Source organism: Ceratotherium simum, chromosome 14 (assembly GCF_057802395.1).
Source record: "Ceratotherium simum simum isolate JZ-2026a chromosome 14, ASM5780239v1, whole genome shotgun sequence".
NCBI classification, from domain to species: domain Eukaryota; kingdom Metazoa; phylum Chordata; class Mammalia; order Perissodactyla; family Rhinocerotidae; genus Ceratotherium; species Ceratotherium simum.
In genome coordinates, this window is record NC_141913.1 from 56074453 (window position 1) to 56362810 (window position 288358).

Consider the following 288358-nt stretch of genomic DNA (forward strand, 5'->3'; position numbering starts at 1 on the left):
CAGGGATCCGAACCGGCGAACCCCGGGCCGCCGCAGTAGAGCGCGAGCACTTAACCACTTGCGCCACCGGGCTGGCCCCTTCAATGTATTTATTTAAATTTAAAATTCTTGGTTCACCTGTTTTAATATTTCTGCTTCTTTTGGAAAATGTATTTCCAGCATTTTCCTTTGATGTAGTTATACTCCTCCAGTGTCTTGTTATGTTGGCCAGTGAGCTCCTTTTCCCTGGGAACATCAGGCAAATACTCACTGTGGAAGGCCAGCTTCTAGTCTATCTGAGCCGCAGGCAGCTCAAGGGGTGCGGAGTGGTGGAGAGTCCTGGGCACCAATTGATCATAGTCAGTCACTTCTCGTTCCAAAAACAACCCCCAGGTCAGGTCCTCCCCATCTGCTCCCCCAGTGAGAAGGAGCATTAGGAAGAGACACTTCTGAGACTGCAGTGCCTAGGCCTAGGGGTGTGAAGTGGCAGGGAATGGAAGGACCTGATGGACATCAGTGAGCTCCACCTGTTTTCTCAGCTCCTCACAGGTACAGGGGCTCTATGTTGCTGCCTAGTGTTTGCTCATGAGCACCCCTGGACCACAGAACTGAATGGCCAGGAGCAGGCACTATTTTTCCCAAGGCAATGGCTGGGAGAAACAAAAGCAGATCCCCAAGATCTTCTGCTTTCCCTCACAAGCCTTGCTGAGCCGTCTCCTGCTCCTGACCAAAGATACACCCCACCACTACACACAGCAGTTCCAACAGCTCCCCCGTGACACAGGTGGTTTCTCATCATTCTCTCTTTCCCTCCTCGCAGTAAATTTTGGGGGAGGGATCAGCAGTTCTCATAGTTCAGCGTCTTGGTTAGTACCAGCCCCCGTATCCTTAACAATTTCAAATCTTTAAATTATACAGAGCAAATGCTACACGCATTGGATCTACCAGTTTTGAATCAAACTCTGTACACTTGCAACTTCCCCATTTAAGTCAAAACTCAAAATCACTGTGCAGGAGCTGTAGTATCCTCACCTTGCAGATGGAGCTGTGTATTATCAGCTGTGGATAAGAAATACACAAGAAAGATTTCAAGTCATGCAATTACAGACTTTGTTCCCTATGCAATGCTACCAATCGAATAAGCATTTTCCCCAATTCTCATTAAGTCGAACTATTAAAAGTTTCCTTTTGGCCTTTACCTCTGCCCCCTCCTCTCATTCTGTGCAAAGCAGTGTCACATTTATTTTAGCCGAAGTCAGATTCTTACAGTGCCTGCTGCTGCCAAATGTGGGCCCTAAGAAACAGGAGCTAGAAGGAAGCTGACAGGCTATCTGTGGATTTGTGCTTTTCACACAGCATGTGTGATGCAAACTGGCTGCTTCTGTTTCTTCCACACTGCTGGAGTTGCAGCTTACGGAATTTTTAGAATTTACAGTTCTATTTTCAAAAAGCTGATACCTATACTCTATCTCCAAAAAGAATATCCCAAGTAAGATTCCTAGTAAGCAATGGATCTTGAAAGTTCAGATTAGTATCTTTGCTTCAGGTCAGCGCTGGTTGTATCTTCAACTTATATTTAAAATATTGGGCTTTTTTTTCTTTCTCTACTGAACTCAAAAATATTCTAAGAATTTTAAAGTGTTTTTAAGCAGTGCTTTTTGCTTTCATTCTTCATCTTTAGAACTTAAAAATTTATCCTCATAAAAGAAATACTTATGGTTGTGCATATTTTGACAAAGTCAACAGAATTTTTGGCCTAACTTACCCTATGAAACTCTGTAGCTTTGACTAACAAAGTATTTTCCACATGCATTCATTCGTTCAAATACATATAAATTGAGCACCTGTTTTGTGCAAGGCGTTGAAAGAGGCAGGGAGTTAAAGCTCAATCAGAAGTCATGTCTTTAAGCAGATGGTGGGAACAATGACTGTATGCAAATCAGCATAATACAAAGGGAAAAGGGCTAAGCGATATAAAAGATTTAAAAAACCTAAACTAAAACTGGTGTGGAAACTCAGAGAGTAAAGAATTTCCTCCCAGCTGGGGAGTCTGACATAGCTTCATGGGAAAGGTGACATTTCATCTTGGCCTTTTAAAATAGGCAGAAATGAAAATGTGAAGGTGGGAGGAGGCACGCAGGTGGAGGAAAGTTGAAGAATTAAATCATAGAGGCAGGAGAAGAAAGGGCGTGGATAAGCAAGCTGCAGGATGTGAAGAGGAAAAGGCGACGAGAACAACAACGAGCGAGTACATCTGTCCTCTATCAATCTTTGTTTCTAATAACAAGGAGCCAGGCAAGGATTAACCTCAAAAACAAACTGAAGGAAGTTCAAAGTTTCAAGAAAACTTAAAAGCTCATATTATAACATAACCTCTCTTAATTGCCCACCATGGAATGGAATTGCTAAGATTAAACAATTCTCTCCATTCTCCCAAGAAACATACTGGCTGACGCCAGAGCACATGAGCACAGGGGTTAGTGGACCTCCCTGCCGTAGAGGCCTCTCTTGGGCCTTCCGCTGGGTGAGTTTCATGCTGACCAAGACCTGGCTGCACTTGTTCCTAACCATTTGTACCACTTAGACTCGTTATTGGAATTATAGGATTTGGTGAAATATTGACCGAAGTGAGATGAAAAATAATTATTTCTCTAAGAACTAAGCTGAATGCTTTGTAAAGAATCAGTAACAGGAGTCACTTACGAATTGCTATTGAATCTGATGTGGAGAGTTAACTACAAAAGAAAGTCAGATGTAGTAGAGATCTGGAAGAATTCCTGGACAAGATAGTAAAAAGAAATCTGGAAGAGGTTGGAATTTAGATTATTTAATAAGTGTCTTAGTTTTTGCTCCACTTCCAGAAACTGAAACTGGAAATTGTTCAGATGCATTAGGTGTGATTTATGCCAAAAAATTTATGCCAGTATTGACACCAATGAAGGAACTATATTCAAAAAAGGCCTCAGCCCTTAATCAAGAGATTGGAGGGGCTGGCCCCATGGCTTAGCGGCTAAGTGTGCGCACTCCGCTACTGGCAGCCCAGATTCGGATCCCGGGCGCGCACCTGTGCACCACTTCTCCGGCCATGCTGATGCCGCCTCCCACATATAGCAACTAGAAGGATGTGCAACTAGGACATACAACTATCTACTGGGGCTTTGGGGAAGAAAAAAAGGAGGAGGATTGGCAATAGATGTTAGCTCAGAGCCGGTTTTTCTCAGCAAAAAGAGGAGGATTAGCACGGATGTTAGCTCAGGGCTGATCTCCCTCACAAAAAAAAAAAAAAGAGATTGGATAATAAATACACATTTACATATTCGAAATAAAATGCTAAAGGTACATCTATTTTTTACTTTTTTAATTAATTTTACTTTTCAATTAATCAACCAATTTTTAGTTACTATCTTTGAGAATACCAGAGTCTGTTCAGACCAAGTAACTCTGTCTTCCCAGCCATATTTCTCCAGGATAAGCAGGTGGGTTCTGACAGCTGAGGCTTCCATGTCAAGGGGATAAATTCCACCTAGGGCATCTGGCTTCACACTGGAAAGTCATCTTACTTTGTTCTCTGACATTAATATTTCTACTTCTAAATGGGACTAGAATTAATCACAAAGTCTAAATGCAGAATGAATAAATTCAATAAGCATCTAATCTCTTTCTTACTTTTTTATTTGGGAGGATAATACTTTTACCTCTAATTATATCATGTTTTCCTCTTAAATCAACTAGAACATTGGACCATGGGGCAGCGACGGTGGTGCCTAACCCCTCATCCCTTCTCGACTAGCAGCGGCCTAGGTTACAGGACAAGGCAGTGAGCCTAGCTAGAGGACTACAATCCTTTGCCTCCCTTGCAGCTATTGTGACCATGTGACTGTGTTCCGTCCAAGACAATGTGAGGGCAAGCTGTTGGACTGGTCTTTTGGGAAGGCTCCTTAAAAGGGCAACAGACAGCTAGGGAAGTCCTTTTCTGTCCTGTTTCTTCCTGACGTCCACAAGGTAACTCGCTGAGGGAAGCGTACATCAAAGACAGGAGAGCAGAAGGATGGGTACTTGAGTCCCTGAGGACACTGTCAGCCAAGGACTGCCTCTGGGGGCTTCCCGGATGTGGGAAAAACAACAAAACAGAAAAAAGAAAAAGAACTCCTCTCTTCCCAAAGCCATTATTACTTTGGACTTTCTACTCTGAGCAATCATGGTTTTTCCTAACAGATATAAAGGTAATTTTAAACCAGGTATTGTATCCATAAACTGATTCTTTGCAATCCAATCTTTATGAATATCATCAGAAAATGACTAAAAATAGTTTTCCATTTTATAATCTCTCTCTCCATGGTAAGGCAAGGGGGGAATGTTCTAATAGAATATCTGAGGAAATCACATTTTCAGAATTTGCCCAGAACTGCCAGCAATCTGCTACCAAAATGCCGAGTGTCACTGCCCAGATGAACCACATGGGAGACAGACGATCCAAAGGCACAGCCACGGGAAGAGGTAAGACGGGAAAGATGTTATTGAAAAAGGAGAAATGCAGGAAAGAACTTCTACTTGGAGTCTACATTAAAACACCTATTTTTCTCTTGGCTTTCATGAGAAATTTATTGAATGTTACCGTATGGATCTTTTGTGAAACATTGTTTTAAAAGAGCAGATTTTTTTTCTGAAGCAGATTTCTCAGACGCAGAAGGAGCAAACGAAATGCACAGATGAACGTTGTTGAGAACATTTAAAACAGGACCACGCTGAGCTTCTCGTGTCTCGCTGCCAAATCTCAGAATCCCGGGGTCTTGGCATGGTCTCCTGTACATCCTGAGCCTCAAGGCCTGCATACTCTCACCCAGTCCCAGCTGACTTGTTACTTGAGTTTTATAAGGAATTTCCTGTGAGGAATAACTTTCAACTTCAGAAGAATAAACTCTAAGTTCCCCAAAACTAAGTTTCCTAATTCACAGAAACAATATCACTTTACCATTCCTTCCCTTTAACTCTTTGGATCACAGAGGTCAACAACAGGTAGAAAGAGGAACACGGCTACCCCTAAACTGACGGGCCCTTTAAGCTAAGATGTTCTTTTGGCTGCTAAGGTTACAATTTCTTCTGTTTTCCATTGTCACAACTCAAATGAAGGAAGAGCAATATTTTACTCACTGACAATCAGGACAACCTGACAAGCATTAGAATAAAATGTACCAAGTCACCCAGGTGTATTTAACACCTCTACACGGTGCTTTGCAAGACTCAGGTTGTCCAAAACACCTCGCTGAGTGTCCGTGCCACCAGCGACCTCAGGACCGTGGACGTGCATCTCCACCAGAAACTGATGATCATTTTGGAACGTGGGAACCTTTGTTTTGATAGCACAAGTCACTTCCCAGGACATCCTCCTCCCCAACAGGAGAGAAAGGTTGCAAGGACACAAATGATTTAATGTTTTAATGAAAGAGAGATGAATTTTTGAGAACTTTACAAAAATAATTAATCACTGATAACATGTAAGGGACAATGAACTACGTACCAGGTACTATGCTGGGCACTCAATCCTCTCCCCAACTTTAAAAGCAGATACCGTATCCCCAGTTACAGTGCAAGAAACAGCCTCGAGGCTGTTCCAGGGTCCCCGCAGCTGTGCATGGTGAAGCCAGAGTTGATTCCAGGTCCATAGGACTCCAGAGCCCCAGACCCTTAGCTCTATTAAGCTCTCTCATTCCCTGAGAGAACTGTAGGCATACCAAGAGCAGGGATGCTAATCATTACTCCTACCCATCAATCTGCCAAATAGGAGGAACATCATGGGTCAAGAAGCAGATCTCAGGAAACAGGGGAGACACAAGATGTAGCCACAAAGACTAATGATGGAAAATTACTACAGATGAGGAGTATAACACTACAAAGCAAAACTGGTGACCTGCAGTTAAATGGGTAAATTCTATTTTTTACTCCATTCTTTACAGAACAGCAAAGAAAAGTACACCAGCTATTCATTTTTGAAAGCGACTTTAGGAAGAATGGGGAAAGGTTCCAGCTAGGTCAGCTAACTATTCTACTTGTTTTCTGTTTTCAAAACCAACATCTGCCTCCTCCTGCAAACTGCTCAAGTCTTAAACCTGGAAGCCTCAGTACCAATGTCTGCATGGTCTCATTAACACGGCACAGCCTTTGTGTGCATCCCCAGCACACAGACACACACTAACCCAAGCAACCAACAAGGCCAGGAAATGGGAAATTTAGAGACGATGAGGCAGGAACTAGTCCGCTACACATGTTTTCTAGATCTTGCCTAAACTGAGATTTGTGATAGAAAGAACATTTAACCAGCATTCAACACACCCAGACTCAAGTCCTGATTTCATCACTAAGTAGTTGGGTGATGTTAAATTATTTGCATGTTCTAGGCAGTTTTGTGTAAAGTCAAGGGGATTAATCAGTGGTTCTCAAATTGTGGTGAGCATAAAGATCACCTGAGGAGCTCACTAACAATCCTGGACACAAGCCTGAGACTATGTTTCAGTGGCTCAGGAATCTGCATTTTAATAAGCTTCCTGAGGGATTCTGATGCTGGTGGGTCTCCAAGGTAGAGCCATGGCAGCTCGGAAATAGAAGCCCGGTCACCTCAGGGACCTTCTGCTTAAACAGCTTCCCCATTGGTTGGCTGGACACAATCTGAAGAGACACAGAGAGGAAGGACTGCTGTCCAGCGCTGGAACACTACATGTCCCTGAGGTTCGTGTCCCTGGGCACCAACAGACGCAAGCGCAAGTTTTCCTGAAGCCATCACCTCTCTCCCTTTTTCCAGGGGCAGCGCTCCTTCTAGGCTTCAGCAGGTAACATCCCCGAGTGGTTCTCATCGCTGGGTTACAAATCCCCCTCGAGTGCTACCTTGAACTGCTAGGAAAAATTATCAATTACAATTCTTCCTGATTCCAAAGACATCAATCAATGCACCATAAAGGAAATGATCATTTCCCTGAAGAGACCCAATTTTTGTAGAAAAATGGTGGGTATCCCTAAGATCCAAACACAAAGACAGGAATTTCAATGAGGAAAAGAAAAAAGGTGGCAGCACAGCACAGAGGTTAAAAAAACCTCAGGCTTATTAGCAGTTATCCTGGGTTCCAATCTCAACTCCACTATTCACCAGCCACACAGAAATTACCTAGCCACTCTGAGCCTCCATTTAGTCACCTCTAACACAGGGGTAACAGCAGTATGTCAGAGGAAGATAGATTAAATAATAAACATTCTGAGAATAGCACCTGTGACATAGAAAGAGCTCTTTAAATGGAAGACACAAAGAAATCCATCTCATTATTCACCAGTGAGGGCTTACACGGTAATACCAAGAAAATGGCATAGAATGTAAGAAACCAGGAGAAAAGGTAGAAATAATTTCTAAGATTCCTGCCCTTACAATTGGTGAGTTTTTCAGAATATTAATATGTCCATTGCTTCAAATTAACTTGGGCTGCCTGGAAACTTCTGAACTTCCTAAATCTATTTTCCAGATCTCTAATCAATAATTTTCAGACCCTACAAATTTATCTGCTTCTATTTCAGTATTTAACATATATTTTGTCCTCATGCTTCCAGCTTAAATAACATCATGTAGCTTATTTTATTGATGATAGTAATTTGGTAACAGCACTTAATAAAAAATGTTTTTTTCTATTAACCATAATTCAATTAGAAAATTTTTTCCTAAATACTGAATGTATGTATCTGTATGCGTGTGTGTATACACACACGCATACAGATATGTATTTCAGCTTTTATTTTTCTTTTCTTAGACACCATTTTTTATTCTTACTTTCAAAAGTGTTGGGAAAACTGGTGAAATTGATTAGCACTTGAATTGATTTTGATTTAAGTTCTGGGTTCAAAACTACATGTTAGTTAAGAGTTCTGTCATGGAGCACTTGACAGAGCTTGTTCCTGCTCGACTTTCCAGTCTTCTTCTTCATGATGTTTTGTGCTGAGCTGGAATTTGAACCCAGGCCTACATGACCATAAACTCTATTTCTTTCTTCTTTATTACACAGCATTTCAGAAGGTGAAAATAAAAAAATATAACAGATTTACAAATCATATGGAAAGGAGTTAGTATCAATAAAAAACTGCATAAAGAAGCTACTCACGAGATTATACACATTTACATCTATCCCTTCACCAATGTGTATGTTCTGGATAACATAAAGGTTTGAAAAATAAGGATTTGTATTGACAAGAGCCAAATTTCATGCAAAAATTTTTTTCAAAAAGAAAAGGAAATCAGAACACAGTGTCTTCTTTCAATTCTTAAAATTTATATTCATGAGACTGACAAAAGTGCCAGTAGCAATTATTAGTCAATTTTCAGTTCCTAAAAATATTTTATTTTATTAAATAACTGTTAAATATGATTTTTTAAAACAAATTGCACAGGAAAATGTACAAATGTGTATGTTCCCAGAACTTTCTATGTCTTTACTCCGCCATCTCCTTGTCCGCTGCTCTTATGGTAGAGAGCTGGTGTGAAGGGACAGAGCTGGGACGTCACCAGTTCCGTTTCTTGTTAGGAAGGAAGGGCATCCACACCTGGTAGAGATTTAGCATGTCTTCAGGCAGCAGGTGCTGCACAGAGAGCTTGCTTCAAGCTTGGCTCACCTATCTGGTGGACGTCAGCTTCACGGCAGAGCACCTCACAGCGCTCACGAAGAGTTCAGAAGCTGCACGAGGTTTTCAAGACATTTCAAATAATAGGCATTTAGAGGGGCTTCTTCTGAGTTTGAGAAAGCTGAGATAGAAAAATAAGAGTATGGAAGAGTAAGATTATTAAACTGAATACTACCCTTAACAGTGGAGACACACACACAGACACACATGAATAGGATTTATAAGTAACTTAAAGTTCTATTTAACTGCTATAGCATTGTAGCAATATCTCACATTTTAAAAAAATTAAGAAGTTATAGAATTTATATTTATTTTTTATTAGCCAAAGAGTATAAACAAAAAAACAACACATCCATACTGGATACCATTATTTATAATCCCAAATGAATGCCTTGCTCTTTTTATGTACACTCCTCCTAACACATAAACTCTAACATAACTCAATTATTCACTACCTCCCGAAACTCATGGTCACAACTAGAAACAAACCAAAAAACCCACAAACCACTGACAAAAAATCAGACTACAAAAACACAAATTAATAACCACCGACCTAGTACAGTACAGGAAAGACACAGTTCAGTGTCCTAGCATAAAAAATGTTCAGATAATAATGCTCATTGAAAAATGGTGTCACTCAAAACAAAACACGCGCTTTGAAAAGAAAACCCTGCCTCATATCGTGATCACATCGCAGGGCCGAGCGGATACAGGGGCAAAGGGATCTATTCTCGGAAGACTGTAATTCAACTCCCTGATGTTAGATCCAAGTTTTCTGTTCAAGGTCAACTCTAATTGGGCCCAGGTCTTATCACCTAAGAACACACTTTAGCATGGTAGCCACTGGCAAAGGACTTTTAGGACAAGAAAAAAATGACGTGGAGAAAGATCACAGACATTAAGAAACTATCACATCTCAACCCTTCATTTGGCAGAACATTTTATTCACTCAATAGTTTCCAGGTTTAACTGCAATCTCTTTAACGATGAAACTTACCTTTCCTTGCTAAGGAGTATGCTTCATCCACTCTTCTTTTTATGGATGGGTTTTTCAAAGTTGTTTTTGCCTGGAGATAACACGGAACAATCCATTAATTAGATTTATTCCCACGTGGTAAAGGTCAGAATACACAATCCTAATTCTGCCATTGCTGACTGCAGTGTTAACAGGATTTATAAAATACATAACGCAGCTAGACAATTCTATTTTACTACACGCCATGGTGCCATCACCCACGTCCCTCCCTATCTCACTTCTTTCTCTGCTGTCCCACACTCTTTCTTCCCTTCCTTCATCCCTTCTCCCCTCATCGCCATTTGCTATTTAAACTGCTCAATCTTAATTTCAGTATTTCATATTCCCTCACACCTCAGATTTCAGGTCAAGTATATGGAACATTGTTGGTCAGCTAGTCGACAAATATCTATCGAGTGACTACACAGTGCCGAATCCTGTGCTAAGCCCTGGGGATTAACGGGTGAAGGCAACAGCAGCAGCCTCTGTCTCGTGTGTGCTGACGCCGCCAGTGGGGAGAACAAGGAGCATGGATCGGGGACGGCCAGTTGAGAGCACCATTTGGGGAGGGCTGTCCCTCCTAACACTGTCACTTGGCCACTATTTAATTGCTAGTACATGTGGGTATTTCTCTCAGCAGTGAGATGCCTGCAATGAAAGAAGACCAGAGGTCAGAGAAAGAGCAGGTGTAAGTTCCTACCTGCCCGCCGCTCCCTCAGGCCAGCCCTATGCTGCAGCCTGACAAGAGAGCTTATGTCAAAACTCAACAACGGCACATACTAGAGAAAGGGGTATCACACTGTTGGATCAAACTTCATTATTTGGTTTCATTTCAAGACGCATTTTTCCTCGACATCTCTTCCAGAAAAAAACAATCTATACTAACATTACACATATATGGCAAATTAACTTATATTAACAGGGAAAATTCACTCAAAAGAGAGACACTGTTCTGAGACATCCCATTGAAATGATTAAATGAAAAAGATTTCAAGTGATGGTTTACTAATTGTGCAAACGCACCAAGGCAACACGTGTCTTTGACTTCTTTTTCTTTCTTGCTGATACTCCTCTGACGGCCCTGGACGCATCCTGAGAGGCTTGCTTTTGCCCCTAAGTATGACAAAGATGTAAAAAACTGACCTTCTGATAATTGTGAATCAGAGCCCAAAGCGCAGCTGCTCCAATCCTCTGAGCATTTTGATTCTCGCTTTCCAGACAGGCAGCTAGCACACTAATGACTTTTTCTAATAATAAACACATTAAAAAAAAAAGTCAGTCCCAGACATTACATTGTATTCTTACCTTGGACTAGTCAGATACCCTCTTTTTTCCATCAGAATATATACAAAGTTGGTTTCACTAGACTATGGCAAAAGCAAACTTTTATACCATGTGGTATGTGGGAGGACAACCTCAAAACAAATTGTTTTCAGGCATAGAACAGTCAGGGAAGCTGAGTCTGCCTAATTTTTTTGGCCCTAATTCAACAAAGGCACATTCATTTAAAGACAACAACAGTGCAGAAATAAAGTAATTACATAATGAGTTACATTAATGAGCTGTTCAATTATAGCTCAGATTTTGGTGTGCAGGAAAACACACTTCCTCTTATGATAAATTATAAAGACTATTATACAAACATATCAATAGCATGGGCTATTATATATAAAACAATAATCAAGAAATACCATATTAGTTAAGCCTTTTTAAAAAGGACTAAACATTTTAGAGGAATGTGTGTGTGTGTGTCAGAGGAAAAAGTGATTTAAAGGCATGTCACCACACAAGATGCCCCCTTTTTGCAAAGCTAGCCAGAGTATGAAATCAAAACTTACAAATTATCTGCAGCAGCCTAGGTATTTTAAGTGAAGATGCATAAAAGTCTAGTCCCAAGGAAATTGTCAGAATGTTTCAGAACAATATATGAATCTATTTTATTACTTATTTTATACATCATTAAACTGTCAAGGGTGCAACACTTGTTTTGGGGACTCTCTCTACATCCAGTGACTACTCCCCACCCACTGGATGCACCCCTGAGTGAGGCTGAGGGCAGGGTCTGGGTCACTCACTGGTGTACATTCCAGTCAAGGAGCCAGTTCATTTTAGGGGCTCAATAAATACTAGTTAAATGCAAGATTCCATAATTAAAGCAAACAAAAGTGCTGTTTAGGTGATTCTATTCAGAATTTTTAAAGAAATTTTAAGGAATTTAGAATCTTTCACAGAAAAAAAAAGCTACTCCATGAAGTGAACTCTGAGCAGGGGAAGGACAGCGCGGAAGGTGGGAGTGGGCACAGCAATGCTCCTGCCAACTGCCCCTCCCGCCTCACCACCTCGTCTGCATTCCATGGTTCCCGTGCTTTCCCTGTATCATAACTACTGTAATTATCTTACATAAATAGTTGTGTGATGAAATGCATCATGGGAGGTGATGGTGGCAGCTGGTACTCAGGACACAGCATCAAATAGGAGGGTGACTTCCATGTGTTCCAGCTGAGTATCATCAAGTGATGCTTTTATATACTGTACCAAACCCTCAGAACATATAAGCCAGGATCTAAGTAAGTTTATAATAACTCCTTCTACCAGTTACTCTCTCTCAAAAATTTTTAATAAAGCACATCTATAGGTCAATTGATGTAGTGTCCCCTATGATAATACACGTGGATTGATTTTTTTTTGATCACATTTTACTGTGAAATATGACATGTATACAAAAAAGGACATAAAACATTTTTGAGTTTAACAAATAGGTATGAAGTGAACTCCAACATACATGTATAAACAACCTCAAGAGAAAAGATACTAGTAAAATGTAGTTAAATAATTAGGAAATGATAGGTTTGGAATATTTATTACCTTTCTTCTTAATATAATTGATTTAATTCTAAGTTTAGGGATGTCATGTTGGCAGCTTGAAATCAGCTATAGTGAGTGTACTTATACCATGAATATCAACAAATGCCAGTCAGGGTTGAATCAGTGGTAAAGCTGAAAGGGGTTTCAGTTTTATGAATATATTTTGCATATGGGTGAGAAACAGTTTTAACAGTATTTTACATATCAGATTTAATGACAATAAATTTATTGGAAAAAGAGCAGACTGTGATGCAATTCTGTTTGTCAAATCGTGACTGAACTGCAACCATAGACTGCCTACAGACACAAGAGTTTAGCAAAAGTCAATGCAAGTGTTTTTGAATATCCACTGGCCACACAGAATTGACAAGACAAAGAGTATCGTGTATTGTACTATAATCTATAAGGTGTGTGCTATACACTCTTTATACCAGTAAAATTTATATATTTATATATAATAAAATTTCTATATATTCAATATATATCCTACTCCTCTGTTCAGAGCCAGCAGGTAAACATTTACCAGAACACTCTGTGTTCTTGTCAGGTTTTGCTAACAAAGTTATGCTAGCTTCACAAAATGAGCGACTATTTCCTCTGTCCTCTCTGGAAGAGTTCAGTCTCTTTGGAATTACTTGTTGCTTAAATGTTTGGTGGAACTCACTGGTGAAGCCATCTGGATCTAGGGTTTTCTATGTAGTTAGATTTCTGACTAACACAATGTCTTTCATAGCTATTAGACTTTTTGGTTTTTAATTTTTTTCTTGAATACATTTTTCTAAGTTATTTTTGTCAGCACAAGTGTCCATTTCATCTTTTTTTCTTTAGTTTTCTATAGATTCACTATAATGTGTCTAGGAGTGGGTTTATTTTTATTTATTTGCTTGGAATTATCTCAGTCTTCTGAATCTGTCGATTAGTGTCTTAAAACAGTACTTAAAATTTTCAGCCATCATCTCTTCAAATATTTCCTCTCTCTTCTCCTCTCCTTTGAGGACCTCAATTAAAGATGCAGTTAGACTGTCTCAATGTATCTGCTTTGTCACTTACTCTTTATTCTTTTAATCCTTTCTCATCTTTTTAGCTCTCTGTGCTACATTCTGGATGTTAGTTTTCTGATCTATCTTCTAATTCCTAAATTCTCTCCTCTGCCACACCTAACTTGCTGCCAGAATGTATAATGAGTTTTTAATTTTGGCTACTCAAGTTCTAGAATAGTGCTGTCCAATAGAACTTCCTACAATGATGGCAATATTTATACATGTGCTGTTTAATAAGACAGCCAGTAGCCACATGTAGCTTATGTAACTGACAAACTGAATATTTTAATTAACTTAAATTTAAATAGCTACACATGGTTAATGATTATCATATTGGACAGCAAAGTTCTAGAATTTCTATTTGGTTCTTGTTTCAAATCTTTCCATTTTTTAGTTTCCTATTCTCTGCAAATATTTTAGAGCTTGTCATTTATTTAAATATGACATAAATTTGTTTTTAAATCTGTGTTTTATAATTCTAATACTGAAGTCCAGGCAGCTAAGTTGGTATTTTTGCCCCGTTGGTTCTATTCATGTAGCCATGTTTCCTCATGTGCTTGATCATCCTTAACTGTGTACTGGTTAATGCTTTTGAAAAATTATTTGTGGAGGCTCCCTGAGGCCTAGTATGAACTTGTCCTCTATCCATCAGAGTGGCAGTTTGCTTCTGCTAAGCAGCCAGAGGCACTGTCAATCCAAGACCAGCTCACCCCATGGTCATGGGCCAGCCTATGAGTCTGGGGGGCAGAGCTGTGAGGGGCAGTCTGTGGTGGCCGTTGTCACACTTGTTTTTCTTTTCTTCATAGTCACCTGGATGAGGGTTGGGGGATCAATTTAATTCTGATTCATCCTTCTCCTAAGAGGTTGGTTCTTTGGAGTTCTAGCTTAATACACGCAGGATGGCCCATAACATCCCCATCTTGGAGAGTCTTGACTTCTGTTTCCTGACCCTTTGGCACTCCTGAACAAAAGCTATCCGTGTAATGTTGGCAAATGTCCTTGGGGCGAAAGAGCTTTCTATATACTTCTTACCTCTCTGGGCACAAACTTTCAATCAAAATTGGCGTGAAAGTTTCCCACTATCTTTTCAGGTCTTTGATTTTTTTTTAAGGAGAATTTTAATATTTTATCTAGCATGTTTTTGTTTTTTTCAGAGGAGACCTAGCCTGACATTACCAGAAACAAGGAGTACTCTGGATCTATTTCTTTTTCTTTGGTGAGGAAGATTGGTCCCGAGCTAACATCTGTTGCCAATCTTCCTCTTTTTTGCTGAGGAAGATTAGCCCTAAGCTAACAACTGTGCCTATCATCCTCTATTTTGTATGTGGGACACTGCCACAGCATGGCATGATGAGCGGTATGTGGGTCCACACCTGGGATTCGAACCTGCGAAGGCTGGGCTGCCAAAGCAAAGCACGTGACCTTAACCACTGTGTCACCGGTCCGGCCCCACTGGATCTATTTTTTTTTTTTTTTTTGTGAGGAAGATCAGCCCTGAGCTAACATCCATGCCAACCCTCCTCTTTTGGCTGAGGAAGACTGGCCCTGGGCTAGTATCTGTGCCAGTCTTCCTCCACTCTACATGGGACGCCGCCACAGCATGGCCTGATAAGCAGTGCATCGGTGCGAGCCCGGATCCGAACTCGGGCCGCCAGCAGTGGAGTGTGTGCACTTAACCGCTACACCATGGGGCCGGCCCGCCACTGGATCTATTTTTAACTGCAAGGTCAAGCCCTACTGCCCACTCCATTCCTGACCCTCTAGACCAGATGTTTGGGTGCTACTGATCAGAGTCATGTAGCCTTACCTGGTAGATGTTTAAGCTAGCTGACTCTGCCAAGCCCTCCCTCTGGATCCCCAAGTGGAAATGGGAGGCAGCGCCTGTGACATGCCCTTACAGGTCCACACAGAAACTGCACAGCTGCCGCCTCCTATCCCTGCCCTGAAGACACCGTTCTCATATCTGTGGGGCTGGGGAAGCTCTTTCTTACCACAAGTTTGTCTATCTGCTTTCAGCTAATGAAGGAAAGGGAGCATTGCTGATACAAGGAAATGCTAAAAATAAATCCAGAGAGATCCATGAGCGGAAAATGTGGACTTTTCCTTCGGTTCCCGAAAAGCCTGTCCTTTTTCTAACTCTCTCAATAATAAAGTTGTGATCAGTAGTCCCCAAAGAAAAAACTTCCTCTGAGAAAGGTGAATAACTAATAAGAGACACCAGCATGGGAACAGATCCCTCACACACACTATCTCACTGCCCCGTGAGGTCGGGCCTATCGTTCTCACTTCACAAATGTGAGGACTGAAGCGGAGATGGTGAAGAAGGATGGAACAGAGCCACAGAAGCCCACCCCCACGACGGCCAGCACAGTGTCAGTGGAGGCACTCTAGGAAGGCAGAGTGCAGATCCACAGTAAATTTAGGTAAGTGAAAAGCTGGCTGAACTTCTAAAATTATTTCATTTCTAGCAGTTCAATTATTATCAGAAAAACAGAATTATGACCACACACAAAGCAGAATGTAACTAGAATCATTTCCATTCATTTGGAAAACTCCATGTTTCATAGAAAAACACTTCTAAGAAAAGATTAAGTGAAAACATGAAAGGAACAGAGAACTAATATATCTTGAGCATTTACCATGTACCATAAACAGTGCTTGCTAGGTACTTTAGGTCTGTTTATAAACTAATTTCTACCAAAAACCAAGAAAGGAGGGATTATTTTATTAGATGAAGTAACTGCTCCCAGAGAAGCTGCCTGAGGTGATGTTGGAATGAGTACATAAGGGGTTGGCATCCAACACCAGGTGTGTGGGCGTCTAAGGCCCACCTCTTTTTTTATTTCATGATAACACAATGTCTCCTTATAAAACTCTCTCCCTATGAAATTCACACACTCCTCACAGAAACAGCACATGGTTGCAGAAACAGATCTTGCCATTTCTCTCTTTCTGTTTCAAAATTTTTCTGAATCCTCACCAATTGTCACCTCCATCTGTCCTATATCTCAGAATGAAGTCTCTGTAAGGCTAATTTCACCGTTTGGTCTTGGGTCCTGAACTCTCCTGCCTACTCAGGCTCTCAATCACCAAATAGTCACTGAGTGCTCACCAGTGACAGGCACAATTCTAGGTGCTATAGATAAACATCAAGAGAAGAGACAAAAACCTCTCGACCTTGTAAGAGCCTCTGTTCTAGTGTGGGAAGACTAGGAATAAACAGATATATACTGGAAGTATACAGCATATCAGCTGGTAGTAATGTTACAGAGAAAGATAAAACAGGGAAAGGAGACAGAGTGAGCGGGAGGGGAGAGGAGGCAGGAAGAAGGGTGTGGGGATTACAACTTTGATAGGCTGGTCTGGAAAGGCTTCACCTTCACCGACAGGGCAGCATTTGCTCAAAGACTAGAGGAGGGAGGGGAGTTAGAGGATGAGCGAGGAGAGATGGGAAGAGTAGAGGCATGGCCAGAGAGCATCCATGCCCACGCTCCTCCTCCTCCTTGCTATCTCCTGGATCCACTGTGGCCATCAGTGACTGACTTGACCCCAGGAGACTCTGGGCAGTTCCCTGAGGACTGGAGCCATGGCTGATTTGTCTCTCAGGACAGGAGTCATGCCTGATTCAATCCCACAGACCCTGCCTCCCACAGTGCTTTGAACATGGTGGGTGCTCAATAAATACCTGGCAAATTATTTATAAAATTATTTTGTGCTTTAATCTGAATGGAATGCTCTATGAATAACCATATGTAGAAATGGATGCATGTGTATGTGTGTGTGGTATATAATGTGAATACTCACCATTAGCCAGGATCTTGGGCTTATTGGCAGGACTGAAGCAAATATTATGAAAAATAAGAAGTGGTATATAAGGGCTGCTCTTATGCTTGTATTTGCTCATCTCTGTAAGTAAGTCTAGACAGCCATCAAGCCTCAGGATCATTTGTTGCCCATCTTCTCCAAATGATATATTCAGGAGTAACTTCAACCAAAGAATGGTCAGATTACTGAGATGTTTATTTCCTCCTTTTGGCAATGTTAGAGATAGAAAGTTCTGTAAGAAGTTACTCTGTGGGTAAATAGAGAGAATATTATTTTCTTCTTGAGCCTCTTCATTATTTTCCTAGTCCCTTGGAGACCAATTAACTAGCATTCTGCTCTTCGTTTCCCCAACCTTAATTTCTCCTTCCTCCTGATACCTTCCAAATACTCCATCTATATTGTTTCCAGGTATAAGTGAAAAAGTCAAGGAGAACAAAACAGTGCTCAAATTTTAATTCTTACTAATTCTTTCCTGATGATGGATAAAGAAAACTATAGTCAACTCTTAATTATTTAGGATTGACAATTCAGTTTGGGATTTTTTTCAGGCCTTTTGAGTTTTCTCTTTCCGTCTGCCTTCTGGCAACTTTACTACTCATTAAAAGCTATCCTATGGGGAGGAAAAAAGAAAACCAAATCTGTCTTGGATAGCAGTTAACAACTCCGGTAGTACAGAGGATATATGAATCTCTATAGCTGCAAGCGTGTTAAAAAAATCTGTGTGTACATCTTACATTCATTTTGCCCTAGCTGCTTATCATTACAGATGATCTGTCATGGCTACATGTCATTCTAATAAACCTACAGATGAGAAAGGTTTATTACTTGAACTGTAAGAGTTACTTCAATCTCCAAAAAAAACCCCTTCCACAAAACCCCACCAAACCCTTAATTAAGTGAAAGATAACTTATTGTCTAGAATAATCTATATGCAAAGAAAGACAGACAGTATAAAAGTCCTATATCAAGAAGCAGCCCAGGACAGCACGGGAACCACAGTCATCTGGACATTTTGACCAGGGTGCAGAAATGTTATCACTTAACTTTCATAACTGCCCAGAATATCTCATCTCTCTCTCTGTTTAATAATCTACTCTGGCTTATTACTTCAGTTCTCCTGGATCTAAATCAAGATGTTGGCTTGAATCTATAAAATAAATTTAACACTTTAATGTAAAAGGACTCTGAGTATAAGAACGAAATGAACTACAGAAATACCAGCAACATTATCCAAGCAACAGGTAAACTGTAAAACGACACACCCACTTTGCACTGCATTTGCCATCACTCATACCTACTTCTCATCTCTCAGCCCAAATTAATGCTTTTTAGATTCATCCCTTGCCTTTCCCAATTAGCTAGACTTTGCCATGATATTGGAGATTTGGGGTAGACAAGAGTGATAAAACATATAGCAGTGCTTTAAATTGTAAGTGTGCTGTGGGTGTTCCTTCTTTTTGCTGGGCCTAAAGATGCTTTGAGACAATTTCCTACACTAGGTAGAATGTAGAGAAACATGCCACGGTAGAGAGAAACTGAACATTTAGAATCTCAGTTGTACAGTAGTGTTAGCTACATTTTCTAATGCCTATAGATGAAGAGGTGTAACTGCAAGTGTCCGTGGCTCATTATAACTTAATGCAGCAGCGGAAGGCTCAGGGGTTTCCTAATTAAAACAGAGGAAAAACAACTTGATTGATCTGCACCTAAAATAGAGTCTGATCACACTTGCTTCAAAATATGCTTAAGTACAGTACCAGAGTCACAGGTTGAGCGTTGAAGATCTTAGAGATCATTTTGTTTAACCTAATAATTTTAAAAATGAAGAAACTTTAAAAGAAGCTTAAAGAGAATAAGTCCCCAGCTCAAAGTCACATACCAGACTCAAGATTAGCACTTACATTCCTTTTGGGAGTTCCTACGTTGTTTTCGCCCACTGTGCTCTATAAGAAAGCGGCAGAAAGCACTGCCCCTCTGGTCTATGCTCTCACGTATGGGAAGGATGGTCATCACATATATCCAGTTCAGGAGGACTTAATATCTGTGTGTGTATGTATATATACATACACACATACACACACATATATGAAGAAAATATATGCATGTGCTGGTAAATAAACAGCTGGCTCCAGTGACAGCAGTGGATCCCTGATTTGCACCTTTTGCCAATTTACAAGGTGTGACTACTCCCACTGTGGCTGATTCCAAGATACCACAGTGATGTCATCCAGTTTGCGAAACTCATGAAAATTAACAATGACACTCATGAACCAACGTGAGTCAGCTCCAACACACCACTGAAAAGATCTTTCCTTAGTAAGACAGCTATTTATTTGGAGATTGCACTCAAAGCGTTTTTTTGCAGGCGTTTGAGAAGATGACACAGGAAAGGAAAAGGAAACAATTTTTACAAATACTGTCAACTTCTGCAATTTATCTTGGCCTTCATGTAAAACACACAGAAGCACTCAAATTACTATGTACTACTAAGTAATAGATAATCTGATCATATTCAAATTTTAAGGGACCTTTCAAATTAGGGATTCTGTTTATACACATCTAAATATAGTCACTGAACATGTGTACTAGAATTGTTGAAATCACTCGACTCCTTTTAAAGTCCCCTAAGTTAACATCAGTGATAACAAGTCTAGCTTCGGCACTGGAGCCCCAGAGGACTGATAAAATCACCAATTACGTCATAAAGCAGTGAGGTCTAACTTGGCAAAAGGAGGGTGTGATTTCATAAACCATTTTGACAATGTAAATTGAACTCAAATTCTTATAGCTCAATTTGGTCTGTTTAAAGATCCATATATTACTTTTATGATCTCAAATAAATGTGAGACTGCTGTCTCTCTAAAACCTTCATTTTTGAGACAGAGAAAATATAATCCAAAAGCTAAGAAGATAAACTAAAAGGAAATGTATCATCATATTCTAGCTTCTGTCACTTTTCATGTATCATATATCAACTGGCTTTAAACAAAGCAAACCTCTTAATCCTTTTACAATCCTGTAAAATAAGATGTGTTGAAATCATAATAAATTAATCCTAGAAATTGAGTTCTAGACTTTTCACACATGTCCTTGATTAGAAGGATTATTTGACTGAGTATCTTTTTTATGACATGAAGGAGAGTGTAAGTACTCACTTTCTGAATTACTCCTTTACAGTCATGTGACAAGGCCAGGTTTGAAAGAAAGAGAAAGACCATCTGCTGAACTGCGGTGTTCTCGAGAGGCATCTGGGAAGCCAACTTCAGGATACAGAGCATCAGAGAGCTGCCGGGGGCTCCTCTATATGCAGCTTGAACAGGATACTGTCCATAACTTGACCAACAAAGAGAACTGCAACCTTAAAAAACAACAGCCTATTATAATGTCTTCTCAGTTTCGATGTTTGGTAACGCATATCTGTCTATCAAATGTCTTGGCCATTAACCTGTGAACTGCAAATCAGCACTGAAGGCTAGTGTTGATGTCTACATTCAACCTAATGCATTCACTGTCTTCATTAAGGGCCTAATGATCTCAACAGAGCATTTAAAAACACTAGGTTTATTTTTTTAAAAAGAATAAAATAAGCATAATAGGGTTTTTAATAGTTCCTAAAGAAGACATCTAAATAAAGTCCTGTGTAGAAGAACAGAATTTTAGAAATAGGAGGTAATTTTGTCTAATGCCTTCATTTTACACAAGAAAAACAAAAAATGAGGAACACAATAATCTTGGGGTGGAGGGACAGGACAAATGCTACCAGCCATATATGCTAGATGAAGGTACAGAGCTCAGAAAAGTCAGTGACTTGCTCAAGGTCACACAGCTCATAAGTAGCAAGAGCCAGCAGTGTTGTCAACTGATTTTCCAGAGTCCAGTGTTTTCTCAGTAAATTAACAACCATATGGAGTTTATCAAGGGAGAAAAATAATCATAAAAGAATTAAAAATACTTTTTACTGTATTGTTAACATAAACCAAAGGTGTAATTAATCATGAAAATCCATACAAGGAGTCCAGCTTAAGTATAACTAGATCAGAATCAAATGCATGCTGTAAAACAAACTCACGAAAGGCAAGTAAACACAAATAAATATAGTGATCTTTCCTGTATTCACATTATATAGCAGTATCCAAATACCAAGGTTTCCATTAGCTGTTACACAAAACTGTCACTAAATGATGCAGTTTTGCTTGGAAACAAACCAGACGGGAAAATAAAAAGTTTCTCAATTTAGTAACCTAACCACATTCTAATATTTATATCAATTTTAAGTATAAAAGTAATATCAATTATAGTTTCAAAAGATTTATATTACAGTAGATCTAGTTTCTTTTGCTCAATATTCATCCACTGATTCTTTTTTCCTCCTTACTTCCCTAAACCCTAAGTTTCGAAGTGAAGGGTAGGGTAAAGAAGGACAATGTGCAGAGGCAACACTTGAGAGACAGCGACCCTGCACTGGTCACGCTGTAAGAGCTAGAAGACATGGCGAGAGGAGACTGTCCGAGCAGAACTGAGGACAAGAAAGTTAGCAGCAGCAGAATGAAAACAAGGACAATCCTGCATCGTGGTGTACTCCACACACCACAATGAAAGTTAAGGGGTCCAGAGCTTGAAAGTCTGTTTACGTCATAAGCCAGAGACAAGCTGAGTGGGCTACAGAGACCGACGGCTCCAGAGTGGAGGTGGAGGCTGGCGCTGGACTATCAAGGAGTAAGTTATCCCCAGCACGTGGCGGTGACTACGTGGCTCTGAAGTTTTTAAGTTCCAGTCCTTTCTCTGTATATCTTTTGATATTTGGAGGACCCAGTTGCTGAGCTGCTGAATGTTGCCAGAAGGAAGCACACCGACTTGCTGACTGGTTAAACCTTAAATTTATGACCAAAGTTTCAAATGGGAAATTAATACTGCCAGCAATCCTACTTCACTTCCCTAGCAGGCTTGCTTTCTCTCGGCTCAAACAGCGATTTCACATCTTCTCCTCACGTCAGCTCTACCCTTGTCTTTGCTCACTCTGAGTTGCTGGCCACTAATGACGCACGGCCCACAGCAGGCGCTCAATAAAATGTCTGTGACATGAATGAACGAGAGGCGCTCCAATGACACTGACTCTTCCCAGAACAACTGTATCTAGAATTCACTGTCATCACGCCAGTCTCCTGCTTTAGAATCTATAGTTTTAACCTTTACCTGGTTTTTAAGGTCTTACATCTTAATTTTCACTCTCAGTTTTCGTATTAAATTCAATTTCCCACTGCCATATAATCCAGCCAGTTTCCCCCTCTCTATTCCTTGAGCCGTCTAATGACTCCTTGTATCTTAACAGACATACTAAAATATCTTGTCTGTTCTTATAATACCTACAAGAAAGCATGCCTTTAACCAACATACCCTCAATAAGTAGGAGAAACACTTCAAAATACGTATTGGTTTTCCTAGTCCACTTTAACTACATTATGCAAAATTAGCATGCTAGTATATTTACTGAAAGGCAGTATCGGGTTCTATTTACCATTTGGGAAATTTGCAGTATAGACACAAAGTAGCTGCAGGGCAATTTGCATCAACGAATCGTCCATCAGAAGCCAAGGCCAGAGAGAGTGCAAGACAGGGACAAGATGAGCTTCAAGAGCTGCTTCCTGTTGTGGAAAGGAAGTAAAGACAGCATTAGTCTGAATATATGAAAACGTAAAATTAAAATCAAATCCAAAAAAAATGTCACCAACATAAGGAGACAAAAACTGCATTTATCTTTGCTCGGATTAGTGCGAGCTGGCCACCGAATCCAGCACCTCGCCCCAGGACAGCCCTAACCACCAGCCCAACCAGCCTCAGGAGTTCCTTCAACAGAGGGGCGGCCAGGACACGCAGCTCAGGTAAGAAATGCAGAAAACCAGCTTCTGAACATGCAAATTAACAGATATCTCACAACACTGAATAAACTCTTGTAAATGCTCTGATATGGTTAAGAAATGGGATTTTCTGGCTAGGTAAACATTCTGATCAACTCGGAGTTCTCCCCTCTGCCCTCTCTCTCCCTCTGTGTGTATATGTGTGTATACATATCCGGTACGCGTGGACAGACAGACAGATCAGAAGTAGATTACTGTTTTTAAATAATTTGAATATAGTAAAATTCAGTCAAAATATTATGTTAAATCAATAAATTCTTAAGTAACTCCGTCTTTATTATAAAGATCAGTTATTGCTGGGACAACATTAATGGATAAAATACAACTGTTTGCAGCAAATGCAGCAATTTTTTAAATGAACAGGAATTACTAGGCAATTTGTAGACCCATGTGCAGACATGTGAGCATTCATATAAACACACACACCCTACACAATTTTATGCAGCATCAATGGCAGAAGAGAGTGGGAAGTTATTCCCAACGGTCAACAACCTCCATCAGCTTTGCAGTCATTCCCAGCGTTATTTCCAAGTTACTCCCCACGCTGCCTACTCTGCATAAGCCTGGAACACAGCCCTGCATTTGCATCAGGTGACCTTGCTCACCGTTTCAGAGAAGGCAGAAACGATTGGGTAGAAGCTCCTTCTCTCCTCTGCCCTTCTGTCCACATAGGCTAGCTGTGTTTCCATCCATTCCTCCTCCCTGCCTGGCAGTGAGGAGCACATGTTCCTCATCTGTCGGAGACGGACACTCCACACGTGTTTTGGAACACAGCCCCGCCTGCCTCAGGGATCTTTATCGGGATCTTTATCCATCAATCAGTTCTTTTCTTCCTGTCTCTTTAATAATTAGTCCCCGAATTGGTCATTTCTCTTTATATTCAAGCAGTTTACACGCTAGGAGAGACAAACATGCAGACTAACTTCCTTTAATGCTGTATGTCCTAAATCATTAATGCTGTTTTTCATGATCAAGTTTCTAAGAAGAGTACTCTTATTGCTGTCATTTCCTATCTCTTATTTAATCTTCAGCTTACTTCCATTTATCTTCTATCCTGAGGATGCTAGTAAGACCACTCCTATTTTTGTTGCTGTCAAACCTCCAGCACAGAGGCAGCTATTAAAGGTCTCTTTTTTCTTCATTTCCATACAGCCCCTCTATCCTGGATCATCTCCAAACTCTCTCCAGCATTCTCTTCTCAGTTGTTTTCTGCCTTCTTGAATATAAATAGTTATATTTTCCAAGGATATGACATAGGCTCTCACTGTATACTGTCTTAGAAAATTTCACCAATAGTCATGGCTACAATCACCATCTACATGATCACCACACTGATAACTCCTAACATCCCCAGCCTTTATCACCCCTCAGAGCCCCAGACCCACGGAATCTACTGATTACCAGCCATTTTCCCCCCAGATGTCCCAAAGACGCTTTATACTAACATGTGCAAACCCGAACATTAGGATCTCTCGTCCCTACACTTGGCTCTAACGCACTCTTGCATTAAACTAGAGCCTGGAAATCATTCTACATATCTCTTCTCTCTCCTCAATACCTCAAATTTACTCCCCACTCCCCTTTCCCTTTCTACCTGCTCGGGTTACGGTCTCATCATCTCTTGTTACCACAGTCCCCTACCTCTAACCTTGCCCACCCTTCAATTCATTTACCTCACAGCCACCCTGATCTTCCCAGTATGAAAACTCCTTAACGTCACACCTACACAGACACTGGGGTGGGTGTGAGTGACTCAGTGAATTACTACAAGAGCAACCAACAATTAGTAATGGGAGTATGTCACACACCTCAGCTAAGTTGGAACACGAAAAGAAATTAAGAATCTTTGCCCCATAGGACTATATTTATACTCAAAAGTAATCTAAATATTCTTCTTTGGATTTATTTTTTATTAAACAACTTGGAAATGTAGACATGCTTTGACTTATTGAGAGATAACACTTTTATAGATGGCTCAAGTTTTACCAATGTGAACACTATATTTATAACCAGTACCCGGCTAGCCTTTCATAAATCTATATAGGTAAATCTATATAGATCCCACCTGGAAAGTGTTCCAGAGTATTCCCTGAGTAAGGTGTCATGGGTGAATATTAACTGCAACCAGTCACAAGGATACCATTTAGCATAAGGGATCAGAAATTTAGTAAATGACACTTCTATTTTGAGTAAAAAGTTCCTACACTGGGAATTTTAATGAAATGTACAAATACTTAATTCCCATCAAATTGTTTTGAAACATAAATTGTTAATAATGTGTCTTGAACAAATTACGTAACACAGTTTAAGGAATATGTGTTGAAGATGTTCACTTTCCAGATACAGTATGCTTTTTCCAGTTTTATCATGAGTAAAAGCAAGAAGAAATTTTTTTAAAAGGGAAGCTTCTATAATTTATCTCTGTTTTACTTGTTTTCCATAGTACTTGTGTGTGAAAGCTAGTGCTTCAAAAGTGTTATATCACAAAGAAAATCAAAGTGTTCAAGACATTATATCCCATGTAACAGAACTAATGCAGTGTTTTAAATGACAGTGTCAATGCTCACAGACAAAGCAAAATATCTCAGTGGTTCCCAGAGAAACGGGCTGAGTCAACGGCACAGGGAGCCAGCACAGCTGGAAGTGAAGACCCTCCGAAAGGTGGACATGGCCACGCTCGACAACAGCAGTAAGCATTTTCTACTCTGAAGCAGAAGACACACTCGTCTTATGGATACAGACACCTCCATGTATTCCCTTGAAGAGTGTCTGACAAGTGCCTTTGAAAAACTCCTGCCTTGGGGCCGGCCCGGTGGCACAAGCGGTTAAGGGCGTGCACTCCGCTGCGGTGGCCCGGGGTTCGCTGGTTCGGATCCTGGGCGTGCACCTAAGCACCACTTGGTAAGCCATACTGTGGCGGTGTCCCATATAAAGTGGAGGAAGATGGGCATGGATGTTAGCCCAGGGCAGATCTTCCTCAGCAAAAAAAGAGGAGGATTGGCAGATGTTAGCACAGGGCTGATCTCCTCACAAAAGAAAAAAAAACAAAAAAAACCCTCCTGCCTTATAAGATGTACACAGCCATTTCATTCCATCTTAGTAAAAAAACAACTGAAATGCCTAACAGTATGGAAAGAGGCTCAAGTTTGCTTTAGCTGCCTGAAGTCAAAGTTTCAGTAATAAAGTTAAAGGTTAAAATGCTGACATAAACAAGAAATGTCATCAGTGTTGAAGAATAACATCAAGATTAGGTGCATCCATTTCTGAGAATTAACACTAGGTTTAAGGACCAATCAATTGGGCATCTCAAAAACATTCAGAGTTTTCCATTTTCCATCCTATATGATCTCACATAAAAATTAAACTGCTAATGGCCAGCACTGCTATCAAAATTGTGAAAAGTAGGTCTACTTACTTTACATTCTTCATTTTGATAAAGACAGTTTCTTAGGAGCTGCATGGCAATGCTTAACTCTTTAACAAAGCCATCCTCCTGTTTAAACAAAAAGGAGTTGACAAATGTGAACACAAGGACATATTCCACCTTTTATACAGCAATTCCTTCTCCTCAGGGTCACATCACAGTGCGGCCACGCCCTCCCCGGGCCTGACCACCATAACTCTCAGGGACTGACAAGCTAATGATCTCTGAAAGATGCCCAGATCTCAAGCAGCACATCCACCACGGAAAAGCTATTTCTGTTCTACCAAGCATGGAAGAAATGAAATATAGAATAGGCTCCACGTTTCATCTCAATAAAAAGAAGCAGGTACTGAACGGGTTTCAATCAATTCAGGTGTTGGCTGACTTTCTCAATGATGAAGTAAGGGCCTGTGCCTAGAGAGGAAAAAGGGAAAGAGGCAAGAAAAGAAACTGACGAACATGTGACCCCCTGCATCAATGAAATTACAAAATACGGCTTTTCTTGGTTTCTTATCAAGTGCACTAGAAACTAGTTTTTAAATAGATCGCTGCTATAATGGCCTTAGCTATATACATATATATGTATATTTATATATTTATAAATACACACACACATTCCTCTTCTCAATAAGCATGTGTGGCAGATCTTTTTAACCATAGTCATTATTATTAACCAACGCTATTACATAAAAACTGTGTTATTTCGAGTTTACATGAACATGCAGTTTGAACACAAGTCCAGCAGACTCAATGCTAGAAAAAGACTCTCAGAAGTCATGGAAGGACATAAACAGAGATTAGGAATACCAGCTCTGCAACCATCCAGACATGGGGCAAATACTGGCTTTATCAATTACTGCTCGTATGACTATGTTGTCATGAGTGTGCATGAGATAATAAACATGAAATGTTTAGAATAGTGTCTGGCATATAGAAAACACTTATATGCCACTCCTAGTGAACCTACGCTTACTTTGAGAGAATGATTTTTTTCTGTAGTATAAAAAATTTATCATGCACACACCAAAATGTTTATAACAACATATAAAATATAAATCTCATTTAAAGATTTTCAATTGAGAACTAAGACATACACACACAAAACTCCCAAACCCAAACCTGTTAATGTAGAAATCCCATTAATTTATCTGACGGTACCTTGCCTCTAAATCAGATCCTCATTTCAACCCAATAGGTGTCACTGATAAGCACAAGGACACTGGAGAGGTGGTCTCCATGTATGGCCACCCTTCATCCCAGAATGTGGAGACTCCCAGCTACCTTTCTCTTCAGAGCCGCCTTCCCGGGCCTCAGCGTGTCCAGGTTCAGCTGTGCGTTAACGTGCTTCATCTGCTCCACGCAGGTGTCTATCAGATCGGCTGGAAGACAGAATCCAGAACAATGAAAAGCATATTCCATTTCCAATAAGTTAAAACCACGCATAACTAATCAAATTCTCAAAAAAATAATTTTATATTTCCAACCAACTTATTTTTAGTATTTTCAGTGAGAGATTAATGAATCAGAGGGACAAATCAAGAGAACTAAAATGCTAAAGCCCATTTGTTTTCAACCTAGTACAATACTCCCAAAATCTAATTTACATTTTGAGGTATGCATAATTTTAGTAGCAAATCACAATTTAAATTAATGGACTTCATGTTGCTGTTATTCTCTTTCAATTCTAAAACCTGTGTTCCCTGATTCCAGATGAGAAACTACAACACTCTAGAGGGGAAATGTATGTGAAAATATAGAATTAGCTAAATGCTGTTATTACTACTATCAAAACTATGTGTTTCACTCAGGTATGCAATATGCATTTGTGGCTACTAATATTTAATGATTATTAAACTGAGTGATGTGTTGCTTTGTAAAGCTTCTCTAATATTTAGATGTAGAGTCTCTAGAATAAGAATCATTACATAAAAAAGAATCTACACTATAATCTTTTTGTTTTAAAAGTAATGCATGTTTACTATGTTTCTATACAGGAAAAAAAAACTCTATTTTTTTAGTGACACTGAGATTCCAAGTTCTTTACATTTTGAGTCCAAAGAAAATTAAAAAGAACAAGCAGTAAAACATATGAATTGAAAACATGCCATGGAAACAGCTGAGGTGCCCTGCAGCTCACCTTTCAAGGCGTGTTTCTGTGCTCTTCTGCTGACGGCCAGAAGAGACATCAGTGCACTCGCAGCAACTCTCTTCAGGATATCTCTGGAGGGCTTTCCTTCATAGCACTGCAAAGAGTACATATCAAACTGCCTTGAAGAAAAACTTAATCTGGAGCAAAACTGTTGTGAATAAAAGATGTGTGGTATTTAAAAGGTATTGCTAGTTTTCAACTATTCCATGAAATTCACTGGAATCTAAAAAATCTTAAAAGATTTAAGAATGCTCTGTGTGGAGAAGAGTGAATAAGAAATGTATAACATGGAAAAGACCAACAATCATTCTCAAAGACTCTTCATCTAAAGAAAAAAGCTTTCTTTAGTATTAACACACAGCAAGTTCACGCACTTACTCAAATTCACCAGCAAATGTATGTACCTATATGTAACCTCTTTAAAAAGGGCCCTTGGCACAAGGGGTGAAGGGGCACATTTATATGTGACTGACAAATAATAATGTACAACTGGAATCTCACAATGTTATAAACTATTAAGACATCAATAAAAAATAAATAAATAAATAAATAAATATATAAAAGCACCCTTGGAAAACTGCTGAATAGGACAACTGTCATCAAATTCCTCTTTTCTTCTTGTTGAGACACATTCCCCTCCCTCAACTTCCACCCAATATATGGCTGTACCTCAGATGATTTGGTTCTTCCTAACTTTCATTTATACAGTAACATTTACCTCTCGTATGGCATGTTTTTCAAAAAAATATTATTTCTTAATTTTCTTGACTCATGTAAACAAAGAATCACTTGTAATTTTGAAAATACTAATATTTTGATATATTTCCTTTACACATTTGAATGAGTTAAAAAAATTTTCATTATAAAAAATTTCAAATATGTACAAGAGTAGAGAAAAAATAACAGACCTCAAACTTTCTCTTTTCAAAACTGTTTGGCTCAAGTATTTTAAAGTAAATACTAGAAATAAAATAGCATACTCCAGTCTATATAATCATAAAGCCATTATCATGTGTCACATAATTATCAATAATTTCTTGGTATCAACTAACGTCCAGTCCAAATTCAGGTTTTCTCTTTTGTCTCAAAAATGTCTTCTCACAGTTGGTTTATTGGAATCAGGACCCAATGAAGCCCTCACATCATATCTGTACGTTATATCTCCTAAATCTAGATTCACCTGCTTTTCCTCCCCCTATCCAGGGTTTTTCTTTGTGGCTGTTGTTTCCCTCATGTTGTTGAGATGCTGTATACACCAGATCAGTCATCCTAGAGAATGTCCCACATTCTGGATCTGTCTGCTTGCTTCCTTGTCATGGTTTAACTTGCCTCCTCCTCTCTGAATTTCCCATTTACTGGGTGTGCTACCTCTAAAGTCTTGACTAGATTCAGGTGAAATTTTCTGTGGTAAAATTCTCATGTGGATACACATATACATTTTTATTACAATTACAAGGGGTTCACAAATCCAATCTAAGAATCTAGAAGTTCCTCATTTGATTTATAAATATTAGATATTTATATACCAGTAATTTGCAAAATGATCCAGCTTCATAATATCATTATTAAAATTAAGCTTAAATGATTTAATTTTACATAAAATATAGTACAGCATAATTACATAGATGCAACTCCACTTACAATTCCTGACTAGCCTACACTTGGCAACGCAACACTGAAGGAGCCTGCAGAGTGGGGGCCCTCCCAGCTCTACCACCAGGGGTAGCAATTCCATCCTAAATATCTCACTTAGGCTGCCGCTTCCAGCTAGGGAGGTCCCTATCTGGCCAATGGGTCCCATATTAAATGCCCAGGCCCAGGGAGGCTTGATCAAGACCACACTAAGTGTGACCATGAAGAAGGGGGAAAAAAGGAAGGGAAGTATTACAGGATGATGAATATATTTGGAGTATAATCACTATAGTTAACTATGAGAATTTTAAAACTTAATCTTCACCATTAATAGGAAAATTGCTCTCATACACACATCCTTATTGAAACTGCATGTGTTAGTGTTTTGAGGAAAATCAAACCAATCTCATTAAAAAATACTGCTCATCTACTATCCGCAGCAATGAGGGGGAAAAAAGAGGTAAGTCCTCTAGGGAAACAGTTGTGCACATGGATGTGTCTTTTATTCCCTTTGGGATTAAAGACAAACACACACAAGTTTGGAAACTAGAGAGCAGAGGGAAGAATGGCAAATGTGTTATCAGGGTTGAGAATCCTGAATTCTGATTAGTGAGCGGGGAAAGCTGAGTACCACCCCAGTTGATACACTGAGTTGCCAACGGCTCAGGAAATTGAGCACCAGGAACCCTGGGAAGTGCGAGTGAAGAAGAGTTGGTTGAAAAATCTCTGAGAAGCAGTTAGATGACAGATTCTGTCCACCACCAATCTCTGTGCAGCCAAGCCACTCTTCCTCCCCAACCCTTGCAAAAAACTGGAGGTTTGGTCTCTGGAGAGGATGAATTAGCAGCATTCTGAATTGGCAGAGACAAGGCACATTTGTGGGTAAGGGTATTCTGCTGAAAACAGGAAGGATTAAGTGAAATTGTTCAAATTAAACTCTAAGACCCCAGCTCTCTTTTCCTCCTTTGCTGCAAAACAATTGGCAGTGTGGGTTTTCGCCTCCAGCAAGGAGATCAGAAGATTCTTCTCTAGGGAATCTGACAAGCTCAAGAAGACAGGGTCACAAAGTGACCAGCCAAATCCCCTTACACAGTACAGGCTGCAGTTGACAAGCTCCCCTGAGATGCTCAGGGCTTCCAATCTGCTATAAGTCTCCCAGTTTTAAATATAGAGACAATCAAGATTACCAGATACCTGAGAAAAGCCCCTAACCAGAAAATAGAAATCAAAATAAAGAGAGAAAGAAGAAAAGAGAAACTGTGTAGGAAAAATAAAACTTAACAGGAGTTCCAAACATACAGAGTTTGGAACTTCATTGACAGGGAATAGCTACAGACCTATTGAAGGAGGTACAGGAGTTTACAGATGGAAAGGACCCCCAGAGCCCAGCACAACAGATAAAGAGACTCCCACCTAGGTACTTTATCAGGAGAATGTAGAATACTAGAGACAAAAAGAATCTAAAACTTTCCAGGAGAGAGAAACCAGGAATCATAATGGCTTCAGAATTCTCTACAGTAACACAAGAAATTAAAGGAAACAGACAACACCTTCTAAACCCAGAAGTGAATGATTTCCAATCTAGAATTCTCACTTGACCAAACTACAAATTTAATGTAAGGGTAGAAAAAGACTTTCAGATGTCTAGAACTCAAAAAAGCCTCCTCTGCACCTTTTCTCCGGAAGCTGCTGGAGAATAGACTCTACCAAAAGGAGGGCATGAACCAGGAAAGGAGGACATGGGACAGGGGATACAGGAGATCACAGGATAGAGAGGTAAAGGAATTCCCCGGAAGAAGGGGAATGGAGACCCCAGGGTGACACTAGGAACCAGGCAGGTCAGAAGAAATTGGGAGTGATTTCTTCCAGAAGATGAAGCTGATATAAGTTCTGACATTTCTGAATATAATGAGAGGACATTTGATTGCTGGCAAAGAGCATGGAGCTTATCAGTGATAACAGAAAACTAAGCAAATTAAAAATTAAAATTGACTCTAAGGAAAAGGAAAGCTGTGCAGGAAAAGAAATGTAAACATTGCAGCCAGTTCAACTGTGTCTGTCGTTTTCCCAGATTTAACACTGTACGCTGCCTACTCTCCCGTCAACGTGAAGACGTGTAACACGGGGGAGTGAGAAGGGAACCCACTGTGGGTGGAGGGCTGAGTGAGGGGTGGAAAGAGGGTTAAAGTCTCATCTTCCACAGTAGGAAATCAATAGGCACTGTCCAAAACTGAATAATCAAGACAGAGAAATACAAGCATGCTATTCAGAGACTTGGAAGGTAAAGCACAAAGTAATAAGCTAAAAGAGGTGTAAGTAGTCACCTCTGAGAAGAAGGAAATGAGGGAAGAAGGCAGAAGTCCCCTACTTTGGGTAAAAAACTTATAAAACTGTTTGGCACTCTAAAATGTGTACAGGGTAAAACTGATACGAAAGCCCAAACTGAAAACAAACAAAAAAGAAATAAACAGGACTAACCTACAGCAAACCCACACACTTTTCAACACACACTGAAGGTCAGAGCACAGGACTGGATTCCTATCATTTCCCCTGTAGCACTTAATGCGCTCTGAAAGCAGTTCTGAGCATCCACAGGCACACAGAGCAGGGGCACATGGCTGACAGCAGGAGAAGCCCGGCGGGAGGGCAGAGGCTAAGAGTCCACGTCCAAGAGCTAAAGTGACAGACAACTAGCTTCTGGATGATGCAGACACACACAGAGGAAAATTACATCTACAGGATACAGAGCAAGAAACAATCTGTCTTTTTGTCAACCATAGGTAGAGAGAAAAAAAGACGACTCAGTGCAGTTTATTTAGATGCTATGCTCTTTTTAGATCTAATTTCTTCTATACACTAAGTGATCTAGAAATTCTAAGTCAAGACTTTTTGCTTTCTTTCCAAAAGGTACCAATGTAAAGAAGAGGCTTTTTAATTATAGTGAACATTCATTAACACGACAGTATCTCAAATATATAAGCCTTCTCTCCAACAGATTTACTCGTGAATTTTACCACTCACTAAACACCTAAAATGTGACAGAAAAGTTTGTTTTCTTGCATTACTACCCTTAGATATCAGATCAAATATAAGGAGTAAAAATAATTCAACATATCATTTACAGACAAAACCTACTACTATAGAGTTTTTATTAACCTTGTTATCTATATGTATTTGCAAATGAAATGTATTGAGTATCTCACCAGGCAACACAAAATCTCCATTAAGTCAAATGTGTTCCAATATTTCATGGTCAAAAGACAGCTAATAGTTTCTTAGAGAATACTCAAATCCTGAAACCACCTCAAAATGGAATTATGAAAAAATTAATTTACACATTATTTAAGTACGAGATGCAAACTTTCAACATGTATCCCCCTTGGATACTGCTGTAAAGGAGCCATTTAAAAGATTCTCTGCCAAGACATTTTAATTGAAGTTACAATATAACAATTTACTAGGAGGATGGAGAATTTTAGAGCCAGCTGAAACTCAGCAATAATGTAATACAATCCTCTCATTTTGCATTTGAAAAACTGAATTAGAAGAGGTTCTGTGATATGCCTAAGGTCACACATCTAAATTTTTTTTTTTTTTTGGTGAGGAAGATTAGCCCTGAGCTAACATCTGTTGCCAACCCTCCTCCTTGTTGCTGAGGAAGATTGGCCCTGGACTAACATCCATGCCCACCTTCCTCTACTGTATACGTGGGACACCTGCCACAGCATGGCTTGATTAGCAGTGCGTATGCCCACGCCTGGGATCTGAATCCGCAAACCCCAGGCCACTGAAGCGGAGTGCACAAACTTAACCACTATGCCACGGGGCAGGCACCTCACATCTAATATTTTTTGAGTACAGTTTTACACAGAATTTAAATATAACTTTGAAAGCCACCAATTTTAGAATACTATTTCTTCTGATAATTTAAAGATTGTAGTTTACTTTGCTTCCTATATAACACCTGGCACAACCCACAGACTACATGGATGTATATTATTTATTATAATGTGCTGCTATTTAATGGATTCTAATAATATTTTAATTCACATATCATCTTTATATAGGGAAGAGCAAAGAAAATACAGTGTTTGTAGTTTAACAAGCTCATTAATAAATGTCCCATCTGACAGCAGGCATACCATTTTCTCATAAGTGTGCCATACATACAATTCCTGTCTTTACTTTCTTTGTCTAAAACTCGCCTGTACCCTTCTAACAAACATCACGTATTTGTATTTTACTGCTTACATGAACAAGAAGAGTATGATTTATCAGGAAACACAGTTTAAATAACTGGTTAATGTATCCATATCCACATGGAATACTTTATATCTTTTGTAATTTGGAAGAAATGGAGAGGAAAATTAGCTAATCATTAGGAAAACCATTGAGATACCCTGTGGCTCTGGGATACCTCATTTTCCTTGGCTAAGAAAGTAAGAGCAAAAGATTATAAACAATAACTTTTATAATAAATAATATTACAAAATATTAGGGAAAAATAAGGGCAAGGTAAATTTAAGCAAATTCCTGTGGCGTAGTTTTTACTACATACACGATTTTAATCCGGTTCATCATTCCCACATGGACCCATATTTATCACAAGTCTAATCGTGGTTCCTTGAAACACACCACCACTAACAAGCAAGAGGAAAGAGCTGGGAAATGGAATAGCCTTGGCTTTGAAGGCTGGAGGTCTTTAAATTTCACCAGGTCCAGGAGGATTGGCTGCAGGAACCATGGTCATGGCTGTGGTCAAGGCTCCCAGGTCAAGGCATTCTGGCCTGGGCAGGGGAGGGGGCCAGCACACTGCCCTCACTGAAGAAAAGAAATTGATGTGGGGCCCTCGAGTCATTTACATTCCCCCTGAAGAGGAAAGCATGTGCCTTCTCCAGGAGAACAGTGTTCTACCAAAGCCAAAGTCAGGAAATTAATAACTTTTGAATTGGGGCTGGGAGAGGACTTCTGAAAAGGTGTGAGTTTCAGTTTTCCTGCTTAGAGTATTCTCTAAAGTACAAAATCAGACTCAGTTAATTATTGGGGGAATAAAGCCTGTTGTTCTGACGGTGAATGAGATAACTGGGACAATGTCTAGTTTCGGTTTTAAACTAAGAAAAGTTGAGTGGAATGAGTGAGGCAGTAGTTTCAGGGAAGCTGTGGCCTCCCACGATAAGTGACTTTGAGAAATGCTTTGAGGACCTCCCCCCCCCACCCCGAGATGCAGCTTCCAAAGGAGTTGGTCCAGAAGAGGAGAAAATGTTGGGGACCCCTTATCAGGCTCCGTATCTGTGCTTCCAAGGCACCTATAGTCTGTTGGGCAAGGGCGACAAAAGTCCCCTGAGGAGCCCGTGACCCTCCACAGGCAGCTCAAGCCGGAGCAGGGAGCACAACCACGGCTCTCACAGGCAGAAAAGGCGCAGAATCCCCAAACCCCAAGCAGCGAAGGGACTACAGCAAGTCAGCACACAGGAACAAGCTTCCGTCTGTAAGACGTGGCTGGCCGACTGGGAAGCAGAAGCACATTCTTGAATGTGCACGTCTACCACTCTTCCCCCTTTCGGGGAGAAGACAAAAACCATGTGATTACTAAAAAGGAGCTTATTTCTTAATATTGGACATTTCTTAATATTGAAAAATCTAGTAATATTCCTACCTGTAAAAAACAATTGTGCAACTTAGGAAACACTTCGTTTTTTTGTGAATCTATTTATAAAATAACAATACTTGAGTGATTTTAGAATGTTTTTGACAAAACAAAATTCTTAGTTCATATTTTAGGATTGCAAAAAATAAGTTTATAAGATAAAATAGGCAGTAGGGTTTGGAAAGGGGGCATGTTCTCACAAATGTGCCAACCAAGTCTGCGTACCTCTATACACATCACCACCTTAAATATACGTAGTCCATTTACATAAAATCAAATGTCATTTAGGTAAATATATCTTCAAAGATGTAAAATTATGAATTATGCCTGCAATCCTGAAATATACCCATTTTGGTCATGATACAGCACACTATTTTGATAAACTGCTGGATTTAGATTACTAATATTTCATTTTGAATTTTTACATCATATTCATTAAAGAAACTGGTCAACATCGGAGGGGTAGAAGTGGAGAGGAGATGGTTAATTTAATTTTATATATTTTTCTATTATTTAAATGGTCATAATGAGCATTAATTACTTTTTAATGAAAATGATTAAAAAAATTTTTACAAGACCAAGACTAAACACTAAACCAAGTTTTGAAAAATCAAGAAATCACTTACCTGAATAATTACTTCATTAAGTCGTTCTAGAGATTTCTGATTTTCCTGACTTTTATCAAGAAGTGAAGCCATTGTTGGACTGCGGCATAAATTTGTTTTATCCTTATCCCGGAGACACCTTTTTGCTTCTTCAGTCAAGAGAATAGAAAGGAATTGCAGGCTGGCCGTGTAGAGGGAAGGGCATGTAGTAGACAAACCCACACATTTGCAGAACATCTCTAAAAGAGAGAATAATTCCATATGCAAATGTCTGAAAACTTCTTCAGAATTAAAAAAGTGAATTAGATTGATTTAAGTAACTAAGTTTATAGCTTTTTCACTTCTAATGAAGTAAAGTTATCAATGGTTCAAGTATCACAAGAGTAAGTCTAGTGCTTAAAAGTAATTTAAATAGTACTAAGATAACATACTGAATCAAGGAATCTATTTAATTTTCATTTTGTTCTTTTTATATGGGCTCTCTTTTATCTGAATGAGTGTGAGAGACAGTGTGTGTGTGTGGGCGCGCAAATGCATATATACACAATCTTTGCTAAGACCCAAAATAAGACAATTATATATAAATGAGTACTGATCCCTCTGTGGTCTACTGAGATCCACAAAGTCTCTAGATTTTTTTGCTTTTTAATTTTTACTTCAGTGCTAACCTAAAAAATAAGCCTAATGTAACTATACTCTGGATTATCTAGATTACCACCGTCTAATTGTGATTGTGTTTCTATTTTCAAACAAGCTGATGCGAAACAGTACTTAAAATAAGACTTAGTATGCACTGTTGGCATGATGTATGATCAAAGGTTTCAGGGTAGTTCAGATAGAGAACAAGAGTGGTTATGAACTGATTTGCAAACATAACAAGAGTTTAATTTCCTGTTGTGAGCACTGATTTAATTTAATCAAAAGAACATTTGCTGCATTGCATTAATTTTATTAATTTGATAGCACTGATTTATAATTTTGTGGTGTTTTATTTTTACATTTTGGATCTAAATTTGTGTAAGAGTTATAACCATAAGAATTTCCACCTAGATTTAGGCTTACAGAAATTCTTATGTTCTTAAGTAACATAAGAAAAATAATTTAGTCAACAGTGGGGTTTCATGAGAATTATGTTCATTTAAATGATGTCTAAATATGGTCAGGTTTGAGAAAAGATTGTTATAGACAACATAAGTTACAGAGCGACCATGTTTTAAATGTGCATGGGCACAGGAGATGGAAAATGATAAGAAAAACAAAAAACAAACAAAAACAATTAACTCCATAGCAAGGAATATCAATGATCATTTTTATTAGTTTTCATTAACATTACTATTATCAAAGCTATTTATATAGTAGGTTATTTTTGATTAGCATATAAAACTATCTATGTATTTTGTAGAAAGATTTTGAATTTAATATGCCTTTGTTTTATCTCTAGGGGAATAGTGTCAGGTAAACAGGCTTAAATCAGGGGTTAGCAAACGTGTTCTGCAAAGGCCAGAGAGTAAATAAATACTTTATGTTTTGCGGGTCATATGCTTTTCTCACAACTATTCAACTCTCCTGCTGTAGCATGATAGCAGCCACAGGCAATCAGTAAATGAATCAGTGTGGCTGTGTTCCAATAAAACTTTATTTACCAAAACAGGCAGTGGGCCTGATTTGATCAGGTGGCTTTGGTGTCCCATAAAGCATCTTGCTTTATATTATTAGTGATTCAGGTGGTAAACTAATTCCCACCCACACGGATGCGAGAGGAAAATCTCAATCACTCCATCAGTCAATTGCTTTCAATTTTTACCTTTTAACAAGACAATGATCTCTAACTGGACACTATTCCCCTTAGCGTAAACTCAGAACACCCCCATATCCAGACAGCTAACAATTCTTTTTCTTGTTCAACATGTATTTCCCCATAAATCTTACTTCAAAACTACCACTCTGATACCAAAATGTATCATACGTCTAAGTTTGCAGAATCACCAAATGATAGAATAAAATCTAAAAAAATAAGTCAACTGAATTAGTGATAACTTGGAAACTTAAAAGAACTCAATTGTGAATGCATTTAAACTGGTTATTTAACCAAAGTAGCATAAATGTTATTTGTAAACATTTACGTAAAAAAGTCTTCTTGCAATGCTAAAATTTAGAAGAGACTTTATGAAAAATTAAAGACGAGTTAATTTAAAAAACAATCATTTGCTTATTCTAGTGACAACTATTATATGGAAAACATCTGATAAAGATAATTAACTAGACTATACTCTTGGCATTTCCATGCTATAAGAAAATCCTTGTGTCTTGAGAGAACACACTGTTTTTATTACAACTTTCCATGTTATTGCATACACAGGATTTTATATATGCAGATTTACCCACTTACAGTGCAAATATATGAGGAAAGAGACTGGTTTCTGCACCAACACAAGAAAATCTATCTCACTGTTTTATAATCATGTCATATGTATCTTCATAACACCACAGGCTTTTCTTACTTACTTTTATGGTATCTTGAAATGTGTTTCAATTTTTCAAAAATGCATTTTTTGGACTCCTCAAGAGCACTGCAAATTTCCCAAACCAAGTACCTGGTTTCATATGCCATGCCATAAAATTACTTAATTTTAGAGAATACATATATATATAAAATCATAAATAATGATTATTTTAATTTTTATTAGCAGAAAGACCCCAAGCCCAGTAAGAGTATCTTCTCACCAATCACCGCTGCCCAGTGCTTGGCCAGACCCATCGTAATAGATGGGAGAGAGGCAGCCCCAGCTTTCCTCAGGAGTGTGGCCAGAAGGTTAAACAAATGTGTCCACGTCTGATAAAAAGTCGATATTAACTCTACATCTATAAATTAATCAAAACATTTCAAGTTATTAACACAAAGAAGACAAAGAACCTTTTAAAATACAAAACTCAACAGACACTTCATTACACTTATAATAAGAGGTATGTATTTGTCAAATGAAGACAAATGTAATTCAGCGTGATCCAAAATTTATTTCAATTAATTTCGCTTTTCCATTGTTTCTTAAAGATATCTCTTCTTCACTCACTCTCCTCTAGACAAATAAATACACACTCACACATCCTCCTCTTATTAAAACGTATTCAACAATAACCAGAAAGTGTGACAAATTGAATATTAAGCCATAGCTTCAGAACTACATAGGCACGTTGTAAAAACGTGTCATTGTGCTACTTCTATAGTTTCTCCTGTTTTCTTTATCCTCTCTAGCAGCTTTGTGCAGGGGTGAAAGGGGAAAACATAACGTGCCAAGGTCATGGCAGAAAAGAAAGGAGAATTTCTCTGAAGAACAGAGAAGAGTATTACTCCCTAAAGAAAACATGATACACAGAGGATTCTGCAGCTCTGCCCATGGCTAAGGAGGTAGCAATTAACCTTCGAGGGCAAGCACAGCTTTCCCTTCTCTCTTCTTGGCAAATGGGAGCTGGAGAGCAGGCTATCTTAGGACCGTCTTCTCCGACCACATCACCAGCAGCATTTGCCAGCTTTTGTCAAACTCCATTACCAAGCAAACCACTGGCTTCCACCTCGGTGCTCTCCAGCACCCAAGAGGCGTTTGGAAAGAGTACTTCCAGAGAGTTTGGATTACAGCAATCCTTGGTGCTTCTCAACATTTTTGTTATTATCAGTTCTATAAGGAGTCTTTATGGACATGTTTCCTCATCACCCTCCCCATGAAATATTAATTCCACAGATACTATGCATCTGTTTATGTACTATCTGTATATCTGTACTTTTTCAAATAGAAAGTATAAAGCTTACTGATTTTATTCAATACAGGCCTAAGATGGCCAATAAATATTTAAGTTGAAAGTTAAATTAAAAACTAAAAAGCTATTAACATTTAACTTTATAACTGTGCTTGCTGAATAACTTTTAATTTATTTACTCATATAAATTAAAATGTATCAAATTATAGATGAAAACTAGCAAATCATATAAATACATACTAGAAATATAATAAATTTTTTATAAAGTCATTAAAAACTCAATTAATTAATTTCTTAAAAATATTTTAGTGAACTTTTAACTTTTGTTAGGTACGAGAAAATAACTTTTAACCATCTGGTAGATAGATATACATTCATATGACATTTTTTCTTTTCAGCCCTTGACATAATTAATTATGGGTTAAATAACTTTTATATAATTAAATAATAAAATATATACTATTGTAATTTAATTCTCAAAGCCCAAGTCACATACAAAAGCAAGAGAATCAATAAAAACATCCACAAGGCAGCCAATGGCAGCCAAGATGCACAGGCCACCTCTTGCCATGTGACCTCCAGTCACACCATGTATGCGCCACAGTTTTTTAGCACTGATCTTGCATATTTCTTCTGTATCTTCCACGAGCTCAATGCCAATCCTTCTCAAGTGATACCCAAGAAAATCCAACAAGAGAATTAAATACTAAGGAATAAGATCTTATGGGGTAGAGTTGAGCTTTGGAGGGCCACAAACTATTATAATAGCTAGGGTTTTGTTCCCCCAAGAATCAATTTTTGCTCCTTTGCTCCTTGTAGAGAATGCACTGTCTAACCTAATTAGCTTACATCACTGCCACTTGTAAAATTTCCAAGTAAGGAATTACTGCTCCTCTAGCATTGGGATAATTTTAACAGTGATGAGACACTGAGGACTGGATTTGTAGGCATCATAAAACATTTCACTTACCAGATCTAAAATAAAGCAAATCCATAAAATTCAAAGGACTAAATAAGAATGAACTGATAGGCAAAGAGAATTACCAAATGATCAATTACTTCATTACAGACTATTTTAGACAATTATATTTTAATTTTGATAAAGATCCTACATTGTTTTAATTTTTTCCAATACTAAACACTATACTCAACTTTTCATTAGAGGATATTTTTCAGTAATTTTGAACCTTAGGAAATTTTTGATACTATCTCCTAGCCTTGCTTATGCTTGTTATTGCAAATGTGTTATTAGTAGGTCATCTGGCCTTGGCCATAGTTTATAGGAATAATTAATACCTCAAATTCACTGTACTTTCTAACATAACATAAAGAACTTTACCCTCATTTAAACTGACAGCACAGGGGATGACTCTTTATCACACACATACTTGCCTCAAATGGTCTCCTGGAACCACTTAAAACATCCAAACTATAAAACACATCATAAAAGCCTTCCAAAATACTGGCAAAGAACAACTCAAAATGTAACCTTGAAGTATATATCTGGCACAGAGTAAGATTTTGTTCCTCAATATTATTTACTTCCAGCCTACACTAAAAACATAAAGCTTACCTAATACATCTTTGGTGCATATGGTAAGGACTCTGATGATGTTTGTGATAAGAGGTCTCAGAAGCTCGTCCTGAATCACAAGGTCAGGATCTACCAACAAACATGACTGCAGAAGCCTAGACAAAGAGGACAGGTACTCTAGGAGGAAGGACGCCTATTTGAAAAAGGAGATGAAGGAAAACAAAACATATCACATGACGAGCTCATCTCAGTGATAAAGTATTTCACTTTTCTATGAATTGTAAGTCACTTCTTTGTAACATAAGTTAATAAAATATTAATCATAAATTTTAAAAACCTGAAATGAATACATAGCAGAAAAAGCATTATTTTTCTCACAAGGAGGTCATTCGTGGCGACATTAACACTCATTGTCAACTATACGAATATCAAACAAAACAATATTTTCAAAACCAAATTATGAATTCCATTTAGCGAAAGAAAGCTTTTATATTTTTCAACTAGCTCAACTGTGGAATCAATATTCTGTAAGAAGCAGAAAAGGGCATTCCAAAACCATAAAGCCTACAATTTTGTAAAGAAAGAAAGATTACAAATATTCTTCAAAGCACACAATTCGGGGGTGAAGGAAGCTAGCCTAATTGTCTAGTTATTGCTACAAATAAAATGCAAATATGGTCAATGTTTGCCCTCAACTATCCTTCAGCATAAAATTACTATCCTTAATTATAGAAGAAAAATTAAATCTTCTCTAATATTACCAATAAAACCATTTCTGGAATGTTGCTTGATGCTAATATTACAAAAAGTATTAACTGGCAAAAGTACTTTTAAAAAAATAATTCTCTGGGGGCTGGCACAGTGGCGCAAGCCGTTAAGTGCGTGCGCTCCGCTGCGGCGGCTCAGGGTTCGACAGTTCGGATCCCGGGCGTGCACCGACGCACCGCTTGGCAAGTCATGCTGTGGTGGCGTCCCATATAAAGTGGAGGAAGATGGGCACGGATGTTGGCCCAGGGCCAGTCTTCCTCAGCTAAAAAAAAGAGGAGGATTGGCAGATGATAGCTCAGGGCTGATCCTCCTCACAAAAAAATAAATAAATAAAAAAATAATTCTCTAGATATGTAATAATTAAAGAACAAGCTGTAATGTCTCATTTATTCGCTACCCCCAGGCCACAAGCGTGTTCACATAAAAGAACTTTACAGAGAGATTCTGAAGCCTCTCTCTCTCTGTACACACATGTACACACAAACACACTTTTTACCCTCCCACCTTATTCTGCTATTGCGAGAGGCAGGGACTGTTCTGCATTTGTGGAGGGATATGTCCCTCTAAAATAAAAGGCCTCAGACTATTTCAAAATAGTTCTTCTGTCCTATTCTCCTGAGGAGTATGTCCTTCCTTTATCTCATCTGCCAACTTCTTTTATATAAAAGTATAGGTGGCTCTACACTTCTCCTATTGGGTAAAATGCAAGCAGTTTGTGAAATTTAATTTCCTTATGGCTGTGAAGTCTTTTCTGATCCCTTCATCTTCTACACTATTGAAATTACAACAAGTCTGACCTCTGGGCATCTGAAGTATTACCATAAATAGATAAACCATGGAAAACAAAAGCCAATGTTAGAGAGAGAGAACAGCTAAATTGCCAAAGACTCTTTTGTAAATTACCATATTGAAGATTTAATGAAATATTGATATAGTAGTTCATGAAGTAACTCTTTTTTATGTTTGAAACTCTTTCTTCAAAAAAATAGACCAACCAACCAACCACACACTTCAGGACACTCGTGCCTTTGGCTGACTGCAACTGTGCAGAGTTCTGCCCACACTCTACCCAGCCACCCCCGGCCTGCTTCCTCCCCTCCTCAGGTCTCTCTCAAACCTCACTTTCACCAGGCCTTTTCTGTCTACTCCCCCAAAAAACAGCAACCTCTGTTTTACCCACCCTCTTTTACCATGTGATAAAATACTTTACATTTTATTTACCATTTACTGTCTGTCTCCTGCACCTGGGACACAGACTTCCTGTGGGCAGGGGTGTGTCTGCTTTGTTCACAGATGTGTCATTAGTACCTACAACACAACCTGGCAGAGCAGATGCTCCAGAACTTTTCTGGAATGAATGAATGATCTTGTACAAGGACAAATAGCCAAGCATTTAGTCTACATAAAGGCCAGGTAGTGCTATGGTTAAGAATGTGGGTTCTAGAACCAACCTCTGTGGGCTGGAATCCTGGCTCTGCCCCTTACTGTGTGAGTGACCTGGACAAGTTACTCATCTCTGAACCCAGTCATTTCCTTTATAAAATAGGTCACTAATAGTACTTCCTGTGCTTGTTGTGAGGATTACATAAATGAGTATAAACAAGTACCCCATAAACGATTGTTACTGTTATTACTCATTCATTCCACAAGTACTGGATGAGCGCCTGCCATGGAACAGGCACGGTGCTCAGCACTCAGGATACAATGGCGCACAAAAAGAGGCAAGGCCTTGCCTTTAAATGGGGCTCATTCACCCTCCGACCTCATCTCTCCCTCACAGATTCTGCTCCAGCCACTCTGGCCTCCTTGCTGTTTCCTGGATAAGCCAAACATATCCCAATCTCAGGGGCCTTGATATGTCCCACAGGACTGGCTTCCTCACTTACTTCAGGTCACATGTCACTGTCTCAAAGGCCCTCCCTGACCACCCTAAATGGAAAAGCCCTACCCTCCCAACTCTGACACCACTTCCTGTCCCCTGCTTTAGTTATTCTTCTTCTATGTCTATCACCATCAGGCATACGTGGACTTGTTCATGATCTGCCCTCCCAACTTAAGGGGAAGGGTTTTTGTTTTATTTACTTTGAGAAGATCCTCGTATTTAGTAGGCCCTCAATAAAGATTTGTTGGATGGACAGACAGAAAAACGGAGGAGACAGCCATTATGTAAATAAGCACACTCATAAATGAAAACACTGTACTGGGACAGGTGTTTCAAAGATGACACGCATCGTGTTGGGTAAGGGTCTGCTGATTCAGCAAGCTCAAAGGAGACATCACAAGCAAGAGACACTGGTCTAGTGCACCTTTAATTATCACTCCAAATAAATCTTGGAGTCTTCTTAAAATTTTATTTTGAAATAATGTTTCTATTAGCAACAACTATACAAAGACTTGTTAAGCACACTTTACATACAGACTCTAGCTATATGCAAGAACTTAAAAATAGTAAATACCTGTGAAGGAACAAAAATAAATTTATTTTTATTAGACTGGGTTTTAAAATTACACAGAACTTAGTCACTAAGTATTTTCACAACTTCAATTTAGGTGACAATGACAGAGACAGCTTAAAATCACAGGAGAAGGTGGGCTATACAATGTCCCCTTTTCTAATATGGTGCTCAAATACACCCAGATCTGTGATTAAACCTTCACAGCTGGTTAATGATGGAATCAGGAAAGGAGTCTAGGTCTTCAAACCCCACTGCTCTTTTCTACCATCCAAACACAGCTCAGATTAAAATGTTAAGTAACCTTTTTCAACTAACCTCATCACACCATGCATATCCTGAGAGATTTTCACCCCTCTCCTATGGTTAACATATCCTCAGCAGAATTTATGTTTCTGGCCCTTAAAGCAAATGAATGCATAGACAGACACGAGGCGAGAGGGAGACCTGAGGCACTTACCTGAGCCTGTGTGTGCTCAACTGGAGGAGACGAAGGCAGCGGGGCCTTGAGTTCCTGGACACATGTCTCTATGAGGGCGGCATCTGCAATACTGTGAAGGACGGAAAAAGGTCACTCTGTAGACGATTAGTATGCTTCTTATTAAAGATTAATAAATCAGAATTTGAAGTTTGAAAGTAACCTTGAATGGAATTCAAGAGAAAGGATTTTGATAAATAAAGACAATATTTATAAAAAGGTATTCTACAATATTTCAGAACACAGGAAAAGACCTTATATGATAAATGCAGGAGGCAAGGAATTCTGAAGAAAAATATCTAATGAAACCTTATTAAAAGCAGAATAAAATATAATGAAGCCCTTTCAGAAGGAAAACAAACAAGAGAAAAACCTTGGTGGTTAGGTTCCTATTTAAAATACGAAAAACACTTGCTAGGAAATTAGTTCTGATTTAGTAAGTAAAAAACAAAATAATGTAAAACAAATAGGAAAAAAAATTTTTTAAGTCAGAAATAAAGAACAAGTATGGAAACATGATAAGGCTTTGCCATAAAAGATCCTTTAATATCTCTGTGCCCTCAATGCCACAACAGATTCTGACTCTGGAGAAACAAGAATATTCCTAGAGCTCCGTTTCGGTCATTCTTGAAGCAGGAAACATCCAAGAAGGAAAGACAACCAACCAGCAGTTTCCTTTTCCCAACTCTAGGAGGCGTCACAGAAGAAAGATGACAAATGAAGGTAAACAGAACAAATTCACACCTCGCTGCTTATTATAAATGGTAAAGGCGTAATCACAACTGAGTGAAGCGCAACAAGGAAAACGTCTTTATTTGTAGACTTTTCTTAATATCCTAAAAAGAAAGAGAAAGCACTGTGATTTGGCAAGAAGGAGGAAGACATCTCAGACAGTGAATGTTCAAAGGGCAGAAACAGAGAGCTGAGAAATGCAAATGAATATGTGGTTAACACAAGGTGGGTACAGAGAAGAGAAGTAACACTGACTATAGACAAGAGAGTACCCAAGACCTCATCACTTTAAGCCTCATGCTAACCCCATTAAATAGGTGTTATTACTGACACTCCAGAGATTAAAGTAACTTTCCCAAGGCTGCAACACTGGTGAGTGAATGAACTGTAATTAGACCTTAAGTCAGACTAAATTCAATATATAAGGCCTTTTAAACTATACCATATAACCAAATGGAAAATCAGAAAAAGTTATATCAGAGGCTTATTAAAATTAGATAAATGAAAGAACCAAATCATGATTTCCCTAAATTTTATTAGAATACTTTCTAATAAAAAGTTCAGTCTCCCAAATGAATTCAAAAAATGATTTTTTAATCCATGAACATTATTGTGATATGACCACTAGGGAGATAAATCCCCAAACTCCTTCACTTCCATTTAGAATGACCAAGGGAACTGGATATTCCTTGAGTGTGGCAGAGGACAAATAAGGTTTAGAACTTCTGAATTTTAAAAAATCAGGATTTTGAGGATGGGCCTTAATAGTCAACATAACAAACCAATAAAAGTGGTTTAACAGACCTAAAATAAAAGCTGTCAAGACAATTCTGACAAAAGCAAAAACCTGCAGTTTAATGAGCCTAAAAAAGGATAAAGATCTATTCCCAGTATACATAAAGTCTTACATCGAGTCATGAATATAGCTTGCATAAATGCATCCCTACTATCACGTGTCTCTGGGAGTACTGGTCTCTTACCTACAGAGAAGCTCTATGAGACGAGCTTGTCGAAAAGCATCCGCAGTGTCTCTTGGAGCAATCGCCAAAAGGCTGTCTAAGAGGCTGCACACAGCTGACAGAAGAGGCGGAGTGACAAAAACACACTGTCTGGGCAGAGGAGCAGAGAGGGAGGAATCACGAGGAAGCCGTGGTGACACACTTTCATGCTGACCTACCACTGGAAACAAGCACAAAAATCATCACTGTGTTTTACCTTGTGGTTATGTGGTTATGTACAATATCCACAAGTTCTGATAATCAGAGCAAAGTTCCTGAAAGTGCCCAAGACAGATGGTTGGGGAATTCTTCTAGTGCAGACTCATCTCAACCCTGAGGCCAGGGAGTTAGACATCCCACTCCTTCACTGTGTGTGTGTGTGTGTGTGTGTGTGCGTGCGTGCATGTGTGTGCGCGCATGCGTGGTATACACGTACAAGGATGTGTATGTGTCTGCCTTGGGTGAGAGTGTCAGAGGGAAGTGATGGCAAGAGTGTAAGAAGGGCGGAGCATGGTTTTGTGTCACAAGCATTCAGATGTTGAGGAACAAACAGATTGTCCACAATCTTTTTTCCGAAACTCTAGGGCCCAGAAGTACTTCAGAATTCAAAATATTTTTGGATTTTAGAAAAATAATAAGATACATGTACCATCCATTAATTAACACCTCCAACGGGCTCTCAGGCAACACTCCATAGTGAATAAATATTTCTGCAGGGCAGCATAAGCACAATCACAGTAAGTAGGATGGATAAAGGAGCAAATACAACCTCAAACCAGTCCTGGTCAGGTTTTGCAGCCAAACGTATTCAGGTATGGGCAAGTTATACTACCAGTGAGTTTTGAGAAAACTTTCAGTTTTCAGAGATTCTGGATTTTAGAATTGAAAATATGGGACTGTGAACCTTTCCTAGAAGACTCAGCAGGGGAATGTTAGCAAGAAAGCTAATCTGCCTGAAGGCTTTCCCTGACAACCCTCACATCTTATTTCTTTTTTAAAGAAATATTATATTTTTAATAAATTCAGATTTACAGAAAGTACTAAAGTACAAAGAATTCCCATATACCTTCACCCAGATCTCTAAATATTAATATTTTACCACAATTTATCTACCTATCTACCCACGTATCTTCTCATAAACTCTTTGTCAGTTGCAGACATAATGTCCCTTTAACCCTAAACTAATTTCCTAAACAGGGACTTTGTCTTTTATAATCACGGTACAATTATCAAAACCAGAAAATACACTGATGCAGTGGTATTATCTAATCTATAGACCTTTTCCAAATTTTGCATATCGTCCCACTAATATCCTTCATAGCAAAGGAAAAACAGTTCTTTTTCTTATTTGGATCCAATTCTGGATCATGCTCTGAATTTAGTTGTCAAGTCTCTGGGTTCTAAACTGGAAGAATCCTCAGTCTTGCTCTGTCTTCCAGGACCCTGACATTCTGTGAAGAACACGGGCCATCTTCTGTGGAATGTCTGACGTCTGATGTTTCCTCATGATCAGATCTTCAGAATACCATATGAGGACAAACATGATTTCTGCTTGTCCCATCACTGGTGGTGTGAACTTGGACCATTTGAGAAAGGTGGTGTTGACTAGGTTTACCCATCGTAAAGTTATAATTTTTCCCTTTGTAATTAATTAATTAATTCCTTTGGGGAGACACTTTGGGACTATATATTGTCAAGAAAGTTTGGATATTTTAAACCAAATAAAACTAGGAAAATTAAATTTACGTAATTCCACAGAAATAGCTCAAATGGTTTTAAGAGAAAAATTTAAATCTTCACAAAATATGTATTACATGTCTTCAGCTTTTCTAGGGCAAGCATACAGAAGAAAAGAATACTAATAAAAGGGGAGGGGCACAGCATTCAAGAAATTCCTACTCATTCAACATAGTATTCAATAAAATTTTTATATTTTATCTGGAAGAATTATTTCAGTTATTTATATCTATAGTACACAAATATACTAACCTTTTTATTTTTTAATGATTCCTTTTAACTTTGTATATCAAATGTAGACTTACAGATCACGAGAGGCTCTATTTCTTATAAAAGAATTTTTCTTTTACAAAAGTTAGAAACTAAATTTAAATATGAAACGTTGGATATCTAAAGTGGCTCTAATGTACCTGCTAGAGAACATTCTCCTCGTCCTGTTCTAAACTCCTTTGGGACATAATAATTCCCTAGTTAACCAAGAATTAACAGAACAAGAAATAAAAGGACCAACCGGCTTCACTGGGAAATCCTGCTAGGTGTTCCAGCTAAGGGAACTAACATCTCACTATCACTAAAAAAACTTTTATCTTAATACTATTTTAAAGAGATAGAATTCAAAAAGATATGTAATAACAACAAAAAAATTGCTCTAGTCTTAAGGCTCATTGACAACATATATTTAATACTTTCCAGCACTATTCAAAGATTTGTTGGCAGGTTCAACAAAAAGGATTAAAAAGTTTTTTTGTCAAATATACCACTGAAGTGATGAAGTGATTGGCAACTAGTAAAACTGCATGAATCACACATCCTAAGCACAATCCTTGAAAATAAAAGAAATCCAAATGGAGCATAATGAAACCAAAAACCCAAACAAAAAAACCCCACACAACTCTATGTCCACACAAAAACATGTACATGAATGTTTGTAGCATTATTATTCATAATAGCCAAAAAGTGGAAAAATCCAAATGTCCCTCAACTGATGAATGGGTAAATAAAATGTGGTATATCCATACAGCAGAATATTACTTAGCAATAAAAAGAAATGAAGTACTGATTCATGCTACGACGTGAATGAATCTTGAAAATGTTAAGCTAAGTGAAAGAACCCAATCACAAAAGACCACATACTGCATGATTCCATTTACATGAAATTTCCAAAACAGTAAATCTATAAAGAGAAAGGTAGAGTAGTGATTGTCTAGGGCTAGGGAGACTGGGGGGGATCGGGAGTGACTGCTAACGGGGACAGAGTTTCTTTTGGGGGTAATGAAAATGTTCTCAAGTTGTGGTGATGGTTGCAGAACTCTGTGAATATACTAACAACTAATGAATTGTACACTCAAAACAGGTGAATTGTATGGTATGTGAATTATATCTCAATAAAGGTGTTAAAACTTAAGAGTAATGCAACATACTTTTAGAGATAAATGTTCATGAAATTCGTTATCAAATTTCATTTCATGCTCTGTGTCCTTAGCTATTTAAACAATCTGAGTTTTCTCCTTTTGTTCTCAAGAGGATCAAATGAGTATTTTCTATAATCAAACACTTTTGTATATTGTTAACATAAATTAGTAAAAACCAAAATGGAACGTTGTTTAGGAAGTTATGGAACAAATATTGTAACGAAAATTCAGAGTAAAGTCTTAATTAAGCAAGTATTTCTGAAGTTTTAGAAAGCATTTTCTCTGCAAATGCTTATACTTCAGTGTCTAAAATCACCTTTTCAGGTAGTATATTCCTTATAAGTTAGGAATTTAATGCTACAAAATAAAGGCCTACGTACTGTCTAGAATAAACAAAAGCTAAGTGGTAATCTTCAAAATATATAAAGTTTGAAGTATAATAGAGTTGGAAGCAATTCCTAATACAAAGAGTAAAATTTATATACTGCCACTAACAAAAATAAATCCTAGGCTACTTACCATGCATTTCTAATAAAATAAAAACTCATTATGTTTTGTGTACTTTAAAATGTAAGCATATTCTTTGAAATATACTTATGACCAGATTCTCTTTACTTTCAAGTGGACTACTGTTGTAAATTGAAATGTTTTCCCAAAATAGGGAGAAAAATGAAGTTAACTAATATCCATCCAGTTTCCAACTCAAACACCAAATATCTATGCTTAACTAATAAATACGTGATGGCCAAATTCTCATTTATTAGTTAAGAGTATTTGTTTTGTTAATTTCTGATATATTTATTCTAATTTATTCTATCATGTTCTGTGACATTTAATTTTGTTCTTATCTAGACATTTACTTTCAAACTAATCTGCCTGGACCAACTTATTTTCTTTGTGAAAGTAGAATGTCTTCCTAAAAGGATACCTTGAGCCACAAATTGGTCATGTGAGGCTTCAGGAAGAGGCGCTGCTGAGGGCACAAGTTGGGGAAATTCAGCACTCTCTGATGAAGGTGCGACCTATGGAGCAGCAAAGAAAATCACTTTACTCAGAATAATGTTATGACATGGAATACGAAACAGAACCAACATATATACAAGATATCCTTAAACAAGAAGATGTATAACAAAACTACACTAGTTAATATAAACGAAAAACATTCCATATCTTGAGAGTTATAACAGCTTTCTGAATAGCATTTTCTACTTGTTCTTATAAAACCTGTTAGACTTTATGTAAATCAGTAACTCAAAGGAGCAAAGTTTTGATTTGAAGCCCACTTAGGATTTTAAGGTCCTGACAAGGCCTATTCCCTCTTATTGCCCAAATGTTGAAGGGCTAAAACATACTACTTTAACTATAATTCATTATGTCCTTGAGATATTTTGCATTACTTGATTCATCATAAAAGGTTTTTTTAAAGTTTCAAATGGCACACACAAATTTTAATAGTGTCTATGAAAAAATTAGAAGTATTAAAAGATTTTCCTTTACATCTCCCCTTACTATAAAAGAACTATTTTAAAAACTTAGGCAATATGCTGACACCGTATTTCAGAATACAACATTTTTTAAAACATCAAACATAGAAATTTTGTAGACAGCAAATACAATTTCACTACAGGTTTATAGATGAGCAGAGTGTGTGGCCTCCTAAAATTGAAAAAGACCAAACTGATATGTTTGGCACCTCCTATGTGAAAAATATCTTATGTAGAAAGTCAAATCACTCTTTTTCTTACCAACAATTTATTTTCTCTAAGGCAGCATGAACTTCCCATACCTGGATAAGCTCCATGTCAGTGCATGTATAAGCATGAGCTGTCCAAAGAATTTATCAGGGGCCAGCCCGGTGGCGCAAGCAGTTAAGTGTGTGCACTCCGCTGCAGCGGCCTGGGGTTCGCCGGTTCGGATCCTGGGCGCGCACTGACGCACCACTTGTCAAGCCATGCTGTGGCAGCTCCCCATATAAAGTGGAAGAAGATGGGCATGGATGTTAGCTCAGGGCCAGTCTTCCTCAGCAAAAAGAGGAGGACTGGCGGATGTTAGCTCAGGGCCCATCTTCCTCACCAAAAAAACAAACAAACAAACAAAAAAAATAATTTATCAGTCTACCCTACCTCAAACTCAGTTACTATACAGCTCACAATATTTATACATTGATTGCATATTTATCCTAACACTTAAAGTAGGGTACCTTAGACTTGATATGACAGAATGAAAGCAATAACCAAAGTTATATTCATTTGCAGTTTATGACAGAAAAGAGAACACATATTTGAAGAAAATGGTAGATGAAAATGATATAGTTTTTGAAATCCCCGTTTCAACATAAGACCTTAATCACCTCTCACCACTTCAAGTATGACACTGCAATAACAAGAAATAAGTAATAGAAAGCTGTAGCCAAAAAAATGTAAGCTACGCACAAAAAGTCATGGAAAAAGTACTTAAATTTCAGTCTAGATAAATCACTCAAATAAACGTTATTAAACGCCTTATTTTATATAATATTAGATACAGATAATAGGAAAAGATAACCTAAAATTGGGGTTTTTTAAAATTATATTTGCTTATGACTGGCACAAACGTTCCTGTCAACAGACATCCAGGTAACTTTTATAGTCTGTGAAGACAACAATCGTACGCCAAGACTGATATCACACACTTGCAGGAGCTGGCTAATATATTTGGCTTCTGCCGCAAGCTCCTTCGGTTGTAGAGGAAAATTTAAGAGGACAGTGATGCTGGAATCCTTTATCTTTTCACTGAACATCCTTTCAGTTGACAAACACTCAAGTAGTCCTCACTACTGACAAACACAGAGAGAGCATTCAGTGCAGGAAAAGAAAGTTCCTAGGGGCCCACTCAATACCTGACTCATTAGAAGAAAGCAAAGATGCGATTTGTGACCAAAGGTAAGACGTTAATAAAAGTTGTGATTTTCCTCAGTATAGTCCAAGGAAGGGATATACAAATTTAGAAAATATGATTATAGAAAGCACCTACCTAATAGTTATATCATAACTTACCCATATGGTTGATAAAATCCAAGGACCTCTTTTATTTTTTTGTGAGGAAGATCAGCCCTGAGCTAAAATCCATGCTAATCCTTTTTTTTTTTTTTTTTGCTGAGGAAGACTGGCTCTAAGCTAACATCTATTGCCAATCCTCCTCTTTTTTTTTTTTCCCCCAAAGCCCCAGTAGATAGTTGTATGTCATAGTTGCACATCCTTCTAGTTGCTGTATGTGGGATGCGGCCTCAGCACGGCCAGAGAAGCGGTGCGTCGGTGCACGCCCGGGATCCGAACCCGGGCCGCCAGTAGCAGAGCGTGCACACTTAACCGCTAAGCCACGGGGCCGGCCCCAAGGACTTCTTTATATAGTAAAATATTGCATCTTAAAAATTGATTATGAGTGATTTGTAGTTCTACTAGTCTATTTGTGTTTTGTTTTTTTTTGTGTGAGGAGATCAGCCCTGTGCTAACCTCTGCCAATCCTCCTCTTTTTTTGCTGAGGAAGACTGGCTCTGGGCTAACACCCGTGCCCATCTTCCTCCACTTTATAAGGGACGCCGCCACAGCATGGCTTGCCAAGCAGTGTGTCGGTGCGCGCCCGGGATCCAAACCAGTGAACCCGGGGCCGCCACAGTGGAGTGCTCGCACTTAACCGCTTGCACCACCGGGCCGGCTCCTGTGTTTTTAAATTTGCTATATTAGCATATTACTATTTTAGTAAGTAAACAGAAAAAAGTATTAAACTGAATTGCTCTAGTTCTAAGCTCAAATCCTTGCTTGTTGAAAATAATCTCCAATGGATATTTACTAGATTATATTTAATAGTATACAGCGATAAGTAAATACGTTATCTGTCATCTTGAAATCCAAGAAACAACTAGTCAATTTTGAAATGCAAGTATTAGCCCCTGGAAGGTGGAGGTCCATATGAGCCTACAATGCTATAGGTAGAAAAGGCCTGATCTAGGTCAGGTCCTCATGTAGGCTCAAGACCACAGGTAAGAGGTGTGCCCAAGTTCAGATTCTTAATCAGGATTCTCAGTCCAGGACTGTATTCATGACAGCATAAACCCACTTAAGGCAGAGGACGTCCTCATACAAACCTCCTGAGAGCTAACTAGCTCTTTCTCCCCATTCCTTCTGTGTCCATGGAGGAACTTCAAGTACACTAAGACTTCTGGCCTCCCTCCCGGGTGGAGGAGGTGGGGGCTGGCTTAGTATAAGAGCAAAGTGAATGTGCAGAGTCATCCCTTCCCCTCCCCCGTAGCAGAGAACACATTCTCATTTGCTCTCTACCCCATGGTAAGTAGGAAGCTCCAAGTGGGTGGCCATAGTTGTCCTGTTGTGACAGTGAGTCTGTCTAATTCTTCTATCTATCACTTGCCCTATTCATTAAAATGGTCTCAGTGCAAAATCACAATCTAGACTTTTCCTTCACTTTCACAACTGCCACATGACACACCCTGAGATTTTCAATTTACATTCCCTTGATAAGAGAAATAAAACTGAGTTTTCCTTGAATTGAAGTATATATACTTCTAGTCTTATCACTTTACTGGTATTATAAAGGCAATAAAAGCCTGTTAGTGCAGATAGACTGATGCTACTTAAAGTCATTGTCCTAAAACAGACTCAGATTTTGCTTATAACAACTAAAAAAGATAACAGCCATTTCCTCAATGTGTTTATAAACAGATTAGATAACTAAAGAAGCTTTCTAAATCACGCCTCGTCATAAAATAAGCAGTTACAATTTTAAGAGAGTCCCTTTGAATAGCAGAAAATAGCAAAGACATTTACCATATTAAAGTAGGATTTGAGTTTTAAAAAGAACAGTTTATGTCACATAAACAAAATACATCAATATTCACAAACTATTTTCTTTGTATCCTGCCTTACAGAAACAAGAGTTCACTAGATACTTTAAAATTTTTTGAGAGTTAATTTAGGACTTGGATTTTTTTTTGTAAAAATGATTTTATAGGGACGTCATCATCATGGCAGTGTGAGACAATCCCATTTTTTCTCCCCTTCAATCTACAGACAGTAAAACACCTGTAACTCAACAAAGGCTATACTGCCCAACATGCCAGGATGCCGAGAGATCCACAGGATGGTACATACAAAGGTGGGTGGGCTGGAGCACATACAGGAGGTGAACTGGGGGGACAGCGGAGGTAGTGCCCAGGATCATGGCCCCCTGGCCTCAGTGGCTGAGTCAGCTGCCCCCAGCTCCAGAGAACCTGGTGGGCAGCAGTGGAGGCATGCACACACGCAACACTGGCCTCCCGGCCATTGCAGCACCTGTGGCCATGGAGAGCAGAGCAGCAACAAGGGCAGAGCCCCATGATCCCAGGCCCCAAGCCACAGCTCAGAGCCTACTAGCAGTAGTGGAGACACGTGCACAACTTCAACCTCCCAACCGCAGCAGAACCTGCGGAAACAAAGAAACAAACAACAGTGGAGGTAGTGCCCTGTGAACCCAGTTCTTTCCCCACCTCCCATTCACCCCAACACAGGGGCAGAGTTTCCCACACAGATGACCCCAGAAATGGTGAAGGCTTCAGGCATCCTTGTACCCTCGGTAGCGAAGCCAGTGACTGTAGCAACACCGGCAACAGCAAGGTATCAGTGACCAACAGAGGTGCAGGCAGCAGTGACAAGAGCACCAGCAACACCCCTATTAAAGGCAGTGGAGGGTGGAAAATGTTGACCCTCAAATATAGCCAGAGGAAGCTCAGGTAAGAGAAATGAAAAACTAGTGTTATAGCGCCACCTACTGAAAAACAAAAGCAAGGCCTCTAATCTCCAACTGGTTAAATAGTTAAAATCAAAACCAAAAAGGCTATAACTAAATAAGAAAAAGTGTTCACTATGACAAATGCACCAGAGAAGAATAACTCATTAAGCACCACAAAAAGCCATGGTAATGCAACATCACAAAAAGAAAATAATAACTCTCCAGAAACCAAACAGAAAGTCATGAAAGACTGTGATCTAGCTAATAAAGAATTCAAAATAGCTGTCATGAAGAAACAACGAGCTGTAAGAAAACTCAGAAAGGCAGTGAAGTGACTTCAGGAATAAAATTAATGAACAGAAGGAATACTTTACCAAAGAGATTGAAACTCTAAAAAAAAAAAAACAAAAATTCTGGACCTGAAGAAAATAAATGAGACGAAGAATGCATTAGAAAGCATTGGAAACAGAGAAGACCATACAGAAGAGAGAATGAGAGAGCTTAAAGATAGGAACTTAGTTGGGGCCAGCCCCGTGGTGTAGTGGTTAAGTGCACACGCTCCGCTGCTGGCAGCCCGGGTTCGGATCCTGGGCGTGCACTGACGCACCGCTTGCCAGGTCATGCCGTGGCAGTGTCCCACATAAAGTGGAGGAAGATGGGCATGGATGTTAGCTCAGGGCCAGTCTTCCTCAGCAAAAAGAGGATTGGCGTGGATGTTAGCTCAGGGCTGATCTTTCTCACAAAAAAAAAAAGATAGGAACTTAGAAATGATGCAGGTAGAAGAGAACTAAGATTTTTTAAAATGTAGAAATTCTACGAAAATCATCTGACTCCATGAGAAAGAGCAATATAAGGGAAATGGGTATCCCAGGAGGAGAAGAGAGAGAGAACAGAGCAGAGAGCTTATTTAAAGAAATAATAACTGAGAACTTCCCAAACCTGGGGAAGGAACTGGATGCACAAATCCATGAAGCTAACAGAACACCCAACTATCTCAATGCAAAAAGACTTTCTCCAAGACACATGATAATAAAACTCTCAAAAGTCAATGACAAAAATAGACTATTAAAGGCAGCTAGAGGAAAAAAAACAATAACCTACAAGGGAACCCCCATTAGGTTATCAGCAGATTTCAAAGCAGAAACTCTACAGGCTAGTAGACAGTGGAATGATATATTCAAAATATTGAAATAGAGAAACTGTCAGCCACAAATACTCTATCCAGCAAAGTTATCCTCCACATATGAAAGACAAATAAAGGCTTTCCCTGACAAGCAAAGGCTGAGGAAGTTCATCACCACTAGACATGCCCTACAAGAAACTTTGTTGAAAGCTTTCCTATCTGAAACAAAAAGGCAAAGGTATACAAAACTTTGACCAAGATGATAGAATCAGAAAATTGCAACTCCATATCAGAACAGGTTGGTAAACACCTAATTATAACATAAAGGTTAAACAGAAAGGAAGCATTAAAAATAACTATAACCACTTCAATTTGATAATGAACTCACAACATAAAAAGAGATAATTTGTGACAAAAAAAAAAACAGAAGGGGAAGAGGAAAAGGATGGAACCTATATAGACAAATGAAGATAAGATGCTATTGGCAGAGAAAGGATTATCTTATCTATGAGACCTTTTATACAAACCTCATGGTAATCACTAAACAAAAATTCAGAGCAGAGAAATGAAACATAAAAAAAGAGGAAACTAAGAAAAACATCACAGAAAACCACTGAACTGAAATGGCAGACAGAAATACAAGGAAAAAAAAAAACAATGGAAATATAGACAAACCAGAAAACAAAAGATAAAATGGCAGTATTAAGTCCTCATATACCAATAATCACCCTAAATGTAAATAGACTGAATTCACCAATCAAAAGACACAGAGTGGCTGGATGGATTAAAAAACAAGACCCAACAATATGTTGCCTCCAAGAGACCCATCTCAGCTCTAAAGACAAACATAAGCTCAAAGTAAAAGGATGGAAGATGATACTCCAAGCAAATGGTAACCAACAGAAAATGAGTGCAGTCATGCTTGTAACAGACAAAATAGACTTCAAACCAAAGAAGATGACAAGAGACAAAAATGGACATTATATAGTGATAAAGGGAACAATCCATCAAGAAAATATAACATTTATTAATATATGCACCTAACATAGGAGCATCTAAATATATAAAGTAATTATTAATAGACCTAAAGGGAGAAACTGACAGCAACACCATCATAACAGGGGACCTCAAAACACCACTTACATCAATGGATTGATCATTCAGCCAGAAAGTCAACAAGGAAACACCAGCCTTAAATGAAACATCAGACTAGATGGACTTAATGGATATATACAGAACATTCCACACAAAAGCAGAATGCACATTTTTCTCAAGGCCACATGAAATGTTCTCAAGGATAGACCATATATTTAAGTTTAAAAAGACTGAAATCATATCAAGCACCTTTTCTGACCATAATGGTATAAACCCAGAAATCAACTACAAGAAGAAAGCTGGAAAAGTCAAAAATATGTGGACACTAAACAACATGCTACTGAACAACCACTAGATCAACGAAGAAATCAAAGGAGAAATCAAAAAATACCTGATGACAAATGAAAATGAAAACACGGAATACCAAAACCTACGGGATGCAGCAAAACCAGTACTAAGAGGGAAGCTGATAACAGTACAGGCCTCCTTCAACAAACAGGAAAATTCTAAAAAAAGAAATCTAACATTACACCTAAAGAAACTAGAGAAAAAGAACAAATGAAGCCCAAAGTCAGTAGAACAAAGCAAATAATAAAAATCAGAACAGAAATAAATAAAATAGAGACTAAAAAAACAATAGAAAAGATCAATGAAACTAAGAGCCGGTTCTTTGAAAAGATAAACAAAACTGACAAAGTTTTAGCTAGACTCACTAAGAAAAGAAGAGAGAAGGTTCAAATAAATAAAATCAGAAAAGAAAGAGGAGAAATTACAACAAATACCACAAAAATACAAAGGATTATAAAAGAATACTATGAAAAGCTTTACACGAACAAACTAGATAACCTAGAAGACATGGATAAATTCTTAGAATCATACAACCTTCCAAAACTGAATCAAGAAGAACAGAGAATCTGTATGGACTGATTACTAATAAGGAGATTAAAACAGTAATGAAAAACCTCCCCAAAAACAAAAGTCCAGGACCAGACGGCTTCTCTGGTGAATTCTACCAAACATTCAAAGAAGACTCAATCCTATCCTTCTCAAACTCTTCCAAGATATCGAAGAGGAGAGGACACTTCCTAACTCATTTTATGAGGCCACCATTACCTTGATACCAAAACCAGAGAAGGACAACACAAAAAAAGAAAATTACAGGCCAATATTGCTGATGACATAGATGCAAAAATCCTCAACAAAACATCAGCAAACCAAATACAATAAATTAAAAGGATCATACACCACAATCAAGTAGGACTTATTCCAGGGATGCAAGGATGGTTCAACATCTGCAAATCAATCAACGTGATACATCACATTAACAAAATGAAGAATAAAAATCATATGACCATTTCAGTAAATGCAGATTAAGCATTTAACAAGATCCAGCATCCATTTATGATAAAAAAAACTCTCAACAAAATGGGTATAGAAGGAAAGGACTTCAACATAATAAAGGCCATATATGACAAACCCACAGTCAACATTATACTTAACAGTGAAAAACTGTAAGCTATCCCTCGAAGAACAGGAACAAGACAAGCATGCCCACTCTCACCAGTCTATACAACACAGTATTGGAAGTCCTAGCCAGAGCAGTTAGGCAAGAAAAAGAAATAAAAGGGATCCAAATTGGAAAGGAAGAAGTAGACTTGTCACTATTTGCAGATCACATGATTTTATATATAGAAAACCCTAAAGAGGGCCGGCCCCGTGGCTTAGCGGTTAAGTGCGCGCGCTCCGCTACTGGCGGCCCGGGTTCGGATCCCGGGCGCGCACCGACGCACCACTTCTCCGGCCATGCTGAGGCCTCGTCCCACATACAGCAACTAGAAGGATGTGCAACTATGACGTACAACTATCTACTGGGGCTTTGGGGGAAAAAGAGGAGGAGGATTGGCAATAGATGTTAGCTCAGAGCCGGTCTTCCTCAGCAAAAAGAGGAGGATTAGCACGGATGTTAGCTCAGGGCTGATCTTCCTCACAAAAAAAAAGATTAAAAAAAAAAAAGAAAACCCTAAAAAATCCACCAAAAAACTATTAGAAGAAATAAATGAACACAGTCAAGTTGCAAGGTACATAATCAACATACAAAAATCAGTTGCATTTCTATATACTAAAAATGACCTAGCAGAAAGAGAAATCAAGAAAACACTCCCACTTACAACGGCAACAAAAAGAATATAACATCTAGGAATAAATTTAACGAAGGAAGTGAAAGAGCTGTACACTGAAAACTATAGGACATTTTTGCAAGAAATCGAAGAATGCACAAAGAAATGGAAAGATACTCTGTGCTCATGGATTGGAAGAAATAACATAGTTAAAATGTCCACATTACCTAAAGCAATCTACAGATTCACTGCAATCCCTATCAAAATCCCATCTTTTACAGAAATAGAAGAATCCTAAAATTCATATGGAACAGCAAAGCAATCCTGAGAAAAACGATCAAAGCTGGAGGTAGCACACTCCCTGATTTCAACACATACTACAAAGCTATAGTAATCAAAACAGTGTGGTATTAGCAGAAAAACAGACACAAAGATCAATGGAACAGAATTGAGAGCTCAGAGATAAACCCACACATATATTGACAGCTAATTTTCAACAAAAGAGCCAATAACATACAATGGAGAAAGGAAAGTCTCTTCAATAAATGGTGTTGGGAAAACTGGACAGCCACATGCAAGAGAACGAAAGTAGACTATCTTGCACCATACACAAAAATCAACTCAAAATGGGTTAAAGATTTGAATGTAAGACATGAAACCATAAAACTCCTAGAAGAAAACATAGGTAGTATGCCCTTTGACATCGGTCTTAGCAGTATCTTTTTGAATATGTCTCCTCAGGCAAGGGAAACAAAAGCAAAAATAAACAAACGGGACTACATCAAACTAAAAAGCTTCTGTACAACAAAGAAAACCATCAACAAAATGAAAAGATAACCTACTAACTGGGAGAAGATATTTGCAATCTGTACATCCGAAAGGGGTTAATATTCAAAATATAGAAAGAACTCATACAACTCAACAACAAAGAAACAAACAACCCAATTAAAAAATAGGCAGAGGATCTGAACATTTTTTCAAAGAAGATATACAGGTGGCCAATGGACACATGAAAAGATGTTCAACATCACTATTAGAGAAATGCAAATCAAAATCACAATGAGATATCACCTCGTGTTCATCAGAATCGCTCTTTTTAAAAAGACAAGAAGTAAGCATTGCACCGGGCCCCTGGCGGCCCCACCTGTGTGAACACTCCCCGCTGAGTGGTGGCAGCTCAGTTGCATGAAGGCGCCCCACCGGGCAGCCGCCCCACCCATGCAAGCCTGACCCACCTGCTGAGCATGGCTCCCCAGCCTGTGCCAAGGTGCCCCGCTGGGTGGCTGTGGCCCAGCCCATGTGAACACAGAGCGGCCAACTGGCACAACTATGAGCAGACGGGGCGGGAACAGAAAAAAACAACCCTAGCTCCGTCCTCCGGTGGCAGAGGAATCTGCAACCAGAAGCAAGAGGAACCACAGCACAACCGGTGATCCAGCCCCTGGTGGCAGCAACCCTGACACCAGCTCCACCAGCAGCAGGGGGCTTGTACACAAGTCCCCGGGTCCCCAGGCCCCCGCTAGTGACAGTGACACCTGTGAACCCAGCACCCCAGCCAGCGGTGCAACCAGCACCCCAAGACAACCCAGGAACAACAGCACAGGTGCTGCAGAGGACAACAGCATTCAAGCCCATGGAGAGCCAGTGGAGGAACATGAGATCCAGGTCACCAGAACCAAAGTAACCACAGCTGTATCCAAATAAGAAAAGGCAATTACTACCACAAATGCACTGGCAGAGGATCAATTCATCAAACACCATGAAAAACCACACTAACACTGCAGAACAGAAGGAAAATGACAACTCTTCAGGATACAAACCTGAAGTCACAGAAGACTACAATCTAACTGACAGAGAATTCAAAATAGCTATCATGAAGAAACTCAACAAGTTATAAGAAAACTCAGAAAGACGATTCAATGAGCTCAGGAATAAAATTAATGAACAGAAGGAATACTTCACCAAAGAGATTGAAGCTCCAAAAAGAAACCAAACAGAAATTCTGCATATGAAGAACACAATTAATGAGATAAAAAATAACACAAAGTATAAAAAATAGAGTAGACCGTAGGGAGCAGAGAATTAGTGACCTCAAAGACAGAAACCTAGAAATGCTTCAGATTGAGGAGAGAAAGCTAAGACTTTACAAAAATGAAGAAATTCTTCAAGAAATATCTGACTCAATTAAGAAAAGTAACATAAGGATTATAGGTATCCCAGAGGGACAAAGGAGGGAGAAAGGAACAGAGAGCCTGTGCAAAGAAATAACAAGCACTGGAGAGGATGTGGAGAAATGGGAACCCTTGTACACTGCTGGTGGGAATGTAAACTGGTGCAGCCACTACGGAAAACAGTATGGAGATTCCTCAAAAAATTAAGAATAGAACTACCATACAATCCAGCTATTCCACTCCTGGGTATTTATCCAAAGAATATTAAAACACTAATTCGAAAAGATATATGCACCCCTCTGCTCATTGCAGCATTATTTACAATAGCCAAGACATGGAAACAACCTAAGCACCCATCAACAGAAGAATGGATAAAAAAAATGTGATATACACACACACACGCGCGCGTGCGCACACACACGACGGAATACTACTCAGCCATAAAAAAGATGAAATCTTGCCATTTGCAACAACATGGCTGGACCTTGAGGATATTATGCTAAGTGAAATAAGTCAGATGGAGAAAGATAACTACCATATGATCTCACTCATATGTGGAAGATAAACAACAACAACACACACACACATAGATACAGAGAACAGATGGTGCCTAGCAAAGGGGAAGGGAGTATGGGGAGGTCAAAAGGGATAAAGGGGGACAGCTGCACGGTGACGGATGAAAACTAGACTTTTGGTGGTGAACACGATGCAATGTATATAGAAGTTGAGATATAATGATGTATACCTGAAATCTATATAATGTTATAAACTAATGCTACCTCAATTAAAAAAAAACAATTTTATGATACTTTCTATCCTCTTTCATGAAAAGCAGTATTGGTATCTAAATAGGTTATTTGAATTTTAAAAAATTAAGAGAGCAAAGGAAGAAAATGAGGATTTGTGGTATGAAAAACATAGGGTACAAATCTACTCACATTTTTAAAACATGGCAAAAAATAAGGTATGAAAAGTTTCTAGCGGATTCTAGGTTCCATGTGTTTATTTTTATAAATGATACCTTTCTCTATATGGCCAAGAGCAGAAAAGTTCTGTCATGATTCAAAATTTGTAATCATGAATTCTAACCAAATTATAACAAGAAGTTTAAATCACTTCAACTGTATATCATGACTCAAATGGATTGAGTACAATATAAAAAAAGAAAACTCAGAAAAATACCACTGAAGGAACGAGCAGAAGATGATATAAGACTCTTCCTGTCTAACTGTAAGATCACTTGCTCACGCAGAGATTTACCACCAGGACATAGTCCTGGGTCCCTGTGCTGTACTACACACAACTTCAGAGAACGAGTTTCCCAGAGCCTGTCCTATTCCTCTATTAGCTTTGTGACCTCAGGCCAAATACTTAAATTTTCTAAGTCACTGTTTCTTCATTTAAAAGAGTAGAACCCTCAAATGGTGTGGACTTAACAACTTAGCCCACCTGTAGCACTTAACATGGGCAGCGGCACAGAGCAAACAAGGGGTGTCGTCATCTGAGCTCTAAAGGCCAAGAACTTGGCTCTCTCCACACATCAAAATTTATTATATACAATAATCAATTTTTTACCAAAATTAAGAAGATATGTTTTAGTACAAATATAAAATAAAACCCAAACCTATTTTAGTTATTTCAGTTGTAGTTACCTGTTTAATAAAATTGCTGAAATCTAGTTCAAAATGTTTTTGCCAATCTCTTTAAATGTTTACACTTGATAGCAATGGCTATAACTCTATAGTAACTTAGTTTGGAAAACTTCCAATATACCAAAGTGAGTACAAAGTATAGACAAAATAAAAAATAAATATTATTTGCTCTAATAATTTTTAAAAGAATAATTATTCATAAAATAGTATACTCCATGCACATAGAACAGAATAATATCCTATTTTTACCTGTCATTGTATTCATTCTCATGCCATGTATGAAAAATTATTATATTAGAAAAAAACTAATATCAAGGTATCACAAACCATCAATATCTAAGTTTTATTAACAGAAACCATATTAAATTTTTATACCAAAAAAACCACATTAATTTTGTTGTACTAGAGCCCAGTGGCCTACATTTCCAATACTTGGGAACAGAATCTCACTTGTATTTTCCTTCTAACCAAAATACACAGGTTCTTAGGTTCTGGGTAACCCACAGGTAGTTAAAATTTATTTAAACAAAGTATATCATTCTCTCGCGCGCCACCATCATGCAAACTGCCACCTGCCCAGGTTTTCCTGGGGCCACCACACTGGAGGTACGCACGTGCCCCATCACTATCTCTACGTCTGAACTATTTTTCTTCTAAATAAGCCCCTTAGATCTATCCCTGCTTTAACTGTCCTTGGTCTACTCTTCATTCTATAAAATACCTTTTAACTGCCATCAAACAAATGTCAATATATATTCCTCTAATGTCAACTGTAATGTTTCATGCCATTTTACTCTACTGAAATATCTTTACATCTTTATAGCTATTATATCTTTCCTCTTCAAATCCAAAACCAGACTGGGCTCTCTTGGCTGACCCCTATCTGGTTACACTGGTAATCAAATCTCAGCCTTCCTCCCACACTCCAAACAGCCCCATGTATTTCCTGAATATCTAATGCTTTCAGGATAACACAGCTTGGCATTCTGCTATTTTCTAATTATGCTTTATGTTCTCAAGTGGACTTTCAACCCTTGTTAAGTGGGTACTGAATCCTAAAACATATTTGAATATCTTTTCAGCGCCTTGCAAATATGTGCATACAAATAAGGGAGAAGGGATTAATCCTTTAGAGCCTATTTCAATACCCACTTCTTACACAAAATCACTTCCTATTTCATCATTCCTTCTGGTATAACCTCCCTGCACTCCGACTGTAACATCTATTGTGGCACCAATCCCATCTGGCTTTGTAGTGAGGGACTGCAACAGCATGGCCAACAACTTAGGCCCTAGAGCCAAACGTCCTTCTGGACTCGAATGCTCTAGCAGTTACCAGTGCTGGAACCTTGAACAAGACACTTACTCACTCCAGACCTTAATCTCTTCCTTTGTAAAATAGTGATAATAAGAATGATTTTCAATTTTTTTAAGACTATGAACACCCATGAGTAAAATTTCCCTACAAATGTTTAAATAAACTTAAAGTAAAATCAGTTTTCTTTAAATTGGTGCTCCAGAAAGTTTGAAAGAATCACATGTACCACAAAGAAAAGATCAAAAGAAAAGATCAAAAGGAAAGGAATCACATTTCCTTTATTTTGACAACTGATGAAACGGATTGAAAAAATAGACATAATTCTCCTCAAGAGCAGCAGAAAAGACCAAAATTTGGTCATAAAGTTGTTGCTGCACACTTGTATGTACTAGGCACAAACACCTATCTAGCTTGAACATTTCTGAGAAGAAATGTGACTTTAGGAGGAAAAACAACTAATGCCTAACAGCACACCCCCCAACCCCCCCACCCCTGCCCTCGCTACACTTCTCCTTCCCTAGGGTAGGAGGAAAAGCCACCTCTGAAGAGGCATTTATTTATGAGGGCAATGCCCTAAGGTGACAATGACACTCCTTGCTCTATCTGTAAGTTACAAAGCATACAAGCCCCATCCTTACAAAGCTGGCCAAACAACTGAACTCATATTCATTAAATAATACCATTAAAGTCCCTAATGTGGCATTAACAGCACAGAATAGATAATGACCCAGCAACAGCACAACGGATGATATGACCCAAATTAAAAGACAGCCCTTTCCTTAGAAAGACAAAATGTAAAAACAAACACACCAATAAAGAAATTGTACCTTTCTCATATCTGGGAGATACACAAAATAAAAATATAAATAACCAGATAAGCTTATTAGCAAGATTTACATCCACTTAAGTGATATCTCAATTTGTAACATCAAATTTTCTTATACTTGAGAAAGTATTAGTTGGTTTGGGTACTGACAGCTTGAGTTTAAAGTAATATCGCTATAATGAATAAACTCTCCAGACTTTTCTGCTGTGGGGACAAAGATATACAGTATCTCAGGCATGGTAAGGAAAACATGACAATTAGGAGAATTGGGGTAATTAGATTATTTTTGTGAATAAAAGTCACCAATTTGGTGAGTAAAAGTCACCAAGACCAAAACTTTTTTGTCTGGAATCCAAAAAAAGAAAGAAGAGTTGACTGTAAAAATTCCAACAGATAATACTAGCCTTTTGAGAAACTACATGAAAAAAATCTTACATAGGACTATATTAAAGAATTCTTAAAACAAGAAAAAATAGATTTCATTGGTATATATTTTTAAAAGGCTATGTGACATTCAAACACAAACAAGTTAAAGACTTTTACATGCCTAGAGATGCTTCTATTTTAATAATGATTACAATAAGTAATGTATTTCCAAAGTTTTTCTAGGAAAATCTAGTATCCAAATCTGTAACATTTATATGTTACTATAGAACAGAGAAATGCAAAAGTTTGATCTGCTTTTGCTTTTTGTACTTAAGTCTTCTTGGATAAACACAACTTGATATCTACAAAATAGCTAAGATAATTCAAAGTTAATTAGAGCAATTACTACTTACTGAATACCTACTAAAAAGCAAAGAACTAAAAATGTATAAAGATTTCAAGGTTAGTCTATAGTCCTTTTAACAAACAGGGTAACCTAAGAAGAATTACTTTTAAGTACATATTAACTCTGTCCTTCTATGAACTAAATAACCAATTAATACAACTCCTTTTTGCATTTAATCATATCATCATTTCTCTTCTTGAGACAAAGATACATACTATTTCTAGCTTGGAAAGGAAAGCATGACATCTAGTGGATCTGGGGTAATTCTTCTACTTCCAAATAAAGTTTCAATTTAGCACTAAACACAAACTCTTCTCTTTTGAGTCTAGGAAAAAAAAGACTCTTAAAACTACAGCAAAAAGTACCAGTGTCTTGAGAAACTGTAGGAGGTGAATCTTATTAATGCCTATATAATTACTGTTCTCTTATTATTTTTTTTCCTGGAAGCAAGGGTGCCAAGCCTTTGCCTTCCCAAAAGATTCTATAACACAGTAATTGTTCCAAAAACACTTACTTGAACATAACGTTTTCTAGTTGAGAATAAATGATTTTGTATGCTTGTAAAACAAATGAAACCTAGTATAGTCATTATTTAGAAATTCTAATGTCTCAAACATTTTATTTATTTATTTATTTTTTAATTTTTATTTATTTATTTTTTCCCCCAAAGCCCCAGCAGATAGTTGTATGTCATATTCGCACATTCTTCTAGTTGCTGTATGTGGGATGCGGCCTCAGCATGGCCAGAGAAGCGGTGCGTCGGTGAGCCCCCGGGATCCAAACCTGGGCCGCCAGCAGCGGCACACGAGCACTTAACCGCTAAGCCACAGGGCCGGCCCCTCTCAAACATTTTAGAACAAAGCAGTTTATAAATGAAAAGAAAAAGGCAGGCAGGCCTACATAAATTTCAGGTATTTCAGATAATCAAGACTTCTATCTGATGCAAGTATTTAGAAATGTGTTTAAAATCATCAGTATCACATTGGAATCATAAGAATGGGTCAATTTTCTCTAAATTGCCTTGCCCTTAAGCAAAATTTCAGCTCAACCAAGCATTATTAATCATACGGGATCTGTTCTCTTCTTCTAACACTACCGATAAAAATTTTCAAACCTTTGTATTTCTGGCTCTATCAAAAAAGGTAGGAAATGGATTGAAAATTCATCTAAAAGGATATTCAGTGTAGCTATACAAGCAAGGAAGACCCTAGTTCTGCACAGACAGCACTTCAAATAAATCACAGCCAATAATTATAATCTTATATTTTGTATACATTCTTATCTCTCCACTATGTAAATTCAATTTTTTTTCAGAGATTCAAAAGGAAGCACTTATGCATTCTTTGGAAGTACCATTGTTTCCGAGGTGGAAAGAGAACTCGGATCTCGATCTTGATTGGACATCCTAGATGGAGCCCTCCAAAACTTGAATGAGTCATCTAAACCTGTGAGAACAGGAAAACTGTCAACATGAATACTCTCTTGGGTACTGTAACAATTAAAAGAAAGAATACTCATTACATGAAACCAATCAAGAACTAAGGAATGAGGTTTGCCTAATTTTTATTATGCGTAACTAATTTATATATAAAGCTTGTTTCACAAAAAATCTAATGACTAAAATCTAGTTGGAGGTGTTTTAGCTTAATCTAACACAATTTATCAAGAGCACCAGCTCCCAAACTTCACTGTTTTGGGAGAATCATAAAGAGCTTGTTAAAGCAGTTTCCTGGGTCCTATTCCCAGAGATTCCACTCCCTAAACCAGGGTGGGAGCCGTAAATCTGCAATTCTAACACACTCACAGAAGATGTCAATGCTACTAGTTCAAGGGCAGTGCTTTGACTAATCCAGAGAAATCCAAACAATTGAATGAGTCACTTTCCTCATAGGAACATTTATTTAGAATGTTCAAAAACGTCACCCAATGTCATTTTCCTCTTAATTCCTCCAAGAAGTGAGCAGAAAAGTAAATTAGGAATTCACACTTGGGGCCAGCTCTGCGATGCAGTGCCTAAGTGCAGCACACTCTGCTTCCTCAGCCCAGGTTTTGCAGAGTCAGATTCTGGGCGAGGACCTATAGCACTCATCAAGCCATGCTGTGGTGGCATCCCACATACAAATTAGAGGAAGATGGGCATGGATGTTAGCTCAGGGCTAGTCTTCCTCAAGCAAAAAGAGGACGATTGGCAACAGGTGTTAGCTCAGGGCCACTCTTCCTCACAATAAAAAAAAAAAAAAGTAGAGGAAGATTGTCAGGGATGTTAGCTCATGGCTAATCTTCCTCAGGCAAAAAAGGAGGAAGACTGGCAACACATGTTAGTTCAGGGCAAATCTTCCTCAGCAAAAAAAAAAAAAAAGAAAAGAAATTCATGCTTAAGTATTTAGGGGTAAAGAAACCTCATATCTGCAATTTACTCAGAAAAATATATTTACACACACATACATTTTAATAAATTTTACTTATACACACATATACATTTACATACACATGGGGTAGGGGGGCAAATATAGTAAAATGCTAACATTTGGGAATTCTTTGTACTATTTCTGCACCTTTTCTGTAAGTGTGAAATTATGTCAAGATTTTTAAAAATTACATTAAAAATTAACTTAAAAATATAATTTATTTTTATTATTATTAAATTACTTATTGTTATGAGATAATGATTATTTATATGTGCTAAGATCTTAGGATCCCAAGAGAATCTATAAATAAATAGAAATAAAAAGGTTTCAGCAAGATATTTTGATAAATGAGTAACATATCAAAAACGAACAGCTTTTCAAAAAAAAGAAAAACAAATAGCTTTTCAATATACATTAGCAAAATGGATTAGAAAATTTAGTAGGAACAGGTCTCATTTTTGATTGCCTAGGAAGAACCTTCCAAAAAGTTTAAGACGTTAATAGAGAAAAAAAATTATAAAATTTTACTGAAGGATATGAAATAACTTATAAAACATCAATAAGATGTCAAAAATAGTTTCCATGAAGAATTTATAACATAAAAAAATGCTTAGGCAATGTTTAGCGAAAGGAGGGAATACAAAAATGTACGTAAACTATGAACACAATTATGTAAAACAAAAGCTACACAGAGAAAGAAGACTGGAAGAAAATATACCGTAACATAACAAAAGTAATCTTTGGGGAATGGGACTAGAGATGAATTTTTCTCCTGTGTATTTTCATTATTTTTCAAATATTTTGTAACAAACACATAGGTTTTTAACAGTTTTTAAAAAGTTACATTTTGTAAAAGTAAAAATACAAATATATTGTTCTTACCACTTAAATCGCTGCCTTCTGAAGTTCCATCAAGGGCAGAACAATTCAAATCAAACATATACCGTCCCAGGTAACAATGTTTTACCATCTGATTCAAATGGTCATAAAAATGGCAGTGATATAAAAGAGCCTGAAGGGCGGGTTTTCCTATGAGCGATAGGCCAGAGTCCTCATCGTGGACACAGGGGCCCTGTAGGAAAAGAGGGAGAGAAAAAGAGAGAGACTGATTTATCACGTAATTTCCTCAAAAAGACCCACTAACTCCCCAAAATCCCCTCAACAAATTAAATGGGTCCCAGATGCTGCCATGCTCCTTTCACCAGCCTCTGTCCTTCTCCACCTACAGCAGCCCGACCTAGAGCAAATTATCTCAGAGCACTCGAGGTCTTTGCTGCCTACAAATCCTCTGAGGGCAGAAGGCTGATCTATTCTATCTTTTGAGGGGCCCTTTAGTTTAAAATGTTTCTGTGAAATGGCACAGCTTTACCCAAGTAATTATACACTTGAGCCACACAGACAATAAAAATAGTATTTTTCAACCTACACACAACAGTAAAATAAGTATTAAAATACTTGAAATAATCTGGTCCAATAATTATGTTCCAAATTATTTTTTGTACCTATCAATATGCCAGATAAAATGAAAAGACTCATCGATATCCATGGTAAAATCTGTTTGCCATGTTACTTCCCAGTGAATTAACCCTGACAAGGGAAACGCACACATGCGGGCACAAACACACACACAGACTTTCCACAAGGAGGCTGAGAAGAATCTGCCATTACACAATTTTAATCTCTTTGCACTTTTGTTCAAATAATTTTTCACACTGGCACTCACTACTCTTCCTGGAATAGCCAATGGCAAAAACTAAGCAATCAGGACTGGCTAAAGTTTGCAAGTAACCCCATCATTAGCTTATAAATATTTCTATTTTTTGGAAAATGATAATCAATGAAGTTAAGACTATCAAAACAGATCATAAGAGAAAAATAAAAGATAAAAAATAGCAATCTAGAGCCAGCTCTGATGGCCTAGTGGTTAAAGTTCAGTGCTCTCACCACTTCCACAGCCCGGGTTCGTTTCCCAGGCACGGAAACAGACCACCCATCTGTCAGTTGCCATGCTGTGGCAGCAGCTCACACAGAAGAACTAGAAGGACTTATAATTAGGATATACAACTATGTACTGGGGCTTTGGGGAGGGAAAAGAAAAAGGGGGAAGACTGGCAACAGCTGTTAGCTCAGGGCAAATCTTTCCCTGTTAAAAAAAAAAAACACAGCAATCTAAGTGCCAACAGGAAAGGTGCGGTGGAAACTTTGGTTCAAAGTTTATCGCTACCCATGAGATTTGTGAATGTGTCCCTCCTCTCATCCCTCCTCATCATCAATGAAAGATGGATGCTAAAACTTACTATCCAGCAAGATAAAGTAATTCACAAGGTAAAGGTGTAAATTACATTAATAAGATTTCCATTAACACTTCTTTTAAAGATATTATCATTGTAATTGAATCTCTTACTTCAATATTAAATATCTTTTATGGTTATGAATTTGTTATTGTGTTCTAATAACCCTACCTAACACTATGAGCTTACTCTTCATAAATAGAGCAATCTACATACTTAATAAGAAATAAGACTATTTAATGAGCATGATGGTCATTGTTGTAACTTTGAATTCAGAGGTCTCGAAGCAGCAGGTGACACAGAGAGGAGCACAGGAGAACAGGGCTACATGGCTCCTTCACTAACCATGGCACACGCTTCAGGCAATGCGGCCCTTTCACACATTACCTTATTCAATTATCTAGGATGAAGTAATTCATCCAAAACCACAGAGCCGATCCTAACGTTCACACCTTCAAAATGGTCAGCTTTTAAGCAACTTATAACATTCTTAAATGTACAAAACATGTCAAACACAAAAGATTCACAATAGTTGCTTAACATCACAAATTAAAACCCTCATTACAATAATTCAGGGAAGGAATTAACAAGCGTGAGATGAGAATTATAAATAATGCAGCTAAGTCTACTAGCTTAACTCCAACTACCTAATAAAACTCAATAAATCAATAAAATAAATGATTAAACAAAGTAGTACAAACACTATTTCTCTGAATATATTTCATAATGATGCCCAAAACAATTTTAAAATAATTTACTAAATAGATTATATGAAATGATTCAAAAATTTTACTTTTGCAAAATCAGGTCCATGTAATTGCTTCCTGGATGATTTATAGCCACAGTTCAAAATTCACAAAGGTTTAACAAATTAAGATGAGAGAATGTAAACTGCATAAATCTGGAAAACAAGCTCTTCCAGAGCTCTTAAATCTGCCAATTCTTTATTCTGTAAAGGCCTGCTGAGGCTGATGATTATACCATCTGCAAAAGACAAACCCATCGTCTTCTAAAATTCATCTTTTCATTAAAGTATAGAACTACAGTAATTATTCTATAAATAAGTATAATTATTAGTGTTGAAGAATCTAATTAATATAATCAAATTTACCCTTCAATTAATATATTTCAAGAATTCATTTTTCTCTCTAGTTCTTAAAAATATAAAAAGAAAAAAAGATGTAGAAAATAAAGAAAACAAAATAAGTCACAATAAGAGACATAAATGTAAAATTCAATCTACCTAATGAGGTTTTAGAACTTGATTTTTTTTTCTTTTCTCATAAATCATGGTGAAAATTGTTCTTATCCAAGATTGAAGAAGTTAAACTAATTCTGACATGAACAAAAGAATTACTATCTCAGAAAATAAAGACTAAGAAATAGAAATATAAAAGATAAGGAAACAAAGAAACATCAATTCAAGAAGCCTAATGTGGAACTCATATGATTTGTGGAAACATAAAATAGAACAAAGAAAAAAGGAAAGTCATTTTTAAAATAATACAAAAATTTGTCAGACCCCAAAGATACAGAACATCTATGTCTTCAAATCAAGGAGCTTAAGGACTGTCAAGCAAGAGAAATGAAAAAGACCCATAATCATAAAATTCTAGAACATCAAAGATAAAGAGAAGATGGTAAAAGAAAAAAACAGCCATAAGAGAATCAGATGGGTATCCAAATTCTCATCAGTAGTATGGGATGTTAGAAGACATCTAACATGGAGCAAAATTCTTCTGAGAAGTGATTTCAACCTAATATCTGGTCACTATCCAAGCTATCAATCCAGGGCAATTTAAATACATTTGTAAATAAGCAAGAATTCATGAAGCTTATCACTCATGCATTGGTTATTAGGTAGGAGAACAATCATTTTGAGGATGATTACTAGGAAAGGATTCTAACTGAAGAGAAAGGATGATTCAGAGCTCAAAAAAACTTGAGATATGATACAGACTTGAAATGCAAGAAAAAAATAAATAGAAACTCCAAGGGAAAAAAAAATCACCCAAATTGATTTTTTAAATTATACACACACCCACACCCACACACTCACACACACACCCACGTATATGTATACATACACACATATATATAAATACCAGAAAATTTTTCCTCTGAGTGCCAGAGGGGTCATGACCCTGGAAGCAGAGATAAGAAAGTGTAATCACAGCCCAATAAGTGGCTCTGTAGTGAATTACTGGTTTTCAATTTCTAGAATCCACTTATAGATAAATTGAGGCTGCAAAAGAGAAAGTAAATGTAGTCAACCTTCACAAAGCAAAAGTAAAGATAAAACTGGCAAAGATTAACAACAGAAGTTGGGGAGGAGATACCAATGAAAGGATAAGAACATCTCAGCCATGTCTTACTCTCCTTCTAAATGGGGAGCCAAGAGATATATGATCCATAGGTAATAAGACCAGAAATAGCAGGGGTGACCAGTGGAGAAACTAAGAACAGTAATAGAACTACACTGGCAGGAGACTGTTTAAATGAGCTAAATCCATGTATTGAAACAGTAAAGGAATAAACATATTAGTGCAAACATACTATTTAGAGATACAAAGGTAACTACCTGTAGAATTAAAATCAGTAGGAGGTAAAGCTGTCTCTGTGAATGGAAAGAGATAGTGAATTTCATTACAAGCTCTGTTAGCTTTTTTTGTGTGTGTGTGAGGAAGATCAGCCCCTAGCTAACACCCGCTGCCAATCCTCCTCTTTCTGCTGAGGAAGACTGTCCCTGAGCTAACATCCGTGTCCATCTTCCTCTACTTTATGTGGGATGCCTGCCACAACCGCTTGATAAGCAGTGCATAGTTCTGCGTCCGGGATCCGAGCCTGCGAACCCCACGCCGCCGAAGTGGAGTGCGCAAACTTAACCACTATGGTACTGGGCCAGCCCCTCTATTAGTTTTTTAACCATACATATTTATTACTTGAAAAAAATAATTTCTTCTAAAAATTCAAACAATTCATTGAAAATATTTTTAACTTCTCAAAGAAAACCAAATATCTGAAATATGTACATGTTACATAACCATTATTTATTTTTTATTTGATTTATTTTAACTAAGCATTAAGCCTGAATCCCCATTCTCCAAATGCCAAAGCTTCCTAGTGGCAATGGCTTATTACCAACAGACTTTTACCCAGGGCAAGGAAGCCAAGCCCAGCATATGCACAAAAGACATTCTGACTCAGGCTTTCCACAGATGACTAATGGTACAAAGGTCAGAACAATGAAATCTTTCATGCATACACGAGGCTCTGCTCCATAGATCCATCAGTAATGGATGGGGCTGTCTTCTGGCATAGCAGGGAAATCAGCATGGTCTAATAGCTCTGTCTCAAGATGTCTACATTCTTACCAGCCTTGCCCTCAGGTGAGTGCTGGGGCTGCCAGATCATCTGCAAAATTGCCAGGGAGAGCTGAGAAGGACAGCATGCAAAGAAAGAAAACTCTTCAAATCACTAGGTGCTATTACAAATAAATTTGCCAAGAAAACAGCAAATTAATTGTGTCATAAAACACTCCAATTAATTGAAAATATTGTTCTCAAAGATGCAAAATTATGAATATAGTTAAAATGATATTGCTTCTTTGACACCAATATTTATTGTTTTGGGAAATCAATACTCATGATTCACATCAATTAACTTGAAAATATTGTTCTCAAAGATGCAAAATTATGAATATAGTTAAAATGATATTGCTTCTTTGACATGACTATTTATTGTTTTGGGAAATCAATACTCATGATTCATGATGAACACATTAAAAGATGAAAAATATGCATTGATAATTATCACATCAAATTTGAAAATGATATATACTATAACTATAAATGAGTCAACTATCTATCTAAAACACACACATAAACACATATGCAGACAGTTACTTGCTGTGTCCACTAAGAATGCATGGAAGCAATGACCCCCAGGAACAATGAGCGTATCTAGAACCCAAATCTCGTTTCTAAATACCACCTCCATTAAAAGAAATCAGGGCTCTTTGAGTAAATATCTGTTCCAGGCTGGGGCTGGGAAAGTCTAGAATATATTGCTATACCAGAAAGTAAGGAAGTGCTCAAAGATTGAGGAAGACATGTTAAAAAGACATAAGAGTCTTCATGAAGGGGCTTCTCCTAGCCAAATTTGGAACAATTTGAACATCTAAATAAATAATGATAGAAACAGATTATAACCCACGAAACAAAGTAAGAATCCTTGAGTCATACTGGTGTAACTAAATACCAAAATAGAGAAGAAAGGAAGGCTCTTCCTTACAGTAAAATGCAATTAAATGTAAAGGAATGATGAAATTAGAAAATCATTATTTGGCAACAATTCTGCAATCACTGCTTCAGACAAAAATTATGAATGGAAGATAAAACTAGTGAAAGAGGGCCGGTCCCGTGGCTTAGTGGTTAAGTGCTCGCGCTCCGCTACTGGCGGCCCGGGTTCGGATCCCGGGCATGCACCGACGCACCGCTTCTCCAGCCATGCTGAGGCCGCGTCCCACATACAGCAACTAGAAGGATGTGCAGCTATGACATACAACTATCTACTGGGGCTTTGGGGGAAAAATAAATAAATAAAAAATTATAAAAAAAAAAAAACTAGTGAAAGAATGTTGATGAGAAACAGATATTTGCACAGTCTCAAAGTATCTGCCTGCAAAAGAAAAAACTGTAACTCTACAATGGAGAAAACAGGCAGACTCTACCTTAACAAAGTAAGCAAAGTAAACATCACCAATAATAGGACAAAGACTTACCATGTTTCCTGACATAATACACCAAGAAGAACACATCATTTCTATGGTTTTTCTGCTAAAAATGCATAACCTCAATGTAATCATGAGGAAAAAGACAAACCTAATTAAAGAACATTACAAAAACTAAATAGCCTGCACTCTTCAAAAATGCTAAACTCTTAAAGATTTAAGAACTATATTAGATGGGCCGGCTCCATGGCTTAGTGGTTAAGTGCTCGCGCTCCACTACTGGCGGCCTGGGTTCGGATCCCGGGCGTGCACCGATGCACCGCTTCTCTGGCCATGCTGAGGCCGCGTCCCACATACAGCAACCAGAAGGATGTGCAACTATGACATACCACTATCTACTGGGGCTTTGGGGAAAAAAATAAAAAAAAATAATAAAAAAAAAAAAGAACTATATTAGATTAAAAAAAAAAACTAAATAGACATGACAACTATATGTAACATGTATTCCTGAATTAGAGCCTAGATCCTAATTAGTTGTTTTCTTTTCTATAAAAGGCAGTAGCGGGACAACTGGAAAAATTTGAATAATTTCTCTATTTTGATAATTATTATTATGATTATGTAAGAGAACGTCCTTGTTTTTAGGAAATTCATACTTAAGAGCTTAGGGAAAAAGAAGCATTATGTCTGCAAGTCTTAAACAGTTCAGAAAAAAGATACTACACAGAGCTAAAGCAAATTTGGTAAAATTATAACATTGGGGGAAATCTGGGTGAAGGGATTATAAAAACTGTTGTACTGTTTCTGCAACTTTTCTATAAGTCTAAATTTTTTTCAAAATAAAAAGTTTTTTAAAAAAATAAAATTATGTGCCAATTCAAAGTCCTATCACAAATATGGAAAGGAACTAAAGCATGAACATGTATATTTACACAACAAACTGACAACTCACTCTATTATTTAAGCATGTGAAATAACCTTTACATTTAAATGTGTCATATCATTTTCAAATGGAAAGAACAACTTTCACATTACAAAAATTACACATAAGCTACCACCATCATACATAAAACACTGTAGTACTGTTCGCTGGGTATGTGTTTGTCTTCTTCTCCACAAGCCCTATGCTGCAAAGGATTAAATCTGATCACCCGTGAATCCCCAACATTCAGGTACTCAACAAACACTTATAGAAATGAACTGAAACAAACTACATAGATAATCCCTGTCTAACGAACAGATTTCTTGTTATAATCAACTCTAAAATTCTGTTCTCGTTGTTAAAGTTGGAGGGGTATGGATTTGTGACCAGTCCTCAAACTAAATCCAGCAACAGAACCTTCCACATGCAGGAGTACCAAATCTCAGTCGGCCTGTGGGAAACCAGTTTACAAGACCCTGGAAAGCTGAAAGCCATGACACAGTTTAAGGGCCCTTAGACCTGATTCTGTTTTCTCTCCCTAAGAGAGGGATGTAGCCTTGGACAAGGAAAGCCCAGTATTTATAAACACCGCCCTTAAAACAGTGTCCTAAGTAGAAAAGATATGTGGCACACCCAGGGCTGACGCATCGAGGACTGGGTTCCCACGCAGCAGGAGCCCAGTCTTCAGGCCCCTCTCAGGGAGGCTGGGTGCCAAGGGAAGCTGTGCCAAGACAGGCTCTCTATCTGCTCCTATTCTCTGTGACCACCCCCTTTCAATACGTTTCTGTATCCATGGAAAAATAAATGGGGCCTTCAGCTACAAAAGTTAAGACCTGATTTTTAACTTTATTTACTCAGCAATACCATTAATACTAATGGGGTAAATGGAATGCTTTGCACATTTTTGTGCATTAGCAAAGACTGATGGAGCACTATCTTCTCTGTGGTGGGGACTGGAAAACACATTTAAAAATATGTTAAAAATATGGTCCTGAAATATATATTCTATTTAGGAAGATTAAGTTAAATGGTAAGAAATAAGACAAGACAATAAAGGTGATATATGAAAAACAGCCAATTTAATGGTATAGACATTAAATGCTATTGTTTTTCAGAAAAGAGGAAGATTAAAACGGATTGTAGTGGTTAGTGAAAGTATATTTTAATAAATACTTTTTCAAATTAAAAAAATACGTTTTAGATGATTTATGTCTCACTTTGTTCCAGAAAATATTTAAGGCCTATTACAAGGAAAGGTAAATTATAATATGACAGTAAAAGTATAGCAGGGATGAAAGAAAAACAAAGGTATGAAGATACTGGACTGAGGAATAAAGCTAAAAAACGTATAGTATAGCACAAGAGCCACATGTGTAGGAGGGCTCTAAAACTTTCTAGCACTCAACAATAAAAGGAAACACAGCCAGTTACATAACTCATAATTTATATACACAAATTATTACCACTCAGACGTTAAACAATTCCAGACAGTCACGTGAAATGGGAACTTACGCTGTGTGTGTGGGGGGGAAGACTTTGGAAAGGGGCAGTAATCGTAAAGAGAACACTCAGAATGCCCAGTGGAACAGGAGTACAGTGCATCAGTTTAGCTTCAGGCATCAAAGTGCAAAGTAGTAAAAGCAATCCTCTTGGTAAAACATAATGAATCAAATACCTACCTCACTCAAAATAAAATGTTCACAAAGCTCCCAGATACTGGTGCTACTTCCTGCTCTATCCTCCAAAACACTGTGAAATGTACACCAACATAAGTACATGAAGTGTTTGGTTGAATAAGATTGTTATTCATCATTCTACCAAAGACAGTTTTAATTCTAGAATACTGGATATATAACACCTTCTTTCTGGCTATAATAAACTGGCAAAGGTCACAACTTCTTGGAGATTATGCAAGTCCATTATCTATATTTGAAGACTTTCTCCCTTCTTAGAGCAGCTGTTTCCATTTTGGGATGTAAAGTACCACTAAACTTTTTTAAAATTGAGGGACAAATACTAGGTAACCAACTATTTATATTGCTAAGTGAGGAAACTTAAATCAAAAAGAAAAATAACCAAAAATAGATCAAAAAAAGAGGAAGAAAATCTGGATTTATTGAAAACACACAAGACTGTCCTTATCTTTGTAATTTTGCCTAAGACTAGCAAAAGTTTCATCCTCAAGTGCTGTTTGGGATAAGAGCAGCTCTCAAGTTTTTTTGTTTCTGATCAGTGTAGGCAGGGCAAAAGACTCCAAAAGCTCGCTTAAACCACTATTTTCAACTTTTTAGTAGAAAATTAATTCTGCAATGAAGAACTGGAGAATAACACCACCAACCAGCTGCAGTAAGCATGTCACCAGCAACAAAAAGGAGCTGTCCACTACAGTCATGCATTGCTTAATGACAGGGATACATTCTGAGAAATGTGCTGTTAGGCGATCTTGTCATTGTGCAAACATCACAAAGTGTACTTACACAAATCTAGATGGTACAGCCTACTACACACCTAGACTATATGGTACTCATCTTATTGACTGAAACATTGTTATGCAGCACATGACTGTATTTAACTTGTAAGAGAAAAATGTGAACTTCTATGCATGGTTCTATACTGTAATATAATGTCCCAAAGGCTTTAATAGAGCCCAGAAATCTTATTACTCTTGCCTTTATATTTATTTCAATAATTAAAAATTCATTGGCAGTACATCAAGCTTAGAGTACACAAGTGTCACTAGTTTAACAATGGGAGTAGAGATGATTTGCATTTGAGCCCAAAACAACACATTCTAAAATCTAGTTATTGGATAACAGGCATCAAAACTACTACACTGTTAATATAAACATTAATCCCATGTATTCCTTCCAGTTTTGTCCCGAATGGTTTTATTACAACACAGACTATGAATAAGCAATCATCATCAGATGGCAGTGTTAACCAAGTTAGAGGAACCAGTGGAAAAGAGGCCTGAGATTCTTAATAATTGGCAGTTTACCTGGGTTTGTCAAGTTTGGAGAAGTGAACCTTCCAAGAGTTAAACTAGATCTGGGCCTTGACAACCCCCTGAATTTACACTTCAGGAGACTGCCTGGAAACCTGCCCTCACTGCAGCTCAAATCGATTCTCTAACTCCTCCAAGGATATATTCTAAAGAAAACCTAAAAAGAAACCTTAGATTTGTCTAGGATCCTGGGGAGTAAGATGCAACAGTGTCATAAATATACATATATAGGATGAGGACATGTGCATAGGTAATAGGGTAGAGAAAGCGAATCTTATCGCCCCAGTGAGAGCAGTTCTGTATCCTCCAAATCATCTAAAAAGCCACAAAAAAGTTAGGCAACTATTTACTGACTTGATATTCAGAACACAAAACAAAAAATTATTCAGTAGAAACCAAAGAAAGATAAATTACGACCCTAACTGTGCACTAACCCAGAAAAGGAAAAAGGATGTTAACAGCAATGTATATTTAACTATAAATGAATTCGTATGTAGTTATTATTATATTTGTTATATTTATTATTATTAAATTAGAGAGGCAGCATAGTGAGCTGATAAGAGAAAGACTGCCTGGACTCAAAGCAAAGGTGTGTGATTTAAGGCAAACTATTTAAACTTCTCTGCTACAGTTTCTTAATCAACAAAATGAGGGTAATAATGGCTCACAACTCAAACAATTACACAAGTTAATATTTGTTAAGCTCCTAGAAGAGTGCCTAGTACATAGTAAACACCATGTTAGCTATTATTATTTCTGTTTAAAATTATTTTTAACACTATGGAGAAGAGTTCATGAATCTAATCAAGCAAAGGAAAATTTCTACATTCTCTTGTAAGAGATCCTTGTATAAAATTTCACCATTACTGAAATATATATATGCTGAAACTTTATCGTCAATTAATCTCTAATATCTAGTAGGTTGATAATTATTTAAAGTCACTGACCTGCCAAGTATAATCCTTTATAATTTCTGAAGGCATTGGAATTACAAGGAGATTCTGAAGAATAAATGCGGCCTGAAATTTAAAAAAAAAAAAGTCAATACTGCCATCTTGTTGTCATCCCTGAAATAACCAACGTATCATAATTTAATAACAAAAACCACGTCACTGGTCAACTGCGCATGCTGGGAGGTCATCATGAGAACTGCCAAATGACAGTGCTTGTTAGGTGATGACCTAACACTGATAAAATGACTTCATCAGGAAATATATTTTTTCCTACTTCAGAATTTTGTTGTTTCAAAAACTCATCTGTAAAATCTATTCTGATAGTATTTAAGAAATATACTTTCGTGTTTCTATTACCCCTTACAGATTACACACACACTTGATCTCTCTCTCTCTTCTCTCTCTCTCTCTCGCACACACACACACACCCCCCCCCACGTCTCGCTCCCTTCTCTTATACAAGCTACTCTCAATAAAAAATTGCTAACTAGAAATACAAACTACAAACGTCCAACTTAACCTCCTAGATCTTGAAGATGGTCAAATTAAAGAATCACACTAATATGAATACTGATTATCTATTTGAATGAAAGATTATGATATAACGGGAGGGGTAACAGAGGGGATCCGAAGAGGGTGAAATTTTCAACCCTTCTTAACTGGAAGTCAATGGATAATCTTTGAAGTTGGTAAATCAAGAGGAAGCTACAAGTTGAAGCATTACTATTAAAAAACAAGTAACAAGAAAACTACAGCCTTTGGATTTTGGAACTGGAAACTGGTTAATGGTGGGCCCAGGAGCTGCTGTTTTCTTTATAAGCCTCTAATCCCTATTTTTTTACTGTTTTTAAAAATATTTGCATCAATCATCACTTTGATAAAAACAGCAATGAAAGAAAACCACAAACTCTCTAGAAAGAATTGAAATAGGGTTTGCTTTTCCTCTTATATGTTATATGATAAATACTACAAAGTATTTTGACAGCCCCTTAACTTAAGCTTTATAAACATTAGAGACCCATAAATACTGAGGTAATATAAAAGTAATTTTTTCCTTTGAATTACTTTTCAATGTGTAATAAAATAGAGAAGTTCATATTAAAATACACTGAATTCTGCTTTGATCTTAGAATAAAGGACTCCAATTTTTACCGTGAATTAATATCTTTTTCCTTCTTTACTACCATTTTATTTGGGTTTTTCACAGGCAGAACAGATAATGGTCAGCGGTCAGTCACTGTGTTGAATGGGTAGTCAGGTACGGTTTATAAGGACTATCACAACAGATTTCTAAGGGGAAAAAAGGCAGAGGGTGCTAACCAGACAGGCATACCTCCCGGCGCACCATACTGCATTCCGACTGGTCCAGAAGAATGTTCACCACAGTTCCCCAGAGCCCACCAGAAATGTTTTGACAACTGCTTGCCAAGGCCACACAGCCAGTTTCAAGGGTGGTCAGTGCTGATCCTAATCCCAGTGAAGTGAACCTCACCTGTTCAAATTAAAGAAAAAGTTGTCAAATCAAAGAATTCAGATTCTTAATGTGAATTCTTAATTTTTCTGGTACATAAAATATCATACTTTTATGACATTGTCTTGATGATCCTAAATTAAAAAACACACTTATAGAAAACAGTGTCCTTAAGTTTATAAATGAATAAAACTCCTATTCCACGATTCTAGAAAGCATAATATAGAAAATGAAAGTTAAATAAAAGCAAATGTCACAAAGTCAAAACCAGGTATAAATAAGAATAAAAATTATAGTTCAAAAGCCTTTTCTAGGGAAAGCATAGGGCATTTACGTATCTTCTTTGAATACAATTCTTGTTTAGTCCTTACTTTTAAAGAAGGTGCCTATCATTTTGTTCTACCTTCCTCAATTTTTTAGTGTTTCTTCCAAGTAAATGGTTTTAACTTTTCTGAAACTTCTTTTCAAAAAGAAGTAACCGAATTATCTTTATTTATAAGGCATTTAGTATCTTCCCCAAAATTATTTTAAAAGAAACACGTTTCAAATAAGATTGATGTGGTGTGATACGTATGCTGTAGTACCACTGCTGCTCAAGCTACACGTCTTGGTGAACTTCTGAATTCTGATTCCAAAATAGTGTTTCACTGACAGCTCAGAGTAACAAAAAATAACATAGTCATAACATAGTCAAGCAACAAGTCCAAGTTCGATGTGTCTAAAGAATGTAACCTCTAAGTTCAGATCAAACAGCATTTCTACAAATCAAGGTTTTTACTATAAGAGGATGTAATCATTTCTTGCTTGAAATTAGTGGGCAGTGCCTACAGTTAACGGTACCATATTATATACTTAAAAATTTGCTAAGAAGGTAAATCTTATGTTGTGCTCTAATCACAAAAGTAAATAAATAAACAATCAGACAAACAAATAAAAAATTTAATAGTAAAGAAGAAGGCAGGAGGAAGCTTTTGGAGGTGAATTACACATTGATGGCATTGATTGTGGTGATGGTTTCACAGGTGTATACTTATCTTCAAACTCATGAAGCTGCACACATTAAATATGTACAGCTTTTTGTATGTCAATCATATCTCAGTAAAGTGATTTAAAAAAAAAGAAATTAGTGGACAAATGGCTAAAACTGGAAAATTCATTAATAATATAAAACTTTGCACTGTAACAAGTACTATGCTACTAAATGACACCCAAATCTCACTCAGCAGCTATCCTTCTACACTGTTTGAAAATGGCTGGGCTTCTTCAATAATTTTTCACAGTTCTTTCTAAAGTGATAGATTCCATAATCCTTTCTTTCTTTTTTCTATTTTTAATCTGTACTCTAATGAGTCTGACTGAAGATGGGGTGCTACGAACTGAATTCTGCCCCCTCAACATTCCTATGTGGAAGTTCTAACCCCCAATGTGACTGTATTTGAGGACAGGGCTTTTAAGAGGTAGTTAAGGTTAAATGAGGTGATAGGGTGGGGTCCTAATTCCACAGGATTGGTGGCATTATGAGAAGACAAAGAGCACATGAGAACACAGTGAGAAGGCAGTGGTCTGAAAGCCAGAAAGAGAGTTCTCATCAGAACCCAAACATACTGATACCTTATCTCCAGCCTCCAGAACTGTGAAAAAATAAATTTCTGTTGTTCAAGTTATCCAGTTTATGGTATTTTGTTATGGCAGCCCAAGCTGACTAAGATGGGGTAAATAAAACTTAAAGTATAGTCACTAAAATAACCCCATTTTGGAAAATATGAGTATGTATATATGTTTTGTTTCATGTGTTTTTTAATCTACACATAATGGACTTGATTTTCCTTTGCGCTGACCTCTGGGTCTCGATCAACCCATAACGGAATCAACCAAGCCAATCCTTGCTGAGGAGGAGGGTGTTCTTCACTGTGACTGCCCAGAGGCAAGAACCAGAGTGGCATCCACTCCTAGCATGAGAGAAGGGAGACACAAACACACTAGGTAAGTTTCTAAGAACAAAACAGAGGGAGTTTTAAATAACTCAGAATTTTAAAAGATCAAAACAAAAAATTTACTTAAGACTTGGTTTTAATTTATTATTTAGCCAAAACAAGGCAAACAAAAATCTCAGCTTCTCCTTAAAAAGTTAAAAATAGGGGCCAGCCCAGTGGTGTAGCAGTTAAGTTTGCATGCTCTGCTTTGGCAGCCCAAGGTTCGCAGGTTCAGATCCCAAAGGCAGACCTAGCCGTGCTGTGGCAGCGTCCTACATACAAAACAGAGGAAGACTGGCACAGATGTTAGCTCAGTGATAATCTTCCTCAAGCAAAAAGAGAAAGATTGGCAACAGATGTTAGCTCAGAGCCAATCCTTCTCACCAAAAAAAAAGGGGGTTAATAATTTTTCTTCAGAACAGCTATTCTCCCCATGATTTATACAAAACGTATTCCACAATGCATATTTCAATCAAAAGAAGTTTCAAATAAAATTTAGATCTGTGTAACACACAACTTCTAAGAAACATCTTAGTCAAAAATCATTTTTGTCTCCTAGGAAGAAAAGTCAGAAGAGACATTTTCATATAGCAAATTTACAGGTTTGAAATGCATTAGACACAGCACATTCCTTTTCTAGCAAGTGTTCAGGAGACAGGCAGCTTTCAACACTCTCACCGAGCTCTGGGCCTGGGCCATCATCTCATGAGACAAGTGCAGCAAGCAAAGAACTGTGCTCTTTGTGACGCCTTTTCCCATGAAGGACATAGCATTTCCTCCACGCTCCACATAAAAGGAAGTAATGACCTGAAAAACAAATGTAAACTATTTTGTGGTGGCTTTACTCTTGAGTATAAATATATAACTTTCTACTGACTTATCTGAATTGAATTCTAACCACATAAAGTATATATAATATTCTCAGTTTATACATCTAAAAACAGTTAAGATGATAAATTTTATGTTATGTATATTTTACCACAACTAAAACAAATATTCTTAGTTTAAAATTTTTCCCTTTGGAACTTGTACAAAGGATGTATACTACCCTCCTAGGAGATTTTTGTGATTTAGAATATGCTCATAACATTCTTCAAATGTTATAGTATCCTTTAGGTAAAAGAGTTTATAAATATCATGTTGAAAAGTATACTTAGAAATTGCCGGGCCAGCCTGGCAGCATAGTGGTAAAGTTCGCATGCCCCACTTCAGCAGCCTGGGGTTTGCAGCCTCGGATCCTGGGCACAGACCAATACACCACTCCTCAAGCCATGCTGCGGGTATGTCCCATATACAAAATGGAGGAGGACGGGCACAAATGTTAGCTCAGAGCCAATCTTCCTCAGAAAAAACAAAAATACAAAGAAATTGCTAGCTGTATAAAACTATTATTGACTACCAGGGTTAGGCTAGATTTTCTAAAATTATGGTTTAAATGTAAGTGGACATTTTTTTCCACTGCTGAGCATCTGAGATTTCTATTCCATATTTAAGTACATGTTTATAATTTAAATCCTTGGCTCTCAACTTTTTCTCTCCCATGTATCTGAGGGATTTGACAGCTTTCCATCAGTAACAACCAAAGAAAAGTTTTTTATCTGAAGGGCTATGCCTCTAACTTAGAAGCTGAATCAGAATGGACATGCGGAGTTGGGCAACAGTACTTTGAGGAAAAGTCCTTCCATCTGATTTAGAAAATCCTATAAAATATGTGGCAAACTCTTTTGGAACATTTCTACATAAATCACTCAGGGGTTTAATAAATATTTGTTCACTGACTGAATAACAAGAGCCTTCATAGCTTTCAACTTTTAAATAAAAAAATATTCAAAGTGACAAAAAACCACTTATAATTCACAAAATTTTAATAAAAAAGACTGCTAACTATATTTAGGTACCAATAAACTACGAAGGAAAAATTTGTTGTGAGTCAAAACAATCAAAACTACTCTTTATCTGACTAATACAAAAGAAAGTATTTCAATTCATCCACCCAAGGACACTGAATGCTTTTATTCATCACAGAATCCTTTAATGTAAGCCATTTTGTCTTATAATAAAGTCTACTTTTTAGTTTGGATTTTTTTCAACTCATGCAGCAATGCAGATTTAAAAAAAAGCATAAATCATAAATCACAGCTTATTTAATATAGGCAATTTACTCATAGGTAATGTGGGGGCTTTGACCTAAATTAGAATTTTCATAAACCAAATAATTTTATATTATGTCTGAAAAATGAATGAAGATTGGCCAGGGGTTAACTACTATGACTGATCACTACATGGGCTCTGTTCTTCTATTCCTTCTACATGTGTATGTTTGAAATTTTTCATAATTAAAAGTTTAAAACTCTAAGGGACTATCTGAGCAATAAGATACCTGAATGATTAAGCCCTTATTATCTTCCTGTAAGTCATCACTGGAGATAACTATATCTAACATCTGTGTAATGGTTTTATCTCAAGCTTATGAGCGACAAACCAAGAGCTTTGTAATTATCTCCTTTCAACTTGACCTTTTTGTCAGATTCCTGGAATTATACTTCATATATCTGGTCTTAAGAATTTAATTATCATAGTTTATTCACCTATCATAATGAATCATGCTCAGTTTTAAAGTCTCATTTCTCAACCAGAGAAAGCAAATACTCACATTCACAGTTCACCACGCAGAAACAAAATATCTGATGTTAGAAATATGGCTCCTTTCCAAAAAGGAATCAGCTTTAATTAATAAGAAACTATGAAGCAAATCACTCGGACAATGACTTTGTTCTGATGTTCATTCACATAAGCTTTACTTTCTTCTTTAAAAGGTAAATTTAGTCAGCAGTAAAATAAAGAAAGCTGTTTAGCTAAATAAGCAGAAGGTCCCAAGTAAGATTAAATGGGACTCTGCTACAATTTCTAACAAAAGTGACAGATCTCTTCGTATTATCTGCCAGTCATTTAATGTAAAGACATAAACATTTTCTTCCGAAGACGTTGTATGAAGCAGAAATGTACTCCTCTGTTTATACCAAATCAAGATTTGTTAATCAGGGGCCGGCCCCGTGGCGTAGCTGTTAAGTGTGCGCCCTCCGCTGCTGGCGGCCCGGGTGCGCACCGACCACTGCTCGTCAGGCCATGTTGTGGCGGTGTCCCACATAAAGTGGAGGAAGATGGGCACGGATGTTAGCTCAGGGCCAGTCTTCCTCAGCAATAAAAGAGGAGGATTGGCATGGATGTTAGCTCAGGGCTGATCCTCCTCACAAAAAAAAAAAAAAAAAAAAAGATTTGTTAATCAGGTTTTTCACAACTGTGGGATATTATAACACAGGGACTTTACTTTTTATCTATTTCTTAGCTAATAAACTGTGCTGATTTTTATTACCTTAAAGACAACTGAACTCAGAATGACGTTATTGCCTTTTTGCCTCAACTTCTTACCTAGAACTAAGCCCTTTTGTTCTCCAATACCATAGAAAGCTCATGTTAATTTCTGGTATTTGAAACACAGGTATAAGTCTCTCCTCTTACACAATTTTAAAAACAAAAGGACTTTTGATAGTTTCTACATGTAAACAACCTAACATTTAACTTCTTCAATTACTGCTGTAGCAGATGCTCAGATATTCCTGACTCGAAACACATATAAATCACTGTATAGAGGAGATATGTTCCAAGAGGTTTATAAATGAAGTATTTATGTCACATTACAAATAATGCTATAAATTAGGCATTTGTAGATTAAACTACATTTTAAACGCATTAAAGGAGCTGATTTTTAATAAAACATTATGCTAAGTCTTTAGCTAATATATCTGTTCTAAAAATTCATACATTTCTGATCATGGACACCTTGAAGCATGGGATAATTAATTAATATACTGGGAGTTTACCCTTTTTTAAAATTTATAAATACTCAAGGGAAAAAACTATTTTATTAAACTTGCTACACTAAAACTCTAAATTTTATAGTACAGGTAAGAGTATTTAGGATTTTGAAATCTTTTTAAAAAACAAGATTACTTTTGGGAAAAAATTCTAGATAACATCATGTGAAGCATGATCTCTAGTTGAATATACCAATATCACCTAAAGCATGATTTAATAATGACAACAGAAAAATTAAACACACATCATTTACATTCATTTGTCACATTTCCAATGTTATTCAAACTGTATTCTAATTTAAAAATCATATGTAAGACACATATAAATTAAATTATCCACTATCCATCCACTATGTATAAATCACTGGGCTAGGCTAATCGGGAGCTCTGGGAAGTAGAAATGGTCCAAAGATGACTCTCACAAGCTCACAGTCTAACAGATCAACTCATAAACGAAAACAAAAACACAACGTATTAAGCACCATAATAGTGGCATATACAAACTACTGCAGTACGGTACATAACTTACAGAAGAGACCAGTTAGTCAAATAATACTTACTGAGCATCATGTCCAGAAGAATAAAAAAATGCTTACTCAAGGAAGGTAAATGAAGAAGTGAGATTGTAAATTTTGTGTAGAGACTGCCACCAAAAAAAAGAAGAAACTATACAAAGGAAATAGATTTTTTTTTTTTTTTTTTTTACCCAAATACTAATTACAACCCATCACCACACACATGTACCAAATTATCCCTTTCACCCTCCTCCCTCCTCCCTTCCCCTCTGGTAACCACCAATCCAATCTTTGTCCCTATGTGTTTGTTTATTGTTGTTATTATCTACTACTTAATGAAGGAAATCATACGGTATTTGACCTTCTCCCTCTGACTTATTTCACTTTGCATTATACCCTCAATGTCCATCCATGATGTCACAAATGGCTGGATTTCATCATTTCTTATGGCTGAGTAGTATTCCATTGTGTACATATACCACAGCTTCTTTATCCATTCGTCCCTTGATGGGCACTTAGGTTGCTTCCAAGTCTTGGCTATTGTGAATAACGCTGCAATGAACACATGGGTGCATGTACCTTTACAAATTGGTGTTTTCAAGTTCTTTGGGTAAATACCCAGCAGTGGGATGGCTGGATCATATGGTAGTTCTATCCTTGATTTTTTGAGGAATCTCCATACTGTTTTCCATAGTGGCTGCACCAGTTTGCACTCCCACCAGCAGTGTATGAGAGTTCCCTTCTCTCCACATCCTCTCCAACACTTGTTGTTTCCTGTCTTGTTAATTATAGCCATTCTGACGGGAGTCAGGTGATATCTCATTGTAGTTTTGATTTGCATTTCCCTGATAGTTAATGATTTTGAACATCTTTTCATGTGTCTGTTGGCCATCTGTATATCTTCTTTGGAGAAATGTCTGTTCAGGTCTTTTGCCCATTTTTTAATTGGGTTGGTAGTTTTTTTGTTGGTAAGATGCATGAGTTCTTTATATATTTTGGAGATTAAGCCCTTATCAGAAGTATGGTTTGCAAATATCTTCTCCCAATTGTTAGGTTGTCTTTTCGTTTTGTTGATGGTTTCCTTTGCTGTGCAGAAGCTTTTTAGTTTGATGTAGTCCTATTTGTTTATTTTTTCTATTGTTTCTCTTGCCCGGTCAGACGTGGTGTTTGAGAAGATGTTGCTAAGACTGATGTCGAAGAGCGTACTGCCTATGTTTTCTTCTAGAAGTTTCACAGTTTCAGGTCTTACATTCAAGTCTTTAATCCATTTGGAGTTAATTTTTGTATATGGTGTAAGGTAAGGGTCTACTTTCATTTTTTTGCATATGGCTATCCAGTTTTCCCAACACCATTTGTTGAAGAGACTTTCTTTTCCCCATTGTATGTGCTTGGCTCCTTTGTCAAAGATTAGCTGTCCATAGATGTGTGGGTTTATTTCTGGGCTTTCGATTCTATTCCATTGATCTGTGTGTCTGTTTTTGTGCCAGTACCATGCTGTTTTGGTTACTACAGCTTTGTAGTATATTTTGAAATCAGGGAGTGTGATACCTCCAGCTTTGTTCTTTTTTCTTAGGATTCCTTTAGCTAGACTTTTTAAATAAGCTTTTTTATTTAATGAGAATATCCATATACAACAGAAACTTCAAGAGATGTAGGGAAAAATTTAAGTGGAGATAAGACTCAAAATGCAAGATTATAAAGAGCCTTATGCACTTGAAAAAGGAGGTTTGGACTGAAAGGTTTCCGATTTTTCAAGGATAATCTGATGGCAGATAGAGACTGTTTGATGGCAAGAAGGAATGTGCAGCATGAAAAGGAATAGGAAGTTATGGATACAATTTGCTCAAAACATTCCATGTCTAGAATGCCCATCACTACTGATCACTTTAGTAATCTTTCAAAATCCATCTCTACACTGCCTCCTCCAAGCGCCTTTCCTGAAGTCCTAATACAGTTAACGACCCCAACCTCTGACTATATCATTGAACCTCTGGCTATCACTGAACCTTTCAAGGCAAGCAATGCCGACAGATTTGGTCAGTAAGGAAAGAATGAGCCGTTTTTAGATTCAGACAGTTAATTACTTACATAAACAGCAAAAGCAAGAGTTGCCAAAGGTGCCAGCTCCCAATGTCCCTTATGCAGGGTAACACTGAAACAAAGGGGCAGATGATAGCCATGCAGATGGTAGGGCACTCTTGCTGAGGAGCTCACGCCATTCTGCACTAAGCCATTTATAGCCTGCAGCTGTACCCCAAGGGGAGCAACACAGAAAGCCCAGGCATCAGAACCCAGGAGGGGATAAGAAACAGGCTGTGACAGACTTCCTAACAGATCGAAGTGAATGAGCAATGGCCTTGTAGCAGTTCCTCACAAGCCTCTCATGTTGTCATGTTCCAGAAGGATCACAGGAAGTTCTGCAAGACTAGATCAGCCGTGATTAAGCCTTGCCTCCGTGGCCTACGTGCATACATGCAAGGTTGCCAGGGCACCATGGTGAAGCTGTTCTCTTACGGAACCACATACAACCACATCGTTGTTCTAGTTATTACAACATTCTGATAATGTGTTGAACTAAATGATGATGAAAACGTGGCACATCAGAATGTGTGGAATAAAGTGAAAGGCATGCTTAGAAGGTAATTAGAGCTAAAAATGTCTATTTGAGAAAAGCTAAAAAAAAAAAATCAATGAAGGCTCTGCCTTAAAATATTAGAAAAAGAGTCATAAATTAAACCAAAAGGAGATGGAAATAAGTATAAGCAGAAATTAATAAAATAGGGGAAAAGCATTAAAGAGGGGATCAACAAAGCCAATGGTTCATTCTCTGAAAAGACTCATAAAGCACACAAACCATGAGTAAGACCAATCAAGAAAACTGGAGGGAAGGAGTAATTAGTGTCTGCAATGAAATGGGACCTCACTACACATCTGACAGATATTTTAAAAAAGGAGATGATTTGATGAATAATTTTAGGGCAGTGAATTCAAAAATTTAGATAAAATTCTAGAAAAACTTACTAAGACTGACACAAAAAAATAGAAAATCTGAGTAATTCTAGATTTTTTCCCCCAGTAATTCTATCAAGATCATAATGGTTTACAACATTGTATAATTTCGGGTGTACATTATTGTTTATGAGTTTCTGGATAGACTTCCTCGTGCTCACCCCCAGCAGGCTAATTATTGTCCATCACTGTACATATGTGCCCCTTCACCCCTTTCACCCACCCTCCAAGCCCCTTCCCCTGGTAACCACTAATCTGTTCTCTTTACCCATGTATTTGTTATCTTCTACATATGAGAGAAATCGTGCAGTATTTGTCTTTCTCTCGCATATTTCGCTTAGCATCATACCGTCAAGGTCCATCCATGTTGTTGCAAATGGGACGATTTTGTCTTTTTTTACTGCTGAGTAGTATTCCATTGTATATATATATATATACCACCTCTTCTTTATCCATTCATCCGTAGAAGGGGACTTGGGTTGCTTCCACTTCTTGGCTATTGTGAATAATCCTGCAATGAACATAGCGGTGCATAAATCTCTTTGGATCATTGATTTTAAGTTCTTTGGCTACATATCCAGTAGTGGGATAGCTGGGTCGTATGGTATTTCTATTTTTATTTTTTTGATAAATCTCCATACTGTTTTCCATAGTGGCTGTACCAGTTTGCATTCTCACCAGCAGTGCATGAGTGTTCCCCTTTCTCCACATCCTCTCCAACATTTGTTGTTTTTTGTCTCGGTAATTATAGTCATTCTGACTGGTGTAAGGTGATACCTCATTGTAGTTTTGATTTGCGTTTCCCGGATGATTAGTGATGTTGAACATCTTTTCATGTGCCTGTTGGCCATCTGTATATCTTCCTTGGAAAAATGTCTGTTTATATCCTCTGCCCATTTTTTGATTGGGTTGTTTGTTTTTTTGTTGTTGAGTTGAATGAGTTCTTTATATATTTTAGAGATCAACCTCTTGTTGGAAAAATGATTTGCAAATATTTTCTCCAAGTTGGTGGGTTGTCTTTTCGTTTTGTTGATGGTTTCCTTTGCTTTGCAGAAGCTTTTTAGTCTGATGTAGTTACATTTGTTAACTTTTTATTTTGTTTCCCTTGCCCAAGTAGACATGGTATTTGAAAAGATGCTGCTAAGACCAATGTCATATAGTGTACTGCCTATATTTTCTTCTAGGAGTTTTATGGTTTCAGGGCTTACATTCAAGTCTTTAAGCCATTTGGAGTTAATTTTTGTGTATGGTGTATGATAATGGTCTACTTTCATTCTTTTGCATGTGGCTGTCCAGTTTTCCCAACACCATTTGTTGAAGAGACTTTCCTTTCTCCATTGTATGTTCTTGGCTCCTTTGTCAAAGATTAATTGTCCATAGACATGTGGTTTTATTTCTGGGCTTTCAATTCTGTTCCATTGATCTGTGTGTCTGTTTTTGTGCCAGTGCCATGCTGTTTTGATTCCTATAGCTTTGTAGTATATTTTGAAGTCAGGGATTGTAATGCCTCCAACTTTGTTCTTTTTTCTCAGGACTGCTTTGGCTATTCGGGGTCCTATGTTGTTTCACATAAATTTTAGAATTCTTTGTTCTATTTCCATGAAGAATGTCATTGGGATTCTGACTGGGATTGCACTGAATCTGTAGACTGCTTTAGGTAGTATGGACATTTTAACTATGTTGATTCTTCCAACCCATGAGCATGGACTATCTTTCCATTTTTTTATGTCTTCTTTAATTTATTTCAATAATATCTTATAGTTTTCAGTGTATAGGTATTTCACCTCTTTGGTTAAGTTTATTTCTAGACACTTTATTCTTTTTGTTGCAATTGTAAATGGAATTGTATTCTTGATTTCTCTTTCGGTTACTTCATTGTTAGTGTATAGAAATGCAACTGTTTTTTTGTCAGTTGATCTTGTACCCTGCAAATGTGCTATAGTTGCTGATTATTTCTAATAGTTTTCTGATGGATTCAAGTGATAAAATGGCAGTCTTAAGCCCTCATATATCAATAATCACTCTAAATGTAAATGAACTGAACTCTCCAATCAAAAGACACAGAATAGCTGAATGGATTAAAAAACAAGATCCAACAATATGCTGCCTCCAGGAAACACACCTCAGCTCTAAAGACAAACACAGGCTCAGAGTGAAGAGATAGAAGATGATGCTCCAAGCTAACAGCAAACAAAAGAAAGCAGGTGTTGCCATACTTATATCAGACAAAGCATACTTCAAGTTAAAAAAGACAATGAGAGGGGCCGGCCTAGTGGCGTAGCAGTTAAGTTCGCGTGCTCCGGTTCAGTGGCCCAGGGTTCGCAGGTTCAGATCCCAGGTGCAGACCAATGCACTGCTTGTTAAGCCATGCTGTGGCAGCATCCCATATAAAGTAGAGGAAGATGGGCACAGATGCTAGCCCAGGGCCAATCTTCCTCAGCAAAAAGAGGATTGGCATCGGATGTTAGCCCAGGGCTAATCCTCCTCACAAAAAAAAAAAAAGACAATGTAAGACAAAGAGAGGCAGTATATAATGATAAAACAGACATTCCACAAAGAGGACATAACACTTGTTAATATATATGCACCTAACACAGGGGCACCAAAGTACATAAGGCAACTATTAACAGACCTAAAGGGAGAAATTAACAGCAACACAATAATAGCAGGGGACGTCAACACCCCACTTACATCAATGGATAGATCATCCAGACAAAAAGTCAACAGGGAAATAGTATATTTAAATGAAACACTTGGTCAGATAGACTTAATAGATATGTACAGAGCATTCTATCCAAAAACACCAGAATACACATTCTTCTCAAGTGCACATGGATCATTCTCAAAAATAGACCATATGTTGGGAGAGAAGGCAAGCCTCAATAAATTTAAGAAGAATGAAATCACCTCAAGCATCTTTTCTGACCACAGTGCCATGAAACTAGAAATCAATTACAAGAACAAAACTGGGAAAGTCAGAAATATGTGGAGACTAAACAACATGCTACTGAACAACTATTGGATCAACGAAGAAATCAAAGGAGAAATTAAAAATTACCTGGAGACAAACAAAAATGAAAATACACCATACCAACTCATATGGGATACAGCAAAAGCGGTCATAAAAGGAAAATTCATAGCAATACAGGCTCACCTCAACAAACAAGAAAAATCTCAAATAAGTAATTTAAACTGCACCTAACAGAACTAGAAAAAGAAGAACAAACAAAACCCAAAGTCAGCAGAAAGAGGGAAATAATAAAAATAAGAGCAGAAACGAATGAGATAGAGACTAAAAAAACAGTAGAAAGGATTAATGAAACTAAGAGCTGGCTCTTTGAGAAGATAAACAAAATTGACAAACCCTTAGCCAGACTCACCAATAAAAAGAGAGAGAAGGCTCAAATAAATAAAATTAGAAATGAAAGAGGAGGGCCGGCCCCGTGGCTTAGCGGTTAAGTGCGTGCGCTCCGCTGCCGGCGGCCCGGGTTCGGATCCCGGGTGCGCACCGAGGCACCACTCCTCCAGCCATGCTGAGGCCGCGTCCCACATACAGCAACTAGAAGGATGTGCAGCTATGACAGACAACTGTGTACTGGGGCTAAATAAAAAAAAAAATAAATTTAGAAATGAAAGAGGAGAAATTACAACAGATACTGCAGAAATACAAAGCATTATAGGAGAATACTATGAAAAACTATATGTCAACAAATTGGATAACCTAGAAGAAATGGATAAATTCTTAGACTCATACAACCTCTGAAAACTCAATCAAGAAGAAATAGAGAATCTGAATAGACCAATCAAGTAAAGAGATTGAAAGAGTAATCAAAAATCTCCCAAAAAACAAAAGTCTAGGACCAGATGGCTTCTCTGGAGAATTTTACCAAACATTCAAAGAAGATTTAATACCTATCCTTCTTAAATTATTCCAAAAAATTGAAGAAGATAATTCTAGATTTTAAAAATTCAATTCATTTACAGTCTTCCCCAAAATTGCCAGATTTCCTCATCATCAAATTCTACTAAACATTTAAGGAAGAAATAACACCAATTCAAATCAACTATTCCAAAGAAGGAAAAAAGTTATATAAAGAAAAAGAAAATTATATACATATAAGGGTGGACTAAATTTGATATTAAAACTTGACAAAAGTTTTATGAGAAAAAAGACAAATGCCAATAATTCTAAAAACATTTTTTTGCATAAGCAAATTCATACAATAATCCTAAAAACATAAACAAACTACATCTGTTAATACCTAAAAGGAATAATACATCACAACCTACTTGAAATTCTTCCAGAAATACAAGGTTGTCTAACATTTTAAAATCAATCCATATAATTCATCACCTTAATGAAATATAGGAGAAAAATCATGTAATTATCTTATAAGATATAGAAAAAGCAATACACATTTATGATTTAAAAAAAAACCCTTAGCAAAGTAGGACTAGAAGAAAACTTCCTTATTTTTCTTTAATTAATAAAAAAAAAACTACCACAAACAGCACACTGAAAGGTGAAAAATTAAAGGCCTTCCCCTTCAGTTTGAAAACAAGGATTGTGGGTATATGGTTAATATATAAAAATGGAGTACATTTCCATAGATAACGTTAGAAAATAAAATTTTAAAAATTCATTTTCACTGAGAGACAATAATTTCATAGAGCAGATTCCAAAATTGCTCTGAACTAATAGAAAAAGAAAAACCAAATGTCCTTCAACATTGTAGCATAGAGAATACTATAAAAAAATGAAATTAAACTAACTCCTCCTACAGGCGGCAAAATGAATAACTCTCATAAGCATACTGACGAAAGAAAGTTCCAGACATAGGATTCCATTTTATAAAATCAAAAAAAAAAAATCAGAAATTACTGTATATAATAACACATAATTAAGTGGTAAAACTAACAAGAAATGCAAAGATGTGATTACCATAAAACTCAAAATAACAACTGCCCTTCGGGAGAGGAGTAGAGATTGCGGGGGCGGGCAGGGTATGATGAATGTTTCCAGAGTGCTAGCTATGGTCTATTTTTAGATTGGAGGTGGTTACACGGGTGTTTGCTATGTGATGATTCAGTTATGTATTTAAGTTCCGTGTATTTTCTGCATATATGTTGTATTTCACAAATAAAAGCATTAAAAAACATAAGTGAGTAAACAAATTACCCTAATGAGTGGACTTAAATGTATACCTTAGTTTATTTTTCTTGAAAAGGAATACATTCATAAAAGTGATCTTACATACATATTTGTTAATAAAAATCATTAAAACATTTAACCATCATGAGTCACATAAATACTGAATAATAATCTACATTAAACATAGTAATATACACAATACACTTAACATAGTGCCTAGCATACAGTAAGTGATCAGGAGCTATCTTTTGGGAGGGTTGTTACTATTGTTGTTATAGTCATTGGATATTTTTACTTACTTCAAGGAGACCTGACAAGTACTTCATACAAATTTCGAGCGGCTTTGTGAGAGGAGAATGTGAGCTCCATCCCGGAAACGCCGTGAGGTGAGCCATCCCTCGTAAGGTCCTCTCGAGGGAAGGCAGGCCATAGAAATGAGGAGCATCCGTGACTCTCAGACACTGGAGCAGTTTCAGAGCCAGCTGTGTTTGGAAAACATAAAAAAGTTCCAAGCACTTCCTGTGTATGTAAAGGAGGAAAAAAATCAACCAGAGAACAAATGTGACAGGCTTACTAGGCTTTCTTACTGTAGTATAGGGTTATCAACAACTTACTGTATCAGAAAAGTGTGAACCAGGGGAAAGGCAGAAAATATTCCCTCTCAAAATAAGCCTTTTCAAGAAAAACATAGTTAAAATACCATCTAGGGTATATGATGCAAAATACAAGTAGCAATTACATTAAAAAATACATAAATAGATATTGGTACCACTACCCAATACTGAAATTAAAAGTTGGAATGAAAAATTAAATGCAGTTTCAATGAGTTTAACTAGCATATATTAAACCCTTACATTTAATCATTCAGTATCAGTAAAATATTAAATTTTTAATTGGATAAGATGTATTGTTTTTTCCCCAGAAAGCTAAAATAAAAGGAAAAGAAAGGTTTTAATAAGTTTGACACATAATTTAAACAAAACTGTCAGAAACAGATCAAGAGAACATTTTCTACCAGAAAACAAAATCCCTTAAATTAAGCAGCTAGGCATGGATCCAAAGATATAATTCCTGCAAGAAATAATATCATTGTGTAACAAAACATTGAATAAAATCTGAAATTTCTTCAGTTTTACAGATCTTTAGAATCCAAAACTGACAACTGACTATATTACTACCCATTCCATCACAGTATTACAGGTGTACAGGTGCATGATTTTTAAAGATCATAATTTTTATACACCTGTCATCCAGCTGCTTTTAAAGTTTTAGAAAGACACAAAACTTAAACAAAGCCTAAAAGTTATTTATATAAATTCATATTTCTCACAGATCAACAACAAGGTAATCTAACTAATATCATTAAAATTGTTCTGTTTTTTAATCTAACATGCAAGTCATTCTCATTTTCTGCTCCTCTTATCTTAATCATTTAAGAAAAACTATACAACCAAAGGGATTGGAGCCACTGCAAACATCCAACCTCCAACCTCAGTTAAACCCTGGCATATCTGCACCCAGTTCCCTCTCCTGGTCCCTGCAAACTTTCCCCAAGCTCCACAGCCAGCTGCCTCACCCCCACACAAGTTCCCCTCTTGGCAAACGGTCTTGCCTCTCATTTCATAGCGAAAAATGAAATTATCAGAAGTTAATTCCCTCCATGTCCTTCTCCCCACACCTACACCCTTATCTATTTAATCCCACTTTATCTCTTTATCCCACACTCTTTTCTAATGCACTGCTCATTCATCTCTCTCCTCAACATACATCTCTTCCCCTGCCCTCATTTTCTCTCTTCTTATTTCTTTCTCTCCTTAACTACCTCTCTTCTCTTCTGCCCTCCATCTCTTTTTCTTCTTCTCACTCTAATTTTCCCTTATGATAGGCACATGTCCAACAACCTATAAGCATGTATAAGTAGCTTCCATCCTAAAACAAATAAAAATCCTAACCTGTTCTTGACTGACACATAAAAGAAGGTGTATCACACACTCTTTTCCTTAACATCAAAACTCACCTAAAGAACAATGCACACCATTGTTTCTCAAAGCCTAGTTCAAGGACCACCTGTGGTGCTTACTTAATATGCAGATTCCTGAGCTACTGATATTAATATTTTAACAAACCCCTCAGGAGATTCTTATGCACATTCCAGGTCCAGCTGCGCAGAATCTACTATCCTTGCATTTGCTTTGTTCTTGTCTTTAGTACTTTATTGAGGCATAATTTGCATACAGTAAAATTCAAAAATCTAAGTGCACAGTAAATGATGCTTTACATATGTATATAATCATGTAACCACCAAGCATAACAAGATAGAAAACATTCTCAGCACCTCAGAAGGTTCCCAGGTATCCCTCTCCAGTGAAATTTCTATTGACTTGTATTCTAAATTCACCAATCCTCCCTTCTACTGTGTCTAGTCTGCTCTTAAGCCCATGCAATGAATTCTTTAGTTTAGAAATTGTATTTCTCAGCTGCAGAATTTGTATTTAGTTCTTGTTTGCAGTCTCCATTTCTTTGCTGCTGACATTTCCCATATTTTTATTAATCTTGTCCATCTTTTCATATAATATCTATTATATCTATTACTTAAAATAATATTATTTATAATAGTAGCTTTAAATTTCTTGTCATATTTGACATCTGTGGATCTGTTTCTAATGACTTTTTTTCCTTAATTATGGCAGGCGTTTTCCTGCTTCTTCATAATTCTCTTCATTTGTGATTGTAGGTATCCATACAATGCATAAACAAAATGTGGTACATCCACACACAGAATATTATTCAGTCATAGGAAGAAATAAGCACTGATATGTGCTACAATATGAATGGACTCAGAAGACATGTTGTTAAATGAAAGAAGCCAGACACAAAAGGCCACACACTGTTTGATTCCATTTATATAAAATGTCCAAAATAGGCAAATTCATAGACAGAAAGATTAGTGGTTGCCAGGGCTTAGGTAAAGGGTGAATGGAAAGGGACTGTTCAAAGGATACAGGGTTTCTTTTTGGGGTGACGAAAATGTCCTGGAATTAAATAGTGACAGTTGCATCTCGTTGTGAATATACCAAAACCCATCCTATTGTACACTTTTAAATGGTTAAAATAGTAAATTTTATCTAATTTTAAAAATTAAAAAAAAAAGTCAGAACTACAGATATACATTTGAAAATCATCAATGTAAAAATAGTCATACTGGGAATGAGTACTCAGGTAGATGTGTAGAGAATTAAGAGAGGAACAAAAAGTAAAGCCTAGAAAACAACAAAATACTGGGTGTGTGTGTGTGAAATTACAATCAGGCTGTATCAAATATTCAACTGAAACAAAAACAAAAAGATCACCCAACTGATTATTTTTGAAGTCTTTCCTCCTCTTAATTTGAAACAAGTGAAAAGTAAAACTCTTCACAAATCAGAATAAACTTAGGTTCTGTATAAATGTCCCCAAACCTTCAATGATACAAATGGTACCTGTCAGTAACTGCCATGAAACTGAGCAGCAAGGTATTGAAAAGAGCAATGAGTTCTTTCTGGAGTTGCTGCCTAACAGCAGTCCGGATGTCATCTGCTTCCTCTCGTGTCTGTGACTCTGTCAGAACCAGCAGGTCTAATAGTGGGTTTGGACTCTAAAAAATGAAATTTGTGGAAAAAACACATTTACTCTCTGATTGAGTAACATGCTGTCTCCTATAAAGGTTTATTGTTGCTAATCTGCTCTGGATTAACTAAGAGTTATACTACCTAACTAGTCAGTGTGGGTCTCTACTGCATTAGTAGAGATGTTCTAAACTCAAAGGGTACTTCATATGTTATCTCAACAAAAGGAATGTAGATCTATTATGGAAAACTGAGGAAAACAGAGATAAGCACAATGAGAAAAACAAAAACCACCCATAAGCACACCTCCCAGAGATGGGCACTATTAGTATATGGGTACATACTCTTCTTTTTGTGTGTATGAGGATAAATACAAACAGAATTATTATTCTATATTTTTAACAAAACTGAGATCAAGTGAAAAAATCCACTATTATAATCATTCTTTTTTCTTAATATTATTAGCAGCATTTCTTCAAAAACATTATCTTAATATCTGATTGTTTTTTAACCACAGGAATTTACCAACTGCTGGGTAATCAATCAGTGATATCTAATTTCACTGAGCTGCAGCAGTATGCACTCAACTTGATTATATGCCATGTATAAATTCTAAGCAATGAAATTACTAAATCAAAACATTTAATAGTTTTAATACTTTATTGCCAAATTGCCCCTGCAAAAAGTGTACCAATACATACAACTAAGCAGGGTCTGAGAAGGGCCACAGCATCCAAGCCAATGCTGAATATTATGATTATTGTGATCTTTGCAGTTTGATAAGCTGATAAACAAATAAAACTAGTACTATTTAAATTTTTTCCTATATTCCAACTTTAAAAAAATTGTAGCTAAAGAAATGTTATAAGATTACTTCTAATAATATTGAGAGAGCAGAAAATGTTACATTAACCAACAGCATTAAAGATATATGGAATATTTATTAATCATCTATAACATCACAGGCACTGCATTAAAAAGTGAAAGAAAACAAGATTTCACTTAACTTTTTGATTAAACTAGAAGATCTGCATTTTCATATCTTACAGATGGGCAAATGGAGGTTTACAAAGAGGTTAAGTAACGTGTTCAATGTCACACGGATGAGCAGAGCAAGGACTCAACCTCAGAACCGTCTTACCTCAAAGCTAGTTAATATTTCATCCCCAGCATTATGTCATGTCAATAGCATGTATTACAACAGACAAAAAGAGATAAAATCAAAATGTAATTACTGTCGTCATGAAATTCTTCACCTAAAGAACTCAATTCAAAAATAACTGCATTCTTTTTTGGGAAAAGAAATGGAAAAAACTGGAAGAAAATTCCAAGTTGTTTATACTATGTGGTATGTGGAGTACACTTCAGTCAGGTACATAGGCTTATAAATAATATAACTGAGAGCTTTGGGAAAGTGTTGGGGAGAGATGTTTACTTTACTATGTTTCACACCTATGCAGCATTTCTTTTCAGCTTTTCCTTTCATCTTGAACAAGAAGTGCTTCATTTGGATCAAGTAAAATTACATAAAACATAACTACAGGTTCTATGTTTCATACATGAATAAAACAATCAAGACACACATTTAATAAAATCATAAAAATAAATACATATTCTATAGTATTCTTAGCCCCAAGTAACCAAAGACTTACACCCACCACTCCCTCCAACCCCCATAAATACTGACAAAATGAACAAGCTTTTTTAATGCAAACTCCATCTTGGTAAAATATAATTTTACTATCAGGAACTATTAATTCTGATATACAGATAAAAATTAAGTAGAAGCTACTGATTAATATATGAATATATTGATACAGCATGTAGATACCTAACATTAAGATTCTTCCAAAGAATCTCATCCTGTTAATAACTCATTTCTGCTTGTAAATTGCTGAGACTTTTTCCTTTTAGAACATATCTTAGATTTACATGTTAACATTAAGATTCAGTGAACCTCAACAACAACAGTTCTAAAAGATGGGATGAACTGCCATTCCTCAAGTGTAATAGAGAACAGAAGAGATGTCTCTACTGATGCTTGTTGACCTCAAGTGCTCAATCATACCTGAAGGTTTTGTCTTTAGACATTAGTATTTAATCCTAATTTTAAGTCAACTCCACGGGCCATTATTTTGTCACTGCTGACCTTCAAAAGGCAAAATTTCTATAATGATGGTTTGTTTTCTTTACGCACACAGTTACCACTCATATCCAATTTTCCGTCCATCAGCAACCTACAACAGTAGGATGTACAATGCCCTCCATGAACTCTAAGTGCACATGTGCCTGCGAAAGTCGGAGAACAGAAGAGTGTATGTTGTGTAGTTCTAAATAGCTTCTCCCTCCCAAAAAATGATGGCCCTACTTTTACGATCTTCCATCAAAAAATTCATTCTGAAAACAAAGGTACTCAAACTCAGCACTTCTAGGTTGTTTCAGATATTAACAAAATATCATTACGTTAAAATATAGATTGGTGATATAATAAATTCCTAAAGTGCCTAAGAATTAAAATGTTTGTAATAAATGAATGTTTTGATAAAACACACAGACAAATTTTCACAAGAGAAAGTTCCTAAATCTTCCCTCAGTAAGTTAGCTGATTTTTTTACACTTCCTATTAGCGTTCTTCTGCCTAAGCAGGTATCACATCTGCCTAATTTTGTTTGTTTCTGCCACTATCACTTTTACACGTCTTTTCATGTTACATCCATACATTCAAAACAATTCCTTTGGAAATGCTATTTTACTGACCTTCTTAAATCCTTTCTCACTTATTTTACCCACTTCAAATGATAAACTTTAAAGGGTACTTGATTTTCTATTTTCAGGCTTCCTTTATTTTGAACATTGGTCAGTTCATAACACTTAATAATTTAATCCTTGTAGCATGATATTTAGAGAGGAAACCCTCCTGTTCATGGATGCTTAAGTCCACTTTGCTCACCCTTAAAAGTATTATTATTTATAACACTAGTGACGATAATAAACGAGGAGATAAAGTAAAAGTTTTCCAAAGACAGCCTTGATACCATGCAAAGTCAAATAAATTTAACTATACCAAACATCCTTTTCTAAAAGTACATTAAAATTACAGTACAACCTTCTAGAATCTTGTAGAAATTTCATCTTAATTTCAAAACTATGAATAAGTTATACAATATACGTCAGCATTCACGACACACTACAAAATTCATAATCATTTAAATGTAAAATTTTAACTATCTAGTTACAGTTACATAATTTAGACAAACATATTTTAACATGCACAGTGATTTCCTATTGTTATATACTATATAAAAAGTCTTATATGCAAACGTTCAATTATTGCATAGATTTCAGGAAAAGATTCTAAAACTGAATAAAGCCCTCTACATCTGCTATTTTCACAACCCAAAGCAACCATTATCTCCAGAACACAAGAACTCTAACCTAAGAAGGAGACTGTTTTAGAGCTTATTCTTTTTCAAAAATGAGTAAAAAAGATTATGAAGTTATAAAAAATGTATAGATCAAAAATCGATTTGAGCTATTGAAAAATTCACTCAGAGGAAAAGCTTCATAGAGATTCTTTTAATATTTTAATATCCAATCTTTAAAATATTTAAACATGTTTAAAAGCTGAAAGAATTATAATGATGTTAGCTTTTTACTGTTTTGCTTTGTTAAAAATGTTCAGAAAATAACTGTCTCCAAACACTTCTTTAATTTTTTAATAATTAAAAGATGAGAAAATCAAACTAAATATGGTACTTTGAAATCATCCTTGAGAAAATAACAGAAGGGCAAACTTTACTGAACAATGAATCTATGTACTTGGGAAGTTCAATCATCTTATAAAAGATCCAAAAAATTTACTTTAAGGAAATTAAGTCTTTGCATCTCATTTGTTATATTTTTCTCAGTTTATCATGTTTTTAACTATGCTTAAGGTATTTCTTGCCATACATACAGAAGCCAATAAAATTTACACATAAATGTCCTTCCACTGGACAACTGTTCTATCATAAATTTCAAAAAACAAAAACAAAGTTAACCTGAAAGAAGTAAAAGTGACCAGAAAAGAATACAGAAAATAAAGTTCATTAAGGAAAAATTTTTTAAAATAATTTAATGTAGTCCTTCAGGGGCTGGCCCTTAGAGTAGTGGTTGGGTTTAGCGTGCTCCACTTTGGCAGCCCAGGTTCGCTGGCTCAGATCCCGGGTGTGGACCTACACCACTCGTTGGCGGCCATGCTGTGCTGGCAACCCACATACAAAATGGAGGAGGATTGGCACAGATGTTAGCTCAGGGCTAATCTTCCTCAAGTGAAAAAAAAAAAAAAGAGGAAGACTGGCAACAGATGTTACCTCAGAGCGAATCTTCCTCACGAACAAAAAAAAAAATGTAGTCCTTCAAAAAATATAGGCATATCAAAGGAAAACACTACAAGTCCAATCAAAGAGTCAAGTACATACAGGGAGCCAGCTCATGATTTTTAAAACCTGGTGTCAATTCAAATCAGGGGTAGATACATGATATAGGAAAACTGCTAACCATTCAAAAAAATAATCTACATCAAAAGAAATTCTAGATGAATAAAGATGTAAAAAATAAAACCTTAAAAGTTACAAAAGAAAACATGAAAGTGTTCACTCAAAACTTTGTAGTAGAGAAGATCTTTCCAAAAAGATACATAATTTATAATCTATAAAGAAAGAAATCTATAAATATGACTACCTAAAAATAATACGGCAGTGAATAAAACAAACAACCTGTCCTCATGCAGTCCGTACTCTAGTGGGGTGGAGCGGCATGAGGCAGACAGAAAAGGAACACAGATACTCCACAGGCGGGAGTGATTAGTGCAATGAAGAAATATGCACTGGGACAAGAAGGCAGAGGCAGGCATGGAGGGATGCCACACTAGATACAACGGTCAGAGAATGCTCCTCTGATGAAAAGAGCACTGAGTAAGTGTCGTGGTCAGTCATACACATCCAGGGGAAGAGCGTTCCAGGCAGAGAGAAAAGGAAATGCAAAGGCACTAAAGTAGTTGTGAGTGCCACATCTGAAAAACAACCAGTGGCCAATGTGGCTGGAACAAAACAAGAGTACAGCAGAGAGATATTCCGAATCAAGTTCCATTAGAGCCCTGTCGGCTGCAAGCCTAATCTGAATGAGAGAGCAAGCCAGTGGAGGACTCTAAGCAAAAGAGTGACATGATATGACTTAAGCTTAAGAAGATCACTGTAGCATTGTCCTAAGAACCACAACCACACGGAAGGCCTACAATAACCCAGGGGAGGGGTAGTTTTTCACACACACACACCCCTGTAAGTCTATGACTAAATGTGGAAATTATAATCATGGAACACAATTTAAATATTGTAAAAGATGAAAAGTAGAAATAACTAACAAAAGCTAGGAGATGAAAGGGGTAGATAAGACAGGAAAATAAGATAATTAAGTCCAAAATACCATAAGAATGGTCAGAAGGCAAATGACAAACAAGAAAAAAACATTTGCAACTCTTATCACAGATAAAGGGCTAATCTCCCTAATTTATGAAAAGCTCCTCTGTTACCAAAAAAAAAAACAAAGAGTAAGAGAAGACTAACTACCCAACTGTGGAGCACAACTAGCAAGGGCATCAAGGGACAGTTCACAGAAAAGGAAACAAAAGACCCCCAAACATGAAAAGATCATCTCACTCAAAGTAATAATTATCTACTCACAAAAAACGAAAACAAAAAAATCTCAATACAAATACATATACACACGTATCTTTGCGATGTGTAATTGACTTAGCAATTACGGTTCTAGGAATTTAGTATATAAGTATACTTGAATATGTAACATGGTCCATAGCTTCCATTTTTGTTACAAGTTTTGAAATTTTAACAAGTTATGAAATTAAGGTTATGTGTTTTCTTGTAATTAATGACATAACTTTCTTAATGTCATAAGTTTACTATTGAGTTACTAAATGTTTACTGAGAGCTCACTATGTGCAAGGCTCCATTGTAGATGCTGGGTATGCAACTGTGAACAAAACAGTCCTGATTTTCACCAATCTACAATAAGGCAGAAGGTAATAAACATCTAATCAAGTTTTATACTCACACAAATATTCATATACACAATATACAGATTTTTTAAATCTATAAACACTTTAAAAAGTATTCTCAATTAGAATTTCTAACTTACACCATATGGGCACTTTGTATTTTTATAGAGAATCATGTTTTTAAATAAGCCTTTCAAATGTATTAACATATAATGGAACATATTTGTTTTATAAGGTCTTCTATCTACTATATCAGTTTAGGCCCTCTTTTCTAATTTTTATGTTTTTCTTCATGATTATTTGTGCAAAGGTTTATCTTTCCTAGGTTAAGTAAATTCATATAGTATTTTCAAAAGAAATACATAGATAGACCAACAATAGATAGTGAGCTAACTTGGGTTCTCGGCAAGTTCTCAGAACACAGTCAGCCAAAAAAGTTGGTGGAGGTTGGAAGGGTGATTACCACAGTAAACTTACAATGAAGCTTGAGCACTGTTTGACTCATTCTTTCCAGTCTCACCATCACTGTACCCCTCACTGCCTCCATCTGCCTTTGCTCCCTGCCTCTCCACATTCCTATTTGCACTCCCCCTGCTCCAAGATCCCCACTTAAAAATACAGTTGCAGCAAAGAGCTCACATATAGAACAGGTTTAGTCAAACACCAAGAATGAAGGTGCCATTCATAGTGTGGACCTTTAACTTAATAAGCACAGTCACAATCATATTAGGAAGGCCATGTTACTATGAGCCATCCACTAAAACATGAAGACTACTTTACTAAGCATAGGCTATATAAAAATTACACTTTTCCATAATACAGTATTAATGATTTTTACAAATAAATCACTTATCAAACCTGAAACTCAAATTCCTTAACAACACTTACATGTCTAAGGAGTAATTCTAGAAGCCAGTTTAGAAGTTCTACTGATGAATTTTTCCTTTGTTCCTTCAATAACTTATTTAAAAAATGTATGATATCTATTAGCAGTTTCTCATCTTCAGTGCAAGCAGGAAGCACTTGTAAAAATCTACAATAAAGAAGATGACAATCATGGTTTCAGCTCTTTAAAGTGGTGTGCTGATAAATATTTAACAACCGGCTGAGGAGTGAGGAGCTGATTTGTTGTGGTTCCCAATTTCCAAGGTGTAAATACCCTCCATGGCCAAGTGCAAGCCACCAACAAAACACACAGCTGTGGAGAGATGCAAGTAGCACACCATTATATATAGCATTTCCACAAGATATAATAGATATAAATAACCTAAAGGGCACAGATAACAGTAAAATGTTGTAAAATAATTAGGAAGTGATGAGTTTTGCATAATCATTACCTTTATTTTTCATATGATTTGTTTAACTGTAAGTTTGTGTAATTTAATTTGTAAGAATGGCTGTGTTTAACAACTAACTTGCAAAAATCCTGAAGATTTCACTATCAGCTCTCTCACAAGGCAGTACTGGCTGGCTCTAGCACACCACTGGAAAAGCTGAATTAGATAGCTGAATTGTGAGAACTGCACTAAATAATGGAGTTCACATTTTGGAAACTCATTTAACCTCTCATTTTGAAAATTGCACACTTTATGTTTAATAGAAAGTTAGACATTTTGTACTAAAGTCCCATGAAGACTAAAATATAGAACTGCTGGCAATGGCTGCTTATCAGTCTTATTTGTTTCAAATGCAGCCATCTGCTACCAGTTAAAGTGTTAAATTTACAAGCTAGAGCCTCCCAATAACTACTAAAGGACATCTACATGGCAACCAACTTCATGAAATTCAGAGTAAAAAGAAAAATAAGATAATTTACTTAAGAACAAAACCAAAGCAAAACAAAATAAAACAGCATGCTGCAGGTGTAGCAAAGCTATTAATCAATCCACTGAGGTCTTGGCTCATTTATAATATGGACAAGAAGAAACATTCAGTTTGTTCATCCATGTCATATCTCAATCATTTACTTTTGCGAGGTAACAAAATTTTCAATGATAGGATATTAAAAAATTATGTTTATTAATAATTCCAAAATGCAGTAATTAAGTTAAAAGTTCCTCTTTTGCTATTACTAGATATTCATAAGAGATAATAAAAATTCTGGAGTTTTTCCTTCTAAAAAAACATTTCTCTCATGATAGCAACAATAAGAACACATGCTCTTTTATTTTCAAAGGTGTGGAGGTGAATCCAAATACAATTTAATCCAGGTCTTTGAAACTGGTGGCCTTGAGCTTACACTGACCTGTTTAGTGCTGTGTGCCAAGCCAAGGCCTTCAAGGTAACCCCACACGGGCCAGCGCCACCCTTTAAAGACAACCTGTCGTTCAGAAGGTAAAAGCTCATCCTCGTGACAGCGGCCCTCACGTCCCTGTGGGCTGCAGCCTGAACGATGGAATGGAGACAGTCCCTCAGCCCACTCGCCGTGTGTGTCACCTTCAGAGTAAGGGTGTCCTCGGGAGATAACTGCAATGTACCTGAAAACCTAAACAAAAAGGAAATAAGGAAGAGCAACACAACTATTTAAATACAAGCTCACATCTACTTTTATCATAAACTCTCTCCTAAAATTTGTTCTATCTTTGTTTTCTTTTAATTAAAGGTTGACTCACAGCCAAAAGAAACTCCGGAGTAAACCTATCAAGATTAGGGTTTTACACTAGCATCTTCAGTGTTTATATTGACATTTTCCTGCTTACAGAAATATAATTTTCGTTCAAATAAGAAAATACTGACAGATTAAAATATTAAGATTTTCAAAAGTCATCATCACCATCATCACAGTAATGACCAGAACATCCACACATACACTCACCGAGCTTCACTTCAACCCAGAGCACTTGTCCTAGTGATTTACATCTATTAACCCACCAAACTTCATGTAATCGCTCAAACAGCATAGAGCACAATGCTTTTTAATTTAAATTTCCTTGTGTGATAGTTAAAAGTAATGAACACACGTAATCTTTAAAACAAAGTAAAAATTATACTGTTCAATGAAAAAGTAGAATCAGATGATAATAAGTAAAAGCTACCTGACCTAAAGGAAAAATAAAACCTAACTAATTCATTATAATTAGTTAACTGTGAATGATTTTCAACTAAATGTAACAACTTACTCTTGGATTTTAGTTTCAGAGTTCATTTCCTTCAACAGATTGTCACTCCCATGATACCAGGACAGGTTCCAAGCTACTCGCAGCATATCTGAGACGGGCTTCAGGGCCAAACAATCAGCAGATAAGGGCAGAACTATGGAGTAAGGACTCACAGCATGGTGGCCAAGTACGTGTACTGGTAGATGATACCTAAAGAAAGGGTACACAATTACAAACTTTTAAAGTCTTAACCGCCACTCGAAAGGATGAGCCACAAATAAGGACTAGTTCTACGCCTTTCATTCCACTGTAAGACAAAGAGCTCTCTCATAGCTCCTATTTTCAACAGTTATCATGCTTTACATATTATTCCAATTATTCTTTTGTCATCCTCTCAACTCCCAAAAACACTTTATTAAACTCTTTCCTGAAGACTTATCACACTCTATGTTGTATTAGAGTTGTTTGCAGAGATAACTAATGCCCCTTGAAGTCAAGACCTGTGGCTACAATGAACCACACATAAAAGGTGTTCAACTAAACCATGAATGCCTGCTTTATGCCAGAGACTGTATGTTATCTATCATTCATTCACAGTTACAAGGTATGGCACTATGATACCCCTTTTACAGATGATCAAAATGAGTCTTAAAGAGGCTAAATGTATTGTCTATATTCACAGGGGTCACTACGTGACAGAATCACAACTTATTATTTTGTGAGAACACAGTTGCAACATCAATAAACTCAATCATTATGTGTCACCAAGAGAACCCAGAGATACTTTTCCATCTATGAACAGATTCAATAGCAGTATCTCTTAAACCAAAGTTAATTTAACAGTGTTTAAGAAGACAACCACGCCCAGCAAGTTCAAAGGTTAAAGAATAATTTTACTAATAAAACATATCCCACACCCCTAATTCATGAATTTGTGACTAATATTAGACAAATACAATCAGGTATTATTTCTAAGGGGACCTTTAGTGTTTTTCACGTCATGCATCTCAATGAAAGAGGCTAAGGTAGAGTTCTATACACAAATCAGGCTGAATAATTTAAGTAACGATAATACTTTTTAAACACGGGAATTTTCCACAGAAGTAACCAGGGCTCCTTAGAGAAACGGCTAATGCTAGGTCCAAGACAGGGAAATCAAAGGTGAACCCTGGACATCTGCTTGTGCCAGAAAGCAAGACAATACTAAAAGACTCACGGAGCCACATCAAAAGGACACAGAAGCCTACTGGAAAGGACTTGCACAAAATGAAAAAAGGTATGGCTATCAATCAATGGTCAATCCTTAAAAAGTTAGAAAATGAACTGCAAATTAAGCCTAAAAAACATAGAAGGAAGGAAATAAAAATCCAAGGGTAATACATCATGACTAGTCTGAGAAACCACTACATATCCACCAGATGAGAAACAACTTTTAAAATGACAACGTTACTGTGAGTAAAGCAGTAAGAAAATCTGTTCTTCTCTGTCTATGGACAAATGCGATCTTGAGGTAACTTTCTGGCTCTTTTCCTCAGGACAGCCAAATAGATATGGAGTGTCAGCAATTTCACTAAGCTGCTTTGCTTATGGTGAAAATGATCCCTGCATCTGGACTGGGAGGTGTGGGAATAAACTGTCAATGCATAATGGGAAGCCACAGCTCTGAGCATCCGAGTGCTTTGCTCTTGTAAGTGACGTGCCTGGAGGGGCCTTGGAAACTATGTCTACGGCACACTTACTAGAGACCATATTTTCTATTGGGACACAGGGCTTCTAAGCTAAGACAGCTCCCAGAACCCACACCTGTAATCTCATTCCAAGTACGGCCTACCATAGTTGTGTGAGCTTTATTGTTTAGCCAAACCTAAAGACCATGAGGAGTGGGTGATATCTACAACTAAGGAATTTCACTCCTAAGAATATATCCAAGAGCAACTCTTGCACACATATACCAGGAAACATACAATAACATTTACAGGTGTATATACAAGAGAAAAAACCCAAAATCAAGCCAAATACCTTTTGACAGGAGAATGAATCAACTGCAATACAGTCTAACAGCAGAATATTATATAGCAGTGAAAATGATTATACTGCATATAATAATATCTACCAAGCTATGAAATGTTCTTTTTAAATCAATGTTTTATTAAGATATAATTTACTTACCTTAAAAATACACAGATTTTAAGTGAATAGCCTGATAAATTTTTACATATGTATTCATTTGTGTAACCACCACCCAGAATAAAATACAGAACATTTCCATCCCAATGGAAAGTTTCTTTGTTCTCTTTTCTTGTCAATTACTCTCCTTGCCCTCCTCCAAGAGATAACTACTATTCTGACTTCTCTCACCATAGATCAATTTTATCTGTTGATGAACTTTAAATGAATGGAATCTACAGTATATACTCTCTTGTGCCTTATTTCAGTCAACTTTATGTCTATGAGACTCATGTTGTTGTGTGAAGACTAGTTTTTAAATGCTGTGTAGTGTTTCACTGTATGAATATGGCATACTTCATTTATTAGTTCTCCCTGTTGTTGGACATTTGGGATATTTCTAGCTTTTGCCCACTATACACAAAACTGTTATGAATATGCTTATACAAAAAAAAAGAAAGAAAGAAAAGAGTGGGTGACGCAAATACCAAGGGCTGGTGAGAGTGTGGAGTAGCCGGTACTCTTAGACTGCTGCTGGGAATGCAAACTGGTACAACCACTTTGGAATAGTGTTTGGTAGCATCTACTAAAGCTAAACATATAAATATCCTCTGACCCATATGTGTTCAAGAATGTTCTGGCAGTCACTTATTCAGAATAGCCCCAAACAGGAAACTAACCAAGTGTCCGTCAATGATAGAATGGTAAATACACTGCTGTATATTCTCACATGGAATACTACATAGCAATGAAAATGAACCAACTACTGCTTCATGTGATGACATGGACAAATCTCTCCAAGTTGAGCAAAAGAAGTCACATACAAGAATACACTCTATTTATAAAGTTCAAAAACCAGCAAAAATAATGTGTTGTAATAGAAATTAAAATAAAATTACCTTTGTGGGGTGGTAGAAGGTAATGAGGAAGCATGAAAGGGGTTTCTGGCATGCTAGTAATAATATTCTGTATCTTAATCTGCTTGTTAGTTACATGGGTGTGTTAATGTGGAAAAAATCATTGACTAGACTCTTATGATTTGCATATCTTATGTATGCAAAGAGACATGAAAACCAATGCAATTCACGACCTTGATTGGATCCCACATTTTAAAAAAAATCCATAAAAGATATTTTGGGTATAACTAGAGAAATCAAATCATACTACAGAATTATTTTTAATTTTCTTAGATATGATCATGCATGGTACAGTGGTTATGTAGGAGAATGTCCTTAATTTAAGGAAGTATATGCTGGAATAATTAGGAGGGAAATAAAATTATGTCTGAAATTTATTTTCAAATGAGTCAGGGGAAAAAATTACATATAAATAAATAAATATATTGAGAGAGAGAGAAAGAGAAAGCAAATAGACTCCTGCGTTACCAAGTGCTGAATCTAGGCTGAAGGGTATGCAGTGTTCACTGTATAGTTCTTTCAACTTTTCTGTAGACTTGAACAATATCAGACTAAAAACTTGTGGGGACATACACTTACTGAACTCTCCAAAACACCACGTGAAGGAAACATTAAAAAACTAAAAGTCATGTGCCTTAAACGCTAGAAGAAAACTGTGACAAATTATAGATTTTGATTTCTCTTTCTGTTACAATATTTTACCTTCAAGAAAATCAACGAAATAAATCCTTTACCTTCTAAAAACTGAAACAGGCAAACTGAAGACTGATGGTGAAGAAGGTTTATTGGAAGGATTAACAGACCTATTTCATAAAAGAAAAACAAAGAAAAGAAACAACTGAGTAGACCATAGTTCTAACAAATACAACTTGCTTCACTTCCTTGACTAAAACCCAAATCAAGAAGTGCAATTGGTTCTATCATTTCCCACAGTGTGAACATATTTGCTACTACCTGGATTTGCTTATGAAGAGAAAATCATGCCTTTCTTTAGGAAGTCCACATAATTAACGATTAATACAATGGGGGCACTGTACTGGCAGGTGGCTCTGTGTCCCCCTCCTACCGATCCTGCTCAAAGTGAGTGTTAATCACATACTATCATCCTAAACATCTTTCCAAAGGTTTTTTCTTAATAAAATATTAAAGAAAAAACACAAAATTGAGAGTGTGTACTAAAAAAATGTATTAATGACAAATTACTGCAGTAATTTTTAAATTTTGCACCTAGTAATTTCAAAAATAAAAGTTCACGGTGACTTTTCGAGTCACTAGGCTTTTTAATACTGCTTACTCAAACAAAAAAATCATACTACGCATATCTACCACAGAAAGCATAAGCTTCTTAAGTCAGAAATTTCTATGCATTGCTATAAGATTGCACCAGAAACCTGAGATAAACAATTAAGAGTAAAACACTTTTAAAATTCTTATAGCTCACCACATATCCATTCTTGATACTTCATCAAATAATAGAAGACAAAATAATGCTCCAACTTCAGTCACGACTGTACAATCTTCATGAAATATCAAGGAAACTGAGAAATAAAAAGCATAACTATGAAATATTTTTACCTCTAGAAAAAATGAACTTCAAATTTAAAATATCTTAACTCAAAGAGAAGAGATGCTATTCTCAGAGAAGTGCTACGTTAACCCAAATAAATTGACATCATTAAAACGTGGCTCTCAAACATTCAAATGTACACGCATCATCTGGAAGGCTTCTTACAACACAGAGCTTCTAATTTGGTAGCTTTAGGGTAGAGCCTGTGAATCCCTGAGGACACAGATACTGCTGGTCCAGGAACCACACCTGCAGATCCACTCACTAAATACTGTCTAGTTTTAGTTAATCAAAGAAGCAAACTGATCCAGCTTCTAAGAAGGTTTTGCCAAGTCATTTAACTCTAGCTAAAGTTTGCTCACTGAAGGTCTCTTTATTTGATAATTTCTGCCCTTTCCTGTAAACATACAATCATAGAACTTGGATTTGACTTTAAAACATGGTGTTTGTGCTGGTGTTATGTTTCGGTTTGTGTACCTTGTTTATTACAGCAAGATAACAGAAAAGGAAAGTGCTCTGAACCACTTACCATTTCGCTAAGTGGCCTGGCCAAATCCCCTAACATTAATAAGCCTCAGTTTTCACCTCCATAATGCGCCCAATGCTACAATTTCTCAATGCTTGAAACCTATGAAATTCTAACCAAACAGGTATGATGGTTGTACCAATCAGGCAGGAATAACAACATAATACAGAGTTAGCAAATCCAGGGAGGCAGCAACAAGAAATTAGTTTTGAAAGACATTTTTCCTAATTGTAAGAAAAGGAGAAAATGGTATGATTAAAAATAGCAATGAACTAAAAGGTAAAGAAACTGAGATATATGTAAGAATTTAATTTATGATAAAGTAGACATTTCATATCAGTAAAGATAGAATGAGCCATAATATTTCCTAATACATAAGAAATTGTTGCAATATAATTGCCTACAATATGGAAAAAAATAGACTTAGATCCTGACCTTACATTATAAACCAAAATTAATTCTAGATAGATTAAAGATCTAAACTTTATAAACAACACTACAAGCATATTAGGAAAAGTACAGGAGCATATTGGGAATTTGGAATCAGAGGAGGCCCTCCTTTTAGAGCATGACGAAAATCCCAGTTGCTGTGACAGAAAAGCTTTATATATTTCCATAAAATATTTAAGGTTAAAGATATAATAATAAATACATTAAAAAGGACAGAAAGGTTGGAAGAAAATCTTAATATAAAATCAGGCAAAAAGTTTACATTTTTGTTATATAAAGAAATTCTACAAGTCACTAAAAAGAAATTAACAGAAAACTAGGCAAGTCACAGAATAAGAAATTTGAATATGTAATACATGAAAAGAGAATCAACTGCACTAAAAATAAAAGAAATAGAAAATAATAATGAGACATTCACTGATAAGATTAAAGAAATTTTAAAAATGAGACAGATTCAGTGTTAGCAAAGTTGTGAGGAAAATAAGCAATTTTAAACACCATTGGTGGGAATGATTTGGAGGGCAACCTAACCATATCCTGTTAAATTTCTTTGACCCAGCAATTCCAATTATAGTGTTTGCATAAGATGATCATACAACATGATTACTGTCATAGTTAAAAATTCATTTATTATATATTTATTTATAATTATTAATATTAATAATTTAATAATTAATATTATTATATAATTTGTTAATTATTAATTTATATTGACATGGCAAACTGAAATTCAGAAACACTATACAGTAGTTTTTTGGTTTTGTGTTTTTAAGAAGGTAGACTCTTATGTAATAACAGAAAGATATTCAAGATATATTTTCAGTGGAAAAAAAGGAAGGAGCACAATACTGAAGTAGACCGTATCAAAAATGCAATATGTGTGTATGGAAAAGATCATTCCAGATGATAGACACCAAATAATACCCAGTACATTCTTCTTGGAGGAAATTGAGAAGAGAAGAAAAAATAAAGAAAAAACTCTTAGAATTTTACTTTGTACAGTTTAACATAGTTTGAATTTTTAGTATAAGGATGGGTAAGTTCTGTAATTATTTAAAACAGAAACAGCAACAAAAGTAAGGAAGTCCGGGTTCTTCTCCTGACTCCACCATTATCTGGTTATGACATGGCCAAGTTGCTAAATCTCTCTAGACCTCAATTCCCTCACTATAAAATGGTATAATAAATGATTTCCAAGTTAATTTCTACCCCTAAAATATGGGGTAGGATTCTGTCATGACGTAAAGTTTATAATTCAAAGCAGTGTGTCTGAAAGATTATTTAATTATTGTATCCCTTCTATCTAATCTACATGTGGACAGAATGATCTTCCTAAAACACATACTCCTCTGTTTAACAACCTTCAATGGCTTCTCACTACTGTTCACCAGGACACACCAGGCCCTGCGGGAACTTCTCTGCCTCATCCCATCATTTTCCCTCACTCCAGACCCTACCACCCCCTGCCCCAAAATCCAGCCATCCCTAACCAACCACCATCTCAAACACACCATTCTCTCTCACACACAAAACCTCGGCTCCCTCTATCTGCAAATCAACCCTCTGTATATGAACTCCTACTCATTTCTGAAATTCCAGTTTAGATCCACATTTTCTGGAAGCATTCTCTGATGTTTTTCCACCACTCGATCTACTCAGGAGCACCTCCTCTGGCACCAAGAATCCCATTATTATAGGTATTATTATGCTGTATTATGTATTTATTTGTCACAACCTCCAACTATATTGTAAGCTCTGTGAGGGTCATTTCCCAAACTCATCAAGATATCCCAAGGCCCTAGCGCTATACCTGGCACATATTATGTCCTCAGTAAATGTTTGCTGAGGAATGATTTTTCCTGGTTGAGTGCCTAGCTAAAAAACTAATTTTGCCCTAAAACTAAATCCATTAATGAGAGATATTGTAATTCATTTTCAGACTCACTGAAGTAACTTTCACAAACATCAATAAGATAGAAAAATTATTAAATACCAATGGGTACAGATTATGTACTTTATGTACAGATTATTGCCTTAAAAAGTGCCTCTGAATCTAGTAGGTGCTAAAATTAGTTGAATGCTTGAAGAATTTAAATCAAAATTATAAATTAAAAGGTAACCTAGGGACTAAATTCTACTGAATTAGGTTAATAGGAAGATAATTATTAACAGGATTAAAGAAAATTAGAGATCCATAACTACTACTCTTCCAGATTAATCTATAAAAAATTATAAAATTTTACACTGTATTCAAAATTTTATGATCCTGAATATACTGTCTGTTTAGAACTTTACCTGGTTGGACCTTTACCAGTGCTACTTAAACTGTGTCCTATTCACTTGGCAAGCAGAAGCCATTAGAAGAAAAGAAAACACTAAAATAAAATGACTAAATTCTAATCTATATTCCAATAATATTTTGAACACAAATATTATTTATCTCCTACATGCCTGATAATTGACAAGGTTAAGCATATTGAGACATGTGATCAAGATGGAATATTTAAAAGCTGTGGCCTAAACTTCTAGGAAAGAAAATAGCACAAAATGTTACCAAGCTCTGTATTGAGAACAGTTAAGAGAGAAGAGAACAAAATTATATGGAATTTTTCTATCTAAACACACCACTAAATTACAACCAAACTGAAATGGGTTAAAAAAATCACACTTTATAAAATGTAACAAATCAATGCTCAGAGTCATTCAGGATGGTCTAGTTCCCAGTCCTCACAGATTGGGTCTATACTCTTAATGTCAGTGTAATGACATAATCAGATACCACACCACAGGTTCAGGACCTAAAGGCACAAGTCAAACAAGAATGAGAAAACAGATACCGGAAAGAAGGCAGTCATGACAGCAGCTGCAGCTTCCTCTCTTTCTAGGTAAGAGTTAACCGTCTCAGCACCAAACCAGAACTACATTAAGGTGCAAAGAAGAATCAGAGACTTCAGCCTTTCTCAGTAACAGGATTATGAGGAAATTTCCACTAAAGTATTAAACATTTTCCATTGCAATGGGTTTTTTTAGTGGCATATTCACTAACAAATTTTGTTATTCTGTTAGTAAAATGTAAAGTTAATATTACCCACAGTTAAAGAATAAACAGTTAAAGCTTAAGATTGATCTCATTATTATCAGAATTTATTTTATTCACCTCTGAACAACAGGGTCAAGAGAGAAGACTGCTGCGAGAGGGAAACACGCACGACTGGGTCAGCAGAAAGAACTTTCCTCAAGAGTGTGAGGCACGGCTGCATTAAACATTCTATACCCTGGCCAGGAGAGAGAAAACACAGTTATTCCATTTTCATCAATTCTAAGGTGAGATAAAATGTACTGTAATATTGTCTTATTCTAAATTCTATGCTTTTTCATTAAAATTATATGAAACTAAAATGCAAATAAATATTAAGAATTATTCTCTGGGCCAGCCCTGGTGGCCTAGTGGTTAAGTTTGGGCTCAGTTCCTGGGCTCGGACCTACATCACTCATCTGTCAGTGGCCATGCTGTGGCAGTGACCCACATACAAAAAGAGGAAGACTGGCAACAGATGTTAGCTCAGGGCAAATCTTCCTCAGCAGAAAAAAGAATTATTTTCCTCTGAAAATAAGCTTTGTATATACTTCTGCTTACACGTCTTACAGAAACTTTAAGATTAGTTTTCCTTTATAGAGACGTCACTTTTAGAAATAAAAAAATGAACAAGGTAGTGGGTGTTAACTCAGGATGGAAACTCCAAGTACTTATCCAAATTCAGCTGAATTCAGTTTCAGATCTAATTAATGAAAACAGCAATCTGTAAAAGTCTGTCTAGATACACATTAGTCTTACCTCACCGTCCTGACCCACACATTCATTTAAATACACAATTATCTTGTCAATTAAGCATAACTTTTTCACCACAGCATGCATTTTAATATCTGCAGACCAAAAAAGAAAGTTACTAAAAGTTAAATAACATTTTCTATAGTTTTAAAAATACAGAACAGATCTCCACACAACTTTCAAACTGTTAAAAATAGTTACACCTGATGTTGGAAATTAGAGGATGAAACTTCAAAATTTTTACTTTATACATATACATATCTGAACAATTTGAAAACTTTTAAGTAACAAGAACATCTTACTTCTGTAATGTAAAACAAAAACTATTTAAAAAAAATAAATGAATTAGTTCATACTCTGAAAAGTATTAGAATTTTAAGTATACAAATGAATCCTTTTATTTGTACATGGCAAATTATTTTCTTTATATTGTTTCATTGACAATTCTTCTCTTTTCCAAATCCATCACCTCAATGTTTAAAATTCTCCACAAGCGAATGTGTAAATATGGCTTACAACATGATCATTTTTCTATTAATAAAAGATCTAACCTCAAGCTATTAATAGCAAACATAAAGGGAAAGTGATTGCCGCATACTCTATATATTTCTGAAGAATATGAACTCTTTTTTAATAAGCATATACACGTACGTGTGTGTGTGTGTGTGTACACATTGCTATGGTCTGAATGTCCGTGTCCCCCAAAAACTCATATGGTGAAACCTAACCTGCAATGTCATGGTATCTGAAGGTGGGACCTTTGGGAGGTGATCAGGTCATGAGGGTGGAGCCCTCATGAATGCAATTAGTGCCCTCATAAAAGACATCCATCCCATAGAGCCCCCTCGCCCTCTCTTTCCACCACATGGGGACACAGGGAGAAGATGGCCATCTATGATCCAAGAAGGGGGCCCTCTCCAGACATTGAATCTGCCGGTGCCTTCATCTTGGACTTTCAGCCTTCAGAACCGTGAGAAATATATTTCCATTGTTTATAAGCCACCCAATCTAAGATATTCTATTATAGCAGCCCAAATAGACTAAGACATACACATACACACACACATATATATGAAGGATATTACTAGTGCCAAAAACTCCAGTTGCTTATAGATTAGTTACAAGTATTTTGCAACCTGCAGACAAATTTTTTTAATTTGCTCTCTTATATTCTCACTGAGAAAAAAATACAAATATACATACTGATACCGAATTAGTGGCTATCACTGTAATTATCCTTAGCTCTCACTTAAAAAAAAGTAGTTTCTACTATCCCCAATATAGGGCAAAATTATAAGCTGTATTTTTGAAATGTTAAAAACATTGAAAGAACACTGTCTAAAAGTTTTCCTTTTTTTTTTTGATCTTTTCAGCCAAGGCTCTCCAAATTTTCTAGAGCCTTATTTTCTATAGTCTGTATTATTGTTATTAAAACCACAAATATGCTGATTATGCTTCTTCAAATTACCCACTCATCCCAGTTTCCACTAATGTCAGGATAGGAATATTAACCATGCCCGATCTTCCAAGCTAGAAAAACCCTTTTTATGTAAGTGCAAAGTGATTTCTCTAAAATACTAAAGATAAATTACATACATCACATAGAGGGAAAAATTTAAAAATAACCCAAAGAATGGATGCCTATGGAATAACAGCATTACGAACAAAGCTAACAGTAAATTTTACTAGTTCTTTCTAAAAATAAACCTTTAAAGAAAATACATACAATGCATTACTTTTATTTTTACCTACCAACAAAGTACTGTTTGATTGATTTCTCTGAGCAAGATGGAACAAACTGAAAATATCATGTACTAGGTAAATTGAGGAAGGAACATGCAATTTACTGTTAGAATTATATCACTATTTCAGAAGGAAGATAATTCTATCAAATGATATTCTACAGGTCAAATAATGATAATCTAGATCAGGGATCAGCAAACGTTTTCTGTAAGAACTAGACAATAAATATGTTACGCTTTGCTGACCACATATGGTGCTTGTTGCATATTCTTTGTTTTGGCTTTTTTACAACTCTTTAAAAATGTAAAAACTATTTTTAACTCAAAGGCTATACAACAGCAGGCTGCAGGCCAGAGCTAGCCCACAAACCATAGTTTGCCAACCCCTAATGTTGCTGTACATGGCAATCTAAAATTCCATTATCAGCAGTACAGCAATCATTTTCCTTAAAAGACATTACCTTGCATAATCACAGCTAACTGCTCTGCGGCTGACTTTCTCAAAACAAGATCCATATCATCTGAGATAAAGATTTCATACACCTTTTCGACAGTCTCCACCTGAAAACCAAAAAAGAAAAAAATTTCATCTACTTCCAATTCTCCAGTAAAAGTTTATAGTTCACACAATAAGAACAAAAGCTCAAAAAGTCAACTTACTTCAGTAATTGAGATATTTACATGTAAATTTGCAACAATGATGTACTAGGTCAGCGAGGAACTTAGGATCTAAAACAAAGTGCCATCATGTCAAAGAAGCCTCTCTTCTTAATGTATATTTTTGTAGGAAGTCATTCATAACCCATCAGCCACCTCAAGAATTTCACAGAAAACATCCAAATCACATAACACCTCTGCAGGTAGACCCCGGCTAACCTGAGAAGAGTGACCCAACATGTGACTCAGGAGTTCTCTGGGGCTCCCAGAAGCCACAGAGGGAAGTCCCTTGGCCTTTCCCTTTCCTCCCTCTTAGAGACCACAGGGCAGACAGCCCTCTGGGACTTGCTGTCCAGCATTCCAATGAAGCCACCCCAACACCGGGCCCTGACTCACACTTCATGCCAGGACTGAGTCTGAGGGGGCAAAACACAACGGAAAAGGGGAGAGAAAAACAACGAAGATGACACTCCTCCTTTCTCCCACCCACTGCTCTCTGCTACCCTACCATGGACTCACATAGAACCCCCACTCCCTGCCTTCCTCCATACCACACACAGGGCACAGGAGTGACTACCAGTGGCTTAGTACTCAGGAAGTCCCCAACAGGACCTGGTATGCGGCTGGCAGAAGATTCTCCAATTCTCCTGCCAGGGCTGTGACATGGCCCCAAACACCTAGGCTAGAAGAACACTGAATGTGTTTCCTCATTAAAAAAATCCACTGTATTACATGTGGCTCTACAGTACTACCACAGGCTTTGGGGGCGGGTCTACACTTCAATACAAACTGAGAGACTGCACACCTGAAGACACAGGAGAAGCTAAAGAACACAGGAATGAACCAATAAAGACAACAGACAGCTTTCTTTATCTAACCCTGCATCAGTCCAGGAAGATCTGGGTACAGTCCTGGACAAAGACAAGGAAATGGATGCTACACTTCTGAAGGTATGTAAGGAGCCAAAGACTTAGAAAAGACAAAATCTCAGAACCACTACAACATTTAAGAGAAACTGCCTTTTCCTCCTATATTATTATTTTTTCCCTCTTGTAATGAAGAAGCTGAAAACTTTTGTCATAGGAACTTTTCTTTTTTGCTATTATAGGCAATTTCCAACATAAGAACAAGAATTCTCAACAGTTTTTATGTCAGTGATATTTGTTTTTAAGAGTCATCACAGCATTTCTTTCTACTAGATTAGCCTTATGTTGTATTTAAGATACAATTCAAATTAATTTGCATTTCCAGTGTATATACTAACTGAAAAGGGACATAATGCCTGACATATAGAAGGCACTCAAGAAACATGTGTTCAATAAGTAAATGTACCCAGAAGCCAGATAAAGCCAGAACACAATTTTAAATCAGCCAGGAACTACCATACTTGAAGGTTCCACTTCTCGCCCTTTCTGGTGCATGACACAAACTGAAGAATGTAACATAAAATACCTGATACACAAATGTATCAAATAACCACACAGTAATAAACTCAAAAGTTCTAGTGGGCTGGCCCTGTGGCTTAGCGGTTAAATGCGCGCGCTCCGCTGCTGGCGGCCCGGGTTCGGATCCCAGGCGCGCACCGACGCACTGCTTCTCCGGCCATGCTGAGGCGGCGTCCCACATACAGCAACTAGAAGTATGTGCAGCCATGACATACAACTATCTACTGGGGCTTTGGGGGGGGAAAAAAAGTTATAGTCACCTTAATAATCAGTTCTCTTCTGTCATCCAGTTTGAGTTCAATAGGTTTTTTCACAATAAACAAGTTAGTAACTCTGGAGAGAACTCTGGCATCTATTGAAGGGCGCTTTGTATCAGCCCCTTCTTCCCGTGTAAGATGACATGCTAACAGCTTTAACGCCAGCGAACGGACCCTGGAGAAACAAAGCATTTAAGTCAACATTCTGTAATACACAAATGTGTATAAATTATAAAGGCCTATCATCACAATTATTATATATCAACATAATAATTAGCCACGTTACCCTGACATCACTAATAATGACATTTTACTTTTCCTATTAAAATATTTAGTGTATAACTACAATTATTCTTTCAATTTTATGTTTATAAATAAACATCAGAAATAAAGAATAATCAATAATTACAAATGAAGAAACAGACTCACTGAGACTATCACCTTCACAGTCAGTATCACTGTGAACTTCAGTGTCATACTAATATCATAGTCAACTTCAATAAGTTAATCGGCAAATTAAATCTGTAACTCCTGCCTCCAAGTCTAGTAATCTATCTCAAATATAAAAAGACCCATGAACGGAGTCCAAACATTAGGTCAAACCTCCAGGAGAGTAATCACACTAATAACTAAAGTCGTGATATCATGACACTGTATGAAAATCTTCTTACATTAGGGGTCAAAATGATTCCCCTTGAATATGAAAATGCAAATACTTTTGATTCTCATCAAATTCTGTTTTATCTGGAATGGATTAGAATTAAGGTCAGTTGAGTGGGGGGGTGGGCGATTGCAAGAAAAGGTTAAATGGGGCGAGCCCAGCAGCACAGTGGTTAAGTTTGCGCACTCTGCTTTGGCAGCCTGGAGTTCGCAGGTTTGGATGCCAGGTGCGGACCTACACACTGCTGATCAAGCCATGCTATGGCGGCATCCCACATACAAAACAGAGGAAGACTGGCACAGATGCTAGCTCAGGGCCAATCTTCCTCACCAAAAAAAAAAGAAAAAGAAAAGATTAAAATAACACAAGCCATTAGACAATGAAATGGCAAAATAGAAAAACTGTCAAGTGGACAAAGGGTGTTGAGGTGTCAGATGCTGAGACAACCTTATCTAGCACTCCTCTGACAGGCTCTTGAACTACATGGAAACTGGGCACATTTTAAGCAACAATCCAAGTTCCAGGTTTTACGTACTACTTATAAGACAACAATTAAAACCTACATACTCAGGGAGGCCTCCCTACCACAGCCAAGGCTGGGTCACCCTGCTGTGTCCTGTCACCCTGAAGTCCCCCATCCTAACATTGATCTTGCTTTATTACAGCTAATAATATAGTTGGTAAGGTCTCTCTTCCCAATTGCATAGCCAATTCTGGAAAGGCAGTGCCCTGTCTGTGCTGTGTGCTGCTGTGTTCCCACAGCCGAGCACCTTTCCTAGGCACACGGATGACACTCAATATATGCTTGCCAAATCTAACAGAAAGCAAGAATTTACTGCAATATTACTAATATATATCATCTTCAGAGGATTAATATTTACTCCAAGATGGTGTGAAAGGTCAGGCGAACTCTCTCCCTCTCCCATTTGCTGTCACTGCATGAAAGCTTGGAACAGCTAGACACTACATAACGTCTTTCCTTGGTTCCTTCATTCCCAGCCAACGCAATCCGCATCACAATCCGGGGCTGTCAGTTCAGGGACAGTCACAACCCCAGTAAGAGGCTAGAGTGGCATACGTAAAACACATATTTATGCATCTCCTCCTCTGCTATATAAGGTTAGCATCTTTTTAGATTTAGTGCGGGGCACAAGAATCTGGTTATTCCTCTACACTTACTTCTTTCAATAAATACATTTTGAGCATATTTATATCCAGGGTACTCTCTGAAGTTCTGAGATACAAAAGATCAGCCAATGGACAGGGTTTCTGCCTAATGGAGTTTATGGTCTGGTGGGATGGAGTAGAATTAATCAAATAATGAAAACAAACACTTAAGTCCAATTATTTTAAGTTCTGTGTAACAGAGAATTACCTCACCCAAAGAGCGGTCTGGCCTTGCCCTCGGCTCCTGGAAGGGGATCTCTAAGCCCCTGAAATGTCGCGCTTGATAAGAGAGTCTTTGTTTACCTGGAGACCTTGGGCCCCCAAAGGTGAACAGGAAATAAACTTCTATGGTGTTAAATCACCAAATTTAGGGGTAGGGAGTACTACACTAGCACATTAATAAAGGGTCCATGGGAACACGTGTGGAAGCCAATCCCTGAGGGGCACAAACGTTTTAACTCCACCTGCCCTACTGCTACCTTCATCACCCACAACTTTAATCTCTACTCTACAGAGATATTTTCACAATCTCTTCTTTGGTTTTTTCCTTCCATTCTCTTAATGTTTTAGTTTGTTTCCACCTACTTCCTTATTTTTCAGTCTGATCATTGGTTCATAAATAAGCCACTGTATTGTCCTGACGTAAATATGGGGAAAATAAAATTACCCATTGTCAAAAGAACATCTCTTTGTTCCTCCTAGCCTTTTCAACCAACTCTCCCTCTTCATCACTGCTCACCCATCTTGACTCTAAGCCTCCTTTCTCTTCTCAGTGACAGAAAATCTAACCACTGTTACCTAACGAGAGCAAAGAGAAGATTCAGGTGGCACTGACAGGAAGGAAGGAAGACAACATATTTCTCCTTCTTTTCTTTTAGATAAAATGATACTTACACTAATGGTAGAGGAAAGAGCTCTTCTTCAGTTTCTCAAATAAGAGGACAAGCTACACAAGATTAAACACTTGCATACTCTGGTATATGAGGCAACTGGTCCACTACACTTTCATGAAAAACTTAATTTTCAGAACAAATGTTTAGAAAAAGATCAGTCCAGGAGGTTAACGATTTCTAAAGAGAGAAGACATTGAGAATGCTCTAGATTGTTTGCCATCTATTGATCTCCATGGCTCTCCAACCTGCCTACAGCAATGGGAACAGCACTGAGTGCAGCAGCACCGTAACACAGACTGACCTGACAACCAGGCTGGGAAAGAGATAAAACCTTTCAGGAAAGCACCCAACGGACCTTGTATCTATTTAGTTTCACGCATTAGTTCCCTCTCCCTGACTAATAATGGAGAATCACTTTCCTTTACCTTCCTTAGTTCTCTACTATTTCAGATTGATATAATTACTATACTTTCTTAGAAAGTTCCCATTAATCTTCCACACTGAAAAGCCTCTGCTGTACTCACGAGGACTTTTTCACTAGCAGGAGTCGCAGCATGGACTTTAGTCGGATGGTACAGGGGAGAATCCCTTCGCCCGCCTCAGAACTGTCTTGGCTTAGAAGGAGAATGCTGTTACCCAAGGGATCTTCTGTGTCAGCATAGCCCTAACAGATTTCATAAAAAGAGAAATTACTGTTTGATTTTATACATATTGCTTAACTTTTAACTTGAAAATAAGAATTGTATTGGCCTATCAAGCAACTCATAAATTTCGTTCAGTTCAAGTGAATAGTCGCTTTTCAAAATAACTTACATTGGTAACAAGCTTACATAAAATTGTATTTAAAAAATAATACTGCAGAACTTCAGGAAAATATGTCAGCCCTGTCGACATTTCCTAATTTTTCTGTTTTCCAAGATTCTAGTAGTGGCACCTCCCAGATCTTCAGCCGTGTCCCCACAGGACAAAGATGGAGGCCTACAGACACACCTGCGTGGAACTGAACTGTGTGAGCTTCAAGGCCGGAGGCCCGGGCTCTCTCTTCTAAGAGAGTCGTTCCTATGAGGACATTTCCCATCTCCACCTTCTCATCCAAGGGAGGTAGGGACCTGAACTTCCCTCACTCCTTCAACGCCCAGAAGGACAGCTAAAAAGCCTTCTTTCCAAGCGTTTGTTAATTAAAGTATCACTCTAATCACATATATACAGGGATAGAAGTCATGAGGCAAGCTTAGTTACGTAATGTATGCGTAAAAAGCACTGCTTGCTTTGCCTACAAGCCTTTATATTAGGTTGAGTTCTATTTTTCAGTCAGTGCTAAATGCCTGCACCTCAGTTCTTAACCTCCATCCAGATACGTAAAGTGTACACAGACAAATTAGCTATCCTGGTTTAACCCGCTGCCAGGAACCAGACAGCCTCCCACTTCCTGTTCACTTATCCACAGTGCCTTCGAGACTTCTCTTCATATCTCTCACATGACAGTTCCGCCGTTTGCATACATTTAAATCAATCACACTCACCAAAGATAAATGGTACAAACAGGGAATTGCACAGGGTACCTGCAGTATTGGAATGACAGGACAGAGAGACTCGATAAACTTGTTCCAGGTCAGCGCTGTCATCATCAATCGTCCCTGCAGCAGATACATCAGAATGGCCTTGGCAGCAGCATTCACCTGCACAACAACACAGATAAAATAATCCGACCAAATGGGGCTCCGACTAGCTCATCTTACATACCTGTAACACTTTATAAAACCCGGAAAAAAATCAGCATCTCTTCCTTCAAATGTTCATATCTCCGTAGCATCATCTTACATTCTGCTCTCAACCCGTCTTCCTCCCTTAATAATTTCCTTCTCTTTTACGTTTAAGGTATATTTTTCCATTGAATAAAAATTTCCCTTAATGAAATAACCTGCTTACTGTAACTACTGTATAGTTCTCCACATCTTAGATGAAAAACGTAAGTAACCAGTTTCATCTGAATTCTTTGAGAACAAGTATGTCCTGTATTTTGATACTCACATTTTCTTTAACATTTCTTTTCAAGTAAATAATACCTCAACTAAACCCATACATCAAAAACAAGTTTCTTTTCCATTTCTCCTCATACTATCTGGTTATATTAGAATATCATCTTGATTTAGCTGAGTATCTAAAGAATTACAACAGTCGTTTGCACTTACTTCTAAGATGCCATACCTCATTTTCGGGCTCTTGCATGCCAAATGCAGAGATTTCATACAGAACTTTTGGGTGAAGTAGAAAATGAATTCCATTACAAAGTGAAGACACAGGTTTAGTGACATTATGGACACCTAAACATTCCTGTAAAATAAGACAAAAAGTTTTTAAAAATTAGTGACACTGATATTTCCAAAGAATTCCTCTTTCTTCTGTTTATAATTCAATTCTAATTTTAGTTCTCCCTTCACTGAAACTTTTCTTTTACCTACCTGGAAGAGGATGAAAACAGATTCTCTTGCCAAATGGTTTTTGAGTCTGCATAGGGTATGTTTTATGTTACCTTCAGCCAACAAGGAGAGTCTTGATAAATTAAATAACCAAACTGCTGAGACAACCATAATCTCTTAAAGTTGCTCATAATGATAGACACAAAGGAAATAAACAACATAATAAACACATCCTAAGGTGTTTGCATTTTGCTTACTGAGGTTTGAGAAAGAAAAACAAAATTCAGGTGAAAACAAACTTAAAGTTATGAGGGGAAGGGAAGGACAACACATATGTTATCAAAACAGCTATGCACCCAAATACAAGCAATGACTCTGTACCATCTCTTAGACTATCACAAATTCTTTTCTCAGTTTGAGCTAGAGAATAGTATTTTATTAGCGACTGCTTGAGAGGGGATAAAAGCTACCTAAAATATTAATAAAATTTAAATATAGTATAAAATTAATACTGATTTAAAGAAGTGTAATTTTTTTCACCCTGCAAATTACTACTTCCTAAAAGAGCTCCAAGTTACACACATACACACACACTTCTATACATATATACAAACATATTTACTTTTTTTTTCTTTTTAAATTTTAACTTGATGTCACAGACAACAACTTTATATCCCAACTTTCTGAAAGAGCTTAAGCCTCAGCCTGTGGTTTTAAAAAAGCTCTGTCACTCACTTCCTTAAAACACAAACTCTCTGAGCTTCGGTTTATTCATCCATAAAATGGAAATAATACCTAATCCTCAATAAAACACCTTTCTTTTCCCATCACAAAATATATCAACTTTCTTACAACAGAAAAATATGCCATGAATCCTATCAAAGACCAATCCCTACCCACTAAACTACATCCTATTTCTTCCTAACATCACAATTTAGTTCCTGCAACTGTCTTCTTTTTCTCTAGCATAACTTCTTGTTCTTCACAGCATTACTCCAATCACCGTTAGACGTACTCTAATGTGCCCCTCGACCTACCTTGCTCCTGTTGCTAATGACCCATTTTCCAGCTCTCCTTCACAGCACAAGTCCTCAAAAGAGTTTAGTGTCCTCTGTCTCTACTTGCTCACTCTCCAGGCTCTCCTCGACCCACAACAACAGGACATCAGTTCCTATCACCCCACAAAAGCTTCCTGTCAACCTCTGTGACACCAACCCAATGGGTTCATCTCTGTCCTCATCTGACTCTGCCCAGGACACAATACTTCCCTCTCACCTCAGACACTTCTCTGTCTCTCTTGCTGGCTCCTTCTGTGCCCAACTTCTACCTGGTTAGACCCTAGATGGCCTTCTCTTCTCCAGTCTCTCACTAAATGATCCTACTCAGACTTATGGCTTTAAATACTATCTCTGTGCTGATGACTGAAAATCTTACATCTAGTCTGGGCTCCACACTCCAGAGGCAGTGTAGCACAATGCTTAAGAATATGAGCTTTGGAGTCAAACTACCTGGGTTCAAAGCCCAGCTTTACCGCTTCTAGCTGAATGACCTTAGATCTTGAACAAATTTTTGCAAAAAAAATAGAACCTACCTCACAGAGTTGTTGTGAGGATTAAATGAGATAACACACTTATAAAAGTACTTGGTACATAGAGTAAATGATAGCTGCTATCATTATTATTACCATCATCATCATTATCGTTATAGTCAACTGTCTACTTAACATCTCCACTGAGATACAAAAAGGCATCTCAAATTTATCAGGTTCAAAACACAATTCTATCCAACCTATAATCCCATACTTGGGACAACACCATCAATCCAACAGCTGAATCCCAAACCCCAGAATTCATCCTTGATCACTCTCCACCTCCTACTCCCATTATCAGTAGACCAATCAGCTCCACGTCCATAAAATATCCTGAATTCATTTCCTCCTCTCCGCTCCACTACATCATCATAGCTCATTAGGGCTACTACAGTAGAATTGGTCTTCTTGCTTCCACTCTTGATCCCCGACAATCTGTTCCCCACACAACAGGAAGAGTCATCTTTTTAGAAAGGTAATCAGATCGAATCATCCTCCTGCTTAAAATCATTCATAGCTTCTCACTGCATTTAGAATAAAATTCAAAGCTTTTCAATGGTTGGCATGAACAGGCCCCCTGCCTACTTCTCCGACCTCATCTGGTACCATTTTTCTATTCTCCAGTGTGCTCCAACCACTCTGGCCTTCTTTCTGCTCACCTGAAACATGCAAAGTGTGTTCTTACCTCAGGGACTTTTCACCCGCTATTTCCTCTGCCTCGCAGCTCTCTCTCCCAACCTCCCAGCCAGCCTACCTAAATGTGAGCTCACATCCCATAGTCACTCTCTATTCCTTAACCTTCTTTTATTTTCTTTACAACACTATATATATGCTTTTTACTTATTTACATACTTTTTATTATATATACTTGTTATCTCTCTCTCCTCCATCTAGAAGGTAAGCACTATGATCATAAGGATCTTCTCTGTATTTTTTACTACTGTATCCCTGAAGCCCAGCATACAGTAAGTGTCCAGCAAATATCGTTGAATGAATGCATAAACACCATATGTAAATAACACAGAAGTGGTAACCAAACAATCGTCCCCAAATAAAAGCTACTTTACCTCTTTCTCATCCCTTCTTCAAAGTGAGTCTGACAATAAAAAGCTGAGCTGCCTATTAATAAAAAGCAATCTGTGCCTCAGTGGCATTTAGGTCATGTAGTGATGCAGCAATGCCTTGGGGATTTTCCAAAAGACACTGCAATAACATCATATGAGAAATACAGCCATTAAAAGTAAAAAGCCTGTACAAAGTCTTATATCTAAACCCAAATTCTATATCCTTACAATACAGGGGGCTGGCCATAAGAAATTTCATCAACTTGAGCTTTTAATTTAAAGATTATTATAACTTCATGAATACAAATATGTATCGAGTTTAAAATACCTCCTTTTACTATACAAATGAGCATCTTTTGTAAGAAAAGAAAAATCACAATTATATTTCGCAAGAACAGTGTCAACTAATATAAATTTCCAAATAGCTAACAAGAAAATGAGACATTAAAGTTCATATTCTTTTATTTTTTCCTTTCTCTTTATCAACTAATATAATAAGCTGAATTTGATATTTAAATATTGATCAAAAAAACACCCTTCAACTTAAATTTAGATTATTCCAACAAAGTGTATACTACTTGGTTATAAAACTTATGCTACAATTTAGAATTTTCACAATCACTAACAGATTCAGCGCATTCTTTAAAATAATGAATTCTAGACTGACATATGTATTCCTGCACTTCTAATTCCCTTTTTTCCTAACATTCCACCAATAAGTTAACACCTAGACAATTCATACTTGAAATTCATCATGTAGCAAAATGATCGTATACATTGACAACTCAGTTTGCACCAAATGTTACCTATGAGCAGACTCTTCTATTTTCCGAGAATTATTTAAGATCCACTTCAAGGATCTGAACAGCAAATCTAATTCCACCATTCTGAATTTCTGAATGTAACAACTATCCCACATATAGGAATCTCAGTTTCTTGACCTCCTCATCACAATGGCACTCACTGCCCTATGTCTCAGGAACACTTCAACTTAGTTTTCACTTCCTTCATCTCTAAACTCATAAACATAGGTTTCTAACCTTCTTGCTCAATACAACTTCACAACATACTACTTCTTTGGCCTCCAGTCTACAACCCTTTCTACTTTCTTCCCTCTAGCCTTTATTTCCTTTGATTCTACAGTCTATCACTTCATCTACTCAGCTCACTTGCACCAAAGGCCTTCCTTCCCATCATCAAGGAAAAACCCCAACTTTCAATGGATCCAAATGTTCATATTCCCCAAAATAAGAAACAGCTAGTCAGAGATAATCATACAAGGGAGATTAGTTTCACTGTTATGATTATGGACACAATCAACTGGGTTCTCAACAAAGTCCAAAAATCCTGCTATTTGATCTTATCAAACATCTACTCATATCAATCATTTCAAACACACTGAACAGCTAATGCACTTACTCACTTTCAACATCAAAGAAATAGAGTCAACAATAGAAGGAGGTTCCCTCTACTTCCTATTACACCTAAACCCAATTAGCCATCAATGTTCTAGATCCCACCACCTTCAACTTTCAAAGTTACTAGCTGCTTTTGGGGGGAGGGGGGTGAGGAAGATTGGCCCTGAGCTAACATCTGTGCCCATCTTCCTCTATTTTGTATATGGGACACCACCACAGCATAGCTTGATGAGCAGTGTGTAGGTCCACACCTGGGATCCGAACCTGCGAACCCCAGGCCGCCAAAGCAGAGCGTGCAACTTAACCACTAGCCACTGGGCCAGCCCCAGCACTAGCTTCTTTTAATTAGCCACTTACATTCCTCTATCTTCAACCTTTCCCTCTCTATTGGTTCTTTTGATGAGTATTTCAACTTACTCAAATGAAAATATATCTTCATAACAAACCCCTCCCAGGCTATGGCACCTATCAACTTTATCAAATCCCTGCAGACAAATCAGAATATAAAGCCACTATCTAGAGGATATGAGATTCCCCAAATAAAAACTAGTCTGCTAAAGACGACCTCACAATCAAAAATCACATCACTGCTGAAATCAACAACATAACAGATTCAATAACCATAATAAATGGAAGAATTCTATATAATAGAATAATCTAAAAAAGATTATAAAATAAGTGGTTTTAAAATTTCAAAGATGCAAAAGAAGAAATTAATGAAAAACTACTATAAAAAAATATGAGTTAAAAAAGCGAAGAGAAAGTCTAGAAATGAAAAATGGAATAACTGAAATTTAAAATGATGAATAAGTTGCAAGCAACCACAATGAGATCAGGATGGTTATTATAAAAAGAAAAACAGAAAATAACAATTGTTGTCAAGCATGCAGAGAAACTGGAATCCTTGTACTGTTGGTGGAAATATAAAATGGTGCAGCCACTACGGAAAACTGTATGGTGGTTCCTCAAAAAATTAAACATAGTCTTACCAAATCATCCAGCAACTCCACTTCCTGATATATACCCAAAAGAATTAAAAGCAGAAACTCAAAAAGATATTTGTATACCCGTGTTCATAGAAGCACTGTTCACAAAAGCCAAAAGATGGAAACAACTCAAATATCCAACTGATGAATGTATAAACAAAATGTGGTACAGACATACAACAGAATATTATTCAGCCTTAAAAAGGAATGTATTCTGATATATACCATATCATGGATGAACTCTGAAGACATTATGCTAAGTGAAATAAACCAGACACAAAAAGACAAATAGTACACGATTGCAATCATTTGAGGTACCCAGAACAGTCAAACTCAGATAGAAAGTAGAATGGTGGTTGCCAGGACCTGGGGGTAGGGGGACTAGGGAGTTACCGTTTAATGGGTACAGAGTTTCAATTTGGGTAGATGAAGAAGTTCTGGAGGTGGATAATGTTGATGGTTGCAGAACAATGTGAATGTACTTTACTGAATTATACACTTAAAAATGGTTAAAATGGCAAATTTAACGTTATGTATATTTTGTCAAAATTTTTAAAAAGTAAATTAGACATAGCTGAGGAAAGAATTAGTGTACTGAATGACAGCATCGAGGAATTCCATCCAATCAAAACAAAAAAAGATACGGAAAATATGAAAGAGGGCTTAAAAGACACAAAGGGTAAAAACAAGAAGCTCTAACATAGATCTAATGAGAGTTCCACTTGGAAAGAATAGCAAGAATAAGATAATAACAACCGAGAATTATCCAGAAATGGAGGCAGACATGAGTCTTCAGATTGAAGAGTACTAAACAAGATAAACAAAAAAACAAGTGTTTTTTAAAATAAAAAAAACAAAGGCGTATTATAATGAAACTGCAGAACACCAGAGACAAGGAAAAGATCTTAAAAGCAACTAGAGGAAAAAAATACAAAAAATTAATTTATAATTATAAATTATAATTATAAATTATACAATTAATTTAACTTACAGCAGACCTGTTAACAATGATAGAAGCCTAACAAGAACGGAGCAGTATTGGCAAACTGCTAAGGAAAAATACCAGTCAATCCACAATTCTATATCCAGTTAAACTATCATTCAAGCATAAGGTAAAATCGAGACATTTTCAAACACATGAACCATCAGTTACAGACTGTCACTGAATATACTGAAAAACTTATTTCAGTAAAAAGTAGACTGAACCTAAATATTCATCAATAAATAAAAGGAAGTATATTCAAACTAAATAGCAGTTAAGATGAATGAACTAGGTAGATCTCAAATCCTACTTTAAAAAAAAGAACTAGGCAGGAAAAACATATGTACAGTATGAAATTATATACTTTTTTAAATGGACAAAACAATAATATATATGATTTACAAAGACATGCATATATAGTAAAAATATAAAACACACAGATGGGAAGGATAAAACCAACTTAATAAGAGTGGCTATCCTCGTGGAAGAACAAGGAAGAAGAGAAAGGAAAGAAGCTTCAGTTATAACTGTAATACTTTTATTTCTCTGATAAAAGAGGATCAAAAGTAAAAATGGCAAAATGTAAACGTTTCTTATATCTAGATAGTACTTACAAGAGTGTTAAATACAAGAGGACATTTTCAAGAGTACATAGGAAGGAGCACATATTTTTCAATATCGTTCTATGTACAATGTTCTTTTCAATGTTAAAATCATTAATATTCCATGTACTACTCTACGCTGAAATATTTTATAATTTAAAAACAGAAAATAAATATTTGTTTCAAAAGAAAAATATTACTAAGAAAATTGACCTGAAACTATAAAATTTAAGCCAGAATAACCTAAAACTTTTCCTGAGCATAGAAATAACTTTTGCATACCTGGTAGAAGTAACCTTTTCTTTATAATTTTTCCATCATTACATAACACAACATAAACGTAATGCTTAACAAAGAAATTCAATTGCTAAGACTTACTAAGTTAAGAGAACTGAAGAGTTAACAAATTTCTCAGTGTTGACTGATAATTACTGTCTATTTTTTTGGTAGTAGTTCTTGTATCTCACCCAAAAGGTCAAGTAATTTAATTTTGGAGCTAAATAAGGGAATCCACTGTTAGTTCTCTCTCAAAAATCAAAAAACAAAAAACCCACCTTAATAATTTCCAGACAGCAGTGGTAAGTTTCAACTTTCACTTGTAGCAATGGGTGAGACAACATACGTAGAAACACCTTCTGACTTTCTCCTTGTAGTAATGGACTAGCCTGTGCAGATTTCCAGCTGGTAAAAAGGTAAAACATCCAAGACATCTAAGGCTAAATAGGTTACTAAACAGGTTACTAAATAAGATTGAAAAGCATATGGAAAGAGTTTCTGCCTACTCCAGTTCCTCCAACTGGGATCTTATTTAACTAACCCAATATTAGTAATTACACAAGCGCTTACTCATTTCAAGGTAGAGAATATTCTCTCTTAAAGAGTATAAAAAAACTAAACTGTCCTTAAAAACCTATATTTGGAATGTAAATTGGTACAGCCATTACCGAAAACAGTATGGAGTTTCCTCAAAAAATATCACATGAGCTGGCAATCCCACTTCTGGGTATATATTCAAAGGAAATGAAATCAGTATCTCGAAGAAATATCTGTACCCCCATCTTCATTCCAGCATCATTCACAATAGCCAATATACGGAAACAACTTAAGTGTCATCGATGGATAAAGAAAATGTGGTGTATACATACAATGGAATATTATTCAGCCTTAAAATCCTATCATTTGTGACAACATAGATGAAGCTTGAGGACATTATGCTAAGCGGCATAAGCCATGCATAGAAAGACAAATACTGCATGATCTCACTTACATGTGGAATCTAAAAAAGTCAAACTCATAGAAGCAGAGAGTGGAATGGTGGGTGCCAGGGGTTGGGGAGTAGAGGAAATGCAGAGATGTTGGTCAAAGGATACAATCTCAGTTATGCAGGATGAATCAGTTCTGGAGATCTAAGCTTGGTGACTATATTAACAATACTGTATTGTATACCTGATATTTGCTAAGAGAATAGATCTTAAATGTTCTCACCACAAAAAAAAAGTGAGCTGAAAAATAAATAAATAAATAAATAAATAATAAAAACACATACTTAATCGATATTTATCTCCACGGAATTTACTCTTTCCAAAAGCAATGAAAATACTAAGTTCTAAATAGGAATCTGCACTGATGTCCCCAAAATAAATTAGCCAATGCATGGTGCTTTCCAAAAATCCATACAAGAAAAAGGAAGTAATGAAACTTACATTAAAAAAATCCTCAATTTAATTTATTAATTAAAACTTTAAAGATAAATAAATAAATACACTTGACTACTTAGGTTGGATGGACACCAAAAAATGTATAAATATCCAAGTATAACTCATTTTGATGATAGGCATGACATTTTTAATGTTTACTCTTGAATAAAACAGTTAACTGTCCTAATGCAGCTGTATGTGTACAGTTTAAAGGTCAACTACATATAAAAGCAATTTAAACTAAAAAAGAAGAACAAGACTTAAGACCTGTTTCGATTTCACTGCTCCTAAGTTTACACACACACAATATATTAAGATAATAATCATATTAAGAAAGAAAATATTACATCTCTGAACAAATGCAGATGATTTCCTTTATTAGGGGGAAATGCTGATGAAAGGAAAAGCTACGCAAGGCTTGGTCTGCCAGCTCCACTAATTCTAAGAGATTCTTCTCTCCCTAAAAAAGAAGCAGAATGGAATAGTAAATGTCAAGTTCATGTACAATAAAATTCTCAACAACTAACTAAGTAGCTTCAAGAAATTAGATCATTCAGAGAACCTGAGATTGTTCACATTTGCTTACGTCCACTTTCCCAACAAGCAAACTAAAAATGTCAGCCTAGGAAGAAAAATGTAGGAAAAATCCCTAACTAATTGCCACGTGGGACTTTCTACTATTTACCTCTGAATAGGCTTAAGTTACAATCAAGTGGTCTGGTTCTTTGACAACTTGTTTGTGGCCCTATCTCCCTTCCAACTGTAACTCAAGGCAGGGCTCATGTATTTTATGATCCACCTCCTCCTTCTAACATCCTGACCGTTCTAGGTACAGAGAGGACGATCAATACACATATGGTTAACGGACCATGCAGAATGCCACAGAAATAATTCAACTTAAAGACAATTCGAAGTTCTATCGTGGAGGAAACAAGAAGCCAGTGGCATCAAGAGGCGGCAAAAAGTAAGGCCGACCCGGTGGCGTAGTGGTTAACTTCACATGCTCCACTTCGGTGGCCCAGGGTTCATGGGTTCGGATCCCAGGTGCGAATCTACACACCGCTCATCAAGCCATGCTGCAGCGGTGTCCCACATAACAAAATAGAGGAAGACTGGCACAGATGTTAGCTCAGGGACAATCTTTCTGACCAAAAAAAAATGATGTGGCAAAAGGAAAACAAAAAAACTATAGTTGATAAATAAAGGAAAATTCAAAATATGAGGTTCAGATAGACTCCACTGAAGGGGCTAAAAGGAATAAGAATTTTATCCCTAATTTTTCAAGACCTTCAGGACCCATTTTGGTATTTTCAGACAGTAAACAAGTATTGTAGTCACTGTCTATTTTAAGACTCGTTAACCCTTTCGTTAATAACATACTAAATAATATCCTAATAGTATCTCTAAAAGGAATAAATAACAATACAAATCATTGCTACAACATTGTACCTAAAGTCACCCTAATATCTTACAATCTAGTTCATGACTCAATTTAATAAAAAATCAGGCTCTTTGTGTGAGTAAATACATGTCTTCAAAATACTAAAGGAAATGGGCTGGCCTCATGGCTTAGTGGTTAAGTGCGCGCGCTCTGCTGCTGGAGGCCCGGGGTTCGGATCCCAGGCGCACACTGACGCACCGCTTGTCCGGCCATGCTGAGGCCGCGTCCCACATACAGCAACTAGAAGGATATGCAACTATGACATACAACTATCTACTGGGGCTTTGGGGAAAAATAAATAAATAAAATTATAAAAAAAAAAAAAAAATACTAAAGGAAAAATGTGTCTACGAATAAGCACTAAAATCGCCCTTATATTTCTGTTTATGTCAATCATCACTCTGCTTCTACATAGTAAGCCACTTCGAAGAGGAACTCACTACTAAATATGAAGACACTGATAATAATTAGTTTTTAAAACCATTGGTCTCATGAAATATACACCATTCATTAATCTAAAGTCTTCATTTTACTTTTACACATATCCTTACTTTAATCTGATAATTGACCCACTCAGTAACAATGTACCCCACCTCTAACAACTCAATTGCTATATGTTCAACTTGAAAACCATAGGTTAAATTTTCTAAATATCTTATAAAAGAAGTTTAGAAGAGATAATAACAAAACTTTTTACCTCCTTCTCAACGTCAGACAGAAAGTTACAGGCACATTCAATTGAATAAACGGCCTCTGCAGTTCGTTTATAAATACTGTAGTTTTCAGAATTCAGCTGTTCCAAATAGGCCACAACAGCTTCATGAATATTCGGATATTCCAAAGAAATAGGCATGTCCAAAGAAACTAGAAATAACGCTGCTGACATAGGCTCTGGTAAAAAGTGGCTGGCCTTGATAAATAAAAAAAAAAAAATTTTTAATTTTTTTCAAAAAACCATTTTTTAGATAACCATGGTAGACTATAATCTTACTGCAGTTTAACTTTCTTTTTTAGTAATTCTCTATCACAAAGTCTATGCCTTTCCAAAGAAAATTCTATTCCCCAACACATCATCTATCTCTATGCCTTTGTTCGGTATAATTTCTCTGCCCAGAATATCTCAAGTCCAATTTCAACTCTTTCCCAAAGCCTGGGATACAGGATGCTTCCTTCTCCCCCACACCAACACCTAGAATTACTCTGCCCTTAGGCCCTGCACCTTGTTTATACCTCTGCCACTGAACTTAAGGCACAAGGCCCTTTTCTTGAAGTATTCTGTGCGTGTGCACACAAATCTCTAGAATAATCTCCTGAGGACAAGAACACTCCCCCACCACAGCTGAACACACAACCCAGGGCTTATTAACAACATACTGAATTGAATAACACTAAATCAAGTATAGCTATAAATTGATTTGAACAGAAACTGATTTTTTCTTTGGTTTTGTTGTGTTTTAGAGGGGAAAGGGAAAATTCAACATAATATTTAAAACAGTTCTAGAACACTCACAGAAAACTGACCCTTAATCAGTATAAAATCAACAGGCACAAATGAAATATTACACTTGATATAAATTTAAATCAATTGATTTAAAACTGAAAGAACTGTTTGGGCTTTTTTTTTTAATGATTCTAGCTTCATGATAGAATTCTATGCGTCAATTAAGAAAATGAAAAGGATTAAAAATTCAACATTCAGAGAAAATCATTTGGCAGAGCTCACTAGTATGGCCAAAATGCTGTGTCTACTAAAGTAGGTTTGGTCGTGATTTATTTCATGGATTTTTTAAGTATAATCATTAACTGCCTGAAAGTCCAAGATGAAGAGCTGAATCAGCTAAACAATGCTTTTAAATCAAATAAAGTTGCCAAATGAATATCAGAAACTACAGGAATCAAATTTTTAGGTTACTAAGCATGAAAAAAACCCAGAGTATTAAGACAGCAGCTATTAGAAAGTCAAGAGAAATTTCATTATTCTGTGAAGAACTCTCCTAGTGGGAAAAAGAGAGAGAGAGAAACTAAATGACTGGATCACCTATTATTCGCTTGCCCAGCAAATACTTACTGGGCCCTCCTGTATGCCAGGCACCATTCCAGATCCTGGGAACAATAGGAAGTAAAACACAACCTCTGCCCGCATGAAGCGATCATTCCAGTGGAGAAGGCAGAGAGTAAACCAATACACTTTATAAGATGTCAGGTGTGGCTAGGAGAGCCTCGGAGTGCCAAAATTTAAAAAACGGGATGGGAAAGATGGAGAGGAATACAGAAGTGATGGGGAGATGGGGCAGGGGAAGGCCTCTCTGACCTGGAGGAGTCAGCAGCCATGTGGATATCTAAAGGAAAAGCATTTGTAGAAGAGGGAACAGCAAGAACAAAGGCTCAGAAATACAGTATATTTGGCAGCAAGGAGGCCAGTGGAGCCAGCACTGAAGCATGGAGTCGGGGGCAGTGGCGGCCAGACCGAAGGCTTTGGGTCATCTTAGGACTAGTGCAAGGGTGGAAGCTAAGAGACCAACGAGGAGGTCACCGCCATAATCTAGACAAGACAGGAAGGTGGCCTGAACTCAGGTAATAGCAGCGGAAACGGTGAGAAGCGTTCAGATTCTGGACAGACGTTCAAGGGAGAAATGACGGATTTTGCTCAGGGATTGGATGTGAGCGTGTGTGAAAGACAGGAACCAAGGACGACTCTGAGGTTTTTGCTTTATCAACTATCAACTAGAAGAGTGAAGGTGCCATTTACCAAGACAGGGAAGACTAGAGGAAGAACACACCGGTGAGGGGCAGTAAAGAATTAAGTTTGGGACATGTTAAGTCGGAGATCCAGACTGTCAAGTGAAAATGTCAAACAGGATGTTGGATATATACGAATTTGGGGTTCAGGTGACACATGTGGTTTGGAAATCTAAATTTTCAGTTATATAATATTATTATGTAAAGTGAGACACCCATATTTTAAATGCAATCCCAGTCTTATATAACTAGAATTCTTCAATTTATAATGTTTATGCCTTGGAAAATTATCACTCTTCAAAACAGACAATTTCCTCAGAAACATAACAACTAACGAATAAAAGTTAATTAGAAATTAAAATTAACAGATGTTAATTTGATGTTATTTTCCCTAAAGCAAAATACTATATTTAAAATTTAATGTTTTATTCTTGTTTTCCCAGATGACCTGATAATACACTGCATATTTAAGTGTTATTAAAAAACGGAGTTTAGGCTCTATGCTCTGCAGAGTGCTAGGGAACCAAAGGGCAAATGGCTATGACACAGGGCCGCACAGGCACAGGACAGAGTGCTTCAGTTTAGCAATCTCTCCAGCTCCCTCACTTAGGCTAGCCACAGCTTTCTTTTCCCAGTAAGTACATTACAAAACACGTGTATAGGAGTCATTTCAGATACTTTTACCACCAACACTCACATTCAGAAATACAACCTCCACTTAAAAATACAGTTAGTAAGATGATTTAAAAGAAATATGTACACCTATTAACCTTTAACACACGTATAATGGAAGAGTATTTTGCAATAAAAATTAAACAACTGCTACAAGCAACAGTGATGAATCTCAAAAAATCCTGAACAAGTACAAACTTTATAATTCCATTCACATAATGTTCAAAAACAGACAAATTCAACTATGGTGACAGAAGTCAGAAAAGCCCTTGGCTTGGGGGAGGAAGGAGAGGTAATGGACGGGAAGGGGGCTTTGAAATGCTGCAATATCCCATCCCATATTCCGGAGGGTGGTCATTCTTTAAACACAGATATATTCACTTAGTGAAAATTCACTGAACTATGTACTTTTCTAAACATATGTTACACCACAATTTTAAAAAGTTACCTAAAAAAAAAACCTTTACAGAATTAATGTTTTTTTCTATCAAATGATTTGCCAAAATCGCTCAAAAATGTTAGCCATTTCTTAACATCTACATTTCCAATATAATCTTTGTACACTGTGAAATGATCAGAAGGAATTTACAACAGAGCACTTACCTGTAATATCCAGTGGACTACAAGTAAGCAACGTTGCCCGCCTTACCTTTTCAACAGGGAGAAGCATTTGCAGCAGCCGAACTGCAAACAGTGAAATGCTGACAAAGGCCATCCTGTGGTGCACCAGCGCCACCTCTGGTTGCTCCAAACTGACACTGCTTTTATGGTAACACACGGTGTCTCCAAGGGACCCCAACACCATGAGCAGTTTCTCTTTCTGCAAACATTTAAACACAAAACAGAAGAAAACAACCAATTTTAGGGGCCAGTAAGCAAATGTCATGGAGAATAATTTAAAATATTATCATTAAATAACAAAAACAAATGAAAACAAAAATTTATTCCTCTCTATAAGAATAACCAATACCTACAAAGAATTCTAAAAAGTACAAAAGAATGATAACTATACCTAAATTTTAACAATAATTTTTAAGTATAGTATGATGAATTCTAACTAATAAAAATAACAAAACATAAAAGCCTAATGAACCATAAATTCCTCCTCATTTCTAGCAGTTAATTGTTCCCACTACTAACATTTGCATGTAAATCTCTCATCAAGTATTTATCAGGCTTACTGTATGCTTAACACAGTGGCAGGTACAACAGGAAAAAAATGCATCTGTACAAGAGACATGATCCCTGCCCTCAAATTGATCCCAAAGTTACTAAAGAAATAAAACAGGGAGTGTCAAATAATTAAAAAATAATTGAATATCAAATTGCATCAACTCTCTCTTGAGGTAATAAGATCATTTCAAGGGAAAATGTTCTACCATCATAAATTTCTAGATCATTTACTACTTAAATGGAAGTTATATCTTTTAAATTGAAAGGAACACATAAAATACGAAGAGAAAGCTAAAACGTAGTAGACTAACTTGCAAATCATACACTATAGACCAAAATACACCCTCAGTTGCTGACGTGCCCGTAAACTGGCTGGTGAAAGGATAGCACAAGTCAGACAGCAGAACAGAAAAAGCACCGGGGTTCTCACTCTCACCTTCCCACTGACAACACAGCCAAATAAAGATGGGAAAGAACCTGTAAACTAAGGACGGAAACCTAATGTTACGTCAGAAATTTTTTTATTCAAGGACGAAAATACAGGAAGCAAAACTAAAAGGTATCAAGCCTATAAAAATTACAAAAAGGATCAAGGCCACAATGAGATACCGCTTCGCACTCATTAGAATGGTTATTGTCAAAAATAAAAGAAAATAACAAGTGGTGGTGAGGATGTGGAGAAACTGGAACCTTTGTGCACTGCTGGTGGGAACGTAAAATGGTGCAGTCACCGTGGAAACACCGTGGAAACAGCTCCTCAAAAAATTAAACAGAATTACCATATGATACAAGTTTCACTTCTGGGTATATACCCAAAAAAATTGAAAGCAGGGACTCCAACACATATTTGCACATCAATGTTCACAACAACATTATCACAACAGCCAAAAGATGGAAGCTTGTCTATCAACAGACAAATGGATAAATAAAATGTGGTTGGCAGTATATAAATACAATGAAATATTATTTGGCCTTAAAAATGAAATTCTGATACATGCTACAACATGAATGAGCCTTGAAAACATGCTAAGTAAAATAAGTTAGATACAAAAAGACAAATATTGTATGATTCCTCTTATACGTGGTACCCTAGAATAGTTAAATTCACAAAGAAAGCAGAACAGTAGCAACCAGGGGCTGGGGCAGAGGGGGATTGGGGAGTGAGTATTTATGTTACATATATTTTACTATAATAAAAAAATATTACATACAGGAGTAAACTTTTTTTTGTTACTTACATGGATCATTTGATATTTAAGTTTTAAAATAAACACCTATAAAATTAAAACTGTGACACTTACTTTCCAAATCATTGCACAAGTAAAAGGAAGACAAAATAATCTATATAGCAAAAAAAAAAACGAAACAAAAGAGATAGCAAGAACTCTTGAGAAGACCAAGCACAACAAAGTTCCACTTTCCCTATGAATGAAATATTTCACATTGAAGTAAAAAACAAAAATCAGTAATTTACACATATAAGAAGGACATCTTTATGCAGAAAAGGTTAAAAATTAAATGTGTAGTGAAATACGAACAAAAAAATCTATGAATAATGAATAACCCAGGGCAAAAAAAAATTTGAATAAAAGGAGTAATTTTCTACTGATAAAATGCATAATTAAGAGTCAAGACCTAATAGAAATGAGTCTTCGTGATCTGAATAACATGCAATATCAAGCAAAACCTGTTACTGAAATGAAGATAGATTTACAGGTTTAACCGTCTTTTTGAACTTAATAAAATAAATAGATAAAACTTAGAACATTTCAAAGAATACAACTCCTCAAGTTTCCATGGAACACTGACAAAAACTAACCATTTTCTTAACCAAAGAAAACTTTAATATACATTTAGTCTATATTCTCAGATCCCAAGGAAATAAAACCAAAAATTAATAAAAATTTAACCCAAAGGCAACCCTTACAAAATTAAAACAGAAAAACTTAATAGCCGTTATATTAATAACTAGTAGTCTAGAGAAGACAAATTAGAAACACAGTGACAGTCATTATATTGACAGGTAATTCTTTCATACAGTACTTCTCCATTAAAATAATATTTTTATATACCTACAAACAACATATCTGCTATTCAAGACTAAGTTTAACAATGTAAAATTCAAATCAATGAAAATATTTAAGATCTCAGTATTGTAGGGCTTTTTCTAACAGTCTATTTACTTGCAAAATTGTTTCCAATAACCTTGCTAATTCTAATGATGAATTGAGTCCTTCTCAAAATAGTATAAAAAGGAAGTACTCTAAGAATCAGTCTTGTACTTTTCACTATGTCCAGCATTTCTTCTAAGCAAGTTTTTTTTTTAATGCTTTAAGAAAAGGATTGAAAAACAATTGTAACGGGTCCACAATTTTAATTCATTGGGCTACAAATGTTTAAACGGCTGTGAAGCAGTTGATGGGGTAACAAAGGCCAGCTTCAGGGGATATTCATTGCTTTTACAAAGAACGTGTAGAATTAAAATATCAGACTAGCAAACCATTCTAAATATTCCCAATAAAACAGAATTTATAGTGCAAACTATTTCTCCACTATCTACTCACTATAAAACAGGCTGTGGATTCTGTAAAGCATCTGAAATAAGCGACTGGCTCAGCTCTCCCCCATATGCTTCCAGCCTCACACCCCCACCCCCTCCCCACTGCAGCCAATCACCCCTCCACGTGCAACTCTCACCAGGCACTTCTCTGTGCAAGAGCAAGCTGACCCTGCATCAGACGACGGCCAAACTACTCAGCTCCGTGCAGTGGAGAGCCCTCTCTGAGCAGAGCCTTACTGAACCCACCAGCATCTCCCCCAGCATTTCCACCTCTCATTTCAGGCGCTAGTTGCTTTTGTTCCCCCACTAGCCCTACCCTTCACTGCCATTCAGCGCTATCCCTTCCTCCTTGTCATTCTCTTCCCTGGGCCAGATAAAAAACCCTACCTTTATTTGCTTAGCCAAATCACAGCATAATTTAAGACTCAATTCAGTCATGATTTACAAAAAGCCCTTCCCGAGATCCTAGGTTGGGAGTTTTTTCAAAGCACCCTTGGCAATAAAACATGATTAAAAATACAGAATCCTAAGTGACCTAGAAAAAGAAACTGTGCCCCCATTTCCTCATCTGTAAAATGGGTTATCTACCTTATAGGGTCATGATGATTAAATGAGCTCACAAACACAGAGTGCTTAAATAGTGTCTATCATAGAGTAAGGGCTATATTTAAACCGCTTCCCTCTGTTTCACTAGTGTCATAATAAAAGCATCTATCGCCCACAAGAGTGAAAAACTGCCACTTATTCATCTTGTACCTCCAGTGCCTACGATATAACAGGCAATCAAGAAATGTTTGGTGAACTAAAATAACTGTCTCTGGACTAGTGGCAGTAACAGGGAAGACATATGCTAACTAGAGATCCCACTCACCCAATTATAAATTCACAATCTGGTTCAATTACCCTGATTGAGCCCTTACTGCATACAAAGCCCTTCTCTCGAGGTACCCTCACAATCCTCTCAGCCCCACTTGAACTCCAACCAGCAAGTCTTCCAACAGGCCTGGATATCTAAGTTACCAGCTCACAGCAGGTCAGACAGGAATTTAGAAGCAATGAGTCATAAAGGAGGAGAAAAGACTGCTCTTCGAGACATTGCAATGACAGGAAAGACAGAGAGAAGAAACACAAAAAATGAAGAGAAGAGAGTTCCAGGAGTCAGGGGTTACCCAGCATGAGGGGAAGATCCTTATTTCTTGAACCTAACTTACCCTGTGAATTAGGAAACAACAGACTTGACTTCATAGAGAAGCCAAGAAGGGATGACATACTTTTCAGGTCAACCTAACTTTTACAAGTGCTTATCAATAAATTTTCTATTTTAACAAAAGATTATAATTTCAGTGAAAACACATTTTTTTTCTTTTATTTACTTCAAGTGAAATAAAAATATTCCATTTTAGGGAGGAAAATTTCTTTGACCATGCTTGCCCAAACTGAGTTACGGAGTTCCAGATATGACTGCTATTAGCACAATTTGGAAAGATCTGGAGATTTGATTATACATTCTGAGGTATTTAATTCCTGAATTGGTACCAGTACAGTTATTATTTTGTTCCTTTAATGACTCAACAAAAATACTGCTTCTATCTTTCTTTTAAAACTTCACAAAAGTAGGGACATTAAGAAATTCTACTTAATTGTTTGCTTCTATTAATGTATAGCCAAAGGAATGAGATTTTTCCTAGGAGGTATTTATTCTTTTAAACAAGTAAATCAAACGTAACTTCAAGCAGTACTGTTTTATTTAACATTTCTAACATACCATTTGGCACTTGTACAACAGATTTAACCTTTAAAGTAAAAATAATTCATTGAATCATAAAGATCAGCAGCCAAAAGTTAAAAGTGAACGACTAACTTTTACAGATAGATGTTCTGGCCAAGAAAATTTAAGTTAATTTAAGAAGCAACTGATAAAACATTCTTCACACTTCTAAGGAAAAACTCACTTGTTGAAAACCTTCAATATGTGAAAATCTTCTAAAAGTACCACAAAATAGTGGGATAACCTTAAGGACTAAAGAAAAACTAAGATTAAAAACTATTATCCCTATTTTATAGATAAAGAAATTGAAGGATCTGAAACAATATATTATACCTATAATAAAATATTTAATTTGCTTCTCTTTTCAAGAGATTTGTGTTATTAAAAAGAAAGTTTCGGTTTTCACACACAGGTATTGGTATTAAGTAAACATCAGTATTCTATTTATTTTTTCTGTTCTAATCTCTATTCACAACAATTTCAGGCAGCCTATAACAAAGTTTAATAAAACACAGACAGACCAAGGTCAAAATAACATAACGAGGAAAAAAAAATTGGTAACTATGAGAGTGGATATATATTTTTATGACCAATTAATTTTGCTCCCACTTCTCTGACAAGGCAAGCAAAAGAAAAAAAAAAAAAAAGAAAAGACATAAGTTACAAATTTACATAAATAGAAAAGATAGAACACCAGTTCTTTAAGGAAAGCAAGCTTATCAGATGATAATTTCAAATAAAAGATATAAAATGACAAATGATTTATGATATACTGAAATGTAAAAAGGGATATAGCTTCCACTTACATGGAGATATACCCTAGTAGTTCACAGATCTCTTAAACATTACATCATAATATAACATTCCTGAGGCTCCTGTACGTGTGTTGATTACTGATGCAAAATATTACTTATCAAAACACTTCTTCCAAAAAAGGAAAATATAATGCCATATTTCCAAAATCATCTTTCCTACTCAAATACAAATAACAAAGTACAAGGCATCCAGCAATAAAATGAACTACTGATACAGGCAACAACATGGCTATAACTCAATGTAATCATACTGAAAGAGAGAAGTGAGATAAAAAAGTATAAAAACAATGAGTTCATTCATATAAAATTCTAGAAAATGCAAACTAATATATATCATGGGTGTATCCATATGCTAAAATGTATCAAAAAACTTTTAAAAGACATGTGCAGCTTACTATATGTCAATTATACTTCAATAAAGCTGTTAAATACCCACACATACATTCCCACATACATATATATGAATAAACAACAAGAAATGTGCAAAATCTATATGAGGAAAATACTCCTGAAAGACAAAAGTGTAGAATTCAAGAAATGGAAAGAAACAGCACATTTTTCCCAAGGTGTGGAAAGTATCTTTCTAGCTATGATTCAAAATCTAGAACCAATTTTTTAAATAGAAACTGACACACCCAGCTACATAAAAATAAATAAATGAATAAATGCTTTTGCATGGCCAAAAATATCATCAAGAGAGTCAAAAAAAAAAAAAAAAACCACAACTTAACTGGGGGAAAGAATTGCAACTTATGTCAGAAGGCCAATGTCCTTAAAATATAAAGAGCTCTTAGAAATCAAGAAAAAGAACAAAAGACCAATGACCCAAGAGAAAAATGGATAAAGTCCTGGACAGTTTACAGAAAAAGAAATGAAAATGTCCTTTAAAGTTGCAAAAAGATATTCAGCTTTACTGAGAGAGAAGTGCAAATTAATACTATACTGACATACCATATCTCATTTATCAGAATGGCAAAAATCTGAGGTTTGACTATAAATCCTACTGCTAAATCTATAAGAGAAAACACATTCTAATAAACTGCTGGTGAGGGAATGAAATGGTATAGCTATATAGGAGAATGTGACAATATCTACAATTAAAAACACATTTACTTTTTGATATAGCAATCCCACTTAAAGAAACCTACCCTGGAGACACATTTGTATAAGTATGAAATGACATATGCACATTATTCATTTCACATAATTTATATTAGCTATTCTGTCCATCAATAGGAGATTGGGTGAATAAACACATAATAAAGCACTTGTAGCCTATAAAAAAGAATGATGATCTCCATGTATGGACATGGAATAATCTCCATACCTATTATTCCAGGCATACAGGATGTATTTCTAAGTTGTAAAAACAAGGTGTAAAACTGTATATGACACACCACCTCTTATGTAAGATGTGGAGGGCAAATAAGAATCTACATACTTATTTGCTTTCCTTTGCAAAAACTAAAATAAAAATGGAAAAAATAAAGCAGAGAACAGGATGGCAAGGAGACATCTCCAAGTTACATTTTTATGAAGAGAAAACAATTCCCAAAAGTGAAAACAAAGTGAAACAAATCTAACTGTAAATTGAATTGGTAAGAGAAAAGAATTCTTTCAAGTGACTTCAAGACACAGTATATTGATTTAGTCTAAGTCAAAAAAGAACTGCAGGGAAATCTTGAACTTTATTAGTTATTGACCATAATGATACTACTACTACTATTCTGAAATTACTTAATATATGCTGAAGGTAGCCAGCCCTGGAGGTCTAGTGGTTAAGATTCAGCACTCTCACGGCTGAGCCCGGCTTCTTTCCTGGTCAGGGAACCAAATCACCGTCTGTCAGTTGTCAGACTGTGGTGGCTGCGTGTTGCTGGGATGCTGAAAGCTATGCCACTGGTATTTCACATACCAGCAGGGTCACCCATGGTGGACAGGTATCAGCAGAGATTCCAGCCTAGAGAGACTAGGAAGAAGGACCTGGGCACAAACTTCCAAAACACTGGTCATGAAAACCCTATGAACAGCAAGGAGCATTGTCTGATACAGAGCTGGAAGGTGACAGGATGGCGCAGAAAGACGGGGCAGGATTCCACTCTGCTGTCCACAGGGTCGCCAGGAGTTGGAATCGACTCAATGGCACTAACAACAATGCTGAAGATTAAAACTAATAAGTAATTATGTTGATATTGCTAAGAACACTTTCTATGAGCAACAGTACAAGTATGAGCAAAGAAATACAAGTTTAAAATCAAAGAAATAGCAATATGAACTCATAATTTTTCATAAATACACATTTCCTACTTCTATTACTGAAAGGAAAGAATGATATCACGGTAACTATAAGCAGCTCTAATGGCCTGTTTTTTCTCTCAATATACATTCCCCCATTAAAAGTAACCAGAATCTCTGGAGAAATGGCCTGCTCCCGACTATGTACAAAATAAGCCTGGGACATACCATGTCTAAAAGAACGAAAACTTCCAAAGACTACTGAGATAATGAACCCAGCTTAAAAGGACCAAAATAAAGTAAAATACTAATATATTACCCATATCCCAAGGAAAACATTGATTCTCACCATATCTATAGCAAAAAGGCTGCTGTCATCCCAGATATCTGCTGAAATTGCTTCACCAATGAGTATCATATCCTCTGCAAGCAATTCCAGAACTCTTATTACCATGTGTCTACTACCTAGGAGAGAAAGAAGGAAAAAAGTTCACTTTCAAATAAATAGCTGAATATCAAACTACTTGATCCTCTAGTTAGTTTGCCCCCAACTCCCTAGTTTCTCTTTTTATTTTTTTTTTGATGTTTTTAGAATTGTTGAAGGAGATGAATAAGGAAGTCACAATCCACAACCACCATTAAAGACTTCTGCTCTGATCACAATACTGTTTACAACAAATCAAAAGTGCTCATAAGTGGGAAAGACACTCAAGAAGAGAACAGCAATAATCTAACTTACGTACTGTGTGCTAGATGAAAATAATTTTCAAATTCAGAGTTATCCATGTTACACGTAAGACATGACAAAGCACCAGATAAGTTTAGAAAATGCACTCTAATAATTTCCTTCTTAGTACTAGAAGGCTTTAAGCCTCATCATAAATTAGTATTTTCCCACATAGGAATTGCCTGGGAAGCTAAGCTTGGACTAGAATAACTAAAGGAATAAATGTCCATGCTGGCATTTGCTCAAGAAAACTTTGAAGAATTCCATCTGAAATAGGTTCTCAAGCCTACAGTCATCTTAAATCTAAAAAAATTCCAAAGAAACTGTGCTGTCAGAATTACACCCACCAAAGCAATCTCCTATCTCTACAGAGACAGAATCACAAAGGAATTCCACTACCCATAATTCTAAGTGAGGTTAACATTCAATCAAGACTCTCCTGTCCCACAAACCAAGGGCAGTTCCTAATGAATAAAAGTAAAACAAACTACCAGTTCATAAGTGTCTAGATTAATTGTTTCATTAGAACAGCTGGAGCAAGTTCTCTCGGAAATCTCTTATGATACTGAACAATTACAAATTATGCAATAATTTACCACAAAAGAGCAAGAGAACATTTAGAAAATTTTATGTACCAAGATACAGCTTTATAATTATCAATCTGACTTTTTATAGCAAATTAAGAAAAGGTTAAATGCAAAATCATTAAACCTAAAACTGTTCTTCTCAGTATACCATGCAGACAAACATAAATACATTACGATGCCAAAGGTCAGATCTTCCCTCATTTCACATTACTAGTTCATGAATTAATATGTACTCCTAACGCCTGCAAGCAGAGTTATTCAGTCAAGGAGAAGTTAGGGCACACAGTTTTCCTCAGGATAAAAAAATTTTTAATGCTTCCCAAACGTATACCTACCTCCTGCTTTCCTCCTCAGCACTTCCAAGCAGGCAAAAAATAGCCACAGGACTTAAAGAATCATTAGTTTGGGATATATTTTTTACTCATACAATATAAACCAAAAAATGTAAAACTCATGTATCTTGTATTTATATCTTAACAAGTTTATCAACTACTGAAGACGTACAGATTTAGAGAATAAAAATCATTATTGTTTCCAAATCTTTCTTTACATCGGAAAATGCTAAGTGCTTAAGAGCATGGACATTGGCTTTGGAAGAACCTTGCTTCAAGTCTCTGTTCTTCACTGTTTGACTTTGGATAAGCTTCTAAACCACTCTAAACCTCAGTTTCCTCATTTGTAAAATGAGGATAAAAGCAGTAGCTACCACTGACGGAAGGATAAGATGGGATGGTGCGCGGAGTGCATGAAATGATGCACACAAACCCCAGGAGGACAGCCGAGCACAGCAGGAGCTCAACACACGGTAACTGCTGTTTGATTACTACACGGGTGGACATCAGTCATATTGTTACGGTCCTTATCACTCTTCACTAAAATGACAACTACATTCCAGTGTATATTTCAGTATATCTTTACAAACTTACCTAGCACATTTGACAGAAAATGTAACTCAAGAATGTTTGAGTTGTTTTTCGGTTTTTTTATTTAAGAAAAAGAAATTCCCGCAAAGGTAAGAATCCAGTTTGGGGTTTGTTTTTGTTTTTAACGTTTCACAGCTTAAGTAAGAACTGAGTGGGAGAATGAAACTGAGAGCAATTCAGAAAGTTTCTACAGAGCAAGAGCCAAAGAATTCTTTATTGTGATCTGTCGTGCTGCTCCACCTGCTCTCACTTCTCCAGTTGCACTGGTTTCCCAGTGCTCACATGTAAAGTAGCCATTTTAGAAGTGCAAGCCTGTGCAATAAAAAGCCATAAATGAAAGAGGATACTCCATCTGAACAGTGCTCCATGGTATCCATGTTTAATTAAGAGATAATAAAGATCTTATTAAGTTCTTAGGAATTTGTACCCCAAAAGATAAGTAAATACAGATTCTAAAGGTCCTAAATAGATAGAAGGTGAAAACAAGAAAAATAAGAGTCCTAGAAAACAGACAAAACAAACACAATTATATAAAAAGAACTATGACTTCAAAAACAACTAACCTGTTCTTAAGAGAGGAACTGCTGATTCCAGAAGGGAGACACAGAACTGGGGGAGACTGAGCTGCTGGAACTGCAGCTCCACGGCGTCTTCAGCTGGCAGCTCGGGCAGATCCACGTGCGCTGTCCCCAAAGGTGAATGCACAGACATCCTGGAGTTCACGTGAGCATGACTGCTACTTCCACTGAAAAACAGACAGATGGGAATCCCTGAATATGGAAACAGCTCACAAACAGATTTACTGCATAGCTGCTGCCTAACATATCAGAAACCTCACAGACACAATTGTACTGCTTCCTGCAACAATTCTGGTCAGATCTGTAGAAACCTCGACAAATTTATGAGATTAAATTCCATAAAGATGGCTCAAAATTGTAAATGAAACCAAAAACGCATTTATATTTTGCTTTTCAAATTGATGTTCTCGAAATCTGTCAACAGTCCTATAGTAGCAATCAACTTGAGCACTGATAACCTTCATTTCTAAAGGAAAGCAAGCAGATTCAGAGCAAAGTTCTATAATCAACTGATAAAGGCAAAACTAAATAGCTCATATAGTTTCCTAGGTTTTTGTGATTTTCACCAAATGTTCTAAGTAAGCCAACGTTAGCAAGTAAAGAATGCCAGAAAAATATGATGAGAAATGGATTACTTTAATTAGTACATTCAACATCACAGAATGATTTTGAAAACACACCAAAAAATAGAACATCCCATCTTTCTTGGCTTTCTCCACAAAAAAATTCTTACCTTGGATGTGAAGTGGTGGGGTGGGGATAACAGCGCTAGAGGAAGGCTTGAGCCTCACGTTTACAAAGAACCTCAAAATTTTGACTTTTGATGTGATCCACAATTGAAGCTGAATCACAGAGATGCACTAATGCTACTGAAACACGTATAACTCCCAAAATTTAATACATTTTGTCATTTCTTCAATTTCAATATACCAAGCATCCCAAAACATGGAAATGAGCCGGGCTTCTCTCAAACTCTGAAAGGCCCCATGAGGAAGATGTTCACTCAGGAGTGAAAATTCATAAGCTCACAGCACACTAGACACCGCTTCGAGAAGGAGGTGGAAAGGCTTTATAAGAGTGGAGAGGAAAACCATGCCTGAGTACCACCAGCTGCCATGTAAGGATCAGGAGCACAGGCTCTCACATCACACTGTCAAACCCCTGCCCTGCGCTGTACCAACTGTATAAACTGGGGTTAGGCTCGCAGCCTCTCGGAACCTCAGGGTTTTCTGTAAAATGATGATGATAATAATAATACCGATCCTATTAACGGACCGTTAGCAGGACGACTAAAGGAGACAAAGCATGGACAGCACTTGGCTGACAGCAAGCACAGAGCCAGCACGAGGCAGTGCTAGCTTGCAGCAGCAGTGTCATGAGACAATAATCCAGCCAGCAGACTAGTGTTCACCTCACTGAGCATTTATCAGAATGACACTAAACAAGAAGCTAATAGGTTTGTAAGATGCTTGTAGCCTAAGGATGAGGTAAAATACAAATACCATGCCAATCCCTTTAAGAAAACTCAGAATAAAAGTCTGTATTTACACAAATAAGTAAGATACCATACATTGTGCACACTGAAGGAGTCTTTGTTTTATAAATTCTCCAATTATTCCCTTTAATAGTAAACACTGATGCATTTACATTATGATTAGACTTACAAAAATGGGTTTTAAATATTATCAAAATGTATCTATCACTTAAACCTATGTTTTTGAACTAGATCACATTTCATTTGTGGCTGGTAAAAACAATTTAGTCGGTCAGAATCATCACTCTTGTTTCAATGAAAGAAACAGAAAATACAGTTCACTGTGTAGCACATGGAATTAGAGTACTATTTTGTGAACATTTTGTTTTGGTGGACACACACACAGGCACACATACACACACACAGAGGCACACACTCAGGCACACATACACAGAGTATAGATCTGTATACTGAACACTGAATTGCAATGTAATACTTATTTCCTCCTGTGGGTCATGGTCAAAAAGCATGAAAGCCACTGGTTTAACAGAAAGTCCACACTTGTGCTAATGTTTCAAAAGAGAAGACAGAGAAAAATAATGAAGCCCTCTGAAACTGAAACACACACAAGTTAACCTGCTTTTTCTACAGTCACCTGGAAGACACTGCATCCCAATCCTGGCCATCTCCTCTGGGTCGCTGGCCTGTGCGCCCAACCACAGAAGGCCGGGGGCTGCTGCTTCCCGGAGAAGGATTCTGGGAATGATGAGTAACTCTTACGTCAGGACAATACGACAAAGAAGAATTTTGGGAAACTGTATCTGGAAAAAAAAAAGAATAAAATTATCCCTTAGTAGAGACAGATTACTGATTATGTAGTATTTATGTGTCATTCTTCAAAAAAAACATTAATAAAATTAGGATAGTAGAAATGCTTCTCTAAGGGTAAAAATAAAAGTAAAGGTCAACCTTTTCTCCAAATATTCACTTAGCACATTTAGGTTTACATCTAACTGACCTGATTATATGGAACTTTCTAGCCAACATTATTCACTTACAACATCAGAGACTGCGAAAGCAGAATACCAGATCATGCACTCCCCTGCTTAAAACTCTCCAAGAAATCCTACCCCAAATAATTTGCAAAAATTAACTGAAAATGGATCAACAACCTAAATATGAGAGCTAAAATCATAAATCTCTTCAGCAGAAATTGTAGGGGTAAATCTTTATAACCTTGGATTTGGAAATGGATTCTTAGATGACAACAAAAGCACAACCAAAGAAAACACAGTTAAAATGGACTTCAAAATTAAAAACTTTTGTGCATCAAAGGACATTATCAAGAAAGTGACAACCTACAGAATGGAAGAAAATATTTGCAAATCATATATCTGATGAAGATTTAATATCCAGGATATATAAAGAACTCCTAAAACTCAACAATAAAAAAACCCCAATTTAAAAATGGGCAAAGGACTTCAAAAGACATTTCTCCAAACAAAATACACGAATGGCCAATAAGTACATGAAAAGTCACTAGGGAATCGCTAGTCATTAATCAGTAGTCTTCAGGGAAACACAAATCAAAACCACAGTGAGATATCACTTCACACCTACTAGAACTTTTTAAAAAAGGAAAATAACAAGTGTTGGCGAGGATGTGGAGAAATTTGAAGCCTCATACATTGCTGGTGGGAATGTAAAATGGTGCAGCCACTAGGGAAAACAGTTTAGTGGTTCCTCAAAAAGCTAAACATAGAATTAACATATGACCCAGCAATTCCACTCCTAGGTATACAGCCAACAGAACTGAAAACAGGGGCTCAAACAGATATGCCAATGTTCACTGAAGCATTAATCACATTAGCCAAAAGGTGGGAACAACTCACATGTCCATCAACAGATGAATGAATAAACAAAGTGTGATATATACACATAATGGAATATTATTCATCCATAAGAAGGAATGAGGTTCTGACACACACTACAACATGGATGAACCTTGAAAACATTATGCTAAGTGAAAAGCCAGACACGAAAGGACAAATATTGTATGATTCCACTTGTATGCAGTACCTAGAAGAGAAAAATTTAGAGACAGAAAGTAGATTAGAGGCAACCGGGGGCTCCAGGGGGAAGGGGAAATGCGGAGCACTGCTTAATGGTTACAGAACTTCTGTTTAGGGTGATGAAAAAGGTTTGAGAACAGATCACGGTGATCACTGCACAACAGTGTGAATGTAATTAATGCCCCCAAACTGCACATTTCAGAATGGTTATAATGGCATATTTTATGTTACATTTATTTTACCATAATTTTTTTTAAAGAATTAGGTAGAATAAAGGCGTGTGCAGAGGAAAAAAACCTCTGCAAGAGCTTCTCACTGCTCTTCAAAGAAAATATAAAATCCTTACCGAGATCTACAAGTACCAATACACTCCAGCCCCTGGCTAGCTCTCTGACCTCACTTCACTCCCCTCTGCCCTCCCCACCCCCACCCCCACCCCCGGTTTACCACACTCCACTCACACCGGCCTGATTTCTCCTCCTCAAGCACGTCGCCCTCATTGCTGAGGCTCTGACCTTCTGGAATACTCTTCCTGCAGCTCTTCAAGTGGATGGTTCCTTCTCACCCTCCAGGTCTCCTCCTCTGAGAGGCTTTCCCTGACCATCCTATCCAAGTAAGCAGCACTTCCCTGGTGACGCTCTGTCACATCACCCTTCTTATCCCCTTCAAGCACCTCTTATCTGAAACAAACCTGTTTGTTTACTACCTGTCCCCATCCTTCTAAAATATAACCTCATGAAGGCTGGGGCCTTCTCTGTTTCATTCAATGTTATACCCACCAGGGACTAGAATAACAGTTAGCATACAGTAGATGATAAATAAATATTTATTTAATACATGAATAAATCTTCAGAAATATCAACTATTTTTATCAACATTATAATTTTTTTTCTGATGAAATATGGGGTACCCAAAAGGTCTGTTATCAGTCATTTGCAAAAGGCTGTATCTCAAGAATGTTAATGAGGAAACCCCAGACCCTCTGAGATCTATAATAAAGCTAATGTAAGGCACAAATATTCAAGTAGCAGAGGGTCAGTGAAACTCTCAACAAAACAGGGATTAACTGTGAAGCACGATGACAAATCACTATAATTTAATATTCAATGCATGTCGTATAAGTGCACAGAAATCTTAAGTTGTAAATACCATTTTGACAAGGCCAGCCTAGTACTCTATTCGGCCACTAGGTGGTGCTTTTCCCCTGAAAAGTCTGGCACTACTATCACATAATACTATGACTACATCATGAGCTGCATAAAAATGTTTTCATAAAATACAAATAGGTATTTTTCAAACCAAACAATTTATTAACACAACCTGTAACTTGCTAAAATACCCACATGAATAGCTGGACTCAGAATCCTAGTCCCTAACTCCCAAAAATACTCTTTATGTATGGGAGAAAAATAAAAACACCTTGCTAATGTCTCTTATCAAAAAAAGAAGGGGATGAGATCATGAGTGGTTCTGTCATTCACACAGTTTGTTTTCAAAGATGATAATTTGACTACGTTTAGGAGTAGGGAGTTTATGTTGTGAAAATGTATACACAGTAAGCCCTAACAGAAAGCATAATAGGGAGTTCTCAGAAGAATCTACAAGTACTGCCAGTGACTAATGAACAAATCAATGTAAATACCTTGTTTATTAGAGAAAAAACCCGGATCTCGGTGAAAGTTAAGTCTGTTTCTTAAATACGTGCACAGCTGCTGCAGGCAGGACACCGACTGTAACGCCAGGCGATGTTTCCCATCTCCTCCAAAGGCCAGCTTCAACAGAGATAAAAGGCTCTGAAACAAAGAGGAAATGAAATCGTCACGGGAACAGAGCACTCGACTTCAAAGAAGGATGTGGAGCTTCAGTGAGGTTCAACGAACAACTAAAAGAAATAAAATAAGCTGCCAAATATCTATAAGACATAAGAAACAGAAATGGGCAAAAATGACAGCATAATGCAAGATGAGTCAAAATAAGATGATAAAATTTAAATAGTGTTTCTTTTACCTAAAATCTATTAGTTGAGCACCTATTCTGAGAGAACACAGGAATTATTCCCCATTCAGAACATTAAGTTACACAGTACTTTTTAAAAATCACAGCAGGCCTTTTCATCTCTAACAGCTAAATCGTGTTGCCACATCTTGGTCAACAGCTCTTCCTCGGCCATCATCTGACAGCTGCAGCAGTGTGTATTCACCGTGGCCATTCGCTGGCCTCCATTTCAGCCCTGTGACTGTGGAGCAAGGGTGCGGAGTGAGGGTGCTGAGGCATTGTGAGATGCTATGGACATGCCACAATCCCGACCCTGGATCCCAATCTCTCTACTAGGTAAGCAACAGACTAGATTGCAAAGAATCCATCTATATGGCTCATTACGACCATATTTCCACAGCATCTAGCACTGCGCCTTACACGTACCCGATACTCAAAAAGTGATGCTATTCTTACTGTTAAGAAGGGTTCCTGCTGCCCAACCTCAATTTCCAAAGTCTCTCTCTCGTTTGGATGACCCATAAATGGTAAATTCAAGGTGGTCAAATTGGACTGCATGTGTCAAATAAGACTACCTCCTACCAGAAGAACTACCACTATCCAAATAAGTTAAAAGACAACCGATTTAAATAACCAAATATTTCGTTGTTTTTTTTTTTTTTGGTGAGGAGGATTGGCCCTGAGCTAACGTCTGCGCCCATCTTCCTCTATTTCGTATATGGGACGCCGCCACAGCATCGCCTGATGAGCAGTACACAGATCTGTGCCCAGGATCCAAACCTGTAAACCCCAGGCCGCTGAAGCAGAGCACACAAACTTAACCACTACACCACTGGGCCACCCCCAAAAATTTCATTTTCCAAAAACGGTAGTGCAAATTTCTTTTCCAAGGACTCCTACTTGGCAAAATTTGTTTCACTGCAAAAAGTTCTCTATTTCAAAATGTAAAACAATTACAGAGGATACGCACCTGAACAATTTTTGGCCTTTGAAGGAAAATCTCAGCAGGAAAATCTTGCATGATAACATCCTTCAATAGTTCACAGGTGTTCCAGATTAAAATGTGGTTACTACTTCTTAAAGAGCTACAAAATATAGTATTATTTATTTTTAAAAAGAGTTTACTTGTACCAGATTCTGAGTAACCTTGTAGCATAATGACTCTATCACAATCCTTCAGGTCTCAGCTGAGATATCACTTCCCCTGGGAAGCCTTCCTAGATCTTTTCCCTAATCAATAAACAACTCTGGGGCAGGTGCTTCTGCCACACGCCTCTATTTTGCGCTATGGTAATTGCGTGTTGACCTTGCATCTCCCACCAGACCCTCCTCAAGAGCAGCGACTACAGAGAATCTGCCACTGTACGCCCAGAGACCATCCCAAGGCTACAAAATGAGATCAATGAAGTCAAAGGGCACAGAACTCAATGAAATCTGCTGAATGAATTAGGAAATAAGACAGAAAAAAGAGTAGTAAGTATAGAGTTAAATTCCAGGAATCAGATTCCTTATTGGTCTTCTCTACTCTAGGTGAATCAAGCTGGGACTCCCCTCTTATCCTATACAGAGGACCCCCTGAACTTTTCAGACAATATTTGCCCTCCTAGGATGTAGCAGTTGTTCACTTCCACCCCAAGAAAACAAACCCTCTCTCTCAGCCCAGCTCCAGTCCACCATTCACCACCCACAGGCAGGTACTAGATACCACATCTCCTCCTTAGGGACTGACTGAGAACTGACACATCAAAACAACCCCTCGCTCCTTTCCCATGTGTGCTCTACCTCCTCAACACGCTATTCCAAGAGAATTTACTGATGCCGGACAAGCGCCATCAGTAAAAACCATTTAATATCATGCACCTGTATCTGGCCCTAACTCTAGCAAGTTGGTCTTTATTTTTCACATTCTTTTTTTTTGTGTGTGAGGAAGATCAGCCCTGAGCTAACATCTGCCAATCCTCCTCTTTTTGCTGAGGAAGACTGGCCCTGGGCTAACATCCATGCCCATCTTCCTCCACTTTACATGGGACGCTGCCACAGCATGGCTTGACAAGCGGTGCATCGCTGCACACCCGGGATCCGAACTGGCAAACCCCGGGCCACTGCAGCGGAGCACATGCACTTAACCACTTGCGCCACCAGGCTGGCCCCTATTTTTCATATTCTTACCAAAAAAAGACTGACAACTCATTGTTGTGGCATTCACTGAAATTAAAGTTTCAGCAAAAAAGAGAAACTAGACTTTAAAACATTCTCCAAACTTCTATATAGTTGTCTACTTGGTTGGGAATAACAACCAACTAACATCCATCACACAAGATTAGATCAGTGGTCCCCAACCTTCTCCTAACAGAGAAGAAAACATGGAATCCATGTTTTGAAATATACTGTTTGCTAAAAAAGACTGCATTTATGTTTGATTTTTCCATTTTTATTAACCAAGGGTATAAGCAATGGCCAATCAGAGACTCTGGTCAGTAAGAGACGACCCATATCACCAAGGAGTACACAAGATTCCAACCGCAAAAAGACACCTGATGTGTAGCCTGATTAAAGGTAAACAGGAATTTTCTGGCACGCTTTTTAAAATATTGAAAATCATTCACATATTCCCATTACCACCTTTCATAGCTACACAGTATCTTTCTTCCTGGTGAAAATGTATAGCAATAACTATCAGACTTGATGGCCATAAATGAACCGAAATACCAGCAACACCCCAGGGACCGTACCTTTCATTAGAGGAGAGAACGTGTCTGTCGGTGGTAGTCAGGGGCAGCCAAGGGAACGTGGAAAACCTCAAGCACTTGACAGTCTGATTCACTGTTAATGGAACAGCAAAACTGAAGGCATCAAAGAAGCCCAAGTTGACAGATTCACAAATTTAAGAGCAAAGCTTTCCTTTTAAAACAAGTCCCCAAATAAAGTTCCATCTCACGCTACCAAGCAAGGTCAACTGCAATTTTGTTCCCTCACAAGACAACTAACAGAGCTCTCTTTTCATAATTTAAACGGAACTAATATATTATTATTATTATAAGAGCATTAAACACAAACCAGTATCGAATGACATTTAGAGTTTCAATTAAACTTTCTATTTTACCCTGTGGTTGACCAGAACAGAGAGCTTAAATTTAACATAAAAGGAACTGGCATTTGGAGAAGATCTTTAAGTGTAGAAATTAAAAATGATATAAACATAATCATCTACTATATTTAATTAGTCATGTTCAAATATCCTATATGGTGTTAGATGTTTAAACCTCTTTGAAGATAACTTGAAGACCATAAGGTTGAAGATCAAATATCAGCGCTCAAACAAGATTAAAAGAAATCCAAGAAACCAACACAATTTTAAACTACCCCTGCTCAAATTATTTTTTAACAGATCTTATATTGCACAAGTTAAGGCGACAACAGTGAGAAGTAGTAGCCACATAAACCCTTCCAAATGGCAAATAGTCTTTCTGTCAAATGCTTTCAAAAGAGCATGGGATGATTAAATTCAGATAACAGTATTGTTAAATTACCAAACACAGCACAGTTGCTTCTTTCAAAAGTGCTAACACAAAAGCAGGGTTTCCTTTCTAAGAGAAAGGCAGGAGGTGGGTGGAGGGAAGGACAGGCTTACACTGCACACATAAAGATGTGTCCAAAATGAGCCACGCCATCAATCCCCAAACTGCCACTCACGTGAAAAAGCATTACCATCTCAATCACCCTTAAGCTTTTCAACAGCTACACCATAAGACCCATTGTTACCAGCCCTGGAGACACTCACTTCCTTCTGACGTCTCTCACTGTCACTCAGTTAAGCCTCTCAGCCACAAAGACAAAAAACTACCATTTCGTCTCAAAACCAAAGATCCTTACAAGCCTACCGAAACTTTTCCAGAAAGTTAAAGTATTTTAACAGGTGAACAAGTTTTCTGTTTTTTTCTTATGCTGTTATTCAAACTGAACGTTTCTACAAAAGCTTTTTAATAACAGAGGGCTTCCCCATAGAGTTAATTTGAATACTTGACATCAGCAGATGTACCCTTGGACACAACTTTTTCATCTCAACTACACAGGCAAAAAAAAGTAAAGTACATGCTTACTTAACCATTCCCTAACTGCATCACCTAGGACAAAGCTTTTGTCCTTTATAAGGCTCAGTGTCCTCATCAGTACAATGGGGATACTAATAAAATCAATCTCATGGACTCCGTGAGGACTCATTCATTCATTTGAAGAATGTAACTGAGTGCCTAACACATTTTTGGCATTGTTTCACACACTGGGGATAAAGTCGTGTTTGCAGCTATCATTTAACTTATAATGAGAAAGACAAACAAGAAGTAAATCAACACATAATTTCAGATCACGATATGTGTTAGGAAGAAAACAGATGGAAAGTGACCACTGGCTAGAGTCCTCAGGAAGGTCTCTTTTAGGAGGTGGCATGTGAGCAGAAACCAGACACAGCCAGAGATCAAAAGACCTGGATGAGATTCCAGGGAGAGGGTCTAAATCAGAACTCTCTAATCAACTGGTGTTGGGATAAAGACAAACGAGGAAATGAAGACGATCCCGAGTATTGGCTTGAGTCACCGGATGGACAGTACCACTCAGTGACCTGGAGAACAAATGAGCTGACACGTGTATAGCGCAGGGCACAGCTCCTGACAGGCTCTGTGTTCAATAAGCACTAAGCACTATTGCCACCATCACCACCACCTACAGAGCTGCTCCAACGCAGTCAGAATAACAGCAAGTCTTACCATTTAGACTCTATGTCATAAACTAATTGAGGCAACTGAAACATTCCATTCAATGCTTAACATTCAAGTTTGACAATATGTCTTCACAACAATGAGGAAAAGTACAGTAATTTCTAATTTACCAGGTCAACAGATCTACCTTCCTACATATACACACCCATTGGTCGTGGAGGCACTTCTATCTGCTGGAAATTACTTTTGTCTTGAGGAAAATATCCTTTTAAGATTTCAGGTTGTGGCAATTCTGAAAAGAAAATATATATTACTGTATTATTGACCTGATATTTGCTCAAACTGAAACTCACTCATCAAATATTAATGTTTTCTAAGTTGGGTTTTTTTGTTTTGTTTTGTTTTGTTTTTTTGCTGAGGAAGATTCGCCCTGAGCTAACATCCATGCCAATCTTCCCCTATTTTGTATGTGGGTCACCACCCACGGCCGCCAACGAGTGGTGTAGGTCTACTCCCAGGAACCGAACCTGGGTCCCTGAAGCGGAGTGTACCGAACTTAACCACTAGGCCACAGGGCCAGCCCCTCTTAAGTTTTTGAATCATTTCAAAAACTAGAAAAATAACCCAGTTTTGTTTCTCTGAATAGTTTGCGTTTCTAAAGAGAAAAAAAATGTAAATGCTGAACCAATTTCAAATTAAGGGTTTTTCCCCCCTCTCTCTTCTACTATTAAGTGAACACAATCATTTGTTAGAATGAAAACATCCACAGTGTACATAAAGAACTCGTTACAAAGTCTGTATTCCAGGACCGTCCATCTCCGCTTCTTGGTCCACCTCCCTCCTCCCTTTGACTCCAATTACATAGCGTCTGATCACTTCAACTTTCATTAACAACTTTAAAAAAAAAGTTGTCAAAAAGAAAGGAGTCAAGACTCTCTTTCAACACCTCTGACAATTTCCAGTCGCAGGTGATTCCATACTTAGCAGTTCAGATGCAACAAGGAGGAGGAAAAGGCTAAAACTAAATTTTGCAACTTTATAATTTGAATTTTTCATGCCAGTAGTTCCTAATATTAATAGAGGTAACTAAAAATTAGCCCTAGCCTATACCGCTAATCTCACCTGCCAGAAACTAGATTGAAAATTCAGGATTTAAGATTCTACTTTATTTGTTACAGCTTAGACAGAATTGTAAAATACATTGTTAAAAATCACAATCACACAAGAACTCAGTAAAGGGCAGCTGCTATAGTTGTTCTTATTAACAGCAGTAACATAGTCGCAGCAGCAGCACAGCATTGGTGTAGAGAAAAATATGGTCTGATATTAAGCAAGCAAACACATGGCTTTCTACACTCTTACCACTTGCTCACATAAATTTCATCAGCGTTTTTCTTTCTCCAAATTAATTCAAACACCTTCCACGTGCAAGGCACTATACCGGGTGTTAAATAACAAGAATACAACAATTCTATGCTTAACGTATGCCAGGCCCTATGCTGAGCACTTCACAGGCATTGTCTCATTTAATCCTTACAATGCTTCTATAAGATGTTCTCTTATTGTCCCAATTTTTGGATGAGAAAACTAAAGCCTGGAGGGGTGAAGGACCTTAGCCAAGGTCACACAACTGGTGGCAGAACTGGGACTTAAATCCATGTCTCTGACTCTGACTTTAAGCAGTAGACCCTGTGTAGCCCATTTTGATTGGCCCCCACAACAAAATCAGGAGGTAGGGCAGGTATCATCACACCCCTACATGAAGAACACAGTCCAAAACGCAAGTACGAAACATTTAGAACAGTGTGTGGCACAGTGATGAGGGCTCAATGAAAATTTGTTGTTATCGTTAAAGAAATCATCTGTCGGGGCCGGCCGGTGGCGCAAGCGGTTGAGTGCACGCGTTCCGCTGCGGCGGCCCGGGGTTCGCCGGTTCAGACCCAGGCGCGCACTGAGACACCACTTGTCAGGCCATGCTGTGGCGGCATCCCATATAAAGTGGAGGAAGATGGGCACAGATGTTAGCCCAGGGCCAGTCTTCCTCAGCAAAAAGAGGAGGATTGGCAGATGTTAGCTCAGGGCCGATCTTCCTTACAAAAAAAAAAAAAAGAAAGAAAGAAATTATCTGTCAAACTAGTCTCACAAAAAGAGAATCAAGGGCGTCTTTTAGGCCCCTTACCAAAAAAGCAATAAATACAAAAGTTTCCTCCTCTGAATAACAATAGAGGAGGGGAAGAAAGGTCAAGCTCACCTAAGTTAACACAAGAAAAACAAGTTGGGGGGTGGGGGTAGGGGAGGAATCTTTTTTTTTATAATCTAAGGTCCCTTTCCTTAGCATTAACCATTAGAACCAACATATTTATATTTTAACAGAATGCATCAGATTGATTCCAGAGAGTTACCAGTTTGATCGGTTTGGTAAGATGCAGAATACAGCGCAGGAACTTCTGAAGGAAGAATAAAAAGTCCATCCAAAATGCCATCAATTTCAGCCTGTAGATTTGGCTCCACGTTAGAACGAAGTTTAGATAAGAATTCGACTGCACCAAGATCAACCAAATGCTGGACCGCTGGGGGATACTGAAAGAACAGGAGCGCCTTGAGAATAACGATAAATAACAAAATCTCTAGACATTATCTTACCACAGTCAAAACATCCAATTATTTTTGGTATACCAGATGTTCTTTGTTAAAAAATAAATCTTCCATTGATATACCCCAAAGTAAAGAACTTCCATGAAGAGGACACAGATTTATAGAGACATACATAAAACATCTGATAACACTTACGAGAGAAAAGTCCAGACACTGATTATGAGAAATGCACACTATCAATTCCTACTTTTATTTATTAAATGGATTACTTCTTCCCTCTGACACTCACTCTACCTTCTCCCACCTCCAACCGGTCAAAGGATGCCAAAGTAACAAGAATCCCCTCCAACTGCACAGTGATCTACAGTTTTGCAAGGTTAAACCTGCACTTTGACATTTGACCCTGACAACTAACTACTCTGCAGAAAGGCAGAGGAACATAAATCTGAAAAGCAGATATGGGAAAAGCAATTTAACACACTGCTGCTATGTATTAACCACGGGCTGTTAACGTTATCTTTAAATGCATTCTCTTTCATACAGACACATCTAATTTTTAACATGTAAATAACAGCACATAAGCCAAAACAGAATGACAAACATTAACCTCTACAGATGTTTCCAAAAATCAGAACATACCAGCACTCGGGAGTCCTGTGTTACTTCAGAGCACAGGAGAGACAACGCGAGATTCAATATCACAAGTAAGAGAAAAGGAAGATGAGCACTACCTACTCAGATAAATTAAAATTCAACATTTCCAGTTGTTTAAAAAAAAATTGTTTAACTTTCAACAAAGGCTACAACTCAGTGACTAAGAAACACTCACTGGTCTGATAACTTTGTTTCAGAATGCGCCTACCTTCACCAGCCTACTCAACAGGCTCAGAGCCTCTTCCTTCATGGGGACGGCCGGGAAGCTGAACCACCGCAGCAGGTGCAGACACAGCAGCCGCTCGGGGGCGAGGTCGGCGCCGCAGACCAGGCTGTGCTCCACCTTGCAGAGCAGGCTCCGGAGCGCGCGCGCCCGGATCTCGGCCAGCGGGTGACCTGTCAGAGCAGCAGAGCACAGCTACCTCCCTCCACCGGGACGCCCACCGGGAACCCCCCAACACCGGGCGACTGACGCGGGGCGGCGCGCCGAGGAGGAGATGAACCCGTATTTTCACAGGGGGCCGCGGGGCACTGGGGACGAGAACTGCGCGCTTGACACCAAGTCCGAGCCGCGTCCCCGGGGGCTGCCCCCCTGGACGGGAGACGGGGCCGTCGCGGGGTGGCCCGGCCTCGGAAACGAGACACGGCCTTTCGCAGCCAGCGGCCACGACAGGAGGTCGCCTCGGGCGACGGGCACCTCAGACTGTTACCGAGTTTCCTGATGAGCCCCGTCACGACCATCTCGCCCGCACCGTCAGCCGCCGCCGGAGAATTAAACTGCCGCGCCACTGCGTCCGGCCACAATTAATGTCCCCCCGGAAGCCCGGCCCGTCACACGGCGGGTTCCGCAACGCTGCAGCGAACGACCTGACGAGGCAGAAGCATTCCGTGAGCTGTTCTCAGCCGCCGCGCCGCGGGAGAAGCTTTCAGTCTCTCTGTAGTTACTACCACGCAGTTCCTAGACAGCAGTCTCTGTTGTAAGAACCGGAAGGAACGAGGAGACAACGAGGGGTAGAACCTCCTTTGGCCGCGGGGCATGTCGGGAGTTGTAGTCTTTATCCATTCGTGCTCCCCTCCCGGAATTCCGGACCCGCCACCGCGCCCGCCTGCCTGGGGTTCCGGTGTCCAAGCGCGGGCTCTGGCGCGGGCTGCAGAGGCCTAACGCAGCGCTGCGTCCTCGTTCTGCGAGGGATTCATTTATGACCCTGCCAATCTGAGTTCTCGGCTCTCAGAACTTTACAATTTAGAATGCAGAGTTTTGTTTTGTTAGAATTCCCCCGCCCCCATTACTAAATGACTTTGCCGCTTTAACTGTGAAATGTACCTGCAAAGTCAAGCAGTGTCTTTGGATACCTAAATTCAATAAAACCAAGCAAGCCACAAAGGGAAAGAGACGGGAAAAAGGAAATAAGTGAACAGAAGAGAAAAAGGGAGACTGTAGAAAGAAAGAAAAAAAGGGGGGAGGGGGGTGTGAATTAGTATTTGAATCCACCAAAGTTGATATTTGCATCTTGCTCTGTGATCCCTCTGAACAAACAGAAAGAAATTCTAAGCAATGGTAACACCACCACCAAAATTAAATTTGTAGAATGATTTGCATTTGAGACAGCATTTTATCTCACTGATCTTTTCAGTTTCCCTGGGAAAGAGATGTCAAGGGGGTATTCCCATTCCTATTTTGCACAAACAGGGAACTTAAAATCAGACAAGTGCCTCACCCAAGGTCACAGCAGCTAGTAAGTGGTGGATTGAGGACCTGACCTTAACTTTCTTTGTAACAGTCTTAGGACCTGGCTGCCTCTGCCTGTGTGTAGGTGAAATAGAGAATAGTGACATTTGAGTTGGATCTTGAAGGTTAAGTAGGAGTTTGTTTGCCAGGCAGAGAAATGGGGTAAGGGAATTCCTGCCAGAGAAAACAGTACGTGCAAAGACAAGGATTCAGAGTGAGTCTGTCCAAGTCAGGGAAAGTGAGAAGTTCTATGTGGCCAAATCTCCTCTGGAAGGAAGAAGGGGAGACGAAGGTGGGTACCAGCAGCTGGTTGGTCTCCATTTGGCTCTGGAGTTGCTCCTCCCAGCCTGCCAGCCTCTGCAGTAACTAACCTGCACAGGTGAAAAGACTCCACCATCCAGACTCCCTGGCCCTCTGGCTTCTGGGTGGCTGTGGCCAATGGGAGACGGCAGTGGGAAGTTGGAGAGTGGGAGGAAAGAGAGGTGTGGATATTTAATCAAGACTCCACTGGCCCATACCTAAGCCTGCCTGGCCAGGATTGTCACAGTGGCTGCATTCCTCAACCCTAGGGTGACAGCTCCTGATGGATAGTGTGCCTAATGGACGAAAAAGTGGAAACTATGGAGGCAGTTACACCAGCTGAGAACTTTCTGCGTAGTTATCCAGGCATGAAGGTTTTTGTTGTGGATTTGAAGTGTCAAGGTCAAAATACACATGACAGTACAGAGGAATAATGGAGATAACTTTTCAATGATATTCCTAAGATGAAAAGTCTTAGATGATAAGAAACAGGATGTCAGCAGGTAAGGGGTGATGATGCTGTGGGAGAAACATCAATTAACTTAAAACAAGCATTTTGCAAGTAAAATGGGGAGTCAAACGATGAAATCGTCTCACTTATGTCGCTTTTATTTTCTAGTTTTTATTTTTATTGTTGAGCATATATTGCTTTTGTAATTAATTAAAAATCATTATGTCCTGCTTATTACATTCGAAGCAAAACAATTATCATTTTCCTGTTAGACTATTAATTTGCCAATTTTTTCTCAAAGAATCAACCTTCGATTTATTAAATCTACTGTTAAAAAACCCCACACATATTCTAATGTATTAACTGGACTTTTATTTATTTTCAGTTACTTTCTTATTCTTTCCTTAGATTTGGTTTTGCTGTTTCTTTTCTAACTTCTTGACCTAAAGGTTTTGTTGCTTTATTTTCATTCTTAGTTTTAGAGAATTTTAACTCCATGAATCTGCATCTAAGAAACACTTTAATCTTATGTCATGAATTTAGATTTATAGTGTTCTAACTATTGTTATTCTCAACCTTTCTGAGACTGCTATTTTGATACATCCTATTTCACCCAAGTTCTGTTTAGAACAGAGGTTTTTAATCGCCAAGTCTTTCTTGCACATACTTTAGTAATTAATTTCTTTTTTTATTATATCACAATCAGCAACTGGGGTTTTTGTAACTTTGAATTTCAAGGTCGAATATTTTAAGTGATGCCTCAGTACTTGAAAAATTGGACAATAGATATCTGTGTGGATGTATACAGAACTGTGTGGGTATGTATCTTTGTAATTTTCTACTTGTATTTATAGTAATTTTTGTTATATTTATTTAAATGCTAACTTAAAAACATTTTGAATTTTACATGATGGTAAATAACAGTCATTAAAGTGGCGATTCAGATATGGATCAGGAAAGGGGGGAACGGTAGAGATGTTATCTGTTGAGGTCTGCTTATCATTACAAGCCACGCGACATTACGGAGAACAAGTGGACCCAGAAGCGCAGTCACATTCTACTAATACTGAGCTTCACTTAATTCTCAGTCAGTCTTCAACCTGTTAGTCACACCCATAAGTCACTGGCAGTCGTTGCCTCAGTCTGCTATATCAGATCATTCAGATTAGATGAAGGTATTTACACCCAAAGTCGCAGGAAATATTCAGTTACTCTCCTAAGAACTCATATTACTGTCCGTGATGATTTATTCTAGGAGGAAAAGAAACTCTTTATTTTTTTCTTGGAAAAGACATGCAATTTGCTCTTCCTCATGCTTTGGACATGAATTTTAATACTTGGGGTTATGTACAGTAGGTCTGTCAGTTGTGATCATATGCACTTCATACCCTTTATTTCTGTTACTTGACTAACTTGAAGTATCTGGCTCATAGCTGTATAAGCTAAACAAAGTATTGCATAGAGCACAAACTTTGTAGCCAGACAGGCATAGATTTAAAACCAGCTTTCCAACCTTTTTAATTGCATAATTGTGGGTAAGCTAATTAACTTTCTTGGTTAAGCAAAAATGAGTTAATTATTATCTCCCTCTAGAAAGGGATCTTGCCTCAGAGACTCAAAAAATATCAATATTCTTTTTCTCAATCTCTTGGCTTTGCTTCTTTCAGTGTGTTTATCTCATTATCTTGTATTACAGGCAGGATTTCCCCAAAATATAGGGGAAGAGAAGATTGTGGTCTAGACTTCCATCTTTCCATGTAATGACGCTAGAAGAAAAAGAAAGCTTCTCTCTCAACATCTGAATATATAATCCATGTTAAGAACCCCATCAGAATCATCATTATGAGATTGCTTGATCCTAGGTTACTTGTTCACACTCTTTAAACAGCAGGACAGGATATTATAGCCATACCAGATTTACAGGGAGTTGCACGGGAGAATTCCACTAAGGAGAGGGGTGATATTAACAGAAAATGCGGGGAAAGAATCTTGGGTAAGGGGGAAAAACCTGATGTTTCTATAACCTGTAAGCCTCAGCTTCTACAAGTAGAAATTGGAATTACTAATAGTACCTATTGATAGGACTGTTTGAGGACCAAAGGAGATAGAGAAAGCACTTATCCCAGGACCTCCATAATAGGTAGTTACTACAAATAAGTAACTGCTTTAACAGCTGTCCAACTTGAGGAAGCCTCTTTGCTATGGACTGAATGTTTGTATCCCCCCCAAAACTCATATGTTAAAATCTAATCCCCATTGTGAAAGTGTTAGGAGGTGGGGCCATCGGGAGGTGATTAGGCCATGAGGATGGAGCCCTCACGAATGGGGCTAGTGCCCTGATAAAAGAGGCTCCAGAGAGCTCCATCCACTCTTCTGCCACATGAGGACACAGAAAGAAGACAGCCATCTGTGAACCAGCAAGTGGGTCCTCGCCAGACACTGAATCTGCCGCCACCTTGCTCTTGGACTTCCAACCTCCAGAATTGTGAGAAATAAATTTCTGTTGTTTATAAGCCACTCTATGGTTTTTTTGTTATGGTAGCCCCAACGGACTAAAATAATCCTCTTTCTAGGAATCAAATGCAATGTCAAGTCATATCCCAAAACTACCTGCAAATATAACCACAAGATAGAAGCTCCCTTCATCGGGAGCATCCTGGGCCCCAGAAATGGTCTTGCTACTCAGTAAAGGAGGCTTCAGTGCAGAGGTGCTCACAGCCTTACAACCATTTGTGCAATCATATCCAGGCAAAATTTCCAGCAAAAGAAAAGGCATGCTCTGACTCCTTTTTTCTCATTTTTCAGAGGGAAGAAATTATTGGCCCAAGGGAGAAATCCTTTTATAAGCTACTTTTACATTAACTGGGATGCTCATTTATTTATGAAGACGATGTATAAAAAGAGCAAGCAAGCAGGATTCCTAAACAAAAGGGGCTCAAACCAATAGACGTGTTGAAGCTATTCATGGTCCCCCAGAGCAGGTGAATATTCTGTGTGTCTCCCAGGGAGGTCACCTGGATCCCAGCCTGCCTTATTTAAGAATAAAGATCATGATTTATTAATAATTCTGATCTCTAAGAAGGAAAATTGATTGTGACTAGAGGCTTCATCCCCTACTTATGAATTTTCCTAATCATGCCCCATAAATTTGTCCTATGAATTTACATAATATTTAATTTTTAAGGAGATCGTCAAATTCTAATTTATCCTCCCAATACCAAAATAGAAAGTTAATAAATATTTTATGCTATTTTAAAGTGGAAGGATTGAAACAAGGCAAATTCATGTTCCATTTCAACTAGCAGAGCAACATAGGTTTGAACTCTGCTTTCTTTGCACAATTTAATAAAGAAGGGTCTTAATTATAGATGTGGAAAAGCAGACAAGGATGTCTGCTGTCACCGTTTATGTTCATATTGTACTGGAAGTTTTATTCAGAGTAATTAGGCAAGAAAAAGAAATAAAAGGCATCCAGATTAGAAAAAAAAGTAACAAGACCTTATATATAGAAAATCTTAAGGAATCCACAAAGAAACTATTAAACCAAAGGAAAGACTTCAGCAAGGTTGCAGAATACAAAATCATATACCAAATCAATTCTATTTCTATACACTAGCAATTTATAATCCAAAAGTTAAATTGAGAAAATAATTCCCTTTATAATAACATCAAAAAGAATAAAATACTTAGGATAAATTTAACACAATAAGTGCAAGACTTCACTGAAAACTACAAAATATCGTGAAAAGAAATTAAAGAAGATCTAAATAAATAGAAAGACATCCTGTGTCATGGATTGCAAGATTTAGTATTGTTAAGATGGCAATACTCCACAAATTGAACCACAGATTCAAAGCAATCCTTATCAAATACCCAGCTGTCTTTCTCATAGAAATTGACAAGCTTACCCATATGGAAATAATGTGGATATTATTGGCTTATATTGATGTGGAAATCAAGGGAATCAGACCGGTGAAAACAATCTCAAAATATACTTCCCAATTTCAAAGCTACAGGATTCATAAGGACAGACATATAGACTAATGAAATGAATTGGAAGTCTAGAAATAACCACGCACATTTATGGTCAATTGATTATCAACCAGTGTGCCAAGACAATTCAATGGGAAAAGAATAGTTTTTTCAACAAATGAGACAACTGAATATCCACATGTGAAAGAATGAATTTGGATCCATACCTTACACCATATGCAGAATTAATTCTAAATGATCAATGTCCTAAATGCAAGAGCTGAAACTATAAAATTCTCAGAAGAAAACATAGGCATATACTTTCATGAGTGTGAATTAGGCAATGACAGCAAAACACAAGCAAAAAAATAGATAAATGGGATATCATCAAAACTTAAAACTTTCATGCTTTTAAGGATACTATCAAGAAAATGAAAAGACAACCCAAGAGTGGGAGAAAATATTTGCAAATCATATATCTCATAAGGTTCTATTATCCAAAATATGAAAAAAAAATCAACAATAAAAGAACAAATAACCCAATTTAAAAATGAGCAAAGGATCTGAATAGACGGTTCTTCAAAGAAGAAATATAAATGGCCGATAAACATATGAAGAGATCCTAAACATCACTAGTCATCAAGAAGATGCAAATCGGGCCGGCCCCATGGCTTAGCAGTTAAGTACGCGCGCTCCGCTGCTGGAGGCCCGGGGTTCGGATCCCGGGCGCGCACCGACGCACCGCTTCTCCGACCATGCTGAGGCCGGGTCCCACATGCAGCAACTAGAAGGATGTGCAGCTATGACATACAACTATCTACTGGGGCTTTGGGGGGAAAAATAAATAAATAAATAAAATTATAAAAAAAAAAAAAGAAGATGCAAATTAAAAAACCAGAATGAGATACCATTTCACACCCTCTAGGATGGCTATAATCAAAAATAGGGGAAATAACATTGTTGGTGAGGATGTGGAGAAACTGGAAACCTCATACATTGCTGTTGGGAGTGTAAAAAGGTGCAGCCACTGTGGAAAATGGCCTGCAGTTCCTCAAAAAGTTAAACATAGAATTAACACATGACCCAGCAATTCTACTCCTAGAGATATACCCAAAAGAACTGAAAACAGGTATTCAAGCAAATACTTGCACAGAAGTGTTCATAGCAGCACTATTTACAATAGCCAAAGGTGGAAACAACTCAAATGTCCATCAGTGGAGGAATGGATAAACAAAATGTGGGATACCCACACAAGTGAATAGCATTCAGCTGTAAGAAGGAATGAAGTAGTGATCCATGCTACGACATGGGTGAACTTTGAAAACACTATATTAAGTCAAAGAAGCGAGTCACAAAAGGCCACGTATTATATGATTCCGCGTGTCTGTGTGTTAGACAGCTCAGGCTGCCATAACATAATACCACAGGCTGGGTGGCTTAAACAACAGAAGTTTATTTTCTCACAGTTCTAGAGGCAAGAAGTCCAAGATTAAGGTGCCAGAAAATTTGGTTTCTGGTAAGGCCTTTTTTCCTGGCTTGTAGACGGTTGCCTTCTAGCTATGTCCTCACATGGCCTTTCCTCTGTGTGTGCATGGAGGGAGAGAGAGGTGTCTGGTGATTCTTCCTCTTCTTATGAGTACACCAGTCCTGTGGGATCTCAGCCCCACCTTTATGACCTCAATTAACCTTAATTACTTCCTTAAAGACATTCTCTTCAAATACAGTCATATTGGGAATTAGGGCTTCAACATATGGATTTGGGAGGGAAACAATTCAGTCTATAACAATATGAAATACCCAAAACAGGCAAATTCATAGACCCAGAAAGCAGACTGTTGGTTGCTAGGGGCTGGTGGGAGGGGGTAATGGAGAGTGACTGATAAATGGGTACAAAGTCTTCTTTGAGGGATGGTGAAAATGTTTTGGACCTAGATAAAGGTGATGGTTGCACAACATTGTGAATGTACTAAATGCTACTGAACACTTTAAAATGTTAATTTTATGTTATGTGAATTTTCCCTCAATAAAAAAAATTAATTGAAACAAAAAAAAAAGGCAGAGAATAACAAGTTTTGACAAGGATGTGGAGAAATCAGAACCCTTATACACTGCTGGTGAAATGCAAAATGTTGCAGCAACTTTGGAAAATAGTCAACAGTTCCTCAAAAAGTTAAACATAGAGTTAATATATGACCCCGTAATTCTACTTCTAGGTCTATATCCCCAAATGAAAACATATGTACTCACAAAAACCTGTACATGAATGTTCTTAGCAGCATTATTCCTAAGAGCCAAAAAGTAGAAACGACCCAAATGTCCATCAATTCATGAATGGATACACAATAGGTGTATGGGATGGATAAATCATATCTACACAATTAAATATTGTAGAGCTACAAAAGGAATGAAATACTGATACATGCTGTAACATGGATGAGCCTTGAAAACATGCCAAGTGAAAGAAGACAGACACAAAAGACCACGTATTATATGATCTCATTTCTATAAAATGTCCAGAATAGGCAAATCTATAGAAAGAGAAAGTGATTTAGTGGTTACTTAGATTTGGGGGTCAGTGGGGGAATAGAGTGGTAATAACTAAGGGATGAGAGGTTTCTTTTTCAAATGATGAAAATGTTCTAAAATTGCCTGTGGTGATGGTTGTGCTTATCTGTAAACATATTAAAAACCATTGAAACGTGCACTTTAAACTGGTGAATTATATGGCACATGATTTATCTCAATAAAGTGTTACAAAAAGAAAAGCAATGAGAAGACATTAAGTTGAAAACAAGAATTTACTTCATAAAGGACTTATTTTGTAAAGACACCAAAATAGTTTGCTAAGGAAAATCACAGAGTGTCCTTTCCTGAGAATTTGTGAGAGTGTTATTTTCCATATATCTGGTGACATTTTTTTTTAATTTTCATTATTATTTTTTTTTAATTTTATTATTTTTTTTTCCCCCAAAGCCCCAGTAGATAGTTGTATGTCATAGCTGCACATCCTTCTAGTTGCTGTATGTGGGACGCAGCCTCAGCATGGCTGGACAAGTGGTGTGTCGGTGCGCACCTGGGATCCGAACCCGGGCCGCCAGCAGCGGAGCGCATGCACTTAACCACTAAGCCACGGGGCCAGCCCTCTGGTGACATTTAGATGCAGTCCTTCTAAAGCGCTTAGATGGATGGCCCTTAGGTGAACCTTTGAGCTTCATTCCCAGAGATCTACACTATTCGGTAAATGTAAGATGTTTCTGCCCCATTTCCCTTCTTCCTCCTGGTTGGGGTAACTGTCCACTCTATCATGTAACCTCTCAGAAACATTTCCTTTGGTAAAATGAGGTAAGTATACACTTTCATTTCCAAACTATGAAATTTAATTATCTAATAATGGGAAAATCCTTGGATGAAGAGTGCAGGGGAAGTTCAATGCAATATTGTTACTAGGTTTAGATATTTTTCCAATATGTAAAGTCACATAACCTCATTATTACAGTCAGATATCTGATTCCAGGCAAGTGTTACTTCCAGGAAAAGGAAATAAAAGCTAGCTCTTGAGAGATCTAGCACAAAGATATATTTTCCTGTGATCTTCAGGTGGTTCCCATGTGGGCAACCTCTCTCAACTCAACTTTAATAATACTGACCTCCATTCATGCTCCAGCTGAATGTAATCTATTTAATTGAAGTTCAGAAAATGACGCTGACTTTCAGCCCTGCCTTGGCTGGTGATACAACTGTGCTGAATGTGTCTTGGATCTGTAAATAAAGTACTGATTCCAGTCACTTCCACAGAATGTGTTTGGATAGTGTAGACATTTTTCAGTGCTGGCTCAATTTAAAGTTAGGTATCTCTACGGGAAAGTGGGATATTGGTTAAGACAAAAAGGCAGTCCAGGCCTAACACCGGTAACTTTTTTAAAGATTTTATTTTTATTTATTTTTTCCCCCCAAAGCCCCAGTAGATAGTTGTGTGTCATAGCTGCACATCCTTCTAGTTGCTGTACGTGGGACGCGGCCTCAGCATGGCCGGAGAAGCAGCGCGTCGGTGCGAGCCCGGGATCCGAACCCAGGTCGCCAGCAGTGGAGCGCGCTCACTCAACCACCAAGCCACGGGGCCGGCCCCGGTAACTTTTTTAAAAAAATGTTTTGAGTCCTCTCTTAATTTGTGAAGGTGACCTTGCACAAATTAACTATGTCATGTTGACTCCCAAATGAAAACAAAAGTCTTGGAATTCTAAAGATCATCTTCTTATAGGTCAGGTCTCCACAATCAATACACTTTTTATTTCTGGTATTTTAGGACACCTCATGTGGCCCAGGATAGGCTGGGTCTCAAAGGGGCCTATGGTTGACCACTTGAAGACCTCTCCATCTTTGCTTTTCTATAGGAATCTAGCCTGTGTTATCTGCTTAATAAATATTCTGATTGGATAAATGAATGAACTTCCAGATGATGCTTAAGATCATTGTGCTGCTTGTTTCTGACCATAATTTGTTAATCGTTAGTGTTCCCCCTTATGGGAATTTATATCCTTTGTCTTTTGTTCTGGTGTGTACCCGGTAAGCAGAATAATGGTTCCCCCAAACACGTCCACATCCTAATCCCTGGAACCTATGAATATGATACTTTACATGGAAAAGGAGGATTAAGGTTGCAGATGGAATTAAGATTGCTATCAGCTGACTTTAGAATAGGTAGATTATCCTAGATTATCTGAGTGGGCTCACTGTAATCATAAGAAGCTTTCAAAATGGAAAAGGGAGTCAGAAAAGGAAGTCAACGTGAGGCAGTGTGCGCAAGATTCACCTGCTGTTGTTGGCTTTGAAGATGGGGGAAGGGGCCATGAGCCAAGGAATGCTGGCAGCTTTAGAAGCTGGAAAAGACAAAGAAACAGATTTTCGTCTAAGGTCTACAGAGGGAACATAACCCTCTAGACATCTTAATTTTACCCCAATAGACCAATGTCAGACTTCCAACCTACAAAACCGTAAAATAATAAATTTGCGTTGTTTTAAGCCACTAAGTTTGCAGTCATTTGTTACAGCAGCATACAGAAAATGAACACAGCTCCCTATCTGTTTCCGTTGACTGACTAGAGTGCCTTGTGTATTCTGGGTATTGACCCATGTTCCAGTTTTGCATATCAAAAATATCTTATCTTCTAATCTGTCACTCATTTAACTTTTTCTATGGCGTCCTTTATTCAACAAAAATCCTGACTTAATTTTTATGTACTCAAATCTCCCTCATTTTTTCTCGTTACGGATTGTGTTTTGGGGGGTCTTGTTTAACACATTTTCTCCACCCCAAGTTGCAAACACATTTTGCTTACCGTCTTTTGTTAGTGTTAGGGCTTAAGCTTTCCATTTAGGCTTCTAGTTCACCGGGATGGAGCTTATCTTTCACATGGTGTGAAGCAGATCTCTACTGCTTAGGATATTAGCTCAGCTACTTTAACAGAGACCAAACTGTCTGTGGCTTAAGAAAAACAGAAATTTATTTCTCTCTCACTAAAGGTCCAGCTATCAGCAGGCAATACGGATGTGTAGGACCTCAACGTGTACCTTCCACTTCAGAGTCCAAGCACCTGTTCTAGTACATGTTTTATCTCAAAGGACAGGGAATGTTTTCATTCTCACTTGTTTTCTGATAAATGTGTCCAAATACATAACCTTACATTATATTCTGCTTTAGATTTGTCCCAAAAGTTTTGGCATGTCGCACTTTAAGTGTCATTTATTTTGGAGTATTTTATAATTTTGCAGGGGATTTCTATTAACACTGAGCAGACTTAGCATTTTATCCTGTTTTTCATTACATTGCGTGGCATGTAACAATCTTCTGTGAAATTTTCATCTTTTGTTTCAATGTTGCTTCATGGTGTAATTTTTTTGAAGAAATTTAGTTAGTAATTAGTGATCCAAATATTAATTAAAATGTAACCCTGTGAAATGGTACCAATGGAAATAATTAAGCTAACCTGATAGTCAGATGCATAGAATCTTTGAAGTGTGGCTACATTAGTAAGTGGATAGGTGATGAGAATTTTTTATAATTGAGAGTAGGCAAGTTTCTTTGGATGCTTATTTTTAAGACTCATTTCACTTTCAGGAACATAAGTGCAATAATAGTAATAGTAATAAATAGGAGAAAATGAAGCAATTGTTCCATTTTTTACACTAAAATCTACCACAAAATTAAATTACATACTTTAGCACTACCAACTAAGCAAAAATCTAAAATGGAGAAGAGATAAGGGGGAAAAAGCACAGGAAAAAATGTAAATGTATGAGTTAAAAAGAGAGAAAGAACTTGAATAGACATTTCTCCAAAGAAGAAATACAAATGGCATATAAGCGCATGAAAAGATGCTCAATTAATCATTAGGGAAATTCAAATGGAAACCACAATGAGATAGTACCTCACATCCATTAGGATGACTACTAGGAAAAAAAAAAAGGAACAGAAAATAACAAGTATTGGTGAAAATGTGCAGAAATTGGAATGTTTGTGCACTGTTGGTGGGAATGTAAAATGGTGCAGCTGCTATGAAAAATTGTATGGCTGTTTCTCAAAAAATTAAACATTGTGTTACCATATGATCCAGCAATTCTACTTCGGGGTATATACCCCAAATAATTGAAGGCAGGGGCTCGAACAGATATTTGTATACACCTGTTCATGGCAGCATTACTCACAATAGCCAACATGCAGAAGCGACCCAAGTGTCCATTAATGATTGACTAGATAAACAAAATGTGGCTCATATATGCAATGAAATATTATTTAGCCTTAAAAAGGAATGAAATTCTGATATATGCTACAACATGGATGAACCTTGAGGACATTATGATAAGTAAAATAAGCCAGACACAGAAGGACATATACTACATGATTCCACTTATATGAGATACTTAGAGTCCTCAAATTTACAGAGACAGAATGTAGAATGGTGGTTACCAGGAGCTGGAGGAATGGGGAGTTATTGTTCAATGGGTACAGAGCTTCAATTTGAGAATATGAAAAAGTTATAGAGATGGATGCTGATGATGGCTGCACAACAATGCGGATGTACTTATGCCACTGAGCTGTACACTTAAAAATGGTTAGGATAGTAAACTTTAATTAATGTATATTTTACCACAATTTAAAAAATAATTTTAAAAAGAAAGAGAAATTTCAAAAGTGAAAAAAAAAAAATGGCCAATGATAGCGTCCTGTAGTGTCTCATCACAGTTTCATGATTTTGACCAAAGGTGACACTTTGCAGTTAACTAATGGGAAAACAAACATGTGACAATGTCACACAGAAATGACGCATGAGGGACATATCAGTGCTGAGGACGTTCAAGTCAGGTCAAGAACCTGGATGGGGAGGTTGGAATCACAGAATGTAAGACTTCAAAATGGATTTGGAGACTGTGTTCATGGCTTCATTTGTTTGTTTGTTTTTTATTTTAACCTAGTGGCCATGGAACTCCAGAAGGTCAGTCAATCCCTACCTTGTTTATAACTTTTTTATTACATCTGCACTATTTTAGGGAGAAAGTCCAAGGCTTTCATCAGATTCCCAAAACATTTTATCAACCTGCAGAAAATAAAGAAACAGATGGAATCCACTCTAACCTTTTTCAGATGTGGAAACTGAGATTTGAAGAAATGTGGCTTCAAGCTCCAGGTCACAGAGTTAGCTATTTGTAGATTCTGCTTCTCCTTTTCACTAAGGCATTGTGAGTTTCAGGTGACTTCCCCTGGGGGAACATTTCCGTTTTTAAGAGAGCGCTGCTGGAACCAGCTGTCCTTGGAACAAAGGAGCGGATTGTGGTGCCACCCCGGACTTTGCTGGTCATGCCTGTGCTGATTCCATTGGGAGTCCTTTAACGAGGGAGGGAGGAGGGTGATCAGAACAGAAGCAGAGGAAGGGTACAGAAGTTGCTGACGGGTAGGGGATGCGGAGGTGCAGACTGTAACTCTTCCGATGTCCTTGGATCTAAACTCCTCCCCTGAGATGGCAGCAGGAACTAGAACCATTGTACTCATATCTCCGCAGCACGATCTGGATGCAGGGCTGGGCACAGCATGAGCCAGCTTCCAAGAGGGAGGATGGAGAGCCATTCACAGCAGGACCTTCCCAGAACAAAAGAAGAAGGAAGAAATTTGGCCTTAGCACAATGGCTACAAAGACCAAACAGGCAGACTGATAAAGCATCAAGTCAACCAAAGAAATTTAAGCTCTCTTCTTGGCGAGAAGTAGCTATGTTTTAGTAATAAGATCCTTTCTCAGGAAAGCAGGTGCTTTGTAGACAACTGGTCTTAATGAGCACACATCAATACGTTTGGCTGAAAACCTCACAATAAATACCAAAGAACAGCACAAAAGGTGTCACAGTGGTTCAGTAAATGAAGGCACACTGCCTGGAAATGGTGCACTTTTTCCATTAAGTCTCAAAAATATTGTGCCAAGTGACACAATGCTCAAAAGAAGTGTTAGTTAAATTAGTAGATTAGAATTATCAACTAATTAAATTGTGGAGCATAGTCTTTCCAGCATGAAGCAGTAGTCAGCAGCAAAAAGCCTATTGTAATTAGCTAGGGAGCAATGGCATTCACGAGACGAGGAGGGGAACAGCTCTTACAGTGCTCGAACACACTCCAGACTCTCCAGTGTCAGCTCAGAGGATGCACTTAGTGATGGTGAGCGACAAGTTCTACGGATGTGGAAGATTCCAGCAATAAATCACTTTCCTATACGTGACTGTAAATCTGCCTCTTTCAGGGGGTAAAAACAGCAAATATAAGAGATGCTTGTTTGTTTTTTCTTGTATCCACGAAATAAATGGTCAGAAGGTCTGAGGCATAGCAGTTAGACTATCCTGACAATGACTTGTATGCTGCAGCCAGAATTTGACTTATTTACTCCATAAAAAATAAAAATTATTTTCCTGTGATGTCACATGCACAGTTTCCTGCTGATATAATTTTTTAAAATCATACACTGACTATTGAGCTAAGGATTATCTATAATAATGTATGGCATGAATAAACATTAATGGGGAATAAAAAGGAAACTAAAAGTCTATGTGGCAAAAAAAAAGTTGAATAAGTAGAATATAGATATGATTTGCATCCAAACATCACATAAATGAATGTTAGACGAGGTGCTTAGCACTAGAAATTACAAAAAATCTTATGCGATTAACTGGTATCAATTTGACATCAAATACAGCAGTTTTGTTTTCAGCATCATAAGAAAAAACATGCAATAAGCTCTCAAAAAGGATGTGTCATAAATAGTCCAGTCTGGTTATTTTAACCACCCAAGTAATTCAAGATCATTGGATTTTTAAAAATTATATATTTGGATTTTTCACTATAAAAGTAATCGTTGTTAAAGATGTTTGAAATTACAAAATGGTGGAAAAAGAGAAAAATTATATTTTACTTTTACTTTAGGACTTCTACATACAAGTTTCTTTGCTTATGTTGGGTACATAGTCACATTTTTACCACGCATACGATTTGGTATTCTTATTTTTTTACCTTAAATAAAAATCATCTTCCAATGTTATTACACTTTACTTCCAATAATAACTTCTGTTACTATACAATAATTTCTAAATTGCCTTTTAATAGTTGCATAATATTCCATTAATTGTTTATTATTTACAGTAGCATAAAAAATACTTAGGAATAAATTTCACAAAACAAATGTAAGACCTGTACACTGAAAATTATAAAATGTTACTGAAAAAAATTTAAAGACCTAAATAAATGGAAAGACATCCTGTGTCATGAATTAGAAGACTCAATATTGTTAAGATGGCAATACTCCCAAACTGATCTATAGATGCACTGCAACCCCCAACAAAATTCCTAACAAAATGCCAACTGCCCTTTCTACAGAAACAGACAACGTCGATCCTAAAGTTCACTGAGAAGAGAGGCTCACAGATACATCTGAGATGCTCACATCACATTGTTTATTAATCAATTCAAGATACACAGTGAGACCCAAGGGCTGGGGAGAGATGGAAGAGTTTAACACAAGCAGAGTAAAAGAACCACCCTCCCTGACTCCCTCTCTCTCTCTCTCTCTCTCTTAGTCACAGGTACCAGAGTGAAGTTGAGCAGGAGGTGCCTGGATACATTTCCTCCACCAGAACACAAGGGCAAGTCCTCCTGGCCTCGGCTGTACTTTGCCAATTTGCTTCCTGAACAACCACGGTTTTGTCTGCATTTCTTAAGCAGAGCACAAACGGGACCAGGATGGGTCCGAATGAATAGCCAACTTAGGGATGATTAGCTGTGAATCTAGAAGTGACATGATCTGTACCTTATGACTTGGTCATCTCATATTTTTCTTTCTATAAACAAGCATTTTTGCTGGTTTCATCCTATTTGTCATATCATATGTCTTGAATGCTACTAACGTACTACCTATATTTAACATATCTTATGAATTCTGCTTGTTTTTCAAGCTACTTCTTTACTCATTTTCCATCTTTAACACATCCTATGAATTTTATTTATAACTGGTAAGCTACTAGCTTATTTATTAACTATGATTAACACTTATGAGTTTCATCCATCCCATTTGTGATGGTTAATTTTATGTGTCAACTTGACTGGGCTAAAGGATGCCCAGATAGCCAGTAAAACATTATTTCTGGATATGTCTGCAAGGGTGTCTCTGGAAAAGATTAGCAGTTGAATCAGCAGACTGAGTAAAAAACATCCACCCTTACAATGGAGTGGGCGTCATCCAATCCACTGAGGGCCTGAATAGAAAAAGGCAGACGAAGAGCGAATTTGCTCTCTCGGCTTGAGCTGGGATATCCATCTTCTCCTGCCCTCAGACGTCGACATCGGTGCTCCTGGTTCTCGGGCTTTTAGACTCCAACTGGGATTTACACCCCGATTCTCAGGCCTTTGGACTCAGACTGAATTGTATCTCTGGCTTTCCTGGTTCTCCAGCTTGCAGACGGCAGTTTGTGGGACCTCCTGTCCTCCATAACAACATAGGAATGAGCCTATATATATATATATATATATATATATATATATATATATATATATATATATATATATCCTATTGGCTCTGTTTCTCTGGAGAACCCTAATACACTATTTGTCTCTCTTGCCTTCTGTAGGAGAATTAAATATTCATAAATAATATAGCAAACTCACATTACAAGGATTGAAAAAAACCATTGGGTTCAGTCAATATTTAGAGTACTTTCACATTACTCCCTTTTCATAAAATATTATAAACTTTAGCCGTTTGGCCTTCCAAGTAAGTGTGAACCTTTGTAAAGTACTAGCCCTATTAGTTGACTGATTTTCATACTTGAGTTGTTTTCATCTCTTTCCTCCTCATACAACTGTATCAGTCAAGAGACAGAAATAACATGAGTTATTTTAACATAGACAATTTAATATAAAGGATCAATAACGAGGTATAAAGAACTGTTGACCATGTTTTGAAACACTGTAAAGGTACAACAGAGAACACTAAACCATCACAGAGGTAGCAACTGCAGGAAGCGGATGGTCCCCCTCTTTGGGGGACTAAACAGAAGCTTGGAGGGGAAGTCTCACAAGGTTGAATCCCAGCCCTCTGAGAAGGGGGTGCCCCATGGCACCCAAACCTGGACTTCTGCCAGCAGCTGATGCTGGTGTCTCTTGAGGAGGTACAGTGAGTCCAGTTCTTCAAGGGTTAGAAAAACTGCAAACTGGATTCACCTTCTGCCCCAGGGATCAGCTGCTGTTGCTGGAGTGAAGAAGCATTGCTGGGGTGATGCTCACAGCCACAGGAGCCAACTGGAACCCCACAGGAAGGAGAAGCCCTCCTCTCCAGCCTGGCAGCCTCCCTCTGGTCCTCCCTATGGGCAGGACCCACAGGGAACCAGTTTGCAGAGACCCAGGCCCCATGTCACAAAGCCTAGCAGAGAGAGTAGCTTGGAGCTAAGGGCCACTGACTTAGTAACTGGCACAACAACCCCATCCAATGTAGTTAGATAATTTGTTATATGTCGTTATTACTGAAAAACAGGTGGCAATTCCTCACTGACAACAGAGCTACATATGGATTGAAGCCACGAGAGCCAATTTTTATTTCTTTTCTTTTTTTTTTGTGAGGAAGATCAGCCCTGAGCTAACATCTGCCAATCCTCCTCTTTTTGCTGAGGAAGACTGGCCCTGGGCTAACATCCATGCCCATCTTCCTCCACTTTATATGGGACACCGCCACAGCATGGCTTGACAAGTGGTGTGTTGGTGCGCGCCCGGGATGCGAATCGGTGAACCCCAGGCCGCCACAGTGGAGCGCGCGCTTAACCGCTTGCGCCACCGGGCCGACCCCCAATTTTTATTTCTACGTGTGATAAACTGGTATTCTATTCTAGGGGAAGCCTAAAGTGGATCCCAAAAGGAGTAACATATCTTTCCTCTCTTGAACGGGGAAACGATCATGAATTATCAGCCAGTGGCAAATACTTTATCCTCCTGAATGTTTCATTTATAAGGCACATGTTTTTCTTTCAGGCTTTCAGAAGAGTTTATTCGGTGGTTCCTGCTGGGATATAATGATAAGATATTTCTAAGCATTAAACCGCTAGTACCTGCCCCCATTTTCTACAGATCTATCAAGGGTCATTCCCAATTGCCATGTGTATGCAACCTTAATGAAGCCCAATATACTCGTCTGACTTGTTATAACACAGCATGGGCATAGAAAAGCATGCATCACACTATTTAAATGAGATCACAGAGTTGGGAAAAACCCCACCACTCGCTGAGGTGACATCTTCCCTGTTTTAATCTTAAGTAGGTCTGCATCATATTATTGAAAGCAGAGTAAAGCCAAACGTAGGATTGGCCAGAGAGAGCTTACTTTATTTATTATATTACTTTATTACAAAGTAAGTTTTCAAAGTAATATTATTAATATCAACAATGATATTCTTTAATTTTATATATGTTAGCTAAAATAATGATAATTAAAAACCTCTGTGGTAGACTTTGAGTACACGTAAACATGTATTTATAGAATTCTTAGACTGAACTCAGGATCTAGCTCTGCCGTCTCTGGGCTGGGAAAGTCAACATCTCTGGACCTCCATATCCATCTGTAGAGTGGAAATGATACAAACACTCCTTATTCTTCATTATTATGGAAATCAAAAGGGGTGATGCGTGAGAAAAGTTCTGGTCAATACATTGCTTGAGTATTTACAAAGATATCTTCCAGAGATGACAAATAATGTGTTTAAAATAGACCTGCCTTCAGAGAACAAGTCAAGACAGTTTTGTTGATAACCTGCTTGTGATGTATACTAATTTCCAAAGTTGAGAATTGATCGTTACAGAGAAGATAAGCAAAATATGATATATCCATCTGAATTGAAGATCAACTTTAGATCAATTCACTCTCCTTTTGTCAAATATTGACAAATAGTAGTAACTTCCTGAGATGTTTCTGAATTTCACTAAGATCTTACAAAAATAAGTTTATGAAGAATTGCATTTTTTTTGACAATGTGGTTAATTTATTACTTTCTCCACAATTATATTTTTAGGTTTGAAAAAAAGCAGAGAAAACAGCCAAGAAAGAAAAAATGACTTTAAGATTTAAAAAACTCTGAGTAAATGTGCATTGAATAATGCATATATTCCTCCGTGGCCAGGTCTACAGTTTACTCAGTGTCATCTTACATTAAAGAACCGAAACCCTGGTATTTTCCAATCACAGTCACTAAAATTCTGTGGCTCTTTTCAGATACGCCTTTCATGGCTTATCCACATTTCTTCACACAGGGTAATAAGGTAATGAACAAATGTTGTTCTTAATTGAAAAGCTGTCTCTCAAAACAGGATTGAATCCAATGGCTATTAAGTATTTAAAGAAGGATAATGAGTTTTTTTTAAGTTTCAATGATCCCATTTGTTTCATTAAACCAGGTTTTCCACTTGGAAGTATTTATCTGTTTGGGCAGGGAATCCTATGGTGCCAGGGGGTTTATTTTACTGCAGAAAAAAGAAAACTTTCACCTGAAAATTGTTAGCCTGTTTCCTGAAGCAAGCTAAATTCCATAACACATGGTAAAAATAAAACAAGTTCATGGGGCCGGCCCGATGGCTTAGCGGTTAAGTGTGCGCGCTGCGCTACTGGCGGCCCGGGTTCGGATCCCCGGTGCGCACCGACGCACCGCTTCTCCGGCAGTGCTGAGGCCGTGTCCCACATACAGCAACTAGAAGGATGTGCAACTATGACATACAGCTATCTACTGGGGCTTTGGGGGAAAAAAAGGAGGAAGATTGGCAATAGATGTTAGCTCAGAGCCAGTCTTCCCCAGCAAAAAGAGGAGGATTAGCACGCATGTTAGCTCAGGGCTGATCTTCCTCAAAAAAAAAAAATAAATAAATAAAACAAGTTCATTACGTGGAGCTGCCAGGTATATGTACACCGTCTAATAAGACTTAATTGCTGCATATTTTAATGGCCTGTCTTTATTTTCTCTACTGTGGGACGTAAGTGCCAAAATGCCTAGCTAATAAGTATCCCATATATATTTTAATGGATATCAATGCTGATTTGTCTCTGTTAAAAAAAAAAAATGATACTTTCTTTTTACCAAATGGAAAAATTACATAAACCATTGTGGCAAATGCTGTTGGGAGCCACCTCTCCACCCCGCCCCCCCACATCCCTACTACCCTTCCTTGGGTTGTATTCAGTTATCAGGGAGATGAGCCCTCAGTCCTGGGTGACGGTGGAGGCTGAACCTCCATTGGTCATTCCACTGGCAACACCAGCCAGTGAGACAGGGAGGGAATCTATAGAGGCCTCATCCTAAAAATAGGACATGAGAAGGAATGTGCTCTTCGCCGTCCATCAGCCTCAGGATGCTTTCGCATGAGCACATGATGTTTGAAATTGCTGCAGCCAACTTGTGACCATGGGGAATGGCAGGCGTTGGCTCAATGCTGTGAGGAAGGCAGAGCAGGAAGATGAAACCTTTTCCCTCCACAATGTCTTGAGCCTCTGACCCAGGGAGCCACCCTCCCTCCAGACTGCTGGTTATGGAGGAGTTTCCTCTTACGTTTTGAGCTGAGTGTTCTGTTACTTTCAGGCAACACTATCATAGCTGATACTTGATATGGCCAACAATCAACTAGTTTATTGATTGATTTTGGGAGTTGAGTACCACAACGCTCAGAGTGTAATTTAATGATAAATCATTACCCTGTTCTGGTCCCACCTCTAGCAGAACATCAAACTAACATTAAGGGTGGTGGTGTTCTTTTTCCCCTCAGTTCAGTCTAGATGGACACACACCAAGAGCCTTCACCATGCAGGTAAGTATAAGTAGAAATAGGTTTTTCTCTTCTCCAGTCTGCCAGGTATCCCCTGCCTCCTCCAAACTCTTCAGTCTGTACAGGCAACTTGGGTACCTGGAGTGCTGTTGACAACCACACTCCTTCCAGAGAAGGAAAATGAGGCGCTGCATATCTCAGTGCACTGAGGAGAGGCCTCCTCCTGCTGTAGGGGCCAACTCTCATTTCCCATGCCAGCCACAGCCCTGTTCCTATTGATAAAGTTAATCCAGATTTCAGGACCCACAAATGGAGGCTGCCCACCCCAGTGGCCCGGCGCACGTCACAAATCTAAACCTAAGTCAAGAAACACCTGTCAAGGAAACCTAACATACACCAGTCACTGTCCTCCAACTCAGCTTTAGCTAGCTCACCTTACCCTAGAAAACAGGACCTGCGGGCCTTACAAGGATCCGCGACCTCCTAACCCATCACGCCCTGTTTCCGAATTGCCTCTTCTAACGCTCTCTAAAACTCGCTCTTGGGGAAAAGTGCTCCGAGGCTTGTGAGGCACTGTACTCCCCCCCATCCATGGGTGGTGTTCCCTTGAGTAAAGGACATCAAACTCGTTACTACTAAATTGTTTTAATTTTGTCATTTGACACTATTCATCTTTGCCTTGTTTCGGATGGAAATCCTGAGTGGACCTGGCATCTGGCTGACACGCTTACCACTTTCACTCTGTGTCTATGAAATTGCCACTTTGCCTCCTTTATCTGGATTTGACTTCTGTTCAGACTCTGATAACCGGACTGACCAGGGTAGCTATAGGAATTTGAATTGAATCAAAATGGGATGAAAAGCCGCTGGCTGGTTTTAAACGGAGAACCTAGCACAGAGGAGCAGCTGATTCCCAGTGCGCCTCTGTCCCCACCCAGCTGGTTTCAATCACTTGCCTGACCAGTCCCTCTGGGCCTTGTTATTTGTGACTCCTGGTGTAGGAAGAATCAGGGCTGGGAAGTCAACCCCGAGTAAAATGCTAGCTCTTAAGCTCATTAGTGGGAAGTAACCTGGGCAAAATTACTTACTGTCTTTCAGCCACAGTCCCATTTAAGTCAGGTGGGGATGGAAAGGAAGTATAGGCAGACGAAGGAAACCAAATCACAGAATCTTCCATTCCCATTCATTCCTAGTAAAAAGAGAGTGGAAGAATTAGTTAAAAGAAAAAGGCAAAACACACTGGCAGTGATCAAAAAGAGCAGGACTTCGTGACAAAAGATGGCAGTTTAGTTAATAAGCAATTCCTGGAGAAATTCCCACCAGTCATCAAGAGTCGGTAGAAGTCTCATGAATATATCTCAATTACAGAGAAATATATTCTGGGGATATCTTTATCTTTCTTCTGTTGTGCGTGTACATGTGTGTGAGTGACTGTTGGGAGGAATTCATACAATGGTGGAAGAGAAGGAGGGAGACTGGCTCTCTGCCTGCAGCAGAGGCTGAAGGATGTTGCGCTGGACTGGAGGAAGCCTCTGAATCTTGGGGAAATCTCTCCACAGGCACAGCCTGCTCTGCTGTGGAACATCCTCCCTGCTCTCTCTGGGTTAAAGGAACAACTAGATAGGACATTTAGCAAAATCTGAAAAGAGAGAATAAAACTCTGTAAGTTCAGTTTGTAAAGCATTCCATTTGGCCATTATAAATAACTGACTTGTTAGGAAACTAAATTGAATCTGAGATAAAAATCTCTTTGAGGGGCATGTTCAATAAATGAATGAAGGTATTTGGCAAGGGACAATTCCTATTTGAACGTTTACAGCCATTTTCAACAATTGCTCTTTCATTAGAAGAAACAAGAAATTATTCTTTATTCAGTATAGCTTTACTTAATTGCTTACACAACAAAAGCATCATTACTCAATGGTAAGATTTTATAACAAGGAAAAAGTGACAGTACATCCTGCATACTTTTCAAAGGTGTGCCTTTGTTAGTAAAAACTGGCTAGGGTGTGGTGGAACCCAGAGTCCACATGAAGTTAAAGGCTTATAAAAATAAAAGGCTTAGAGGACAACTCACTCACAGACAATGGAAAACTTACAGATTAGTGCAAACATTACTCTGATGTTCAGGTTGGAGCCAGAAACAAACAAACAAAAAATAGTCTTCTTGAAAGTTTTGAAGTCATTCTTTTTAAAAAGGTTTTTTTTTTTTTTCTGTTTAACAATGATATATTTCTTTACAGAAATTTGTAGGGCATTACAATGCAAGCCAAAACATCAGCCAAGGTTAAAGGAATTCCAAATAATACAACTGTTCAGATTTGTGTGAGGACTGATAATTAACAGTGAAGATCAACAAAGGATATCGTTCACTGACTTGGGCATGCAGGAAAACGTAATGGAATCTGGCTCATAATTGTAAGAAAAAGTCCCCTATTTACCTTTCCCACATCTAGAAACAAAAGATCCACGCGTGATTTAACTCTGCTTACAAATAAAATACTTGGTGTTTTATTTCTATGTTTACTCAAATTATTTTTCTCAAAATTTAATTGCAGTGATTCAAAATACCAAAGTCTGCAGCATGTTATTTACTCTCTTTCACCCTAGCAAAAAATTAAAAAAAAAAGACTATCACAGGAATTTCTGACAATGTTTTGGGGAAAAAAAAACGTGACATTTTTGGAGTAGCAATGGAATGTTTTCTTAGTGGGTGGAAACAGTCACAATAGATACTCAGAAACATACTAGTTTATTTTTTTTTATTTAATGGAAAAATACTTTTCAAACATATTGCAGTTTATCTATAGAAAAATCAGTGTACAGAAAAGTGAAATGTATTGCTAGTTTTCAGAATAATAAAAATCAAAACCTTAAGAAACTTTACACGCACAATGTAAGTATTAAAAACTCTAATGCAAAGAAATATTTTTTAAAATAATCATTGTGTTAAGGTGGTCAGGTAATTAGAGCTTTTTTTGTTTTTACAAACATTCTGATAGATAGATAGATACATGATACATAGATGGATGATGGATAGATAGATATAGATGGATACGAAAAAGAACCGATTTATAGCAATGGTTTTCTATATGTGTATTTTAAGTATGGGAGTGTATTTAAAATAGAATCATTTATTCAACTTAAAGCTATATTGCATCATGTGTAGTCTACTTGCTTAGGATCACAGGTAGATTGTTGATATAATTATCAATATCTACTGGATGGCCACAGTACTCTATTAAACAAGTACTCAGACACTTTTATGCCAAAAATGCATTAAATGAAAAAAAACCCCATGAATTCCAAGCTTACCATTTCCTTTTTGCAACACCCGCCTTCCCATAACGTCATACAGGAAGACTTCTGCAGAATTCTTTTCACTTGGCCATGAAGCATTTGCTATAATTCCTATCCTAGCAAATATTCCAATATTCTGATGAGAAAGGAACACATAAATTAGAGAGTGGCCAGTGGTCCCAAGTCTAGCTGGACATTAAAACTATATCGGAAGTTGTTTTTGAAAATCATTACAAAGCCATGAAAAGTATAGAATTGTAAGAATTAAAAATTAGAAGTCCCTGTTTCTTTCCTTTCCCCCACAGACCATTTCCTAGAGATAACCACTGTTAACAGGCCAATGTTTATCTTTCCAGATATTGTATATGCCTATATAAGCATATAGGCAGTATGTGCAAGTAGAATGCATGCACACTAATTTTTAGATAACTTGAATCATATTATACATATCTCCACTTTGCAACTTTCTTTTTAAACATTTGTTTCCTCACTTCATCTATGGCAAAGACTAGAGGTTTATTCATCAAATGCACTAACTAGAGGGGTTCTGGACTACAGATTTCTGGTGCAGCCAAAAGCATATCAGGCTGGGTCTTGGCAGGAAACAGATGGCACCCTCTCCCCTGTACTGGAAAGAGGAGGATAAGCAAAAGTCTTCATTATAAAAAGTGTGTCCCCAATTCTCTTCCCCAGTACACAGGCAGCCATGTCTTCCCTCCTGAGGAAACTGACCAGCCAAAACTGAAAACACAAACAAACAAAAACCAAACCTTCAAGATAGACCTCTGTCTCAATACCCCTACATGATACTCACAAGACTAAAGCAACACCTAAACACAGAGAGCTTCCAGATAAGTCTTTAGGAGCCTCATTTTAGAATAGGAACAGACCATGAGGGATCACTGAACATTTGAAGAAACCCAGACATGAAAGATCAAGAACAAAACAAAGCAACAGAAAAAAGGAACTTGCGGGGAACAGAGAAAGCTCAGGAAACAGAGGAAAAAATAGAGAATCTCAAAGTTATATGAAAATATATTTCTTCTGTGAAACACGAACTGAGCTTATAAAAACTAAAATTATAAAGAACTGATTATGAAACCAGAACTGATTCATAAAACAAAAACAGCTCTGGGAAATTAATATAATGATAGCAGAAATAAAACATGCAGGAAAGGGATAGGAAGATAAAGTTGAGCATATCTCTCAGAGAATTAAAAGGCGAGAGACAGAAAATGTGAGAAAAACTAAGGTTAAAACAGAGATCAACATTCAACTGGTAGGAGTTCTGGAAACAGGGAACAAAGAAAAGAGAGAGAAATATCAACGATATAAGAACATCCCCCCAAACCAAAAAGCAAGAATGTTTAGAATTAAGGTCCCTATCAAGAGCATAGTGTAAAGAATGGGAAAAGACCAAAGTAAAAGAATATCTTTGTGAAATTTGAAAACAATGGGGTTACAAAGAAAATCCTTAATGCTCCTAGAAGAAAAATTCAAATAGCTTGAAAACTGTGGGGCCATGCCTCCACACTTTTGAGGAAAAATTCCAACCTAGAATTATAAACCTACTCAAAACTCAATTAAGAATGAAAGCATGGGGGCCGGCCCCCTGGCATAGCGGTTAAGTGCGTGCACTCCACTGCTGGCGGCCCGGGTTCAGATCCCGGGCCCGCGCCGACGCACCACTTGTCAGGCCATGCTGTGGCAGCGTCCCACAAAAAGTGGAGGAAGATGGGCACGGATGTTAGCTCAGCGCCAGTCTTCCTTAGCAAAAAAAAAAAAAAAAAAAAAGAGGAGGATTGGCATGGATGTTAGCTCAGGGCTGAGCTCCCTCACACACACACAAAAAGAATGAAAGGATGATGGTTAATTTTATGTGTCAACTTGACTGGGCTAAGGGATGCCCAGATAGCTGGTGAAACGTTATTTCGGGGTGTGTCTGTGAGGGTGTTTCCAGAAGAGATTAGCATTTGAATCAGTAGACTGAGCAAAGAAGATCTCCCTCACCACTGCAGGTGGGCATCATCCAATCCATTGAAGGCCTGAATAGAACAAAAAGGCAGAGGAAGGGCAAATTTGCTTAGCTTGAGCTGCTCCTGGTGCTCCAGCCTTGGGACTTGGACTTCCACTTACACCATCCACTATCCTGGTTCTCCGGCTTGCAAATGACAGATTGTGGGACTTCTCGGCCTCTGTAATCACACGAGCCAATTCCTATAATAAATGGCTCTCTCTGTCTCTCTGTATATATATGCTATTGGCTCTGTTTCTCTGGAGAACACTGACTAGCAAAGAAATGGTTAAGAGATCTTCCCAGGCTCTCAGTCACCTCCTGCAAATAATCTGTAAGATGTAGCAAACTTCCTGCTGGCGAGTGACAAGGTACATAATTGACCACCAGAGCGATTTCCTCATCTTCTGTTTTTTTCTAGAGATCTTAGCCTGCTGCTTCCTGGAAGTTTAGGATCTACCTCCTACATCAGTGGCTCAAAACCCTGGCTGCACATTAGACTCACCCAAGCAGCTTTTAAGGTATGTGAACAATGACGTGAGTGGAGCCATATTAAAATAGAGCCAGAGCAGCCATTTCAGAGGAATTGCCTTGCACATCTTTTTTCTTTATCTTCCAAACGGCACCAAGCCGCCGACATTCTAAGAAGTCAGTAAGGACAAGAATATCCTGTCTGTAAGGCCTGATGAAATTGGACTTTGCTGTTGACTGAACTGTTAACCAATCAGTGAAGTACAAGTCTAGCCTTTTGCCTGATGACTGAATCTCAAGCCATTCCATGAAGTACAAACCTAGCCGTACCTCATCTAGCACCAATGAACTCTTTAATACAACTCGACTCATCTTCCTTCCTTTTCCCCATAAACACCCTGAGCCCCTCTCCTGTAATCAGGACACTATTTGGGTCTCTACTTGAATCTGTTCTCCCCAAATTGCAATTCTTTGATCCCAAATAAACGCTTTGCCTCTTAAACTGGTTTCTGTTTTTTAGATTGACAAGTATATATGATCCCAGGATCCAATAGACCTGGGTTTGCATCCTGGCCCTGCCACTCACACACAGGCTGTGTGACCTTGGGTACATCACTTAATCTCTTCTTAAACTTGGGCAGTAATAACATTATCTACTCATTGAAGTTTTGTAAGGATTAAATGAGATAAGTATATAAAGTACTATAGTGCCTGAGTAAATACTAAAAAATGTTTGTGGGTTTTTTTTGTTTTGGTGAGGAAGATTGGCCCTGAGCTAACATCTGTTGCCAATCTTCCTCTTTTTGCTGAGGAAGATTGTCACTGAGCTAACATCTGTGCCAGTTTTCCTCTATTTTGTATGTGAGATGCCACCACAGCATAGCTTGATGAGTGGTGTGTAAGTCTGCACCGACGATCCGAACCCGCAAACCCTGGGCCACAGAAGCAGAGCGCATGAACTTAACCACTACACCACTGGGGCGGCTGCGATAAGTTTGTGTTTTAATAATTGTTGTTGTTGTTATTTAACCTCTCTATACCTCATTATTGTCATCTGTAAATAAGAATAAAAGAACCTACCTCATAGGGTTGTTCCCAAAATTGAAGGGAATAAAATATTGTCAACATTATACCTGGCACATAGTAAACACTCAAAAAAAGTTTGCCACTGTGATTATTCATAAGCATATGAAAAGCAATAAAACAACACCTGTCTTGTCTATCCCACTGTGTTTTGTAATACTCAAATTGCTTCATGTAAGTGAAAAGCATTGCTCTTAAAAAAATACAAACACTATACAAATGTAAGAAATGTGTATATGAATGTGGGTATTTATGTGTATGTGCGTATATACATCATGTATTCATAATACAGCTGTGAATATTTATTATGAGTTTGAATCTGCCAATCTCTTCCTGTGGTTGACTGAATAATGGCCCCCCCAAAGATTTACATCCTGGTTCTCAGAACCTGTGGATATATGACCTTACATGGCAAAAGGGATTTTGCTGATGTGGTTAAATTAAGGATCCTGAGATGGGGAGATTATCCTGAATTATATAATTCAGTGAACCCAAGGTAATTAAAAGGGTCATATAAGACGGGGGCAGGATGACAAGTGAGTAGTAGGAGATGTGATGACACAGCAAGAGGTTGGAGTGATGTGAGGAAGGGACCATGAGCCAAGGAATGCAGGGCCTCTAGAAGCTGAAAAAGATAAGGAAATGGATTATCCCTTGAAGCCTCCAGAAGGAATCAGCCCTGTAGACACCTTCATTTTAGCCCCATATGATTCATTCTGGACTTCTGACATCCAGAATTGTAAGAGAAAAAATTTGTTTTGTTTTAAGCCACTAAGTTTGTGTAATTTTTTACAGCAGTATTTGGAAATTAATACATTTCCTTTGAAGTCAAGGAAGATGAGAAGTAAAACTTAACTTGGATGACCTGATGGTTGTTTTTAGACACAGTATGTTCACAACATTTATTTATCAGCATTTTATTTTTCTTCGGAAGTAGGGACATGAATTGATTAAAATGATAGTTTTTAATTCTTCTAAAAAAGAAGGAAGTTGCAAAATCAATTAAACAAATGTTTGTTGAAGACAGTCTATGCAAAATTTTGTGTACGTATGTGTTTATCTGATAGAAATCAAATTAGATAGCAAATATTACACAGTTTTACACAATTAAAAGTTGGAAAGATATAACCTAATTATCTCAAAAGCAAGATCAAAAGTGAAAATCAATACTGTTTCTTGGTACTACTAGTACAGTTATTCAAAGTTGTATATAGATAAGGCTATTTATATTTTATAGATAAAGAAATTTGGTGAGACAACTAATTAAAATAATTACTTTCAAAATTATCAATTATACATTTTATTTATTTGTGTATTTATGTATTTATTTATTTTACTTACTAAATTACCAGTTTATTGTAAATGGAAATAACTTAAGAACAGCCAGATGAAAGACACATAGGGCAGCTTCCATGCCTTCTCCGAGCACCATTCTCCACCAATCTCCATGCGTTCACCAACATGGAAGCTCCAAAAACATATTTTAAAAGGTATTCATGGTAATAAAAGAAACTTTTGTTGATAGTAGATAATTATGTAGTTGTTTTGACTTTGTATGTAGTTGCATATATGTATATATTCAGGGTTGCCAACTTTAGCACATAAAAATACACAGCACACAGTTAAATTTGAATTTCAGATGAACAATTTAGTATAAATGTGTCCCAAATATTGTATGCATACTCACATACAAAATTGTTGTTTTCCTGAAATTCTAATTTAATGGGGCCTCCTATATTTTATCTGGTGACCCTAGTTGTACAGCTATTGGTAAAACTGGTGACCATACAAGCAATCACTACTTTTCACTTTAGTACATTTATGAACATCACATAAGAAAACTATAAAATAAAGGTCATTTTTAATCTTACTGAACATAAGCTTCTACTTAACCAGAAATCTCCATTTGTATTATCAGATACCACTGTACACTGGTCAATTAAAATGCAAATGGAGGCTATTTGTCCTGATGAACATACTTCAGAGACGGATAAAACTCATGAATAACTGATTAATTGTGAAAAATGACATGTGGGTTTAATGGCACTGTTAGATAAGTTAATCAGCGAAATTGGAAGCAGGAAAAGGAATAAATGGTTGTATAATTATAAGATGCTCTATGGATTATACAACAGCAGGACATCTCCTTAGGGGAATTCGGTACACAGGGCTATTTCTAGGAAGTATTGGGGCACAGATAATCATATTATGTGCTTCCTTCTCTTCCTAACCATCCATCAATTTTGTCCAGCTGAAATCTAGTTAAATAAATTTCAAAGCCTCCCTTGAGGAAAAAGAAAGGCCACAAAAAGGCAGAGGGAGAATAGTTTCCTCTTTTGCTTTGGAAATTTGGGGGGAGAGGGTAGAGTAGGTGTATGTACTAATCAATTTAGCAATAACCAATGGGGAGCTGAGGTGAAAAAAAAATTGAACAAATCTCTATTTTCTCCTCTACTTCTCCAACAATGGGCCCCTCTAAGACAAAGGACTCATGCCATCTATGGCCTAGGGATGGCTTCAAATATGAAATCAAGAAACTGTAAAACATGGCCAGCTTTCACTGAGACGGCTGAAGCTCCAGGAGCTATAGATTTCAGGGAGCAAGACATAAGTTTGTACTTAAAAATAAAAGACATATCTTGACTGTCAACAATGTGCAAAAGACTCATCCCCAAGATGCTTCCATCCATCCATTCGTGAAATGCACTTGTTCTTATGGCTTTTTGATGTCGTCTCCTAACCATCCCCCCCTTTACTCTAACACCCTGGCCTCGGTGTTAGAGTAAACACACAGCAAGCACACAGCAGCCCTTATTTGGAGTCTGCCCTTTTGAACCCAGTCCTACTTCCCACACCTTCCTTCTAATTCACCACCAGCAGTGTTGAGAACCAAGAGCTGGCCTTCATTCCCATTTTTGACTATTCTTCTCCATAAGAATTAATTTCGCTCTGGCCTGTGGCTCTATGAGACAGAGGTCAAGTGAATTATATGAAAGTTTTGTTTTGAGTAAATATTAGAATGTAACAACTTGTCTTGTATTTTTGATATATTGGTCATCAGTTTTCAAGTTTGGGAGATAATATTATATTAAATGGTGTGAGATTTATGTAAATAAAATCTACTTTCTTCCCGTTGATAGAGCAAAAGATTAAAACAATTGTTAAAAGACTAACAATTTGAAGAGAAGCCAAAGTATAGAAAAAGCAAACCCCCTACAAGTAGGTTAACAGCTGTAATGAAGTCACAAGTGACTGTAGTGTGATTATAGTTGATCACACTTGGTCCTAAAGCTAAAGTGAGTATAAAATCAGATTTATATAATATGCACCACACAACTGACATTTTTCCCTAATGAGATTCTCTTTTTTTTTCGATAGTTCAAAAGGAATCTGTTTTATTAAAAACTTAAAATTGTTTTTACTTAAGATAAACTTACGACAGTAGTTTCTCTGACATAGTCTCATTTTGAGAGGGAGGTGACTAAGGAGAAGAGCAGTCGGGGCGTGATTCATGTATTATTGCCCAAGACAACACCAGTAAAGACAAAGACGTCTCAATTCTTCTCTTAGAACTAATATTTTGTACAAACATATTCATAGATTTTGTGTGTTTTACTTTAACAAATTGTTTCTAAAAGTATTTGTTCACACCAATGCTACAGTTCCTCAGAATACCCTTCTCACCTTTACAAGTTGTTCTATCATCGTAGGTTGCACGTGAATAAATCATTTCTTTCCTTCATTGCCTTCCAATACAATTTCCTGAAGCCCCTTATTCAACGAACAGGTGCTATATTTTTTAATACCAAGCACTTTACTATTGACTTGACAGTAACTAGTCTAGTTTTTCCCAGTAAACAAAATGTTGTATATACATAAAAAATTTACATGGAAATTTCAAATAAGAGTAGACCACTAAAATGATATTTAACCTGAGATGCCTTTATCCATAATAGTCTCTTTCCAACCCTCTCACTCACTTTTCATGTTATCTTATTAATTTTTTCAACTATTTATTGTTGAATTTTTAAAACATAAATTTGGAAGAACAGTATGATGAACCACCACATTGCACACATTATGACATTTTACCTCAATTTCAATATGCATTTCCTAAAAAAGGATATTCTCCTGTATAATCATGATACCATTATCATACCTAGGAAAATTAACAGTAATTCCCTAATACCCAGTCTATTTTCAAATTTCCCCAATTTTCTGCAAACATTTTTTCATAGCTGCTTTTATTTTAGTTCTTGTTTTCAAATGAATGCAATATTTGTGCTAATTGAAAGTTCTGTGCCAGTCTTGTATGTAAACATATAAATATATGTTCCATTTTGTTTAGGTACAAAGGCTTGATTAGATTCCATATACATATTTCCAGCCATTTTACAGGTGATGCGTGTACTTCATTGCATCCCATCAAGAAGTACATAATGTCAGATTATTATAAGGCATTTCATATAAGGCAGAGACGGTCAGATCACTCTACTGTGGGGACTTGTAAACTTTGTGATTAAGAAGCAGAGTGAGTCATTTATAACTCAGCAAATGTGCTCCTAAAAATCATGAGCTATGCAAAATTACGGAATAAAACCACAGAGTTCATGGTAAAAATTGGTTTACAGGCACGAATCACAAAAATTTCGTCAGTGACACACTGAAAAAAAAAGGAGAAACACAACAAAAATGGTAGCACAGTTTTACACATGTTAAACGGTTAAGAAATATAGAAACACTATATAAATATGCACTTTCTCCTGAAATGACCTGAAATTCGCATGTGGGTGTCAGGAGGATGACTCTCTGGCTGAAATCACACACAATAAGCAAGTGTGAAATTTGTGCTATGCTCAAATTGTTCCGTAACATATTAATCACATTGGAACTAAATTGTGGTTTCCAAACAAGTGTTACAGCAGAATGTAATCTGTGGGTTGATGTTTTGACACCATATGCATATTCTTTTTCTCACCAACCTTTCTCTTCCTGGTTTCAGCATCCATTGATTATTCCTGCCCGAGTCAAAGATTTCAATGGCAGTTGCAACGTGGTGACTTTCTGAGTCCATCAATCCTCCCACATTTATAAACTAACACTGACCTGCACAAAGAGCTTTTCCTCTTTTATAGAGAGGATGGTCTGTGTTACCCCTGTGGACTACGCACAAGTCTAATCCTTCTCTTCCAGCAAAGCGTCAAAGGTTTTATTTTTATTTTTTTTATTTTTATTTTTTTTATAATTTTTTAAATTTATTTATTTTTCCCCAAAGACCCCCAGTAGATAGTTGTATGTCATAGCTGCACATCATTCTAGTTGCTGTATGTGGGATGCGGCCTCAGCATGGCCGGAGAAGCGGTGCGTCGGTGCACGCCCGGGATCCGAACCCGGGACCGCCAGTAGTGGAGCACAAGCACTTAACCGCTACGCCACGGGGCCAGCCCTCAAAAGTTTTAAGTCATGATTTCAGATTCCCTCAGTCTTCTTGTCTCCCAATTAAACACCTCCATTTCTTTAGTTGTTTCTTATATCACATGCTTTGGAGTTCCTTCACCATTCTGGTCACTTTCTTTTGAACATGCTGCAATTTGCACACAGAAAATATAATTTCCAAGTGGGGTCTGATTGAATGGATTGAGACAATTACTTTCTTCGCTCTGGACATCATAGTTCTGCTAATGCAGCCCAAGGTCAGCATGGTTTTGCTAAGGTCACATCCTACTGTTGATTCATATTTTCACTAAAATTGTTGAGCTAAATTTCCTTCAACCACACTTGTTCATTTTTTTTAAGACCAAGTATCAAGCATATATTGGGTTAAATTCCATCTTAGTAAATTCAACCCAATTGTCCAGATGTTTCTGTGCAGTTTCTTATACAAACTATAAATCTAAGGGGCTCTATATTTTCATCTAAGTCATTCACAAATTTGATCAGCAAAGGGTCAAGGGCAAAGCTTGCCCTTGATTATAATCATTTGACATTTCTTGATTATGATCATCCATCCAGAGCTCAATCTTTCAAACTCTCCTTGCCTCCAGCTAACATTTCTCAGTCTAATCCTCAAAAATATCATATGAGAGACTTGTGAAATGACTTGCTGAGGTCCAAATACCCTGGTCTACAGCATGCCCCTCAATTATGCCTTTGGTCACACTGTCTAAAAGAGAAATAAGGTTAGTGTGACATCACTTGTTTTTAGTGAAACCATGCCATAGCCTTGTGATCCTGGCTTTCTTTCCGAGGAATTCACAAACTGCTGAATATCAGGCAACTCATTCATCAATGTAATAAAAGCTGTTTTTAAAAAGTAAACATGAAATATGTTTAGGGAGAATTATCTTCAAATTCAGATAAAATATTAAGTTGTAATCCTTGCTTATTTAAAATTTTCTTAATTTCTACTGTGCTTTGACCATGGATGAATTTTGTAGAAGCATGAAAATGTAATAAATGACAATAAGTATGATTAATTTTAAATGAAAGTCCTTCGTTTATGTCTTGATGCACTGTACTAAGTTTAATTGTTATATGTTTTTAACAAGTTATTATTTTCAGGGGTTTTCAATTTTAAAAAGGGGGAAAAATGAAGTCAGTCTTATTCTCCACACCTGCTTTCAAAGTCCTAACAGTATTAGTTCGTAACACTGGCTGTGCATCTTCGTTAAATAACATTTCTACATTACCAGCTTCGTGTGACGTTTGATAGGCCTATAAATCTATCTAAACAGAGAGAGGAGGAATCAGTTAATAGGGTCCAACCGAAGGGATTAATCAGCAGTTTCACGGCAGACAATCTGGAAAAGAGATCGCTCTCTGTTAAAATTTCAGCATGGCGAGTTATATTCTTGAGTGAAAATCCATACAGTAGAGTCGACATAACATTACTTCATAAAATTAAAATATCAGTGAGAAAAAGGGCAATGACTATTTTTGTATAGGCTTAGAACACTAAAGACATGTTCGGGCAATAAATTTTCCCCGACCTAAAGCAACACCATCTTTGTCTTTGAATTCATGTAGGAAAATTAGCCAAAATTTCTCTTGTGAGTTAGTGCTGCTGAAAACCAGCAGAGTGAGGTATGTGGTCAAAATGTTAGAGACATATAATATACTCACACTGATGCACTTAAATGTTTGTTCTGTTTATTTTAAGATATTAAGACAGTTAAAGAGCTAACATCCATGCATAAGGTATTGGGGAGTGAAAGTGAATATATAAATAACTTTAACATGGACTAGAATGCTAGGAATCTAACCCGAGAAAATTAACATGCTTAATATTACCATAATCGTGAAAGGATTTCAATGTTACAAAATAGAAAGTATTGAAATCAATTTCTATCAGTTCCAAAGGAATAAAAAAATCAACCATATTTTTTAAAAGAGGATAATTTAATATTTTGTTTTCCTAAGAAGGAAATTAGCACTTTACCTTTCATTTATTTATTGGAATTCCACTAGGAATTCTGGATCTAAATATTACTTGGTCATTTTCATCTTCTGTTGAAATATCAATCTTTTTCCCCCAAAATGTCCAATAATTGTTACATTAAGAAAGGAATAAAATTCATAAGGCAAGTAATTTCTTCCTTTCTCTTCAGATTGAAAACAGAAGAGAAATTTCTTCTTTTTCAGTGTTTTTTTTTTAATCTAGGTAATTAATATGGTTTGGGTATTATTGTTTATCACGCTAGCCTATATTTTAGGGAATTATGGAATATATATCATACAAATGAAATCAATTTGTTAGGAGTAAATTATACAAAATATATTTTTACTATGGAAAGTTTCATGTTAATTCCAGATGACTTTCCCATGAATTTATTTATTTCCCTCCCCTTCCCTCATCCCATCTAAACAAGCTATGTTAATTACAAACCAAGCTCTGCCTCAGGAAATTACTGACCACGCTTTTCATCTATTTGTAGTGAGCTCCCCAGGACTATAAAATTAGTGGGATAGAACATTGTCCAGGTTCTGTGCCAATTACTTTGAAAATAAACATCTTTTAACTAAAATGAACACTGGGCCAATATACGTATTTGATTTAGAAAATGATTTTTAAAATTAGAAGAAAATCTTGGCTTAGTTTCTATAATGGTTTAACGTTACCCAAGTCCATTATCCTTTTCAGATTGATGTGTTCCATTGTGGATGGCATTTAATTAAATAAGACAATGCATGTTCTTAGTAATATGAATGTTCTTATTTATCTCTTAAGAGGGAGTTCACATAGTAAAGAAAGTCACATTTTAACGGTTACATTAAATAATATTTTTCAGGCTGGTGAATATAAAAGGCTTTTGAAGTATAATTATTTTCCAAATAGTTATTGTGCTATACTCAGTTTATTTCACAAATTGACAAATTAAGATCCTACTTTTGCTCCCTTCTATTTCTTTATGAAATAAACAAAAGTTCTTGTGATTCTTAGATATGCTGGTCATGTTTATTATATTTATCTTTACAAAAATGAACTTTTTTCCTTTTCTAATATAAAAATATTTGGGTATAATCCACAGTATTACATGATTCATAAAAGCAAAGACATTCATAAGAAAGTCCTGACATAGTTTGTTCTGAATGTCATTTGCTAATATGTCACATTTTTTATCAGATATGGATATCACACTATGAATATACTCTATGCATTAGAGTCATAACTTTGAAGAATAAATTCCAAAATAAGAAAGAAAATAAGAATGTGGCCACTTCTAGAATGTCAAAAAAGAGTAGACTAATTAGGACCCTTTGTTTCTCACATACAAAGGACATGGGTGACATAACAATGAGTTTCAAATATGTGAAAAAAATTCTATAAGGACAATATGGAAAATTTTTCTGTGACTGCAGCAGCTGCTACAATCAGAAATAGGCTCACATGGAGTGGTTTTTATTGGCCCAAGGAAAGAAGGTCCTCACCTTGCACTGATAAAACCTTGGAATGAAAGGAGGTTGCTTATAGGAATAATTTAATAAAATAATAGATAACCCCCATTTTCTGATCAATTTAGACATGCATAAACTAAAGAGAAAAAAGGAGAGAGAGAAGGAATGGGATTAATACAGATAAATGAAATGCACAGGTCATTTAAAGTTTATGTCAATGATTTTTAAAACATTTTCACAAAACCTAATAACTACATTCAATAGTTTGAAAAAACACAATAGCTAATTTGAATTTTAGTTTAATTTCCACATCTTAGCTTCTGTGAGGATGCTAATGACCTCAAAGCAGGCATCCAGATTGACATTAATTAGTTAATTATGTTCTCAAAGCGAATAGGATTTCACAGTGTTATTTCTTTTTTTTTTTTTCTATTTATTTGTTTTTTTCAGGTGTACATCATTGTACTTCTATTTCTGCATGGACTACATCATGTTCACCACCAAAATACTAATTACAACCCATCACCACACACATGTACCGAATTATCCCTTTCACCCTCCTCCCTCCCCCCTTCCCCTCTGGTAACCACCAATCCAATCTCTGTCCCTATGTGTTTGTTTATTGTTGTTATTATCTACTACTTAGTGAAGGAAATCATACGGTATTTGACCTTCTCCCTCTGACTTATTTCACTTTGCATTATACCCTCAATGTCCATCCATGTTGTCTCATACACTGTTGGTGGGAGTGCAAACTGGTGCAGCCACTATGGAAAACAGTATGGAGATTCCTCAAAAAATCAAGGATAGAACTACCATATGATCCAGCTATTCCACTGTTGGGTATTTATCCAAAGAACTTGAAAACACCAATTTGCAAAGGTACATGCACCCCTGTGTTCATTGCAGCGTTATTCACAATAGCCAAGACTTGGAAGCAACCTAAGTGCCCATCAAGGGACGAATGGATAAAGAAGATGTGGTATATATACACAATGGAATACTACTCAGCCATAAGAAACGATGAAATCCAGGCATTTGTGACAACATGGATGGACATTGAGGGTATAATGCACAGTGTTATTTCTAAGATATTTCAGAAGGTAATGAGGCTCTGAAATTATAGTTGAAATGGCATTAATAAGAAAAAAGATAAATAACAGAAAGTATTTTATCATCTAACGTACATAAAGGAAGATAAAAGAATGGTACTATAAATATGTGAGGGTTTTACCAGAGACACAGAACCACTATACATATTCTTTATTTTACACATATTGATAGAAAGCTTGACCTTACACAACCATGGGAACTGGTCAGGCAGGCTCTGTAAGGCTGGAGTCTTTCTGTCTGGTGTTTGACCTTCAGTCTGCAGGCCACAGGCGGGGAGGGAAGGCGGTAAAAGTGGAGGAGAATAAAAGAGAAACTGGAACCCGTGAGCGTGAGCTGGAGCCCACAAGGACAGACTGGAACCTGGTGAGTCCCTCATCACTTCCAGCGCTAGTGATGCAGTGTCCTGCAGGGGAAGTTGGCACTGTTGGTCTTAGAGCTGAACACACACATGGCCCAGGCACAGAAGAGCGAAGGGAGGGTGTGGGGGTGACGGAGCAGCTGCAGGCCAGGTACTGCCCACACCAATGAGGTGAGTCAGCAGGAAAGTGACAACACGGGTGAGCCGTCCACAACACCTGCGCCTCTCCACTGATCTTCCGAGCATAGAGTAATATAACTGCTACTTCACTTCCTCTTTTCAAACGTTTTTGTGGCCTGCCATAACTAGAAATATACAGGGACAAGAATTCTGGGAATTGTTGCCCAGCCTAGCCAAGTTAGCATATTGCCAGGCCACCAGAGTATGCTTAGGGATTATCCAGAAAATGCAATGACAGCATGGTTCTAAAATGTATGCTCCAGTAAAACTCTTCCAAGCTACAAACCTGAATTGCATCCATTTGCATACCATGTAAAGAAGTGGTGCCATACCAGTCAGAGTGCTGGCAGAAAAGAGAAGGCAGACCCACAGGGTTTAACCAGAGAAAGCTTAAGAAAGGGATAGTACAGAGTGGTGAGCAGAGTTAAGGAAACTATCAAGGGATAATGACACCCAGGAACTAGCAACCCCAAGTGGCCGGAAGTAGCAAGATGAGGGAATAGCACCAATGAGAGAGGGTGCCATGGCTGAGAGGCATCCCAGAGCCAAGGAAAGCAGCCTCTGTCCAAATCACAGCCCCGCAAGGAGGGAGCAAGGAGACAGCCACCCTGAACTCTCTCGGCTCTGCGTCTCCACTCACATACCATTTCCTAACATTGCTGGACCCACCTGGACACCAGCAGGCGAGGAAACCCCAGTGATGCTGCTGTAGGGGGCAGCCTCCTAGAACACAGCACAGAGCAGAGAAGGGTGGAGAACAGAACCGAGTGGAAAACAGAATAAGCAGCATAAGTGATCAATCTGAACCAAAATGGCTCTTTCGTAAGCAGACATGTTTTTTTCTTTTTTGAATGACATTTGCTGATCCTACTAAAGAGGTTACCAGTCAATGATAGAATTGTGTAAAGATTACTAAGGGTAACAGATTTCTGGGAAATACTTAATTACTCAAAAGGTAATCGTACCTAAGAGTCTGTCTCTCTACCCATCATGGTGTTTTGTTTTTTTTGTGAGGAAGATCGGCCCTGAGCTAACATCCATGCCAATCCTCCTCTTTTTGCCAAGGAAGACCAGCTCTGTGCTAACATCTATTGCCAATCCTCCTCCTTTTTTTTTCTCCCCAAAGCCCCAGTAGATAGTTGTATGTCATAGTTGCACATCTTTCTAGTTGCTGTATGTGGGACGCGGCCTCAGCATGGCCAGAAAAGCCGTGCGTCAGTGGGCGCCCAGGATCCGAACCCGGGCTGCCAGTAGCCGAGGGCGTGCACTTAACCGCTAAGCCACCGGCTGGCCCCATGGTGTTTTTATTTGCTATTTAATGTCATGCTCCCTCAGGCACCAGAACACTTGCAGAGCAGGTGCAGACCCTCACAGGTGTGCCCCGACCCCCCACTTGTTGGGTGTGCAGCTCGCAAATTGTTGGGCCCCCTCTCCCTCCCCAAGTCTCTCCACCCTCCAGCATCAAACCAACGCGCCTTGCCTGCATTTCAGGGAAGTCGAGGCAGCATCTCTCCTGCCCATGGGCCTGCTGCCCCTACCAAGGGTATTGCAGCTTCTTCTCAGGGATGCTCTAGGTACCAGGAACGAGGGAGGGCAAGCCCTCGCCCCGCCACTCACCCAGTATGAGTCATGGTGCTGCCAGCCCAAGGTGGGACGGCTTCCTCCATGCCGCAGCCAAGATGCTGTGCGCATGCACTTCTGGCCTGGCCCCAGCCCAGATCAGGGTCCAGGTGAACCCCAGGCTGGACCAGGCCGGGGCGAACTGGTGGGCACCAGGACCAGGGCGAGTGGAGCAGGTGACTTAGAAGCTGACGGGGGAAGGCGGTGGGAGCTGGACCGCTTGTGAGTTGAGGCTCCAAGTCCCCGAGCATGCTCCCTTGTCCCATGGGGCTTCAGTTACAAAACTCAAATTCAAAGAGACAGCAATTCAGAATTCCGTACAGAATGTTCACCGACAGTTGGGCCCCTTCTGACTGTGGGACTCTGGGCAACCGCACTGGTTCCAAACATGAAGCCAGCGCTGGGTAGGGCTTTAGACCAATTTTTTTCTAGAAATTCTCTCAGGGTTAAAATGAAGCCAATTTCCTGAAGAGATCCCTTGTGTCTGGAACATCTTGCAAACATTCATGAAATGAGACATAATTGCTGAATTGTTGAGTGTCTTGGACCTTGAGATAAAGATTTTTTTGTTTTTACTTTTTTCTAATTTGGTGACAGGGTTTTCTATTTATTAATTAGTCATTAAGTGAGGTGTTCTTATAATCTGGCTATATTTCCAGTAACAAGAAAATTTTAAACTAACATTGGATGAGAAGGATTTTATCTTGAAAGACACTCGGGACACTCAGGGTGGCGTTGATAAGCAGTTGGAAAATATTTTACAGAGCTACAGTTTTAATTCTCACTAAAAAAAAAACAAAAAAACCCCCCTATTTCACTTCCTTCCAGATGTTAAGACTTTGAGTTGTTATCCTTACACTGATAAAGTAAATTACTACTCTTGGAAAAATATTTGGCTCGTTTTTAAAGAAACGCTAAACATAGAAGATCCCATGTAAGCATTTCTACAACCTACCTGAGTTTTCATAGCTGAGCTATTGGTATCAATTAATTTAATTAGAACTGAATGTCAATTTTAGTGTATTTGTTTCCACTGATTTGATAAACTAAAAGGAATTGTCAAAATTTTGCCTACTATTCTTTATTTTTAGTTAAAAAATTAACAAGAAAGCTCTGATTTTGCCTTATAAAGTATGAATTAGTGTAAAATAATTTGAAATTTTTCTTTCCTCTCTTGGAGTCATTACTTGGGAAATACTTCATTCTTGTAACAGTCCTGAATTACAAGATGGAATTTAATAAAACATATATCAGGTAATTGACTTAAAAGCCTCTGATGTAAGAAACTAAAAGGTATGAAGAAGATTAGGGAGGAAAATGACTTTTGGATTCTTCTATTCTCCAATTTAAAATAAAATAAAATAAAAATTCAACCAAAATATTTTGAGATAATGGGTCATTCTAAATGGGCACCATTAATGTTAAAATATTTAATCATAGTGCTTCTGAAAATAGTTGTTATTAAAACTTTCATTTGTATTTCTTAATTTTTACTATATGGATCCCCACTCCTCTTTCAAAATAAGAAGGTACACTCAAGTGTATAATAAACAAGAAGCAGTAAAGAAATTCTAGAGAATATAAAGAGAATTTATTTCATCTCAGAAAATGTCTGAGTTTCCTGTTGCTTTATAAATGTTTCAGGGTAAAAGTTTTTGCCATGTTAAAGCATGGATTTGAGATTTGAGACTTCTGTGGCTTGTCGATATGACAGAGCAGAAGTAAAACTGTTAAGGAGTATTTTGGCTCTTCCGTCAGGAAGACCCTGGGACAACCTGTGGGCCAAGGTAGGAAGAATCTTCTATTCAGAGCTATCCTTGTCTAGCTCTTCAACTTTCACACCTATGTGTGCGTGCCTGCGTGTGTGCATGTGTACGTGTGCGCGCGTGTGTGTGTGTGAGTGTGTGTGGCTGGCCTACCCTCAAGCTGTCTAAAAGTTAAGCCTATTTCTCTGCACCAACTGGCAATAAAGACTTAAATACACTCCAGCCATTTGTCGGGAATAAAATGTTTATCCCGCTGCCATTCAATACCTAGCAGCAACTCAGTTGACAGAGATGATATACAGTCAGTAACCCGTCAGGGATCCAGTGAGTCCTCTGGAAAGAAGAGCTGAGTCCTCGGACTGCTATTGTTTGCTCCACCATCCCTGTGGAATTGTTTTCAAACAAAACTGAACCTGAAAATACTCAATGACAGAAGGAAATCTGAATCACACTGATGTTTCCTTAATAGCTCCCTAGGTCTTTCGTTGCTTTCTCTTTTCAAGTGAAATCCTGGAGTTGCTAGATTTTTCCTGAAAGTACACACACTCGGTAGTATTTTAAAGGGAGAATCTGTTAGAAAACTATTCCGGATCTTGGTCAGAATTACTCATTAGCTATTTTTAGTAGATGTTCGTTGGCTATTTAATGAAGTATACACTACATGCCAATGAAAATGCAATATTCTGTCAATCGGCAAAAACAGAAACCAGTTCAAAAAGAGGAAAAGTGTTTATTTGGGATCAAAGGACTGCAATTTGGGGACCAAATTCAGATAGAAACCAAAATAGTGTCCCAATTACAGGAGAGGGGCTCAGGGTTTTTACAGAAAAAGGGAGGATGAGGTGTGTTGTAATGAAGAAGAGTTCACTGGTGCTGGATGAGGTAAGGCTAGGTTTGCACATCATCGATTGGCTAGCAAAATGGTCATCAGCAAGTCCGGTTTCATCAGTCCTTACAGACGGTATATTCCTGCCCTTACTGACTTCTTGGAATGTTGGCAGCTTGGTCCAGTTTGGAAGATAAAGAAAACAGAAGTGCAAGGCAATTCCTCTGAAATGGCTGCTCTGGCTCTGTTGTAATATGGTTCCACTCATGTCATCTTTCACAACTCAAATAGGTATTTATTGATAGGCATTCATTTATTTCCTTACATAATGAAGAACTGTCTTTACCCAAGTGCTTTTCCTAAGCTGGTGCACAGCCTCTTCTACTTCTGGGTCTCATTTGAAGTCACACTTTTTCTTTTTTTTTTTTTTTTTTTTTAAATTGGTCTTTTTTTTTTTCTTTTTGAGATTTTATTTATTTATTTTTTCCCCCCAAAGACCCAGTAGATAGTTGTGTGTCATAGCTGCACATCCTTCTAGTTGCTGTATGTGGGACGCGGCCTCAGCATGGCCGGAGAAGCAGCGCGTCGGTGCGAGCCCGGGATCCGAACCCGGGTCGCCAGCAGTGGAGCGCGCTCACTTAACCACCAAGCCACGGGGCCGGCCCAAAGTCACACTTTTTCATGATGACAACCTAGAGGCAATAAAAGGAGAGAGGAAAGAGGTGCATAGGTGGCCAGCTTATCATTTATCTTGTGATAATTATTAATATATGGCTAAAGTTAACTGTACCTCTCAGTTATTCCCAACTCCTCCTGATGAAAAGTTTAGGAATGAGACAGCAATGAAAACTGATCTGCTCCCCCGCTTTCTCATGCAATTCTCGCATCATTTCTTCCCTAAAGAATATGGTTACCATGGACATGGCAAGGTGGTTATTCCGATGTCAACAGCAGAGAGAAAACCGGGGAGACAGATTCAAACAAGAACATGGTCAGGTGTGCAGTTTCTTTTTATGAGGACATGGGGTTAAGAAATTAAGTAGTTTATATGTTTTGAACCCCCCCCACAAGTGAATGTTGAATGTTATTTTCTTAAAATATTATAAACTTCATTAGGTTATTTAAATTACACATCCAGTCTATTACAAATTCAATACTAATAATTCAGCTTAATATTAATGGAGAAGGGAGATAAATCGGGGTAAACGAAAATGTTCCCTCCACAAAAAAATTTTTAGTGAAAAGAGCACAGAAGAATCTTTATTTTAAAATATTCAATTATTATCAGCTTCTGAATAAGTTCAAATATATGCAAAGGCTTGATGGTTAAAAAATAATAATCAGTACTTTCTACTCAATTTTGCTGTAAACCTGAAATGGCTCTAAAGATAAAATCTATTTAAAATTCTGAAAAAATAATAAAATAAAATACTAAAATTGGGCATACTCCTGTAACTATTGGCAGCTTAGAAATCCTATTCAGCCCCATGCTGAGCATCATGCCTCCCTTTCTTCACGTGGTAGAGGCGCAGTGTGTAATCGTTAAGGAGGGGTGTTAAACCAGACGATGCGAGTTCAAATTCTGGCTTTCCCGCTTTCAGCTGTGTGACACTGGGCAAGTTATTCAACCTCTCTGTGACTTATTTTTCTCATTTGTGAAATGGGGTATATTAGTTTATCGACTACTGCATAGCATATCACCGCAACACTTAGTGGTTCAAAGCAATAAACACATATCTCAATTTCTTTGGGCCAAGAACTCCGAAACAGCTTCATTGGGTGACTCTGGTTCGGGGTCTCTTGCAAAGTTGCAGTCAAGATGTGGGCTGGGCTGCGGTCATTTAAAGGCTTGTCTGGGGCTACGGTTTCCAACATGGCTCCCTCATGTGGTGCTGGTTGTTGGCAGGAGGCCTCAGTCCTGCCCACGTGGGCTTCTTCATGGGCTGCTTCAGTCTCCTCACAAGATGGTGATGGTTTAGGAAGAATCCCCCCATCCTTCATGTCTCCTCTTACTAATTTTCCATCCACCGCCGCCTTCACTGTGTTTGTGGGCTGTAAACCCCTAGCTGTCTTGACTGTATTCAGAGCTAAGCCTGACTCCTCTTCCCTATTGCCATAATCTTGACACGTATCACAACAGTCTTTCTTACCATTTTAGCAAGTGTCAGGAGAACTTTTTCTTTAATACCCTCTAGGGCAGAGTCCTTTGTCAGTTACCTAGCTCCAGCTCCCATCTACAGTCCAGAAAGCCCCCAGGTGGCTCCTGCATCCCTGGCCTGCCACACTCTGGGGCTGCAGGCCTGTCTCTTCTTTCTGCTGCTGGGTCAGGGCGGCTACAGTCAGTGTACATTCTCCAGCTTTGTCAGGGGTGAGTCTGTCATCAGGCCCTCCACAGCTCAGAGACCAAGGGCATAGAGCAAGCTCTCTGGTTTTCTTGAAGCTTCCTTTCACGTGGCTTAAAATGAGGAGGAAACAACTCCTTCTCTCCTTCATCGGAGGACAGCACACATGGCCTCTTCTCTTTTGTAGCCTGGAGCCAGGCAGGTTGGCTAATTCAGGCAAAACAGGTTTTGGAGCCACTCCTTTTGCAAGTCTGGCATAGATTAGCACTTAGTGTAAGGGTACCTAGCACCTATTGTTCCCAACCTCCGCCAGAACTCTGAGCCACAGGAAAGCCATTCACTGAAAACACTTCTACAGTACTCCTCTCAAAGAGAGTGCCTTTTGATCTCGAGCCATTTGGCCGGCCACCGCTAAGATGTGACCATGCATAGGAACTTTATACATACCAACTCCAAAGGTGTGTTTGTTATTGTGATGTGACAAGACATTTGAATGACCAGTATCTTTCCTCGCCCTTGCACAAATCTCACACTTTTCAAAGATGTCTGCTATTAATTGAAAAGAGTAAAATTAGTTCTATATAAATTATACTCAATCTAAATGCTTTCATGATCATTGATGGTAGCCTTATGTGTCACGACTTACATTTTCTATATTTGTCTTGGGTTGCTCGCTCAGTGATATAACACCACATTAGCACAGTTCCAGTGTCTGCCTCTTTCAGTAGTTTTTCTCTGATAAGATAAATCTGACTTTCAGCACATTTAAGGTATTTTGTAATCTGTGACTAGCTTCATTCTCAAGATTGTATCTGAATAGGAAATTCTAAGACTATGATCCTAAAATAATTGTTGTCAATCCAGCAGTTTTTAACTTTTAAAGGGGATCAGTATATGCCACCCCAAAATATGTCACTTTGGGATATTGATTATTTTGAGCTGAGGGCAATTGAGAAACAGCAGACATAAGAAGACCTCTCTGCCTTCCTCCTTTCTGCCTAAAAGTGGGGCGTAGATTTCCCTCTATAAGGGTTACATAAATTTCTGTTTGTAAAGGTGTTCCCCTCTCCACGAAAACTGAGATGAGTCTACATAACAAACCTTACAAACAACCCTTAATTGCCATATATTTTCTAGTTACCTTCCCATAATTTACTGCCCCTAGAGCCCAAACCCCCGCTCCTTTCTCTGGTCACTTCTCTGTAATTTATTGCCCTTTCTTAAAATTGTATATAAGCCCCCAAGTCTAACTGCTTCTTTGGGTTTTCACTTCTCTTCTGTGAAGCCCCTGTGTGCAAAAAAATATTAACGTCAATAAAAAAATTTATATGCCTTTTCTCTTGTTTATCAGTCTTTTGTCAGTTTAATTTGCATGGACCGGTAAAAGCATTTAAAAGGTTGGAAGAGAACCTTTTTCTTTTCTACGCTTTGGGTTAACATCCTCTTGAAAATAACAATGATAACATAAAAGATTTGGTAAGGAATTAGGTTTTTACTGATGGAGTTCAGGACATGCTACCCCAAAATATGGCACCTTGACATACTGAATATTTCAAGTTGAAGGAATTTGAGAAACAGCACGTGCAAGGAATGAGTTTCCGAGCTTCCCCTGAAGCAGGTCGTAAACCTAGGCAGGACTTTCTGACTTACATCTGGAGCAGGTCAGAGGTGCCCTCCCTATACCCGGAGGAGAGGAGCGTCCCTATCTCCAAAGGCAAAGGGACACAGAGAGGAGTCTGACCAAAAACTCTGATAACTTTCCCCCAGTTTACTATATTTAACTCAAACTCTTTGTCCTATCATACCTTTTTTTTTTTCCTTGAGGAAGATTAGCCCTGAGCTAACATCTGCACCAATCTTCCTCTGTTTTGTATGTGGGATGCCGCCACAGCATGGCTGACGAGCAGTGTAGGTCCACGTCCGGGAACCGAACCTGCGAACCTGGGCCGCTGAAGTGGAACGCAGGAATTTAACCACAATGCCGTGGGGCCGGTCCCTGTCATATCATATCTTTTCATGACTTTCCACTATTTATCATACCTAGCATGAAAACACTCAGGTTTAACCTTTTCTTCAGGTCTTCATTCCCTTAAGAAGGCTCCTCCTGCGTCACATAAAATTTATATTAAATATATTTGTATACTTTTTTTTTTTTTTGGCTTAAAGTGAGTCACAATAGTCAGCCCAGATTCAAGGAGAGGGGACATACAGAAGGAGTGTCAAAGAACTTCTGGATATGTTTTACAATCAACAAAACAACTTCTTCTTGCTCCTACATTCATTGTACTCACCTGTTAAACTCTTAACTCCAACCAAATCCATTCGCTTTACTTCCATGACCTCTATTCCTTGTCCAAACTGCCATTACCTCTCACCTGAGCTCCTAACTCTTCTCAGTTCCAACCTTGTCCTGCTAAAATCCATTCTCCACTCAGCAATGAGGGAGATCTTCTAAAAATGTCAACTAGTTTTCATCATCCCCTATTAAAATACTTGTTACTTCTCATTACTCTTAGAAAAAACTGAAACTCGTTACCTATAAAGCTTGAAATGATTTGGTCCCTGCCCCATTTCAACTTCGTCTTCTATCTACCCATTACTTTTCACCATGTTCCAGCCATACCAGTCTTCTTTCTTCCTCAAATGTGCCAAATTCTGTTACACCTCAGAGATTTTCCTAGAATGCTTCCCTGCCCAGATCTTTGCATTGTTATCTCATCCTCATCCTTCAAGTTTAGAGCAAAGATCACTTCCTCAGAGACGCCCTCCTGGATCAACTTATGTATAGGTTAGTATCTACCCCATTACTCTATTTATTTTCCCCGTAGCACACTTATAATCTAGAATTTTGGCGATTTGTTTAATTATTTGGTGTTGACTCTTCCCTCCCTCTCCTCCCCTACTCCCACTAAATTAATCTCTTTAAGGGCTGGCACCTCACCTGCCCTGTTCATTCCCTCATCCACCACAGCAAGAACTATTCCCAGAATACAGTGGATGCTTGATTAATATTTGTTGAAATATCCTCTGCACCTAGAACTGTGCCTGGAACACAGCATATGCTAAAGAACATAGATGCTCAATAAATACTCATTGAAAATTGAGTAAATGGAAGCTGCAGTCTCGCTCCATGCATCTCACCGGGCTACATGTTGGGTTTCTGCCTGCTTGATGAGATAACATTGTAAGTTACCTGTATTCGTTTCCTAGAGCTGCCATAACAAAGTACCACCAACTGGGTGGCTTAAAACAACAGACATTTATTTTCTCACAGTTCTGGAGGCTAGATGTCTGAGATGAACGTGTTGGCAGGGCCACGCTCCCTCTGAAGGCTATAGGGGAGAATCCTTCCTTGCCTCTTCCAGCTTCTTGTGGTTGTTGGCAATTCTTGGCATTCCTTCGTTTGTAGCTACAGCACTCCAATCTCTGCCTCCATCTTTGCATGGCCTTCTCCCTGTGTGCTTTGCCAAATTTTCTTCTTATAAGGATCAGCCGGTGGATTAGGGCCCACCCTCATCCAGTATGACCTCACTTTAAGTTGTTTACATCTGCAAAGACCCTATTTCCGAATAAAGTCATATTCACAAGTATGGGGGCTAGAACTTCCACATATCTTTTGAGGATACAATTCAACCTGCAGCAGCAGTACCTAACACAATACTTATACTGGGGGCTCCAAAGGGAAAATTTCCTTTCAACTTTGACTTTTCTGTGACCCCTCCATTAGTTTCCCTGCTTAGATTGGAAGCCAGCCCTGAGTCTAGGCAGTTCACATATCTGAGGCTCTGGCACCCTCTAAGTCCTCCCACACCCTTCCTCCTGGGGGCTGAGGCCTGATATGTTGATAGTCTGATTGAACCCTCTGGTTCCCAATTGCTAGTCAAGCCTCCAGAGCCTACACTAGAACAGCTTTCACACGACATACATCATATTGGATCACTAGAAAGGTTTAATATTCATTCTACTTGTATAATTTAATTGTATTATAAGCTTTTTTGTTGGGTAGAGGAGCTAATCTGGGAATTTAATGACCATTTATCACATTGCATTTTTCCTTAGAAACACTGAATTGTAAATTGAATTTATAATCTAAATTACAAATAAACTCGTAGAATGGAAGTGCATAGGTAAATTGAGGAACACTCAGATATGAGGAGTTAAAAATGATGCAAGAATCAAATAACAATATGACAGTGATATATAGATCACAGGGTAATAAACACTGATGACGTCGGAAAGTGCTATTGCTTCTAGGAAGGTATTCTTACTTTAATAACTCCAAATCTAAAGGAACAAAGCTATAGTATAGAATTTTAGTCAATGCCATAGGAGGTACAGTATTTTTTTCTTTTTTATGGATTAAGCCTTCCTAATGCTTTAGAATCACAAAAGTGAGTGGAAGCTTAGTTTTCTGTAAATGCTGACCCTACTATGGATTTCCAGCTTTTGAATTCAGTGAGCTAACAACTCAGTCCGTTTTGTCATGGAGAAGGGATTCTTTAAGAAATGGGATTCTACCCAGCTCACTGGGAGCAGAAGTCATGATGGTAGTTCAAGACTACCGTGTATTGGCCATAGAGGTTCTGGCTCTCTGCCTATTGTGGGGAAGAATTCCCATACATTCTTCCATTGTTTGGTTAATAGGGGGGGAGAGTTGTATTTGGTATTATTCTCTACTGTAGGACAAACCTTCTAAATTTCCAGAAGAGGCAAATAAATGCCATTGATACCTTGTAATAATGGGTATTTGCTAGATTTTTTTTGCACTAAATCAATAAGGTTACTTGCATAGTGAAAAACTCCTAAGCAGTTGATGGGGCCCTGGATCCTGGAAGTGGAGAGGGCAGGTAAGAGTGAAGTATTTCTCTTAATTGTCTACAAATAGGAATCTTTGATCTGGAACAGAGAGTAATGTTGAGCTGAGCCTGATGTACCAGGGACTCTTATCACGTAGGAACAATATTTTGCTGAAGTGCTACCTTTCTGAGTAAACAATCAGGTACCCACAAACCTTCTGCCAGGTCTTAAAAATCCTCTGAGCCCATTGTTCTGGGAGGTAGGTCTCATCCTTTTGACTTCAGTATGTTCCCAGCTAGCAGAATCTAGCTGCTGATGGAAACAGCACATTTTCTCTTAATAATTATGCTCTGGAAATCAGGTATTTTGTCATTTCCCAAAGGACAAACCAGCCACCCCGATATCTTGAAGTGGATCTTTAAAAGGGTTTTGAAAGCCCGTTTATCACCACCGGGCTATTCTCAAATAGATGGAGAGAGGAATGGAATATTTATATTTATTCATCAAACATTTCCTGAGTCTCTATTGTGTGAAATATCTTCGTTCAAGGCACTAGTACACATAATGCTAAGATGAATAGGACAAAGCATCTGCATTCAGAGGAGCGAGAGAAGAATTGTTGCAATTCAGGGTGGAGTGTGAACTGTGCTCTAAAAGACGGGAACCCAAGGTGGGGTTCCTAAGTAGGATGACATCATTTCTGACAGGGTGGATGTGAACTTTGACCTCTGATGGGTAAGATTTTCAATATATAGAACTATTCAGAGGGTGGGAGGTGAGGTGGAAGAATGTTCTAGGCAGAGAGAAAAGCATGAGCTAAGGCACAGGGCTGGGACTGTCTGGAGATGGCGTTACCCAGCTTGGCCCAGCAAAGTGTAATATAAGGAAGCAGTGAGGCTGGAGAAGTAGGTTGGGTCCAACTCTCAGAGAGCTTTGAATGCCAGGTAACAGAATCACTATTTTACACTCTAGGTGGAAGGCAGGGAGAACACAGAACTTATTATCTGAATTGGAACAATTTTGAGATGAAAGGAGACACTATTAACATTTGTGCCAGAGCAACAGTTCTAACCTGGCACTGTTCTGGGCAAACTGGGCCCTATGGTCACACTGGTAATTGGAAAACTCTGCAAAGAGAAGCTTTGATTGGGAGGAGACTGCAGTGACTTCATTACAGAAAACAGGCCCATGAGGTGGGAGTGGAGGGGCAGGCAGGCCCAGGAGGACTGTGTTAGTTCCCTAGGGCTGCCACAACAAACTGGGTGCTTAACAAAATAGAAATTTATTCTCTGGTGGTTCTGGAGGCTAGACATACAAAATCACAGTGTCTGTAGGGCCATGCTCTCTCTGAAGGCTCTAGGGGAGGAGCCTTCCTTGCCTCTTCCTAGCTTCAGGTGTTGGTGGCAGTCCTTGGCGCTCCTTGGCTTGTAGACACATTACTGCCATCTCTGCCTTCCTGGTGTCCTCCCTGTGTGTCTTTACATGGTCTTCCCTCTGCACGTCCGTCCCTGTGTCTCTTCTCCTCTTATAAAGACACCAATCATATTGGATTAAGGTCCCACTCTACTCCAGGATGACCTCGTACCAACTCAACTACATCTGCAAAGACCCCACTTCCAAACAAGGTCACATTCTGAGGTTCCAGAAAGGACATGAGTCCCTGGCGGACACTCTTCAACCCCGTACAGGTACCAAACAGGGCATTTTGAATGAGTGGAGGATAGCTCGTGACCCTCAAAGACAGGAAGGCAGGAGGCAGCAGAGGGCCATGGGAAGTGGAGAGTTGAATCTTGCTTGCCTGGGCAGCTTTCCCCAGGGGCCCAGAGGGTGCTTTCCGCACTGAGGATGTACTTGAAATGTCAGGACGAGGTGGGAAGGCTGCCCACTGTATTCCATCTTGCTTCCACACAATTTCCCGTCTGGGCTCCTCTCTTTTCCCCTTCTGGAAGAAGGGACAATGTTTAATACTAGAAATCAAACCAGACTTGAAATTGAGAAACTGCAGTTCAAGTCAGGACTCAGTTATTTTTCACTTTTTCACCTTAGGCAGGTCACATGATGTCTCAGAGTCTGTCCCCTCCTCCATAGAATGAGGATGCTGAGGATGATCAATAAACGGCCTTCTGGTTCTGTAAGCTATGACTCTAGGAGGATAAGGTGAACTAGGCTCTCTCGCCGCTAAGAGGATAGACCTTCAGTAGGACCCTTTGCCATCACCATCTTTTAGCAAGTGTATCTATCAGACAACAGAAATCAGTTATCTTGAGCAAAACAGGGATTTATTAGAAGGCTATCAGGGGCTGGCACCACCAACAATCTGGTCCGGGTACCCCACTAGGGTGGATCCGAGCCCCTTCCTCTCCCATGCACCCTTGGTGTTTGCATATCTTGCTGAAGGGTCAGAGTCCTGGGCAAGAGTCTAATTAGCAGTCTCAGTCCTAGGCACACCTCTCAGCCGAGCTGGGTATAGGCAGAGCAAAGATAAGACTTGCCCCAAAGGGAGATTGAGTTGCAGATAGAAGGAAGGGTTGGATGATGGACAGCCAAGAGAACATGTGCCTACAGCCAAGAAGTGTTTGGAATTTAGCCAAGCACGGAGATTTTAACAGTACATTTAGCCACTAGTATCTCTACACTAAAGTTGCTGCTGTATTATTATATTATCACTATTATTTTCATTTCGTGGTTAGGAGCTCATATTCTGGAGTCAGAGAGACCTAAATCTGAAATCCAGCTCTGCCTCATAGTAGCTGGGTGATTTTGGGAAAGTTATTTCCTACTTATGTACAGGAAGCCTCAGTTTCCTCATCTGTAATGTGGGGATGATGATAATACTGACCTTACAGATAGATTATCGGTAAAATTAAAGGAGATAATATATACATATATTATATAAGGGCTTCATGCAATGCTAAGCCCATAAAATATACATTACCTAGTAATAATCATTACAGACCAAGCACCAAGTGGTTTTTGTGTATTATTTCATGCTATATTTACAACTATTTCATATAGTTAGTATCAAAACCCACTCCCCCACCCCCACCTCCCTTCTACAAAGGTAGAAACTGAGGTTACAACTGAGAAACTTGGTTAAGGTCACACAACTATATGAATTGTCAAAGCTGAGATGCCAGACCACCTCTGCAGGACTCAGAAGCCAGGGGTCTTGATGGTGTCTCCTGGAGGAGTCAGCTCAGCCCATTGCTAGCTTGTCACCAGCCCTGCTACACAGCCTCCTGCTACTGGTCTGCTTTAGATCAGATAAGGAGACACCTGGGGCCCCTGACACTCCAATCTACCTCATGAGTTCTCCTTCTGAAGGGGCTTAAAACAAGAGGGGTGGGGTTGAAAAGTTTGCTTCTTTTCTAATTACTACTTGTTATTACCACTAAGCTCTCTGACCATTCTATTTCAGCCTACATTAACTGTAATTAGATATTTGAGAATTAAGTTGCATTTAAATCAGGGTAAGAAAAATGGTAAGGTTTATTGATAAATTCAAGTAAGAACTGAAGATGACAGTGGTTTGGCAAATCACACACAACAAATGACAACAACCTTACATAAACTACTCAGTCATAAAAACCAATGGAATCACCAGCAATCTAATTTTTAAATTACTAATCTACATTTTTTTAGATGAGTATTTTTTTTTAGATGAGTATTGTATATCGGACTTTAATAGGAATTAAAATAAATTACTTGATTTTTTTTAACTAACAGCTTTCTTGAGATATAATTCAGATACAAATCCACACTTGAACAACTTTGACTTTTTTCCCTAGCCTTATTTCTTTGGTTCCTTTTTAAAAGGTCCATACTGTTCAAGAAACAACTTTTAAAAGTCAACAATAATTCTTAAGTTAGCTTTTAATGATACTTATCTTTAATCGCCTTTCAGCAAAAGAGAAATAAACATTTTCCTGTTTATTCTCACTGACAAAAATCAAATTTGCTATTATTGCTATACATCAGGAGCACATTCAGCCAATTTCCAAAGAAATGAGTCAAGTCACCAACACGCAACTTTACATCACACTACCTTGGAATTCAGCAGCACAAAAAATAGTGAACTATTACTCGGATAAAACCCCACTAAAAAGGACGAAATGGAAAAGTAGATGGCTTGAAACAAGTAAGTTTTCTTCTAACAAGGAAATTTTACGATTAAGCTAGAGAAAGCGTGGGGAAGGGCCTCCCCTCCGGGGCCCCGCTCCGGCGGGCGTGCCCGGCTGTCCTCGGTCTGTCCCTCCCCGCGGGGGACCAGGCCGGGTCACGCCGCCAGGTGAGCGGCCCTCGGCCGCGTGGGGGCCGCCGCCCGGCCTCAGAGGCACGGGGAGGGCCGGCGCCAGAGGCCGCGAAGAGCGTCTGCCAGGGCCACCCGAGGAGGGAGGCCGAAAAGGAAGCATCGGCACCGGGGGCGCGGCCGGGCCTGCGGGCGCGGGCGGGGGGGCGCCGGCTCTGACTGGGCTCCAGCGCCCGCGCGCCCCCGGCCCCGCCGCGCCCCCGCCCCCGCGCCGCAGGCCCGCGCGCCCCCGCCGCGCGCCCCGCGCCCGTTCGCCCGCCGGCGCCGCGGCCGAGTGGTGGGCGCGGGGCGGCCCGTCGGCTCGTCGGCAGCCGCTCCCCCCGCGGGCCGAGGCGCGGCGGCGGCGCGCCCCCACTGAGAAGGAGGAGGAGGAGGAAGAGGAGGAGGAAGGAGGCGGGAGGAGGAGTTGCGGGAGAGGAGGGCCGAGCGCGGCAGTCGCGCCGGCGCTGGGCGAGGAAGCGGAGCGGGCGGCCGCCGGTGAGCGTCTGCGGGGCGAGGCGGGGGTCTGCCTTCCGCTCCTCTCCTCCGACGCCCGGGAGACGGCCGCGGGCGCCCCTTCTCCTCGGGCGGCGGGGGCGGCTCCGGCGCGGGTGGGCCCGGGGGCCGCCCGGCGGCGCGAGGCCCTGCGCCGGCTCGGCGGGGCGCTGGCGGGAGCCGGCGGGGGCGCGGGGGCGGCGGCCGGGAGCCGGGCGGGAGGGCCGAGGCCTGCTTCCGCCCCGCGCCCGCCCGGCCCCCAGCCGCCGCGCGCCGGGCCCGCGCCGCCGCCTTTGTTGCCCGCGGCCCGCCGCGGGGAGGCCGGGGCCCGGCGAGGCCTGGGGCGGCGGCGCGGGCCTGCGCGGCCCCTCGGCCCGGCCCCGCCTCGGCTCGGGTCCCGGGGCCTCGGCGCTCGGGAGGGCCCAGGCCGCGTCCGTGCCGCCCCGCCGCCCGGGAGGTCGCGGTGGGCCGGGCGCCTGGGTTCGTCTCCGCGGGAGGGGCTTCTGGCTGGGAAGGCTCTTGCCCGGAGGTGGGGATCGTGGGATTTTAAACTGCCCGTGCAACCGAGACGGGCCTTAATTTTTAATTTGCTTCGGGAGTTGGCAACTTCAGGGACACCATGGTGGCTCATCGTGCAGCAGAGCTAGTGACATTTCTCAGTGGCAGGTCCTGGCACAAAACTTGCAGTAATCTGTATGCCAGCTTAACATTAGTCGGCATGTGAAATTTGGGGTGCCCATCCCTACTTTTTGGAATTAAGGGCCAGGTGGGGATGTGTGGTGGAATCAGGCTTCCGGTAATGAAAATAGAATGTTGAATTCAGCCCTACAAACGTTTCTTGAACGTCTACCCCGATAAGGCGATATGCTGCTCTGTATGAGGACCGAGAATGTAGTAATCGTGATGATTCGTGATGATAAAGTGAATGAGACGCAGAACGTTTCCCGAGTACGTTGTTAATTGACTGTCTTCCTGGGAATAAAGGTGTATTTGTAATCAAAAGTAAACAGCCATCTACTTCAAGATGAAATGTCTTGACGTGTTCTCAACCCTAGTAGGCATAAATTTATCTTGACATTTTTTTTTAAGCCACCGACTCCCACAACATGAAATCTACTTAGCTTACTTGAATGAATGAATTTTAGAAGGAATGTTTAGTGCTGTGGAGAGTCAGTGTTATTTAAAAACCTGTATGGCGTTGTTCACCAAGTTGCACATATAAAACCGTTAAAAGTAGCCTGTGGTACTTGCCCTGTGCTAATTTCGCGTCCGTTCTGCATCACCTAGGGTGGATGTGGTAAGTGTCAGAATCCATCCCTGCTCTAAACAAGAGGTGGCCTCAACCGTTTGCTTCCAGCACCCTCCCTAATGTTTTCTTATTGCCTTTGGGGAAGCTGGCTCATTGACCTTAGACTTGATGAAGATTCTTAGAAGAACGTTTTCTGGGGTGTGGCGTGTGCTTTCCACTGTTTGGTCTGGGTAAGGATCAACCAGGTTATTCACCTGAACCTTTACCCTTTTGGGGACTCCCTTCAACATCTCTTTTGAAACTTTTTCCCTTTATGATGATCTTTAGCTATCTTCTGAATTGGTGAGAAGTACCTGGCACTGCCCGTTTCCCCTTCTTTTAGTGGGAAGACAGGCAGGCCTTAAACATGGCCTCCATAGGACCCAGGGGCACACCCTCAGGTGTCACCTGGCCCCTTCCCTTGGCAGCACCTTGCAGGGAGTGGCAGAGAGGGTTTGGGTGCCATTGAGCAGGGGGCTGGGAGGAAAAGCTCTGTGCTGTACTGACTGGATTCTGAGTCGTTTCGTGGTCCTGAGTGTTCCTTTTAATGGCCCTCTTTTTAGGGAACAGAAGCAAGTATCTTAAGACTTGTTATGTAACTTCACTGCTCAGAGAAAGTTCTGGTAGTTTTCTCCATTGTGGTCAGTTTTCGGGCAACTTTTGTGTTGTTAGTAGTATGTATCTTTTATTTTGCTCATAGAAGTAATTGTGTGATCTTCTTTATGTCATGATATACTCCCAGGAAAGAAAATGTTATGTCCATTGCTGAATTTGTGGCAATTGCTCTTACTGTTCTCTCAAAAATATGCCGTAATGTGAGATGGGTTAATAGACACAGCCCAGAAAGATGCTGAAGTTTGAGGTCAAATACTCCGTGTTATTTATAATCTGGTATAGCTCATGGACATGTATACAGTCAGGCACCACAGAAAGACATTTCAGTCAGTGACTGACTGCATATACGTCGACGGTCCCGTAAGGTTAGTACCGTATGGCCTAGGTGTGTAGTAGGCTATACCATCTAGGTTTGTGTAAGTGCACTCTGATGTTTGCGCAATGACGAAATTGCCCAGGGTTGCATTTTGCAAACTATCCCCATCGCTAAGATGCGTGACTGTCTTAATAAGGGTAGGTAGGTAAATGACCTACAGCCAGGACCACCTTGTGCTATTTTCTGTTTGTTACATCTTTTATGGGAAGTGAAGATTGTCTAATTCAGTTCGCTTGTCCTCATCCCTAACCTCTTCCAGTTTTGGAAATGGCACTTCTCTGGTGTCTGAGTACTTTTGTAAAATTATTCCTTTTACAAGGGAGAAATTTATAAATACTAGTATATGTCATAAAAAGGGGAAACTTTCTTGTATGGCTAGATGGATCGAAAGAGTTGACCAGGTAGTAAAAAAGAAACAACATTGGGACATGTTTTAGATTGTATTGAGAGTGAGATTGTCATTAATGTTTTTATGGTTAATTTATTACGCTGTATGGCATGTTGGTTTAGCTAATAAGTGGTGAAGGCGTTAGGACTAAGGGCACATTTTGCTTCAAACTGACTTCAGGGTCTGCTTTGATGATCCATACAAACATTAAATTTTACTTAGTGGGGACAGTTTTTAGGTGGCCGTTAGTCTTGTTGATGTTTCAAAAATAGGCATACTTAGATAAAGTCATTTAAGGTTTCATTTCTCACATTGCACACAGAGGACATTTTGGAGGTTTTAGATCTTTAGGAAAAAGTGTATGTTACTAGCTATGTGACCGTGAACACATTTAGATTCCCTCTGAGTCTTATTCCTCATAGGGGGCTAAAGAAGGGGTAATAATCCGTCTGACAGAGTTATTTTGGGTATATATTTTGTTTAAAGTAAAATCCAAACTCTTTACCATCAACTACAAGATTTCTGCCTAGTTCTTCGGCTCATCTTGAACAACGCTCTCTCTTCCTTACCACAGAGTTATGCTCTGGCCTTTCTGTTCCTCAACATTCCAAGCTTCTGGCTTCCTCACCTTTGACACTGTAGTTCTGTTTGCCTAGAATGTTCTTCAGGGGTTCCTCATATGGTTGGTTCATTCTCAGATCTTAATGCCCAGGGTCACCACCTCGGAGAAGCCTTCCTTGACTAGTATTCTTTATAGCTCCTTTAGTAATCCCATCTTATCAATTTGTATGTTTTGGACATAACATTTATTACAGTCTGTAATTATTTTGTTTACTTATCTCTGGTCTATCTCCCCACCTAAGTATCATATGGGCAGGGCGTGGTCTGAGGTCTTTGTCTCTCTAACACATCCCACGGGGGCCTCACCACTGAGTCAGGACGTGATGTACGGAAAGTGCTTGTAGTTTTTATGTTGTTATGTACACGTTAAAGGCAAAGATGTGCTGTGTAGATCTTAGAAATCTGTTGGTTTTTTGTGTTGCTTAGTTATCTCTATCTGAGCTAATCTGGTCCGCTGAATAATTTATAGCACTGATAAGGCCAAAGTCCTTGTAACTGCATGGCCCAAATAGCCCCACAGAGAGAGAACTGTCTCTACCTGTAGAGCCATAACCATCTGGGTTCACGCACATACCCAACTGGCTGATCACGAAGATGCACGGGCCTTCGTCACTTCTGGAAGTATAGTGATTTATAGTGTGTGGAGAGTAACCACTCCAAAGCACGTTTCCCTTGATGTTAGCTTACATAGCTTAGTGAGGTAATAACCTCAGTTGTCTGGAACTTTCTGGCATCCTCGGTTATCTGATGTAGAATTAAGCAGGAAGGAAAAACTCCCGTGGAATTAGACAAGACAGAGACCTACATGACTTCGATTGCAGCTGGCATAGGCAGTCTTTCATAGGGATGCAGATCTAGGGTTGAATTTCAGCACTGTGGTTTTGTAAGGTAGGTTTTTAAAATAAACTGTCTTATTTGCCTTATCTGTAAAATCATAATAGTGCCTTTCTCAACGTTGGTGTGAAAATTAAATGAGATAATGCATGCAAATATATGAGTTGAGTGCCTGGAATATACAAGTGCTAATAGCAATAATTAGTTTAAAATATACTGAGATTAGTTAGAAGGAGTATTCTGGTTAATCAGCAGCATCCACGTAAGACGGAGGATGTTAACGAAGCCCTGTGTGGGGAAGGAGTGAGAGACCAAAGGGACAAGAAAAATGGAAGTACAAGAGAAAGGAGGATAGGAGTCTACAGAAGTATTAGTGGTGCCGGCTACTAGAATTGTGAGCATTACAGATGGTGGCAGTGTGAGCAGCGACTGGATGGCTTGGCACTGGGTCATTGCAGTCACTTGGTGGGAGATCTAGAACAAAAAAGGTACTTCACTTCTGCAAGGCCCTGTGCTCTTGTTTTCATACTGTTTGTTTTAATATTGTTTTATCACTCTTAACAGCCATCACACTGAAATTTTTTCTTAAAATTATTAAAAGGACATCACACTTGGAGACTATGTTTGGGGAGCGGTGACTGTCCCATTGTCCCTGGGAGCAGACTCTTGAGTCATAGAGAAGAAAGAAGACAAGACCATATCGCTCTGAAGGCCTGGGAGACAAACAGTTATCTGAGCATCAGTAAACCCTGAAGGTGTCACTATGCCATCCTGAAATTTTTCTAACAGGTAAATTTGGTCATCTGAAGAGACATCTGTCTATATAGCAGTTTAGTGACATGTTATATTTAATATACACACTTGTGTTTAAAGTATTTCTTTTAAGAAGGCAGAGGAATATATGGCTCCTATTAGATAAGATTTCCATCAAAAACAATTTTAAGAGTTTAATGTGATTCTTTAGAACTATTTAGAAAGGGTGTACTCACCAAGTGCTCCAGAGAGCCTCTCATTTGACACTGCTTGTGGTTGTACTTGTCGTGATAGACGTCATTCTGGCCACACTAGTAACATGCTGGGTGGTTGAAACAACAGGGTTGATACGCTTTTAAAGTAAGGTGAGTTCTCACTCGTAGACTTGTTACTTTATATGATTTTCCTTTCGATGGTTATAATAATGAAGGTTTTTTTTTTTTTTTTTAATAATTTTTTTGATTTATTTATTTTTTTCCCCCAAAGCCCCAGTAGATAGCTGCATGTCCATAGCTGCACATCCTTCCAGTTGCTGCACGCGGGATGCGGCCTCAGCATGGCCAGAGAAGCGGTGCATTGGTGCGCGCCCGGGATCCGAACCCGGGCCGCCAGCAGTGGAGCGCGAGCACTTAACCGCCAAGCCATGGGGCAGGCCCAAGGTGTTTGTTATTAAAGCTTAATTTTGGTTTTTAAAGGAAATATCATCCCTTGGACAATAGTTATTTTTGTCTATTGACATTGCTTTTAAAGTAAAAAAATATATATACTTAGGGAAAAACATTATTACCAAATGTCACAGACTGTCAGAATATGTCAGCATGTATCAAACCTAGAATTGTATTAGGACTGTAGTGGTTTTACACATTTGTAGAGTTACTGTGTGTGAGAATTAGAGGGAACCTCTGGTTATTGACCAGCTCCATCCTTATCCAGATGATGAGGAGGTGGAGGCTCTGTTCTGCCAGAGTCACAGCATGGAGTCTGACGTGCGCATCTCTTCTTGCCATTGGTGCAAGTTGGCTTCATTTACTTGTGGGAGCTGGGGAATTTGGATGTGTGTCTTCATGGAGGATTTCACAGTACAGCTGGCTCTTGGAGGGTGACCTGTGTTTGATTGGGAAGAACTTTACGCAGCAGGGGCAGTATCTCAAACAGGCTGAACAGCAGGAGCTATACCATCAACCTAGAGAGTCTTTTCTCCTCTTTCCTACGTGGGGTTACCTATTTTCTGTTTCTTAGTTTACCTCCTTGATTCGATGGAGCTCATCCTCCTAGTAACTTCCTAGAAAGGGGATGGGGGTGTGTGTATATTTTTCTTTTTGAGACCTCGCATGTCAGAAAATGTCTATGTTCTAAATAGTTGATTTATAGTCTGACTGTGTGTAGAATTCTAGGTTAATGTTTTAGTCAGGATGGAGTAGGTTATGCTGCAGTGGCAGATTAACTCTGAAATCTCAGTGCATAAATAAACGGTTATTTCTTGCTTTCACCAAGGCTCCTACAGGCCTGCTGTGGGCTCCTCTGGTGTCTTCTTTGGATCCAGTCTGCTTTCACCTGCAGTTCCCCATCCTATCACTCCATGGCTCCAAGTTACCACAGCAAATGCAAAAGAGAGCTGACAGGTCACGAGCTGGCACTTAAGTATTTGGCCGGAAGTGACACATATCACTTTTGCCCAAAGTCCATTGGCTAGAACCAGCCATATCACCCTGCATGGATGTGGAGAAGTGTGGAGGTGCACAAGAAGAGTCATTGACTGTAAATGTGTGCTGTATTGAAAGTAAATTTTCTCTTGAAATTTTGAAGGCCTTGCTCCACCAACTTCCAGCTTTCAGTGTTACTAGTAAGTCATATGCCATCTGTTTCCCAATCATTTGTATGTAATTTTTTTCTCTTTCTCGAAGCTTTATAGTACCTTTGTATTATCTCCTAAATTGTCAAATTTCATGTACCTGATTATTATTTTTTCTTCTTTGGCTGTACTGAGCATTCCATGGATCCTTTTAGTCTGCAAACTTGTGTTCTTCAGTTCTGGGAAAATTTTAAAATTTCTTCCCCTTCATTTTCTTTCATTTCCTCACTGAAGCTCTTCTTTGTTGGGTGTTGGACCTTCTGGATTGGTATATTAATTTTTTTAGCTTTTTTCTCAAATTTTTAAGTCACTTTTTTGGGGGGGGGGTTGGGAGAAAATTTCCTCAATTTTCCTCTACTGAATTTTTAATTTTGACTGTAGGAGTTTTTGTTTTCTAACTGTTCTCCCACCACTTTTTTAAATAAATAGCATCTGACTGTTTTTTTCAGATTTGTGATACCTTTTCTTAGCCTTGCTTTTTGTTGCCTTCCCTTCCAACAGGCTTGGATTTCAGCTCTGTCCAGTTTGGTTAAGCCAGTTAACACTGTTGTCATTTGCTTTCCAGTTTTCATTGTCCCTGTGTTTTTTGAGGGTAGAGGACATAAAGAAGTATATGTTTCAGGGCTGGCCAGGTGGCGTAGTGGTTAGGTTCGAGCATTCTGCTTCAGTGGCCCGCGGTTCGCCGATTCGGATCCTGGGCACAGACCTACTCACCGCTCATCAAGCCATGCTGAGATGGTGTCCCATATGGAATAGCTACAACTCTACAACCAGGATATACAACTACATACTGGGGCTTTGGGGAGGAAAAAAAAAAAGGGAAGATTGGCAACAGATGTTAGCGCAGGGCCCATCTTCCTAAAAAAAAAAAAAGTATATGTTTCATCAGAGGCTCTTCCAAAGTTTTTTTGTTCTTTTTAATAGTTTTTGTTTGTTTTGCTAGCATCAGGGAATATTAAAGCTTTTTACTTTGAGGGAAACCCAAATCTAATTTTTCTTTAAATAATGGTTTTCAGTTAGTGCTGTCATGAAGCTACATCTATGTCACTGAGCTCTGTGTGACTTAATTATGAAATGCCTGCTGATCTACAGTGGATAATATGAGTTATTTTAAGTTAGATTATTTTAAAAGCATCAAGAGATCCCTTGTTTAGCAACCTATAGTAAGTGATTACTTTTGACAATTAAGTTACTATTTTACAATGCATATAACCTTTCTCATTTTGTAATGTTTTTGTATTATTTGCTTAATAGGGCTATATTACTAATTTGAATAATTACTGCTTTTTAGGATCCCCTTTATCTCTAATGATTAATGAATGAGGTTTACGTTTGCTGTAATATACATTTAATAAATCTTATGTGGATTACTTTTTGTATCCCAAATCTGCTATTCTTAATTTGGGTGTACTTATAGAAAATGAGGAAAAGACTATTTTAACTTAAAGCTCGTATTCTCTAATGCAAACTGTGTGAAAAAATCTTATTTGTTCTATGCAAAAGCATTTGAATAATTGACAAATTGCTTTTTAAATTGGAACTTTTGTGTTAAGATTTAAAGGCTGAGAGCAGTCAAAGCAGTTGTATTACTTTTCAGTGGTTTTTATGTGCATGTTGCTTGTAGAAGTTAAAAATTTTTGCTTTAGTAGTTCAATATATTTAAGAGATTTTATATATAAACAAATTTAAATTTTGAAGAACGAAAAGTAATGAAGGAAATTCATCATTATACTATTGGGTACAGCACCTCTGCCCCAGAATAAAAACAAACACAGATCTTTGGACTCTATTTAATTGTTAGTAGTTTGTCAGAAATTCTCAAAGGCTCTTACCTACTTAGTAGTTTAACCAGTGAGGTCATACTTTCTGATAGGCAGTGAAAGTGGTACGATTGTTTAGGGAATTTGCCATGTTTTTAGCTAAAACATTGGTAAGTGCCTAGAAAGGTATAAAAATGTATACATTAAAAATTTAATATGTATATACATAAAGACAGTGGTGAATCGGTATATAAATGTGCTACTTTTTAAATCCAACGTGTCAAAATCTGAATTAAAAAATTAAGGAGTAGGTTTATTTCATTAATCAATTCTAATAAGCCAGCTCCATTAACATTTTAAATGATTGAATTTATGAACATTTGTTTCATATTCAGTTTATTAGAAATGTATTGAACACAGTTATAGGAAAAGATGCTTAGAAATGCTCACGTAAATGTTATCTGCAGGTTGAATTTTAAGTCTCTGCATATTTTTATTTTCATTGAATCAGATAATTTTAGAGCTGGACGTGCTTGGGAGGTCAACCTCTTTATTTTATATGGGAAAACTGAAACTCAGGAGATTCACGCAGTGTTACACAGCAAACTTAGTGCTACCCTATATTTTTGTGTCAGTAGCCTACAAAGTGGGAGGGAATCACTTGAAAATTTATTAGAGGTTTTTCTATAATTAGAAATTTATTTTTAATTTATTGAATTTTAAATTATATAGCAACTTTAAGTCTGTTTTTCTTAACTTGGTTATTTTTAAATTTCTTTATCCAACTTTGTAGCCATGCAAATATTCATATTGCTCTATAAAATAGAGCTTATCGTGGTAAGATCTAGAGGCTCTAAAAGAAGTCAAAACAATGCTATGACATTTACTGTTTCACTTACTTATATTTTTGTGTTGTTGTCAAGAACTGTGAAGAGTCGGAGATTTTACCTTATGTGCAAGCTAACAAGTTAGCCTGAGACACTTTCCTAGTTGCTGCCAGAAGACATGTGACTCCTGGGCCAGAGATAAAGGACTTTATTACTCAGAGTAGTATCAGAAGCCAGTGCCAGTTCCCTGAGCACTAGTGCCATGTTGAGAAAAGACTGTAGGGGGCCGAAGGAGAAAGCAAGGAAACTAATTAGGAGGCTGTTGCAGTAATGCGAGTGAGATAGGACAGTAGCATGGACCAGTGTGGTGGTAAAAAGTGTTTGGATTCTGCATATATTTTGAAGATAGCTGAGATTGGGGTCATGTGACATATTGGATGTGGAGTGTGAGAGAGAGGAGCCATGGATGGTTCCAAAGGTTTTGATCTGAGCAGTTGGAAGAATGGAGTAGCCATAAGCAGTGGGAAAGACTGTAAGTAGAGCAGGTTTGGGGAGGGATGGATGGAAAAGATCTAGAGTTTTGTTTTGAACGTGTTAAGTCTCAGATATTTATAAGACAGCAAAGTGGCAGTGTCAAGACAGGGAATTGACTATAACTAGGCTAAATAAAGAGATAGAAATTTGGGAGTGAATGACACGTGGATGTTATTTAAAGTGTGAGAATGAGTGAAGTCACTGAGGGGCATGAGTGTAGCTGGAGAAGAAATGAGCAAAGTTGGAGTGCTGGGGTACTCCAACGTTAAGAGATTGGAAGCAGAGTAGTCTGAGAAAGAGTGATCAGGTGTGTCCAGTGTTGCTGATAGAGCATCTAAGATAAGGACTGAGAATTGATGCTGGATTTGCAATGTGGACATCCTTTGTGACCTTGACAAAAGCTGTTTCTGTGTGGTGGTGGTAGAGTAGGCCTCTGGTGTGAGTTTAAGAGAGAGTGGGAGAAAGGGAATTGTAGACCTCTAGTATGCTTGATTCTCCCAAGGTATTTTGCTGTAGAAGAGATTAAAGAGAGAGACAACCATTGCTGGTGGTGAAAGTGTGATCAAGAGTGTGATCAAGACAAGGTTGTTTATGTATATGAGAAATGACATTTTTAGGATCTAATAGAGAGGGAAATTGTTGGAAGTGAAGGAGATTAAGTGCACAAGTGGAGAGGTGCCTATAGAAAGGTTTGTGGATCTGTAGAGTAACAGGATGGAAGTAAATATGGGAAGTGGGTAGATGTGGGTGTTGGACTCTGAAGTTTTCTTCTGTTGTCCTTAATTTTCTCAGTGAAATAGGAGGTTGGGCCATCAGCTGAGATTGAAGATGGGGGAGTAAGCGTTATAGGTGTGAGGAAAGATGTGAAATGGTTGGCAAGGAAAGTGAGAGTGAACGGACCAGGGAAATGTAGTTTGATTTCCAGGCAGCGGTAAGGCTCCACCTGAGGTTCATGGTCATGACTATAGAGTGAGACCACTCAGAGTGGTTATGTGTTTCCCCAGTCACATTCCCTGTAAGGGTGCAGGGGTGGCCTAGGCAGAGTTGGATTTAACCAATGTGGTGGTTTTGCCAAGAGAGTTTTTCAGAGTGAGAGTGAGGGAGGGAATTGAGGGTATAAGCTAGGGGATGATTATGATTAATCATGGACTATAAACTGAGTAAGGAGGGAAGAGGGTCATTGAAAAGCTGGTGGGGTTATTACTCTTGTCATTTAGACTTTGAATATTTCAGGCCAGTCCCTGACTATACATGCACCAAACAAAATGTAATGTCAGATTTGCAACAAGTTATTTGGGTGGGGTAAGGAGAAGGAGGAGGCTATGTTCTAATAAAACAAAAATAATACAGTATTCTCATCTATTGATTTATTTTTTTGTTTGGTGGTCATGGTGTAACTGAAAGCCAAGAAAAGGCCTTGCATTTTGCTTTAACCTGATTGATTTACTCAGCCATTCCCTTTTAAAAAGTAGCTTAAGAACAAGCAAGCTCACAGACTTTATTCTTATAAAAACACTCCATGTTTATTATAGAGTATTTTTAAAATAAAGTATTGAAAATAATATTTACAAAGACTCCTGTGATCCAGTTGACAGTTCTGCTGTGTTACTTTCTGGCCAGGTTTTCCTCCCTATTCTTTCTACATAATCGAGACCACGCTTTACATACGATTTTGTTTCCTGTGTTTTTGCATTTAACAAATGAACAATATGAACTTTTCCCCCATGTTATTTATAACTCTATAAATATCAATTTTAGTCCCTAAAATTCCATTGTGTAGATGTGCCAGAATTTTGTTTACAGTTCTCATGCTGTTGGAAATTAGAATGTTTCTGATTTTTAAAATTTAAGTTGACTTTTTCTCATATATAATAATGCAGGGGACCTTGTTATGCTTTGGTTTCATATTATTTGATTTATAAAAATAGCATTTGGGGTCACAGAATATGAATATTTTTAAGAGTTGCGTGTAGCAAGTTATTTTTTACAACTAAATTAAGACATTTTTAAGTAATGAATATCATCATTTAGAAAAATCTTTGCTGATTTGACTTGTTGAAAAATCAGTACTATTTTAATTGCATTTCCTTGATTATTATGAGGGTCAATATTTTTCTATGAATATGTTGAGCCAATTGGTTATCCATCTGGAAAAATGTAAATTAATCCCTACCTTATAAATAAATCAGTACTACATTAATCAAGGACTTACATGTGAAATGTAAAACTTCAATACTCTTATAGGAAATACAGGAGAATATGTGCTTTAAGTCAGAAGGACTTCTTAAGACAATAGAAGGGGTGAACGATAAAGGAAGACTGACAAATTCGACTAAAATAAGATGAGAAACTTCTGTTCCTCAAAGTACCACAAAAAGAATAAAAGGCAAGGCACAAGTACCATACAGCTATAGAAAATAAAGTAGATGATCTGTGTGAACTGATACAGAGTGATTTCTAGGGCTCTGAAATGTACCTGCCCTATCACATATCTTTTTGTTCTATATATTTAGCCATGCATTTTAATCATTTTTCCCACAATAAGGAAGAAAAATGTTTAACAGCCAACCCATTTTACATTCCCACTAACAATGTATGAGGGTTCCGTTTCTCCACATCCTTGCTAACACTAGGTCTTGTCATTCTAGTGGTTGTATAGTGGTATTGCATTGTGGTTTTAATTTGTATTTTCCTAATGATCCATACTATTAAGCACCTTTTCATGTGCTTATTAGCCATTTGTGTGTCTTCTTTAGTAAAAGGTTTATTCAGGTCTTTTTTCCCATTTTAAAAATCAGATTGTCTTATTATTCGGTTGTGGGAGTCAACTTTATATATTTGTTCTGGGTGTAAATCCTTTATCAGATATATCAAATTAAATATTTCCTCCCAGTCTGTAGCTTATCTTTCTCTTAATGATGTGTTTTGGAGCACAGAACTTTGTAATTTTAATGAAATGTCTAAGTTCAGTGGTTTTCATGGATAGGTTTCTCAGTTGTATGCTGTTAGTTTATCTCCAAAGTCGTGGAACGGTTGCTTTTGACAGTTTGGCTGGCTCTCTAGTTGCTTTTTGCGGAGAGGATTTATCAGCCTCCTCGTTCCGTCATGCCAGAAGTGAATTCCCCTGGGTATATCCTTTTTTGTATTCCCATTTTCATATGAGGAAACTGAGGCTTGATGCCCAGGGTCGTTAGAAATGGTGGCTGGGATTTGCACTCCGGCATTTTGGCTCCAGAGTCCGTGCTCTGAAGGACAAGGCTCTGTCCTCCCAGGCCCCATATAGTGTTAGCCCAGTCAGAACAAAGGGTGGGTTTTGGATCATGCACCAAAGGTCAGTACTTGGGTCTGTTACTTGGCAACTTCCTCTGTGACTTTGGGCAAATGGGTAAACAGTCTAAGATTTAGTTTGCTCTTCTTTAAAATGGAGATCAAGACAGTACTTTCCAAATAGAGTTCTTATGAGATTCAAGAAGATTAATGTATGTTTTTTAGTACGTAGTAACCTCCGAGCGGGTGGTGGGCATGGTGATATTAGTAATAGTAGTAGAGTAGCATAAATAGTAGCAGTAGTGACGGGAAACTACCTCTTCCTCCTGGTGTGAGTTGCGCGTCTCTCCTCTGAAGGACGATGGCATCCTGAATACCTTTCTTTTACAGCCCTTCTCATAGTCCTCTGTAAATGTTTGCTTATATTCTGTACTAGAATCCAAGGTCCGTGAGGGTAAGGACTTTATCTTTCATCCCTGTGTTTTTACTATGGCTTGCAGCTCTCTGCCTTTTACTTTTCAAGGAAGTGCAGTGTTTTATCTGTGTCAGGACAGGGATGTGACCTGGAGTGATAAATAAGGCAAGAGAGGGAGGCAAAGAAAGAGGTGGGCATAAGTTAAGGAAACTTAGAGAAACCGTAGTGAGTGATGAGAAGTATTGCTGTGTGAGTTGAACTCAGGGGTGCCAAGGTGGTTAGGTGTCAGCGGTTCTGCTAGATGAAGGCTTCCTTTCTAGCGTCCACAGGGAGCAGAGCCGCCAGAAAAGACTCAGATTGTGAAGAGGGAAGCAAAAGACTGAAATACAAGTGTGAGGTACATGGAATGAGGCAGGACATGAAGGGCAAGACTTTGCATCATGAGATTAGAACCTAGGAAGAATTGGGAAGAGTTTGGGAAGGTTTAGGGGGATAGATTAAGGAAAGCTGTTGAGACCTTTGACCCTGAGGGCATCAGAGTCCTGCTTTTCATACCAGGTAGCTGAAACACATAAACATTCTTTTACCTAGACTGCCTCATTTTCTTTTGTAAGTGTGGGGTGAGATGGTTGTTCTGTAGTAAAGTAAAACCTGCTCAGTGGTTACAGAAAGAACTAATATAGAAAATATGTCTACTGGGCTTCCTGATCCCTTTTCCTGTTCACTAGAGGTGTAATCACCAATATTTGGATATTCTTTGAGACGTTTACTGTACACACTTAGGCATATAAATATATGCAAAAATGGGATCATATTTGCATTATGTTTTGTAGTTTGCCTTTTGCCAACAATGTCTCTTGGATCTCTTTGCATAATATTGCATTATATTGATGGATTATAATTTATTAAACTAGTCCACTGATTTCTTCTTCTTCTTTTTTTTTTTTTTGTGAGGCAGATCAGCCCTGAGCTAACATCCATGCCAATCCTCCTCTTTTTGCTGAGGAAGACTGGCCCTGGGCTAACATCCATGCCTATCTTCCTCCACTTTATATGGGACGCCACCACAGCGTGGCCTGACAAGCGGTGCCTCGGTGTGTGCCCGGGATTCCAACCCGGGCGGCCAGCAGCAGAGCACGTGCATTTAACTGCTACACCACGGGGCCGGCCCCACTAGTCCACTGATTTTTTTATGTGTATTATTATTATTTCCTGATATTTAGGTTAATTCCATGTCTTTTTCTTTTTTTTTTTTTAAATATGGCTATTATTGTAAGAGTAAAGATATTCTTTTTTTTTTTTCCTTCTTTAAAGATTTTATTTATTTATTTTTGCCCCCAAAGCCCCAGTAGATAGTTGTATGTCACTGCTGCACATCCTTCTAGTTGCTGTATGTGGGACGCGGCCCCAGCATGGCCAGAGAAGCGGTGCGCGCCCGGGATCCGAACCCGGGCTGCCAGCAGCGGAGCGCGTGCACTTAACCGCTAAGCCACGGGGCCGGCCCCACTAGTCCACTGATTTTTTATGTGTATTATTATTATTTCCTGATATTTAGGTTAATTCCATGTCTTTACCAGGATGCGTTATGTGTAAAAGTCTTGTATAGTGATTAAGTGGGCTCATTCTATAGAATCAGTTCTGTGATTTTAGGCAAGTGCCTTAATCTCTGCCTCAGCTCCCTCATCTATCCAATGGGAATGTCATAATTGTTGCTACTACTGTTAGCTGCAAACATCTGTATAGCTTAATGTGTGCTAGGCATTGTTGTAAGGACATCACATGTATTAACACATTTAAACCTCACAACTAACTTGATTGATTGATACTGTTATTTCTAAGATCACACAACTGTTAAATGGTGGAGCCATGATATACGTGAACTCGTGCATTCTGGTTCCAGAGGAGTGCTTCCTGCTATGTTACGCTGCTTCACAAATAATACCAAACTTAACAGGGTTATAGGGATTAAATAAGATGCAGTATATTCAGAAGGCTTAAAACCAAAGCCCAGCACATACTAGGCCAGTATGTGGCCTATGTTTACCAATTGTAGGCCACTACTAGAGCACGATGAAGTAATGTTAGCCTTTTTTTTTTTTAATACTGTAAGGAATCATTTTCCATATGTCTTTGTTTTTGGCTTGAGTATATATCTAAAAGATAAATTGCTAATAGCATAATTACTTGGCTAACGCATATGTGGATTTAAAATTTTGATAAATATTTTCAAATAATCCTCCACAAATCGTACCAGTTCACACTCCAACAATTAGTTATGAGTGCTCAGTTTCCCATGCCCTTGCCAACATTGTTATTGATTTAACTTTTCAAACTCATAGGTGAAAGATATTATCTTGTTTTGTTTTGAATTTCCTTTTTAGTGAATTTTTAAAGTTGGGATACAGTTTACATTGAAACTCACCCTTTGGAACATAGAGTCTATTGAGTTTTAACAAATGCAGTCAGTCGTGTAACCACCACCACAATCAAGGTACAGAACAGTTCCCATCACCCCTAAATTCCTTTAATTTCTTTGTGATAAATGAATTGAGAATCTTCCAGGGTGTTAGTTGGCCAGTTGAATTTGTTTTCTCTCTGTCTGGCTTGCTTGATTTCTCTCTCGTTTTCTTGCCTTTCTTCCTTGTGTCGTTCTTTTTGTGTGAACTATCCCTTCGTATCTTTTGCCCATTTGCTTATAGGATTGTGTGCCTTTCTCTTACTGATTTCTAAGAGCACCTTCTATGTTACAGAAATTAATCCTTTGTCATATGTTGGCAGTTTTCCTACAGTTTCTCTTTTGGCTGTATTTATGCCATTCTTTTGGCTGTTCAGAAATTTTAAATTTTGCATTGTTAGATTTATTGATCTTTTCCATTATTGATTCAAGGTTTTATGTTATGCATAGAAAGGCTTTCTGCCCTGCACGGTGTGTTTTTTAAATTTTTTTTTTTTATTTATTTTTCCCCCAAAGCCCCAGTAGATAGTTGTGTGTCATGGTTTCATGTCCTCCTAGTTGCTGTCTGTGGGACGCGGCCTCAGCATGGCCGGAGAAGCAGTTCCTCGGTGCGCGCCCGGGATCCGAACCCGGGCCGCCAGCAGCGGAGCACGTGCACCCAACCGCTAAGCCACGGGGCCGGCCCAGCACGGTGTGTTTTAAAGATTTTTATCCAACTTTTATGTTTTTTTTATGTTTGCATATTTGATACTTCTGGAATTAATTTTTATATGAGAAATAAAACTATTGCTTTCCCCACCATTCCCAAATGGTTATCCAATCTACTCGTCAATCCGTCTTTCTCCCAATAGTTTAACATCTCTTAGTCACATACCCTTTTCATATGTATCTGTCTGTTTCTTGACTTTCTAAGTCTTTTTTCCCCTTCCTTTTAAGCTGTTAAAATATGTTTTATATCTTGTGCAGGTCATTCTCCCTTATTTATCGTTTAGAATTTTTCTTACTCTTTTCATTGTTTATATGTCAAAATTAACTTCAATATTATTTTGTTAGGTTTCTTGCAAAAACATCATTGATGTTTTCCTGGGTTCTTGAGTTCGTATTTTGACGAGATTGAACTGTTTTATCTAAGACAAGATGTGTCTTTCTATATATTTATATCTATATGATCCTCTGAGGAGTTTTAAAGTTTTTCATGTAGTTGTGGACATTTTTAAAAGTTAATTTCATCTTTTTTGAAACTATTATAAATAGAACCTAGTCTTTTATTATATTTTCTACTAGCTTTTTAAAATATAGAATTACTAATGGTTTTTTTTTATTGAGGTAATATTGGTTTATAACATTATATAAATTTCAGGTGTACATCATTAATTGCGATTTCTACCCAAAGACTAATTACCATCCATCACTGTACACATGTGCTGTTTTACCCCTTTCGACCTCCCTCTTCCCCGCTTCCCCTCTGGTAACCACCAATCTATTCTCTATATCTATGTGTTTGTTTGTTGTTATTGGTTTTTATCTTCCATATATGAGTAAAGTCATATGATATTTGGCTTTCTCTGTCTGACTTATTTTGATTAGCATATTGCCCTCAAGTTCCATTCATGTTGTCGAAAATGGCAAGATTTCATCTTTTTTATGGCTAAGTAGTATTCCATTGTATATAAACCACATCTTCTTTATCCTGTCATCTGTTGATAGGCACTTAGATTGTTTCCAAGTCTTGGTGATTGTGAATAATGCTGCAATGAATGTAATCTTCTAAAGTTAGTGTTTCTGTGTTCTTTGGATAAATACCCAAAAGTGGCATAGTTGCATCATAGGATAGTTCTATTCTTAATTTTCAAGGAAGCTCCATACTGTTTTCCATAGTGGCTGCACCAGTTTACATTCCCACCAGCAGAATATGAGGGTTCCCTTTTCTGCACATCCTCTCCAACACTTATTTCTTGTCTTTTTAATAATAGCCATCCTGACAGGCGTGAGGTGATATGTCGTTGTGGTTTTGATTTGTATTTCCCTAATAATTAGTAATGTTGAATGTCTTTTCATGTGTCTGTTAGCCATTTGTATATCTTCTTTGGAAAAATGTATGTTCAGATCCTCTGCCCATTTTTTAATTGGATGTTTGTTTTCTTGTTGTTGTTTATATATTTTGAATATTAACCCCTTATTACATGATTTATGATTTACGAATATCTTCTCCCAATTTAAGTTGTCTTTTGGTTTTGTTGATGCTTTCCTTTGCTGTGCAGAACCTTTTTAGTTTGATGTAGTTTATTTTTGCTTTTGTTCACTTGCCTGAGTAGACATGGTATTTGAAAAGATGCTGCTAAGACCAGTGTCCAAGAATGTACTGCCTATGTTTTCTTCTAGGAGTTTTATGGTTTTCAGGTCTTTACATTCAAGTCTTCAATCCATTTTGAGTTAATTTTTGTATATGGTGTAAGATAATGGTCTACTTTCATTTTTTGGCGTGTGGTTGTCTGGTTTTCCCAACCCCATTTATTGAAGAAACTTTCCTTTCTCCATTGTATGTTCTTGGCTCCTTTGTCAAAAATTAGCTATCCATAGATGTGAGGGTTTATTTCTGGGCTCTCGATTCCGTTCTGTTGATATGTGTGTCTTTTTTGTGTCAATACTGTGCTGTTTTGATTACTGTAACTTTGTAGTATGTTTTGAAATCAGGGAGTGTGATACCTCCATCTCTGTTCTATTTTCTCAGGATTGCTTTGGCTTACTAGTGATTTTTACATATAAATTTTGTAAGCAGTCACTTGACTGAGTTCTCTCTTTTTTTCCTAATAGTTGTTCAGCTGCATCTATTGTATTTCCAGGTTTTCATTCAATTATGTCATTTGTAAATAATGATAATTTGTCTCCTCTTTTTCAATATTTATACTTATTTCCTACTCTTGTCTAATTAATTGGCTAATATGTTGAAAGTAATGCTAATTAATAATGTTGATAATTGGCATCCTTGTTGCTGGCTTTTAGCATTTCTTCATTATTCATATGGCTCTTAATTTTGTTATAAGTATCATGTTAAATGTCCATCTATTTCTATTTTACAAAGAGTTTTTTTGGGGGGGTCAGGAATTGATGTTATTTTTTTTCAGATCTTGTTTATGATTTATAGCTGTGATCATATGGTTTTGCTCCTTTGATCTGTGGTAAATTATAGTGATAAATGTACAGGTAAACAGGCATGCTAGCTATCTATGGTGGGATGTACCTTATCTGGTTGAATGGTTCCCCCCCCCACTCCCAATGTTTGCTGATATTTAAGAGTTGTATTTCGGTATTCATAAGTGAGATCGGAGTTTTTTGGGTTTTTTTTTAATGTGTGTTTTTGTCTAATTGTGTTATCAATATTCTTTTGGCTTTAAAAATAAATTTGGGGACCTTTCTTTTTATCTCTATGCCCTGAAGTAGTTAAGTGAATATTGGCCTCATGTCTTTATTGACTTGTTACTTTTTCTTCCCAAGGGAAGAGAAGACCATGGGAATTCTTTGATAACTTTCTCAGGTTCTATGACAGCTGTTAGCCTCTTTTGGATTGTTACCTCTTCCAATGCAAATTTTGGTAATATATATTTTGCCATGAAATTATCTATTTCATCTGAGTTTCAAATTAATTTTTAGAGAGTTTTCAAAGTACTGTTACATATTTTGATTTCTCATGGATCTGTAGTTATTGTTCTCTCTATTTCTAATTTTTTATAAATATATTTTCCTTTTTTCTTGATTATGACAGCTAGTTGTTTACCAATTAAGTTTCTTGTTGTTTAATCCAAGAATCAACTCTTATAGTGTTTACTACTACTACTCCTCCTCTTTTTTTTTTTTTTTTTTTTTTTGCAGGGGAAGATTCACCCTAGGCTAACATCTCTTGCCAGTCTTCCTCCTTTTCTCTTTCTTTCCCCTCATGAAGCCCCAGTACATAGTTGCATATAGTTGTAAGGTCTTCTGGTTCTTCTACGAGAGCCACCACCACAACATGACTACTGACAGACAAGTAGTATGGTTCAATGCCTGGGAACAGAACCCGGGTCTCTGAAGCAGAGCATGCGAACCTTAACTGCTAGGCCATCAGGGCTGGCTCGACTTTTTATTTTCTGATTTATTTGTGTTTTTATCTTTATTTTTTTCTGCTTTTTCTTTTTTCTGTTGTTCTAATTGCTGCCTTCTGGAATTGAATGCATAGTTTATCTCTTTTAATTCCTTACTGTTGAGTTTTGTAAATGTTTAAAGCTTTGAAGTTTTCTGTGTGCCTAGTTTTAGGCTCACAACTCTTACAGAATTGCATAGATTTTGATATGTAGCATTTTCATTATGTTAGTTTATAAATAGTATACAATTTCTGTTCTCTTTGAGATGTCCTCTTTGATTCAAGAGTTATTTAAGGATGTTTGGTGATTTTATTTTAATTTATTTAAATTTTTTTTTTGTTTTTTTCTGTTTAGTTTTAATGCTTTGTGGTCATTTAATGAGATTTTTCTGATTTTTTAATTTATTAAGATTTTCACAGTGGCCTAATATATTGTCACATTGAGTATTCCATAAATTCTTGAAAAGGAGATATATTCTCACTTTTTAGACTACAGAATCCCATATATCTAATAGGTAAAGTAATTATGTAATTTAAATTGCTGTATTCTTCATTTTTGTTTATTTAATTTTCTTGGGCTGAAAGAGACATTTTATTTTATTTATTTATTTTATTGCGGTAACATTGGTTTATAACATTATATAAATTTCAGGAGTGCATCACTGTATTTTGACTTCCGTATCGACTACATCTTGTTCACCACTAAAAGTCTACTTTCCGTCTGTCACCCTACCAGTGACCCCCTTTGCCCGTTTCACCCTTCCCCGACCCCTGAAAGAGACATTTTAATGTTGTTCCATTTTGTGTGTAAAGATTTTTTGGCAATTTTATCTTCTTTGTGCATTATACCGTGTATAACGTGCCCCTTTTAGTTTTGTATGACCAATTTTCCTTGAATGTAACACGGTCTTATATTACTATTGTTACTCTAGCTTTCTTGGTGTTGTCAGCATATGCGTTTTTTCATTTTTTTCTTAGACGATTTTTTTTCTGATACAATTAGGATTGGTATTTGTCAGTTAGATGAAAAATTGCACTGAAGTACGGACTCATGTGCTTTTAAACATTTTATTTTACATTAAAACAAGTAAATATGCACTCTTGTTAATTTACAAATATCTTTTCTTTAGATATCCATTGACTGAACTCTATCAGTCTGAATTATGTAATCGCTATCCTTACATAATGCATCATCTATGATTTCCAGTTTGGTACTTCTTATAAGTAGAATTAGAAGTCAGTCACATTTGCAAGGCAGTCTGTACAAAGGCCTGGATTTTTTTAAAAGTAATGTTTTCCTAGTCTTTTTAGAGTGGTTTTCCTTACATCTAATTACACAGAATTTTTTTTTTTAGCCATCTGCATTTATTTCGTGCTTACAAGTCAATTAACTTTTTGTAGAACGAACTTTTAAAAAATATACTCCTTTGTTTACATGTTTAAATCATGCAATGAATTTAAATTCAGAAAAGTTTATATGAACATCAGCCCTGCCCAGGAACTATTTTAGGTACTGAAGATATCACAAGAGTGATAACATTCCTGATCTCAAGTAGAATACAGCTAAATACAATTCATCTGATAGAACAAGAAAATCACAGGAATGCTGAAGAAAGAAAAGGGTAGTTCGAAATTGGTGGCTAATAGAGATTTTGTGATCTTTTGAAACTTTCTGAGACAGTTGGTTTTAGTATGTTGTTTCCATATAAAATATGATTGGATTTTTTTTAGACCAGATTTGAAAATCTTTTTCTTCTAATAGTTGAGTTTGTCTCATTCATATTTATTGGCATAACAAACATTGGAAGCTAAATTCTCTCATATTTCATGTTATATTATTGGCCGTTGCCCTTATTTTCTTTTTTATCGTGTGGTCTATTCCTTTCCCTCCTTTCTGCTTCTCCCTTTGTGGAAAGGCGTTAGAATCTGTTCTTTATTTTTCCTGTTTTATAAAGGTAGTGGCAAGTAGTGTACTAACAGATTCAGGAACAGTGGAGTAGAATCCAGGGAACTGAAATGGAAATGTAAGAGCATGAACCAAGGCGTGCTCAGAAACTGACAGTGCAACCTTTAGTGCAGAGAGAGAGTTAGAACAGGGAAACTCCTTTATCTTGCTAACTTTTTGTATGGATGTTTTGCTTACATTAAAAGTCTTTCTCTTTGTTCCTTTAAACTGTCTTCACAGGTAGTTTAAGCTAAGAGTTCTCAAAGTATAGCCTGTGGATTCCTCTTTATGATAATGCTAAAACATCTTCCTTTTTCATTGTATTGCCGTTTTCACTGAGAGTGCAAGAGTGATGGTGCATAAAATTGATGGTCCCTTACCACGAACAAGGCAGTGGCACCAACTATCGTAGTATTGAACTTTCGTAGTAGTCGTACGTTCTTCACCTCCAAGCACTTAGAGGAAAAAGAAATTCCAGTTACATTTAAGAATGTCATTGATGAAGTGTAAAAATTATTAATTTTATTAAATCTTGACCCTGAGTACACATCTTTTCAAAACCTTTATGGTGAGGTGGACATGTGTAGAAAGCACTCTTTACCACATACTGAAGAAAGAAAGGTGTCTCGAGAGGAAGTGTGTGTGCCATTGTTTGAGCTGCTAGCTGAGATAGCTACTTTTTTGTGAAACACCACTTTTACCTAAAAGAACAATTGACAGACAAACTGTGGTTATTCAGCTTGGGTTTTTAATAGATATTTTCTCATAAATGATCAAAGCCTGTTATTACTTACAGTATTGTTGCCAATGATAAATTCAAACTTTCAGGCAAAAATTAGAATTGCGGAAATCTTCTGTCTACCACTGTTAGCTTAGCTGCTTCCCAATACTTAAAGACTTTTCTGATGAGATTAGCAATGATATTAGCAAATATAATTTTTTTATAGTATATAAAGAAATAATTAATACATGGTGTTACAAAATCATGCATGCATAAAAGATTCATTCAAAATGCAAGCTAGACCAATGGATTTGAATGTAATAGAGTAAAAAAATTCTTGGTATGGTTTCAGATTTTACAGTGAAACTAACTTTTAAGAAACTATCACTTGTTGATTTTTGGTATAGTGTCACAAGAAGAATATCCAGTTATGTGAGAAGGTTATCAAATAAAATATTGCTCTCTTTTCCGGATATACTATATATCCGTAGGAGGTTGAATTTTCTTCTTATACTTTAACTGAAACAACATATTGTGACAGATTGAATGCAGATGCAGACGTGAAAGTCCAGCTGTCTTAAGTCAGACAGAACAAAGATTTATAATAATGTAAAAGGGTGCCTTTTCTTTCACTTAATTTTTATTGTTTGAGGAAATGTATTCATTTTTCATGAAAATGTTATGTTAACATGTAATGAGTACATTGTCATTTTAGAATGAATTATTAAATATTTTTAAATCTCAGTTTTAATTTCTAATAGGGTAAATTTCAATAGATATAACCCATATAGACAAAGCTTCTTGTGGTTTTCAGTAGATTTTAAGAGGATGAAGAGGCCTTCAGACCACAAAGTTTGGGAAGCACTGATGTAAGCGCTAGACTGATGGGCGGGGCTTTGGCGTCAGCATTCGGGTTCAAATTCTGGATCTGCTCTTTCCAAGTGGCAAATTATTTAACTTTGTTAGGCAAATTTAATGTCTCTGAGACCCAGTTTCCTCACTTGTAAAATGGCAATGATAAAGCTGTTTCGTTTGTTGAACGTTAAGTAGTTGTTGGATGTTATCCTTTAAATTTTTCATTAGTTGTTATAATGACAGGCGTGATTACCTCCAATCATTTCTTTAAAAAAAAGTTGTGAAATTATTTGAAGATATCTTCTGCCCATATGGATAAAGTATTCATGTGTAAAACCTTTTCCCTTTAACCTTATACACATATTCAAGTATATATGTAAACTTAAAATTTTACAATTAGAAAAGCAATAACTAATTCAGAACATTTACTTAGGCATGATGAGACAGATGGCAATCCTATAAAAAGATGGCATATATTTTTGGAAGTGCAAACAGAAAAACAGATACTCTTAAAAATTCCAGAGTAATCTTTGCCTAGAAAATGAAAGGAAGAGATAAAAGACCGTATGGCCTAGTAGAACTTTTTATAATTTCTAATGTCTGGGATTGAATTTTGTTTATTTAATGTTAGTATTGAGTTGCATGTGTATTGATAGTTGAAAAAGGATGAATTATCAAGTAGATTATTACCAAGTACTTTTACTGTGGTTATCAGTCACTTGTTTTCTATGAAATGGATGCGATAGTGGGAAGCATCACCACTTGAACCCCAAATATAGTGAGGTTAATACAGTAACACTCATCACCTCAGAATCGGTTACTGATTCTGCTGTCGGGCAGTTATATACATCAAGTTGCCATCATTGTGGAGCAGCGTTCTCATTCATTGCACTTCACTGTTCATTCAACAGATATTTATTCAGTGCCTTCTTTGGGCCAGGTACCAGCTAGATGCTGGGGTAAAATGTTGAGAAAAAGTGACATAGTCTCTGCTTTCATGGAGATCATAGTCTGCTGGGGAGATAGGCATTAATCAAATAATTATACAGACAGATCTAAGTATACATCCCAGATGAAAATTCTAGGCAGGAGAGAGATGCAGTATTCTGAGATCCTGCCATTGGGTGATTTCACCCAGTCAGGAAGAGCAGGGTATGGTTCCTTGAGGAACTGACAGATGAGCTTAGGTGTGAAGGAATTAGTCAAAGAGGAGAGTGAAAAAAACATTTCAAATCAAAGGGACAGTATGTTAAAATGTTCTGTGTTGAGCAAAAATATGGTAAATGTGAATGCTTTCGGTGTGAATGGACCAGAAATGACCACGAAAAGAATGACCAGACCCTGTAGGACCTTATTGACCGTGTTAAGGAGGTTTGTGTTTTATCCTAAATAATGGTAGATTATGGCTTGAGGTGGGGAGTGAGGGAGGTGAAGGTAGGTAGGGTATCTGATCACCATACCTGATTAGGTTTGCATGTCTACAGTTCATTTACTCATGATTACTGAGTACCTGCTACTCCTGGGCATGGCCCTAGACTCTTGGGAGACATCAGTGAGTAAAGCAGAGTTAAAATCCCTGCTTTTGTAAAGTTTACGTTCTTTAATGTAAAAAGGGGGAGAAAGACAACCTAATAAGAAAGTGCTTTTGTATGCTAGAAAAAAATAACGTGGTTAAGAGAGTTTTGCATTACAGTTTAAATGGCATGGTCAGGGGAGGTGTCATTGAGAAGGTGACAGTTGAGCAAAGACTTGAAGGAAGTGAGGGGATTGGTGGGTAATATTTGCAGTCAGCACAAGGTGCTAAATGGCAGCATGTTCGTAGTATCCTCAGAGCATCAAGGAGACAGTGGAGAGGGCAAGGGAAGAAGAGTGTGCGAGTGGGAGTCACATCATGTAGGGCCTTAGAGACCACTGCAAAGACTTGTCTTTTACTGAATGAAATGGAAAGCTCATGTGGCCTGTTTAGATAGAATTGCCTATCCCTGATCATTTGTAATAATGACTTTTGATTTTATGGGAGATAGATTGCTTCATTTTGGTAAGAAGAGATTTAGCCAGTTTTGTGCAACGTGGATTTTCCTATCCATTTATTTACTCAATAGTCAAGGAATATTTACGTGATATCAAAGAATTTAAGCAATATATATTAAATATCTAATAGTAGTTTCTGGTTAGGAATATAAAAATTAATAAGACGTTTCTATCTTCAGGTATTAAAATCTGGTTGGGAAGATAAGCTATGGATAGAACACAAGCAATTCTAAGTCACTGTGTGACATAGTATTAAGGGAGTACAAATTGAGTATTGGGAGTCCAGAGAAGGGAGAGAGCACTAATTCCCTGCTGGCTGGATGATCAGAGCCGATTTCAGGAAGAAGTATATATTTTTTTAAGGAATTCCCTGAAAGGTGGATTAAGAAAGAGGAAGAGAACATTTATCAGGAGGAGGGAACAGCATAAGCTAGGGGCAGAGGTAGAAAAACAAAAGACTTTGTAATTAAGATTGAAACTGAACTAACATTTCACACCATTTCTAGAAAGTTAGCTGGGCCTGACCCTCCAGGTCAAGCTTTTGGTTGATTTACATGCTTGGGTTTGAGAGATTTTGGGGTGACACTCCAGACAGACCATATGTAAGCCATTCTGGATGTTGATCCATTGATGTAGTTTATCAAGAATTTGCTGATTTTCGACTACTATTGTAAACAATACTTTCTTTGCACCATCCCCGTTATTGGGGCTAAAGGTATTTGTTTTCTCTCGTATGCACATCCTTTAGTTTTATGGATATTGCTAATTAAGTTTTCTTAATCTCTGTGTGAAGTTCACACCCACTTTTTTTGTGGACAAAATTGGATTCATTGCTAGTGAGCCAGAAAATTGTCCCTTAACACAGGGAAGTCTTATTAGTCTTGGTGTCACCATTTTCAGCCTGTTAAGACAAATAAATGCAGTTTCTACTGCTGTGAGGAATTGCACTTAGAAGCTCTCACTGGTTAAGAGAAGTTGATGGGCCTTTCGGTGCACTTGGGTTGTCCTGCTTTTCTGAGCTTCACAAAAGAATTGGGCAGATGAGACCGCAGTCACTTTGTGGTGTCTTTTGAACTGAAGTTTTATTCTTTGTTTTTTGTGCCTTGTTTAAGAAATTTTATTCTTATCTCAAAGTCTTAAACATTTTAAACTTCAATTTTTGCAATTAGATCTTTAATCTACTTATAATTTATTTTCATCAACATTGTGAGGTATGGAATCCAATTTTATTATTTTTCCAGATTTATAACCAATTGTCTTAGCACCATCGATTAAATACTGTCCTTTTCCCATTGTTTTGCCTTCTTGCATATGTCTGGTTTCTGGTCTGCTTTTGTGTATGATAGTGTTTATTTATTTATAAAGATTTCTACAAATATTTCCATGATACATTTTGGTAATATTATAAAATTATTTTATATTAGTCTGGAATATCACTTAGCTGCAGCAGAATTTATAACTGACTTTCAAACATTTAAAAAATGTTATGAAAATATTATGCAGGAGTATGAACATGCAATGTGCAGATTTTCATGAAGATCTTTTTTGCCTTCCTAAAATATTTCTGCAGAAAGGCAAATTGATATGAAGTTAATATGTAAATGCTGAGTGTGGTACGTCATGGTGAGTCATTGGTTGACAGCTTCAGGAGTAGCCACGTGGGCGTTACATAGTTTGTTGGGGTGTAGGGTACAGTGGTCAGGATCTGGGGCTTGCTTATCCACGGGGCTCGTAGATCGGGCTCACCTGATGCAGACACATTATACTTTTTACCAGAAAGCCACTTTGTTCATTGTTACTCAGTATTTATTTATTTCCATGATAACAGGATATTGTCTTCTATTTCTATTGATTTTTTTTTTCTTGTTGATTTTTAAAAATTTCAACATAATTTTATACATATTGTAATTCCCATATACATTAATTGTTTTACGTTACTTACATTTCATATCAGCTGCTTTCTAATGGAAGGTTGTAATTCATCTTAGTCATATATCGACAAAATATCTAAATTCCATTACGTGATGGTTTTACATTTACAGATGTACCTATCACAACCACAGTGCATGGATTCTTATTCTTGTCAAGAGATTAGATACTGGGGTCTGTCTTACTTTGCGTACAAAACCTATCCTGTCTACTCAAAAGGAGTGACTTGCCAGCTAAAGTATGTAGTCATTATGTTCTCTATTTCATGTTTATGAACGTCCATATTTTTGTCAAACAAATCAAAAATGTTAATAACTTAAATGTTACAACTTTAAGCTTAGGTAGAAGATATTGGTACTTGAATAGTGAGTTCATCTAATATATAACTTAATATAGTATTTAAAAGTAATTGGTGGGGCTGGCCCAGTGGCGCAAGCGGTTAAGTGCGCGCGCTCCACTGCGGCGGCCTGGGCTTCGCCGGTTCACATCCCTGGCGCACACCGATGCACTGCTTGGCAAGCCATGCTGTGGCGGTGTCCCATATAAAGTGGAGGAAGATGGGCATGGATGTTAGCCCAGGGCCAGTCTTCCTCAGCAAAAAAAAAGGAGGATTGACAGATGTTAGCTCAGGGCTGATCTTCCTCACCAAAAAAAAAAAGTAATTGATGCCCAAATATTTATACGTATTTTATTTTTTTACAACTTGCTCAAAAACATAGTACATGACAGTAAGACTTTTAAAATTGTTTCTTCCTTTAGGGAGATGCTGTTGCTGATCCCGATAGGTTGTCTGATCTGAGTGGTTTTTACTAGAAATGATTTCATGCAGATTCTATCTATGCAGTAACCAAATACTATCTATAACTAAAGTAAACATCTGGAAGCTATCTCTCCTCTCAACTCCCACCATGTGTTAATCTTATATTACTAACGGGTTTGTATTACAATTATTATGAAGCCATAACAATTTATTAATGTGCACATTACCACACAGTACTGGTATGTAGTAGGGGCTTAGTAAATGCATAGTGAATTAATGAATGTCATCAAGCTTAGAGCTGTAGTCTTTTGCCAAAAAACTGAGTGGTGCTAAACTGATGGGTGGAGAGATCAGAATCTTGCTCTTAGTTTTATTAGCGTTTTTCTCAACTTCAAGCTAATCATCTTGTTATGGCATTATACTTTGATGGCTGCAGAAACTGAAGAACAAATAAAACGTGTAGTTTAAGCACAATGTCTTTGCAAAGCAGTTATTGCTGTGCTCAGTTAAAATGACTTTGGGGGGCCAGCCCCGTGGTGTAGTGGTTAAGTTCAGCGCACTCCACTTTGGCTTCATGGGTTCGGATCCAGGGCGTGGACCTACACCACTCCTCAGCCATGCTGGGGCAGCGACCCACATGCAAAATAGAGGATTGGCACGGATGTTAGCTCAGGGTGAATCTTCCTCACCAAAAAAAAAAATGACTTTGGGTGTCAAAATTTTTTCCTATGAAATGACTTTCAGAAAGTCTTTACAGAATTGAAATCTTATCATTTCAATGATGGAACAGTGTACAAAAAAGTTTAGAAAATATATTTTTGGATACAGAAGTAAAAATTTGCCATTGGAAATTACCGAAAAAAAAGAAGAAATAATAATTCTGGAAATATGCTTCATAATCTTCTTCCAAATAGATCTACACTAGACATGGGTAGTTTTTATGGGTGTACCCTAGAGGTGAAAGTGTTTCAAGCCGCAAGCATTCAGCTTCTCTCTCATCTGTGCTGGGCACTGGGGCTGGGAAGGTGAATGGGCCCAAGGAACTCTCGGGTATAGAGGGACATTTCTAGACTTTTTCCAGATAACTTATCACAGATTATGGAATTCTTTTTATTTATTTTTACGGATGTTTAAATATTTAAAAACATGTGTAAGTTGTTGAGGAATCAGCCAGGTTTGTTACTCTCCCAGGTCGATGTGGCGCCTTCTTTATTGAGTGTTGCTGTTTTCAGGATGCGGGCTGGTGCTGGGCAGAGGCAGGGAACCGTGTACGTCAGTGCTGAAGATGAGTGCGGGTCTGTTAGAATGGTTAGGAAAGACAAGAACGCTGACCTATCATTAAGGATAAAACCAAAAGCAAAGCAGAGAAAGAAGAGAGGGAGATTAGGGTTTGTTCTTGAAACATCCTCAGATATTTGTCAAATGCTGGTTACATAGTAGTAGGCAGTGATCTGCCACTCTGCTGGGTGAGACAGAAAAAAATCCGTCCCAATGGAGCTTACCTTCCTGTGAACCTACTCAGGTGTCCTTGTTATTCTGAAGCTAAAGGGCTAAAACTGAGTAAAATAAAACTTTTGTGGAAATATTTTTTAATGTGACTTTTCTTTAATTTATTTATTTTTTTTAGAAAATGGCTCCAAAAGGTAAATGAAGCTGGAAAAATACATAGATGCAGCATTGCAGCCTCTCCAGATGTTTGAGGATAATACTCCAGAGAGAAATTGATCCCCTTGGATTAGGTAACTAGTCATAATGAAGAAAATTAGTCTTAAAACCTTCCGGAAGTCTTTCAACTTGAATAAAAGTAAAGAAGAAACGGATTTCATGGTAGTACAACAACCATCACTAGCCAGTGATTTTGGAAAAGATGATTCCTTATTTGGTAGCTGCTATGGTAAAGATATGGCCAGCTGTGATATCAACAGTGAAGATGAAAAAGGTGGAAAAAATAGATCCAAAAGTGAAAGCCTCATGGGTACGTTGAAAAGACGGCTCTCTGCGAAACAGAAGCAGAAAGGCAAGGGCAGCACACCCTCTGGGAGCTCTGCCGATGAGGACACCTTCTCCTCCTCCTCAGCACCCATCGTCTTTAAAGATGTGAGAGCTCAAAGGCCAATGAGGTCCACTTCCCTCCGCAATCATCACTACAGCCCTACGCCGTGGCCTCTTCGACCTACCACCTCGGAGGAGACGTGTATCAAAATGGAGGTGAGAGTCAAAGCCTTGGTTCACTCTTCCAGTCCAAGCCCAGCACTGAATGGTGTTCGGAAGGATTTTCACGACCTTCAGTCTGAAACTGTGTGCCAAGAACAAAGTAACCCCCTGAAGAGTTCGGAATCTCAGAATGGAGACTTGCATCTTCACCTTGATGAACATGTGCCTGTAGTTATTGGACTTATGCCTCAGGACTACATTCAGTATACTGTGCCTTTAGATGAGGGGATGTACCCTTTGGAAGGATCGCGTAGCTATTGTCTGGACAGTTCTTCTCCCATGGAAGTCTCTGCAGTCCCTCCTCAAGTGGGAGGGAGCTCCTTCTCTGAGGACGAGAATCAGGTAGACCAGGACCTAGTCGTGGCCCAGGAGATCTTTGTGGATCAGTCAGTGAATGGCTTGTTGATCGGCACCACGGGAGTCATGTTGCAGAGCCCACGAGCAAGTCATGATGATGTCCCTCCACTCTCACCATTGCTACCTCCAATGCAGACTAATCAAATCCAAAGGAACTTCAGTGGGCTCACCGGCACAGATGCCCACGTGGCTGAAAGTATGCGCTGTCATTTGAATTTTGATCCTAACTCTGCTCCTGGGGTTGCACGAGTTTATGACTCAGTGCAGAGTAGTGGTCCCATGGTTGTGACAAGCCTTACTGAGGAGCTGAAAAAACTTGCAAAACAAGGATGGTACTGGGGACCAATCACACGCTGGGAGGCAGAAGGGAAGCTAGCAAATGTTCCAGATGGTTCTTTCCTTGTTCGGGATAGTTCTGATGACCGTTATCTTTTAAGCTTGAGCTTTCGCTCCCATGGCAAAACACTTCACACTAGAATTGAACACTCAAACGGTAGGTTTAGCTTTTATGAACAGCCAGATGTGGAAGGACATACGTCTATAGTTGATCTAATTGAGCATTCAATCAGGGACTCTGAAAATGGAGCTTTTTGTTATTCAAGGTCTCGGTTGCCTGGATCTGCGACATACCCCGTCAGACTGACCAATCCGGTGTCGCGGTTCATGCAGGTGCGCTCTCTGCAGTACCTGTGTCGGTTTGTCATACGTCAGTACACCAGAATAGACTTAATTCAGAAACTGCCTTTGCCAAACAAAATGAAGGATTATTTACAGGAGAAGCACTACTGAAAGATGATGAGAACCCTGCATCTTGCACTTTGGGAATAAGAAAAAGAGATTGAAATACAGTTTACAAACTTTAATTACTCTCAGTTCTTTTGCTGCCATACTATTTCAGTTTTATGTGTAAAAGAGTAATCAGTTTGTTTAGGGGTGGGGAAGTGTTGACAAGGTGTCTTGGGTTTATTTTGGTTCTTTAAAAAAAGAAGTCTTGAGGTTTTAGAAGTGTGCATTATCTTTCATCAGTGTGCAGAATAATCACAATGTGAATTATCAGATTCTCCTTAACCCCCCTTCCCAAGTCCTTTGCTGCTATCCACTGTGATTTTTATGCATTTAAAGCACATTTCATGTGTATTCAACCCTAAGTCAAGTTGAATGAAACTTATAGAGTGAAAATTGTTATGTCTCTTTAAATGGCCCATTTTTGAAGATAGTGTTGAGTAAACATACCCGTGTGATAAAACAGAATTTTCACATACACTGAAAATGATTTGTAATCTCATACTTAGAAAGATTTATTTAGAATTATGAATCGACATAATCTTGGGTAATGGAATGCAGATCTGCAACATATCTTTTACAACACTCATTTCTAAATTATTATTAAGGTTGTGCTGTTTTTTGGTTGTGTAAAGTTGAATTTTTCTGTTGCCTTCATTTTCATCTTGTGGTTTGTCTATTTTAATAAATGGCCTTACATTAAAAAATTGTAAAGAAATGTATACCATCAATTTAGAAATTGTTGCCTTTTCTGTCGTTAAGCTCTGGTACAAATTGGCATAACATATAAAGACCTATGGAACTAGAACTATTATTAAAGAAATACTAGATGATCATAGTTTCCTGTGATAGCAATTTTTTGTGTTATCTATCCTTTGGTAAAATGTTTTATCTGTGATTTCTTTAGCTTAGTCAATATTTTTTCTTGGGTAAACTTGATATAGAACTGATTTTCATAAATGGACTAGATTCTCTTGCAACATTAAAGTTTATATAAAGTTTTAATTTGATTTGAATAGAAAGACAACATGATTTTAAAGTCGGATTTATATTATTTTTATGTAGTCACTTTTGAGATGTGCTAGATTCGACCCTTCCTTCCCCTACTAAAAAAACAAAAACCAAAAAAATAGAAAAACCCAATGATTTTAGTTGAAAAATTGTGGAAATTGTGGAGCACCGTGTCAGAAAAATATTAAAACCATATCATATATATGGAAGTCTTATTGCCTACCATATATATCGCCATTTAACAATAGGTTTTCTATTTGTTTCTTTTTAGTTTAGTGAAGTCCTTAAGTAAATTGGCATCATTAGTTATTTTCTCTCTTTGAGTCGGTCCTTGGGGGGAGTAACTAAATATGTTTTAGTTATTTTGAAATGCAGTATTTACTCACTGCGGGTCCTTTAGTGTAGTTTTGGGATTACCCCATCAGCTACGCAGCTTTAAAGGAAAATGTCTCCATCTCAGATGAAACATGTAATTTAAGACATTTCTTCCTTTGCAACTCAGTTTTCATGTCTCTTACCCCCATTTAAAAATAACAGTCCAAGTCTTAGGTCAAACTTAATGGCTTTGACATGCAAACATATCAGTATCCCCATTTTTTTTCTCTATTTGTTTTTTAGGGTCAGAACGGAGAATACCAAGAAAAGGGACAATGCCATAATATCATGTTATGGTATTTTGACTTAAAGGGGAAAGGTACTTAATTTTGGTGGAGTGTTAATTGTACCTTGTCACAAAGACTCCTCTTTCATTTTCTGATATGTTTTCACCTACTAAGATGGGATATGGAGTATACTGTAATAATATAATTTAAGTGTTCACTATAAGCTATTTGGATTAAGAACTATTACAGAGTTGTAAACTTATCAAATTAATACAAGACATTTAAACTATTTTTTTGCAAAACTATTTATTTTTAAACAATTTAAAATATATCTAGGGTGAGTTAAAAGTCCCTGTGCATCTATATTAGATGGCAGGTATCATCGCAGAATCACTGTGTATTAATAATAAATGTTAAAATGGCTTCTCCGTGTTTCTAGAACCATTTACATGTACTCTTTGTGAGGTCATGGTGCACAGAGGTCTTTAGACTGCCCTGAACCCCGTCTTACCATGTTGGCAAAGCCTGTTCCCCACGTTTTCCTCATGATACCATGTGTTTAAGATCTAGCCATTTAGTTTCAAGTTAAGATTATTCTAATTTTCATCTAGATGTTTTTAAAATTGTATTTTGTGTTTTTATGGAGGGGCAAGTCTTGATACTGTTCAGAAAGCCAATTTTTTATGTGCTTTTGTATATTCGTAATATAGAATACTTTAAAGTAAAATGCGCTATTCTAATTCAATTTGGAATTGCTCAAGTCTGAGAGTGTGTTGATAATAATAAAAGTATTTACCAAGAAATTACAAACAGAGAGGAGTATTGCAGTATTTTCTCCTTTTGTGTAGAGAGCACCATTTGGCACAATAAATATCATGTGGAAGGTTGGCTTTATAGGAGGCTACAACAGTCTGGTTGAAAATGGAAAGGGGAAACAGAAATCTTCATCCTATAGTTTGGTTTAGGGACAATTTGGGTAAATTTCTGGATTCTATTGGCTAGTGGCTTAGATGACATGGACACAATGTGTGAGTGAGTTTTAAATATGTGCTTCTAAAAATCTGAGCTTGAGGCAAGAAAAAGAAAACAGGAAAGCTGTATCCTTTTGCCATAATAAATGAATCAGAGTTGATGTTTATCAAATTGTTTTATCACAAAACATGATGGAGGCCAGAAACTATTTCCAGGCTCGCTAGGACACTATTATGCATTTTTATAAATAATAAGAAAGCATAGAAAGTACTTGAAAAATGTGTCACTCTTTCTCTTTCAAAGGAAAACTGTTCTCTTTCTACTTGGTGCAATAATCTGAAAATTTAGAAGGTCAAAAATATATCACAGGAAATGATCATAGAACTAAAAATAGTTTTTAAGGAAACCAGCTACACAGGGCAACTATCGTGCTGTTGAAGAAAATCATGTGCCAAAAGGCTAAATCATTGGTGTTTAGGAAATAAAACATAAAGTATAGATTATAATTTCTGAGCCAGTATTATTGAAACAGGATAAAAGTTACTAAAATCTTAAATAGGTTATATGCAATGTCTCTGCTAGTGCTACAAGTCTAAATATCTTAACAATGCTTTCAGAAACGCCAATTTTAGTCATTGTACATTTCACATTGTATATGAGAGAGAATTGCTTTATGAATGATTCAAAATAATATTTTAAATCTTAATGGCTTTTCATCGAATTTGAAGTCTTAATTTGAAAATGAAATCACACTACCAGCAATAGACAAGTTGTTGAAAACTCTAATAAGGAACAGTGGCCAGTTCCATAAATAACTTTAAAATTCTAAAATAAAGTATTGGTACGCTAGTAATCACAAATTTGGTTTCTTTTAATACTTTTTTAATCCTATAAAGAAGGTTTTTTATAAGCATCCTTTTTATTAATCAGACATAACATGGCAAATGTGTAGTTGCTGTTTCTGAAAAGTAATCCAAACTCTACATCCAGAGATGATGAAAAATTCTTATAGAATTTTGTAATAAGTATACATGTTGGGTTAATGAAGTTTTATAGTCGTTGGAGTGCCATGAAATTAATACTTGCAATCCAAATTGCTGTAGTTTACACTTTTTCTGTATGTTTCAAATCAGGTGTGTACCATTTGTACTGAGAACACCACAGAATGAATTATCCAAAGTCCATTGATTTTAATACGTGTTTTGGTTTGTAAACAAATTATAGTAATTTCTTGCACATTTTTGGAAATTAATTGTATAAGAATTTATGTATCTGCTTCTAGATACGGTGTGTAAATAAAACTTTTCGTTCACAAGATCTGCCTTGTAGTCTATTTAATACCCAGCTGCAGAGTCTGGTTTTAATTAGTATGGGGTTAACTAGATAATTTCTGGATGTACCATATAAAGTAAGCAGAGACTGGAGGGTAGGAACCAGCAAATTTTAGTAAAAAGGGAAAAGTGAAATTGTGTCACTCATGGGAGACATGAAACTAGGAAGCAGCCAATGTTGCTAATATCCTGAAGCCTTCAACATAAAGGCTGGAGTGAGTTGGCAGAACATTTACTAAACAAAGGCTAATTAAAATTAACACAGTGATAAAACTTCACTAAAGGAAGGTTAGGCTGAATGATAAAATGTGTGGGTTGTGACATTTTAAAAAACATGTCACTTATTACTTAATAGTATTATGTAGAAATAGAACCAGGTTATCAAAGTGCATTGTATAGAAGTCATTTAGAAATCCTTTCATAGATAAGAATGATTTCTCATATCCACTGAATCTAATTATATGCTTTTAAAGTTCTGAAACACCACATTGGGTTAAACGTTCACTTTAAAATTTTATTGTTCTATTTTTAACAAGTCCTTTTTTTTTATCCTAGCTAATTCAAAGAAATTTTAAAATGACCTTGTTCAGAACATATTACAAATTTTGACTTTCGTGGAATCCAAATAATGTGACATTCTAACCACATTTTGCAGAGCTGATATCAATTGACAGCATTGACTTTAATATCATACATAATCTGCTGATGGTAGTGCTAATGAAATATGAGATTCGGGCAAGAGGATGGTCGGGCCTCAAGAAGTTTGTGAAAGGCTAGACTTTACAAACTTGCACCATAGCCAGATAAACAGCTTTTTATTCTCATCTAACCCTTCCCTAGGGTCATTCATTCAACGACATGAAGCAAGGGAGAGCGTGCTGAGGCCGGGCTGGGTTCTCTGTGGATGCTTGTGGTTCGAAAAGCCCAGCGCTGAGGAGGGAGGGGGTTCAAGTACACACATGCTGTCTGTGAATCAGATTAAGGACTTGCTGCCACAATAGGAGATAATTGATTGAGAAAGTTGAGTCAACCTCAGAACTTCCATAATTTACCATTATGCTGACCATAGCCAATTTCTTTTACTCCCTGCCACCCCACCTTTCAATTCTTGACTTTTTTTTAACTTTGCAGGTTTTACTTATGCTTTATGCTAGGCTTTCAACTTTCTGAATCAAAAAAATATTTTAACCTTCACTTGAATTTGGTTCTTATTGTCTGCTATTTTAACTTCCAATCTAGTTTTTTTTTTCTTTCAAATCTTTAGCTTCATTTAAACGTCATTATTTAAAAAAACTTTCCTTTGGGGGCCGGCCTGGTGGTGTAGTGGTTGGGTTCGCATGCTCTGCTTCAGGGGCCTGTGGTTCGCAGGTTCGAATCTTGGGTGCAGACTGATGCACCATTCGTCAAACCATGTTGTGGTGGCGTCCCACATACAAAATGGAGGGAGATGGGCACAGATGTTAGCTCAGGGCCAATCTTCCTCAGCAAAAATGGGAGGATTGGCAAGAGATGTTAGCTCAGGGCCAGTCTTCCTCACTTAACCAAAAAAAAAAAAATTTAATTCTTTCAGCTTTTTCATATGCCAATTCGCAGTGTTAAGGGTTTTCTAACTTTCTGAAACATCTTTTTAAGAAATTTAATCTGTTTTCTTCCCCTTTTTGCATGACTTGTCTTGCTAATGGATGTTTTTGCACCAACTGCTTTATTCCCGCTTCCTCGTCCGTCCCCCTTCTCCAACCCCTTCCCCAGAGTCCGTGACCCGCTGGTATTGCCAGGTCTGAGCTGGCTAAGAACCTAGTAGGAGTGAGCGTTGCATGAGCATCCATTTCTGAGCACAGCTGACTTTGAGCTAGACTCCTGGAGTTACTTTTGTCTTAAGCTGCATTTTCCCTACTTAATACCCAGGCAGCCTCACCACCTCTTCTGGAAGAGTCAAGGGAGGGTCCTCTTGGGAGAGGCTCCCTCAGATTGTAAAAGCCAAGGAGAGGCGGGCTAGAGTACGGATTATTTCTACAGGGTTGATGAACAAGGCCAGTTGCTTTGCCTAGAGGTCATTTTGGGTCGTCAAATACTGTTCTTGGTAACTAGCTTGCAAATAAGAGTAAATTTTAAATTGGAAAGGAAACTTACTTTTTGATCATGAGACACAGAGTTCCCCATACCAAGAAAATTTTAGGAAGGCACCGATGTATGTAGGAGGCTGACTTTTTCTAGTCTCTAACTTGGTTCTGTGGGTCTGATAGTCACTAGGACTTGGTTCCACCAGCCTAGGTCACACATGAATTAAATATATGGAATTTCATCCTAGAATCCTATTAAAGAGAACCTCTCTTCCCTTGTGTAAATAGTCTGCCCTCTGGCCCTCCCCACTCCTAGCAGTTTTAAGAGGTGGCATCTCTGACCCTCTCCATTGAGAACTGTCGCTCTGAGGCCACCTGTTCACCTAATGCCTTTGCCACAGCCCATTTGTCTCTCCTCAGTGTAGTCCTTGACAATCTTGTTTTCCTGTGGCTGCAAGTGGTGAGCACTACTGGGCCCAGAAAATTACCAACCTAATAGTGGCTGTGGGGTGTGACGATTGCCTAGAAAACCAATAGATGTGTATTTTTAAACACAGAGGAATCCATTGCTCTGCAATAAATGGGTTCTCCTGGAATCTAGTTAGTGGAATCAGCAGATGAAACTAGAGAGCTGGATTTTACACCATCTCTTAAAAATAAAAGCCAACAAATTGTGCTAATATATATACTGCTTGTACCTAACATACATATTTCACATCCTCAGAACAGCCCTATACAAGGCAGGCACCTTATCATCCTAAAAAAGTAAACTGAGGCACAGAGGTGAACCTCCCTAAGATCACGAAGATAGTAAGTGACAGAACCAGGTTAAAAACTCATGCAGTCTGGTTTCAAAATCCACGTTCTCATCCAATATTATATACTTTCTCTATTCAGGTTTTCTATTATTTGGAGTATTTATTTCCGTGATTGTCAGGGGAAAGATCTTCAGCATAAGCAAATGAATTACGTACTACTTTCCCCTCTATGGGGCTACTCTGTAGCTTAAACAAGATATTCTATCGAAGCAATGACAGCAACCATTGATGGAAGCCTGAATGGTGGCATGTCTGATGGGCTTCATCTTCTACTGCTGAGGAAGGGGAACACTGCTTTCCTTGTATGGCCTTGCAAAGGTTCACTTAAAAGAAAATTGCCTAATATACTACTATAGGAACAAGACTTAGTGGAGTTGAACTGTAACTCTTGGGAGGACTTCTCCACATGTTTGGTGCATAAGGAAAAGTGTGAATTCTGCTTTTTGCTAGTGTACCTGATGAGATTGCCTGAGGCATTCGTTGTGCCCTGTTTTACTAAGAAGCATGGTTTTATGCTATATAGCAGACAAAAGTTACCACCCTTTCTCTTTCCTTTCCTCTACCCATGCTCAGCCAATTCTCTTCCACCTCCTGTCATTGTTTAGTGAGCACACTCTGAGCAAATACTTCCTTCTGGAAGCAGTTCTAGTCACACTGACACTCTGTATTCTGGCTTCTCTGCCTGCATGTAAATGGGTAGAAAAATTAATCACCTATGTTCATATGGTAATTGTTATAATAAATCCAAGTGAAATTCCCCTCCCCTCTTCTGTTCTGGGAAATGGCCATTTGTATTATACCTAGCTCAGTATCATTAAAACAGAAATCTTTTTGCTGTGAACTTGGAATAGTTGTCCTAAACCCTATCAGCACATAGGATTAGCCTGGAAAGTTTAGAGAATTGAGACAAGTGAAACTGAAAGTGGTTAAATCTTATTTAAAACACATTTTAATGTTTCTCATAGTGCACATCTGAGGACAATGAATTCTCTCACCTTTTGTTTAGCTGAAATGTCTTTATTTTACCCTTTTTTTGAAGGATATTTTCACTGGATATAGAATTCTGGGTTGACTTTTTCTTTTCCTCTTTAAGCACTTTAAAAATATTTCATTGTTTTCTGGATCCTGTTGTTGCTGATGGGAAATTAGCTGTCATTAGTATTATTGTTCCTCTGTAAATTATGTATAATCCTCTCACCCCCAGCAACCTTTAAGATTTTTCTCTTTACCTTTATTAACTTTTATTTTATATTTTAATTTTTCTCTATATCTTCATTTTTCTGTAATCTCTGATTAAAATATGCTGAGATGTGGGTCTCTTTGTATTTGTCCTGTTTGGGATTTATTGTGCTTCTTGGATCTAGAAGTCATGTTTTTCACCAACTTTAGGAAATTTTTGGTTATTATTTCTTTAAATGCTTTTTCTATCCCTTTCTTGCTCTCTTTTCCCTGTAGGATTCCAATTTCATTCTAGAAATTATGTTAGACTGATTTTTTCCTAAATATCATTGAGGCTCTTTATTTTTTCAACCATCTTTCAGCTCTTCAGATTGTATAATTTCTATTGATCTAGCTTCAAGTAAACTAATCCTCACATCTGCAGTCTCCAGTTTGTGGTTAAGCCTATCTAGTAAATTTTTAACTGCAGATATTGTACTCTTATTCTAGAGAGTTTCCATTTGGTTCTATTTGGTAGTTTCCATTTTTTAGGTGAGATTTTCCATCTGGGTTCACTCCTATTGTTTGTTTTTGCCTGGTTTGTGGTCCTATGGCTCTGGTTTTTTTAAAGCACTACCGATAATTTTTGATTAGATGCTGAACATTGTAGATGTAAAATTTTAGAAACTCTGGACTTCTATTACCCTGCTCCAAAGAGGACTAAGTTTTCTTCTGGAAGTCAGCTAGAAAATTGGCAGATCATCTTGATTCTTTTGAAACTTCATTGTGAGCATTGTTAAGTCTGGTCTATTTAAGTGTTTCTTTTATGACATAGCCATTGCTCCTGGGGTATGGCCACTCTGGGGTCTAAATTTCAAGCTCCAGTGTTCATCAAGACCACTCCACCTGAACTCCAACCTCTGTGTCCTCAGAACTTCTCAGCTGCAAAAATCTCTGTCTGGCTCTTTAGCTGCCCTGCTGCTGTCTTTTCCAGTGTTCATTCTTCTTCTTCTTTTTTTTTTTTCTTCTTCATGAAGGTTTACCCTGTGCATGGAAATTTTAAGAGTCAGACAATGACCTGAGGGGAACTTGTAGAAGATCTTTGGGCTTTTCCTCTGTGATGCCCTCCTTTCTTTGGTTTTGCCCCTCAAGTCCAAAATACTTTGACAGCTCCAAATACTGGCCGTTGTCTCTTTATCTGGCAAGATAGCTACTTCCGGCTTGGACATTTCCTGTGTACTGCATTTTGGAAAATGTGCTTGGGGAAAATGCCAGGGTATATGTGCATCTCATCTCCTGTATTCTCCTGTCTTGAGCATTGTAGTGTGCCAAAACTGGTTGCTCTCCAGTGCCTTCTTCATGTTTTCCATATGGTTGTTTTTGGTGACATGGTTAATTGGATACAAGATGGTTTGTCATGGCCACAACTGGAAGTCACCATCTTATATACTGCATGTTTATTTGTTTACGTATTTATTGTCTGTCTATCTCCCTCCACTTCATCCCCCCCACTAGATTGTAAACTCTATGAGGACTGGCATTTTATTCAATTCATATCCCCTGATCTAGAATGAGTCCAATATGTAAAAGGTGTTCAATAAATGTTTATTGTATTCAGTAGTCAATCACTGAAACTCAGAGCAAGGAAAAAAACCTAACAGAAATAGCAGGCAAAATAAAATTCAAAGTGACCAAATGGTAGCCACTTTATAAGATGTAAATTTTATTATGCTTTATATAGCTTCAAAAAACACAGTAAAACTTGCCTCAAATAAAATTAAGTCTTCTGTGGGGAGCTGAAACTAGTCATTACATTCTGTAATGGGGCTGACTCTGAGATACAAGACCAGATCCTGATAGGAAAATCTGTATCAGTCGGCCCATGCTGCTATAACAAAATGCCATAGATTGGGTTGCTTAAACAACAGGAATTTATTTCTCACAGTTCTGGAGACTAGAAATCCAAGATCACGGTGCCAGCAAGGTCCAGGTCTGGTGAGGCCTCTCTCCTTAGGTTGCTGATGCCCGCCTTCTTGCTGTGTCCTCACATGGCCTTTCTTCCAGGTGTGCAGGTAGAAAGAGAGAGGAAGTAAGCTCTCTGGTGTCTTTTCTTGTAAGGACACTAATCCCATTATGGGAGCCCCACCCTCATTAACTCAACTAAACATAATTACCTTCCAAAGGCTCTGCCTCCAAATACCATCACACTGGGGGGTTAGGACTTCAACATATGAGTTTTAGGGAGACACAAACATTCAGTCTATAACAGTTGGGGTGGCTCAGATCCCAGCTGATAGCTGGGAGGCCCATTTTTCCAGGTTTTTAACGAAAAGTCTCTTGCCCCATTTGTGTAGCCCTGGACTCCTTTCTCCATGGGACACTCACTTTCTTTAGGTGTTGTACACTTAAGTTGAATATAGTATCTGGAAAAGATTATATGCTTACAGTGCTATTTAAAGATGTCTCTCAATGTCAGCTCTGAATTACTGTGTTCCTATTTTTACTAAATAATTCACCTTCATTAACTGGATGGTATGGTCCAGTGTTAATGAATTCATTGATTCGTTCACTCAGTATTTATTGAGCTCCTATTATGTACCAGGGTAGTGAAAGTTATTATAAGTGAGATGAATGTCAAGAAAAGATAGGGTTCAATGAGACCTAATCTAATCTTGGGGGTGGTGATTATCAGGGAACAGAATGTAGTTTATTCCATCTTCCAAGAGGGAATGCCCTTATTTCCACAAATCATAGATGATTATTTTATTGTTTGAGGGGTGGGTCTCAGGAACTAAACCAACAAGTCTGTTCCAACAAGACCTGCTCCCTTCTTACTCACAGTGGGGAAGGTGGTATCTGAATGTTTCATTCAAGATAGATATGTTAATGTATAAAGAGAATGTGGTAATACAATAAAAAATTTTAAATATGTATAAAAATGTGGGCACTTTCCCACTGGTAGTTTTAAATTAAATATGATCACATTATATGAAGTATATTGAAATATTGTGGTAGATCTTTCACATTCTTTTTTCTGAGGTAACCAAGTAAGGTTACCTACTATAGGCTTACTAAATTTTTGTAGAATAATGTAATTGTCCAGCCGACTCATCCCTATCAGGTAATAAAGTATCTGGAATGCAGACATGTGGGATAGTGTTCCAATTTCTTGGAAAATTAGGGGAAAACATTTGAAATCTTGTAAGTGCCATGTGATTTTAAAAAATCCGCTAATTATTGATCCTTTAATGGCTGATTAAAATTTGTTGATTGAAAAGTTTCTTTTCTCTGCTCTGAGACATCCCACCTCTAGTCAGAAATTGTTTTGTTACAGTTTTCTCCAACTGCCATTATTAACTTTGTAAATCTGTTGATTATATCAATCGATGCACCCGAGTTTTGACAGGGATCAAAGAAAATGTAAAAATCAGGTCAGAATAAAGCCTTTTCTAATTGTTTGGGCCAAGGGATAATATAAAATGAGAAGAAAAAGGAACACACTATTCAGAATTCTTAATTTAAAAATTCAATGATTTTTAAGGAGCATTAAGATGAGGAGCAGAGAGAGAGGAGGTTATCTGAATTTTACTACTGGTTTTATTACCTTTTAATTTTAACAAATATTGCCCAAATTAAAACATTTTTAAAAATTCAACAATATCTTGGGCCAGCCCAGTGGCGCAAGTGGTTAAGTGTGCGAACTCCGCTGCGGTGGCCTGGGGTTCGCTGGTTCAGATCCCGGGCGCGCACTGATGCACCGCTTGGCATGCTGTGGCAGCGTCCCATATAAAGTGGAGGAAGATGGGAACGGATGTTAGCCCCGGCTCAGTCTTCCTTGGCAAAAAGAGGAGGATTGGCAGATGTTAGCACAGGGCTGATCTCTTCACAAAAAAAAAAAAAAAATCAACAATATCTCAATTAAGAATAACTCGAATTGACAATCTTTCAATAGCTAATAATTTTCAGATGTACTAGTTGTTGAATAGATACAAGCTACCCTTGGCATAAAATTTCCTACATCAAAAACATTTTTATTGTTTTTTCCTAAAAATATTGTCTGCAGTGGTATAAAGGTTCTGCTGTGCCCAGAGCATTTACTCTAAAGAACAACATCAGGTATTGCATGTACTTTTTGACCCATTTATGGAAATAAAGAAAAGTCTTCCTCTTACTGAATTATTTAAAGGGACAACTTTTATTATAACAAGGTTAAGAACTTTGAATTGCCTAATGGGCAGAACTTAAATTTTTTTCCCATTTAGTTAAACGTTTCACTGTAATAATATTTCTCGTGCCGTGATGACCCTATAATGGTATTTGGGTTGTTTAAAAGTTCTAGACAAACCCAGTCCTTAACCAAGAGAACGTTTCTTCCCTTTCGTTGTCAGTGGACCAATCTGCTCTGGAAGGAAAACATCCTGTCATTAATTTACTGTTACTCTGCTCTTGCCACCCCCATCCCAGGAGTCTTCCGATCATAACCCAGCCTTTTTTTTCTTTCCAGAAATAGCATTTTCACTAGTTCTATATTGCACTTATGCATGGTGTTCCAGGATCTAACAAGATTCCCTTTTCAAAAACAAGAATTGATTTTTTGGAGGTAGAGATTCAATTCCAAAATATTTCCTCTAGCCTTAGTAGGTGAATAGATTAAAGGTGAAAGGAAGTTTAAGGTGCTCAAACTATTCCATTAAAGGTCAAAATCTACATCCTCTCTCCTTCCTTGGGTACAGCACCGCTTTCCTTACGGATCTTCAAATGAGAAGCATACAGCAAAGCACGCTGCAAAAATATACATCAATACTTTTCTCTGTTGTAACCTCGGGGCTCTCGATAAAATGTGCTTGCATGGCCCTAAATAATTTTAAAAATGATTGTTTTGTGGCTTTGATCACTTTCTGAACTGGGATCCTGGTTTACCCAGATAATGGCGTCATTTTCATGTGAGAATGCCTCTTCAGGAAGGAACGAGATGGTGAAACCAAACTTTGATCTATATCCTTTGATTATGGGAAAAATACGAATGTAATTCACTTATTAGAAATTATGTAATTTTTGGAACCTTCAGTTGGGAAGTACAGCTAGGGCGTGGTGGGTAGAAGTTTATATTTATGCCTTTGATGTTGGTTGATGGTTGGTTTTGATTGCTTTAAAAAGTAATTTAGTTTTATAAGTTTTTTTTTTCCTTACTACTTCTGAGGAAGTTGTTTTTCACTGTTTAGAATTTAAAGACAATTGGTGGAATCCAGAAATTTGGCAAATGCCAACCAGAAAGGGAAATCTGTACTTGAGTTTTTAGAACAATTTCAACCAGATATTGATTTTTTCCTTTCTGCTTTATTTACTGAAATAGTTACACATTTATATTGCTTCTAGTCATTTGTGGCTTTTCAAGCTATCTACATTTGCTGTGTGATGAGAAGATTAAATGTGAATTCTGCATTTAACTAAATTAATAATTTAATTAATATGAGTTATTAGCTCAAGAGCATTAAAGAGTTCATCTGAGTGCATTAAATATGTAACATTTATCAACTATTAAATCACTAACCTTCATCATTAATTGATAGAATCTTGGATTTTAACCTTGTTGTTACACTGTTTCAGTTGAAAGGATTTCTCTATAGGAACTGAGTGATAAGGCTGCAACAGGGTGGGAATATATTTCTATTGTTCTCAGAGGAAGTTAAATTGCAAGAGGTCTAAATGTTCAAATAACTATAAACTCTTAGTAAAACTCTGGGTAAAAGAAATAAATATACCCTTTTTTTTTTTCAGTTTTCATTTCCCTTTCATTTAGCCTTAGGGTAAAAATTCAATTTTAATATCATAATGTTTGTTTCTGTTCACAACTTGTGGTAGAAATGAATATGCTTGGACCCAGAGATTGAATATATATTAAGGTAAACTGTATGAATTTTTCAATTGCATTTCTCACCAACTTACAGTTTAGTAAATTTTATTTTTCATCTAAATAGATTACAGGATAAAGTTCTGGAGCAAATTTCCTAGTAACCCAGGTCTTCCGGGATACTGAATCAGATATTATATGTTTGTAGCTCTCATTTTAGCAATTAATCATAGACTGCTTAACTGTTCACTGTATAACTGTCTGGTCTCCACAATGAGATTATAAAAATTTAGGGGGCTGGCCCGGTGGTGTAGTGGTTAAGTTCTCATGGTCCATTTTGGCAGCCTGGAGTTCATGGGTTTGGATCCCCAGTGTGGACCTACACACTGCTCATCAAGCCATGCTGTGGTGGCGTCCCATGTACAAAATGGAGAATGATTGGCATAGATATTAGCTCAGGGACAATCCTCCTCAAACAAAAAGAGGAAGATTGGCAACCGATGTTAGCTCAGGGCTAATCTTCCTCACCAAAAAAACCAACCAAACAAAAAACTTGGAAAGTAAGATTATAACATTGCCATCTAGGACTTGATGACTTTCTTTAAAATTTTACTAAAATTAATAATAATTTTTTGGGTGCTGGCCTGGTGGCGTGAGTGGTTAAGTGTGTGCACTCCGCTGTGGCGGCCTGGGGTTCGCTGGTTCGGGTCCTGGGCGTGCACTGACGCACCGCTTGGCAAGCCATGCTGTGGCGGCGTCCCATATAAAGTCGAGGAAGATTGGCATGGATGTTAGCCGAGGGCCAGTCTTCCTCAGCAAAAAAAGAGGAGGATTGGCAGATGTTAGCACAGGGCTGATCTTCCTCACAAAAAAAAAATAATAATAATAATTTTCATTAGCAGGTACATATGTCAAAATTGTTCACAATAAAGATAAGAATGTTTAGAAAATTATTGAAGTCTTTCCTTTCTTCCAAGTTTAAAACGGAAAATTATCATCATCGATGATTATCTTTGAGTATTCTAGACTCTAGAGAAATTTAGGTTATTGAACATTAGAATCACAAAGAGGCTATTGAACCACTTTTATAGCTAGCTCTGTGGTAGAAAGAGGATGAGATACAAAAGAAAGAAATAGCTAAAGCTTTTTGTTTCTGGTCCTGAAGGATGATAACTAAAAAGTAAGGAGAGAGTGAGAAAGCCAGGGTTTTTATGTCTCTCTACCTTGGGTCCCACACTTCCAGGAAGAGTTGATGCCTTAGAACAGCAATCTTCAAGTTGGGTTAAGTATATGAAAGTCTAGAGGTTAAGTACATGAAAACTATTCTAAAGTGGTGCAGGCATGGGTTGTGTAAGGGAATCATTTCCCAAATCCTCAAGTACTATGTCTGTTTCCCTCTAGGTGACCTGCCTGAGAACATGCTTGTGGTGGAGGTGTCCTTCTGGTTAACTCCCCCTTCACAATTGTCCTTCTCTGTTACTCCATTGCTACAAGATGCCATATAGACCACTCTCCACACCATCCTCAATCAAATCTCAACATCATTTTGGAGACCAGGGAGGAAGATTTCCAACCCAGCATACTATACACAGCTTAAATATTAAACAAATGTGAGAGTGGAATAAAAACATTTTAAAACATGCAAGCTAAAAAAAAAAAGAATCATGTACCTTTTCTCAGAGAGCTACTGGAGCATGTGCTCCAACAAAAAGAGGGACTATACCGAGAGATGAGTGATCTTCAACGTAGGAGAAATGTAAAGGAAATCTTGTGATACTAAAAGAATATCTCCAGGTCAATAGCTATAATAGATTAGAGAGCAATTAACCCAAGTTCCAATGAAAGGGAATAAGGCCAAGGAGGGATATTTTCAAGAAAAGAGAAAAAATTGATAGATTATCTACTGTGTTTGAATGTATTGAGAAATGATTTCCAATGCTGATGAAAACTTCAAAGATGATTTATGTGTAGAAAATTAAGTAAGTGAAAGAAATGTGACAAGCAGTAACTGCAGTTATACAAGAAAGAAGAAATAATCATAACATAATATATGATTTAGTTATAAAAATAGTTACTTGCTTATAATAGTGTAAACACCTGGAAAATGATTTAACCAAAAATTGTGATATAACTATTCGGAGAATGGGGGAAGGAAGAATGTGTGGTGTGTGCATATGTGGGCACATAAAAGAGTCAAATCATTATCTTAATGTTAATGCTTAAATTAAACAAAAAAATCCAGAAATATTAGTATACACTGGTAACATAACAAAAAAAGACTTTGGAATTGGGATGGGGAGTAGTGAGTGTGGTACGCATCTTCCCCAAAGGTGCCCATGTCCTCATCCCCAGAACATGTGAAATGCTGAGAAACATGGCAAAAGGGACTTTGCTGATATGATTTAATTAAGGGTTTTGAGATTAGGAGATTATCCTGGATTATCTAAACGGATCCAATATAATCTCATGAACCTTTGACAACAGATCGTTCCTGGCTGAAGTCGGAGGGAGGAGAGAGAGAGGGATGTGACCACAGTAGAGGTAGGAGAGGTGCCAGGCATGAGAGGGGCCTGACAGGCCATTGCTGGCTTTGCAGATGAAGGAAGGGGGCATGACCTAGGAATGCAGGTGGCCTCTAGATGCTGGGAACAACCCTCATCAAAGAACAGGGACCTCAGTCCTACAACCTCAAGGAAGCAAATTCTGTCAACAACTTGAATGAGCAAGGAAACAGATTTTCCCCTAGAGCCTCCAGAAGGGAATTCAGCCCTGTGGACGCAAAGATTTTAGCTCAAGGAGACCTGTGCCAGACTGTGATCTCCAGAACTGTAAGATAATAAGTTTATGGTGTTTGAAGCCACTAAGTTTGTGGTATTTATTACACCAGCTGACAGAAAACTAATCAAGTGAGAAGAGATATTTCATGGAAGCTTTGTGGAACTATTTTACTTTTTATGTGAATAAATTTGCTTTAAATATAAAAATTTTAAAGCTTTAGTAAAATAAGAATTGATAGTTATTTTCTTAATGTGATTAAAAACATAAGGCTAAACCAACAGTCACCCTCTTTCTGGCTCTCCTTCCATTGGGCATATTATATATGAATTCTGGTGGCTTATGCAGTCCATGAAATCAGGGAAAAGCCCCTGATTTTCAGTCCATTTTGGATGCTCCCAGTGGTCTAAGCCCGTGTCTGTATAGTTGTGGTGGTTTGAAATCATGGCTGCAAAGTTTTTGGCACTCCCACTATTCAGAGGTTGGGGTTATGTGCCCTTCCCTTTTATCTGGGCTGGCTTGTGACTGCTTTGACCAGTAAACACTAGGAGTGACACTAGGTGACGTCTGGGCCTAGATTATAGAAGACCATGCTGCCCTGCCTTGTCTACTCCTGGAGTCCTAAGCCATCAAGTGCAATGTCCAGTTACACTGACATCACCATGCTGGGAGGTCACATGTGGCGTGGACTCAACAGACCCAGCTATGCTGGTTCTTCAGCCATCCTTGCCCAGGCATGTGGGCATGAATGCTTTGTGGGTGTGAAGCCATCCTGGGCTGCTCCAGGTGAGTCCGTCTGCCAGCTGAATACCAGAGTCATCCTCGCCAAATTCACGTAGAATAGAAGAATCGTCCAGCTGATCCCTACCCGAATTCCAGACCCACAAAATCATGAGATATAATAAAATGGTTTTTGTCTTAAGTCAACAACAATTTAAAGTTCTGGTATAGTTTGTTATGTAACAATAGACGACTGTAACAATATTTTATTATAAGACAACTTCTGATGGGGACTTCCATACCCTCAACATGAAATTTGGCCTTGCAGACTTTGGCTGAAACTCCAAAACCCATGGCACTCGGTTTTTCACTTGGGGCCAAGGAGCCAGCCCACAACCAAGTCCTCCACCTGCAGAAGCCCCCAATTGTTATTTTCATGGAATCTAGCAATCTCTCCAGGAAGGACCACATTGTTCTCTTATCCTCAGAGAAAAACTTATTTCCCCTAATGCATCTCACAAAACAAAGTTATCCCTTCTCTAGGCAAGGAAATGCAGAACTTAAGGTCTTTAAGACCAACTATCTTGCTTAAAAAAGAAAACGGGAAAATTTCTCATGTATTTCTGTCAGGAAAAACACCACCACCAATATTCAACCAACTCTCCACCCCCATAAAACAAGATATCTTGTTTAGTGGTGGTGAGGTGGGGGTGTTTAAATTTTACTAATTAAAAGACTTTCTTGGTTACTTACTGCACTGTAGCCAGAGAATGGGAGTTTTATATTGTGTAATTTTTAGAAGCTACTGAGATGTTCTTAATGTCTTAAGATATGATCAATTCTTTAAATCTTCCAAATGTTTATATTAAGTATATATGTGAATATATTTTTAGAAAACACCTGTTAGTTACATTATCAGATTCTTATAATAATAATAAACAATTACATAGTATTTACTCTGGGTAAGGCATTGTTCTAGAAGCTTCAGATAAATTAGTTCTTCATCCATTTACTTTTAATCTATATATACCTTTAAATTTAAAGTGAGTTTCTCATAGACAACATGTAGTTGGGTCTTGTTTTTTGATCCACTCCGACAATCTCTGTCTTTTAATTGGTATATGTAGACCATTGACGTTCAAAGTGATTATTGATATAGTTGGATTAATATCTACTATATTTGTTATTCTTTTCTATTTGTTACCCTTGTTTTTGTTGCTATTTTGTTTTCCACTATTTCTCTGCCTTTTGTAGTTTTAATTAAACATTTTATAGATTCTATTTTTTCTCCATTCACAGCATATCAGTTATATCTCTTTTTTTACGTTTTTTTTACTGGTTGCCTGAGAATTTGCAATATACTCTTACAACTAACCCAAGTCCACATTTAAATAACACTGTATTGCTTCGTAGATAGTGTGAGTACCTTATAATAACAAAATGATCCTAACTCCTCCTTCCCATCCATTTGATCACTGCTGTTATTCATTGCACGTATATATAAGCATATGTAGGCATATGTATATTCATAAGGTATATACATAAGCAGGCATAGTTGAATACACCATTGTTATTATTATTTTGGACAAACTGTTATCTGTTAGATCAATTAAGAAAAGTTTTTATTTTACCTCCACTTATTCCTTCTTTGATGCTCTTCCTTTCTTTATGTAGATCTGAGTTTCTGGTAACCTATATTATTTTCCTTCTTTCTAAAGAACTTCTTTTTTTTTTTTTTTTAAATAATTTTATTTATTTATTTTTCTCCCAAAGCCCCAGTAGATAGTTGTATGTCATAGCTGCACATCCTTCTGGTTGCTGTATGTGGGACTTGGCCTCAGCACGGCTGGACAAGCGGTGTTATCAGTGCGCGCCCAGATCAGAACCCGGGCCACCAGCAGCGGAGCGCGCACACTTAACCGCTAAGCCACGGGGCCGGCCCTAAAGAACTTCTTTTAACATTTCTTGCAAGCCTGGTCTGCTAGCAATAAATTCTCTCGATGTTTGTTTGTCTGAGAAAGTCTTTATTTCTCTTTCACTTTTGAAGGATAATTTCATAGGGTACAGAATTCTAGGCTGGTGGGTTTTTTTCTCCCAAACTTTCACTCCAGTCTCTTCTTGCTTGTGGTTTCTGAGGAGAAGTCAGATGTAATTCTTATCTTTGTTCTTCTATAGGTAAGGTGTTTTTTCCCTCTGGCTTCTTTCAGGATTTTTTCTTTATCTGTGATTTTCTGTAATTTAAAAAAGGATATGCCTGGGGCTGGCAGGGTGGCATAGTGTAGTGGTTAAGTTTGGTGCGCTCCATTTTGGCGGCCTGGGGTTTGTGGGTTCAGATCCCGGGTGCAGACCTACACCACTTGTTAGCCATGCTGTGGGGGCAACCCATGTACAAAATAGAGGAAGATTGGCACAGATGTTAGCTCAGGGCCAATCTTCCTCACCAAAAAAATAAAAAATACAAAATAAATGATATGCTTAGGTGAGTTTTTTTAGCATTTATCCTGCTTGGTGTTCTCTGAGCTTCCTTAGATAAATTAACATGTAAATGAGGTAGGAACCCTTTGAGGCTGGTGCTTTTATTGCTCCCACAGTAAACTTGATCAGTAGGCTGGAGGCAATGAGAGTTCAGTCACACAGACAGTATGTGGCAAGGCAGGGGTTTGCACCGAGGCAGTATTATTTATTCTAAAGGCCCTATGGTTTATGTGGACTTTATTTCAAGCCACCTGATGTTATCTTGAAGGAGTTGTAGCATGTCTTATTAACAAATGAAAATAAAATGCTGACTTAACCTCAGGTAATTCTCAAATAATACTTAATATATTTCTAAAATATTTCTTCCCTTTCTGCTACTCTGACTTACTCCATTTTTACTTACTTTATAGACATTTGAAAATCTCTCTCTTAAGTATTCCTGTATATTCCTTTGTATTGGTGCTTTCCTTATATTTTTTCTCCTTTTTTGTTATTTTTGTTCCAGATGTTTAGGAGTCAAAAACTGACGAGGATGCCTTAATTACACTGCTCTGAATGAGCTGGGGTGATTTGCCTTTTTAATCTCTGTTCTCTCCGTATCCTAGCCTCGAGTCTGGGAGGTGCAAGGAACTGAGTGACTCATTTGGATCCTCTGCTGCGTCATAAGGAAAGAGTGCCTGAGGGACAGAGGCTAGACTGGGATTTAAGACACTGGAATCTAACCTCTGCTGGCTTACTGGCTGTCTCTACATGGGGCTGCATTTTGGCCATGGTTTATAGGTAATCACTTTATTTCATGTTCTTTGTTTCTTTTCCTCTCAAAAATGGTAGTAATTATGCTTTATCCCTCCTCCTCCCTGCCAGGATATTGCAAAGATTAATAATTATTAAAAACAAAATGAAATTGTCAATCTCTCCAGAGATGTTTGCTATATAAATATAAGAAATAATTCTTATGATTTCCTTGGTCTTTATAGCTGTACCTATAGGGTAAGTAAACACTTTCTCAATGAAGGGGGTATTTTGAAATTCCTTCCAGAGAAGTCTGGCATTCATTCTAAATTGACTTAGAGGTTGAGGAACCCTGGAATTGTTCCACTTGGTTCTTACTCTGCCAGGTAAATATTTCCATGAACTAACAAGCTGTTTGAGACTGGTTATTCATGGATTGGTTCTTACTCTGCCAGGTAAATATTTCCATGAACTAACAAGCTGTTTGAGACTGGTTATTCATGGATTTGGCTGTTATTGTTGCATTAGTTTTGAGTAACTTTGTGTTATATTTTTAGAACCCCTATAATTTTGTAGGTCCCAGTGTTTAATCTGAGTCAGTATGTGTTCTTTTAGATGCAGAATACTAAAGCTGGGTGGAATAATCTACCTGTTAAGGAAGGACATTTATTGTGAACTTAATCAGATGTTTAGAGGTGAGTGTTTCCAGATTGGTTGGTGACTTCATATCATGAAGCTCCCATGCTCTTTCTTTCCTTCCCCTGTAACATCTGTAGCATGTTTAGTTTCTGTCCTTAGGTTTCATGCTTCATGGTCACCAAATGGTTGCCACACTTACAGACAGCAAGTCTTTTTTTTTTTTTTTTTTTTTTTTTTTTATGAAAGCACACACACAATAAACCTAAGACCATATAGGAAAATAAATATGTGTGCGTCTATGTGTGTGTGTGTCTTCAATTTGTGTGTGAGTAACATTATAAAGGAAAAATGCAACTAAGGATGATTAAACTGTGACCAAATGTTTCTCTCATATCAAGAAATGTAAACCTATTGAAGGAAAAAAACTCTAAGCTTAGATCAGAAAGCACAATCCAAATACATGCTACCCTCAGACACAGATAGCTAGAAGCACACCAGGCAAATGCAGCGAAAGGAAATAGGGCTCTAAATTTTTTTTTTTTTTTTTTTTTTTTTTTTTATTGCAGTAACATTGGTTTATAACATTGCAAAAATTTCAGGTGTACATCATTGTACTTCTATTTCTGCATGGACTACATCATGTTCACCACCAAAATACTAATTACAACCCATCACCACACACATGTACCGAATTATCCCTTTCACCCTCCCCCCTCCCCCCTTCCCCTCTGTTAACCACCAATCCAATCTCTGTCCCTATGTGTTTGTTTATTGTTGTTATTATCTACTACTTAATGAAGGAAATCATACGGTATTTGGCCTTCTCCCTCTGACTTATTTCACTTTGCATTATACCCTCAATGTCCATCCATGTTGTCACAAATGGCTGGATTTCGTCATTTCTTATGGCTGAGTAGTATTCCATTGTGTATATATACCCCAGCTTCTTTATCCATTCGTCCCTTGATGGGCACTTAGGTTGCTTCCAAGTCTTGGCTATTGTGAATAAGGCTGCAATGAACACAGGGGTGCATGTACCTTTGCAAATTGGTGTTTTCAAGTTCTTTGGATAAATACCCAACAGTGGAATAGCTGGATCATATGGTAGTTCTATCCTTGATTTTTTGAGGAATCTCCATACTGTTTTCCATAGTGGCTGCACCAGTTTGCACTCCCACCAGCAGTGTATGAGAGTTCCCTTCTCTCCACATCCTCTCCAACACATGTTGTTTCCTGTCTTGTTAATTATAGCCATTCTGACAGGCGTGAGGTGATATCTCATTGTAGTTTTGATTTGCATTTCCCTGATAGTTAGTGATTTTGAACATCTTTTCATGTGTCTGTTGGCCATCTGTATATCTTCTTTGGAGAAATGTCTGTTCAGGTCTTTTGCCCATTTTTAATTGGGTTGGTAGTTTTGTTGTTGAGATGCATGAGTTCTTTATATATTTTGGAGATTAAGCCCTTATCAGATGTATGGTTTGCAAATATCTTCTCCCAATTGTTAGGTTGTCTTTTCGTTTTGTTGATGGTTTCCTTTGCTGTGCAGAAGCTTTTTAGTTTGATGTAGTCCCATTTGTTTATTTTTTCTATTGTTTCTCTTGCCCGGTCAGATGTGGTGTTTGAAAAGATGTTGCTAAGACCGATGTCGAAGAGCGTACTGCCTATGTTTTCTTCTAGAACTTTCACAGTTTCAGGTCTTACATTCAAGTCTTTAATCCATTTGGAGTTAATTTTTGTGTATGGTGTAAGGTAAGGATCTACTTTCATTTTTTTGCATATGGCTATCCAGTTTTCCCAACACCATTTGTTGAAGAGACTTTCTTTTCCCCATTGTATGTTCTTGGCTCCTTTGTCAAAGATTAGCTGTCCATAGATGTGTGGGTTTATTTCTGGGCTTTCGATTCTATTCCATTGATCTGTGTGTCTGTTTTTGTGCCAGTACCATGCTGTTTTGGTTACTATAGCTTTGTAGTATATTTTGATATCAGGGAGTGTGATACCTCCAGCTTTGTTCTTTTTTCTCAGGATTCCTTTAGCTATTCGGGGTCTTTTGTTGTTCCATATGAGTTTTAGGATTCTTTGTTCTATTTCTGTGAAAAATGTTGTTGGAACTTTGATAGGGATTGCATTGAATCTATAGATGGCTTTAGGAAGTATGGACATCTTAACTATGTTAATTCTTCCAATCCAAGAGCACGGAATATCTTTCCATTTCTTTGTGTCTTCTTCAATTTCTTTCAGAAATGTTTTATAGTTTTCGGTGTACAGATCTTTCACCTCTTTGGTTAAATTTATTCCTAGGTATTTTATTATTTTTGTTGCAATTGTAAATGGGATGGTATTCTTAATTTCTCTTTCTGCTACTTCGTTGTTAGTGTACAGAAATGCAACTGATTTGTGTATGTTGATTTTGTATCCTGCAACTTTACCATATTCGTTTATTACTTCTAAAAGTTTTCTGGTGGATTCTTTAGGGTTTTCTATATATAAAATCATGTCATCTGCAAATAGTGACAGTTTCACTTCTTCCTTTCCAATTTGGATCCCTTTTATTTCTTTCTCTTGCCTGATTGCTCTGGCTAGGACTTCCAATACTATGTTAAATAGGAGTGGTGACAGTGGGCATCCTTGTCTGGTTCCTGTTGTATGCAAATCGCATACAACAATACGTTAAAAAGATTATACACCATGATCAAGTGGGATTTATTCCAGGGATGCAGGGATGGTTTAACATTCGCAAATCAATCAACGTAATACACCACATTAATAAAATGAAGAACAAAAATCACATGATCATCTCAATAGATGCAGAGAAAGCATTTGACAAGATCCAGCATCCATTTATGATAAAAACTCTGAATAAAATGGGTATAGAAGGAAAGTACCTCAACATAATAAAGACCATATATGAGAAACCCACAGCTAATATCATCCTCAATGGTGAAAAACTGAAAGCTATCCCTCTAAGAACAGACAGCAAGTCTTTATGTGACCTCATATGAGTGCAGAAGTAGGGGGTCTAAGATGGCAAGAGAAAGATCTTCTCACATGTCTGTCTCCTTTCATCCAGGAACAAAAATCTTTCCCGGAAGTCCCTCCACCTTACATCTATTTGGGCAGAAGGGGGTCTCATGGCCTCTCTGAGCTGCAAGGGTGGCTGGAAAAGGGAGTTTCTTGCTCTCTCACCATCTACAGTGGGAGAAGGGCAAGGAGAAGGGATGAGGAATCACCAACCACAGTGTTTGTCGCAACTGACAAGCTCTTTTTCTTTCTTTCCCTGCTACTCCATTCACAGAAAGCGTTGCCTGCCAACAGCCTCCCACACTCTTGGGAATGGACTCTACAAACTTGCCATCATGACAGTTGATGCTTCCCATCTAGGATGGAAGAATGGGGTTCTGGACTTTGTTACACTATTTTTGAAAGGTAATCAGCTCCTGCGCGTGAGTGGATGAAAACAGGTCTATTTACATTGCTTTGAAGTTTACCCAGTAAAGCACCACAAAACTGCAAGCTGAGGAATTGAGGGGGAAAACATTGCACTGGCATGTTCTGTTTCTCATAACTGCCTTGTAAAGGAGGCAGGCAACTATTAATACTACTGATTTTCTAAGTGAGGGATGAACAGTTAAAGGGGTAGCAGTTCTAATTCTAGGAATTGGGTGTGAACAATTTCATTTCTAGGCTCTGAATGACCAAAGGTTCCTGGACTGTAAGTTTTCTGTCCAAAACACGTTAGGTATAGGTCCATGGATCACTGGAATTCATCTGAAATACATGGATCTCTCCTTTTAAGTCATTGTTGCTCTAATTTCCTTGCTTTTACATTGAAATTTGTATTTTGTTTGCTCTATGATAGTTGGAGAAGCACACAGGATGATCTTGTAGTCAGGCAATATTCAATACAATCAGCTCTAACAATTAATTCTAGAATATTTTCCCTTTGATAGGAATGTAGGAAACATATACTGGCATCATTATCATGGACATCTCTCTTTGTTTTTATTGCAGTCAATAAAGTGTTGAGTTCAGTAGCTCACCTTGGAGGAGAGCGTGGTGAAGTTTGACTATCCTTTAGTTTTACCTTTATCACCAAAATGACAGGACCCAAAGCTGGCCTTCCTCCTAGTGAGTTGAGGTTGTTACAGTGTAGCATGGAGGCGAACAGCACGGCTTTCTGAAGATGATCTTCTTTATCTGAAAAGAAAGGAACAACCTGATATGAATAAAACCCAAAGAATGTTGGGCAATTTTGGTGTTTCTTGATCCACACTCTCTACTTGGGGTAGATTTAGCTGAGAGTGACAGAAACTTTGATACTGCTTAAAAAAAAAAAGGGGTTTATTTTTTCTTGCAAAAAGTATGGAAGTGGTCATTTCAGGGTCCAGTGCAATTGCTCCAGGCCAGGCTCATTTTAAGTTTCTCCTTTGCTGTCCTTCATGCATGACTGCTGAGCATCTAAGAATTATGTCACCATTCTAGGAACAAAGAAGAAAGATAAAGGAGGGGGGATAAGTGGCTGTTATCAGGACTTGGAACATTTCCAGAAACCCCAGTAAACATACATCTTGTTGCCGCGAACCTGTCCCACAGCCATATTTAGCTGCAAGAGAGTCTGGTGACTTTAGTTTTTTACCTGGGCCTGTTGCCATTCCTGTGAAAATTGAGATTCTCTTAATGAAAATGAAGTAGAAAGGCGACATTGCCTAAACAACCAGCAGTGTAGGCTACACCCGTCCTTCTTATGGGTGTATGGTGTCTCTGTTTCATCTGTTAGTCATTACTTTCAACATCTATTGCCATATTAAATGTAAGTCAAAATGATTAGATGTCGAAAACAAATCTACCATTTTATTTTCTTTTTCAAGTCGGCAATAGTAGCCTTCTCATTCATGTTTACTTTTGAGCAGAATTGAAGTTTGTTTTCTTAAGTGCATAATTTTACATATATTCTGTTTCTTGATGAGAAAGTAAAGGTTCGTTTGGATGATAAAGTGAGTTTTGGAGGGGCAAAATTCATTCGATTGTCAGAGGAGTCTGGGATGCATTTTGGGACTGCTGTGCTACCGCACAGTGCCTGAGCATCTGGTTTCCCCTTTGGAACCAGGCCCTCAGCCCTTACTGGACCTGGAGATGATTTGAGCTTAGGGCTGAGGAACAGCTTCTGAGTCATCAGGTGGCCCGTTTTGTGCTATGCCCAACCCAGCTGTCTGACTGGATCTGTAGGAACACTCTTGGTGGTGTCGTAGGCAACCGGTCAACAGTGTGTTTAAACAGAGCCGAGAAATGCTACATGCACAGCCTGGTTGCGTCACGAGTCCTAGGTTCTTATTCTAGGAACTACAGTGTAACAGGCATTCCAAACCAATGGACTCATTATGGGGTCAGCCCTTTGCAACCAGGATATTAATTTGAACATTTTTTTCTCCTAACTTCGCCCCCACCCCCATTCTTTTCTTCTTTTTCTCTATTCGGGTTTTGTCTTAGAAAACTTACTCGAATTTTCAAGTTGGAAAAACTTAAAGAAATCACCTTTTCTAACTTCCCACTTGTAGGAATCCTAGAGGACCTCATCTAGGTTCTTTGTACAGACATCTAAGACAAGACACTCATGGTCTCACAAACCAGCTAGTTCTAAAGAACATGTCAGAAGGTGTTGCTTGTATGAAGCTGATATCTCCTATTAGATTTCATAATCTCACACCAGTGGTGAAACTCTAAAACCCTATTTGACAAAATGACAAAAAGAACTATTGCACTGACTAGATATCACTTTGCTAGCTCTTCCCTTTTGTATAAACTTTATTGATTCAGAATTGAGTGATAGTTTATGAGTCTCTATTAGGAAATTTGGACGGAAAGTATATATGAAGCACAGCAACAATTCTATGTAAAAGCTGAAAAATGTGATGGGCTGTAAAAGAGAAAGAAACTGAACAATGTTATTTGCCATTCTGTCATCTTTAAAATTTAAATGTTGAGGGTATATCCTTGTGAGTATCTTTTATGATATTCTTTTCCATTTTCAGCAAGACTGTAAAACAGGTTTATCTTCTTCCTTCCTCCTGCCCTCCCTCCATTTCTTCCTTTTTGTTCTTTCCTTCTTTCTAAGGCTTGTGACTATGAGAGGTTCAAGGAGAGGTTAATCAATTTAAGTTGGCATGATAAGAGAAGGCATCATGAGTGAGGTGAGGCTTGAATTAGTCTTGAAGAGTATTTGAGTGGTTGGTCGGATGGGATAGGAGAGATTGAATAAAGACAGATGGACCAGTACAAGAATTTTTATTGAGTCTGCTGGGGTGACTCAGTCATGATTATTCAGGCTGCTGTTTTGCAAGGTAAATATGCAGCCCACAGGCAACCATTTCTGTTCACACTTCCTTATCCTCTACTTTGTGGAAGGCAAAGCATTTATGAAAACTGATACAAAGTTTAAGTCGAGTACTCAGCTATTCTCAACATTTTTCCCCAGGAGACAGACATTGCATAAGAACTTCCCAAGGAGGCACCTTGGCTTCTGTACCATTCTGGACAAGCCACCTGTAACTTTATCCCCTTCTCTCTTAAAGCAGACTGCAATACAAAGGAGAGTGGAATTATAGGGGAAAACAAATAGAGGTGCCATATTTGTTTTTGAAGAGTTGTCACAACTGATTTTAACTAACCATGTAGATGACAGTTGCTAAGGATTGTCAAAATGTTGAAGGCCACCTAAAGAGTTCATCAGAGTCTGTTTATTCAGAGTTTACTGTAGTGAACAGCATTCCTTCTGCTAGAGACTCGAAGGGGTTTGAAAGGACAGTGAGTTTTATGGAGTAAAAGGAGGAAGTCTCAGGCAGTCTTTATTGGTCAATGTCCTATTTGGGTGGACTTTCTCTTAGGGTGGGATTTTGGGAAGTGGTGTGGAGGCAGTGGAGTGTGTGGGTGGGGAGCTTTCTGACTGGGGAGCTTTCAAATTCATTTCACAGTCTTTGATTGGTTCACTTTCAGCAGGCACATAACTGGGGCCTTCTAGGCTGGATAGGCTCATACGGGTTTTCTTGTTTCAACTGAAAGAATATCTGGTCCTCTGCTTTGGGTTCCAAGCCTAGCATAAGCCAATTCTGCAGGATTGTTGCATTAAACCGTAAGATCCCTTTTCAGCATATACCAGTGCCTGGTATATAGTGAGGAGTCAATAAGTATTTGTAGAATATATAATAAATATTTTACAAGAGGATTTTCTCCCGACATTTTATTTTAAAAAACTTTCAAATATAAAAGCTGAAAGAACTGTATAGTGAACATCCATATACCCACAACCTAGATTCTATAATTAATATATTACTACATTTACTTTATCAAATATCTATCCATGTATTCACCGCACAAAAGGAGTTTTCATATGACACATTTGATTAAGCTAATAAGAAAACAGAGTTTATACCCTTACTTACTTACATGAGGAGAGATCTACTTCAAGAGAATTATGAGCGATAGTTCCAGAAATGTCTTAATTGCCCTTATAAACCACTATTGTTTGCCAGGCATGGGTGGGGCTCAGATACTATATGAGGTTTTTAGTGTCTAAGGACTTTAGGAGTTAAAGTGTGGCTATGCTAAAGTTTCATTTGTTGATAGTATTATTGAGCCAGGATTTACCCACACATTCAAAAAATATTATTATTAAACTTGTAGGGAGAAATGCCAATTTTAAAAAACTATATTAGGGATTTTAAGCTTAATGGAGCTACTACAACCAGTGTTTATTGTGTGATTATTTAAAGATTCCATGGAAGTCAGCTTAATTCAGAAATGAAAGTCAATTCTATAGGTTAAATGAGGCAGGTGAAAGTTGAATATGCCTGCTGCTTCAAATACTATTTGGAGGCTAGTTATCAAAATATATTTGCTTAGTTTTTCTCTGTTCTGTTTTTTTTCTGAGATTTAATATATTTCTGCATTATTATTCTCTAGTGCCAGATATGTGTGTACTATGGAAAGTCTAGCGTACGGTCTCTGACCTCAGAGGCAGAGGAGTTATGGATACAACCGGGAGTCTGTGCAGCCTTTGAGTTTTGAGTTGAGATGCCTTGAGTTTGGGTCCAGCCTCTATCCTTTGTAGTTGGGGAGGTTACTTAGCCACCCTGAGCCTCAATTTCTGCATCATAAAATTAATTTAATCCACAGTGGTACTTACCTCACAAAGTTGTGATAAAGATGAAATGAGAGACTGCATGTAAAGTGCCTGGCTCATAGTGAAAATCAGTAAATACTAGTTATCATCAGTTAAAAAGTGCTAAAGGTAATAGACTTGGGAGAAAATTAAAATATGCATATATTGGTATAATAGAATTTTAGTTTTGAGCTTGAAGGGACCTCAAAAATCCTCTCCCTCAACTCCTCATCTTACAAATAAGAAACTGAAATACAGAGACATTAAATAATTTCCCCACAATAGCAGTTGAAATTATTCTGGAATAGGATAAAACCAAGGTTTTTTTTTATTCCCTTAGTAAAGCTCTTTCCACTATACCAGGCAGTCCTGATCTGAGGATGCTGAAGACGGCCTACTGCAGTGATAAAGCACACAGTCCTTGGAGACACACAGACCTGAATCCACATGCAGTCTCCACCTCGTATTATGTGGCCTGGGTAAATGACGCTCCGGTTTTCTCTATATATGGGTTTTTTAGCCTATCAGATGAGGATGTTCTGAGATTAGATGAGATGATAGAAATAAAACACCTTGCACACTACTTTGGCATATAATAAATTCCCTATTATGGTAGCTGCTATTAATGAGAAAGAGGAAAAGGAGCTGGAAAAAGAGAAGGAAGAGGAGTTTCAAAGGAAGAACACATTCCCTGTTTCTCGTAGTAGATGCTGAAAAGCTTGAGTCCTGAAAAGACTGTGGCGGCACTTTCAGATGGAGTTAGGAGGAAAGGAGAAGCAAAGTAGAAGAATGGAAGATGGAAAGAAGAGTAGAGAGGAGAGGTGCTGATGGAAAGCAGTTGATGGTCATCAAGCATTTCTGTTGCTTTTGGGATTCTTCACTTTGGTTAGGGCTCAAAGGTCATGGACATGGCGCAGTTTGGTTCCACTGAAGGATTTGCACAAAAAGCCCTCCACCTCACCCCTATGCATATTGTTGCTTTTTCTTGACTCCCACCTGAGCTTAATATTTGGGTTACTTAGATGCAAAATCATCATCTTAGAAGGACAACAATTACAAAGCATTTTAGAGCCAGAAATGTACCTCAGCAGTTGTCAGTTTCCATGCTTTCATTTTACATCTGATGAAAAGGTCCTATAAGTGCAAACAATAGAACACTTCAGATAAAGCACGGGTTAAATAGGCTCTGGTCAGATGAAGTAGGACTTCAGCACTGTGTGTGTTGATGATTCTGTGGGAGAATGCTTTTAAGGTTCTAAGCAAAAAGAATGCAAGAAATGTTTGGAAAATAATTCATTATTAGTTGGATTTACCTCTAATATGATGCCTTTCTACTATCCTATTCATTTGTTGTGCCAGAATACAGCATTGCCCTGTCGTGATAGGCATCACAGAATTCACTCATTATTCAAGTAGACTCTAAATTTTTCAGGGCAGGGAGCATGTTTTCTAATTGTTTTGCAACATCTGATATATTGGATGGCTGTGTAAAATATAGGCCCAAGGACCAGCCCCGTGGCATAGTGGTTAAGTGCCCGAGCTCCGCTGCTGGCGGCCTGGGTTTGGATCCTGGGTGCACACTGACACACTGCTTGTCAGGCCATGCTGTGGTGGGTCCCACATAAAGTGGAGGAAGATCAGCACAGATGTTAGCTCAGGGCCAGTCTTCCTCAGCAAAAAGAGGAGGATTGGCGTGGATGTTAGCTCAGAACTGATCTTCCTCACACACACAAAAAAATACAGGCCCAATAAGATGCTTGTTCAAAGAGAATGAAATAAACTAAATTTGTTTTGAATTCAAGTAACTATTACCATAGACAGGCAAAGTAGACAGACTGCTAGAGCCCCTGAGGCAGTGAGGTGTCGTGGTTAGGAGCTCAGAGCTGTAGAAGTGTCTGTGATGATGGAAATGTTCTCTGTCTACGCTGTCCAACAGAAGCCATGGGCCATATCTGGCTGTTGAGCACTTGAAATGTGGCTAGTGCAATTGAAGTACTAAATTTGTAATTTTATTTGAGTTAATTTAAAATTTAAATATGGCCACATGTGATTGGTGGCTACCATATTGGGCTGTGCAGAACAGGGTGTAACGGTAGAACTCCGACATTGGAGTACATGGCCAAGGTTTGCATCCCAACCTTGCCCTTGCTAATCTCTACTGCTCATTTCCGCGGTGTCCCCATCTGTAAGAGCTGTCATGAAGACCGTGAGTCAATATCTGGGGTCAATATTCAGAAAGTCATATATTGACCCAATATATGGAATGAGTCAATATATGGAAATGAATCAATATATTAAAAGTATTTAGAAAAGTGTCTGGAAAAAAATACATACATATACATGCTTATTATTATTATTACTTTTATGAGGAGGCTATTAGATCTGCTTTAACTAACTAGATCATTAAATAATTGTTTGGCTTGATTTTTGCCCTCTGTTGACTTTCTGGGCTGTGATAGTTCTATCAGTTAAACAATGGGGTTAGTGGATGCATTCTGTCTGGCTCTGAGAATTAATATGCCTGTGAATTGGCAGTTTTAACTTATATAGACAACTGATATGAGGAAATTTGGTTCTTGGTTCTGCTATAGATTTATCTTTCTTGGTATGTCATCTGCTCTCCTCAGTTTTTGCATCTGATAGATGAGGAAAGCTCTACCTCAATTCTCAGATGTGTACATTTTAGAGTCACATGGGGGATATTAAATAATATTTAAATAAATGGTTGCATTTCAGGTGTTTGGAACACATTTTGTGTGAATTATCATAATTATAACATAGCAACAAGTATTTATTGAGTGATTTTTTTAGGCACTGGGCTAAGTGGTTTATATGCATTATTTCAGTTGATCTTCAATGCAACCTTATATGGAGGCTATTGTCACAGCCATTTTAAGGGGACAGGACAGAGAGCTTAAGCAGTTTGCTCCAGGTCACACAGCCGATGAGCAGCAGGGACAGGATTTGTTCTCTTTGACTCTGAAGCTTGTATTCTGAAGTTTGTTGAGTGGTCTTCTCTTACGATATGAGAACACACTTGTTAACTCTTAGTGTGTTTGCCTACATGCTTTAAAAAAATTCAGTAATTGAGAAACCAGTTTTAAACTTGGAAAGATTTTGGAAACAGGAAGCAAGATGGCTGTTGTAGAAGGAGGAGATAAAAAATTTGGTTGTTTGTGTCCCTTTTGATGGTGAAACTTCAGCTGTTCGGAATTTGCTCTGAACAGTTTTCCTTGAGAAGGTCTCTTGCTCTAAGGTGTCTCATGCTGTTGCCAACACAAAGAATCTTTCCTGTGAAAATCAACTCGCGATTATCCTGGTTAACAAGGAAAGAATTATCTCGCTGCTTGACAGCATTTCATTAGCTTTTTTTTAAGTTGCAAATCTGTAAATGTAAAAATGAGGGGGGAATATTAGTGGATCGGTTACTTAAGGTAAAACTGGCACATCTTTTAGTTGTCTCTTGCCTAGAAAACCATTTCCGAGAGATCTAGTTCTTCCCACAAAATCCCACTCCTGTCTTTGTGTACTTGTCTTCCTTTGTACCCCACTGTCAAAGCATCCTTATTGTCTTAATGTGTTTCTTATTCATCCAGTGAATGAATTCAGAGTACAGTGCATATGGTTTCCTCTCCAACAACCGTCTCTTCATTCTTCTTTCTGACACAAGAGCCATGTTGGTGGGATTGACCCCACCTGACATCCGGGGATGGACCTCATTTGTTTCAAAGAATAAGTGCTTACCATTGTTTTTTTAAAAAAAACATATAATTGCCAAGCCCTAATTTTGTGCCTAAAAGTGCATGCTACAAGAGCCAGACACAGCCTGAAGTATCTCATCTGAGATCTCTTGGAAAACCATGCCTGTGCTTTGTTACATAAATTTTAAAAAATGGCCTGCGAAAAGGCACAATTTTCAATTTCCCCCCAAATGATCAGCACTTAAGGCCTAGAATCCCTCCTAATATGGAATAAATGCCTCTTTATTCTTATATGTCTACCCCTTTTTCTTTTAGTTAGTTTCAAATGAGTGGCTCTCTTTTTCCCAGCAAGAAAACTAACCTAGCTTTGCGTCTTAGCTCTGGGCCTTTGCTTTATTCTCTGACACTGTCCTGCTGGAGTCAGCGATTCATTTTGTTATGGTGCAAGACCTAAGTCTGCCTGATAAAGACCGACAGTTGCTACTCCCTGGACTTTGAGTAGGCTACAAGGGACTTAAATGAGGAAGCCTGTAGCTCTAGAAACTACTGGAAGCTATCTTAGGAGCAAGAAGGAATCTAGTCAGGGGTCAAAGTTGTCCAAAAAGCAGAATTGAGATATGGATAGAAATTGGGTCCTTGATGAGCAAACCTTAATTAAAGTCTAAATCCGGACTTTTTCAGTCAAAGGGACCAATAATTTCTCTATTATTTAGGTGAGTTTGAGTTGCATTTTCCTTAGCTGATAATGGGAAACATCTTAACTGAGGGTATAGTATACAGGCTAGGAAGTGTAATAGCTCTTGGGCTTACACAGATAAATAAGACATAGTCTTGGCCCTTAAAATCTAGGAGTTCATAACTTAAGAACCTTTTTTCCCCTGTTTAGTGCTTTCTTCCTTATGATGCATTGGGCAGGATTATTTTTTATGATACCATTTAGAAATTTTTTAATATATATTTTGAATTGAGATATAGTTCATATGCCATAATATTCACCCTTTTAAGGTGAGCAATTCAGTGGTTTTAATATTTTCACAAGGTTGTACAATCATCACTAACTAATTTCAGAACCTCT

The 288358-nt window shown here is 37.9% G+C and overlaps 2 protein-coding genes across 9 annotated transcripts; one reads left to right on the plus strand and one right to left on the minus strand.

Annotated features, from left to right (window-relative positions):
- Nucleotides 1–7991: 7991 nt before the first annotated feature.
- RTTN (rotatin) lies at nucleotides 7992–168200 on the minus strand. Of its 3 annotated transcripts, none has more exons than XM_087439327.1 (49): nucleotides 167975–168200; nucleotides 167473–167660; nucleotides 166418–166613; nucleotides 164221–164307; nucleotides 162033–162123; nucleotides 160271–160385; nucleotides 158948–159098; nucleotides 155889–156054; nucleotides 153745–153926; nucleotides 151294–151409; nucleotides 143043–143213; nucleotides 139680–139892; nucleotides 137889–138001; nucleotides 136399–136525; nucleotides 128993–129118; nucleotides 128347–128463; nucleotides 127309–127448; nucleotides 124067–124238; nucleotides 122166–122265; nucleotides 119969–120057; nucleotides 119291–119408; nucleotides 115032–115128; nucleotides 114325–114393; nucleotides 110529–110717; nucleotides 109655–109894; nucleotides 108298–108442; nucleotides 101232–101386; nucleotides 98052–98271; nucleotides 85880–86008; nucleotides 85067–85177; nucleotides 83091–83249; nucleotides 81752–81823; nucleotides 70738–70927; nucleotides 68801–68892; nucleotides 51542–51635; nucleotides 47447–47645; nucleotides 45717–45807; nucleotides 42075–42228; nucleotides 39473–39610; nucleotides 36770–36987; nucleotides 28853–28958; nucleotides 27997–28094; nucleotides 26707–26784; nucleotides 22892–23018; nucleotides 20532–20734; nucleotides 17356–17623; nucleotides 10790–10893; nucleotides 9629–9698; nucleotides 7992–8752 (listed from the first exon to the last, which is right to left on the minus strand). In XM_087439327.1, exons 1-49 carry the CDS (start codon nucleotides 168003–168005, stop codon nucleotides 8667–8669), a joined length of 6711 nt encoding a protein of 2236 aa, XP_087295453.1. In that variant the 5' UTR covers nucleotides 168006–168200; the 3' UTR covers nucleotides 7992–8666. The 3 variants fall into 3 exon arrangements, with proteins under 3 accessions (XP_087295453.1, XP_087295454.1, XP_087295455.1); XM_087439328.1 differs by having other exon boundaries at nucleotides 166418–166595; nucleotides 167975–168199; XM_087439329.1 differs by lacking the exons at nucleotides 7992–8752; nucleotides 9629–9698; nucleotides 10790–10893; ... (2 more) ...; nucleotides 22892–23018; nucleotides 26707–26784 and adding an exon at nucleotides 26804–27129.
- Nucleotides 168201–222495: 54295 nt separating this feature from the next.
- SOCS6 (suppressor of cytokine signaling 6) lies at nucleotides 222496–258182 on the plus strand. 6 transcript variants are annotated; one of them, XM_087439333.1, is made up of 4 exons: nucleotides 222496–222586; nucleotides 227307–227494; nucleotides 228953–229301; nucleotides 252554–258182. In XM_087439333.1, exon 4 carries the CDS (start codon nucleotides 252679–252681, stop codon nucleotides 254284–254286), a length of 1608 nt encoding a protein of 535 aa, XP_087295459.1. In that variant the 5' UTR covers nucleotides 222496–222586; nucleotides 227307–227494; nucleotides 228953–229301; nucleotides 252554–252678; the 3' UTR covers nucleotides 254287–258182. The 6 variants fall into 6 exon arrangements, with proteins under 6 accessions (XP_087295459.1, XP_087295458.1, XP_087295456.1 ...); XM_087439332.1 differs by lacking the exon at nucleotides 228953–229301 and adding an exon at nucleotides 239127–239259; XM_087439330.1 differs by lacking the exon at nucleotides 228953–229301.
- The last annotated feature ends 30176 nt before the right edge of the window (nucleotides 258183–288358 follow it).

What these genes read in the sequence shown, in the direction of transcription:
- SOCS6 (XM_087439333.1), top strand. Translation starts at nt 252,679, where the DNA reads ATGAAGAAAATTAGTCTTAAAACCTTCCGGAAGTCTTTCAACTTGAAT.
- RTTN (XM_087439327.1), bottom strand. Translation starts at nt 168,005, where the DNA reads ATGGTCGTGACGGGGCTCATCAGGAAACTCG. An exon ending in AGTGCCTCCACGACCAATGG is followed by an intron (nt 162,124 to 164,220) that starts GTGTGTATATGT and finishes TTCCATTAACAG; the next exon opens with TGAATCAGACTGTCAAGTGC. An exon ending in TGGGATGCAGTGTCTTCCAG is followed by an intron (nt 153,927 to 155,888) that starts GTGACTGTAGAA and finishes TCTGTTTTTCAG; the next exon opens with TGGAAGTAGCAGTCATGCTC.